Here is a 288,358-nt window from a genome sequence, read left to right as displayed (position 1 = left end):
ATCTGTCTTATGGAGGTGGTGGGTGAGGAATGGAGGTCTATGAGGTTGGGAGTAGGGATGCAGAGTGGCCTCCACTCAACATGCTTTCTCTAACCGGTAAAGCAGGTGGGCCTGAAGGAGGAACAGGGATGGGCCCCACCTGAGCAGTGGCATTGGGCAGTGGAAAGACAGAATGAGAACAGCTACCTCAGCATTCTAGAGACATGGCAGGACTCCCAGGGAAGGAATACCTGTCTAGTGCACCTAGAGCGGCTAGATCCTGGGAAGGGAACCTCAATACTTGGCAAAGATCTCTTTGCCCCTTTGTTAAGAACAGCAGAACCATCATGGCACCTGGGTGGTTCAGTCGGTTGAGAATCCGACTTCAGCTCAGGTCATGATCTCAGGTGAGTTCGAGCCCCGCGTCAGGCTCTGTGCTGACAGCTCAGAGCCTGGAGCCTGCTTCAGATTCTGTCTCCCTCTCTTTCTACCCCTCCTCTGCTCATGCTCTGTCTCTTTCTGTCTCTCAAAAATAGTAAATAAAAAATGTTAAAAAAAAAAAAAAAAAAGAACAGCAGAACCATCTATTTGCCTCCTAGGTGGTACCACTACATTCAGCAGTGACCATGAAGATCAAAGACCAGAGGGCTCTTCATGTAAAATCTGGCCTGAATAAGAATCTTTAGATCTTTGAGTAACTCTAGTGGGACTAGGGGAAAAGGAATCTAATAATGAGTGAGGTTGAATTTCCCATCATTACAGCAAAAAGATTTGGAAAATACTATACTTTATTTAAAGAATGAAAGAAAATGACACATTTTGCATCTTTATGTTGAAGTAAAGGATTTATGTGATATATAGATATATATATGTATTTCTTTCTTTTATATTATTAGGAGATTATAAACCAAAAGTCCAATTCTAATAATAATTCAATACTTTGGAGCTATGAATACCTTTCTCTATACTTAATTGAAATAATTTAATCTAAAATATTTAAATTTACAATGGAAAATAGTATTGCAATATGGTAATTAAATAAAAGAGGGAGAAATTGGAACAAAGCTTTTATTGTTCTTTATTGTAAATGTTGGCCCTTGAGGAAAAGCAGATTATTAAGACTGGTTTTTGTTATGTCTAATTTTCTCAAGAAAGTAGTGAACAACTTTTCAGGTTAGGTGGTTTGCAGCACTAGTTATCAGATGGTGATACTGACCCAACACTGCTTGGTTGCTACTTAAGGAAGGTCATAGAAATGTCATCTGTGGGGAGTATGGTGGAGTGTTGGTCTCAGGGGCAAGCGGCCATCATCCAGTGTCCTGAATAAAGAAACTCTGACACACGTTCCCCTAGGAAACTTGGTATGACCCTTTTTCCTCACATGAGCTGTGGGTCACACTGTTTGACCATCAGAGTTGGCACACAGACCTGCACTTCCATTTTGCTAATCGTTCAGGACAAACTTTATACAAAGACAGGGTGGGCAGCCATTCTGCTGTGTGCGTTGAGACACGTTAGGCAAGAACCTTGCCCAAAAAACCCACTCTCACCAACCCCACAGCATGTAAGAGATACAGTATTGATGTCTTTGGATCAAGGCCCTTGATAAAATGCCTATATTTTCTAGAAAGATAATCCCTTTCTTTAAGGAATTTGAATTATTACCTTACTTCCATATAGACTGGAAATTTTTAAATGCATATATTAGATGACCAAATATCAATAATGGCTATGTTAGAGGGAAAATTTCCTTCTCAGGGTTAAAAATAGCATAAAACTACCAACTACATTTTGTGAAGACACCTTTTCCCGCCTAAACAATATTAAAATGGTGAGGAGAACCCATAATAATAGTACCACCTCCTGAGAAGCACCTTCCACAGCCAGAGACATGGGCAGTCTTCAACCCCCCAGGATGGGGTCCAGCCTCCTGCAACGTCCTGGGGGTTACCAAGGGCTCCTTCTGCTCTAAGAGGGAGCATTCCTCACCTGAAGCAAGGATGGTGCCCTGTTGGGGGGGAGAGGGCGCGTACCAGTAAAAAGGAGGATGATGGCGAAAAGCAGAAAATTCACATTTTCATAATCAATAAATTCATAAATTCATGTGAGACGATTACTCCAGTCTTAGCCCCGTGTGCAATTATTCTCACAGAAGGATTCCTGTCTTCTTAAATCATGTTTAAATAAATAATTATGTAGCTTCTTTATGGGAACTAACATATTCACTAGTCAATTTGAGATGATGTAAATAAGCCCCTATCTTAAACTATTACTCATGCCTTCCCTTGCCTCGAATTTGAAGACAATTCTCCTAAAAGGTTTTTTGGAGCTTCGAATGATTAGCCTTTTGTCGCATTATTTTAAATCTTACCAAAGTACTAAGAAGAAAACACAGATAGCAACTAGGAGGGCAATGGCAGGATGAGACAGTTTCTGGGTCCCAAAGGAAAGGAGACAGTATAGCTTAGGGCGTGTATTCACTTCCTAGGGGGTGCCATAAAAAAGGGTCACCGACTGGGTAGCTTAAAAGAACAGAAGTTTATTGTCCACTGTGAAATCATGGTGTCAGCAGGGCTGTCTCCCTTCTTGCCTCTTCCTAGCTTATGGTAGCTAAGCAATCCTTGCTTATGGTAGCCATGGCAGCCAGACGCTCCTCGGCTTATAGAGGCATTATTCCAATTCTCTATCCTCACATGGCTTTCTTCCCTCTGCACATGCCTGTCTCTGTGTCCAAATTTCTTCTTTTTATACAAACATGAATCCTATTGGATTAGGGCTCATCCTAATATACCTCATTTTATAACATATTTTATATAATAACCTCATTTTAACCTGATTACCTCTCTAAAGACCCCATTCCCAAATAAGATCACGTTCTAATACAGACGGTTGTGATATTCATATACCTTTTTCAGGGGACGCAATTCAACCCACAACAGGGATGTCAATGTCTACCAAATAAAAATCTGAATTGCAAAAAAAAAAAAAAAGAGAGAGAGAGAGAGAGAGAGAGAGAGAGAGTGAGAGAGAGGAAGGAAGGGAGGAAGGAGGGAGAGAGGGAGGAAAGGAGGGAGGGAAGGAAGAAAAAAAAGGAAAGAAAAAAAAGACAAGGAAAAAGAAAAAGAAATCAAAGTATAGCCACACTACACCAATAAACACTGCTAAGGCAAGAAAATAAAAGCAGAAAATGTCTCAATGAATATGGATGGTAAGATTAAAAACATGCAACACAGTTCTGAAAAGCTGCCAGTAGATTCATACAGTGTAGTATAGGGAAGGTGTGCTGCTAAAAAGGAAATAGGATAACAAGAAAAGGCAGTGGCAGAGGCAGACTGCCTGCTTACACATTTACGAAGGGCTCGATTGGGATGAATGTTTAGTATGTGTAGTGAAAAGTCAGCTTAAGTCGGGGTACCTGGGTGGCTCAGTCAGTTGCACATCTGACGCTTGATTTTGGCATGGGTCATGATCTCGCAGTTAGTGGGTTCGGGCCCCATGTCAGGCTCTGCACTGGCAGTGTGGAGCCTGCTTGGGACTCTCTCTCTCTCTCTCTCTCTGTCTCTCTCTCCCTCCCTCCCTTCCCTGCTTATGCTCTCTCTCTCTCTCTCAAAATGAATAAATAAATAAACAAAAAAGAAAAAGAAAAGTCAGCTTAAGTTTACCCAAGTTGCTCAAACATCAAATTGTATTTGTACCCTGTGGTTTAGATTAATATTTCCTTTAAAAAGTAGGTTTTTGAAATATTGATATCTAACTGGAAATCATGGACTTAGTAAGCTTAACTATGAATCAGAAACACTGAACACAAATTTTAGTTTTATTATCTATAGTGGACCCCTAAAAAGGTATGTCCATATCTTAATTCTCAGAACCTATGAATATTACCTTAATGGAATAATTCTTTACAGTTTTCATTAAATTTAGGGTTTTGAGACGAGGTGATTACCCTGGTTTATCCAGATGAGCCCTAAATCCCAAAACAAATGTCCTTATAGCAGTAAGACACAGACACAGAGGAGAAGATGATGTGAAGACAGAGACAGACATTGGAGTCAAGGAATTCCAACAGACATGAGAAGCCGGAAGAAACAAAGAAGGCATCCTCCTAGAGCCCCTGAGGAATGTGGCCCTGTCAACACCTTGATTTGGGAATTCTAGTCTCCAAAACTGTGAGGAAATTTTGTTGTTTTAAGCCACCAAGTTTGTGGTAATTTGGCAGCCATAGGAAGCTAATACTTAATTGTTTGTGTAGTTTTGAATAAAGCCACTACAATCGACTTTAGGAGCATCATTTCTGATGGTCCCGGGTTGGTTTGAAGACTATCTCACAATGTAGCTTGTAATTCACACTATTAGACTTCTGTGCCTATGAGATACATCACCAGATACAAACAAAAATGAAAAGCAAGCAGAATAATACTCATTAATTTAAGAATATTTATGGAGAACCTACTAAGTGTTCAAGGTGCTGGGGAAAAGCCATAAAGTCCCAGCCCCGATCAAGTCGGGGCCCCCAGAAAGTGAGAAAATAGACAGATAAAAGTTAATATCTCAGGCAGGAATCTGTGCATTGAAATGCAGAAGTAGAATCGATTCATTGAAGTGGATGGGATGAGGATGCCGGGAGCTACTTTAAGTAGGATGGTCAGGGAAGGTCTCTTCGAGGACTCAGTATTAGAGCAGAGACCCGATAAAAGTGAGAGAGTGAGCCAGACACACATCTTGGGAAAATGGATTCCAGGTAGAGAGGCCATTGAGTGGTCCAGCCGAGGCAGATATGAATTGTCTTGTTTGTGTAACACCAGGTAGGTCAGAGAGGCCCTAACTGGAAAGAGGGGTCAGAGGTGACAGGGATATGGACTTTTAGGCACAGTAGGGGCTTGGAATCCATTCTCAGTGTGGTGGGGTAGGGACCAGCCTCCGTCTCCAGCAGGAAAGTCATTTGCAGGTAATTCTTCCTCTTTACCCAGCAGCTCACCTCATCCCAACTGTGGAGCCACCAGTCAGTTACCACTCCCAGTTCCAAAACCTGCTGCACGCAGACCAGACGTGGTGTCCCTAGATCCCATGCCTCAGAACCCTTCCAATGGCCTGATTTCTTTCCAGTAGGGGTCTGAAGAAGCCTGATTATTAAGTGAAACTTCCCTTTTACCAACTGATTGGAGGGTTATTTAGCAGCCGGGAGCCAGAACAAAAAAAAAAAAAAAAAAAAAAAATGGTGAGTCAGGCTTTGAATCCATTTTCTCAGAGCCTAAAATGCTCTGCTGAATGAATTACAGAATTTAGGGGAAAGTAAGATAAAGAGAGTTAGTTCTGGAACAGGAAGGTCTGATTTTTTTTCCCACAATTTGAGCACCATTTGTTCTAGAGACTAGGCTTAGAAAATGCTATAACAGCCTTTAGTCCCTGGTACTGATCTCAAGAAAGGTAACCCAGACCCCTTCTGACAGGACAACCTGACCCAATCCAAAAGATCTATGGAAAAATTCCCCATCTTCAATAATAACTACTTCATCAAATTGTGTCTACAAATAGGAAATGCATATGAGCACATTTATTCAGCATTCCATCAATATTTAGGAAGCACCTACAGATGCAAACACAAATCAATGAATTAGCCAGGCTTTTGTTGTCACTCCAGTTGTGCAAAAACAAAAACAAAAACAAAAACAAAATTACTCAAGGGGATGATTTATATCTCATCTAGATTGAAGATCCAAGCCAACAGATGTCACAGCACCAAGTAAGGCAAGAAACCGCTGTGCAAGGTTTGAGTAAAGGATTTGTGAAAATACAGTGTTTTGAACCCAAACTGATCTCCCACCTTCAGCCTAGAGGCTGGAGAGGCCAGGAAGGGTTGGAAACAGAAAATTTGAGGATTTTGTGGTTAATGTACTGTATGACCCACCCCTAAAGAAGGAAAACTGGGGAGTTTGACAAATGTCCCCTGCACACTGAGTGTCGCTCAAGATCTGGTGTATCAGTGAATGCAAAGGGAAGAAGTGGGCTGGCCAGCTGCTCTGATACTGGAGCCAAGAGGTCAGTGCACTGGAAGTTAGCTGTGTTCTCAAATATTTTCTGGGAAATGGTTACACGAGTGCGTCCTTGCATGTGGGCCATGAGAGGGAGCCTGTCCAAAGTGACCCTAGCAGGGACACAGACCACCATACTCCCCGAGGCTAAAGAAGAAACCACAGGTGAGCAGCTGGCAGAGATAAAATGTCCCACAACAGACACTGTGGTAGAGATGTCCCCATTGATGGGGGAAGATGGTCCTGGGACAGATACAGCTTCAAATACCTCCCAACTCAGGGAAAGTTCATGTTAAGTAAGGCTTTTCCTCCCCCTTTCTCCCTTTTTTTCTACACAACTCTGATCTGGGAGGGGTCAGAAATGGAGGCAGCAAGATGGGGATGAGTAGAAGGCCAGCCAGGGGAGAGTGGAACAGCCACTCTCCTACTGTTCGCAGCCAGCCTGCAGGAACCCTGATGTGGGAAAAGAGAGAAGCTGCTGGTGGGGTTCAAGCACCACATATTTCTATCATGGAATTGAGATTGTCGTTGTTACCCGAATATGATTAGAGAAGCCTGTGACTTTCTTTAAGGTAAGTAAGACTTACCCTAAATTTCTGTCAGACAGGGGAAGATGCAAATCCATGGAATTTAATAATAAAGTTACTTTTAACTAAACCCATGGATTTTACTGGTTCAGTTTATGGTTATGTTACTGGTCAACTATAAAAAAAATTTTAAATTTTTCTGATTGTCCATTTCCAACAGGAAAAAAAGAGCTAATATATTATTAATCTATATGATTTGCATACACTTCTCATTATTAGTAGGGACCCACTTTATTTCAGTATTGCCAGAGTACGGTCATTTGGAGGAGAGCATGTGATCATCTAAATCAGCAAACTATTTTGTAACACAGTAGAACTTAAAAAAAAAAAGACTCTTCATAAAATGTAGCTGTTTCTGTTTAAGGACTTGAATTCAAATTCTGTATTAATGACTAGTAACAATAGCTATTATTTAGTCTATGTTTTCTAAGTCATTTAGATATATCATCTAATTTGATTCTCAGAACCACCCTATGAAGTAATAATTATTAGGTTATGTCTATCATGCACTTAACTGTATGTTCATGTGGGTACACACATCTTCTCAATGGGCAATACATAATGTTGGGTACACACTAAAAGGTTATTTCTCAATGACCTTCCTTATTCATTGTGCAGTCTGTTTATTTTTCTTCTCTAATGACTCACCTTTATTGAGGAAGTGTTCAAACTTTTCACAGAAACCTTTCTTTTTTTGCACTCCAATGTCTTTAGTTTATATAATACTTAACCAAATCTTGAATTATTAAAGGAACAAGTACAATAGGTTTAGTTTCAGGTTTCATAGCAAACACAACTGACTTGTAATCACACACTCTAATGAAGGGAAGACGTGTTAAGCTTACTAGCAGAGTGTTCAACATTCTGTGGGCATCCATCAGGAGAGCGAATGGAGGGAGTGGTGTATGTCAGTTAATTCAACAAGTCAGATCAGAGGAAGTCATTTAAGACTCTAGCATTGAAAATATTAGTATCTATTTTTTTTGGCTTTTACCCTGCATGAAGGAGTTCAGCTTTATGAAATACTCCATCTCTCCAAAAATTTCAGCTTCTCTGTGAGGGTTTCATATGTCTTAATGAATGAGTCTCATCAGTTAATGCACATACATAACAGAATATAAATCACACATATGCCACTTGAAAGATTATGAAATGAGCACATTCATTTAACTGGATAAAAGAAGAGAATATAACTTAAATCCCAGAAGACCCCCTGTATTCCACATCTCTACCTCCTTTCAATTCTCCAGAGGTAGGCACTATCCCCTTCAACTTGTCTAAAACACTATCAAATCTCCATCCTGAGCTCTTTATTTCAGTTATTAAAATTTTCAATTTCACAGTTTACTTTTGATGTTTTTATTTATTTATTTTGAGAGTGACAGAGACAGCGTGAGCAAGGGAGGGGCAGAGAGAGAGGGAGAGAGAGAGAATCCCACACAGACTCTACACTGTCAGTGCAGAGCCCGATGTGGGGTTCGAACTCACAAAACTGTGAGATCATGACCTGAGCCAGAACCAAGAATTAGACTCTTAACCGACTGAGCCACCCAGGCATCCCTGCCTTTGATTTTTTTAACATAGCCTCCTGGTCCTCTCCTGAAACTCTCCATTACATCATGTCATTCCTTGAACTTATTAATCACAGATATTTAAAATTCTGCATCTGAAGACTCCAAAAATATAGATCTTCTATGGATCAGTTTGTATTTTCTGTTTTTTCTCTTGGCACTTAGTCATTTCATGTTATTTCCTATTATTCCCGATAATTTTCTTTAACTGAATGTCAGATATTGGATATGAAAAAATCTAAATAAAATTTAAGGTTTGTAATGGTGATTTTCCTTCTGTCAAATGATTAGAGTAAGGACAGCTCACCTTAATTGGGGCTTCTCCATCACCAGCTTCTCCTGTTCCCAACATATAGCATTTTCTGGGTCCCAGCTGAAAGCTAGGGGCTGTCCTCATTGGTAGATTTGGAATCCATATTTTTTACTTCCAGTATCATAAGACTGTTAGAAGTTCCCAATTTTCAGGTTCTCAGGGATGCTCATAAATTGGTAAATGCTGTAAAATGTAAAGCTGGGCAAATGTTGGCCTCATATTATTGTGCCTTTCTTCTCTCTGAGAGTTTGGCCTCCTAAGCCACAGCCACCTTGGTAGGTCTCTGACCCTTTCAAGTAGATATTTTATAATATTTTATCCAGTATTTCTAGTTGTTCTTGACAGGAGTGTTCGTGAGCAAAAAGCTAACGGAATAAAAAAAGATGCCTGCTGTTATTTGTGATTTCTCATGATTTTTCTCAAAATACAAGTTTTCTAGTGTTTAAAAACACATTTTCTGCAGTGAGTTGTACTTACATTGAATCCTGATTCATCACCTCATGGTTCTGTTCTCATTGGAGTTGAGGGGGGGAAAAAAGTAAAAATCCTATTCTTAACAGCACAAACACTTATTTGGGAATTTCTGTTTATTTCTCAAGGTGGAATTCATTTCCAAATGTCTTGCTCCAGTGCATTGCCTGCAAAGTGATTAGGTTTAAGTGTCAAAAAAAATAGCAGACTTAAGGATCCAGCCAGTCTCCTGACAGGCAGGTGAAGCCCAGTCGTTCCTTGTGTTTCTGCCATTCTTGATTAGTGGGTTTACTAGTACACTCTCTGGTGGGAGCCTTCAAGCATTTTATTAGCTATGCCAGAACTTTTAAACCAAGCATTAGGAATGGCCTTGAATTTATCAAGTTCAAAGCAAGAAATAGTACCTCATTCGAAACTAACAAAGTGCCAAAAAAGCGCCTCACTGATACTTTCCTGTGCTTTGCTGTTTTCCTTTTCTGTGCTTTTTATCTCTGTCAACCAACTTTCTTTTAATTATTTGTTCCCACAAAAGTGACAGAATTGGGTCATTCCAAATTCTATGCAGCAGATAAAACAGCTCTTGTGCAAGCCAGAGAAGGAAAAGCCTTTGAATCCCAGGTGCTTTCAATAGAACAAAATTAACATTCAAGGCCGCACTTGGCTAGATAGTGTGCCTCTTTCAGTGAGCAGAAAAATTAGGGTGTTTATTTATAGCTCTTTGAAAAGAGCAGTGTCCATTTTTGATCCAAAAAAAAAAAAAGGTTCTCTTTCCAGCTTGACATATTTTTCTTTTAGACCCGTACTCTTTCCTAAATTAGTATTGATTGTCAATTACAGCACAGGTGTAAACTCAAATGTCTAGTGATATGACAACCTTATTTAATATAGCAATAAAGCATAAAGATAATCTATTTTATTTAATTCAGCATACTTTTGTGGAGGCCTTATAATGTTCAAAGTCACTTTTCTAGAAGGTTTTGAAGGATGAAAAGGTAATAAAACAATTCTTCATCTTAAAGAACTTACAATAATAAGAGGCTTAATGTAATTGAAATAACATGTAGAAACAAAGGGCTATAATACAGAGCGGAAGGTGATTATTTTTGTTTGGTAACAGAAATGAAGGATGTAGGAAGTAAAATTTCAGCTGGATCTTAAAAAGGTAGGTAGGATTTCGCAAACTCATCTTCACAGTCACTTTTCCATGAAGCATTTCTTGATACTTCCCTGAAGTACCATGTACCTCCCCTACCACACACACACACGCATACTCATGCACACATGTATGCAGGCACACACACACACACACACACACACACACACACACTTCTTTTATGCCCTACTCGTCCCCTACATCTACCCTAGGACCTATAACTTACTTGTTTAAGGGTATACCTCATCTAACTAAACTGTAAGTGCCTTAAGGGGCCCTCAGAAACTGACATGGGCTAGGACTGTTCTGGCCCAGAATAAACATTTATAAAACATTAATTAATGGAAAGATTAAAAAGAAAAGAGACTGAAGAGTCCAATTTCATAGTTCCTATTATAGATTGGGATCCTTAGGATGTGGACTGATTGCACATTAAAATCACCTTGGACACTTTTGTAAAAAAAAAACCATTTTATTATGGAAAATTTCAAACATTTGCAAAGTAGACTGAATAGTATAATGAACTCTTTTGTACTCACCACCCAATTTCAATAATTATTAAGGTTAAACTTCTTTCATCTGTGCCTTCACACCATCCCACCCTCTCCTCCATATCATGTTAGCATTTTGAAGCAACTTGGAAAGCTTTTTAAATAAACACTGATGCTTAGCGACTCTACCTTAAATGGTTTGGTGTGCAGTTTGGGCTCCTTGGGTGATTCTATGTGCACCCAGGGTTGAGAATCTCTGGTCCAGAAGAGCATGAACAAGGGTAGGTAGAGTACCAGAGTTAAGAAATTTCAGGGTGAACTCAAGGGTTGGTGAATTTTCCTGTCGCAGAGCCTATTTTATGTCTGAGATAATAAGAGAAGTGACAAAAAAAAAGTCCAGGTGAGTGAGGGAGGAGGGGAAGTAGTGTCATATGTTGTACAGATTTGGATTTTACACTAGAGCTTATCAGCATCATCTTCACCACCATCATCACCATCTTGAACTGATTGTTAATATCACAGATAGGAAAGCTAGATACTAAGTAATTGAATGACTTAGCTAAGCATGTGTATGGAATTAACACTGAGCATCAAACAATTAACCTAAGACCTCCCATTTCCAGGAAATCTCAGATTTTTCATGATTTTCACAATGGTTTTTAGTAAAGGAATTATTTCACTAAAATAAATTATAGGGTGTAAGTTTAGTATATAGAAGTGGATAGGTATCATGGGCTTAAAAAGCAGAGGCTCGGAAAAGACCCAGCAACCAAAGGAAAATAGCAACTACCACCCAGACATTGAACTCTTTTGGGCTCTTATCTTACCTCTTTTACCTCCTAAGTTCTATTTAGTACTAGCACTTTATTTACTTTCTCCACTCAGAGTTCTTAAGCAAATTTTTTTGTATTCTTCATACTTTTTTTTACTTATTTCACAGTTAATATGGGCTATTATGTATGTATTTGATACTTCTTTGAAAAATGCATGACAACAAATTGGTGAATTAAAGTTAATTGTAAATTTGTAATCGTAACATTTCAGCCATGAAAAAGTTCCGTCTTTAAGAAAATTTAGTCATAAGAGACTTAAAACTTATAATCAGAGTAGAAGGAATAAATTTATATACCACTAGATATTGTTAAATCGAGATATTTAATTTCAAAATAGCCCAAAAAGAGAATGTTTCCTTCACATCTGTTTCTATATGTAACCTCATATCAAGAAACACTACAAAAAGAAATAAAACAAAAGTGTGTTCTTCAAAAGCAGTTTTACTCTTAGAATATAAATCAACACATATTTATTGACCATGTATTATGTACGAATTTAAATTTTCTTGTTTCTTCTCAGTATTTTCAAAAGTCATTCAAGTTATGCGTTTTGCATGACCAATTAAGTGTTTGAGCGATATTATGGCTTTGCCATTTTGTCAGACTCAAGGATAAAATAATTCCGTTTTCATACTGTTACTTCATTCATGCTTTCAGACACCAAAAAGAAAAAAAGCAGGGCAACATGACAAGCAAAACAAAAACAGATTGCTTACAACTTGCAGTGGTGTCTTAGACTTGCATAAAGCTTTACTTCCTTCAGTTTTTAACCAGTAGGGTGTTCTCAGAAATGTCCTTTTAAATGGCATATTTTATCAGCCTGGACGTCATTTGATAATCCATGCTTTAAGTGTTTTGAAACCTTTGGATGAAAACAACGTGATGACAGATTTTTTGTTAATGTGCAAAGGAGTATTTTGTTGCAAGTGCCCTTGGTTTGAAATGCTCCCAACAGTACTATTAAGGCTTCACGTGATGGTGGTTTTAGATCCAGATAAACAATTGAGAGAGCGGCAGATGCACTACCTTTATCTGCTTTTTCAAAGCTTAAAGCAGATGAAAATATCAATTAAAACTCATCCTCCTTTAGGATCTACCATTAACTGGAGGAAATAATGGCTTGCAATAAGAATCGGCAATCTTTATGTCACCATCAGCTATAGAGTAGGATTCTATATAAAGGAGTCTGTCTTATAAGCTTAGTGCAGTATTTCCTCTGTGCATTAGAAGAAATGAGATTGTGTGAATGCAGAGGCAGATTCACCTGGAGGTTAATGAAGCTTAAGATATAGCATTCTTCATGTCCACTAGCCCTTTCTAAGGTTCCCGGAAGGCCTTAGCAATGTATTCAATTAATTCTGTGTTTTGTAACATTTGTAAAATTAAGCTATTGTAACTACAATTGCTTAAGATTACACTCTCTTCCCATTTGACATCCTTTCCCTTTTGAAACGCTCCAATAGTACTATTAAGGTATCATTTACAAGTTCAAGGGACTAGGACTTGATATCTTTAGATGGCCATTATTCAACCTACCATGTTTTTTCACCTGGATAAAATGCTTTGAGAATCAACATCCATTATTTGAGGTGTCAGTGAGACCTAAAGAGGCTGAAAAGGGAAATGAATTAAAATACATAAGGCATGGACGTGTCGTCATTGTTGAAGAATATTGTGTACCTGTGTAACGTAGTTGTGTCCTATCCTGACTAGGTGACTGACTCCTTCAAGGATGCAGATTTGTCTCTGTCCTCTGACTTCCATTTAGTGGCCCTGGAAACATTTTGCCCAATATGAAGTTCAAGGTCTTCTCAGAAGTAACAGTCTTTAATTGCTATGACACCACATTGTTATAACACGACTCAAAAGAATGAAGATTCCAAGTCATGTGTTATTCTCTTTAGTCATAATTGTAGGATTTCATTATCAGTATCTAATATAAAACAAACAAATGTACACATGTGTTATTTATCATGTTTCTGATAGAGCGTTTGTTTATAAAGCCGTGGCTCAGGGTTCACTGAAAGAAGGGTACAGTTTACAAAACCTTTCAGCAGCCAAAATGGTATATTGTAAATTTATAATAGGTTGAGAAATCATATCAACAGATGGATAACACAATATTGCAGTTATATTTAAGTCTCTCTTGGAAAAAATGTTAGGAATTGCCTGTTTATATGATATTATCACAATTTAAAATCATATAAGCATTTCAGAAGTGTCTTGTGAGTGTCAGTATATAGTCACTATTGAGTATTTACTTTGTGTAGTTCATGAAGAGAATGTTTAAAAGTCCGCCAATTTCTTTTGGCACAGAATTTTATTCAATCATTTCCACCAAGAGATAAAGATGCTAAGGATAATTTTGGTATTAGCCTAAGAAAGTATAATTTAGTTGTAAATAATTTAGATGCAAATACATCACAAAATAGTTTTTCAGTGCTTTAAAGTTCAACATAACTCATTTGAAAGCAATAAACTGATACTCATGCAACATTTCCCAAAACGTCTCTTGAAAAACTAATTTTATGGTTGGTAATAAGTAGAATGTAAAAACAGTTCTTTATTACAGCATTACTCATAATAGCCAAGATATAGAAGCAACCTAAATGTCCATTGATAAATGCATAAAGCAGATGTGGTATCTATATCTATATCTATATCTATATCTATATCTATATCTGGTATATATATATGTGGTGTATATATATGTGGTATATATATATGTATATGTATATATATGTATATATATACATATATATGTATACATATACATATATATGTATATATATATACATGTATGTATATACATATATACATGTATGTATATGTATATAATGGGTTATTACTCATCCATAAAAAAAAATGAGATCTTGCCATTTGCAACAACACGGATGGACCTAGAGGGTACTCTGCAAAATTAAATAAGTCAGACAGAAAAAGACACATACCGTATGATTTCACTTGTTTGTGGAATGTAAAAACTAAGGCAAACAAGTCCAAAGAAGCAGAAACAGACCCATGAATACAGAGAACCAACTGATTGCCAGTAGGTTGCCAGAAGGGATGGGGTTTCAGGGATGGGCAAAATGCGTAAACGGAAGTGGGAGATCCAGGCTTCAGTTATGGAAATGAATAAGCCAAGGGGATGAAAGGTACAGCATAGGGAATACAGTCAATGGTATTTTAGTAGCACTGTATGGTAATAGGCAGGAGCTACACTTGTGGTGAGCATAGCATGTGGCATAGAGATGCCAAATCACTGCTACAGACCTGGTAACATTGTAGGTCAACTATACATCAATCAAAAAATAATAATAACTTAAAAAAACAGTTCTGTGACCAAGAACAATGGAAAACACTAAAACAAATGTCTTAGTGAGAGCGTCCTCTGAAACTTTAAAATAAAAATATATGTTTTGAGTCTCAAGAAAGCGATGGGAAAAAATGGTATTTCTTGAAACTGTATAAGAACGAGCACCTCACTGAATTACCGTTCTACAATACACACCGGGAAATGCTGGCAAAAGGAAGAGCATTTTTACCAGTCAATTGATCAAGATTCACCCATGGAGGCAGGAGACGGTTCACTTCCTGAGCATGCTGTCCTGTGCTCCGCTAGCAAGGTGGAAGCGAGGGAACAGCCTGCTGTGGCCACCCTCTGAGACATAGACCCCAATTTCCGTTTTGCAGATAGCGAACTGAAGCTTTATACAAGTATATTCAGCTCCTAAATGAAGAGTCCATTCCACATACACCAGCTGGCTTTTTTTAAATTCTTTTTTAATGTTTTATTTATTTTTGAGAGAGAGAGAGAGAGAGAGAGAGAGAGAGAGACAGAGGTGAGTGGGGGAGGGGCAGAGAGAGAGGGAGACAGAGTCCGAGGCAGGCTGCAGGCTGTGAGTTGTCAGCACAGGGCCAGATGCGGGGCTCGAACTCACAAACTGTGAGATAATGACCTGAGCCTAAGTCGGACACTTAACCGACTGCGCCACCCAGTAGCCCCTACATCAGCTGGCTTTGAAACTCTTAATTATCCTATAGTGTACTGCTTTTTGATATGGTAACGATGGTACCATTAGTCTTTGCTGTCCTGAAAGACTGTGCTAGGTTTTTTTTGTTTGTTTTTGTTTGGTTTTTTTTAGGGGGGAATTTTAAGTGAGTTCTTCAACCTGGAGACTGAAGAAGGAGGTTTTGCAATTCTAATGGATTTTGATTGCTTTAATAGAGAACACTTTTTCTTAATATTCAAAGAAGTTGGGGCTCCTGGGTGGCTCAGTTGGCTAAGCAACTGAGTCTCATTTTTGGCTCAGGTCAGGATCTCACAGTTGGGTTCGTGGTTTTGAGCCGCACATCAGGCTCTGCACTGATACTGCGGAGCCTGCTTGGGATTCTCTCTCTCTCTCTCTCTCTCTCTCTCTCTGTCTCTCCTGCGTGCGCATGTGCACGTGCGCACACATACACGCACTCTCTCTCTCTCTCTCAAAAATAAATAAATAGACTTAAGAAAACAAAGAAAGAAACTATTTCCTTTTTTTATTAACATTTAGAAATAAATGAATTTTTTAAATCAATCTCATTTTCTTTCCTTCCCTTTCTGTAAGTTACATTAGTGTTGGTCTTAAGCTTCAACCACTTGCAGTGACCGAGCCAAATGCTACAGCACAAATGGCAGAGTAGGGAGGAACAGGATATTTGAATGAAGTAGACCTGTTCCTAGCAAGAATAATAATAAAAATAAAGCTATAGTGTTAAGCACACAACTATAACCACTAAAGAGCTAAGAAAATCCAAATGGTGATCATTCAGATTGACCAGCATAGTGGGTGTGAATCTCATAGGCTACAAACTGGGGTTATTAAGAAATGTAGCTATCTGTAATTTTCTGCAGTTGGAGTTAACTCATATCTTGGCCATCATTTCCACTAGATAGTGGAAAACAACCTGGTCACTTTGACAATAGTCGGTGTCCAGAATTTCATAATGATGTGGTGTTTTCCCCTTTCCTTTGTTTTTATAACAAATGGATAGGACCCTAGCTAAATGCATTCAAACTCAACTTTTAAAAAAGTTCCATGCTGGCCAAATGTGACCCATCTTGGTTTTCATTCGGCTTCTTGGCGAGTTTGCCATCCTGGTCATCATTTTTGAGACAAGAAACAGACATATGGCTTCCACTATAGTCACACACACAAAAATCAAAAACCAACAGAGGTGTATCTGACTCCAGATTCCAAGCCCTTTTCTATGACACCTTGCAAGTCTTATCAACTACATCTCTTCTATTCCTTTTTCTCCCATCAAAATGTATCTGTCTATGCCTAGTTTCTTCCTTAGATTTCTGCACATTGTCGCAGACGTAGTAGACTGGTTTCTTTGTTTCAAGTAAAGTGTGTGAATCCACAAGAAACAAGCTTATTCTGAGTCCCTCATGTACTTAACTAAGTTCTATGGGAATTTGTGTAAGATGTGGTTCTTGCTTTAGATAGAACAGCCTATGTGAAAAGTCTTTACAAATTGTAAAGCAGCCAAAAACACTTTTTTGTCTTCACTGAGTCTTGGCCATATTTTTCAAGGAATGAATAGTCTATTCCAATATGTGTCAGAATTAAATTATATGCAGCCAGTTTCTTCCAGACATGCATCTTACTCTTCAGTCAGGGGAAAGGCAGTCTCACCCTCTGTTAGCATCCCAGCTCTGACCCCCTGCTGCCTCCTCCTAATGTGGATTTCTTCCACTCCCCTGCATTAATCTTGCTGAATTCTTTGATCTGCTGTAAACATCCCCCTTCCTTTTTTGGCAGGAGTGGGGGTACCATTTCAGTCACTTCACTTTCTCGCCTTAAGTGAACCCTCACCACCTTCATCCAACAATCTTTTCACTCGTCCTAGGTTAGTTTGTCCATTCCCTTTAATAACTTTTCTAGATCTTTGCCACTCTCTTTAAGCTCCTTGTTCAACTCTGCCCCAGTTTACTCTCAACATATGATAATTGAGGCTACTAGGCATGAACTGTGTCAACGTCCTGCCCTCTTTACCTACAATCTTATCTACATCCATTCCCATCCTACCTTTTTTTCTCAGAGGATGAGATACCTTTTCTCAAGATCAATCCCTCTGTTAGGGTTGTGGTTTTTTTCAAGATCAACTCCTTTGTTAGGAGTTGAATGGTGTTCTCCAAAAAGATAGGTTGATGTCCTAACCTCTGGTACTTGTGAATGTGACCTTGCTGGAAATAGGGTCTCTGTGAATGGAATCAAGTGAAAATGAGGTCATTAAGAAGGAAATTTGGACACACACACACACACACACACACACACACACACAGTGACAGGTGAAGACCAATGGCCACCATCAGAAGCTAGGAAGAGGCAAGGAAAGTTTCTACCCAGAGTCTGAGAGAGCATGATCCACCTTGACTTCAGACTTCTAGACACCAGAACTGTAAGATACTACATTTCTGTTGTTTTAGGCCATTCAGTTGTGGCATTTGCATCAGCGGCCTTAGGAAACTGATATATTCTCCATCTTTTCTTTTGAGCCCATCCTTTCCTGCTACTTCATGGTCCTTATTCAGTCATCCCCTCTTCTCTCTGTCCAGTAGCTCTTTCTCCACAGCCTATAAACACATCAAATATTGTTCATCATAAAAATATCCTCCTCTGACCCAGTGTTTTGCTTGGATTACCATTAGTCTGCCCCTTCCCCTTCCTCCCTGAACATCTCAAAAGAGCAGAATAGACTCTAGCTTAGCTCACATCTCCTGTTCAATGCATGCTTTATTGGTACTCGGGCTTTTTCTTCCATCAGTCTGCTGGAACCACTTTAGTTAAGGTCACAAATAATCAATTATCAAACCCAGTGGACATTTCTCAATTTTTTTCATATTGAATTAGCATGCTATTTTGGCAATATTGATTGCTCTCTCTACTTTGAAACTCTCTACTTTCTTGGCTTTCATTACATTTGACTTTCCTGGTTCTTTTCTTTCTCATATTTAGTTCCTTCCCTGTTTCCTCTTTGGCCTTATCTTCTTCTGCCTACCCTTTAAATAGTAGATTTCCTCAGATCCCATCCTTGCTCACTGATTTATTCTACACAATAATTTTGAAAGGCTGACCTCATCTACTTTCATGATTCCAAATGGTACCAGTGTGCTAACAACTTCCATACCTTTACCTGTACTGAAGGTTCTTCTCTCGATCTTCTCCTAGGTGTAAGCCTCACTACTCACAGGTATCACCCTATTATCACAAACTCACCCAGTCCCAGACTGAAAAGATCAACCTTGTCCCAAACCTTCCTGTGTTCTCTTAGTGTTGCTATCATTCATGAAGTTATCCTAGCTAGCATTTGGAGACTCGACCTTGGTTATTCCATCACCTTTACGTTTGCTCACTTACAAATCCTGCCAATTTTACGAATCTGTCCCCATCGCTGTCCCCTTAGTCCAGACTCTCATTATCTCTCCCAACTGGCCACTCTGCCTTCTGTTTACTCCTTCAAGTCCATTCTTCATACAGCAGCCAGATTAATACATCTAAAAGTAATATGACATCATCACTCTTAACATAAATAAAAGTTCCTTTCTCTCTCACCTCTCCAACCACATTTTCTATCTTTGCCTTTAGAAGATAGAAATGACCATAGTTCTACACCCTGAGATGGCTAAGGGCTCTGCAACATTTTAATGTGAATCCATCTCTTTGGGACAGTGTCACCTGACTTGTAACTTAATTAACTTTTAATCAATCCTCCTTTGCATTTAAGGACTTCTGGGAAGAATTCCCAGGACCTCCAAACTTCCTTGAGTATTCCCTTCTATTTCTATATTCCCCGGTATAGACTTCTATTATCACTTCACTGCATTGTGTTATAATTAACAGTTTACCTATCTGATTGTTGCACTAGTCAGAGAGCTCCAGAAGGGCAGGAATGTGTCTGTTTCATCTTGTATTCCATTCCCTGGCACATTGCTGGAGGATGAACAGAGAAGTAACTGGAATGTTGGGAATCTCTTATTCTATAGCCAATTGATAAATAAGCTCCCCTGTAGGGAGAAAGTTTTTCTGGTACCTTTCAAGTTACACTACACAACCTAATTTGTGACCTTTCCTACTAAGCACAGAAAATGCAAAATCCAATTACATTTTAGGTTATCTCAGCCACACAGTGGGAATGATAAACTTCTGCTTTGTGATGAACACCCTCTTTCCTAGGAGAACATAGAAAACAAAACACCTCTCTCCCTTCTGAATTGTAATATGCAGCTGTTTTTAGAAATGCTGTTCTTTTAATACAGCAACTTCATTACCAGAGCCATCAGTTTCACAAGGTCATCTGTAGCCCGGTGGATGGTTCAAAGCATAATTCATAGTAGGGCAGCCTGTCTTGTGCCTGCAGATTTAGGGGAGTGGAGATTATATAGACACAGCTTATACAGTTTGTATTAAGCACATACACACACACACAGTTTTAATATTCAAAAGAGGTCAAAAATAAAATCAAGTAAATGTTTATGTTCCAGGCATGCTAAATAAGTATCCTGAAATACTTCATACTGTAACATTCTTAAGGAAGAAAAACAGTGCCAAGAAGATGAATTGCCTTGCCCGAGCACATACCTTATTTTTGACAATCTTCTTGGAAATAAATGTTATTAGGCTATTATGGAGTCTGAAAGCGTGGACCCAAACTCTTCTTTCGGCCAGCACGGTATGCCGATTAGTTTAACTCTTAAAAGTTGTGAGATATAATGTAAAAATCATAACGATGCCTAGCACCTGAATATATAGCTTAAAAAATAAAACACATTTAGTACCTCTGAAACCATCCCCCAAGTCAAGAAATAGAATATCAGAACCTGTTAAGAGCTGAATTGTGTTGAAGCCCTAACCCCCAACACCTCAGAATGTGACTGTATTTGGAGGCAGCGTTTTTAAAGGGATTACTTAGGTTAAATGAGGTTGTTAAGGTGGGCCCTGATCCAGTATGACTGGTGTCCTTATACGAGGAGAAAATTTGAATGCACAGAGATACCACACATGTGCCTGCACAGAGGAAAGACCATGTGAGGACACAGTGAGAAAACAGCCAGAAGAAATCAAACTTGCCAACAACCTTCATCTTGGATTTCCAGCCTCCAGAAATGTCAGAAAGGAAATTTCTGTTGTTTAAGCCACCCAGTCTGTGGCATTTTGTTATGGCAGTCCTGGCACGCTATTACAGCACCCCAGAAGGACCCTCCCACCTCAGACACAGTCGCTTGACTTACAGTCATTGATAAATACATCATCACTTTTTACTGCAGCTTAACTTGCATCCAAAAGATGACACCTGTTCTTGCATCCAGAAGATTACAGCTTAGTTGTGCTAGTTTTGCAAGATTTAAAAAAAAAAAAACTAATTTGAATTTGAATGCCCTTAGGCAAAGCATCCATTCTCTAATTCACAATATTCAATATGTTCTATTGTCTTCCCCTGCCTTGTCCTTGAGCATGTGTGTTTGCCACTCCTTGGCCCCATGCCCAGCCTCCTGGAATGTACCTCTTTTAATGGCCAATTATCAACTCAAGAATGACTGAGCCAGTGACTTTAATGATCACACTCCTTCACTCCCACCTGTTACAAGGTGCTAAATGTCAAGTTTTTGGTTCAAATTACAATTGAAACTGTTTTGAGAATTTCATGACACCTATTGAAATAAACAGCGTCACCAGAACTGTCACAACCGAAGATAAAAATTGCTAGTTTAGCCAGGGTGAGCTTTATTTAAAGAAGTAGCAATATCAAAACCATTTTCTCACCTGTATAATTCAAGGTCCCAACAGAAAATAGATGGACAGTCAAGTTAAACTAACTCAGGAAGAATTTATTTACAAAGGAACTCATTACAAAAGTGGAAGAACCATAAGGAATTGTGCAGGAACCCGGGTCTAGTAATAGAATGGGAGATACTAAAAGCCAGAAACAGAGAGAATCGTCTAGAAAAGAACTCCCTGAGAGTGACTTAAAAAAATTTTTTTTTAATGTTTACTTATTTTTGAAAGAGAGAGAGATAGAGAGATAGCATGAGCAGGGGAGGGGCAGAGAGAGAGACACACACAGAATCGGAAGCAGGCTCCAGGCTCCAAGCTGTCAGCACAGAGCTCGAAACAGGGCTTGAACTAATGAGCTGTGATATCATGACCTGATCATAAGTTGGATGCTCAACAGACTGAGCCACCCAGGTGCCCTGGAGAGTGACTTTTGATGAAGGTACTAGCCAGCCTGAGGCAAACTGCCTAAGTAGGGAGCTGACAAGTGCCCTCACTCTTCTCTCTCTGATGTCCATGATGACTCCCCTTTTTCCTCCTTGACCTAACCTAATCAGAAGCCAGAAGTTTGGGAACCTACATACAGTAGGAACCTACATAGCGTACAGAGGTTGAGAATAGGCAGAGAACAGGAGGAAGGTAAATCGGGAGGGAGAAATGGAAGATTTCTGACACTTTGCCTTTGGAATGGCAGTGTGAGAAAATGTGGATGCTGATTTCTTCCAGGCAATTCAATGTTTGAAACGTCACAATTCTCCAGAGAAGCCAGTGCATGAGAAACATGAAGCTTACCAGTATCCTTCCTAAAAGCTCACAAAACCAGGATGACCAGATAGTAATAACCAAGAAAATAAAGAGCAGGTATCTTCAGTATTTAGATATGGCATGCTTCTTAGACATCCAGTTAAGATTGTATGGCATTTGAGTTTACTAAATTCAACACTTGAGACATTCCACTGCCAAATGCCCGTAACAATTAAGAGTAAAATAGAGAGCTACCATCTGGAAGGATCAGTATGCTTTTTAGGAAAGTGGGTATATATGACCTGTACTTGCATTTGGAACCAAGGTTAGGTAATCTTAAATCTTTCCAAATAATTGAGCAATTAATTCAATTGATTAATTAATTAAATATATGTATTGGATCAAAGTGGGAATTTTTTCCCACATTTTTTACCCAAAAGAATGACATAACAATATCTCATTACATATGGTGTAAAAGTCACCTTTATTTCTAGGCTACTTTTATTATAATGTAATATAATAAAATTATATGCTATATAACAGCATATAATTATAAAATATATTAATTATGTTAAATATGTAATTATTTAATATAATAGTATAATTTATGATATATTAAATATATAATTAAATAGTATATAATAATACATATAATTACACAATATATATCACTGTAATCTTATTTGTAAATTTTGAATTAAGCATGAGGAAGGTCCATCTTGACATGCAGCCAAAAGATTCTAGCTATTCAAACACCAGAGTAATTACTCAAAGTGTAATATGCAAGCATAGATGTGAAGGCAAGTGATTAATTAATCTCTTTATCTGTCCTCAGAAATGGTTGACATTTGTAATTCAATAGAAGAAAGAGAAAAAAACCAGCATATCATAGAATAAGGCATGCCACGAGCGAGCATTAGGTTTAACAATAAACCACATCCTTTAGAGGAGTTGGGATTGAAAATCAGGTTCCAAATTTACCTCCACCCCTAAATTAGAACCCCAATAAAATACTGATAAAATAAGAAATGGTGCAGCCACTGTGGGAAACAATGTGGCAGTTCCACAAAAAGTTAAGCATAGAATTACCATCTGATTCCCTCAAGCCCACTCATCGAAATATATCCAAAAGAATTGAAAACAGGGATTCAAACAGATGCGTGTACACCAATGCTCAGAGCAGCATTTTTCACAATAGCCAAAAGGTGGAAACAACCCATGTGTCTGTCAACAGATGAATGGATAAAATGAAGTATATACATACAATGGAACATTATTTAACACTAAAAAGGAATGAAGCAGTGACGAACCTTGAGAACATAATGCTGCGTGAAATAAGCCAGGCATAAACAGGCAACTAAAATAGTCAAATGCACAGAGACAGCAGGTAGATTCGAGGTTACCAAGGGTTAAGAGGGAAGGAGAGATGAAAGGTCTTGCTACATGGGGACAGAGTTTCTGTTTGGGATGCTAAAAGAGTTTTGGAGAGGCACCTGGGTGACTCAGTCAGTTAAGCATCTAACTTGATTTCAGCTCATGTCATGAGCTCCCAGTTCATGGGATCAAGCCCTGAGTCAGGCTCTGCACTGACAATGTGAAGCCTGCTTGGGATTCTGTCTCTCCCTCTCTCTCTGCCCCTCCCCTGCTTGCTCTCACTCTCTCAAAATAAATAATAGAAAAATAAACTTAAAAAAAATTTTTGGAAACACATAGCTGTGATGGTTACCCAACAGTGTGATGCAATTAGTGACACTAAATTATACACTTAAAAATGATTTAAGTGGAAAATTTTATGTCCTATATATCCTAGCACAATTTTTGAAATTTTTCCTTTAACCTCTTCCTCCACATAGCATTTCATTTCAACTGAGGATCTCAAAAGACCCTCAGAAACACTGCACAGTGCCAGAAGATGGACTTGAATAAAGCCACACAGTGAGTGAGACTGACAAGAGAACTTCTAAAAATGTTCATTTCTGGTTTGTGTTCAAAAGAGTAGAATGACATCTCTTAGGCCTTAGTCATCAGACGGGATGTTACTAAATCTTTAGAACATTAAGGGAAGTTGAAGAACCTGACTGTACCTCAGTATTCCTGAATTAAAGACTTGCTAAATCCCTAACATAAACCGTGCTCCCCAAAAGTCAAAACAAAACCATAGCTTCCAGATTACTAGAGCCCAAAAAGGAAAGAGGCCAAATTAGCTTGCCAGAGCTGATGGAGATTACTACTTCCGCCATCTTATTGGAAGAAGCACCACTTCTTTCTCCCCACTATGGCCACGCTCTGAACTTGTCGTTTCAGTCTCACATACCGCCATGTAAATATCAAGGCACATAGATTTCATTTTGTTAATAAGCAGAATTTTTGTCAAAGATTTTTCAGTAGTAATTACTGATGTATTTATTTAAAACATAGCATGCTTATATTATAATGATTTTAGAGAAAAAAGAAAACAGAGAAGCTCAAGGAAGGAAAAACAAATTGCCCATAATTTTACCATCCAAATATAATTATGATTAGTATTGTGATGTGTTTGTGTGAGACTCATGTGATTAATTTTAGTCAACTTGGTGTCTAACTTTTCCACATTATGACAGAAATAGTTTTTCATTGAGAAATATGTGGAAAAGTATAACATACATAGAACAATCCTATCACATGAAGACAGTCCCCATTACCATGTTGATGTTTTCTAGCCCAATTAGCCAAGGCCATTAGCAGACAAAGCTACAGTTTGAAAAATCAAGCTTGTTGACTTTTTTGTAATAAGACCACAAACCTGAGGAACCATGGGCTGTCTCATGGAAGAAAGAAAGAATGGGGATTATTGCAGGATTTAAGAGAAGCAGTTTTTGACAGGCTCAGGGCAAAGCAGGACTGGGGATAAAAGAGTCAACATGAAGTCTGGACTGCGAAAGGGACCCAGAATCCTTTTTCCTGGGAAACCACAAAGTTGAGCTAGATGTGAAATGATGCGTCCAGAAGTCCCTTGCCTGAATTTCTGTACATGGGTTGGAAATCAAGGCTGCTTCTCTGTGCCAAAGGACTGGAAATCCTCCCAACCAAAAGGGTGGTGTACTTCACTCTTATTCTTATGATTCCAAAGAGCAAACTTTTGACAGTCTAGATATTAGAAAACAAGATTTCTCAGTGAGTAAGAGACAGAGTCCCTTAAATAAGGAGATGTTTATGACACTTTATATAGCCGTAGCATGGCCTTGGGAGAAATATCGTTTCCTGTTAGGTTAGCAGCTGGCTTGATCTTGATCTGTGCCTGTTAGCCCAGCCTGATAACTGGCAGGGCACATATTTCACCTTCTCAGTGCTAGCTAATTTTTTTTTAACATGTTTTCTTCCATTGTTTTTTCTATGCCTAACTTTTTATGCCTTTTGATCTAAATTGTAGCAATTTTATCTATCCAGACGTAGATATAATTTTTGCACTTTGTATGACTTTAGTATTATGTTTAATTAATTACCTAGTTTTCAATAGGTATCATTTTAATGGCTACATAGACCATTCTAGGGGCCAAGATCAGGCTGCCCCAAAGTGTGCCACTTTGGCATATTGATTTTTTTTTTTTAATTATAGCCTGTGCAAGAAGGACACTCAGACAGACCCTCCTTTGTCCCCTTGAAAGCAGGAAATAACTCTTCCATGTGAAAGTTGCGCTTGTACCAGGAGGCAAAGAGACATTCTTATCACCAGAGATGGAAAATTGAGGGCCAAGGAGGCTGTATAAACAGCCCTTGTTACTTTCTACTAATTCACTACCCCAGCCCAAATTCTGTTTAGAATTCCTTATTAATTAAAGCTCCCAAAGTTAATGTCCTGTCAATTTCCTCATGGATTTATTGTCATTTTGTCTCAAAAGGTATAAAAACTGACTGCCTTGGTCGTTCCTTCAGGTCTGTTTCATTATTGGTCCTCCATGTGCACATAATAAAACTTTGAGTTTTTTTCTCCTATTAATCTGTTTCATGTAAATTTAATTCCCAGTCTAGCTGGAAGAGTCTTGAAGAGTAGAGAAAGAATTTTTCCTTCCCTTCACCATATTATTAGTGTGCCAAAGATTATTTAACAAATCCAAATTGTTTATTACCAATTTTTAATTATATGAATTCTTAATTTTTACCATATGGGGAGTTATATTATGATAAACATCTACACAAATATGGCTTAATGCAAATTAATTACTGGGCCCAAAGTTATGAGTATTTTTGAGGCTCTAAATATTTATTTGCAAAATTGCTATCCCAAAGTTTCGAGTAAACTAGGAAAATGGTAATTTTGTGGCACCCACCTAAACACAGAGAATTATCTTTTAACCTTCTTTTTAAGTTGGTTTATTTACTTTTGAAAGACAGAAAGTTAAAATGGGGGAGAGGGAGGGAAAGAGAGAGAATCCCAGGCAGGTTCCACATTGTCAGTGTGGAGCTAGATATGGGGCTCGAAGGCACTAACTGTGAGATCATGACCTGAGCCAAAGTCAAACATTTAACTGACTGAGCCACCTCGACATCTCTCTTTTAACTCTTTTTTTAAATTGTTAATTTCAAGACTGTAAATGGGGTAGCTCCTTGTTATTTTTATTGCAGTTTTTGAACTATTAACAAGGTTAAAGTTTTCCCATACTGTTTACTAATTCTAGTTCATCCTATGTCCTCTCATAAATGTTTTCCAGATTATGTGTTAAGAAGCTTAGTGTGTTTCTCATCAAACCTTCTTAGTTCTTTACGTGATTTTTTTTTTATTTAAAAAAAATTTTTTTTAAGTTTATTTATTTTTGAGACAGAGAGAGACAGAGCATGAACGGGGGAGGGGCAGAGAGAGAGGGAGACACAGAATCGGAAGCAGGCTCCAGGCTCTGAGCCATCAGCCCAGAGCCCGACGCGGGGCTCGAACCCACAGACCGCGAGATCGTGACCTGAGCTGAAGTCGGACGCTCAACCGACTGAGCCACCCAGGCGCCCCATCTTTATGTGATTTTTAAAATTATTTTAGTAGCTACATTTTCTTTCTAGAATGTAGTTGCAAACAAGTCTTTGTAAGATGATTCTTACTCTTTTGAAATTTCCCTTACTTGCTTCAAAACCTGAGGCTGGCAATCAGAAATCTAAATCAAGTTTTACTAATCTCTTATTGATGGAAACTGGCTTTTAATGATCAGTTCTGATGTGTGACACCAGTAATGTGTTACAAGTTATAAACTACCAGCTTTGGACAATGATTTCTTTCAGAAACAAATTCTAAAAAATTCTAACAAATTCAAGTTATCCAATAATATTGTAGCACACATTCCAGTTTTCATTCCTAAGAGCAATGAGCATAATTGCAGCTGGTATGCTACAGATGCAATTAATAAAATTCAAACCATTGATACCAATGTGAATGGCAACTGTGAAATAGCATTTTTACATATGAAATTCATTTTTTGTGTGTATCTCAGACAAATAAGGGGAAAATGCTGAGTTGAATCATAATGTACCCCAAGACTGAGTCAATGAGTAACTCAAAAAAAGGAAGGCTTAATGCAGAAACCATTACTACAATTATGAATATTTATTCTGATTATTATTATTTTTTAATCTCTTATCTGTTTCTTTATAGGTCGAGGATATTTCTTTCCAAAATGTCCCTTTGGGCCACAGCCAATTTGGATCGTTAGTTCAGTGATTTCTGGGAAGTCTGGAAGCCTGCATCATTTTACTTGTCATGGTGACTTTAGTTTGTTTTCTCCCCAGACTCCTCCAGTCCCTTAATATCACTCCTAACTGAAAATAGAAAGCTCAAGAACTTAAAATTCCTCAAAATATCTTACCTTACTCTTTTTTAGTGCTCTTTCCTTGATCTATTTAATTTTTTCAATATAATTTATTGTCAAGTTGGCTAACATACAGTGTATACAGTGTGCTCTTGGTTTAGGGGTAGAGTCCCGTGATTCATCACATACATACAACACCCAGTGCTCATCCCAACAAGTGTCCTTCTCAATGTCCATCACCCATTTTCCCCTCTCCCCTGCCCCCCCCCCCATCAACCCTCATTTTGTTCTCTGTGTTTAAGAGTCTCTTATGGTTTGCCTCCCTTCCTCTCTGTTTCTAACTATTTTTCTCCCTTCCCTTCCCCCATGGTCTTCTGTTGATTTTCTCAAATTCCACATATGAATGAAAACATATGATATCTATGTTTCCCTGACTGACTTATTTCACTTAGCATAATAACCTCCAGTTCCATCTACATTGCTGCATGCAAGCATTCCCAGGCAAGTGCAAGAGGGTTCCTATTTCTCCACATCCTCACCAGCATCTGTTGTTTCCTGAGTTTTAATTTTAGCCACTGTGACTGGTGTGAGGTGGTTTCTCAATGTGGCTTTGATTTGTATTTCCCTGATAATGCGTGATGTTGAGCACCTTCTCATGTGTCTCTTGGCCACCTGGATGTCTGCTTTGGAGAAGTGTCTATTCATGTCTTCTGCCCATTTCTTCGCTGGATTATTTGTTTTTTGGGTGTTGACCTTGATAAGTTCTTTATAGATTTTGGATACTAACCCTTTATCTGATATGTCATTTGCAAATATCTTCTCCCATTCCGTCAGTTGCTTTTTAGTTTTGTTGATTGTTTCCTTTGCAGTGCAAAAGTTTTTATCTTGATGAGGTCCCAGTAGTTCACTTTTGCTTTTAATTCCCTTGCCTTTGGAAACGTGTCAAGCAAGAAATTGCTGCAGCTAAGGTCAAAGAGGTTGTTGCCTGTTTCCTCCTCTAGGGTTTTGATGGTTTGCTGACTCACATTTAGGTCTTTCATCCATTTTGAGTTTATTTTTGTGTATGGTGTAAGAAAGTGGTCCAGTTTCATTCTTCTGCATGTTGCTGTCCAGTTCTCCCAGCACCATTTGCTAAAGAGACTGTCTTTTTTCCATTGGATACTCTTTCCTCCTTTGTCAAAGATTAGTTGGCCATACACTCATGGGTCCAATTCTGGGTTCTCTATTATATTCCATTGGTCTATGTGTCTGTTTTTGTGCTAATACCATACTGTCTTGATGATTATAGCTTGGCAGTAGAAGCTAAAGTCTGGGATTGTGATGCCTCACGCTTTGGTTTTCTTTTTCAACATTACTTTGGCTATTCAGGGTCTTTTGTGGTTCCGTACAAATTTTAGGATTGTTTGTTCTAGCTTTGAGAAGAATGCTTGTGTAATTTTGGTTGGGATTGCATTGAATGTTCTTCATTCCAATCCACAAGAATGGATTTGTTCTTCCAATCCATGAGAATGGAATGTTTTTCCATTTCTTTGTGTCTTCAATTTCTTTCATAAGTTTTCTACAGTTTTCAGCATACAGACCTTTCACATTTTTGGTTAGGCTTATTCTTAGGTATTTTATGGTTCTTGGTGCAATTGTAAGTGGGATCAATTTCTTGATTTCTCTGTCTGTCGCTTCATTATTAGTGTATAGAAATGCAACCAATTTCTGTGCACTGATTTTGTATCCTGCAACTTTGCTGAATTCATGTATCAGTTCTATCAGTTTTTTGGTGGAGTCTTTCAGGTTTTAGATGTAGAGTATCATGTCATCTGTGAAAGGTGAATGTTTGACTTCTTTGCCATTTTGGATGCCTTTGATTTCATTTTGTTGTCTGATTGCTAAGACTAGGACTTCCAACACTATGTTAAACAACAGTGGTCAGGGGGTGCCTGTGCATGGTATGATCTAGCTCAGTTGGTTAAGCATCTGACTTCAGCTCTGGTCATGATCTCAGGATTCATGAGTTCAAGCCCCATGTCCGGCTCTGTGCTGACAGCTTAGAGCCTGGAACCTGCTTCAGATTCTGTGTCTCCCTCTCTCTCTGCTCCTCCTCTACTTGTGCCTTTGCTCACTTGCTCTCTCTCTCTTTTAAATAAATAAACATTTTTAAAAATTTAAACAATAGTGGTGAGGGTAGACATCCTTGTCATGTTCCTGATCTCAGGGGGAAAGCTCTCAGTTTTTCCCCATTGAGGATGATATTAGCTGTGGGATTTTCATATATGGCTTTTATAATGTTAAGGTATGTTCCTTCTAGTCATAATTTCTTGAGGGTTTTTATTAAGAAAGCATGCTATATTTTGTCAAATTCTTTTTCTGCATGTATTGACAGTATCATATGGTTCTTATCCTTTCTTCTATTAATGTGATGTATCACACTGATTGATTTGCAAATATTGAACCTGCCCTGCAGCTCACGAATGAATCCCACTTGATCGTGGTGAGTAATTCTTTTGACATACTGTTGAAGTCAATTTGCTAGTATCTTGTTGAGAATTTTCACATCCATGTTCATCGAGGATATTGGCCTATGGTTCTCCTTTTTTATGGGGTCTCTGTCTGGTTTGGGAATCAAGGTAGTGCTGCCTTCATAGAATGAGTCCAGAAGCTTTCCTTCCATTTCTATTTTTTGGAACAACTTGAGAAGGATAGGTATTAACTCTGCTTTAAATGTCTGATAGAATTCCCCTGGGAAGCCATCTGGCCCAGGACTCTTATTTGTTGGGAGATTTTTGATAACTGATTCAACTTTTTTGCTAGTTATGGGTCTGTTCAAATTTTCTACTTCTTTCCCTTTGAATTTTGGTAGTATGTAGGTGTGTAGGAATTTGTCCATTTCTTCTAGGTTGTCCAGTTTGCTGGCATATAATTTTTTATAGTATTCTCTGATAATTATTTGTATTTCTGTGGTGTTGGTTGTGATCTGTCCTCTTTCATTTGTGACTTTATCTATTGGGCCCTCTCTCTTTTCTTTTTGAGAAGTCTGGCTAGGAGTTTATCAATTTTGTTTATTTTTTCAAAAACCAGCTCTTAGATTCATTGATCTGTTCCACTGTTTGTTTTTTTTTTTTTTTTTTTTTTGGATTCTATATTATTTACTTCTGCTCTACTCTTTATTATTTCTCTTCTGCTTCTGGCCTTAAGGTTTCTTTACCATTCTTCTAGTTCCTTTAGGTGTGCTATTAGATTTTGTATTTGGGATTTTTCTTGTTTCTTGAGATTGGCCTGGATTGCAATGTATTTTCCTCTTAGGACTGCATCCCACAGGGTTTGGACTGTCATGCTTTCATTTTCATTCACTTCCATATATTTTTTAATTTCTTCTTTAATTGCCTGGTTGATCCATTCATTCTTTAGTAGGATGTTCTTTAACCTCCATGCATTTGGAGGTTTCCTGTGGTTGATTTCAAGTTTCATAGCATTGTGATCTGAAAATGTGCATGGTATAATCTAAATTCTTTTAGATTTATTAAGGGCTGTTTTGTGACCCAGTGTGTGATCTATCTTGGAGAATGTTCTATGTGCACTCAAGAAGAATGTGTATTCTGCTGCTTTTGGATGGAAAGTTCTGAATATATCTGTCAAGTCCATTGGGTCCATGTATCATTCAGGGCAATTGTCTCTTTATTGACTTTATGCCTAGATGATCTGTCCACTGCTATAAGTGGAGTATTAAAGTCATCTGGAATTACTATATTCTTATCAACAAGATTGTTTATGTTTGTGATTAACTGATGTATATATCTAGGTTCTTTCAAATTGGAGGCATAAACATTTATAATTGTTAGCTCTTCTTGATGGATAGACCCTATAATTATGATATAATGCCCTTCTTCATCTCTTGTTACAGCCTTTAGTTTAATATCTAGTTTTCTGATAGAAGTATGGCTACTCCAGCTTTCTTTTGACTTCCAGTAGCATGATAGATGGTTCTCAATCCCTGCACTTTCAATCTGAAGGTGTCCTCAGGTCTAAAAATGGGTGTCTTATAGACAGCATAACAATGGATCTTGGTTTTTTATCCATTCTGATACACTATGTCTTTTGATTGGAGCATTTAGTCCATTTAAATTCAGCATTATTATTGAAAGATATGGATTTAGTGTCATTGTGTTATCTGTATATTTCATGCTTGTGGTGATGTCTCTGGTCCTTTGTAGTCTTTGCAGCATTCCACTCACAGAGTCCCCCTTAGGCTCTCTTGCAGGGCTGGTTTAGTGGTCATGAACTCTTTCAGTTTCTGTTTTTCTGGGAAAGCCTTTATCTCTCCTATTCTGAATGACAACCTTGCTGGATAAAGGAGTCTTGGCTGCATATTTTTCCTATTCAGCACATTGAATATTTACTGCCACTCCCTTCTGGCCTGCCAAGTGCCAGTGGACAGGTCTGCTACTACCCTTATGTGTTTAACCTTGTAGGTTAAGGCCTGTTTGTCTCTAGCTGCTTTCAGAATTCTCTCTTTGTCTTTGTATTTTTCCAGTTTCACTATGATATGCCGTGGAGAAGACCCATTCCTGTCACGTCTAAAGGTAGTTCTCTGTGCCTTCTTGGATTTGGATGTCTGCTTCCTTCCCCAGATTAGGGAAGTTTTCAGTTACAATTTATTCAAGTAAGTCTTCTGCCCCTTTCTCTCTCTTCCTCTTCTTCTGGAACACCTATGATACAGATATTATTATTTTCATTGAATCACTTAGTTCTCTAATTCTCCCCTCATAGGCTAGTATTTTTTTACCTCTCTTTTTCTAGGCTTCATCATTTTCCATAATTTTATCTTCTGTTTCACTTATTCTTCCTTCTGTCTCTTCCATCCTCACTGTCACCACATCTAGTTTATTTTGCACCTCATTTACAACATTTCTTAATTCGTCACGACTATTTTTTAGTTCCTTGACCTCTGCAGTAATAGATTCTTTGCTGTCTTCTATGGTTTTTTCAAGCCCAACAATTAATCTTATGACTATTATACTAAATTCTTGATCAGATATATTTTTATATCTATTTTGAGCAATTCTTTAGCTGTCATTTCTTCCTGGAAATTCTTTTGAGGAGAATTCTTCCGTTTCATCATTTTGGCTAGTTTTCTGTCCCTTATGTGTTTTAAAAGCTTGTTATGTGTCCTGCACCTGTGAACAATACTATATTAAAAAGAGGTCATAGACTGTCCCAGGCCTGGCCCTTCAGGAGTTGTTTTTGGAGTGTGTAACATGCTCTCTGTTGTTTTGTCTCTGGTGGCTTTGTCTCCCTACTCATAGTGGTTGTTTGGACCCTCCATCAGGTGTACTTTGATTTATTTGTTGAAGCAACCCTGGGGAAAAAAAAAATTAAAGGCGGGGAGGTGGTGGTGGTGGTGGAAGAAGCCTTATCCCATACAAAGAGAGAAATAACAGGGGCAGGGAAAAACAAAAGAAAAGAATATTGACCCGTCAGAGAAACCATGTGGCTTAATCCAGATAGAGAGAGAGAGAAAGAGAGAGAGGAAAATAAAGAAGAAGGAGATACAGAACAGGGGTAAAGAGAATAGATTAAATATGTTTGCTTAAACAAACCAACAACCAGAAAAACCAGAATAGAGAAGGGAAGAAATAACAGGAAAAAGAATCAATATATATATATTATATTATATTTGCATATATATAATATTTGCATATATATATTATTATTATTATTATATTTGCATATACATATATATGCAAAGCCTTGGAACCGGTGGCTGCTCTGGCCTGCAGGAGGGGCTGTCTGGTTGGTCAGTGTCAATCTAGTTCCTGTAGATACACAATTACCAGGCTCAGAAAGGCTTGGTTTGGTGTAGGCGCGTCCTGCCTCCACTGTGGGCCCCTTGTCCTTTCCCTGAAATCCACCTTGTTGGTGATTGGGAGAAAAATGGTGACAACTCAGTCTCTCCTCCCCAGACAGGGTGTCCCAACCCACTCTGTTTCAGGCCGTCCTCACAGTACCGCACAGGAGCAAGCGGGCCTTTCTCTCTCTCTCTCTCTCTCTCTCTCTTTCTCTCTCTCATTCCAGTCTCCCATGCTTCCCAGGCACTCAGCTGGGATTCAAACCCCTATGTCTTATAGGGTCCCTCTCCGTGCGCCCTGGTTCTGGGGAAGTGCTGCTCTGCCCCACCGATAAAGGGCCTCTGGCTGGCGGGTGTAAGCAGGGTCCTTTGTCCTTGGAACGGCCATATGCCTTCATCCCACAGCACTCAAGGAAGGGGGTTGCTTTTTCCCACTGCGGACTGCACCTCTGAACTAATTACAGAGACCGGGGCTGGCTCCCCTCCTTCCCAGGCACACGAACAGGGCTGCTGGCCCCAGTCCAGAGAAAGCCCCGCAGTTAGAAATTGGATCTTTCTCCTTTCTTTCCGATCCCCGGTCCGTGGTTTTTCTCTTCTCCAAATTCAATGCTATACTCCACAGCCTCTCTTTCTCTTCCTTTCATCTCTCTGCAGAAGGGCATCCCTCCTCTCTGTGCCTACGCCACCTGTTTTATCTTTCCCAGCTCGCAATCACGCACCCATGTCCTGCCAAGTCGTCTCCGTGGGCCCCAGGAGACGTCTCTGTCACTCTGCAGCCCAGACTCTTGGAATTCCAAGGCCTCTGTCCTCCACGCTGCTGTGTTTGAGGGACGAGGAAACTTCAGGTCCACCTACTCCTCTGGAATGTTGATCTCTCTCCTTTCCTTGATCTACTTAATAATTGATGGACTAAAAGACAGCCTGGACCATGGGTGCCTCGTGGCTCAGTCAGTTAAGCATCTGACTCTTGACTTCGGCTCAGGTTATGATCTCACAGTTAAGCATTTGACTCTTAATTTCAGCTCACAGGTCAGGGTCTCATGGTTCCTGAGAAGGAGCTCTGCATCAGGCTCTGCCACTCCCCTGCTTGTACTCTCTCTCAAAATAAATAAATAAACATGTTTTTAAAAAGACAGCTCTGGTTGAACATTCACTTTGGAAAGCCCCATGGCCTAATAAGGGTGATGACTGACCTATTGAAATTGCTGTTTTTCTTTTATGCTTAGCCTCAATATTTCTCTCATTTAATAACAAATCCTTGAGTGATGCCATTCAAACTCTGCAGAATGGCTGACAAATATGTAAACTAGGGAGTACTGCAAACTTATTTCGTAAGAAAATAAATATGAGGTTTGTTTAGCTGGGGCGGCAGAGTAGATGGTTTTTCAGTCTATATCCAGGGATGTGTGGGGTGTGAAGCCAATCTGGGCCCCCCCCCCCCAACTCAGCATCTTTATCCAGATAAGGTCACTTTAATGTGATCATCCAAAGTGGTCTTGAAAGAGAAAGGAGGGCTAAAAGACACCACAAAGGAATAGAATAAGCAGTTTTCAGTCTGTAAAAGAAGCATGGGGGGAGGTTGGGCCTGTGCTCTTTGTGACGTCATCGTGGGGGAACGGCCAGCGCCCCCACCTGTTCCTGTGCCTTCCTTCTTGTTTCTCCTTCCTGAAAATCTGACAGTGGGACGCCTTTGAGATTGAATTTAAGTTGCTTCTATAAATTAATTACATAAATGCGGGGTTCATTTGAATTATTTTTCTTTGATTTCATAAATCTGCTCAAAGTCATAATAATGACTACTAAGTATGAGTCAAGAATAACGATAATCTTTATTTTAAGAAAATTAAAAATACGGCCAAGTACAGAATTGAGAACTGTTAACATACGCTCGTATTTGCTTTTCTTTCTTATCAAAGGAAGAAAACATTACAATATACTTGAAATCTGCTTTATCCCCATTTCCAGTTTCTTTACCCTCTTTCTCCCCAGAGCCAACCATTACCATTATCGTTTCATTTGTATATATGTATTCGCAGTCCGTTTTTCAGCTGTGTGTGTGTATCTGTGTGTACATGTATATACGTTTTAGTTTATACACATATATGTATATATATATATATCCATTAATAGTATCAATAATATATAGTATTGTTTTGTAAGAAATAGTATTTCTAACTTATGTAAATAGTACTTTATGCCTATAGTTGGACAATAACTTTAGGTTTTTAAAATTTATCCGTGTTGGGGGCACCTGGGTGGCTCGGTTGCATAAGTATCCGACTTCGGCTCAGGTCATGATCTCGCAGTTTGTGGGTTCAAGCCCCACTTTGGGCTCTGGACTGAAAGTGCAGATCCTGCTTGGGATTCTCTCTCCTTCCCTCTTTCTGCTCCCACTTGTGCTTTCTCTCTCTCTCAAAACTACATTTTAAAAAATACTTAAAAAAATTTATCCATGTCAAAGTACATTATTTTATAGATACTATATATAATCGCATTCATTCCTTCTACCTGCTGTGTAGTATTTAGTTATATGAATATTTATCTATCCTCCTTTCCATATATTTGGAGTTTCCAATTTTTGTTATTATGAGAAGTATTCAAATGAATATCCTCATACAGGTTTCTTTGTGTTTGTACATAAAAGATATTTCTAGAATACACATGAAGTAGAATTTTTAGGTTGTAAGAGGATACATTTTTAAATTTCCCAAATATAAACAAATTTATTCCCATAGGAATCATGTCCATGAAACTCTGTAACAGTGACTATAAATTCCTATCTCCTCATTTATTGACCAGTATTCAATATAGTCATACTTCAAAATCTTTGCAATTGGAATCATACCTTGTTGTTTTACTGTGTATTTCCATACTTATTAGTGCAGTTGGTTATTGTCCGACATGTTCATTCACCTTTCAGGTGATCGGGGGGTAGGGGGGTTGTTTTATTGTGTTTTTGTTTGTTTTTGTTTTGTTTTGTTTTCTTCTATTCCCTTGCCACAATCTTCCCAGGAAGAGCAGGGTTACTGTTTGCACTTAGGAACTAGAGCTCAGGGAGGCCATGTGACTTGCTCTAGCTCAAAACACTGGTGAGAACCCTGGAAGGAGGTTGTCCCCCCTACCCCAATTCAAATCTTCTCCCTTTCCCAACTCATGTTTCTCAGGACACTGATCAACCGATTTTAAACCTTTTCATCTCACCATACTCAACTTCCTGATCAGGGAAGATTATTTAAGAAACTCATAAAGCATGGGCACCTGGGTGGCTCAGTCGGTTGAGATTCGGACTTTGGCTCAGGTCATGATCTCACAGTTCATGGGTTTGAGCCCTGCATCTGGCTCTGTGCTGACAGCTCAGAGCCTGAAGCCTGCTTCAGATTCTGTGTCTCCCTCTGTCTCTGCCCCTTCTCAGCTCTCTCTCTCTCTCAAAAATAAATAAACATTATAAAAGTTAAAAAAAAAAAAAAAAACCATAGAGCAAGCAAAGTGAGGAACTCCTACAAGGTCTGGTTTGGGGATTCTAGCAAGAAACCCTGCCCGAACAGTCCTGGGACCATTGGTGTCTGGAGTCCCTCTGGGATTTTAAAGGCTTTTCTATTTCTGTTCAAACCTTCACATCAACTTTTGCCATACACACTATTATAATCATCATTTTACACTTGAGGGGTTAAATAACTCCCTTAATGCGACAGGACTGGGAAGAAAAACTGAGAAAAGCATTTAAAGTTCTTCCAAGTTAGATGAAGGTTGACCAGATTCATTCAGAAAAAAAAAAAAAAAAAACTGTGGAGAAGATGAAAGTGAGAATTGAAAGACGATTTTCTCCTTTCTCCCACTTTCCCTCAGATTCAGCCTTTGTAGGATCACAAAGCAATGTAGCTATAAAGATCTTTCAGAGCATATTTTTGAATCTTTTGTCTCTCTTCAGTGAAGAAGCTGAGGTCATTATCTAATCTACAGGAGTCAAGTAATTGCAACAAAACACTGGCAGAAAGCCTAGCCAAGACTGATGTGAAGCGGCCTCGGAAGAAGAAATGCACATTTCAAAGCACTGAGAAGCTTCACCTTATGCTATTTTTATTGAACTTCTTATAACAAAGACTCTAGTTAACAAGGAGCACAGCCATATTTCAAATCTAAATAAAGCAGAGCTAGTGATCTAAAGGGTCTTGGAGTGTGTGTGTGTGTGTGTGTGTCTTTACAGATCTACAATAATCTTCTGGATACTGTTGTGTATCCTGGTAACTTAGTCTTTTGGTTCTCCAGCAATAAGAACTCATTTCATTCATTCTTATATATATCTTTTGATCCTGATACTTCCTTTATCAGGAGACTGATTTATCCTTCACCTCAGGTCCCATCAGCTCCCATAGTCCCAGGGAAGGGAAGAGGTTGATTAGGACCAGTAGAAAGCATAGTATATGATATAAAAGGATGTTGGAAAGAAGGAAGGGCAGATAGCCTACGCTTTCTGATTCTGGTAACTTGTGAGAAGAAGAAGAAAGGAAAAGGAAAGCAAGTCCATGGTGAGATATACTGTTATGCTTCCTCCATGGCCAAAGTCTTAGGAGGAGGAGCCAGGAGAGAGGGCTCGAGGGCAGGGACCATTGCCCACTTTCCATTTGGGAGTATAGGAGAGGTCATCTCACAGGTGACCCCCATCACCTACTGAGATAAGTAGAGTGGGCCTGCATTTGGCTGTCTCAAGCCATCCTCAGTTTCTATGTGGTATAGAATGGGATCCCACAGTTTCTCCTGAATGCACCCAAAGGCTATTCAGAAATGAGCCAGCAGTTGGTTAGATGTTTGGTGGAAGAGATCACCATCTTTAGGACAAAGAGACCCTGAAACTGAGGAATGTACCACTAGAATAAGAGACACAAATAGCAGAGGACCACAGCAAGAACAAAGCTGAAGAAGATATGGATTGGTAGGTAGGGCTTACCAGGTTAACTAAACCAGACAGAACAGACAGAGCTAAATTAGCTTCATGTTTCAGCAGTGGATGCCAGAAGGACCCTGAATTGCCATAAGCCCTCTAAATTCTCAGACAGCATTTTGGAGAAAAGAGTGAGTGGGAGCTAATCCAAAATATAAAATACTAAGTCATCCATAGTTTATGAGTTATCTGCAGAGACTCTTTAAATCATTTTGAAAGAGGACTTCGGCTGCCTCCATTTTGACCTCAAACTTTTTAGTTGGGTTCTTCTTTTCTGCCGTCACTTCCCTCAGGCAGAAGATTCTGAGGGCAAAGCATCCCCTGATGGGAACAGAAACTGCCCCCTTAGGCAACAAGGACTTCCCAGAGCCAGCAAGACCCTGCCCATGATTTACTCCAAGACAATGATGGAGTAAACGTTCACTGTCTACCTGCACGCACCCACCCACCTTCGTCCCACATTTTCCTTATACGAACCTGGTAGTATTTTTGGCACTTTGGAGAAAGTCTGAGACACTAGTCTGCTGTCATCCAGGTGTTGGCCTCACTGAAATAAACTTTTTCCTTGTGTTACCACCACTCATCTCTCTGCCTTTGGACTTTGTCAGATGCGAGTAGCCCAACCTGGTCTGTTTGGGACACCTGGAGCCAGGTGTTCTTGCACCCCTGTGCGCCAGCTATAATTGGATTAACACTGCATTTACTGGGTATGCCTAAAATACAGTTTTCCCAATACCCAAGGGAGCTTATAAGGAATATGAGGTCTATTTTCAAGATGAAATGTATACATTTTCTTTATTTATCTAATTGTATGTAATGTGAGTAATTTTTCAAGGCAAAGACATCAGCCTAAATGGAAATCTAAAGAACTGAAGTGGTAACAGTAAGGGCCCAGATACAGCACCTGAAGCCATCAGGAATCCAGGCTTCTACTAGTGTCTTTGTCTCTGTCTCTCTCTCTCTCTTATTCTCTCTCTCTACCTCCATGTGCACATTGCTACATTTGAGACCAGCAGAGAAGAGTATTTTTCTATCTCAACCCTAATCCTAAATTCAATGGATAATAATGAGTCATAGCCACAGAAAATAAATATAGCTGCTCAGCTTAGGTGGGAGGGGGGCATGGTTATTACAGAATTGAGATCATTATCATGGTTGTTTGGTAGTCCTTATCTTTTCTTCTTAACTGAACATTTTCCATATTATTAACTATTTCATGAAAGCATTTTGTATGCCTACCTAATAGTCCATTCTTCTCTTGATGGTTATTTTGGTTTTATCCCAAAGTTTGTGGGGGTTTTTTAGTAATATATAAATAATACTATGTTGAACATGCTTATACTTAATTTTTTTGTTCCCATATTTGATTTTCTCCTTAGGACAGTTTCATACAAAAGTAAATGCTGATTGGTAAGGATCTGAAATTTCTAACTGTGTAATAGTAAAAATCCATACACCTGTCCTATTTGTAAAATGTCACTTGTAAATTACTCTAGTAATTCTTGAGACAAAAATATCTGTTCATTTTCTCGCACATACAATGAAATTATTACATTAGTTTAGATTTGTAATTTGGTACAAATTGATCTGTTTTAATGTAATATTTTGGATTTGTGGTTGTCTCTTGGTCATATAGTGTTAAGTATTGCCACTATCAAAAGCTGATGCTTTTTTAATTCCTAGAATAAATTCTTTTCATTTCTAGACTTTGCTATAAATATCTGTAAATATGATGCCACATTAGTCAGGTCTGAGAAGATGATTAATTTTGGAGAAAGCATCTTCTGGAGTAAAGCATCACCTTGCTTAAACATGAAGAGGTTTATAGCATCTCAGAGAGTGAGAGGTGCACACACTTGAAAATGTAAACACCAAGATCTCTCACAAGGCGTATATGAACCCCAAATGAACACTAAGCATGTTTAGGAAGGAGAAAGCACTGCACCACCAATAGATTGTTTTTAAATGTATCACTTACCTTACTAGGTATGTAGTATCTCCCAAGTACACAGGCATCCTGCCTTGTTTATTGATCCTTCACTGAGAGTGGGAATCCAATGTGTTTGCTGAATTGTTTGGTAGACAAATGGCTAGAAAAACAAAGGAATGGTAGTGATCGATGAGGATCCAAATAGAGCTCCGTAAGGAGCTGGGTGTTAACTGATTGCTCACGGTCAGACATACATGGGAAATCTGGAAGAAAAAAAAGAAGAGAAGAATGTGTCAATTCTTCCAAACCACTCCTTTGACCTTTGATCTCCTTCAAAGGAGTCAACTATGCTTCCACAGGACTAATAAAAGATAAATTTCTCCACGTCTCCCATATATCTATCATCTTGCTCAGATGTACATTTTACATTTGTTCATTGATAGAATTGGTGAAAATGCCAGGCTCTGGATTCAGGAGTGAAATATTCAACCTCTAAAGCTCTCAACTTTATCTTTAAAGTAAGGCTAACAATAGCCCTGACCACACAGTGATTTGAGGATTGAATGACAAAAGTGTGCAAGGTGTTCAGCCTGGTGCCAGCCCCGTGGACAGTAAGTGCCAGCCTTCATGATGCCGAGAATAAACATGGCTCTTGCTGCCACTTGTCATACATCCAAAGCTTATAAAATATTTTCAGCTCTTTTTCAGGTCAAAATTCCAGGCTGACTCAACTGAGAGAGGTTGAATTCAAATGGAAATGATATTTGATGAGTCTGTTTATTGTCTAACAGTCATGAAATGCTGAAAAATGTTTTTAAATATCTAAGGTTTCCTTCTGACTAGATTCAGAAATTCTCCCAAGTTGGTAGGGCAACCTCTAGAAAAATTAAGTGCCCAGGAAGCATTTTCTGCCTCCAGACCTTTTTAAGAACATACATCTAAGGGCACCTGGATGGCTCAATCAGTTAAGCGTCCAACTCTTGGTTTTGGCTCAGGTCATGATCTCAGGATTCCTTAGATCAAGCCCCATGTCAGGCTCTGCACTGTCAGATTTGTTGCTTGGGATTTTCTCCCTCCCTCTCTTTCTGCCCCTTCCCCACTCGCTCATGCTTGTGCTCTCTCTCTCTCTCTCAAAATGAATAAATAAACATTCTTTTTTTTTTTTTAATTTTGTTTTTTTCAACGTTTATTTATTTTTGGGACAGAGACAGAGCATGAACGGGGGGAGGGGCAGAGAGAGAGGGAGACACAGAATCGGAAGCAGGCTCCAGGCTCTGAGCCATCAGCCCAGAGCCCCACGCCGGGCTCGAACTCACGGACCGCGAGATTGTGACCTGGCTGAAGTCGGACGCTTAACCAACTGCGCCACCCAGGCGCCCCTAAATAAACATTCTTTAAAAAGAACATAATCTACTCTCTAACAATACCATTATTTGCTTGGACATAGTACAATCTAGGCTGTTTTAAAAAAATAAGTAAACCTCTCTGCCCCCATATTTTAACTTAATTTTAATTTAATTTTAATTAAATTTTAATTTAATAGCACATTGGGCATTCAAGGTAAAGTTTGCATCAATTTCCTTCTTAATAAATTGTACATCTGAGCTTAAACTAATAGCTGTGGCCATTCTGTTAGGAGCACCTCATAGAAACTCTGCTAAAGGAGCAAGTTTGTTCATTTTTGCTGATCTTGATTCAGCCTTTGATGCCATGGCCTGGTATTAAGTACTGTTATGAACTAAGCTCTTTGAATTCAAATATAACCCTAGTTATTGATTTTAATAGAGAACTAGCTCCTTATCAGTATGGGACCTGTGGGAACATTCTTCACCTGTGTCTGATAACAATGTTTACTGGGATTATAAGGAGTGTTCCCTGGCCCCCTGAACCCAAAGCACTTGAAATCACTTTCTGATGAGCTGAATGCATAAAGAGCAAAACAATAAGCATTCTTCCATGTGCAGGCAACATGATTCATTGTCACACAACAGTAATTATCTTAACAGAGCCTGGCCCTGCTATTTGTAGAACTATTAGAAATAAGAGCTAAAGCTCAATGTTTCCAAAGTAAAAGCTATAATTTTTGGAAAATGACTTTTATTGTTTTGAGAATACAACTCTTTCAGTTAACTAAGGGTACATTTTACAAGTACCAAAAATATCTAACAAGAAGCTACATTAATTAAATTTTAGCCTCTGAGAGTATTTTGTTGGGGATTTTTTTAGTGACATGAGACAGACTTGCTGATATTGATTTTGAATTTTTCTTTCTTTCTTTTTTAAAGTTTATCTATTTATTTTGAGAAAGAGAGTACAAGTGGGGGAGGGGCAGAGAGAGAGCGAGAGCGAGAGCGAGAGAGAGAGAGAGAGAGAGAGAATCCCAAGCAGGCTCTGCACGGCCAACGCCAGCACAGAGCCCAATGCAGGGTTTGATGTAGGGCTCAGTGTGGTGTTACATGCAGGTCTCGAGCCCAAGAACTGTGAGATCCTGACCTGAGCCAAAATCAAGAGTTGGACACCAACCAACTGAATCACCCAGATGCCCTCTTCTCTTCACTTTTTAATTGGATTTTTGTTTTCTTTTTATCGAGTTTTAAGAATTCCTTGTATATTATCAGAGAAATCAATGAAATTCATTTCATTCTCTTAGCTAGCCTTTCACAGAACAGAACCTTTTAATTTTAATAAAACCTGACTTATTAATTTTTTCTTTCATGGATTATGCTTTTGGTGGTGTATCTAAAACATTATTGCCAAGCCCAAGATCACCTAGATTATCTCCTATGTTGCCTCTTAGAAGTTTTATAGTTTTGCATTTTACATTTCAATCTATAATTCATTTCAGTTAATTGCTTTTTTTAGAACAATTCAGAAAAATAAAATTCTAGTTTATCGTTGGACAACACTGTTTCACACATATACGAAACAGGCCGGAAAAATAAATAAATAAACAGCAACTTCACTGACAAAAAAAGGAAAAAAAAAAACAAAAACCAAACACCTTTATCTTTGGCCTTTTTAACCATCTCATACAAAGCAACTATTTAAAGTATAGCTAAGTACATACACAAAAAAAGTTACCAAAATGCTCAGAGTAAGATTGGTTTCTTGTTGTGGTTTTGCTTTTTTTTTTTTTTTTTTTTTTTACAAAGTTTTATTTCTCCTTTGAGATTATAATGAACATGGACTCACCACAAGTAGAGTCAGAAGGAGGACAATGTTCCAAAGGCTGGTTTGGTCATCAGAGGTCATTAAAAATGACCCCTAAAAACATGTGGGAGGGGTAGAGAGAGAGGGAGAGAATTCCAAGCAAGTTCTGCACTGTCAGCACAGAGCCTGACTTGGGGTTTGATTTCATGAACCTCGAGATCATGACCTGAGCTGAAATCAAGAGTCAGATGCTTAATCAACTGAGCCACCCACACGCCCCACACACACACACCTTTTCTTTTTCCTTTTTTTAATTCTTGAGAACTACAAATTCCTTGCAAGTGCAGCTTGTTTCTGCAGATTATTTTCCAAACATGTACAAAATGGAACCAAAATGGAGAATCCCTTAAGAACCCGAAGAGGTGAAACATTTAAAGCTACATTATCTGGTAGCAAGTGTTCCTGCCTTCAGTTGCCAGCCACTTCCTCATCCTGTTCCCAAGAGTTAGCTGGATGAAAACATCTTCCCAGTGATTGTTTTCACTTCTTTTTTCTTGGCACCTGGGCATGCATGATTTAGCACCTTGAGGAATGTGTTTGCCTGCATACTTGTGTGAATATGGGCCTGAAAGTCCTTGATGTGGTAGTGCAAATAGTCCCAGAACGTGGGAATCACCCAGAACATGGTGTTGTCTTAAGACTGGCATTGGTGTAGTGAGGGAACAGCATGAAGCTAAGATAGCCAGTGTTGTCACCCATGATAGCATCTGTCTTTCAGCTCGAGAGGAGGTTCCCTGTGGCTAAAGAGGACCTGTAGGGCTGTATGGCTGGCTCTGCCTCCTTCTTTGAAGTCCTGCATGAACACTTTTCCAATGGCCACATCATCAACATCCTTAAGCACTATGCTGAAGACGACTGTGACTCTGTCTTTTTAAGACTCGGCATACGTGGTCTCATCATCCCTACATGGATAACTGCCCTGTTCTCTCCTTCTTTATCCTCTTCTTGGAACTGGAAGTATTTCTCAAAGACAGAGGCAAAACAATTTCATTTCAACATGCCAACCTGATGCACAGTGGAATCTTGGATGCCGGCAGATTTCCAAAGTCACAATAGCAAAAAAGATACTGTATCCTGACTCAGGATTTACCAAGAAGCTCCCATACACTCTCTTTAATAACTCATCAGCACTATGTGCCTCGATTCCTTGCTGAATTTCAAAGAAATACTGACCATCACTTTTGTTTTGTCTCCATTAGGATTTGAAATACGAGAGCGGACTCCATCGAAATCTGCACATGTGACTGCTGCTTCTGGTTTGCTGTGAGGGGCTGCATTCTCGAAATTGAGTGCCAGCATCTCCTCAATGATGCACTTGTTTGCCTCCAGCAGGATCCTGGCAGCAGTTGGCCCCAACGCCTGAACCCGCCTGCCCAGCCACCTAGCCACCACCACTGCCACCTCACCCACCTATGCTGAGTGATTTATTGTTGTTGTTGCTTTTAAGCGCTTTTGAGTTTACCCTGATGATGTTTTCAGAACATTTTTCATCTTTCGGGCTTTCAGATTTAATCATTGTATGATTTCCTGAACCTGGAATGGCTTCTTTGTGGAATTAGCCATTCTGTAGTATTTATTAATCATAGTATTCAGATTCTCTCAGTGGTATTTGCCTATTCCATCAAAAACTGTTAGTGATACCGTGTTTTCTGTCAAGCATCACGTAAGCAGCACATAGTTGAATTTTGATTTAAAAAATAATCTGAAAATCTTTGCTTTGCCCTCTTCCTTTTATGACATAGCTGTTCTATTTGATCTCACCTCAATCGTTTTATTGCATGTTTCTTCTTCTTTTTTTTTTTTTTAAATGATTTGAAGTTTCGTTTGCTTTCTGTCTTGTACTGTTTGGACTATACTTTATCTAAACCTGTTTTCTGGTCTTGTTTTGCTTTATTTCTCATTACATTTTAGACTTTTGCTCACTTTCTCCTTGAAAGTCTTGCTTCCTGCAGCATCCATGAAGCCATGTATCTCCTGATTCTTCTGCCTTCCCTCTGGCACTTTCTTCTCAATTATGATATTAGGCCCCTCCCTCTCTTCCCATTCCTCAAATGTTGATGCTCTTCAGAGCTCCCCTTTTCTTCCCCAGCCCACTTTCTCCAGGCCATTTTGACCAGTTCCTTGGATTTAATTGTCATCCATACATTAACAATTCCCAATCCTTCAGATCTATCCCTCAAGACCATAGACATGTAACTAACTGCCAAATATCTCCATTTGGACACCCCACAGGCACTTTAAACACAATGTGATCAAAATGACACTTGTTTCTTTCCCAGTGAACCTGATCCTCTGCCAGAATTTTCCCTCCAGGATTTGATAGCACTATCCACTTCAATCCTAAAGCCAGAAAATCTGGGAAGATATTTAACCCTCTGGTTTCCCTCAGCCCTCATAGCTCTCACCACACTTTTCAGTATTCTTGATTCTGGATTCTACATAACAATGGAATTCATCTTCCTCTCCCTGTCCCCAGAGCTTCTGCTATGGAGTTAAGTGACTACCAGCTCTTACTTAGATCCTACAAAAGCTGCCTAATTGGTCTTTTTCAATCTATCCTCCCTCGTGCAAACAGAAGAATCTTCTAAAATGCAAATCTGTGTTGCTCCCACACTTAAAACTCTTCAATGGATTTCCATTACTTTTAAATAAATCTTGGAAGGCCCTCCTTGATCTTGACCTCACTTATCTCTGCCATCTCTTCTTTTTTTTTTTTTTTTCCTGCCACCTCTCCTTGAGCCACCCTCTCTATCTCACTATATTCCCCAGCGATAGCTATACTACGTTTATGTTAGCTCCTTGGACATGCCATGAACCCTATGGCAGCCACTGTAAATTGCCACCAGTATCCATCCATTTTCTTCTTTTTAAAGAATTGATCTCACTCCAGATTTGGTGGGGTGCATAACTGCTGGTTACTACTTTTACCAGCCACCCCTGCTGTTAGGTGTGGCTCTGTGACCAGGCTTTCATGAATGGAATGTGTGGAAGAGTGATATGTGCAACTTTAATGTCACTTCCTTAAAAATAAGTTGATTGCCGTTCATTCCTTTCGTGGGGCTGGAGTGTGAATGTGGAGCTGGTGAACAACTTTTGACCATGAGAATGAGGAAACACACAAGGAGGTTGGGAAGGCTATAAAACGGAAGGAACTTGTGACCATGAAGGACTATGTGGCATACAGATTTTTGAGTTCTTAATTATAGCAGTGTAGCCTATGTATCAGTCAGGATCACTTGGGTAATGCTGCAGTAACAAACAACTCTTAAAGCTAAGTGGCTTAACACAACAAAGGTTTATTTTTCACTCATGCTACAAGTACAGCACAGTAAAGTGGCTTTGCTCACGTGGTCATTCAGGGACCCAGCCTAATAGATGGCTTCATCTAAATATATTCTTTAATGAGGACATAGGAGAGAAGGACACTTGGCAAACTGTGTTCTGTCTCTTAAAGTTTCCAGCTGGCGGGGCGCCTGGGTGGCTCAGTCGGTTGGGCGGCCGACTTCGGCTCAGGTCATGATCTGGCGGTCCGTGAGGGCTGTGGGTTCGAGCCCCGCGTTGGGCTCTGTGCTGACAGCTCAGAGCCTGGAGCCTATTTCAGATTCTGTGTCTCCCTCTCTCTGACCCTCCCCTGTTCATGCTCTGTCTCTCTCTGTCTCAAAAATAAATAAATGTTAAAAAAAAAAATATTTAAAGTTTCCAGCTGGGAGTCAGGCACACTACACTCAGGGTGCAAGTCATACTGTCTCACCTAATTCAAAGAGGATTGAGGACAGATAATCCTATCATGTTTCCAGAAAGAAGGGAAGACCAGAATATGTGTGACTAGTCCTGATGACTAGCTCAGCTTCTGCCTTAATGTGTCTTAACTGGTGTTCCCTCAAAAGAGGTAACCTCTGTTTCTCTTGCTTAAGTGTTCGTAGGATGTTTTCTTTATGTTTCCAAATATATATTTCAAAGATCTCACAAGACTATATCTTCTTCTTAATCCTTCCTGCAATAATTACCCTTGGGAATCCTAAAGTAACTGTTCCCTTTGCATAATATTTTCCTAAATATTTATCTCAATATCTGAACTCTCTCCAAAGCTCCAGTCCTAGATTTCCAACTACCAATACCTGTCAAACTTGGCAAGCTTAAAACAATTGACTGCAGTACTTAAATCTGATTCTTCTGAGTTTATATTCTTATTTTGTTTTATCTCTGTGTCTCCAGGCCTTAGAATTAGGGCCTGGCATGAGAAGGGGCACTGCATACTTAATGAATGAATGAATATCATAAAGATTTTTATTTATTTTAAATGTTTATTTATTTTGAGAGAGAGCATGAACAGGGGGAGGGACACAGAGAGGAGGAGAGAGAATCCCAAGCAGGGTCTGTGCTATCAGCGTGGAGCCTGACACAGGGCTCCGTCTCATGAGCTGGGAGATCATGACCTGAGCCAAAATCAAGAGTCAGGCGCTCAACCGACGGAGCCACCCAGGTGCCCCTGTAAAGATCTGACAATGGCTTGCAAACCAGGAATCTTCTCTGATTCCAATTTCCTCCTTACGAGCCTGCGCACAGTCCTTCTCCTCGCCACAATTGGCTAGTCCAGTGCTCTTTGCCTAGCAGCTAAATGATTACAATAGTTTTCTCACAGTTATCCCCATCAACATATTTTTTTCATTCTTCAACCTACTTTATGCAATGTTCCCGTATTAATTTCCTCGAAGCATGTGACATTCTACAGCCCTGTAAGGAGTGCAATCACACGCAAGCAGTATGGTATGTTCTGAAGGTAAGCACAAATAAGGCACAGTCTCCACGCTCGAGCAGCTTACAGTCCCGTGGGAGACAGACATGTGTCTAGAGACACAGAACCAGGAAAGCAGAGCCAAAAACAGAGGAGCACAAAGGTAGAGTGACAGATGTGACAGATGTTGAATCGGCCAAGGAGTCAGAGAAACGGAGTCACTTACTTCCTGTCCTAACAGACAATTAGACATTCTCCAGAATCAGCATTCGATGGAAATAGGAATGATTCCTGTTTTGAGTCAGGAGGGGGAAGACCTGGGCACCAACTGGGGTTAGTTTGGGAGTGGGCAGGGATTGACGGCACTTTTATCTGAGGACCTCTGTTTTCTCTCTGATGCGTGAGAAGGACAAAGGATGAGTCACTGTGCTGTGTAGTCCTCCAGGAAGGCCTGGATGTGCTGCCAGCTGGTGAGGATGGCTTGGTTCCCCATACCTGCTGGAAACCTCTAGCTACGTCCGCAGCATTCGATTTAATTCTACAAACAGGTACTGATGTACTGGGACTAGTGTTTGGCTACAGTAGGTAGCTGCTCTTCCTTGTCCTTCCTTGCACATCTCCAGAATTCAAGCTGTGTTCTGGCTTTCACAAGAATACTCAGATATACACTGCTTTCCAGGGGAGGGAGCCTGAAGTCAAATGAATTGCTGCATGGATTTTGTAAATTCAGAGCAGACCAAATTGCTTAGAAGCAAAGCCTTGGCAATGTTTTATTTACACAAGCCAGGCTTTTTTCAGAAAGAAAATAAGAGGGTTTGGGTTGGGGAAGGGGGCCGGGAGGAGTATTATTTTTGGAAATCCAAGGGCTGAATATGAATATAGAGCCAAAGCCTGGAAAATTAAAAGCATAGATTTTGGGAAGGGAAAGATCATCCTGTCCCCTGACTGCACCCCGCCCCTGCCCCGCCACCACATGCACCCCATCAAAAGGAATATAGTCTGACCAGCAGGCAGGAAGATGTGGAATTTTGTAGTTTACTTTAAGTGTGCCTTTTGTGCAAGGCCCTTGGAGAATAAAACAGATCATGTGATCTGATGAAGGTGATGGACAAATCCTCTTAACAGAAGCACATGAGGAGTGTTCTTTGTCTTCCTACTGACCTAGACTTTGTTATGATTCCTGGCTCTTATGCTTGGGATTCCAGAAGCATACAGTTTTTTACAAGATACTCTAGAAATGTTCATGGACCTTTCCCTGATGAATTTCCAAAAGGACTAGAAATGCCACTTTAGAAAATACACAGGATGCTGAGGTCACGTACATGAGCTGCCAAACACCAGCAGAGACAGGGCATTGGATTAAGCAGAATTGTACCCCCCCCCCGCCCCACTCATTCGATGAACCTGTAAAAAAGAGAACCGGAGGCTTTCTGAAAGAGAAAATCTAAGCTTCTGTCCTCCAAGGCACACCCTAGAAAAGACTTAATAGCTAACTAATAATTATCGGGGAAATCAAATTACCTTTATAATAAGAAGCACACTACTCTTACTTTACACGAAGAACTGCAGAGGATTACCTTGAAATCTCCTTGAAATTGGTCGAGAATTGCTTTATGGTAAAGAACCTAAAAGACACGTTTTCTTTCATTCTCTCTTTCAGGCAGATTTGTAAGAAAAAAATTAATGCTATGAAGCCAGCCATTTCTTTTCAAAAGATAGATCCTCCCCTGCCACACCTATTTTTTTTTCAATATAGAACTTTAGTATTGCTCAAAAGGATATGAGCATGTCAGGTGGCCTTTAAAAAATCCTTTTAAAAGAAAGAAAAAAAAATAATCCAGACAGACAGGAAGTCACCAGAATTCCTTTAACTCTTTATAATTTCTGGAAACGAGGACACCTAGGGGCGCCTGGGTGGCTCAGTAAGCGTCTGACTTCAGCTCAGGGTATGATCTCACAGTTCATGAGTTCCGGCCCCACATCGGGCTCTCTGCTGTCAGCACAGAGTCTGCTTCAGATCCGCTGCCCCCCACCCCCTCGTCCCCTCCTCAACTTGTTCTAAATAAATAAATAAACTTAAAAAAATAATAATTTCTGGAACTGAGAGAAGAGCTTGGAGTGTGGTTAATTTCTCCCCAAGGAAATGTCAAACTCTCGTCAGTGGAGAAGCCTCTTGTCAACATTTAGGATGCCAAGATGTGTAGGAACATGAGGAATCTTATAAGCTATTCCAGTCACCTGAACTTTTGTCAAGGCAAACCAGACCGATTCTGAACGGGTGGGTCATGGGTGCAGCCGGTGCCCCCCCTGGATCCTGTCATCTGGCTGAGGTGACCATGCCCCAGCTGGTGTGAGTGTTGGCCTCTGATGGTTCACACCTTCCCCTGTCACGAAGGCCAAGCCGTCAGCTGTGTGAGAGTCTCCTGCCTGGGAAGTCATGCCCTGCCCCAGGGATGGACAGTAGAACAGCTGGCACCCAGTGACTGCCTTACACAGAGGTTCGAAAGGCTGGCCTCTCCTCGGGGCATGACAAACTCTGTGGGACAGCTGTGGTCAGCGTGTCCCCTGTGGGGCCTGGCTGAAGCCAGGCCATAGCTCGTCTTGACTTAGCTTTCCTTTTTGTCAGATATCTTGCTCTTGCAACTTTCTCTCTCTGGAGAAGATTCCATCAACAAACGTCTTCCACAAGAATCCTGTCTGAGGCTCTGCTTCTCAGAAAGCCAACCTGAGACAATGCAACAGAATAAAATCTGAGACTCTCTTATGTTATTTCTACAATCCCTCTTTTCTCCTTGTTCCTCTCTATGCCAGTCAATATTCATGTTTTTCATATTGTCTTTCTTTCCTTTTTTTTAATCAAAATCTTCCCTCAGGAAAAGATCTGACAGCTTCAGCCTCATACACATTAATGATATATTAGGTTTAAGGGTCTTTCTTCCAGGGCATTGGCATCTTAACGTGATACAAAGAACAGGACTGGAATTAAGGGATGCATTATTGGTGGCTCCAGAATTCTGAAGGGATGAGTTAACTTTTCAGCAACTAAACCATCACATCACAGGTCATTATGTGCTCTACCTAAACATATTTCACCTTAATTAGAAAGGGCTGATGTCATTTGCTTGTGCAAAATTAGAACTCCTGACATTGTCACAAGGACTCCCAGGGGCCCTTCCAGCTTCCCCATTCTTGTGAGGTCATGAAGGGGACTCTGGAAGCAGAAGCCAAGTGTCTCTTTCCCCACTGCTGTATCTCATGGCCTCATTCTTTCCCTGGAATTATGGAAACTAAGACCTGCTAGTTCAGCATTTCTCAAAGAATTCCGTGTTCAAGCACCTTTGGAAAACATAATTTATTATCCCCTTTTCAGGAGGATGTATAGTATTGTTAATATATTAAGTCTAAGAAATAAGATTCAATATATTAAATAAATTTAAATATATTAAATAAAGAATCCTATTTAATTTACTAAGCCCAGGCTTTTCTAAACTTATCCATATTCGAATCCAATTTTTATGGCTCATCATTTAGGAAATACCCATCTGTTCCAATCTCCTTATTTTACACATAAGATCCGGAGGCCCCGGAGTTAAGCTTCTCTGATTTTTCCAACTCCCTGGGTGACAAGCCACCTCAGTGATGTGACACGTCCTAGAGGCAGTGCTGTCCCGCATCCACACTGACAATGTGCTGTGTGCCATCACTGGACGCTGTACCACTTTGCCAGCTGACGTAGGCTGACGGCACAGCCACCTTCACAGGGTCACTTTATGTGGTTAATTCAGTGTTGGCCATGTAAGCTTCAGACCTCCTATCGTATCTGTATAAATAGCCAAAACTGTCCCAGACCCAAGTTGACTAAACAAGTGACCTGTTTGTTTTTATTGGGTGTGTTTTGGTGAAGCTGAAACATGTCTTGGAGATCCCAGGATGTCACCTGTTTTAATTCACAGACATTCTGTGTTCCAGCAGATCTCAACGACTTTGATGATACCAATTCTCCGGTTTTTTATCAGCGATTTTTTTTTCTTAACAAAGTGATTCACATATATTAACATTTAGCAATTCTAGATTCTTTTGCTTTCTGGTTTAAATTATCTACAGTCCCTATTTAATAAGAGTTGGCTTTTTTTTTAAAAAAATTATATTTTTTTTATTTTTGAGAGCAAAAGAGACCATGAGCAGGGGAAGGGCAGAAAGAGAGGAAGACACAGAATCTGAAACAGGCTCTGGGCTCTGAGCTATCAGCACAGAGCCTGATGTGGGGCTTGAACTCACAGGCTGCAAGATCATGACCTGAGCCAAAGTCAGAGGCTTAACTGACTGAGCCACCCAGGTGCCCCATAACAGTTTGGCTTTTTGATCAATGAAGTCCAATTGAAAGGCTCTTATTCTGTGAAAAACCAAAGGGTTTACACTCAAATAGGCTTGTCTTTCAGCTCCAAGCCTGAGGACTCGAGTGTCTTCAGAGATATGTCACAAAGCTTGCGTATGTATAAATACATTAGAGCCGTGAGTGCGTGTGTGCATTCCAAAATAAATCCTCAGGCTTCCTGCTCCCTTTTCAGCTCAGCTGAGGAAACTGTAGCAAAGAGATGCTCTAGCTGGAAAGAAAATCAGCCATTTTATACCCTGTTCAGTATGCAGGCTTTTATCTGGGTCTAAACGTGTGTATAAAGAAACCATTAGGACAGCTTACTTCTTGGCCACTCCGTCTGCCACCTCAGCAGGAGCGGACACACCACAGAGAACCTGACCAGGCCAGTCTGGTGCGGCCACGCCCCCCATCACTAAGGAAAGCCTCCTGTGCAAGTTCAAGGATGCGCAAGTTCAAGGAGGGCAGCCACGTGTGCACTGCCCTCACTGCCCTACAGCCTTGCAGCTCAGGACTTGCAGCCGGCAGATTGGCTTGGGGCATCAGTGCCCCTCTCCCTTCCCAACCATACCAGTGAGAGTGTCTCCTGGTTCCTGACCTGCCATCCATCCTCCTGGTTGGTTCTCACTGTGTACCAGTGAGGAAGAGAGCAAAGCAAAACAAATATTCCCATAGTTACATGCAGAAACATAATATTTCGAAGTTAACGAGGGCCTTGTACATCACTTCCGTGCGTTGAGTTTCACAGGGAAAAAATCTGCTATTCCAGGAAGGCATGCCATCATCATTTCTCTCCCTATGCTTTTGGAGCAGGTGTGTTTTGGAGCCTTTAGCAATACAGCCTTTCCCTTTGCAAAACCTCGATAGTGATGTAAGCCTCTGTGTGCACGTGCACACACATGCTGATTAGGAGGTTGGGAGTGGAAGACACCATGAAATGGAAGGGAGAATAAAGGGTGGCGATGAATTGAGTTCAGAGCAGTGAACAACACTTTGGATCCCATGAGAGATTCCAGAAGCCCTATGTCATGGGCTTAGGAGGCCACTGGCCAAGGCCGAGGCCCAGAAGGCTTCAGCTAGAGCAACCCCTCTCCCCAGTGTTCTGGGGCGGGGGGGGGGGGGCTTCCTGCTCTCCCCCACACCCCACCCCTTTAATTAAACACATTTAAAGTAGTGCACACGGGTCTGCAAGAAAATTGTTAAACAACTTGAAGAACAGATGTTATCGTCTGAAAAGGAAGTATTCGTTTTCATAAAGTAAATTTGTGCGTATGTGTGGCCAGAGCTAATTCTCAGCAGATTTTGTTTCCTGCTTCTCCGGGAAAATATTTGTTTTCTCTGAGCGGAATCATTGCTCATTCCTGGGGCGATTCAATTGTTCACTTGTATTTCTTTGCTAGGGCTGCTATAGCAGGGTATCGCAGAGTGGGTGGTTTCAACAACAGAAATTTATTTTCTCACAATTCTGAAGGCCAGACATTCGAGATCACCGGACAGTAGTCCCCCCTTGCCCACGGTTTCGCTTTCTGTGGTTTTGGTTACCGGAGACGAACCTCAGAAGCAGATGACCCTCTACTGTCAGGTTCGTGGTCGCCCTAAACTACAAGGGTGCCTACATCATTCACCTCACCCCATCTCACCAGCCAGAGGAGGCATTTTATCATCTCACACCCTCACAAAAAGAAGAAAGGTGAGTACGGCACAAGAAGATGTTTTGAGAGAGAGACCATATTCATTTTCTATTGCAGCATGTTGTTATAATTATTCTATTTTGTTATTAGTTATTGTTAATCTCTTACCATGCCTAGATTATAAATTGAAATCTATCATACGTATGTCTGTATAGGAAAAAACAGTACGTATAAGGTTCAGTACTATCCATTGTTACAGGCCTCCAATAGGGGTCTTGGAACGTATTGCCCGCAGAAAAGGAAGGACCACTGTATTGGCCGGCCTGGCTTCTTCCGAGGCCTCTCTTGTTGGCTTACAGATGGCCATTTTCTCCCTCTGTTTTCATATGGTCTTTCCTCTCTGTGTGTCTGTGTCCGAATTCCCTCTTCTTATAGAGACGCAAGTCATATTGGAATTAATTTTAAATTATTTTCATGACTTCATTTTAAATTAATTACCTCTCCAAAAACTGTCTCCAAATCCAGTCACATTCTAAGGTACTGGGGGTTGGGGTTTCCAAGACATGAATTTTGGGGAGACACAGTTCAGCTCATCACCTGATATACGTAGGAAGAAAAAAAAACACGAAACGAATTGGACTACAGTCATGGCATCTCTAGCTAAACAATGATCCTATCCTATAAATGGTGATGTTATTCATGACCAAACGTACCGATGTTAGATCGTTGTATTCTGAAGCAGTTCGGTAGAGCAAGTGGATGTTGCTATGGGCAAAGGATGGGGAGTCACCTGAAGGTACACAACGTTCTCACTGTAGGTCACCTGCAGATGTGCTTTTTGCAGAACAGGAAATGAAACCCAGGAAAGCAAACCATAGACCAGGAGAGTCTCAGGAGAAATGGGTCTGAAGTGTGAGACACAGACACAGATTTCCCACATTCTCAGCACGGGTTAAGTCAGCCGCTGTTACAAGGATGAAGTCATGTAGCATCTTTGCTGGTCAAGCCACTGTTTAAAAGGCCTTGCAGCGGCTTCAGTTTCACCAGTGGGGTTAATATTCACCACCCACATTTGGCCGGCTGCCAGCATGGGGTGGGCAGGGGTGAGGGTTCCTGGATCACAGGAACACCAAGCCCTCTGCTGGATTTTCATCCACTTTGTGAGGCAACAGCTTTATCTTTAATTTGTGTGTGTGTGTTTAACTGTGGTAAAATCATAGAACATAAAATTTACTATTGTTGCATAGGGGTGCCTGGGTGGCTCGCTGGGTTGAGCGTCCGACTTGGGCTCAGGTCATGATCTCGTGGTTTGTGAGTTCGAGCCCCTCGTCGGGCTCTGTGCTGACCGCTCAGAGCCTGGAGCCTGCTTCAGATTCTGTGTCTCCCTCTCCTTCTGCCCCTGCCCTGCTCACACTCTGTCTCTGTCTCTCAAAAAAGTGAATAAACATTAAAAAAAATTTACTATTGTAACCATTTTTAAGGGCACAATTTGGTAGTATTAAGTATATTCACGTTGTTGAGCAGCCAATCTACAGAATCTTTTAATCTTGCAAAACTGAAACTCTGTCCTCATTAAACAACTTCCCATTCCCCTCTCCCCTCAGCCCCTGGCAACCACCATTCTACTTTCTGTTTATAGGAATATGACTCTAGGTACCTCATATGAAGGGATATGTACGATATTTGTCTTTTTGCAACGGTCTTATTTCACGTAGCATGATATCCTCAAGGTAGTTGTAGCATGCGTCAGAATTTCCTTCCTTTAAGACTAAAAGAGTATTCTATTGTATGGATGCCACATTTTGTCTGTCCATCCACCGAAGGGCATTTAGGTGGCTTCCACCTCTTGGCTCCTGTGAATATCGCTGCTATGAACATGGATGTAAAAAACATGTCTTTGCGACTCTGGTCTCCATTATTTTAGCTATATATCCCAAAATAGAATTGCTGGACCATATGGTAATTCTATTTTTAATTTTTTAAGGATCTCTATTTTTAAACCAGATAATATATTCGCTTGGTCCAAAAATGGAGATGATATCAAATGCTTTACACTGGGAAGTCTTAATAATCCATGCCTTTTCATCATCCCAACCACCAACTGTAGGAAACCACGTATAACTTTTTTTGTATCCCTCAAGTGTTCCTTTATGCAAATATGCGTGTATGTCCTCATTTCCTTTTTCTTTTTTTTTTAAAGTTTGTTTGTTTATTTTGACAGAGAGTGTGTGAGCAGAGGAGGGGCAGACAGAGAGAGAGAGAGAGGTAGAGAGAGAGAATCCCGCACTGTCCGTGCAGAGCTCAATGAGGGGCTCAAACCCATGAACCACGAGATCATGACTTGAGCTGAAATCGAGAGTCAGATGCTCAACCAACTGAGCCACCCAGGCCCCCCTAGATGTCCTCACTTCCCAAGGTAGCTGTGGCAAGCAGGATTTGGGCTCCCATGATCTTTACCCTCTGGTGTCATTATCTGTGAATGTGTTTCATTACATAGCAAAATGGACACGGCAGATGGAATTAAGGTATGGGGCCTAAAATAAGGAGATTAGGTTGGATTACAGAAGTAAGGACCAAGCTAATCACTTGAACAGCAGAAAAGACAGGAGAGGTAAAGTGGGAGTGGATGTCAGAGAAGCCAAGCACAGGAAGGACCCCGTGCACTGTAGCTGACTCTGAAGACAGAGAAAATGGGCCACGAGCCAAGGAGTTCAGGCAGCTCTGGAAACTGAGAACTGTTTGGGGTTTTGTTTTGTTTTATCTCAGAGTTTTTACATTCTGGTGATGAGCTAAGGGACACAGAGACAATCAATAAGGAAACGAGTACATGGATAGCCTGTTATGGAGAAAAATAAATCAGGGTATGAAAGTGCCAGGTGGGAAGGGGACGGGTATAATTCTACATAAGGTGGCATTTGAGCAGACACCCAAAAATAGTATTTGGATATTTGGAGGGAGATACAGTTCATTTCAAAGTTCTGCTCCAATTCACTTCTTAATGATTCCTCAAATGTTTATTAAGGACCCTCTATGTACCCAGCACCAAACTAAGTAGTGACAATGCAAAAAGGAATGTGACAAAGCACATTAGGTCTCCTCTGCCTTTGAGGATTTTATAGACTAGAAGGGAAAGATTGGCAAGGAAACAATTATCTGAAGATTTCAATGTGTCGGGGCAGAGGTCCGTGGGAGAGGGGGGATACAGAGTAAATCTGATCACACCTCTCAGAAAGCTTCAGAGAAAGTGTCATTGGAGCTGAGTCTCAAAGGAGAGCAATTGTTTACCAGGATCTGGGAAAGGGCATTCAGGGCTCCAGGGAGCAATCTGCTGGAGGGCCAGGGGAGCTGTATGTAGGTCATTCAGCAAGGATGGGGTGGGAGTTCCAGAGGGGATTGGCAGAGAGAGGGGGGTTGGATAGGAAGTTACAGCCCCATGTGGAAGCCTTTACATGCGGTACTAAAAGTTCACACCACGTTCTGTATTTGATGGGGAGCTTCCAAAGGATTTTAAGTGGGGTAATAGGATAGTAGAAGTTACTGAGGCAACAAGAATAAAGACAAGATTGAAGGGAGTCAGGAAACAGAACCCAAGCAGAAACTTACCTTGGAACCAAAGTTTGGGAGATAAATATTTAATAGCAATGTTGAGAAATGGCTATTGAAATTCGGTTTTACAGCTTCTCTTTTTTACACAAATCTGACCAAAAGATACATTTAAATTTACAATTTCCAAACAGTCTGTGTCATTACAATTACCATGTCATTTACAGTTACCAAATTGGAGTTCCTGGGCCTCATGTTCTCTGGTCTACTCGGCGGATAGTTTCCTCAACTTCGGATTCTTCGGTGAGAGATGAAAGCTGAACTCACTGACATCCATAGACAGCTATCTTTCTAAGTACTTTTTCATATTCCAAATGTGTCTCGTCAGGAGCAACTTGCTTTGTGTCTACAAAGGTATTAAGCAGAAATGCAGTTCACACTTGATAATTGGTTTTCTCTTGGGCTGACCTTCAATCTGCTACTTAGCAGAGTATATCCACACTTTCGACTGAAAGATGACGTTAGGGACACAGTTCTGTTGGGGGTGGCTGTTAAGCTAATAATCCTTTCCATTAATCAACACACCAAAACTCTGTGGGCAGAGATCACCCTTTGCAACTTTAACTCTTACAGTCGGTTGTGCTTTATTGTGTATTATTCGGAGAGTAATTGATACTTTTTTTTTTTTAAGTTTATTTATTTTGGGGACAGAGAGAGACAGAGCATGAACGGGGGAGGGACAGAGAGAGAGGGAGACACAGAATCGGAAACAGGCTCCAGGCTCTGAGCCATCAGCCCAGAGCCTGACGCGGGGCTCGAACTCACGGACCGCGAGATCGTGACCTGGCTGAAGTCGGACGCTTAACCGACTGCGCCACCCAGGCGCCCCTGATACTTTTTAAAAACCTTTTTGGCAGCTCAGATGGTGTAAATTTTAAAATTTTGTGCCGGTATTTTGTTACAAAAAATATGTATTTCTTTTTTGTTATTTTATCCTGAAAATGGTGCATAGTTGTACAGGAAATAAAACTACAGTCCTAAAGCATTTGTTTTCATTTGTACCATCCACTTGGGCCTTATCGTATCCTTTGTCATGTCAAACCAGTTGTACACAGTCACATCCTGGAGCGGTGAGATAAGACTGGGAATGGGGTATTTTTTAAGGCAGTATTGGATTTTAATTAGGAATCTACTTGGTGGATTTGTTTTTACCAAGAAATAAGAGTTACCCCCCAACTTGTAAATTTAATCAGTTGATTTTTTTTAAAAAGATGAACCAAAAGATTAACGACTGTTAATATGTCATTTCTTATACTTTTTATGAATAATTCTCTTATAATGAGTGCGGTGTCTGATTGTACCTGCTTGCAGGGTATCTGCCATCTGTAAAATAAAACAGAGCAGGAAAACACAAAAGGAGAGAACTGGTTCAGAAATCCAGGGAGTAAATGAATTACGTGCTGCAAAAGAGAGTATGATGTTTATTGAAGAAAGCTTTCAAAGTTTTATATTGAGATAGAAAACCACAATAAAACAAAATAACTTACAACCATATTAGAAATGTTGCTTCCTTTGTAAGTGCCATTTAATTTGTAAAGAGAGTTTGAACCAAAGTATAGCAAAATATTGCTTCAAGTTTTAATTTTAAATCTGCTAATTTAAGAGTATGGGGGTATGTTTTGGTGTGTTTCTGTTGATTTTTTTTTTTTGAGGGTGGGTCTAAAGTGATAAAAGAGAAATGAAAAGTGCCAGTCACTATGTAGTATCTAGGAAAATCATGATATTGTTGGTTTTGTTTTCTCTCCATGAAATAAAATCATTAATTATGGAATCAGTAATCAGTAATAATGGAATTAACCGTAAAAAATAGAGATCCTTTAAGAAGCCACAGTTGGGTAAAGCAAGGTGAGAAATGCACACTGTGTGATATATTTGGGTGTTATTGACTCTTCCGACCCTTGCGGAAGAGAAGGTACTAAAACTCATGAAGGCACTTGCCACAGCCTCTTCCAAGGCCCTGTGCTTAATTTTGTGTTTGTGCTTTCGGATCCTTGAAGAAGGTCTCCCAATTGTTCAAATGCAGACACTATAAAACGTGGACTGTTAAGCCTGTATAGAGATCAGGCCACACCAGCCCGGGAGTGAGGTCAGACGATAAAAAGAGTTTTTCTGATGGTATGGCTGCTTGTTCTGCGGTCATTCCAGTCCTCCTGAAATTCCTTCCAAATATTTCCAGAAACTTCCAGGAGGATCTCATATATTTCCCAAGCCAAATTCCCTTAGCAATGGCTGTTGTCATTTTCCTCCTGCTTGTCCCACTTGGCAATAGAGAGGGATCGTGTCACTGTTGATAGGAGACGTTGGAACTCGGCTGATACCAGCTCAGTCTGCTTGGTACCCACCGTTCCCCAGTCAAAGCCATCAGGGCCAGCGCCCAGCCTGGAGACTCCTGCCTTGAGGGCGTGCGGCTCCTTAACTTGTTACCATCTCCTGAGACTGGCGCTTTCCCTCTCACAACACTTTTCCCTGCTCACCCTAGGTTTCAGCCTCATTGCCACCCTGGGGGCTGGCCTGGAAAATAAGTCAGAGAGAGGCATCAGGCTGTCCTCGAACCAGTTTGGCTCTTCCTTCCCCTAGTGGGTGTTCTTTTCCAAGAGGACCTGCGGTCCCCCTGGTCAAATACACTCCCAAAGATCCCACTGCACTAGGCTTACATAGACGTTCCCAAGGATGGAATGGAGGGGACAAAGGAAAGCCATGGGACAGTGGCATGCCACCCACAGCAGTGATAGGTGACGCAGCATGTGCCGTGGACTGGGAGTGCGGGCTCCAGACTTGGCTGGCTGAGCTCTGATCCTGAGGTGCCATTTAACAGCTCTGCAGCAAGTTATGTGATCTTTCTATGCCTCAGTTTCCTCATCTGTAAAACCAGCATAACAATAGCACCTACCGTACAGGGTTGCTGCAAAAGCCAAATGACTTGAGGGGCGGCTCAGTCGGCTACGCGTCTGACTCGGGATTTCGGTTCAGGTCATGACCTCACAGTTCATGAGATGGAGCAAAAACAATCGTAAAGGAAAATTTTAAACATCCAAAAAGATACAGAGTGAAGAGAACCACCCATTTTCCCTCGTCTCCGGCCAGGGAGATCTCCCCAGATGCCACGTTACCGGTTGCCGGTACACTGTGTGAATACATGCATCTGTGAGATTATGCGGTGCAGGTTTCACTTGTTAGCAGATTCCAGCTTTAGAAAGGTGACGGCCAGGACAGTGACCGGCTCTGCTACAACCAGCCCTGAGGGAACTGGCCATCTGGGGGACGAGCAGATTAACAACAAAACGCAAGGGAAGAACACTACTCTGGGGAGCCCAGAGAAAGTGAAGTGGAGGGAAGCAGAAGGAATTCTGCCTGGGTGAAACAGCTAGCGGGCATTACGGCAGAGGCTCAAAGAGCAATTTGGAGCCTCTTATCTGTGCATCTGTACTTCTGATGACTCTAATTCTAAAGGTGTAAACTTTGCAAAGATACTTTAGGTAACCAGGATGATTTTGCTCTATAATGTTGGATATGTGCCAATCGCATTATTTTCTTTTTCTAAACTAAATTAAATTGAGCTTTGAGCCTGGAGGATGATGCCTGAGATCTGTCATTGTCACAAGACACTTCTTCACAGAATGCTTGACAATACTCGACAAAGATTTTCTGGTCTTCAGGCTGTCATGGCCCCATGGGGCTACTCTCCGTCCTACCCCATTAGTCCATGTACCTAGGGCAACCCTGCTCCTTCCAGGCCCTGGCCATAAGGATCTTGTTCAAGTACATAGACTGACTGAGGACTTAGTGCTCAGGACCTAAGCCTTCCCATCCGGGGTTCTCCCTGCACACAGAACCTGAGTCCCCCACCTACACACACACTAAAACCTTCTGTCCCTTCCAGTGAAGGGTTGCATCTCCAGTGTTGGCTCCTTGCAACTGTTCTCCCCACAGGAGCCAGAATGACCCTTCTCATTTTTGTTCATCGTTTGTTTGCTCTTTACCAATATATATATATATATATATATATATATATATATATATATATATAAAACCATACTTTCAGAAAAACATCCATGTTGTTAATGCAATGCAATTTATTTTAACTTACCCTTTGCAAATTTGAACCAAAAGTTATCCATAACTTAAGTTTAAAATAAATAAACAAGGGGCATCTGGTGGCCCAGTCAGTTAAATGTCAGACTTCGGCTCAGGTCATGATCTCTCGGTTGGACGGTCCAAGGGTTCAAGCCCCACATGGGGCTCTGTGCTGACAGCTCAGAACCTGGAGCCTGCTTCACATTCTGTGCCTCCCTCTCTCTCTGCCCCTCCCCTGCTCATGCTCTGTCTCTCTCTCCAAAACAAACATTAATTTTTTTTTAAATAAAATAAAATAAATAAACAAGATTTATTTTGCTTTTAAAAATCTATTACAATAGATTAGAATCTAAGTATTATTTTATGCTGCTAAAGCAGGCAGCAAGAACCATGAGCATTTACTGTTGGTTTACCTTTTTGAAAAATGGGAAAAGAAAACCAAGTGCAAAACTTGGTGCAACAAAGCACTTTTGTAATGTGTCAGCGCCAGCTGGAAATTTTTCAGGAACCACAGTATAATTTGGGAGGGTAGGAAGCCTGTTTGCACCCATGTATTAGTTTCCTAGGGCTGTCATAACAAATTACCACAAAATGAGTGGTTTAAAACAGCAGAAATGTATTCTCTCACAATTCTGGAGGCCAAGGGTCCAAGATCAAGGTGTTGGCAGGGCTTCTGCCCCCCGAAAGGCTCTAGAGGAGGCTCTTTCCTTACCTCCTTCAGCTTCTGGCACCTTCTGGCATTTCTTGGCTTATGGCAACCTAACGTCTGTCTCTGTCTTTGCATGCCCTTCTTTTTTCTGTGTCTCTGTAGCTGAATCTCCCTTTCCTTTCTCCCTCTCTCTCTCTCTTTTTTTTTTCCAAGTTTATTTATTTTGAGAGAGAGAGAGAGAGAGAGCGTGTGCTCAAGCATGAGCACAAGAACAGGGGAGGAACAGAGAGAAAGGGAGAGACAGAATCCTAAACAGGCTCTGCCCTGCCAGCCCAGAGCCCTCCTGGTGCAGAGCCCAGTGCAGGGCTTGAACCCACCAACCATGAGATCATGACCTGAGCCAAGATCAAGAGTTGCACGCTTAACCTGCTGAGCCACCTAGCCACCCCATCCCTTTACTCTCTGTTAAAAGACACCAAGCCCTGGATTTAAGTCCCCCTTAAACCCAGGATGATTTCGTCCGGAGATCCTTAAATATATCTGCAAAGATTCTATTTCCATTAAGGTCACATTCTGAGGTTCTGGGTAGACACGAATGCTGGGAGGACACTGCTCAACCCACTACAGCCCCATGAAACACCTTCATTAGTTTGTGTATGTAGTTATTATGGCCTGTAGAGTATAAAGATACACAAACCGAGATCCAAGTAATTTCCTGAATCTGAGTTAACAGCTTCATTCATCTGCTGAGATTAACAAGAGAACTCGGCTTATTGGCCGATTTTTATTTTTAAAAGGACATTTGTACCATACTTTTCCCAAGTCCAGGGAGGTAAATTAACTATAGCTCTAATAAGAACGCCAGAATGCATTCTGCATTCAAGCATGAGTCAGATAGCATGCTGCGAAATCTACCTGGGTTTCGGTTCATAAGCACGAAGTGATCAAAAACAAATCTGATTTTATCACATACTTAGTAAACCCATCGGTAATACGCTCATTACTCATAGACAAAGACCTAACACTAAATGCAAACTTCTGTTGTCTAACCCCTGTTGTGGCCAAATACCCAACAAGGCCCTCCTGCAGTTCCATAACCCCCCCTTTTATGGCCCCCTCACCCCTTACACCTATTTTAATGATTATCTAAATAATGCCAGTGAGCCCAATGTAGCTGGATATGAAGTCTATTTGCCATTGTGTCTCCAGCATCCAACACAGAGTATGGCATGGAATCGATATTCAGTATACGTATTTGTTAAACGAGTTACCAAATGAAGTTATGACCTTGACCATCTGTACATTCTCGTCCTTCTTTGTTGGGTGGTATAAATATATACAATCCCGGCAGACCTGAATTAAAGTCAGAGCAAAAATCCCTCGGTAATCAGCAGCCTCGTTCCCTTTGAGAAAATGATAAAGCTGAACAAAAGCTAAGGCTGGAGGAGCGAGAACAAACACTGCTTTCACACAGTCAACAGAGATTTTCACAGCATGCTATCACTTTTTCCCCTTTGGAAAATTAGCCATCTTCTATTGCCTGAGCAGGAGGTGTGCAGTGGAGAGAATCAACCGGGAACTGGGCAGGGGACCCTGCGGAGTAGCAGCGTATGATATCAGTTGACAATTGGGGAGCCCATCCTTGGGGTCCCCCTGCCAGGTTGTATTTGAGGTGGTCACATCTTCCCTGAGAGCAGGTGCCCCCTCCTGTGGGAGAAGCTGACAGCCTGGTGCTCTACACCTGCCTGCCAACTCCCGCTGGAGGCTTTGTTGGCCGAAGCACCAGAGAGTTTGGTCTCTTAAAGGCAAGCGACCCACTGTTTAAATTTATGTTGGCCTTCACCTACCACAAAGAAAATCTGCTGAAAAGTTTATGTCAAGTTGAAATGAAAAGGAAACATCTTAAATGAATCCAGCTGTTTGTTTCAGGAATCCTTTTTAACTAGTGGAGCCAACCACATTGATTTTCAAGGGAGGAAAGGGCTGCGGATGTGTATCAGCCCAGGGTATTGATTTGCACAGGAGGGGGATTCAGTCAAATAACCCAAACGGCATTTCTGGGTAAGAGTCTCCATCTTTTTGGATTTTAATTGGGAAACAAGGAAACCCTCCTCCTGACTGAGGAGGAAATGGGAAATGATTTTCCTCCTTCTCATGAGCAAGTGGTGGTCCATTAGAAACCGGATGGAGGGAAACCCCCGAGGGAAACATGTTTTTAAGGACATCCTTCTGTATAGCTGTCACAAAGCTTCCCCAAACTTGTTTATGTCATGGCACACATTAACAATGATTGTCATTGCACAACACACTGTAATAAACAGAAGGGGTCATTTTCTTTTTTTTTTTTAATTTGTTAAAAAATGTTTATTTATTTTTGAGAGACAGAGAGACAGAGCATGAGTGGGGGAGGGGCAGAGAGAGAGGGGAACACAGAATCTGAGGCAGGCTCCAGGTTCTGAGCTGTCAGCACAGAGCCCGATGCGGGACTCGAACTCACGAACCACGAAATCCTGACCTGAGTCATGATGTTTAACCAACTGAGCCACCCAGGCACCCCGAAAGGGGTCATTTTCTGAGGGTTAACTGAAGTAAAAAGAAAAAGAAAGTTCCTGATTATCACAGTAAATTTTACTAATAATTAACTGAATTCTCCAGAGAATGAAGCAAATATGGACTTTGCTAGAGACTAGGTAGCTACCCATTTTCCCACCTACTCCCTCAAAGGCATCTACACCCACAACCACCACCACCCAAGTTCTCCAAAATTACTGGATGATTCTTCACTAGGGCAGGGTGGACTGGGGGTAGAACCCCCAGCAGAGGTCATAGCCAATGAACTATATGTAGACCAAGAGCCGCTTCATATCACTGTACATCATGATTCTCAACCAGAAGTGATTTTGTTCCTCCACCCCCAACCCATGCCAGGGGGACATTTGGCAATGTCTGGAGACATTTTGACCGTTACCAGTAATTTAGTAAAGACCAAAGATGCTATTAAACATCCTACCGTGTACAGACCAGCACCCCACAAGTAAAAATTATCTGGTACAAATGGCCATCATAAAAGGTTGAGAAACTCTGCCTTCCCTAAACATGGAGGAGAGAGATGTCCAAAAGGAGAATGGTCTGTTTCTGCGAATGACCATGTCTGGCCAAAGAGACCGTGCTTTGTTAAGAAGTCTGCAAAGCAGTACACATGCACCCATACTTACATAGTGGGTCAAGTTTAATGCTGCTGTTAATTGTTTGGACCTCTATGTGGGTGATTTTGACGATCTAACTGCAGACCATCCCCACCAGGACCTGGGAACATCAGCCCTTAGCACACAAAGCAGAACCACAGGAGCAAGAGGGAGTAGTGGAATGACTGGGTTTTGTTTTTTTGTTTTTTGAAACAGCAGCATTTTGTCTTTCATAGGAAATAAGCACTAAAACTGGTTGGACAAAAATGTATTATTTTTTCCCATTTTATTGAGATACAATTGTATAATTGACATATTGTGTTAGTTGAAGGTGTAGAACATAATGATTTGACACACGTATATACTGCAGAGTGGTCACCACAATGTCTAGTTAACATCCATCACCACATTATAGTTAACACATTTTTTTTTACCTTGTGATGAGACCTTCTAAAATCTACCCCCTAAACAACTTTCAAATGTGCAATGCAGTATTGTTAACCCTTGTCTCCATGGTGTACATTACACCGTCAGGATTTACTTATCTCACAACTGGAAGTTGGTACGTTTTGACCACCTCCACCCATTTCACCCACCCCCATTCGTCCCATCTGCCCCCCACCTCTGGCAACCACCAATCTGTTCTCTGTTTCTTTGGGTTTGTTTTTCCAGATTCCATGTATAATTGAGGTGATACAGTATTTGTCTTAAGGATGTGTGTTCCTTACACAGTCTTAACACCTAAAAATTTTTCCATGCTAGTTGATGCTTTTGAAGGACATTATGAAATTCCTTACTTTCAGAGTGAAGAGATAATGTCCTCAAAATAAATTTGTAAAAGAAGACCCTAGTTGCTAACTAAATTCACTAACAAAAAAAGAAAGGGATTTTGGGGCCCCTGGGTGGCTCAGCTGGTTGAGCGTTCAACTCTTGATTTTGGCTCAGGTCATGATTCCAAGGTCATGGGATTGAGCCCCATGTCGGGCTGTACACTGAGCTTGGAGCCTGCTTGGGATTCTCTCTTTCTCTCCCTCTGTCTCTCCCTCTCATACTCTCTCTCTTTCTCTCTCTCAAATAAAAGATAAAAAAGAAACCAGAAATGTATTTTCACAAGGGAAAGCAAAAGCATTCAGTTACACTTACAATTTCCAAATCTACATCTCCACCTCTGACCCCCTGTGTATCTTCTGAGTCCTTCTGTCCCTCTGGAGTCCTCAATTTTGGGGACAGTAGCAAATTCCCAGCCAGGCCTCTCTCCCTTGGCAACTGAAGGCACTCAGGGTTGTTAAACGAGGTCCCTCCCTCTGCTTAACCATGCCCTGCACCCAGGTTTTGATAGGACTAATCAGGACAGGGCTGGGCCAGCTCAGGGGACACTGCCTTCCAGTCTGAACACAAAGGAGGCAGAAGACCCTCTGTTGTTGAATTTATGCCTGAGAAGGTGAAAGAAGAAAACTAAAAGTCTGCATCTGCTTTTTTCCTCCCCTTTCATTCCCTGTTATTACCCTTCACACCAGGAGTTTCCAGCTGCACTTTTCCTTCCCAGTTCAATGGATAGGTTCTTCCTCTATCAGGCTCACAGCCCCAAGGATAGGCTGTGGCCCTTCCTTCTTCTTCCCCACCCCAGCCTCAAGGCTAAACTAAAAGAGGTCTGGAGAGAGGCAGAGGGAACCCATAAGAGAACGTAAGAAGAGAGGCGATATTAGCATTATTCCATTACATTAGATATGATTATTGCTTCTTTACATCTGAGAAAAGGAGGGTCAAAAGGATATGGTTACAGAGTTAGTGGGCGGTAGAGTTAAGATTCAAACTCCGTTCTCTCTCAGAGAATATGTGCTCCTCTGGTAATATCTATAACAAAACATAGTGAGCCCACCTCTAGTGAGCTCTGTGATCTCTTTGTGCCTCAGTTTTCTTATCCATAAAAATGTTGGTGATTACAATAACGCCTGCTTTCTGGGAATGTGATAAAGATCAACTGAGAACTGAGTTAATATATGACAGCATAAAGCATGAGGCAGGTGTCAGAAGGAGTTATTGTTGTGATTAATGCCTTACCCACCACGATGGTGATAAGAGAGTTGGCTCTCAAAAACAGGTAATGCTGGTGTTCTGCTCCTCCATTGTTTGCAGAAATTAGGTTGCATAATTAACATCTCCATTCACTGTATGAGTGATTAGTCTCTGAAGTCATTATCTAAAGAGATGCTGCTATTAGAGCTCTACCTTTTAGACTCCAGACTAAGTGACCGTTCAGAAGTATAATCTCATTCCCAAGAGCTGCAAGTTGGGCTGGTCCAGTCACTGAAATTACTCCTAAAAGCATATGTCATAAAAATTTATTTGTCTCTGTGAGTATAGTGTGAGTTTTCTTAAAAGGAGATTTACTTTCCAATTAGACCTGGTTTAGTCTATTATTAACAGAATTGTATATTACCCCAGCATGTGTCATCCCCTGTCTTCTCGGGGAAACTTGTACTAGGAGCCCCATTATTATTCCTTTCTCTCCTTCTGTATTTATCATCTATATTACATGGTTAATACCCAGGTCACTGGCACTACCTCCCACAGTGGTCACGTGATGAGCATCCTCCCTCCCCACTTCTGCCAATACTTCAACCATTAACGGGACACCTCTTCACTAAGAGTGAAGCACTAAGGGTGCTTTTCACGTGGTCGGGATGGTACTGAACCTCCCACAAGCCAGATTCCCTTACAACAGTGACTGGCTCAGGGACAGGCACATGGTAGAGCCTGGACAATCAGGGTCTTTTCTGCTAGAGATTTCCAAGGAAACACCTCCAGGGGGTTCCTAAACAGTAGGTGTGGGCCTTGATTTCTGGCAGCCATTTTGCCACTTATCTGGGGAACACCTGCCCAAGGAATGAATCCAAGCAGGGACAAAGGGAAAAATAGACTGAACAAGAGCCTTGAAAATATCTGAGTTCTTAGAACCTGGCCAATCTTAAAGCCTGCTACACCCCAATTATGTTTCACTAAATTCCTCCTCGGGGCACCTGGGTGGCTCAGTCGGTTAAGGGTCCCATTTCAGCTCAGGTCAGGATCTTGCAGTTCGTGAGTTCGAGTCCCATGTTGGGCTCTGTGCTGACAGCTCAGAGCCTGGAGACTGCTTAGGATTCTGTGTCCCTCTCTCTCTCTCTCTCCCTCTCTCTCTCTCTGCCCTACCTCCACTTGTGCTCGGTCTCTGTCTCTCTCTCTCAAAAATAAACAAACAGTAAACAAAAATTTTAATAAAAATAAATAAATAAATTCCTCCTCTACTTCTACTTTATTTTGTTGTGATTTGAGTTGGGTCCCTGTCAGCTGCAATTGAAAGCATCCTAATTCTCAGCCCAACTGACCAATCATCATAAGGTCAGCAGTAGCCTAACATTGCACCGTAGCACCTACATCATTGCACCCCTTCATCTCATCATGTAGGCATTCATGATACTAGCAAAATCACTTCTCATTTAGCTTCTTTTCCTTCATGTGTCAAATCAGAGTGATGGACTAATCTCAGAACATCACTATTACTCTTATGAAATCGCTATGACTCTTACGTCTTGCTTGTTCCCTACATTTGTCTCATTCTCCCACAGAAATCATAAGCTCTTTCTGTACAGAAATACCACTTGCAACTTCTTTTGTGTCCTCAGCATGTGTGGTTTACATCATTCAGAATATTTTGGTTGGCCAGATGGAAATTTTTTGAAATAAGATTACTCCTTTGTTGTTTTTGTTTAATTAACAAAGCAAATGAAAATAGAGTAGTGAGAAAGTAGAGTGGTCTTTCAGTACTCTGAGAAAAGGGGGATGAGGACCTCAGAAGCTTCATTATCAGAGTAAAATCTCCCAGATTGACCAATAGTTGGAGCAGAGACTCTGCCAAAAATATAAAAGCATAAACTGCAGAATGATAATCAAAGATAATAACTTCTCAGCACAAGATCACTTAATATAAATCTTATTACAACAGTTTTTTCCTCATTACAGAGTTAAGTTCTGGAAATTTATTTCAGAAAGAAAACTTTTTTTGTAATAATTTCATCTATAAAATAATATAATATTATAACTTGATCTATTCTTTTTGGTCTTTTGGGGAGGGACTATTATTTTTTTTTCAGCCCCAAATAGGGAGCAAATGGCATGCCCTGCAATTTTTTTCACTTAATGTTATGAACACTTTTTCATATCGTTTGTTTTGAAGTCATGTTTCATGGTTACAAAATATTCCGCCCTGTGGTCAGACCATAGTTTGGTTTTCCCCACCATTGAGAGACATTCAGAGTCATTTCTGGTTTTTTCTTATGAAAAATAATACCTCAATGAGCATTCTAGAGTGTAAATCTTCATAAATATCTCTTATTTCCTTAGTTGGTATTAATTAATTAATTAATTAACTCATAACGTAATGCCCGTGATCATCATGGATGATAATGAACGAATTGATTTATTCATATGGAAAAAAAAAATGAGATATTTCGGTTCTTGAAAAGGGTTTCCCAGCAAATGCAGAAGCAGTTTTTATGCTGCTTCTTGTAGGGACCCTACAATTTAAAGCTGAGTGTAGAACATTCACATGCAATGTGGCTCAGGCAATTTTGAGAGAGGCATCAGTGATGAATCCCTTGTCATATACCTGCAGAATCTGGCAGAAATATCCTCAAGATTAAATCTCAGGATGCCCCTGATGCTCAGAAGTGTGCTATCCACCCAATATCCACCCTCACCAGAGTTTCATCATCTGGTGTTACTATCATGTGACATTAATAATATTTCACATCTACATTTTGCTGCACAATTTACCAGGCACTTTCACAGACACCATTTGATTCCTACAATACATGTTATATCAGGAATATTTCACCTTGTTCCTAGGTGAAGAAAAAGAGGATCAGCATTCTCTCTTACAAAAACAAATCTATGTCAAGCTCCATTTCTCTCTCTTTGAAAGTCTCTGTGATGGGACGTTGTATTACATATATTTTTACTTTCATGGTAGAATCCTCCATGGTAGAAGTACTCCTCGATGTGTGGCCTAAGACCCTTCCACGCTGACCCCAGTCTCCCTCTCCACCCTCTTTTCCCACCTCATCTTCTCTCCTGACCCACCATGATCTCTGCACACCTCCCCATGGACGCTTCCCCATCCTTTGAAGCCTCTCCCTCCATTGCCTGATAAACCACTCTCATCCTCATAGACCATTTCAAATGGTACTTTTTCAAGAAATTCTTTTGAACTCTTGAAGATATAAGTTTTTTATTTAGAGCCCAGAGTCCTGTATTAGAGCACTTATTGTCTCATCTTTGTATTGTGTCTGATTACATGTGCTTTTCTCCAATAAATGAAACCCCTTTTGCAAAAAAATAATTTCTTATTTACCTCTGTAATTCCAATACCTGGCATCCTGCCCAGCACACACTGGGTGCCTTGTTGAATAAATGAGTTTGGGGACTGGACCTCGGATGCTCAGTGTGCACTGGTGTGGTCTAGGAATCCCACGGAGGCTCCCAAATCACCACAAGAACAAAAATGTTTGGAAAAGCAGTGATGTACAAATACAAGCATCTGAGTTCTGTTGGTATGTTCCTGCCCTCCATCAAAAGTTTTATAATTTGGAGCAAAACTGAATTTTTATAAAACGAATTCTTAATGGAATAAAGGAAAAAGCTAAAAGTATTGAGGAATAATTTCATGTGGCATGTGATAGAAAGAGTCCCGGGCAGGAAGCCATGATGCTTGGTTTTTGTCTTGATCTGTTCACTGTCTAGAAATTAATGAATTAATTGGCAAGCATAGTACTTTTCTAGGCTCAGTTTCATCATCTAAGAACAAAGAGACCAGATTAGGTGACTCTAACACGCTCCCGAGTCTATTAACTAACTGTGAAAACACTCTGATGTGTTCCACGTAAAATTGATTAGTTTATATTATTTTATGATTTGGTTTTCTAATAATTTTTTGTCACTGTCAATTTTCACTGAAATTACCTAATCTATGTTTGTTAAAGGTTTTTCTATATCTGAGAAGAAAACATAAAGTATTGTTTCTCAGTGTCTCCTTCTGAATTCTCTAAAGCATTTCCCTCTGCCCAGGCCAGGAGTTTAGATGTGTATGAAATGGATCAGATAAGGCTGGAGTTCAGAGACCCTCCTCCTCAGAGAAAGCACAGACCATCTTTCAGGCAAGAATCACCTTTCCCTGTATTTTAGCCAGACTTGCCAACCTAGTATATTGTAACAAAGTCCAGTTGCTGGCCATGGGGACGCTGCCCAGGACACTGATCTATAAAGGACATTAAATCATTGCAAAATCGCTTTCAATATGCATTGCAAATCACCTCAGCCTCCACACATGCCTCCCTGAATACCTGAAGAAATGAACATTGGCTCCATCAGAACTGAAGCGGACGGTGCATTTATGTGAGGACAAAGAAAATCGCACATCGGGTATCTTTGCACTGTGTCCGAGAGACAAGCTGTGGCCCCACCATCACAGTAAGCCAACCAGTCAACACTTAAGTGACGTCAGCAGAGCTAGATGGCTGAACTTCTCAAAGATAATACCACATGATGTGGTACTGTTTGTGGAAATGAATCACGTATTTTAATATTCCAACTTTGGACAATTTACCATGCCCCCAAGAAGTTGCCTGGTTTAGAAGAATTGCTTAGAAACCCTGCCTGAGTTTCCAGCCTGCAGATTTTAGACTCGAGACTGCAATCCCAACTCTTTGAATTTCCAACCTACCGGCTTGCTTTACAGATTTCAGACTTGCCAGCTCCCACATTAGCCCAAGCCAATAACTGAAAATAAATCTCTCTCTCCTTCATATAAATGTGTGTGTGTGTGTGTGTATACACACACATATATAAAAAGCGTTTTTATATATAATGTATATATGTGTGTATGTATATGTGAAATACTGTGAGATTTATATACAGATATAGATAGGTATAGATATGTAGATACAGACATATAGATATAGATGATATAGATATAGATATAGATAAATATATACATACACAGTGTATGTATATTGTATCATATGCACTGTATTGTATATATACAATAGTGCATCCTACTGGTTCTGTTTCTCTGGAGAAACCTAAATACACTATACCACTGCCAAATTCAATTTGAACTAATATTCAAAGAGTGCCTGCCTTCCAGGACATTAAGGAAGGCCCTGTACCACTGAAAGAGTGTGGGGTGCAAGGTGGCGAAGGCAAGATTTGAAAGGAGCAACTATACTAGAGGATCAGGGACCAAGGTGAATTTTCTTGAGAAGAGGTAGCTCCTAGGTACAGCCCCAGCAACAAGGTAATCTGTACATCTGTGTCCAACAAAAAACTACAGTCCCTGCTGAGCGCTTTTCCAAGGCCAGGCACAGTTCTAAGCTCTTTACATATAATAAATCATTCATCAGGACAGCACCCCTAATGGAGGTAGGCAATTGTGTTATCTTAGGACACAGATGAGGAAAGTGAGCTTCTAGGAGACCAAGTAAATTGCCGCCTAATTGTGGACCCAGGGTCTACACCTAGACCGCCTGACTCCAGAAATTAGCTTCTTAACCATGATGCTAAAACTCTCCCCAAAAGGAAACAATGTCTGCTGAAAAATCAGGTGTAAGAAAATAAACATTTTAAGTGCAAAGAAATTAGAAAGCCGTAAAGGATCTTCTGGTATTTGGGGCCAAAGCTCGGCTAATCTTGTCCAAAGAAAGGCTTTTACATTCTCAGCTTACTGAAGCTCATGAGCTTCTCATTGGTTGAGAGGGGTCAAGGGTATGGAAGAAAAAGAAAATAACCTTACATATATTTTCTCGTTAAATCCTGACAATAGTTCCCTGGGGCTTCGGGAGGCATATTATTATCCCATTTTTTCAGATAACAAATCTGAAATTCAAAGAGATTCAGTAATTTGTTCCAGGATGAACGTGTTGGAGTAGCAGATCCTAGGTTCAAACCCCAGTCCCCTAACTTTACACATTTTCTAAACATTACAATGCTCCCCATCTACAAAAGGACACCATCCATCATCTACTAGTTGTAGTTAGGATTCAGATGTCTGACTATGACTTGGTGTGTATTTCTTTGAGTTTAGCCTGCTTGAAGTTTACTCAGTTTCTGAAACCTATAGAGTTATGCCTTTTACCAAATATGGGGACTTTTCAGCCATTATTTCTTTGAGTATTATTCTGACCCCACTTTCTCCTCTTCTTCCAGACTTCTAAGGAAACAAATGTTAAGTCTTTTGTTCTAGTCCCACAGGTGCCTGAGGAATATTTTGTTTTTTCCAGTCTATTTTTTCTCTGTCATTCAGATTAGGTAATTTCTATTGTTCTGTCTTCCAGTTCGTGAGATTCTTTCTTCTGTGCCCTCCGTTCTGCTGATGAACTCATCTGCTGAGTTTTCATTTGGTTTATTATATTTTTCAGTTCTATAGTTTTCAGCTGGTTCTTCTTTATATCCCCTAAATGCTTTGCTGAGACTTTTATTTCTTTGCTGAGACTTTTTTTCATTCGTTTCAAGTGTGTTCATAATTTCTCACTGGAGCACTTTTATGATGCTACATTATAATTTTTGTCAATAATTCTAAGATTTCTGACATCTTGATGTTGACGTTTATTATGGGGCGAGTTGTATCCCCCCCCCTCAAATTGATTTATTGAAGTCCCAACTTCCAAAACTTCAGAATATAACCATATTTGGAAATAAGTCCTTTAAGGAGGTAATTAAGGTTAAATGAAGTCATATGGGTGGGGCCTGATTTATGTGACTATAGAGCCTTCAAAGCAGTGATTAAGTCAAAATAAGGCTAATAGGATGGGGCCCTGATCCAATACGATGGTGTCTTTGAAAGAGGAGAAAGAGATACCCAGCATGCGGATGCACAGAGGAAAGGCTGTATGAGATAGGCCTCAGTGGGAGGGTATCCAACTGCAAGCCAAAGAGGGAGGCCTCAGGAGAAACCAAACCTACCAACACCTTGACCATGGACTATCAGTCTCCAGAACTTTGAGAAATAAACTTTCTTTGTGCAAGCCATCTACTGTCTAGAGTTTTGTTATGGCAGCTCTAACATACCAAATACAGCATCTATTGTCTTTTGTCATTAAGTTTGAGGTCTTCCTAGTTTTTAGTATAATGAGCGAATATCAGTTAAAACCTATACATTTTAGAAGTTATGTTATGAGACTCCAGAAATTATTTAAACTTTCTGTTTTAGCTGGCTTTTCAGACACCACTCCAAGATGGGAAAGGAAGGCACCACCTTATTACTACAGGTCGGGGAATAAGTCCAAGTTTTCCATTTGGCTTCCATTGATACCTGAGGTATCTTCTTCACTACTATTCACTACTTCACTGCTACTGGCCGGGGTTGGGAGATCCAGCTCCTCACTAGGCGTCCACTAATACTTCCCCAGTTGGTAGGGTCAGAATGCCTTGTTATTACTCCCCACGCAGCATCACTGCACCACAGGAAAAGGGCTGGTTTTGTTATGGCTGGACAGTAGTAAAGGCCTGCCTCTCCATTAGGCCTCCTCTGCCACCATTCTAGCATGGAGTGGGTAGAGTGCGTCTTCACTACTGGGTTTGGGTGGAAATCTAGGCTCTCCACATGGTCTTCGCAGATACCATGGGAGGAGTCGTTCTTGTTAGCAACCAGTGGGGATGAAAGCCCTGGTGTCCTAATCAGCACTTTCTGACACCATCTTGGTGAGGGGATTTGGGTGTTATAGCCTAACAAGGGTGAATGTCTAGACTTCCCACTCAAACTGCAGGATGGGCCAGGGTGAGGCTATAGCACAGAAACTATTGCCTAAAACTTTTCTGTTTTGCTAGGCTGCCCCTTTCCTGGTTCGTGGACTAGAGAGAGCAGGCCTTCATCAGGGTTGCTTTTTTGTTGTTTTTTGTTGTTTTTTTTTGTGTGTACTCACGGACATTCCAGGGTGATGGCTTCTTCAGCTCCCAGTCCTGGATATATTAAGCTAAAAGAAAACTCAAAGAACTCACCACTCTATCTATTGCGCCTTGTGTTCTGAAGTCTCCAAGAAGTCTGCTTTCTTCTCTCCACCTCTCAGGGTCTGCTTATATTGTTGTTGTTGTTGTTGTTGTTGTTGTTGTTTTAATTTTTTTTTTCAACGTTTATTTATTTTTGGGACAGAGAGAGACAGAGCATGAACGGGGGAGGGGCAGAGAGAGAGGGAGACACAGAATTGGAAACAGGCTCCAGGCTCTGAGCCATCAGCCCAGAGCCTGACGCGGGGCTCGAACTCACAGACCGCGAGATCGTGACCTGGCTGAAGTCAGACGCTTAACCGACTGCACCACCCAGGCGCCCCTGTTGTTGTTGTTGTTTAATGTTATTTAGTTTTGAGACAGAGAGAGACAGAGAGAAGGAGGGAGGGGTCAGAGAGCTAGGGGGACAGAGTATCCAAAGTGGGTTCTGCACTGACAGCAGTGAGCCCAATGTGGGGCTCAAACTCACAAGTCATGAGATCATGACCCGAGCGGAAATCAGATGCTCAACCGACCGAGCCACCCAGGCGCCCTCCTTGTATTTATTTTATATATAATGTCCAGAGCTTTTAGTTGTACTTAGCAGGAGGAATAAGAGGAAATGTGTTTACACCATCCTCCTGGAAATGAAAGGTTTGACCCATTTTGAGTACTCAGAAAGCCAATTTGTCAAACCATTTTATAAAGAATCTTAAGTGGAAGAGTTGTCTCCACAAGTTTCAAAAATATTTTCAACTCCTTGGTGGGCATTTTCACATAATCTAGTCTCAGCCTAAAACCATCTTTTTTTTTTTTTAATTTCTCTTTCCCTTTCCCTTTTCCAGTTAGAGAAAACTCAACAAATTATCTTGCCCACCCTTCCCTGAAATCTTTATAGTCTGTTTTGTGTCCAATATAGTCTGTTGTGTGTGATTATTTCAAACTCATTTCACATTATCTTCTAAAACGTGTCCATTTTTGAAGAAGACACTCTAAAAGATCAGCCACTCAAAGTCATCTTTAGAAAAATAGCAACAGAATGAGATAAAGGTCTTCAGATTTGTGCTCGGTGCCTGCTTTGCTTAAGTACTGTAATTGAACTAACGGATTAAACTTTGAAATCCTCAATAATACATCTTGTTACTGAAAGTCATGGCTATTAGCACCTTTTAATCTATTTGGAACATATTTAATATATTTTTCTTCTAAAATAAGTAGAGAAGCTGGCATAACAGTGATTAAATCTATAATAGAATCTTCTAAATTATATATTTATTATATATATAAGTTACATAATACTTCTGCATCATTTCTTGTGTACCACAAGGAGGGTTGTCTTGTTTTTAAAATAACAAATTCAGAAAGATGTATTTGGTGAAACTCAAGAGCCAATATTCAAGTCCTTACATTGGGGCATTTTAAAAAGAAAAACACTTCAGAATTCTTACATGAAAAAATCAAATGAGAGTTTTAGAAAACAAGTGATTAAGTACCCTTTAAAAACAGTTGAGGTAAAAGTGTAAAGCATTTCAATTAAATTTCCCATAAAGAGAGGTCAATTTGGGAAGTGAGGGAAATAGGAAGTGAAATGTACTTGCAGAAATTCTGGATGTTATATGTTTTAAAATCTCAGTCCAACGTGTGCAAACAAGTGTTCCTGGACGGTCTCCTCAGTGCCAGCCCAGTATTACCAGGACAGAGAGCTCCTGCCTTGATAGTGGGGAAGACTGAAGATACACATATAAACAAATAAGTAAGATCATTTCAAGCATTGCTAAGTACTATGAAGAAAATAAAAGAGAGTGGTGTTTTGGAGCACAACTAGAGGGAGAGAGGCACCTTCAGAGAGGGTGGTCAGGGAAGGCATCTTGGAGGAGGGGGCTTCAAAGCTGGGGCCTGAGGGGTGTGATAACTCTTCCAAGCAGAGGGAGGAGCAGGTGCAGGGCCTTTGGAAGGAACAAGCATGACGTGTTTGGGAACCTGAAAGATACCAGTGCCCTAGAGCCTAATGATCAAGGTAGGAGTAAAAGAAGATGGTCTAGAGAGGGGAGAAGGTGAGAATGACTCTTCACACAACAGCGAGTACTTTGCATATCATACCGCACACCAATAAAAATACACTGGGAATTGGGGCACCTGGGTGCTTCAGTCACCTGAGCGTCTGACTCTTGATTTCATCTCAGATCATGATCCTAGGGTCATGTGATCGAGCCCCATGTCAGGCTTTGTGCTGGGCCTGGAGCCTGCTTAGGATTCTCTCTCTCCCATTCTGCCCCTCTCCCTCGCTTGTGTGCTCTCTCTCTCTCTCAACTAATAATAAAGGGGTGACTGGGTGGCTCAGTCAGTTAAGCATCGGACTGTAGCTCAGGTGTTGATCTCACAGTTCATAAGTTCAAACCCTACTTCTGGTGAGCTTGAACCCTGCTCCAGGTGAGCCCCACTTCTCTCATTCTCTCTCTCTCTCTCCCTCCCTCCCTCTCTGTCCCTCATGGGATTCTCTCTCTCTCTCCCATTCTCTCTGCCTCTCACTCACTTGAGCACTCTCTCTCTAAAAAAATTAATTTAGTTTAATAATTTGATTCAATAATTTAAAAATACACCAGGAATAACTTGGAGAGAAACAGGTTAAAGAGATTCCAAGCTTTCTGGTATCCCCTGTTCAGGTTGAACTGTTTGTAAGCATTTAAATACACATTCAATCAGGAAGTTGGTTACATGAATCAGGAATTCAGTGGAGAAGTCTGGGCTGGAGACACTGATCAGTGACCTGCATATATAATTCCTACTTGTCTTAAGGTAGGTTCTGCCAGAAATAGACCCTGAGACAGGCACTTGGATACAAATAGATTATTTGGGAAGTTCAGGAAAGAGTAGCAGGGAAAGTGTGAAGTGGTTTAGGCAAGGGAAGGTAGCCCCTCAAAAAGGCGGTAGTGGGGCACCTGGGTGTGTTTGACTCTTGATTTCAGCTCAGGTCATGATCTCATGGTTTGTGAGTTTGAGCCCTGAGTCGGACTCTGAGCTGACAGCGTGGAGCCTGCTTGAGATTCTCTCTCTCCTTGTCTCTCTGCCCCTCCCCTGACTCAAAATAAATAAATAAACTTGAGAGAGAGAGAGAGAGAGAGAGAGAGAGAGAGAGAGAGAGACAGTAGTAGGCCAGTTACCCAAGTCAGTGGTGACAAGGAAAGTCTGTGTAAAAGTTCAAAACAGTGCCCAGAATTCTCCCATCTAAAGGCTAATTCCCAAAAGTCATTGGTCAAGGATATCCTCCCGGTCTGCTGCATGCATAAGGAGAACAGACTTCGTGGTGTAAGACCCGAAGTTGCAGGTACTGGCAGGTGGAAGGTGGCCAAGCTTTGCTAAAAGGTTCAAGGAATGTAGGAGGATCAGTGACAATTCCTGAAACATCCTTTTAAGACCATGAAAGCTGGAGCATCCACACGTTAATCCCAGCTTTACCACTTACCACTTACATGACCTCAGACACGGTCACATGTAACTGAATCTCTCTGAGCTTCCTCATCTGTCATATTGGAATTGTATTACCCAGGGCTCACCAAAACACCAGAACCAATAAGAGAGAGAGAGAGAGGGAGAGAGAGATGATAGATAGGTAGATAGATAGATAGATAGATAGATAATAGGTGATAGATAGATAGATAGATAGATAATAGGTGATAGATGATAGATAGATAGATAGATAAGAAAGAGAGAGAGAGATTATGAATAATTGGCTCACATGGTTATGGAGGCCAAAAAGTCCCAGGATCTGCCAGATGCAAGCTGAAGATCCAGAAAAGCCAGTGGTGTGATATAGTCCAAGGGCAAAGGCCTGAGAACCAGAGTTGCTGATGGTATAAATCCCAGTCCAAGGATAGGAGAAGACCAATGTCCCAGCTCAAGCAAGCAGACAGGAAGAAAAAATGGGGCAAATTCTTCCTTCCTCCTCCTTTTGTTCTATTCAGGACCTCAACAAATTGGATGATGCCCACCATGTCTCACCATGATGCCTCACCACGTGTGTGGCCCACATGGGGGCGGGCCATCTGCTTTACTGAGTCCACCAATCCAAATGCTAATCTTGTCCAGAAACACCCTCATGGACACACCCAGAAATAATGTTTAATCAGGGTATCCCATGGCCAGTCAAGCTGACACAAAATTAACCATCACAAGGATGAAAGTACCTACCTCACAGGGTCTGTGGTATATTAAATTACTTAATATAGAGAAAGTGCTTACAACAGTACTTAGCATATAATGCTAGAAAAGTATTTTCTATCATTATCATGACAATCTTCATTATCATTGCTATTACTACTATATTATTTATGATTTGGGGATTGATTAGGATTACCCAGATCATTCATTTGAGAACATAAATAAAGATAAAGGCTCAGGTATGAAAGTACTTCAACACTTAGAAACGCAAAAGCTACAAAGAAGAATGAGAAAGAGGGAATGAGAAAGAATGAGAAAGAGGGAGAAACCAGACAGGTCTGAAGACATGACCCATGGAAAAAACAGCTTTTCAAGAATGAGCACGATTCCCACATGCTGAATGACGCTGAGAGTTGAAGCAACATGAGGACGGAGATGTGGACACCAGAACTTAGACTGAATGCTTGTACACTAGGAGCAGCAGGCTTCCACCTGCTGTGGAAGTGTAGACCTTACTTTAAAATATCTCTGTTAGTTGACAAGATCTTGTGTAGATACCTCCTGCTTTCAACTGTCTGGTGTCCCTTCTTCTTTCTTCTGGTACCAGCATCCTACTCTTCTTGTGAGATTCACATGCCAAACTTAGTATATGGGCCATTATGGTGTTCTACCCTCTTCCACCACAGATGTGGCCCAGCTCAACAGAATCCTCTCCAGAGTGGTCTATTTCAGAGTTGGGGGGATATACTGTACTTTTGTTGTTATGCCGGTAGGATCTTAGTCTGGGGTTATCCACAGACAACGATCTTAGCCGGCAAATGGAGAGACCCACTAAGGGAGACAAAGGCAGAGCCCTGATTACACTGTTGGAGTGTAATATTACATATTATATGTTATATATATATATATATATATATATATATATATATATATATAGGTAACACTACCTTAAGACTGGATCAAGTGGATCATAGGCTCATTAAGAAGGAATGAAAATACAGGTTAAAGACTTAGCATAGTGTCTGGCACACAGTAATGCTCCATACATTGTAGCTGCTATTGTTATCAGAACTGGATTAGAAATCCAGAAAATGACTTGCAGCAAGAGTGGTATGATGTCAGCAGTCTCTTGAGCTGTTTATTGAATTAGAATTTTGTAAAAGCCTCTGAGGGAGAATAGGATTGATGCCAGATCTTGAAGCAACGTTGAACTGCATCTGCTGGTGGACAACTGCAATTCCCTCATCCTTGCCTTCCACCTCCCAACCAGAAGGCAAAAACTTCTTGTTATGAGTTTAACTGTCCTCCTTAGGGTGAGGACGTCCATATGTTGAAGCCCTCACCCCCAGCACCTCGGAGTGTGCCTGTGTTTGGAGACAGGGCCTTCAAAGTAGTGATTAAGGTAAAATGAGGTCATTTGGTCATTAGGGTGGGATCTAATCCAATAGCATTGAAAGAAGAAGAAATTAGGTCATGGACAGACAGGTATAGACAGTAAAGCACATCAAGGCATCCATCTACAATCCAAGGAAAAAGACCCTCAGAAGAAACTAACCCTATCAACACCTTGACCTTGGACTTCTGGCCTCCAGAACCACGAGGAAATAAGTTTCTGTTGCTTACACCACCCATCTTGGTACTTTCTTATGGCAGCCGTAACAAACTAATACACCTCTGAATCGACATCAAAGTTCAGCGCATCATCAGTGAGCTACCGTTGTACTTGGTGTGTGAGCTAATGAGCCAGAGTGCAGGAGGTCAGTCAGTCCTGGAGATATTATCCATGCCAGTAAGGAAATGATCTTCTGGAAACTGTGAAATGATAGAAATGAGTTTGGCAATGCTCACAGATAATCATAATCACCGAAAAATATTAAAATTTATGATGCAGAGAGTACATCCTTTTTTTAAGTTATTAAACAAGAATTAATCACAGCCAATACCTACTGAAGGTGCTGTTATTTTGCTATATTAAACACATTTAATGCTGACAACAACCCTATCAATATTAAAATATAAAAAAAATGCATTGTTAATATGAATATAAACAGCATTCTAATTATATCCTTAACATAAAACCCCTTGCACATGGGGCAACTGGGTGGCTCAGCTGGTTGAGTGTCTGACTTTTGACTTCAGCTCAGGTCATGATCCCAGGGTCATGAAATCAAGCCCTACATCAGGCTCTGTGCTGAGTGTGGAGCCCAGTTGATATTCTGTGTGTGTGTGTGTGTGTGTGTGTGTGTGTGTGTGTCCCTCTCCCCTGCTCACACACACTGTCTCTCAAACAAAATAAAACAATTAAGAAGAATACCCTCGCACAGATAAATAGATGAGGCACAGGAGGCAAGGTAATTTTCCCAAGGCCACACAGCCAGTAACTGTCAGATTTAGAACTATGAATCCTGCTCCCACATCTGCTCTCTTACCCATCATTCCACACCGCCTTGCCATACAATGTGTTTATCACAAATATTTAGAAAACACTGAGAAAAACATTTTAAAAAGTTTAAGAGAGTCTCTGAGTACGTACGTGTATACTTGAGGAATCTTGGTAAATGGAAAGTACACCTCCTACCTTCTGCCACTTGAATTCTTTACCAATCACAAGTCCATCTTTTGCCCTAATTAATATCAATGTGACTTTTGTTTGACCAAAAAGAGGTTGACGTGACTATTCCTTTCAAGAATGGTCGATGGTCAGGAAAGAGAAATCATCCTGTGCTGAGTTTCAGTGACCCTCCCACATAATCAACTTCTTGGTCATCCTTTCCTCAATATTAAAATCTTCATCATTAACGTGACTATGATTAACATTCTAATTATGTATTTACATAAAGACTCCATTTTTCCTTTTTTTTTCCCCCCTATCCCCAGTTTTCAGTATTTGGCAGTCTTAGTGCTGAGGGTCAAGGTTTGAAAGCTGCTCTGGGCCCCCCACCAGCTTTATTTACAACCTCACACAGTTCCCACATAACTATACATGGGTCCTTAGGCCCTAGTCTAGCACAGATTTCTTTCTGTAATGCATGAGGAGTGACCCAGATTTTTTAAATGCTTACAATCTCTTCTGAAATAGCAGCTGCTTCAAAGGAAGCATTTATTATAAGGAATACAAACAAACTATTTCAGCTGGGAGCTACTCAGAGATTTTATAATTTGCCATTAAATGAGATTCTTTGCATTGGCAACTAGAAGGCATTCCACCAACAGTGAACCATTTCAATTGATCAGAGCCACTGTCACATGGCTAAGAAGGCAGAAATAATCTAACTATCCAATCTAGCTAAGTAGATCAGCCAGAACACTTTATGATTACAACTCCAGACTGCTAAGCAGGCGGTGATAGAAGATAAGGCCCTGGTACCAACCGAAAACACTTAATTTTTCCAAGTCCAAGCTTGGTCAAATCATTATTTTCCAGACACTGTCTTACAGCAAAAGCCCTATTTCTAAATTTCTTCCAAAGTGTGATATAAAAAATACGCATCTTACTGGAAATTTCCAGAACACTGATTTACAACAGTGCAATATACCTTTAAGACAAATCAAATTGATAGATTATGACTTTTTCACCTTTATCTACACAACTGCATTGCAAATGAAAGCTCAAATTCATTTTGATTTCAAATTAAAGTTCACAAATTCCTCATGCATCCCGTGCAAACCTGTCTACGCCATAATACTTGCCTATTAAATATTTACACTGTGATTGCTGGGAATCACAAGAGGCAAGGTTGTTGTTCTTGACTACTACAGGCTTTTAAAGTGAAAAACATATTCCCTTTCTGGAACCCAAGTTCACTGTTGGTATACAGACTACATTAAAATCAACATCAGAACCATCTTTAGTGTAAGCACCTTCAAATTGTATTTCGTATTTTACATAACTTTCAATGTTCCTAACAGTTTCACTGGGGGAAAAAATCTTTCCCATGATCTGGCAGCAGCAGATATAAACATCTAAAAGATGCCTTTGAGATGTCTCCCGCCTGACTCTTCCTTAGAATTCTGCTACGTGAACACAGTGCCTACATCTCCCACTCAGCCTGGCCTTCTCCTTCCTGGCTCCCTCCTTAGCTTGGCATTTCCCCCACCTGCCCTCCCTCTTTTTAGTCTTAGCCTGGCTCACATCATAGCCCTCTGGTAGGAATATGCAGGCAACCTCTATACCCCAACCTCTAAACCCCAACAGTCCCTGTGAGAATTCTCTGCCCTTTCCCCCTCAGCACGACTGCCTCCGCTGCCCTCTCCCAGGTCCCCCTCCTCATGCTGTCAACTTTCCACTGAGGAGACAAAAGTCTTGGAGACCAACAAACGAGCACTTTGTAAATTATTTTTAATGTTTATTCATTTTTGAGAGAGAGAGAGAGCACGAGCAAGGGAGGGGCAGAAAAAGATCGTGACACAGAATCCAAAGTGGGCTCCAGGCTCTGAGCTGTCAGCACAGAGCTCGATGCAGGGCTTGAACCCACGAAGTGTGAGATCATAACTTGAGCCGAAGCCAGACGCCTAACTGATTGAGCCACCCAGGCGTCCCTCAAGACTTTGGATTAGAGAAATGGAGATGATCAGAAATCACCGGTGTACATTTTGTGACTTGGGCATCAGGGGCGAGTTGTTGAATCATTCATATTCCACAGTTCATGGCACAACCATCTATACAAGGGTCCCCTAACATATTGTTTAAAACAATTAATTAAATCATGACACACCTGAGTAGCTTAGTCAGTTGAGTGTCCAACCCTTGACTTCAGCTCAGGTCATGATCTCACGGTCATGGGATCGAGCTCCGTGTTGGGATCCATGCTAGACATGGAGCCTACTTGGGATTCTCTCCTTCCCTCTCTCTCTCTGCCCCTGCCCCACTCATGCATATTTCCTCATACTCTTTCTCAAAATAAACAAATAAACTTAAAAATTTTTTAATTGAATCATTTATTTATTTTTTTATTTTATCTTTTTTTTTTTTTTTTTTTTTTTTTTTTTACTGTCTTATTCTCAAAACCAATTCCACTTCCTGGACGCCCCTCTATAAAACTATTCTGATATGTTTGTGTATATTATTTTGATTAAGTGTGTTGCTATAAAATGCTCATTGGTCGGGGTGTGTGTGTGTGTGTGTGTGTGTGTGTGTTACAGATCTCATTGTATTTATCTTCTCACTCTGGAGTATTCTGAAGATTCATGATGTAGCTGTATAACCCAATCTGTTACTTTTAACTACTGCGTAATACTCCCTGTGCCCATTCTCCACATTGTGTCTATTTACTCTCCTAGTGATTATCTCTAACTTGCCCAGAACTTCCTGACATCACAATTAATGCTACAGAAGAACATTCTCATACATGTCTCCTCTGGAACTTTGTGATCAGTCCTTTAGGCTTATACTCGGGAATGGAATTTTGAGTCATCCTCATGACAGCCTCTGTGAGTGCCATACCCATATCTCCTTGGCCTTACCATTGTGTTTGCACACACACACACACACACACACACACACACAGGCCCACTGCCAGCATCTGCGTCTCCCTGCCTGTGGGCTCTTTCAGCAGCCCTCAACCAAGTGAAATCCCTCAGGTGGGCAAACTGTGAGGCTCTTATTCTACACTGGCTCCTGGAATCCCCCAGTCAAGCTCTGTTAACCCAGCGTGGTAACGTGCTTAAAAACATACCCTTTATTGAGTGCCTGCTCTATCTTACTTCTCCCCTCCCCTACCAGGGTTTCCTGGGCTCATCTCTCAAATAAACCACGTCCCTTCGAATCCTTATCTTGGCATCTGTTTCTGGAAGAACCCAGGCTAAGACATAGTGGGGGGGAGTATTTATTTACCTTGACTAAGTAGTGGCTAGTTGCTCACCAGAATGACTGCACAGCTCTCACTCCCAACACCCGTGGTGAGGGTGGTACCCATGTTCTGTGTCTTCCCCAACACTGGCCTTACCCAGCTCTCTCATTTGTGCTTGTCTAATTTGTTTAAAGTCATATCTCGTTGTTATTTTCATTTCTAGTTCTCTGGCTACAAATCTTTGCGAGCTGTTCTTTATTTGGGGTGTTTCCATCTCTAACTTGTCTTCACCTCTGCAACAAAGATTAATGATACAGCTAACTCTGGATCATCTGTGCATATTCTGAGGCCACATTTCAAGAACTCTCTGTATATTAATTCACTAAATCATGACACCAACCCTAGATACTGTTCTTGCCACCTGCAGTTTGAAGATAAACCAAAACACAGAGATGTTAAGTAACTTTCCCAAGGTCACATAGCTAGTAGGTAATCAAGTCTGAGTTTAAAGCCAGACTCAGGCTGAGAATCTGAGCTCTTAATTTCCTTACTCTGCTGCCTTTCCTCCTTCAACATTTCAAGAAACCTTCCCCCCTTCCATTCTACAGAGTTTCCTCTGAGTCCCCTTCCAAGCAAGTCAATAATGCAGGGACTGAGTCTTAGAAATGGTGGGGATTCACTATGTGAGGAACTGTACACGAAGCATCTTCAATGGCACTGTTCAAAGAACACTTGGTGAGCACAATCATTACAAACTGAAATATTCTACTTAATAAAATACTCTGGTCAACTGAGGATGATACGGCCACCACATTAAAATATTCAAAAATAAGGGGCACCTGGGTGGCTCAGCCAGCTAAGTGTCCGACTTCGGCTCAGGTCATGATCTCACGGTTCGTGAGTTTGAGCCCCGTGTCCGGCTCTGGGCTGACAGCTTGGAGCCTGGAGCCTGCTTTAGATTCTGTCTCTCCCTCCCTCTCTCTGCCTCCACCCCCACTGCTCACACTGTCTCTCTCTGCCTCTCAAAAATAAATGAACATTAAAAAAATGAATTAAAAAATAAAAATAAAGAATATTTAAAAATAGTACCCTAAACTGATACCATTTAGTTTGCAGCTGTAAAAATTACCACAAACTTAGTGGCTTCTAGCAATGCACATGTACTATCCCACCCTTGCTTAGGCCAGTTCACATGAGCTCAACTGATTCCTCTGCTCTGGATCCCTGAAGGCCAGCCCAAGCACTCATCCGAAGCTCTCACCTGAAGCTCCCCGAATTAGAAGGAGAACCTGCCTCCAGACTCGCCCAGGTAGGTGGCATAGTTCTTTCTATTCCTTGTGGCTGCAGGTCTGAGTTTCTAGTTACTTCACTCGTCGTCAACTGGGAGCCCCTTTCAGCAACGTAAGGCCAGCTGCATTACTCATGCGGCGACCTCCAACCTAGGACCAGCAACTGTGTGCAAGTCCCCCTCCTGCTTCTCATCCCTGACTTCTTCTTCTGCATCCCTTTGCCTCAGTCAGAGAAAGTTCTTTGCTTGTAAGAGCTGATAGGGATAGGTTGGACCCACATCAAAAATCCAGGATAGACACCCAACTTTAAAGTCTATAATGTTAATTACGTGTACAAAGACCCTTTGCTATGCAATATAACATTTTCCTAGGTTTCAGGGAGTTGGGCATGGGCATCTTTTGAAGGGGTGGTATTGGTCACAAGATCCTAGCAGGAACCCGGGGTACCATTCCAAATTTCAATACACGAAAGAGCAATACCAACTTTACAGGGTGATCGTGAGAATTAAATGAGTTAATATTTGTGAAGGGCTTAGAACAGTATCTGGAAAGTGCTATATAAGCACTTGCTGAACAAACCAATGAATGAATGAATGAATGAATGAGTGAATGAATGAAATAAAATTCTGACTGCACTTGAAACATTGGAAGTTATTGGTGGGTGGGAGGGGCGGGAAGGAAGACTTTAAAAATCCCTGCTGGCAGTTTTGTTTCATTGTCATTTGCAATAGGCAATAGTAGCTGTTATTTAGGATATTCTGGTTATATGAGAGGTTACTGAGAAGGTAAAAAGGTGAATACGGGTCCTTATATGACTATTTTATTTTAAGACCAGTTAGTCAACAAATCTCTGCCCTGGCTGGGTCTTGACTACAGACAATCCTATGTGTTGCATCACACCCTGTGATGTTGTTAGAGAGCCCCGACGCCCTTGCCTTGGTATCCCTAGAAACACAGATTTCCCGGCACAAGACCATCACCCTGGAAGTTGAGAAGTAAATACAGGCTTTTTCCTACACTCGATGGCACCTCTTAATCTCCATATCGCCATTACTCTCTCCAGTCCCTTTTGCTGTACCCAGGATATGAGTAATGAACAGAGACCATTTGGAGTAATAAACACTTGGGTATTCTCCAGTTGAAAATGGGTTCATTAACTAAAGAACCAGTGTGATATGGTGGAGTTGAATCTTATCTCTGCTATTTATGGACTAAGTTTGGAAACTTGATTTTGGAAAACTTCCACATCCTAGATGCAAAGTGGGGTTAGTAATTACTGCCTTCAGCCACTGTTAGGATGATAGCCAGTACCTAGAAGTGCCCACCACATGAAAAGCGGTGATCAAATGGCTACTACCATCACATATTATTTCTAGGAATGACAGAAAAATATAGGATGCCAGGTGAATTTTAATTTCAGATAAGTAATAAATAATGTTTTAGTATTAGCATGTTCCAAATATTGCATGGGCACAATTGTATTGGCATTATTTTTATTTGCTAAATCTGGCGACCCTCGTTATATCATTTGATCCTAGGACAACCATCAAAGTAGACATTGTTTCCATTTTGCAGGTGAGAAAACTGAGGCGCAGAAAAAGTAATTGATGTGAAAGGACCACAAGCAAATTAAATGGTAGAGCTTATCTTATTTTTAACACAGGTTTGGGTGGTTTTATTTTCTCTCTCTCTCTCAAAAAGAACGCTCTTTTGTGTCTATTACTTTCTTTTCTCTTTACTCTCATCTCACTCCCCAAATGCTTACCACAGTCACCTCAACATAGGTGCTCCATGCACGGGCTGTTGACATGAACGGAGAATAAGGGCTGGCATAGAATTGCTGTGCTGAGTACACGTGGGTCCTCTCTCCAAACAGGAGAACCGACTTTATTTTTTTTATTTAAAAAAAAATTTTTTTTAACGTTTATTTATTTTTGAGACAGAGAGAGACAGAGCATGAATGGGGGAGGGTCAGAGAGAGGGAGCAGAGAATCCGAAACAGGCTTCAGGCTCTGAGCCATCACCCCAGAGCCCGACGCAGGGCTCGAACTCACGGACCTCGAGATCATGACCTGAGCCGAAGTCGGCTGCCTAACTGACTGAGCCACCCAGGCGCCCCTGGGAGAACTGACTTTAAACACATGGGTTGAGATGAGATGGATTAAAAGGAAAGATGGATAGTAAGTCTATTACTACTTACTACTGATAGAGTACATTTGACTTCCAGGCAATATTTAGTAAGGGTCTACTATGTGTACCCAGCAACAAGCTCAGTGTGGATATGAAGTGGGATGATGGGGAAATACCTTAGGTACATCATTAAGATCCTCAAGGTCAAAAAAGAGGATTTTTTTGTATCTTATCCACCCACCCACCCCCCACCCACCTCTTTTTAGTTGTAGCTTGTTCCTCAGGGCTTATCAGCATCCTCATCAAAGAGTGAATAGAGAAGATAAAGTTCAAACTAGCTATTGACTGTTAACAAGTCAATACAGCTTAGGTCTAGGTGTCTGTGAGATTTTACTAAGCCAGATGAGAGTTGATCTTCCAGTAACCATTAAGAGTTGGTGTTCCAAAAAAAAAAAAAAAAAAAAAAGAGTTGGTGTTCCAGTAATGCTATTGATACCGAATGGTGGGTTATTGACTCCTCAGGCCATGTCTTCTCAAAGGAAAAAATTCAGCTGAGAGGCTCCATAGAGAGTTAAAGTAGCAAAGTGTTTTTATTTAGCAAAAAGGGACACTACACTCCAGAGACAGAGGAGAGGCCGACAGGAAGATGGGTGGAAGGCCACTGAGTTTCCACTGTGTTCCTTTACGGGGGGTTATTGGGTCTCCTCCCATCTTATTATAGCTCCACACTTGGATCCTTGGTTTCTTCCCCTCCAACCCTTTACACAAGTTTGTGTTAGTCATCGTCCCATGAGTGCCTAAGTGCAACCCAACCAACCCACGGAGGGCCCAAACCGCAATGCAAGTAGCATTATAATGATATTAAAATAGCCTTGGGGTTTCTAGCAGACACAGTGTTTCTTAAGTGCGCATGCTGCAAAGTTGGGGACGTCCCTGTACTGTGATCTTCTATTTATCAGTCTCTGGGCCGTCTCTGGGCAGAGAGCGGGTAGTCCCCAGCAAGCGTCCACCTTATCCCTTCCTCTCACCTGCTCATGTCTTAACTGCTTACTCTAACAATATTAGAAGGAGGCGAGAGAAGAGCTTTAAAATCAGGTGTAAATTGCCTTGCTTTGGGGGCATGCCATTTTAAAAACATTCGCCATAAACCCAGAGGCGAGAACACACCTCCTTGATTCCCATTGTAGGGAAGCTGCAGAAGTATGATGAAAAATACTCTGCCTCGGATCCTTTTATCGTCTCTTCAGAAGAGCTAGAATTTCTTACTTCTGCAAGCACACCAAAGAACTTTTCTCTTGATTTTAAGTACATACTCGGAAGAAAATGAGCACAGTAGTACTTATACATGGTGTTAACCCGAGTGGCTAATACAGGAATTTACCTGTGGAGAAAACGGAGTCCTATGGACCTTCGGATTACCCCTGTGCCCAGAAGGTTGACCCTTCTTTTTCTACAGTGCACTTTGCTGACATTATCATTATTCCCAAAGCCTCTTTTTACTGTACAGTGGTAATCTTTTCTGCCTCCTTTAGATTTTATTTTCATCGGTTTACTCGGTTTGGTAGAGAGACTAAACTTGGCGCATTATTTTTAATGTGCATGAAAAATTCTCCTTTTTTCCCTTTCCATATTTATACCAGTCTGATTTAGCATCTCCAAGAAGGAAACCACTAGAGGGGATGAAAACTTCTTACAGCAGCCTGAAGAGTGACAGGCCAACCGGGCCAAAAAACAAAAAACAAAAAACAACCTGCTTCTTGACAGCACCCACATCCCAGCTCATTTCTACACACATAGACTGGCAATATCTGCCATGAAATGTCCATTGTTTACTCTCTAATAAATCTGCAAGTTGCTTAGCTTAGGAACCAGAGTTTCCTTAAAGCACCATTTCTCAAATTATGGGCCATGGACCACCTGTATTGGATTCACATGAGATTCTGATGTAAAAGGCTAATTTCTGGGTCCCACTGCAGACCTACTACTGAATTGAAATCTATAATTAACAACTGTGGGTCTTTAAGACCTTGCCTTAGAGGATGGATAAATGTAATTCACATTGAACTCTATGACTTCTTTCCTCAACTGATTAACTAACGTGGTCTGGCTAATAACCGCCTGCGATTTCATCCCTTTCCTATATTCTCTGTCCCAGGCACCTAGGTCAAGAATGGACGAGGCAGCTTCCCAGTGAGCGAACGCATTTGAGGACTACTGGGCAGTGCTGAGGACCCAGTTTGGGTGAGGCCAGAGGACTGTGGTAGCACCGATGTGCATGATTCTGTGATTTCTCTATAATGAGTTCAATATTTGCAGGACATTCTCAACTGAGAGCCTCTATTTGATCTCCTTCTGAGGAGGGAGATACAAAGGCATAATTCCACACAAAAATGGAGAATTACATAAAGCTCATTTGAAGAGTAACCCAAGCATGAATATATATGCTAATATATTAAAACTACAGATTAAATACCCCGTGGTTTTTCTATTAACTTTTAATCCCTTCTCACTGGGAATCAGGAAAATCAGTAGTCCGATACGGTTAACGGAATTATCCTTCTTCTGGTCTGATCTGGATGGTTTTTCTTTGTCCGCCAATTGCATTGTGCCCTGTCCATCTTCCCGTTTAGGCTGGTCTCATCGGAATGGTCATTTCCTCATTATAGGACGCTTGAACATTTTCAGGCGTCCTGTACTTGCCCCAAGTCTGGATCTTACACACCGAAACTGCATCATTGGATTTCTGCACTCCAGCTCACTCCCTAATTACACAGAATTCGAGTAGTCCCTCTGGGCTGCAACCTCTCTGAAAAACGTCTGTCCCCAGAGAAGAATGTTCACACTCTTCCCCTTGGCTCTGAGCCTCCTACGGGCTGCCTGTCACTGTCATGAGAGGGCTGCACGTCTCCTCATTCTGGCAGGTGTGAAGACCTTCTAAATTAAGCCCCTCTCGGGGCGCCTGGGAGGCTCAGTCAGTTGAGCGTCGGACTTCGGCTCAGGTCATGATCTCACGGTCCGTCAGTTCGAGCCCCACGTCGGGCTCTGTGCTGACAGCTCAGAGCCTGGAGCCTGTTTCAGATTCTGTGTCGCCTTCTCTCGCTGTCCCTCCCCTGTTCATGCTCTGTGTCTCTCTGTCTCAAAAATAAATAAACGTTAAAAAAAATTTATTTTTAATAAAAACAAATTTAAAGATAAATAAATTAAGCCCCTCTCCCTGGAAACATTCCCTATCTACACACAAAAACCTTGCATTTTATCATATGTCTTGTTACCAAACCCTCTCTAAGCCACCAGAGTTACACGACTGTGGCCTGCATGACCCTTTCAAACTGTCTGCAAGTGGGAGAAGAGAGTGAACCCTCTCTACCCTAAGGGTCACAGGCTTTTTGCAGCGTACCCAGACCAGGACAGGTACAGAGAAATGGGGAAGCAGAAGTTTATGGGATGCTTCTTTGGTGGGTTCTGCCTTCACGGAGCAGCCTAGGAGAAGAGGCACAGATTCTGCTCCTTGCTGGCTGAGTGATAAAGAACTCACGATCCGGGGACATTAGTAATAGGCACTTTGGGTGCATAAGGAAGAGGCAATAATGTTGAAGGAGGCACCCTGCCCCTCCTCCCTTAAGAATGAGTATAGTTAGGGTGCCTGCGTGGCTCAGTCAGTTAAGCTTCCCACTTCAGCTCAGGTCATGATCTCACTGCTCTTGGGTTCAAGCCCCGCGTTGGGCTCTGTGCTGACAACTTGGAGCCTGGAGCCTGCTTCGGATTCTGTCTCTTTCTCTCTGCCCCTCCCCCTGCTCTCTCTCTCTCTCTCTCTCAAATATAAAATAAAACACTAAAAAAATAATAAGTATAGTTAGTAACCACCAGATAATAAAGATAATCAAGTGGGTGGAAAAAACTAAATTTTTCATCAAAAACTCAACCATTGTTGTAATCAGATGATAAAAATAACACATTGAGTAGAAACATAGACTTTTACTGGGTACATGGTAAGTATTGATGGATCCTCTAAAGCAGGAAATTGAATTTTAAACTGTTCTTGGAATTTGTTCGAATTCAATTTTCAAAAAAGATAAGGTGGTATAATTTTTTTAATCACTGCAGAAAATTAGGCTTTCTCAAAAATGGTCTATTCCTTAAGGAAAACATTCTATAATGAAAAGCAATAAAGATCTATAATTGCATGAAATGAGAATTTTCTAGTTAATTTGAGCAGACAACTGAATCAGGTTGAAAAATCTATGCCACAAATCTTTGATTGTCTAAATACAGGAGCAGCAGAGCCATTTACATTTATTCTCTGTGTTTTTTGTTTTGCTAGAATGATTTTGACAATACTACGTAGGCCTGAATTGTCAAAATAGAAACTCGATTTACTGGAATAAACTTCCTCATGGGAAGAACAGAAAGTATTGTCACTATGATTAAAAAAAAAAAAAAAAAAAAGGATTTAAGTGTAGAAATTCCAGGCTCCCTCTAAGCAGGAAACAGACTTACATAAGTGAAGGGATGGGTCCAAGATATTCGTTTATTCATTCAACAGATATTTATTTGCACCAGGAGCTAAGTCAGCCAACATGTGTCATGGCCATTCCTTTCCTTTAGTCTTTTGGATCCAACAGCAATACATGCTTCCAGAGACATTTCCAAAGATAAATGTGTTTATAAAGGAAAATTGTTTTCCTTCCTGTCTCCCTAAATGGGCGTTAACAAGCCTTTGTTAATCCCACTAACAATTTTAAATGAGTCCCTTTATACATCCTTTTTAAAAAATGTTTTAATGTTTGTTTATTTTTAAGAGAGACAGAGACATAGGGCAAATGGGGGGGGGGGGGGGGTGGCAGACAGAGAGGAAGACACAGAATCCGAAGCAGGCTCCAGGCTCTGAGCTGTCAGCACAGAGCCCGACCCAGGGCTCGAACCCACAAACCATGAGATCATGACCTGAGCCAAAGTCGGATGCTTAACCGACTGAGCCACCCAGGTGCCCCTTTATACATCCTTTATTTAATTAATCATATTCACATATATTTATCATTTTCTTTACACTATGCATGTTATAAACTAAAGAATAGATACATCATATTACTCTGTAATTTTTTACTTTATGATATGCATATATGTTTAAGACATACATAGAGATATGCCTCATTATTTTACTTGATTGCATAGTAGTTTATAGACTACAATTCCAAAATTTTAAAAATCCAATCACTGCCTTATTGACAAGCCTTCAGTTTTTTTCTAGTTTTTATAAATAAAAAAATTGTACTAAACATTCTTTAAATATATATTAAATTTACAATGTAAATACTTTTTTCTGCTGAATGTATTCTCAAAGGTGTACATCGCTGTGTTAAAGATACACGCATTTTCTTTTCAAATTTAATAAAAATACTCAGGACACCTGAGTGGCTTAGTCAGTTAAAGTGTCTGACTCTTGATTGCAGCTCAGGTCATGATCTCAGGGTTCGTGTGTTCAAGCCCCTCATAGGGCTCTGCCCTGATGGTGCAGAACTTGCTGGGGACTCTCTCCGTCGCTCACTCTGCCCATCCCCTGTTTTCTCTCTCTCTCTCAAACTAAATAAACTTTAAAAAATAATTTTAAAAATACCGATTACTTTTGTACAAGTTCTGGCAATTCATAATCACACCAAAAGTGCATGTGAGTTCCTCACACTCTAGCCAGCACTTGCTACTGTCATTATTATTTAATTTTGGAATCTAATCGTTGAAAATGGTAGCTCATCTTTGTTTTAATTTGTATTTCCCCAGATGACAAAGTTTCATACGTTTGTTGTAATACAAATATCTTTCCTTTTCTGTGGACTGCCTGTTGATATCTTTAGGCCATATTTTTGCTGGACTGTTTATAATCTGCCTACACATTTGCTAGAAGCTCTTTGAAATAGAATCCTTTGTTATGTGTACCGCAAACATTTTTTCTCCAGCCTGTTTGATTGTCTTCCGACTTTTCAATGTTTACTTTGGTCATACTTCAGTTTTGAATTTCTGTAGAAGGAAGGCCTCTCAAATTGCGTTATTCTTTTCCCCTGAGAAGTTTACCCCCACTGCCATCTGCACTCCAAACGTATACAGATAGTCTCTGCATTTTGTAACCTTGCCACTGTAGGTTCCTATGACATCTTGAAGAGCCAGACTTTGGCTATTTTTTTTCCCCAAAACATTTTCTCCATCTTTCTACCTACCCTCTTCCTATGCTCCATTCTCTAAGTCACCTTGGATTTTGTGGGGAGTTGGTTCTGTTTTTGTCTTTTTTGCTTGCACACTTGATCTGTTTTGTCAAAGAAGAAAATACTATGGGAATTTTATTAGCAAGGGCGCTTTTGTTTTACAAAAGAGCTAGAGAGAAGAAAGGGCATAATGCAGGGAGGGCAAATCCATGACACCGGCCCAAAGGCTCCACCGTTCCTGCCACACACACCCACTGCCACACCTTCCAGCATGCCAGCTCTCCCAAGCACCATGCGCGTGGCCTGGAATTCTTCTCAATAAAACACCTTCGGTAGGTGATGTTCCTCAAAGATGGACACAACTGTATCTTTCTTCCCAGGAGCCTTCCTTCTAGCACCTTGTTGCCCTCCAACAGAGAGGTGGAGGCTAATTTCCCTCCTCTTGAGTCGAGACAGATTTGCGGCTCACTGGTAACCGACAGAACATAGCAGACGCAACTGCACTGGCCTTTCAAGGTTAAGTCATAAGAGATGATGCAGCTTCTGCCTTCTTAGCAGAAATGCTAGGCATGAAAGGGGGAATACCTGTCCTTGAAGTCTGCAGCCATTCAATTACCCTGAGGTCACCAGGCTGCAAGGAAGCCTTGCCGAGAGACTATGGATAAATCAGTTGGTCAATCGATAGGTATAGACATATATAAAGAGAGATCTGTGGCCTGTAAGTTCACAGCTACTCCAGATCCCAGCTGCCCCAGTCACTGTCTGTCCTTTATGGAAGACACTCACATGAGCCCTTCCTGAATTCCTGACCTACAGAAACCAAGTCATAATAAAATATCTATTGTTTTAAGCCACTAAATTCTGGAATGGTTTAGTATACAGCAATAAATAATTATAATGGCACACTAGACAGAGACAACCAATGGAATGGAGATGCCCATGAATTGAAACCTATTTACTATCCCTGGCCTAGCAAAAAGTGAAATTTTGGGCATTTACAAGGAATTTTTTTTTTTTATGTTTTATTTATTTTTGAGAGAGAGAGGGAGGGAGGGTGGGAGGAGGGGCAGAGAGAGAGAGAATGAGGATCCGAAGCAGCGAGCCCAATGCAAGGCTAGAACTCGTGAACTGTGATATCATGACCTGAGTTGAAGTCAGAAGCTCAACTGACTGAGCCAATCAAGCACCCACAAGTTAAGTTTTTTTTGTTTTGTTTTTTTTCTTTTTGAGAGACAGAAAGGGCACAAGGGAGCACGGAGCAGAGCAGAGAGAGAGAGAGTGAGAGGAAGAAAGAGAGAGATAGAGAAGGAAGGAGAAAGGGGGTGGGGAGAGGGAGAGAAGCTGGGTTTACCTGAAGCAGGGCTCAAGCTCACCCAGAATGAGGCTCCAACTCACGAACTGTGAGATCATAACCTGAGCCGAAGTCCAATGCTTAAGGCACTGAGCCACCCAGGTGCCCCACATGTAAGATATTTTTAAACAGAGAGCTTATATAGGTTCCTCAAATCACTCGGTGCTGTTTCTTTGTTTTCACCTTTAGGTATCATCCTGGCCCAGCTACCTTTCCAGGAAATTACCTCACCAAGGTTTCCCTATCTTACCATCATGCCCCACCCCACCCCCAACCCCCTAGAAAAAGCGTAAGAAAACTGTGGGAAAAGAATCTACAACCGAGTACTGGGGCAGCCTTAGAACAGCCTACCTACCGTCCCCCTGGTCTGTATCAGCCCGCACTTGACATGCCCAGGCACAACACCTTTCAGCAAGTGCAAGTGCTAAGTAAGCCCCTCCAAAGTCTGAAGGAGAGTTCATTGCTTCCTACATCTTTTTATACTCTTAGAGACATTCAAATCTGTGATCACATACATGCTTCATCTTATTTTTTCTTGGCTCCCAAGTGCCTCTCTCCTCTCCTCCCCCCCCCCCCCGACACCCCATCTCCAAGGTAACCCCTGTTAACTGCTTACATGTATCCAAGCATCCTTCCATATTTCCATCTGTGCTCAAATAACACTATAGGGCCAGAAGCACATGTACATTACCATATAGAAAGCTAATGCTTTAAACTTGTTAGTCACACAGGCTGTAACTGCCACACAGCCAACGGCAAGCCACACCTCCATGCCTTTTTCTCTTCCTCATTTACCCTTTGATGCAATCCCACTACCTTTCTCTCCCTGTCAGAGGGCTTACTTCAATTCAGATCATTTGGAAAAGCCATGACAATGCTACTTATGTTTTCATCTCTCCGTTCCTCTTTCTTTCTTTCCAGCATGCTCTCCCTAGCAAGGCTTGTTGTTATTCTTTTCATTTCTTCTCAAGGAATTCGGGCAGTAAACCAGGTGAAATGCTGGTCACTTAAGCGGAAACTGGAGAGGAATGGTTAGCAAAGGTTCTTGTCCTTCCTGATCTGGAGAAGAGACAATGCTCCCTGGATGGTCTCATCACTGACCTCGCCCTTCAGGAATCGCTTTGCTGCTGCTTTCATGTCTGCTACACATTCCAGAAGGCAAGTTAGAAAAACACCATTAGCTTTTCCAGCTATCACTGTCCTATTGTCACCATAGCGACAGATGTTATGTGAAATCCACCCCTTTATTGTGAAAACAATGTAGGTTGAAAACTAGCCTTGGGGAAGTTACAAAGAATTTGAGATTTAATCTGATCTACTCCCCTGTGGGCTCTTTCCTATATTAGCTTTTCTTTTAAATAAACTTTATTGCACAACAATAATGTAAACTAAAGTGAAAAGTCAAAGGGTCATCTTTTGAATTTCTACAATGATTATTTGATTCAGTCGTATGAGAACGGATCTTGGTGGCAGACACAAAAGCAAAATCAAATATGTACAAATCTGAAGAACTTCAAAGCAGCCAAAGAAACCGTAATGGTTCATGTGTCATGTACTGAACATTGGCTGAAATCATTTTATTCTTCTGAACATTAAATTCTATTTCTGGACCAAAATTAGGAATAAACATACATACACTTGTAATTTGATACCGTCCAATTAACTAATTAGAATCCTGATTCATCACAAATGAGGTCATTCAGAATCCAAATGGCTGCTGATAAATCAAACTAAATCATGGCACAATCAAATGTTTAATCCCAAAGAAGATACATACATACCTAGGATGGAATAATGGAATGGGGTGAAAAGCAAAGAGTAAGAAAGCCGTGTTATCCTCATCTGTTTGTGCCAACAATGAATTCAGGAGACATATTATCTAAAGAGCATGTTTCTGCAACTGGTTGGGGCGTGTCATGCATTGAATAAGCCATCAAGATCAGAAGGACTTTGAACTAGATCTTACTTCAACGACATGAAACATGCCTGGGTTTTTGCACAAAATTACCCAGGAAAAAGTTAGGCATGAGACAAAGATATTTATACCATCTGGAAATGTGGCATTAGAAAACAAATTAATTAGGTAGTAGGTAGACACAAGTATAATTTCAGTATCTATTCATGCTGTTACAACCACAAATTTGAATTTAGGTTTATTGTGGGGCACCTGGGTGGCTCAGCTGGTTGAGTCCAGCATCAGCTCAGGTCATGATCTACCGGTTCATGAGTTCAAACCCTGCATCTCACTCTGTGCTGACAGCTCAGAGCCTGGAGCGTGCTTCTGATTCTGTGTCTCCCTCTCTCTGCCCGCCCCCCCCCTCCCGCCTCCGCTCACACTATGTCTCTCTCTCTCTCAAAAATAAATGAATATTTAAAAAAAGAATTTACGTTTATTGCAAAGACAAATTTTATGAACTTCTTTCCAATCTTTTTTTTAAGTTATTTATTTATGTATTTATTTGCAATCTCTACACCCAGTGTGGGACCCCAACTTATAACCCCGAGATCAAGAGTCACATCTCTTCCAACTAAGCCACGCAGGACCCCCTTCCTGAACTTCTTTAAATAGTTACGGATATCAGGCTGAGCACTCACACCACCTATCAGCATATTTCCTTGATGCTAAATAGCATCACATACAGGAATTCGTAGATACAAAATTACAAAGTTAGAAATCAAAAAATGTTGAAAACCAAAGAAGGAGAGCTAATGAATCTGAAGGAAAGGTAGGACTACGTTTCCATATATAGGATAAGGAGACTTTCTAGGAGTATGAGGCATTGGTACCAAAACCTGAGTCCAGACCTTGAATCTGCTCCCTATTAGATGAGTGATTGAGATAAATTGCTTAATTTCTAAACATCAGTTTCCGTACTTGTAACACCCACTTCCCAGTGCATTGTGGGGATTATATTACAGAATGCTTGCAAAGAGCTTATTCTAACTCAGAACTTTTATTGTTATTATTGGCATTCAGCTGTGCAATCTACCCAACAATTTCAATAGCTTTTTTCAAACCTTAGGGGCTCATAGCTAATAATGTACATTTTAAAGCTAACTTTATTAGTGTTTTCTTTGGAACCGGCATAAAAGACGTGTCCACTGGTTTTCACGTTTACATATGATGCCAAACAGGGCCTGAAACCTATATATTTCATCTGGTATTTCAGACCAGACTTAGAAATCATCACAGAAAACACAAATCTGAAAAGAGTTTTTTTCAGAAGTCTGCAATAACCTGGAGATACCAGACTAAAAATAAGAAATGATGAGAAGAAAGGACATTGGAAATAAGCCCATGTGCTTGAAATACTTATTTCCATGATAAATAGTAGCCTTACATTTGCAGTATCATATTAAAAGAATATAAATGTCAATTTATTTGGAAACTAGGTTGCCTAGGATTTAGATCAACAAGCTAATGTCATGGATAAGTGTGCTCCTTCAGCCGTCAGAGTCAGAAGAAGAAACAGGAAATAGTGAAGAATTATGCAATTATATTACATTTGCTTAATTTGTGAAGCTGACAGCTATTTACCTCCGAAATTGGTTTCTGAGAAATGAAAAGAACACAGGAATTTGCAGAAAAATCAAATTAGGTTCAGTTAAGAGCTTTTCAAAAGGCAGGGTACTTCTATTCAGAAAGCCTTTCCTACCCTGAGCCTTGTTATTGCCCAACCATGACTTGCAGGATCCCAAGTAACATGATTTGGAAACAGTGGGTCTCAGACTTTTTAAATATCAGTTTTCTAAAGATGTCCCCAAATGTCCTCTGGATCCAGCCCTCCACTCATGAGAAAACATTTTGACACTCTCTTCCGATTCTCACATCAGATCTTAGAAGTTTGAAGAGAAGACGTTCCGGAAGGGTCCGGAGATGAAGGTCTGTCTCCAGTTCCTGTTACCTGAGATTCATGGCTGCCTCTGCAGGTCATGGAGTGAGGTCACCTTCACCTGCTGGCACTGACCCGGAGCGCTCTTCTGTGACTCCTGAGGACTCTCGACCGCCCACACCCCTCAGCCAGAGTCCTCTTCTCCAGCAGTCCCAGTCAGAAAAGTGCCATGTACCTCCCAGTTTCCATCCTCACACTTGTCTTCTCTATTACCTGAGAGGCAGAAAAGTGTAATACAACCATGAAATTAAGTAATTGTCCAACTGTCTAAGGGTGAAGTTAAATCTGATGTCTGACCTAGGAGAACGCATACTCAGATACTTGTTTTGAAACAAACCATCTCAACTTTTACCACCTCTCTCACAGAACTAGATCCTGCTCTTACCTAATCCTGGGACAAATAACTATTATTTCCAATACCCACAGGGTACAAACACATTATGATTTCAGGAGTCTGGATTGGCCCGTTGTTTCCTCTAAAGTGTCTCTTCTTGGGGTGCCTGGCTGGCTCCGTCAGTAGAGCACGTGACTCTTGAATTCAGGGTTGTGAGTTCAAGCCCCACATAGGGTGTAAAGATTACTTAAAAATAAAATCTTAAAAAAAAATAAACGGTGTCTTTTCTTATGGCTATCCTACAATTCTGCTTCAGCCTGATACAATAGCAATACCCAGCAGATCCCAAACTGTGGCAGCTCTAGGATTTCTCTGGGCCCTCCAAGGCTTGTCATATACCTGGACTGGAACACAAGACTGGTCTTCGGGCGTAGAGAAGCAAGGAGTGTCACATCAGGCAGATTCTGGTGAACACTGAACTTCACAGAAAACAGATTTCCCCAAAGAAATCAGCCAGAGAAGCTTGGGGAAATCATTAGACTATACCCTCTTTCTTCAGTTAAAACATTTTTCATGGGACTATAGTCATGCAGGGTACTTGCAATTAGCATATCGTAGAAAGTATGAATTCTAAAGATCAATGCGTATTTATCACTGACATAGTCTCTTCATTGCATTAAAGCTACTCTCATGTGTCCTAAAACTATATTCTAGAGTTGGCAGAAAAACTCAATGTTTCAAATTCCACCCTTGCTCTGGACTCAATTTTAATTTGTCTTTTTATCTTGAAAATGTCTCAGTTAGAAATCAGTCTTTAATTTCTCAGGCCTGAGGTCTGGTCCTTTTGTCAAAGAGGATATTCTTGAACTAATTTCCAAGACAGCCTTTCTAGCAACACCCATAACCTGTGCCAGAGTGGTCTGGCTCATTAGCAACATTTTCTGGTAAACATCCCCCCACATCTGGATAGTTGATCACCGAGGTTAACAACTTTGGCAACCCTTTTGTTGTTTTTCACCTCAATGGCTATGAAAACCTGGGCGGTATTTAAGGACAAGAAAGGGATAAGTGCTTTCAGCGGAAATTCAGTAAACACACTAAAGAAGAATAACACATAGTTCCTGGAATAACATGCTGAGAGTGGTTTTTTCAAACTCAGGTCTGGTACCAGGTGAGCAATTTGGTGAGATGTGAGCACTGCTCCCTGTAATCTCTGATTCTCCAGTGATCACCTGCTTGTCTTCTCCTCCTCTTTCTGCATGGTTCTTGCCTCCCTGGGGAATCTCAGAGACTAGGGCAAAGGCTGTCTACTTTACCATCAGACTCTTAGGTTTGCTCATGTTCAAGATCGAGTCTATCAATGACTTTAAATTAGTTAATATATATATATATATATATATATTTCCCTGCCAACTCCAGACTACTCTGGGGATAAATGGGAAGCTGTGAGGTGTTCAAGACAAATTGCCAATGCTTTCACTATATTAGAAATTCTTTGGGGGGCGCCTGGGTGGCTCAGTCAGTTGAGCGTCCGACTTTGGCTGAGGTCATGAGCCCACATCGGGCTCTGTGCTGACAGCTCAGAGCCTGGAGCCCGCTTCAGATTCTGTGTCTCCCTCTCTCTCTGCCCCTCTCCTGCTCATGCTCTGTCTCTTTCTGTCTCAAAAATAAATAAAAACATTTTTTAAAAATTAAAAAAAAAAGAAATTCTTTGGTAGCAAGAAGACAACACATTTAACTTGTTTCTGGAAGCACTGGATTATCTTCCTTGCATCTGCCCCTATTCCTCCTCTGAGTCCTTTGAACCCTAAATAGATTTCCAGCAACCCGCTCTGTGTCTGGGCTTAGTGACATCACTCACTAAATATTAAAACAAATATTCATGAAGCACTGAAAGTTTGCAAAATGAGTAGTAGTGAGAGCAATATTATGATGATGGGACTTGCTCTCACAGTTAACTTTAAGAAACCACAAGGTTAAAGAATTTACATTTCTGATGTCTTGAAAATAGACAAGTTCTCAATAGATAAGATAGTGGAAATTGCCATGTTTTATATCCTTCAAAACATGTATGTACTAAAATCTTTTTAAAATGCTTAGTTTTTTTTTCCTTTGTATTTAACTTGAGGAAATAAGTTTTAACTTCCACTATAAAAATAGATTACACTTATGGGAAGGAAACAGTATGGCCTAAAGTTAGGTATTCTCTAGGCTATTTGGACAAGGCCATACATAATTAGGGGTTCACACTGAAATTACTGTTGTCCTACTCCATATAAAAATTTGCTTTTAGGGGCGCCTGGGTGGCGCAGTCGGTTAAGCGTCCGACTTCAGCCAGGTCACGATCTCGCGGTCCGTGAGTTCGAGCCCCGCGTCCGGCTCTGGGCTGATGGCTGAGAGCCTGGAGCCTGTTTCCGCTTCTGTGTCTCCCTCTCTCTCTGCCCCTCCCCCGTTCATGCTCTGTCTCTCTCTGTCCCAAAAATAAATAAACGTTGAAAAAAAAAATTTAAAAAAAAAAAAAATTTGCTTTTATTACCCATTGTTTTGTAGAGCATCTAGATATGTTTTGTGGGGGGCGGGGGAGGAAGAGAGGGAGGGAGGGAGGGAGGGAGGGAAAGAAGGAAGAGAAAATAAAGGAGAGAGGAAAAGAAGATTCTGTCTATAAATAATCCATTGCCCTATTTCCAGGCAGCCGTCCAGGTACATAACTTACATATTGTCAAACCTACTCCGTTGATTCTCAAATCATAGAATTTGTCCTTAATGCATAATGCAGCAAATTGTCCCCAACTTTAAGTCCTCTTTCTTCAAAATGTTAGTCATACATTTTCATCAATCCCTGCTTTTTTATTACATGTATGAGTCACTCCTGTTGGGAATCATTAGGGAAAAAGAGATGTGCAAAATGAAAGTGGGTATTTTCATATTCTGTTGAAATATAAACTGGCGCAAACTCTCTGGAAGGCAGCTGAACACTGTATGCCAGAAGTCCTTAAAATGTGGATAATGTGGGCCCAGAAATTTCATTTGTACAGTTATAAGTGAACAAATGCAAATGTTTAGCCACTAAATGTTTAATATATTTTTTTTCTTTTTTCTTTTTTTTTTTTTTTAGCATTTTTTTCTTAAAAGGAAAAATATTAGAAGCAACTTCCGTACCCTACAATGGGAGAATTCATTGAATAAATTGGTTGAAGTCCACAATCATCAAGAAGTTAGAATGCAACACACCCAGGGCTGAGAGTAGGATTTTCAAAGGGTTAAAAAAGTGATTATGTCACGGGTTTTATTTAAATCATTAGGTAATGAGGAAACAGTAAGATGATAAAACTGGTCCAGGGGCACCCTGGTGGCTTAGTCAGTTAAGTGTCCAAGTTCGGTAGCAAGCTGTGAGTTCAAGCCCCACATAGGGTGGGGTCATGATTTCACCATTTGTGGGTTCAAGCCCCTTGTTGGGCTCTGTGCTGACAGCTCAGTCCGGAGCCTGCTTTGGATTCTGTGCTTCCCTCTCTCTGCTGCTCTCTGCCTCTCCCTCTCTCTCACGCACACTCTCTCTCTCAAAAATAAATAAACATTCAAAAAAATTTTAAAAACTAGTCCAAAAAACATTTGAGAAGGTAAGGATTTATAGGCAATGCAGTAAACAAATGTCCAGATAAGAATGCAGGGCTAGAAACAAAATTGGTTAATGTCCAAGAGGGCAATGAACCACAATCTTTGGGATCACCACTCAGTCCCTCCACTGGCCCACCACCCAACAAGCCAATATAAATTCTTTGCATTTCATCACAAATCTACAAGTTAACCTCTGCCTCCACAGAGTTGTAAAATAGTCCGTCCAGACAATAGAAAATCAAGACAAGTTGCAAGCCCAGTAATGCCCTGGAAAGACACTTACTTAACTCTTTCCCTGTTTCTAGGTTTCAGGTAATGTTCCTGACACTACCTTGACCTTGACATGAGAATTGCACATGTTCATACATGCAAAGGACAGAGAGAAGTCCCTGGCACAGAGGAATCATCAGCTACCATCATCATCATCACCATCATCACCATCACAGCTGTACTTATGGATTTTATTCCCTAATTACAAACCATTGCTTATAAAAGGAAAGGAGACAAAGTAGATGACAGGGTGGGAGTTTGCTAATGAAACCGTATATGAGACATTGAGCGGTGTCTTAAGGGGTGCTATTTCACTCCATTTGTCTCTAGAACATCGTGGGCCTGGGAGGTGGAAATCAACAACTTCTAGTGACAAAACATAAAAGGTCTTGAATATTTGGACCAAAAATGAAACAAACTAGGTAGTAGGAGGCAGGGAAGAGGAGGGTTTTTTAGAATACATATTATCAGCAGCAAAGCAAAATGAGTTTGAAAGCAACCCCATGGGGGCTGATGAATAAGTTCTGCAGAGTTAGGAATGGTAAAGTGGAATTAATTTTATAATGCCTATCATTAACTCTTTTGGGATTTATGAAATGTCTCTCTTGCTTGCTTTATTTAATATGTTGCCCCATTTATGTTGGCTTAGCAGGTTGACAGCCTATTTAACAGCTTTCAGGATTTTATTTGTATCCTCAATTTCCTCCCAACTCTGTTCTCCCTTCAACTCTTGGGTTCCTCGATCACGAATCCTTCTACCACCAAGATTCCAAGAGGCCTCACAGTTTGGCAAGTCTCATTTGCACCTCAGGGTCTGTGCAAGAGATCACAGCCTTACAATCTCTATTTCTTAGTAAAAACAACAGTTCCAAGAAATAATCCTCGTGGAGGGTTGGCTAAAGTCTAGGAAAGTTATTTACTCCTTTTGCTCTTATTTTAGAAAAATAGACTCCTAAAAATGTGATCAGAGTTTTGGGCCTCCTCCCCAGAAAAGAAATGCACGTATGTTCATATAGACAACATTTTGTGCATAAGTCCAGGAGGGTTATTGAGCCACTGAAATCCCTCAATGGGTCAGTTGAGCCTATATTAAGAGCTACTGTTTTAAGTTAGTTTAATCTTTTCTTATAGAGATAGGCAAACACACAAGAATAGACAAGAATAGACAGAAGAGCATAAGGCACCTATGTGTACATATCACCTGATCCAGCAGCCATTGGTCCCAGGACAATGCTGTGCCGCTTTAATCTTAATCTGTCTTTAAATCAAGCTAGACCATCAGATTAACCTTACATCTGAGATAGATGATTAGCTTCTAGACTGCTTTCACCAAATCACCCTTAGGCATGGTTATAACTTTGGAATCCCTTGATAAATACTCAAAGTGACCCCTAGAAAACATCTGCTTTTGCACCTCTTATGAATTCATGTTAAGGAAGTTATACACTCCTTACACACCCACTCCCCTCCTAGGGCTCATTACTGTAACAATCGGTTCTTCTCCTAGACTGTTTCTTTGGGGTTATTTTATGAACATTATGAATCTTACAACTAATCATTTTCTGGTGTGTAGTTTAAATATTGGTTGCAGTTGTGAGTGCCACTTCTTTTTTCGCTATATTTAAACTCATTTCTGACTTAAAGGTTGATTCTTGGTGTAATTATCATGTATCCTGCCATTTCAAAGAACTTTATGATTAGTTTCTAGAATTTTTCTGCCAAGTCTTTTGAATTGTCTATGTACAATGATGCATAATAAGCAAATGATAATGTCGTCAAAAAATAATCATGTTGACACTTCCTTTCTAATATATCTTTCTATTAATCCAGTTTTATATCCTATAGCACCAACCAGAAATGCTATAGTTATTAAAAAATAATAATGATGATAAAAGATCACCTAATATATTTCTGATTTTAAAGGGAATGTGATTGAGTTTCAGAACTAAATAGGTTCAAGGTTGTTGATTTCAAATTGATATGCTTTATCAATTTAGGGAATGCTTTTCCCATTTTTACATCATAAAGAGGTTTGTTTTATTTTAAAAAATGAGAGGATTCTTTAAAATACTTATAGAACCTACTTTGAGATTAACATAGTCCATTTTTAACTTATTCATTAATATTATGTCAGTAAGTTTCCTAATATTAGATTTAACTGCCATTGTATTCTTAAAATAAACTCCATTGTACATGATAGGATATTATCTTACATACTACTGAATTCTATTTGATCTTTTGTTTATAAATTTTCACATATAAATCACTAAGTAAGATTGACTATGGCACCTTGTCCGTGTCAATTTGATATTGGAGTTGTGTTTATTTCACAAAATAAAGTAAGCAATATTTAATATTTTTCTTTATCCCAAATTCATTTCTATAACCCAGGAATTAGTTGATCCTGGAAAGTAGGAAACAGTATTCCTATTAACCAATCCAAGGTTAAAGTCTTTGGAGGAATATAGACAGCTTTCTCAATTTATTCCACATTTATGTTTTGTGCAATTAAAAAAGGTTAATAAGTGTTTTTACTTTTTAACTTATTTTCATTTTTGTTAAAACATAAAGACTTAAACTCTGCCCTTAACATGGGTGCATTTTACAATTCGTAAATTATACTTTGATTTAAAAAATGAGTTGAGGAGGGGGAAGCATAGAAGGAAAAATCTGAACTCTTTTGAAATTCCTAATGCTTACAAAAATTTTAAGGATTTAAATTTAAATGTAGTCTGATGATACAGATATTTCATATTTATATTTACAGATATTTGTTTTTCTTCTGTGATTATAAGCAGAAACAACTGGGGAAAAAAAGAAGAAACGACTGGGAAGATTGTGGTTTAAGATAGTAATAATAAATTGCACGGTAAAAAAGCCAATGTGTCTTGCACAATGAAAATGAAAGCAGCATAGAGACTGGAATATACAGGTGGCCAAAATTTCACTGTCATTTGTTAATTACTATAGCATGGAAGAAACCTAAATTTGGTGCTCAGTCCTAGTACTAATCCTTTTGAGTCTGTGCCAACATATATTATATTAAAATCCATGGCACCTAGTATATATTCAGTGATTGTGAATTGTATTCAGTCATTCATGTAATTTTGGTGTCCTACTGAGGAAACTGTTGTCAAAATATTCAGAAGTTTGTCAAAGGAAATGAAAAAACTAATTGCTTCCTTTGGTAAACACAGTGCGAATCACTCAGAGAAGGAGGACATCTGAATTTTCTCTTTCCATTGTTAATACCAAATCTTGAAAAAGAGAATTGATAACCCGATTGGACAGACCTCAGAATCCTAAGTAAAAGAAATTATATTAACTGTGTGCCTGGTGCAGAATTTCATATCCAGTCCCTGACAAATCTAATAAAATCCAGATTTAAGGAGTCAGTGGAGAGAGTTAAGAAAACATTTGGAAGACCCTTGTGGCCTACCAAGGACTGGTCAGAGATGATCTTCACCGTCACCCAGCTATTGAGGAATGGCTGCTACCAATTCACTCTTGGTCACTGAATCACTATGGAAAACATATACTCTATGAGAGATGTAGATGTCACCAAAGCTTTGTGATATCCTTTAGAAGGTTTCTGATGACAAAGAAAATTTTGCCTCCGTACTATTTTATAACTAATATTAACAGCAAACAGGATTACGCAGTTTGCTGAAAATCATTGAATATCTTAGCACAGACTGGGCTAGATCTAAGAATAAGATGAATTGATATCAAAGTTATTAGCCCAAGGATCTGGAAAAGTAGGACCCATCAGAGACCTGTATCCAAAGGGAACAGGAAAGAGCATCTCTGAGAAAGGGAAAATGGGGTGGGGGTAGGAGCATCCAGTGGAAATGGGGAAATTTGCAGAAAGATGATCTTTGAAACTCAGTACACCTTCTTCAACTCATCACAGGATATAGACCTGTAATCTCTACACTGAAGGCCTCCCTTACAAGTTACCTGAGTTTTGACAGTTCTCTTGGCTTGAGACTAGATCATCAGTAACCACATCTTACTACAGAACCTACTGCAAATTCTCTGTCCACCATGTATTAGTCTCCAGACTAGTGGAGACTGATAACTAACAAAACATTATATGTTCTGCAGAAGAAAAACTATGTCAACCAAGATTGCAGCTTCTCAGAGTATCACATAGCTATTTCCCAACATTCCTTGCAGTGTGGACTCAGAGACTCTCTGGCATAATCTCACACTTCTTGGTTGGTTTGATGAGTCATTGCAGACCACGCAGTTCCTCACTGGCATCTAGGGAACCCATTTCTCCTGGGTATGCTAGGAAAATGTCAGAACCCTATCCCCTCCCCTTCATCTGGCCAGTTTTACGATAGAAGAGTGTGCCCTTTCATCTAAGGTAAACTCTACAGGTGTTTCATATCCTGTATCTCAACAAGCAAGAGTCCCATCCCTTCTCCTTCCTGTGTCTTCAACTTCTGCCTACCCATTCTGTCTTCTCTCATTAAAAACAAACAAACAAAAAAATCAACCAGGTCTGCAACCCCCCCTTATCTATGTTTTTTTCTCTCTCTCTCCTCCTTTTCATAACCAGATTTCTCAAAATGGTGCACATTCTCACTACCTCTGTGGCTTCATCTCCTGGACCATCTTCCACCCGCTCTGTTGGGGCTACCACCCCACCATTCCTCCAGAAGGACCTTACTCAAGCTCTGCATGTTGCTAAACCCCAAGAACAGCTTCAGACTGTACTTACTTGTCCTTTGAGCTGCAATCAGGTCTCTCAGCCCCATCCTACATGCCCCTCCTCATCACTGTCCCCAACCAATCACACTGACTTCTTTCAGTTTCTCCTGCTCTAGACGCTGTCCTTCCTTAAACAAGGGGGGCTTATCACTAATATATGATAACTTTTCATGCAAACCTGTTTTGTTCATCCCATACCCCCAGGGCCTAGCACACCAGAGGCATTCAGTATACATTTGTTGAATAAATATTTTAAGTTCCAGCACTCTGGGCAGGAGGCATTATTCTAGCATTATTTCTTTGAGCACTTTCTTTGTTCTTGGATCTTGGATCTCCACAAGCCCACCACCATAACTGCCTGGGAAATCTGAAAAAAAAAAAAATGTTCTTTGAACAATTGAAAAGAGAATGGTGGTTATGCATGGTAAAATAAAATTTTAAAAACCCTATTGGCCATCTAACACAACCCACACCCCACACAAACACCATTGGTCAGCTATGGAGAACACTGAAGCCTGGAAATTTCACTAGATTACATAAGGTCTGATTGATATTGGATGGTAGAGCTGAGGCTGGAACCCAGTTGTCCATCCAAGGCTGGATGGTCCCAACATGCACATACATGATGACAACTTCTCGGGGACAGACCTCTAGGACTAGATAATGGTACCAACATCGCATTTCCTGGTACAGTGCCTTTTTTTTTTCTTTTGAATGCTTGGATTCAAATTTTCATCAGCCTTCAATTTGATATGGAAATGCAATGCAAAATACGGAAATCAACCAGGTTATCCACAAAACAAAAGACAGGCAAGAGGTCTAAATCTGGTTCTCTGGTGCCGCTTGTTGGGACTTTTTCATCTCAAGATTTTGCTATTAAGCTGAGCAGCACTGGGTTTGCCGTCTCCAGATCTGCAGACAAGAGCCTTAATACGGCTTTTGCTTTATTCTGTTCTCTCTGTGTGATCTTAGGCATATTACGACAGTTTTCATTCTCCCATTCATTCTTCCATTCGGTTGTTCACTTAATAGCCCTCTTTAGGGCACTTTGTATTTGCAGGACATCCTGTTGGGTGCAATGATGTGTGAGATGCAGTCTAGTCCTCAACAAACTTGTAAAAGAAATGAGAGAGGGAAAAAGCAATTAGCACGCTTCAGGATGTAAATGAGCATGTAATCTAAAGATCTGCAGGAGAAGAGTGAAGCCTAAAGGAGAGGAAATCCTAAGAATGAAGGCAAAACTACACCCTGAAATTTATTCATCCTAAATGGGTAGTTACTCCCAAGGACTGGGTCCTGTTGGTGCTGTATCTGAGTGTGATCAATGTAGAAAGAGCGTGAGAAGATGGAGTTCCACTTTGCCACACCCTTCCTTTGCATCCTTTAGGCCGGTCACTTAGCCTCTCTGAGCCTCCCTTTCCTCTTCCGTAAAACATGGTTAATAATAAGCTATTTTATAGGATCGCTCTAATGTATGTAAAGTGGTCTTGACATTCTAAAAAGCACATTCATGTATTATTTCACACTCTATCTTGCTTTCCCCCATAGAATATTGTTAGAACCAGCTTGTAAAGATTCTGCTAACTACCAGTCAGGGACAACTCTTACAGGACAATCTAGGTTGAGTTTCAGGAGACTGTGCATTCATTTTTCATTTATTATCGATGAGGCCTTACTTTGTGTAAGGCACTAGAGTCTATGCACCTCTGTTCTTTCATCTGAAAAATCCGTAATAATGCTTATGCCCACAGACTCATGAGGTCGGCATGAGAATCAAGAAAAGTAATATTTGGAATCCTTTAAAATGGAATAGAACTGTTAAGGAACAAAAGGAAATTCACCTGCCTTTAAAAGGAGAAATGTTTTACTTCTGGGTCTATTCTTTTCCCTTGGCCAACCCCATGAAAGAGCGCCATTAACATTTTGATGGCCATCCTTGCAATGAATCTCTTTACACCTATAAAGCCCTTCACACACCCCCTCCACACACATACATAGTATTTCACATGAATGGACTTTAACAATATATGGTTTTTGAAAAACACAATCACCTTCCTTCACCTTTGACCCCTTGCCAAAGCTTTTTTCAAGTCAACTCATGCTGTATCTCCTTTTTTGAGCCCCTCCTAAACACTGCCTCCTCAAGGTGGAAATTCTCCTTAGGTCTTGGACCCCTCAATGCCTCAGTCACAGCACCCAATGCATTATGGCACTTCCTTCCTTCCAACCTCTTACCTTCCTGAAAGTGGGGACTGTGTTTTATCCCCATTTCATAACACTGGCATTTAGTACAGTACCTGGTACACTATAGGCACTGAATAGATAATCAAGGAATAAATGAAAGAACAAATGGATGGATGAATGAATGTGAGTGAACTGCTACCTAAGATGTACATGAAAAAAATTTTTAATGGTTTCTTTCTAAATTAGGAAACAAATCATAAAACTGTTTTCATCATCTGAATGGATAAAGAAATTGTGGTTTTATACACAATGGAATACTATGTGGCAATGAGAAAGAATGAAATATGGCCTTTTGTAGCAATGTGGATGGAACTGGAGAGTGTGATGCTAAGTGAAATAAGCCATACAGAGAAAGACAGATACCATATGGTTTCACTCTTATGTGGATCCTGAGAAACTTAACAGAAACCCATGGGGGAGGGGAAGAAAAAAAAAAAAAAAGAGGTTAGAGTGGGAGAGAGCCAAAGCATAAGGGACTGTTAAAAACTGAGAACAAACTGAGGGTTGATGGGGGGTGGGAGGGAGGGGAGGGTGGGTGATGGGTATTGAGGAGGGCACCTTTTGGGATGAGCACTGGGTGTTGTATGGAAACCAATTTGACAGTAAATTTCATATATTGAAAAAAAAACTGTTTTCATCATCTATGTCCTGATTCTATATACAGACCTCATTGAAGCATATATAATTTTAAATTACATATATAGTCAAATCCAAAATATAATACTTGTGAAAGTTCTACGATACATTATTTGAGAATAATTTTTATGTTTAAAATCGTTTTTTTTCATGATTCCATTTATATGAGGTAGCTAAAATAGGTAAAGTCATAAAAACAAAGTAGAATGGTAGTTGCCAGGGTCGGTGGGGGGGGGGGAACGAAAATAGGGAGTTGCCATACAAATTGTATAAAGTTTTAGTTTTGCAAAATGAGTAAATTCTAGAGTTCCACTGTACAATATTGTGCCTATAGTTAACAATGCTGTATTGTACACTTAAAAATGTGTTAAGAGGGTAGATCTCACGTTAAGTGTTCTTACTACAATAATAAAAAAAGAGGAGCCATCACCACATAATATATAATTAGATTATTCCGTTTACTCAAAGCTTTACATCTCTTCCTTTGATGTTTAATAATCTGCTAAACTACAGTCGGCCTACTCTTTTTTAATCTCATTTTGCCTTTGTTTAGCTCTTTGTTATACTTTATCCATAAAGAAGCTCAAATTTTTTAAAAAATTAAAAATAAATCTAAAGCCCACAGGTGAATCAAGAGAAATTATGAAGCCCACAGCATTTAGTCAGCCCTTAAAAGCCTGTCTCAAATGTCACCTCCGCTGCAAAGTATTCCCTAAACCCCAAAGCAGGATGAATCTCTCCTTCCTCTCTATTCTTATGGCTCTGTGACTCTGGGTTATGTTAGCATTAATATACTAAAGTATTACATTTCTAACTCCACAAAGGGAGGAAATGTGTTATAACCAGCCTTGTGTCCGAGCCTAGCATACCTGGCAAACAGTAGGTGCTCAGTAAATGTTTGATTCCTGAATGAAGGTAAACACTTTTAGAGGTGCTTGGAAACTGTGTTATTTTGTATATAAAGTAGCATCTTTCAGCTGATTAAGTAGCAACCGAAACTGACAAATCCATAAAGATTAGGCAATGGCTGATTGCTAATTAGAAGTCTGCTCTAATAGACCTTGTATTTTTTGGTTATTTGGCACATATTTTTCAGAAAAATTCACAAGTGATTTTTGAAGTCATTGACATTATCCTTTCAATGTATTTCTCCATGGGTTTTTAGAAACCCCACCCACACCAACAATCTTGGGGAATCTACTAAAGTGTTTCTCATTTTAATTCCTACAGTACTTGACAGATTAAAGCATTTCATAATTCTCATTTTCTCTTGCATGAAGCAATCTAAGTATTTGTGTTTAGCTTTTCAATTCAAAATCTTGTCAGAGAGGGGTGCCTGGGTGGCTCAGTCGGTTGAGCGTCCGACTTCAGCTCAGGTCACGATCTCATGGTTCGTGGGTTCGAGCCCCACATCGGGCTCTGTGCTGAGAGCTCAGAGCCTGGAGCTTGCTTTGGATTGTGTCTCCCTCTCTCTCTCTGCCCCTCCCCTGCTCATGTTCTGTCTCTGTCTCAAAAATAAATAAAAACACTAAAAAAAAAATCTTGTCAGAGAATATAGTGAATCAAGGTTATTAGAGATTTCATGTATTAAGTTTGAGGAGAACAGCTGTCCCAGAGAGATTATAATATTGGTGGTATCCCTGCTCTTTCTTTCCTCTCTAGGATAAAATGTGCCAGCTCAGGTTAGCTGGGGGTTTTGTAAAGGAGAATAACTGCGTAGCACTTCAAACATTTTATTTTTTTTTTTAATTTTTTTTTTCAACGTTTATTTATTTTTGGGACACAGAGAGACAGAGCATGAACGGGGGAGGGGCAGAGAGAGAGGGAGACACAGAATCGGAAACAGGCTCCAGGCTCTGAGCCATCAGCCCAGAGCCTGACGCGGGGCTCGAACTCACGGACCGCGAGATCGTGACCTGGCTGAAGTCGGACGCTTAACCGACTGCGCCACCCAGGCGCCCCAGCTTCTGCATTTCTAAAATACATCCTGGGGGTGTCCCTTTTCTTGGCCCATGGACTGCCCTTTAAGAAGTAAGGTAATACAGAATAAGAAAAAGTAATTGACAATATCCTTGGTCTTAAATCACTATGAACTTAACCACTGCCAATTGAGACCCCAGTTATTGGACTTGTTTTATGAAAAGGAGAATACTTATTACTAGTTCACTCACACTTTTTTATTTCTTGAATGGTTTCTGTGGAGAAATAATTTAAAACCAGAAAATCTTACAAAATGTAAACGCTTCCAACATATTATCACCTGTGCTACCAGAGAAAATATTCCATCCGCTGAAGCATATTTCCAAGATACCAAATTTAATGGAAGAACGAGTAAAAAATATATCATGTTCTACATGCAGCAAAACTCCAGAGACTCTGAGCTCAGCACTGGCATTCAGCTCAGGAGAACATATGGATGAACCATCTCAAAGGGAAAACTTCCCTACCTAAAGCGAAAGCAAATCCTACCTAAAAAGATTGTGTTGAATCCATAGATCAATGTGCGAGAACTGACATCTGAACAATATTAAGTCTTCTGATTCATAAACATGGTATATCTCTGAATTTACTGAGGTCTTCTTTAATTGCTCTCAGTTTTGTAGTTTGCACTATACTGATCTTAGACATATTTTATAAAACTTATCGCTACGTATTTCGCGTTTGGGGATGCCATTGTTAATGCCTTTTTACAATTTCAGTATCTAATTGTCATTGCTAATATATTAAATGCAATTATATTTTGTGTACTGGCTTTGCATCTCCTATGACCTTGCTGAGCTCACATTTTAGTTCTTCTAGCTTTTTAGTACATTCCATGGGAATTTCTATGTATGTAATTATTTCATATGTGAATTAAAACTTTTAATTTTTCCTTTCACATTTGTATTCATTTTTTTTTCTTTGCTTTGTTGCATAGGCTAGAAGCCGTAATACACAATGAATAGAAATCATCATGAGAGTAGGCATGCTTACCTTATTTCTGATCCTATGGGGAAAGCATAGTTACTGATAGTTTTTTTCTTTTTTCAAGTTTTAATTTAAGTTCCAGTTAGTTAACATACAGTTTAATATTAGTTTCAGGTGTAGAATTTAGTGATTTATCACTTACACACAACATCCAGTGCTCATCAGTGATAGTTTTTTTAATAAATACCCTTTATCAGAAAGCTTTTTATTTTCCTAATTTACTGAGAGGCTTTTCTTTTTTTAATAATGACATGGTGTTGAATTTTGCCGAGTGCCTTTTCTGCATCTCTTGAAATAATTATATGTATTTCTCCTTTATTTTATTAATGTTGTAAGTTACATTGATTTTCAAATATTAAATCAACCTTTCAATCATAAGGTGAGCCATACTTGGTCATACTTGGTACACACACACATAGACGCACAAACACAGCTGGATTTTATTTGCTAGGTTTTTGTTACTTATTATTGTGTCTGTTCCTGAGTAATATTGGTCTGTAGTGTATTTTTCTTTGGTTTTCGAATTGAAGTTATTCAGGATTCATAAAATGAATTTCAGAATGTTTCCTCTCTCCCATTATTTGGAAGTATTGTGTAAAATTTGTATGACTTGTTTCTTAAATATTTGTTGGAATTTGGTGGTGAAGCAATCTGAGCCTGGAGTCTTCTTTGTGGGAAAGATTTTAAGTATGAATTTAATTTCATTAATAACTATGGCACTGTTCAATTTTCTATTCTTTTCTTGAGTCAGTGCTGGTAATGTGCATCTTTCAAGAAATTTGTCCATTTCATTTAAGTTTTTTTCTTTATTGGCATACATTTTTAAAGTTTCCTTTATTGCCCTTTTGATATCAATAAAATCTGTAAAGATACCACTCTTTTCACTCCTGGTATTGACAATTTTGCATCTTCTTTCTATTTTCTTAATGGTCTGGCAACAGCCTTGTTTATTTACTTGTTTTTTTTTTCCCCATAAAATAAGGATTTGTTATCCTTTAAAATGTTCTCAATTATTTCTCTATTTTCTATTTCATTGATTTCTGCTGTTTTATTATTTCCTTCTTATTTACTTTGATTTAATTTCTGCCCTTTTTTCTAGCTTCTTAAGGTAGAATCTTAGGTCATTGATTTGAGACCTTTCATTTTTCTACTGTAACATTTAAAACTATGGATTTTCCTCTAATCTCTATTTGAGCTGTATCCACAACTTTTAATATGCTTTGTTTTTCCTTTCATTCAGTTTGAAATAATTTATAATTGCCTTTGTAACTTCTCTGATCCATGGATTACTTGCAAATTTGTCACGTAGTTCCGAATACTTAAGCACATATCAGAAATCTTTCTCTTACTTCTTCCTACCTTAATTTCTCTATGGTCAGAGCATATGACCTATAATATTTCAATCCTTTTCAATTTAGTGAGACTTGTTTTTATGGCCCAGAATATGGTTTATTTTGGTGAATCTTTCATGTATACATGAAAAGAATGTTGATTTGAGTGGAATATTCTATAAAAGTCAATTAGGTCAAGTTGGTTGACAGTGTTTACTTTATTCCTCTTCATTTTTGATTCATGTACTTTGGAACTGTGTTATTGGGCTTATACATATTTATTATTATTTTGTCTTCTGGATGAATTTTCTCCCTTATTGTTGTGAAATAACCAACCTTATCCCTGACAGTCTTCTTTCTGAAGTCAACGTTGTCTGATATTAACATATCCATGCCAGCTTTCTTATATGTAGTATTTGCATAGTGTATATTTTCTCATCCTTTTACTTTTAATGTATGTCTTTATAATTAAACTGTGCTTCCTGTATGTAGCATACAATTGAGTCTTATTATTTATCCATTTTAAGAATGCTCACCTTTTAAGTAGAAAAAATAATTTTTATGTTTATGTAAAAATTAGCTTTTATGTATTAGTATCATTTTCCTTCCATCTGAAAAATTTTCTTCAACATTCCTTGTAAGGAAAGTGGGCGGGCCACTAAGTTTCTCAGGTTTGTCTCTGACAAAATTTCTTTGTACCTTAATTTTTGAAGAATTTTTTGCTGGTTATATAATTCTAGGTTAATATAATTTTCTTTTGGCACTTTAAAGGTAGCTTATATAGTTTTTGCTGAAAAATCCGCTGTCTTTCTTATCTTGTAACCAATTTTCAGAAATTTATGATTTGATGGGGGCTTGAGTATATGGAAGTGTGGATATGTGTGTGTTTATCCTTGTTTAGATTTATTGAGCTTCTTGGATTTGGGGATTTACAGTTTTTATCAAATTTGGAAATTTTTTAGGCATCATGTCTTCAATCATTTTTTTCTATCCCTCATTAAACTGTAATACCTACTTGGAATCCAATTATAAGAATACCAGGCTCTTTAATATTGTCTCATAGGTCACTAAGGCTCTGTTTATTTTATTCCCAATGTTTTTCTCTATTTCATGCTGGGTGATTTTATTGCTGTCTTCAGTCTCATTAATCTTTTCTTTTTCAGTGTCTAATCTGCTCTTAATCCTATCCTGTGAAAGTTTCATTTCAGATATTTTATTTTCAATCTCTGGAAGTTCCATTTTTAGTCTTTCCCCTCTTTTCTCATTATGTTATGTTTTCCTTTACATATTTTACATAGTTATCATTCCTGTTCTAACAAATCTGATCTACTCATTTCATTAGTTTGGTGTCTATTTCTCTTGACAACTTTTCTCCTTGTCATGGACCACATTTCCTACTTCTCTGACTATCTAGTAGTTTTTTATCAGATGCAGGACTTTGCCATTATGAGGTGTTGAGTATCTGGAGTTTGTTGCCTTCAGTTAAAGATCAATGGTCTTTGTTTTTAGATAGTAGACTACTTTGATCCTTTGGTTCAAAAACGACCTGTTTTAAGCTTTGCTAGAATGGTGTTAGTGTAACCTTCATTCAAGAGATAGTCCAGCTCTACTACTAAGACATCATCACTCCAAGATTGCCACCAGATGTGGAGTGATCACTGAGGAATCTTCAATTTGCCTGGATGGTTGAAACATCTCCCTGTCCTGAGTGAAATCTGGGAATTGTCCTGCTTGTAATACCGTGGCTTTCTTTGCCTGGTAGTTTCATGTGCTACAAGTGTGGCTTAGCACTTAGCAGTGACCCAAAAGGACCCCCATACAGATTCCTGGAAATCTTCTTATGCGCAGTCCCCTTTTTTCCAAAACTCTGACCCACAACTTCAGCCATCACAGCTTCCCTGAACATTGATCTCTACATTCAACTCTGTAAGGCTATCGGTGTTTTGGGGTGGGGAGTTCCCTTCCCAGTCTGAAATTTGCCTCTGGGTGAAAGCTGAGACATGTAGGGCTTGTGTTTCTTCTCTCAAGGATGACAACATTATGCTGCTTCTTTTCTAATGTCTGAACACAGTTGTGTTACATATTTTGTCCAATTTTCAAGTTGTTTGTGGGAGAAAGTTATCTCTGGTCATTGACATTGTATCATGGCCAAAAGTAGAAGTTGGCAGTAGTTTTTCATAAGTGACATTGTGAAACTAGGCAATGTGTTTAAAAGTCCAGATGATAAAGTGTGACATGTTACCGAGGTGAGGGGAATACTCTCCATCTCTGTGAGGAACAATCATGGCTTTATTCAGTAAGGGCTGAAGGGAAGGCAGTACCACTTTGTCACCTTAATTTTTCCACCTTTGGGATGGAATAAACAACACTACCCTGCTCATAGCAGCATTTCTCCAGAGAGGCAACAGAGGCATGGGTGGCAGAGCATAGGGAGTGAACGATAAAAGTTCAGAAGCTGATGTTAGGACAGCCGTTTGGTAGAAGAGTGGCAGTAAACAGCACCTAGGGCAGAAAATACTTGATGAGTCTTCTCAGATATTCTTACAATATAGGGAGGAATCACTTGGAAAATGACTGACTTATTTTTATGGAAAATTAGATCTCCAAACCCTTCATTTCCAAAGACATAGTATATTGGCTTTTAGATCTAGAAACAATGGAAAAACTATAATTCTCAGTATGTAAATATTTATTTAAAAATATTTATTGAGGGTGCACCTGGGTGGCTCAGTCAGTTAAGCATCCAACTCTTGATTTCGGCTCGTGTCATGATCTCATGGTTGGGTTTGAGCCCCTCACTGTCAGTGTAGAGCCTGCTTGGGGTTCTCTTTCTCTCTGTCTTTCTCTGCCCTCCCCTGCTTGCGTGCATTCTCTGTCTCTCTCTCTCTCAAAAGTAAATAAACATGTAAATATATATGTTTATTGAGACTTCATATGTACAAAGAAAAAGTTCCTGTTATTGAAGTCCTCTGAGACACCTGAAGGAAAGACAGATGCATTCAGCCAATAATTATAAGAGTATGTTCAAGGTGTAATGAGAGTACAAAGAAAAAGCATTTACTACTGTTTGGATGACAGCCAACCGAATACAATTCAAAAGAGATTTTTCATTATGGCAGTCCTGAATTCAAAAGAGGGTAACCCAGCCAGAAGAAATGTAGTCAATTTGATTTTCCCAATGAAGTATATATAAACAATGGTCCCCTAATTTTTTAGTCTTTAATATAGTACTTTATCTTTCTCCAGTGTGAAAGACAAACCAGTGAAGTGTCTCCCAGTCTGATCAGCACAATAATGGTGATATAAATAGAAGTATTTCAGGGGGTGCCTGGGTGGCTCCGTTGGTTAAGTGTCCAATTCTTCATTTCAGCTCAGGTCATGATCTCACAGGTTCGTGAGTTCTAGCCCCACATCAGGCTCCATGCTGACAGTGTGGAGCCGGCTTGGGTGTCTCTTTCCCTCTTCTGTGTGTCCCTCTTCTGCTCATGTGTGTGCACACTCCTTCTCTCTCTCTCTCTCTCTCTCTCTCTCTCCAAATAAATAAATAAACTTTAAAAGAATAGAAATATTTCAATGCTGTGCTTGGTTATTGAACTACTCTGTTTCTTGTTCACCAACTTAATTTTAAACATGAAGTTTTAAACAAACAGAGAACAGCCAACCTCAAAGGAAATGCAGTCAAAAATTAAAATGGAAAATAAATCCATTTGTAATTATAACACATTTTAAAGAAAACCCTAGGAAGTACAGAGTTCATTGGAAAAGATCAATTAAAATGGCCTGATATTAACCATTTGAAGAAATCAAGCAAGTTTTCATATAGCCATTCTCTAGGCTCTATTCCACCTTATACATCCCACAACATATCTGCTTCTTCTTGGCAATGTATCATTAAAAACACAACGGCAAACCAGTTTGCAATATAGATTATTCCCGAAAGCCACCGCTCCCACCCCCCACAACACATACGAGTGTGAATGTGTGTGTGCATGTGTGTATGCGAGGATAGTTGGAAACGGAGGTTGCTGCTTTTAATTACTCAGCAGGTACTGAACTCTATCTCTGCTAAATATGTTCATCTCAATGGGAATTCCAAAACACATTATTAATTCCCTCCCTAAATAATGGTTCCCATCATATGAAAGAGCAGCACTCAGCAGCAAAAAAGAACGTATTGCTTATAATGGAAGTGGGAGCACATCTGTAGAAGCTGGAAATGCCCCTCAGGCAGGAAAATGCAAGCCTTGGCTCTTCTCACCTCTTATAGATCCAACTCAATTCTGCGTTGCACATAATTGTGCTGTGCTGTGCAGCACAGCCTGTGCTGAATAAGCCTATGACAGCTTGGAAGGTCAGCAGTTTTCCAGGGAACGAGGAAATGCGCTGCTAAGGATTATCTCACCAGCGATGGAGTAAGTTCAAGTGCCCAGCTAACTAAAAAATTTAATTAAAAACTCAGTAATTATGTGTCCACATGCAGAGATTAAGGGAAGTCTGTAGGGAGGTGAGTTTTCTTCCATCATGCCTCTAGAGGACGTGTATTTGAACATGCCCGAAATAGAAAAGGCAAATTAGAATACATATGCTTTAAATAGATGGAGTTCTTGCTACATAGGAAGGAAAACAGTGTTTCAGCAGTGTCTGAGTGACTTCTCCATTTCTTTTAAGATGTCAAGACACAATCCATGGAAGTTCTACAGTAACTGAGTCTTTCCTGTGTTCTTTTATCTTATATTCAGCAAAAATAAACATTCTTTTAAAAATAAAAAAAAAATTATGTATTATATTCAGTGAAAGATCTCAGCCTCAAATGGGTACCTGCTGTATACTTCCATTTGTGTGACATTTTGGAAAAGGCAAAAGCGTAGGAACAATGAACAGGTAAGAGGTTGCCAGGGGCTCAGGGCGGCGGGAGGGTCGGAACACAAAGGGGCAGCTTCGAAGTATTCTTCAGGATATGAAAATTTTTCAGGATCTTGTCTGTGGAGGTGGTCCCAAGAATCCATGCGTGCACAAAAACTCATAAACTGTACACCAAAAAAAAAAAAAAAAAGAATTTTGCTGCATAGAAATGTTTGAATTGGTTTAGAAATTACTTGAGTGCTTATTTTGTACCACGCAACAGTGAGGCTCTCCTGGTTATAATAATAATGCTGGGTGTTGGGCGTAGTCTTCATCAGCGCCTATAGTCTTCCTCCTTGAGTATCATTAACATGTCATTACAGCATTCTTATCTCCAGCATCATGACAATAGCGATGCATCAGCGTCACCTAAGCATGTAAGGTGCTTGCCCAAGTGATGAAACTCAGACACCAGTCAATGGTGGGCGTGAAGCACCCGCTTCCATTTCCCCGACTTCTACTTTGTGTCTTTAGCTCTGGGCACTGTTTTTATTCGAAAATAATTTTTTTATAGCAAATGTTTTTTTATGTTTATTTATTTACTTTGAGAGAGAGAGAGAGAGAGAGCACGCATGTGTGTGCATGCGCAGGGAGGGGCAGAGAGGTTGGGAGGGAGAGAATCCCAGGCAGGCTCTGTCCTCTCAGGGCAGAGTCCCCCCGCCACCAGGGCTCAGTCTGTGAACCGTGAGATCATGACCCGAGTTGAAATCCAGAGTCAGTCGCTTCACCAACGGAGTCACCCACATGCCTCTCTGGGTGCTATTGTTAAAGACACAACTAGCAAGACAGGTTAACTGGTGAGAAAAATAAAGAACAGGATGTTTTTGTTATACCGTAAAGTTGTGCCTCACCACAAATTCTCATTTTTTCCCTTACTCGCTTTCTTCTTTAAAAGAATAACCAGAAATTATAAGAAAATTTTACTAGTTGCACATTTTTGAAAAGAGGTTTGTTCTGTAACTGGGTGTCGGTGATGCCATGACATATGAACCAGAAGGTTCATTATGTTAAGCGAAATAAGCCAGGCTGAGAAAGACAAAAACTGTATGTTACCGCTTATATGTGGAATCTCTTGTTTCTAAAAGCCAATTTCATAAAAACGAAGAATAGAATGGTAGTTGCCAGGGACTTGGAGTTGGGGGGGATGGGAAGATGTGGGTCAAAAGGTACAAACTTTCAGGTTTAAGAATACATTCTGAGGATCTAACATATAGCACTGTGACTATAGTTAATGATACAACATCGTATACTTGAAATTTGCTCTGAGCAGATCTTAAGCATTGTCACGCTCACATACACAAAAGATTAGTTATGTGAGGTGATGAATGTGTTAATTATCTTGATGTTGGTAATCGCTCCACAATGAAAATGTGTATCAAATCACCACACTGTGCACTTTAAATACAAACAATTATATTTGCCCATTATTCCTCAAAAAACTTGGAAAAAATAAAATCGGCCTTTCAAGTTAAAAAAAAAAAAATGATGCTATGAACAGAGTTCCAATGAGATTCATCTATCGTTCCTGTCCTCATTCTCTGGTTTCCTTCCCCCCTTTGTCATTTTCGAGTTGCTTATGAAACCTAGCGTGGTACCTCATGACTGAACACACACAATTGCCATATAGTATTGTCTTCAAACCCAGATTCAGAATCAGAGGCAAAAGACTTACCAATTCAGTTGAGTGTGGATTCAGATATCCACACTCTGTCTAATGCCTCCACCTGAAAACCCTTCCTGGGAAACAGGAATGTCCATGCCATCTCTTCTATTTACATGCCAAAGCCTTTTAGGTCCCTTACCAACAGCAAATCCCTGAGATAAACCTTAGGAGGAGAAACTCTCCTCTCACGGTGTGTCTTAGGGTGTCACTGAATTTGGACACCTACCATCACTGGCTCTTCGTGCTTAATATCTGCAAATCTGCCCTTGAGAACACTGTATTCCTACCTCTTCCCACTTACCCTCCATCCTTACTATCTTGTCCTTGCCCATCAGGTGACTCCATTTATTCCCTACATCAGTGACTGACCTTTTCTGGAAGGCTTCCCTCTTCGGAATTCTGTCTTCCAGTTTCATAGTCCCTGACATCAGTTGAGTCCCTTGGTCTAAGACTTGCTAACATTTCCCAGTGTTCACTGATGGAAAGTGAATCCCAGTACTCTTTCAGAACTTGTCATAATTTCCAAAGAAGGCATCTTCAATCATTTCTTGGGTATCCTTCCAGAACTTCCCTGTACATATAATATGCTCTACACACACACACACACACACACACACACACACACACACACACCCTTTTGAAAAAAACACGAATAGGAATATATTATTAGTATTGCCTTGTACTTTGCATTTTGCTTAATGTACTTACTTATCTTTATATTTCAAAATAGCTATATCCATTTTATTCTTTTTACCAGTGGCATGATTGGTGCATACCACAACTTATTATCAGACCTATATGAATTGAGTTTGTGATATTATCTTTGTTTTTGCGGTGGTTGCCATCATAAGCTATGTATGGTACAATCAACATCCTTGTACTTGTATTTTTGCAAACATAGGCAAATATGATTATAGAAAAAAATTTTTAAGTGGAACTAATTTCTGGGTTAACATTTTCAGTTTATTCGTCTTCATAAATTTCACCAAATTGTCCTTCCAAAATGTTGCATCTGTTCATATTCTCACCAAAACAATTCAAGAGTTCCTGATTCATACAACTTCACCAACTTCATATATTATCAAACTTTTATGTCTTTACTTAACTCTGTATGCTCTGATAGGTTTTAAAAAAGCAACTCATTATTGTTTTAACTTGTTTTATTTCATTATTAGTGAGGTCCATATATTTGTATATGATATACAGTCTTGCCAATTACATGTTTTTCTGTGAACTATGGTTTCGCCTGTTGAGGGATAGGCGAAGACCTCTGGTGGCTCTCTGGGTCCTCAGAAAATTCATCACGCAGTGGAGGCAGGTGCTCTCTTTCTCCTCCTCTGGCCCAAATAAGCTCCAGCACCTTTCCTATTCTCACAGATGATCTCCGGGACAGCAGCAAGAGCGTCACTTCTAACCTTGCTGGCCACTTCTCTGGCACTTCCACCAGAAAAGCAGCAAAGGAACTCCCTACTCTGGGATTCCCCAAACTCAGATGTGGGAGGGGTTCTAGCCTCACCCAACCAACTGTCCAGGGCAACACAGGGAGGCATGGGGGACACCAGCCCAGCCACCCCTTCATGACGTCCTATTCTGCCTGCCCCCCATCATTCCCAGACTCGATGCTCTTATGTGGCCCAGGCAGAGGCGATGGGAGTCTGATTCGTCATCTTGCTGCAACCAGCTTGTTGAACAAACGGGACTCGTGACATTATCCAAATATAGCTTTGTTTTTGCTTCCCTGTCCCTTTAAACTTTATTTGATGCAGGTAATCTTCTCCTTCACCAGGATGAAAATCCTGGAAGTCCTTTGGATTTTGTGTTTTCTCATTTGCATAATATATATTCCACCAGTCACTTTAAGTGACACACACATCTCTCTTCAGCTGTCAGAGTGTCCAGTCCTGTGAGAGCCCGACCATGACTTTTCGCCTGCCCGTGCTCCTTAGGGCAAGAACACACAGTGGCCGGGGCGGGGGGTGGGGGAGGGGGGGAGGATCCCTTCTGCCCTGCTTTCACTCACTGCCCTTTCCCTCCCACAATGGAAGGTCAGGCCAGGAGACATGAGGGGAGGGGACAGTACTTTGGCTGGGTGGCTTCATGCTCTCAGGGCCTGAGGCTTGGTTCACACAGGCATTTGCAAGGTTGAAAACAAGATGGAAGTTTCCTCTTTCTTTGTGGGCTGTTGGGGGTTCCTGCTAGGCCCTCCCTTGACCCGGGGGATACAGCTCTGCTCTGAGTGGGGCGTTCTCCTTCCCCAGCCTCCCACCTCTCCTCACCAAGGCCTTCTCCTCTCCCCAGCCCCACAGCAAGCCCACCTGCCCCTTGACCTGTGGGGACCAGGTCACCACCTGTCTGAGAGCTAGGTGCCCCCCTCATCCTCTGGATTTCCCATGGTATGCTTTGGTCATCTCAGGTGCCTGAAATGAGGTGGGTGATGAGGGGAAACAGGGATTATAGAGAAAGGAAAAAATACATCATTCCAATAGATGGGTCTTTCACCTGCCAAGCACTCAGCCCAGTATTTGGCCTATGGGAAATGCACAATGAATGAATGGATGAATGAATGAATGAATGGGCCTGATTTCTGAGTAATGTCATCTGTATGTAGCACTTCTTTAGGGCTGCAATGCAAGAGACTGTCTGATAGCTGAATAGATTATAAATAGATTCTCTTAAAGCAGCATTTAAGATTTTATTTACAGGAATAAATGTTTCTTATATGACATTTTGAAAATACCAAAATGCACAAAATAGGAAGTGAACTCACTTGAAATCCCACCAGTCAGAACTCATCACTGTTAATACTTTATATTCATATATAAACGTATTGTGTATGTTATTTGAAAGCAAAAATAGTAAATGATATCATATTAAATTATGTGACATGGAATTCATAGAGCCCCAGAATGATACATCCTGCTTGGATACTATGACATTTGGGGGGGTGGGGGGGTGGAGGGTATAATTTTGCTCAAGTTTTCTGTTGTGTTTCAGTTTGACTTGTAGGTCCCACCCTAGTCAGCTACTGCCACAATAATGCTGCATAACAAGAAACCAGGTGGCATAGAACAATAAGCATCTCTTTCTCACCCACATGTCTGCAGGGGCACAACTGTTCATGGCTGGGCTTGGCTCCAGGCTGAAAGATTGGTTCAGCTTTGCTCTGCAGATCTCCAAATTTCAAGCCTTTGCTTGCTTTACATCCACGTACATTCCATTGGTCAAAACAAGTCACATGGCCACGCCGCCATCAACAGGGCCCGAGAAATAACACTGCTTTTGATGGGATTAACTGTAAAGTCACACAAAACAGGCAGTCACATGGAAAAAGATAAAGGGAAGGGTGAAGAATTGGCAACAATAATCCAATCCACCCAGGCCTAGGTATCCTAATTCATACCATTTTCTTCTAGGTAGATCTCAGATAGTAACTGAGTTTTTAAAAATACTTCATTGTGGAAAGCAACAAACTATAGGCTTTATTTATCATAAGCATAAAAGGCAGACATTCTGAATGCAATAAAGACTGGTCATTTCTCTTAAAACATAAAGTTTGAATCCTCTACAATCTATAGTTAATGTGATGTCCTCATTCTCTTTTATTTATTACATTCCTCTTCTGGGAATGCTCGATTTAACTCTTCTCTACATTTCCATGCATGTCACTTGACTCAGAGAGCCACCTTTCTTTGGGAAGAGCTCTTTCCCGTTTTTATGGCTAAAATCTTTCTAGCATGCCTCTCAGGGAAAATTAATATTTTCATATATTAAAGCATTTCTATCCTTCTAACATAGCTCTAATTTACTACATTAAAATATCCCTGTATCTGTTTATTATACACTTTTCCTCTTAAGCACATAATGTAAAATATTTAACTTATGTTTTCATGAAATGAATAAGAAATAGCCCTGTTGTTATATTCCCCATCATGTGATACTACTTTAGAATTTGGAGGTCATCTTTTTTCAATTTCTAAGTTGGCCCCCCAATTTGTATAAACCATCAAAATTCTTTCAACAATGACACCATTACCATCACAATCGAACCTTCCAGCCATTTTCCATGTACAGTAAGTAGGCATTTTGATCCGTGTTGCATAAAATGTGCAGGTGGTTTCGTTTTTCTGTTTCCATCCAGATACCTGACAAAGTGTGGACAGAGCCCCATTGAGCATTGGTTCAAGGCCTAAATTACTTGATGTAAAAATGGCCATGATAGGGAGCACGGACTCTTTTTTTTTTTTAATGCTTATTAAAATTTATTTTTGAGAGAGAGATAGAGCACGTAAGAGCCGGGGAGGGGCAGAGAGAGAGAGAGAGAGAGGGAGACAGAGGATTGAAGCGGGCTCTCCGCTGACAGCAGAGAGCCAGATGAGGGCTCAAACCCACCAACTGAACTGTGAGATCATGATCAGTGTTGAAGTCGATGCCTAAGCCACTGAGCCACCCAGATGCCCTGGAGCATTAACTCTATTATGTGGCTAGGAAAGCACTATTCAGTAATGTGTCCGCCAACTGGAGGTTATGTTGCCCCACTGGTGGGGATTTGGGAAATGTCTGGGGCACATTAAGTTGGCACAATAACTGAAGTCTGCTACTGACGTTTACTGCCTGGAAACCAGGAATGGCAACTTCCCACTCTACAGAGAAGTGTCCGATTCAAAATGCCAGCTGTGCTTTGTGTTGAAACACTGATTGAGTGGAGTGTAGCTGGTATTAATCAGGATTTTTAGTTGTAAGCAACAGAACCAACTCTAGCCAGTTTAAGTGGAAAAGGAGCTTTATGGCAAAAGATATTCAATAGCTCACAGAATCCCCAGAAGGTCCTGCAAATCAGGCTGGGTGGCCAAGCAGCAGGAATGATGCTCCATTACGCCACCAGCTGCTCCAGGGGAACCCTGTCGCCAACTCTGCCACTGTATACTACCTACACAGGGTGTGGGGTCCCCCAGATAGCACTTTTGCCACTACTGTTTCTGAGAGCTGGATATCTCTCCAACAATCTCACCAGAATAGATTGATTCCATGCGCAGTCACCCTCTTGCTCGGCGGAGCCCAGGTCACATGTCTGAACCCCAGTGACAAAGAAGGCTGAGGAGTTGAGTTCCTGACCTCTATCTCAGGGCCTCTACTCTGGGGAAACGGGGCTCACAAGGTAGGAAGTTCCCCCAAATTAGGAAGGTGTTCAGAAGATGCTGGGAAGTCACTAGGTATGACAAATATCCATGAAATCATCAAAAGCCCTTATCATATGCCCCTCCATAAAGATATTTCTCAAGCATGAACCTGACAAAAATAGCTTCCAGATTCGCCTTCCAGAGTCTTAAAAAGATATACTTAGTTTCTCTGCACTGTTACATATTCATTCTATTTTCTCCGCCTCAATTACCATATCAGATATTTTTTTGCACTGGTGCATACATATCACTTTTGTCTCCTTTCTCAGCACAGTAATTCCTGTCCAGTTATAAGACTTATTCTTTGTTCTCTCACCGCCTACAGCTTTATATATCCCACATGAGCATTTACAGAAAAAAAAAACAAAAACCTTTTTTTAAATTATGGATAAGCTACCATATATGTGGTTTAAAAACAAGCAAAGAAAGGACAGTGCACTTTGATTCAAAGACATTATCATGGTCACTTTGTGCCACATGGTTTTTGGCAGGAAGTGTGGGGAGTAAACTGAAGAGTTGTGCCAATTTGCTATAAGGTTACTTAAGAACAAGAGCCCCATATGTCATATCACTGCTTAAGTTGACAGCACTGCAAGCAGATGGGTCAGAGAATAGTGTAGAACACATAAATATATAGGGTAGTGTCACAGGATAGTGGTTTTTCAGAAATAACTTGAACCACTAAAGGGAAAGTAACATAAGCCTACTAGAAAGCATGAATTGATTTCTCAGTTGTATTATTCCTATCTTTGATGATATAACAGAACTTAATGATCTTCCAATAAGTGACTAATAACTGAATACGCAGAGGAATAACTACTGCATTTACATTTTTTTTAATTTTTTTTTTTAACATTTCATTTATTTTTGAGACAGAGAGAGACAGAGCATGAACGGGGGAGGGGCAGAGAGAGAGGGAGACACGGAATCGGAAGCAGGCTCCAGGCTCTGAGCCATCAGCCCAGAGCCGGACGCGGGGCTCAAACTCACAAACCACGAGATTGTGACCTGAGCTGAAGTCGGACGCTTAACCGACTGAGCCACCCAGGCGCCCCTACTGCATTTACATTTTAAGATCGTCCCAATATGCTTAAATTTATCACTTGCACTTAATAGATGCAAATAAGTAGTTTTGAGTGTATTACACTAGTGATGATTATACTACCTTCCATCAGCTCTCAAATTACCTTTTTATTCCTGGAACAGGGATCCAGGGGAAAAGTGCTGTAGCTACTATCAGAATTTTAAATTCACTGAGTCAAAGTGAATTTCTCTAGTGTGCATTTTCGCTGTGAATGAAATAATCCAAGGCTTTGTCTTGTTTGCATGTGTCTGCCACCAAATTCATGTAGGGACTTGGAAACTTTTTTTTTAAGTACACTGGGTCTATTTATTTTTTATGTGGATTATCTTTACATGGAAAAAATTGGAATTCAGAAATGTATCTAAAATTTTTTCATTATTACAGAAGAGTTTTGAACATGATGAAAACAATGGATGACAATAGATTACCCATTCAATTTATATTTGGAGATTCTACAAATTTGTTGACCCTAATTATATAATGAAATAAATCTTAATTTGTTACATAATGTGGTAGCTGGTTTATACGTCTGTGATAAAGTGCAGAAGTGTAAGTAAGTCATAGGTCTGAAATGATGTCTAGATATGAAGTCAAGATTGCTTTATTCACCTCCTTAGGAGAACATCTGGCTGATAGAACACCTGGGTGAGGCACATTTGGGGTTTTGGAGTGAACAGTTTGAATCTTAAGTATGCTTTCTATATAAATCTAGTATATCTCAAAGGGCTTTAGTTACTCTAGACTAAGAAATAGATTAATACAATAATATGGTTCTATAAACAGGACCATGTTCAAAGCTGATAGAATCTTGTCCTGCTACTGAAAATAATTATTTTGGGGCACCTGGGTGGCTCAGTTGGTTAAGTGTCTGATTCTCGATTTTGGCTCAGGTCATAATCTCCTGGTTCATGGGATTGAGCCCCGAGTCAGGTTCTGTGCTGACAGCGTGGAGCCTGCTTGGGATTTTCTCTCTCCCTCTCTCCCTGCCCCTCCCCCACTCACACACATGCACGTGCTCTCTCTTTCAAAATAAACATTTAAAAAAATATTATTTTGGGGGTGCCTGGGTTGCTCAGTCGGTTAAGCATCCAAATTCGGCTCAGGTCGTGATCTCTTGGTCTGTGAGTTCGAGCCCCGCATTGGGCTCTCTGCTGACAGGTCGGAGCCTGGAGCCTGCTTCAAATTCTGTCTCCCTCTCTCTGCCTGTCCCCTGCTCACACTCTGTCTCTCTCAGAAATAAGCATTAAAAAAATTTTTTTTAAATATTATTTTGGAGGCACCTGGGTGGCTCAATCAGTTAAGCATCCAACTTCGGCTTAGGTCATGATCTCGAGGTTCGTGAGTTCAAGCCCTGAGTCGGGCTCTGTGCTGACAGCTCAGAGCCTGGAGCCTGCTTTGGATTGTCTCCCTCTCTCTTTGCCCCTCCCCTGCTCACGCTCTCTCTTTCGAAAAATAAATAAGCATGAAACATATGTGTGTGTGTGTGTGTGTGTGTGTGTGTGTGTGTATTATTTTTAACATCCCTTTAACATTCATATAGGATCTGCTATTCTTCCAGTGATTGTAGAATATTGGAATTTTGTTATAAATGTGAGTGTGTGCCCTTGCAGTTTCCCTACCTCAAGTTGAGAACCAACACAAAGGGAACAGAATGTAACACTAAGCATCTTACTGACACTGGATGCACTCAGAGTCCCAAAGGGCTCACACGTGGGTGGCCCGCCGAGACAGTGGAGCTAGCATGAGCAGCACTGTGGGGCAGTCACAGAGTCTAGGATCCCTGGAAGTCACCTGGCCAAACTGTGTCCGATTCAAATTTGGCAACAGAGGCTCAGATAAGTGAGCTGGTTTGCTCGAGATCGCTTCTCAGTGGTGGAAGGTCTAGAAGCCACAATCCACCTCCTGGACCAAACTGAGACTCTTTGACCAACCATGCAGCCTCCCTGTCAGAAGCCAAGGCTACATAACATATACTACCATTTTAGGACAACATATTCTGGCGATGAGACCCAGCGAGGGATTATTCTATGAGTTTGAACAGTGGCGGAAGGGTCTTTTGAGTATTTCAGATCCCAAATTTAGACTTTTGCCAATTCTTATTTGGTTGTTAGAATGGAATCATGAAGAAAATATATTTTATTGAATATTTCCCATGATCTCTGTAAACCTGATTAAATGAAGATTTCACTGATAAGGATTAGAATCTTTAATCTCTAAATTAACTATCTGGGTTTTTTTCCCCCCCTCCAGTTCCATCACATCAGCTGACAGCTCTCGTGTACATTCATATAACTTCAGGGTTACAAGGGAGCTGACTGAGTCAAAAGAAAGTGACCCATCCTTAACTTGTGAAATGTATTGTACTTGGTAGAGAGAGGAAGTGTTGCATTGTGGAAAGACTATGGCTCTGAAGTAGAAGACCCTAGTCTAAATTTAGCCCTACCTTTTATTAGCTTTATAAATAGCCATTCAGCTTCATAGCCATTTAACCATTTACAGCTCCAGTTTCCTAGTTTCCTTAAAGGACTTTTTTTTTTTAATGTTCACTTATTTTTGAGAGAGAGAGAGAGAGAGAGAGAAAGAGAGTCAGAGCACAAGTGGGGGAGGAGCAGAGAGAGAGGGGGAGACACAGAGGCTCCAGCCTCTGAGCTGTCAGCACAAAGCCTGAAGCAGGGCTCAAACCCAAGGACCACAAGATTGTGACCTGAGCCGAAGTTGGACACTTTGCAGACTGAGCCGCCTAGGCGCCCCGAGTTTCCTAGTTTTCCAAGCTGTAAAACAGTCCTAGTAACTTCCTAGGAGGGTCACTGAAGGGAAGAAATGTAATAGTGTGCCTCAATCACCTGGCACAGAGGTATCTAACCAATGAAAGCAACAATTCTTAACTAAAGTAAGACCTGTAACCCCAGGTTGCAAAGAAGACACTATTTGAGCCTTTCAGATTGTTTGGAAAGATTGGAACAGCTCCTTGAGAATAAAGATATTTATGGAAATAGGCTGAGAAGATCTAATTCTCCTGAAGTACTGTTAACCTAGATTAATGGAACAGTGAAAATAGCTCTGGAATGTTGAGATGGAGCCCTTGGGTGTAGTTCAGGGCCAGTTCCCTAATAGCAATGGCCTTGGAAAAGGCACTCACAGCCTCCTCGAGTCTGTTTCTTCATTTGAAAAACAAGGCAAGTCCCAAAATATCTTTGCTTCCTATCTTAAAGGTTTATTTAAGGAAAGCCCTCTACACCACCAAGGGATTTCACGGTAAGCAGCTCCCTGTCTTTGCATCTGGAAGGTTCTGCTCCTTTCATCTTCACTCCTGCTGTCACTTCACTGACACATAATTAGCAGTTTGTGAGATGCTATTTAGATTTTCTTTGCATTTCACGTTCTGTTGTTAATTCTCTGTGAGGCTGACTGATTTGAGGTGATTTAAAAATCTAAAGCAGAAGATGCTCTGCAACAGTGCTATCTTAGCATGAAGGATAAGGACATAAATAAAGGTGAAAAAACACTAAAGCGATCAGAGCTCCTGCTGATGACTTCATTCTACCAACACAGATACAACAACTTCCAAGAATCAGAAAAAAAAAAAGGGACAGGCAAAAAGGGAAAAACAATACATTTATTAAGAGGCATGAAAATGCATAAACTCATTTATAAATAAATGTAGAATTTACCCAGTGAAAAAATAGCTAAAATCCATGAGTAAGCTGGATTTTGTATCTGAAATGATTACATATTTGATCTCCAATAATTTCCTCTCCAACATGATCTCTTAGTAGCAGCCATTTTGCAATGACCATAGAAAAAGCTGTTACCAAAGATTATCACGTGGGGGGAAATTTTTCAAGAATTTTCTTTAAAAATGAACCAGTGCAAACAAATTCAGATTATAAGGGATACAGTAAGACCTAGGGCTTATCTTCAGAAAAGTAGAAAATAAAAATCCCAAACATTTATTAAGAAATGAAAAAGCAAACTACATTTTGATCATTGAAAAATAATACATATGGATATTATAAAACATTCTTAACCAGTAATTGTAATAATTACACTTATAAATGTTCATTCAAGTACTAATGTTCAATAAACATTCAAATCCCCATTAAAAGTAACACTAGATACAGACATACGTGGACAATACTACTTCTGATTTAATGACAACAAAAATCACATCAACAGAAGGCAAGTGATCCTTAAAACACTGTATTTTTTTTTGTATGTAAATGATTTTTCACAGTCTGTGTATTTTATCTGTGAGAACCCAAGGAACATCTCACAACAGCTAATTAAGAAGTCCTTTCTATAAAGTAACTTTTGATAGTACAGAAACAAACATACCAGAACACAAGTTGAGTTTAAAACATAACAGGGCAGAATCTGTTTTCTTTGGCAGGAAATTATTCATTCCTTACCAAATGTTGGTTTGCTGTTGTGTGGACACTATGAAAACGCTTTTTGGTATTTACCAAAGACCTATGAAATCATCTGAAAAGGTTTCATTAACTATGGTACCGTGATAACAGCGTAGCGCTTACGTCAAAGTTGCGCCGAAATCAACCTGGTTTCCTTGATTACTGTTGTTAACAGATCTTCCTTCAAAAAGCTCCCTCCTAATCCTGGCCTGAGTCTCAGGATTTAATAAAAGTTCCTTTATCTGTTTCACTTTGGACTTCAGACCCATCCTTTCTCGACGCAAAGCTTCATTAATTAAGTCCCGGAATCCAATAGGTTTCTTGCCTAGGGGAAAAAAAAATTATATAATACATTTTACATACAAATGCCAGTGAAAAACATTAAATATGGCACACTGACTTATCAAAAGAAGGCTAAAAGAAACCTTTAAAATGTTGCCCACATGTTATAGAAAAGGTTGCATTTTGCCAAAAATATATAATTTGCATGAAACGAATTTACGGTAAATAAAAATCACTGCATAGCCACAGCAGACATAGGACAAGTGTGAGACATTATGGACTGACAGTACGGAAAACGATTTCAACAGTGATTATTTTAAACTTAGCACTTGTTAGCTGTGTGTGTGTTTTGGCCTCAGGTAAAGTGGTCAAATGCCCTGCTAAGCAATATAAATGGCAGTATTCCATTTATGGCAAGGCCCCTTCCAAGGCCTTTAATTTGAGTCCATGAGGCATAACCCAAAGTCCCCTCTCCCTTGGCCATGGCTGAGGGTAGGTGAAACTTGGGCCATTCTTTCATAAGTGAGTTTCCTCTGCTAGCCACGGCACTCCATTCTCTTCTGTTGTGCTTCAGAAATGCAAACACATTGATCACGAAAGTATTAGGCAATCTCCACAGCTTGGACAAGAGACATTTAAACAGCACAATGCAAAGTAGTCCGTTGACTCAGCAGAGGGGAGCCGGATGCTTCTCACGGAGCAGCGGGGGGGCCTGCCTGCATTGGGGTCTCATTTCCTGTTGTTGTCACTGTCAGTGCCATTCCTATCAGCCTCTTGAGTTTTCACAGAGCTCCCATCCCCTGGCTTGCTTTTGTTCTGTGTTTCTTCCAGATACTGCTGGACAGCCTTGAGCACCGCGTTCTCCACCAGCCTCTTACTGAGCCTTACCAGTTCAGCATCATCAGGCTCACCTCCATTCTTATCACCTACATTCCACAATAGAGAAGAGAGATCACTGAGGTCATATTGCCATAGAAACTTGGCATGCAGGGGCCGGCTAGTTCAGTTAGTTAAAAAGAGCAAGTGTCCTTCAATCTGGCAAATTGGATCCGTAAATCCAAGAACACTGGTGTGGCTTTTCATTAGGTATTTGCAGAAACAGGAGACTGCCTATGCCTGAAGATGTCAGGTTGAAAAGCAGTTCTTTAATCCCACTCCAAAAATATTCCACCTAGCAATGCTGGAAGCTTCCTATTTCTACATGGAATTTTTGTCCTTCTCTCATCCATGGCTATTTGCTATTGTTAAAGTCCACGCGCCCACCACCAGAAGCCTCAGACATGTGAATTCACCAACCAGATCTGCCTCTGCTTTTCCTTCGCCACTGATAAATGTCAGGTGATCAAGATTTCCCAATCAACTAACTACTTGGGATCACTAGTTGTTTAAATGATTGGCCCATAGATTGGTTGTTAATAAACTCTCAGCAATTCCATGAAGACAAAGGCAGTTATTCCTGCTAGGAACTGGTTTAAAATAAACTTGTAAAATTAATATTCTATGTAATCTCCGTGCTATCACTGCAATTTCAGAAATAAGAAACTCTTCAAGAGTTAGGATGATGATAGTAAATTACTAGATGTTAATATTTTATAGCCATTTTATTTCCCTGCTAGTGATGATCAAGGTTTAATTATTCTACCTTTCATTTCACCTTAAAAGGGCTGATTCTCATCTATTCCTATGCTACACATTTCCCACTCACTCTCTTCCATGTCTCCATTAACTGGGGAAAACGAGCAAGGGACTCATCTCTCATGCCCATTCATTCCCTAATCTTCTTCCACGAGCTGTGGACCCAAGAAGGCAGATGAGTGGAGGCAAAGACAATGCAGCACCTAAATATGGTAAACAAATACTAACAGATCTCAAGGGAGTGACAGACAGCAATATAATAATAGTAGGGGACTTCAGTATTCCACTTTCAACAATGAATAGATCATCCAGATAGAAAAACAGAAAGGAAGCATTGGATTTGAACTATACTTTGGACCAAATGGACCTAAGAGACATATACAGAATATCCAGCAGTAATCAAAACAGTATGGTATTAGCATAAAAACAGACACATAGACCAACTGAACAGAATCTAGAGCCCATAAGTAAACTCATGCATAGATGGTCAACTAATGTTTGACAATGGAGGCCAGAAAACACAATGCAGAAAGGACAGCCTCTTCAATAAATGGTGCTGGGAAAAGTGACATCGACATGCAAAAGAATGAATGAAATTGGACCCCTATCTTACACACACTCACAAAAATTAATTCAAAATGGAATAAGGACATAAACATAAGACCTGAAACCAAAAAACTCTGAGAAGAAACCAAAGGAAAAAAAGTTCCTTGACACTGGTCTTGGCAATGATTTTTTTTGGAGATGACCCCAAAGAAAAAAACAATGAAAGTAAAAATCAGCAAGCGAGACTATATCAAATTAAAAAATCTTCTGCACAGCAAAGAAACAAACAACAAAATGAAAGGACAATCTACAGAATGGGAGGAAATATCTGCAAGTCATATATTTGATAAGGGGTTAATATTCAAAATATATAAGGAACTCCTACAACTCAATAGCAAAAACACAAACAATCCAATTTAAAAATGGGAAGAGGACCTGAATAGACATTTTTTCCAAATAAGACGTACAAAAATGTCTAATAAGTACCTGAAAAGGTGCTCAATATCACTAATCATCAGGGACATGCAAATCAAAACCCCAGTGAGATATCACCCCACAACTGTTAAAATGGTTATTATCAAAAAAACAAGAGATAACGAATGCTGGCGAGGATGTGGAGAAAAGGAACCCTTGTGCACTGTTGATGGGAAAGTGGCTGCACTGTGGAAAATAGTATGGAGGTTCCTCAAAAACTTAAAATTGGAATTACCATATGATCCAGCAATCCCACCCACTTCTAGGTATATATCTGAAGAAGGTGAAATCACAATCTCAGAGAGATATCTGTACTCCTATGTTCACTGAAATGTATTTCACAATAGCCAAGACATGAAAAAAACCTGTGTACAATGATGAATGGATAAAGAAAATGGGGTATTTATATAAGATGAAATATTATTCAGCCATAAAAAGAAGGCAATCCTGCCATTTGTGACAATATGGTAGACGTTTGGGGCATTGTGCTAAGTGAAAGATGGCAGACAGAGAAAGAAATACCGTGTGATCTCATTTACATGTGGAATCTAAAAACACTGGACTCAAAAAAACAGAGAATCAAACGGTGGTTTAAGCAGGGGCAGAAAAATGAGGAATCCCGGTCAAAGACTTTTAGTTACAAGATGAATAAGTTCTGAGGATCTAATGGAAGCACAGTAACTACATTACCAATACTGTATCATATACATGAATATTTGCTATGAGAGTAGAGCTTTAATGCTCTCACTACAACAACAACAAAATATAATTAGGTAAAGGTAAAGGATGTGTTAAATAAAGTCTCTGTGGCAAATATTTTGCAATAAATATGTATATCAAATCATCACATTCTATACCCTAAACTTACACAATGTTATATGTCAATTATATCTCAATAAGCTGGGGAGGAAAAATAAAAACTAGAATGCTCACTACATTAAAATCAGCTCATTTTTGGAATATTACCCCTGGCCTCCAGGAGGCAAAAGCCCAGTGTTACACTTGCATCCTTAGGTCTGGGACAGGTAAATACTGAGGGTCTGAGCTGGATGATGGATATTGTTTTCTATGCTTATATGTAACAGGGATTGAAATACAAAAGCACATATGCTAAGGGAGAGAATTGGCCTAAAGACCTCCTTCTGAGCCCCACTTCTATTTAACACACGTCCAGGACCAACTCTGCTTATAACCATCATTCTTAGCACCATTCAAGCAGATGAGAGATAGCTTAAAGACCCATCTAGATTTTCTACCAGTGCAAGGCCTTAGCAATTGCTTTCCCTTAAAAAGTGGCAATGTGGCACCCCAGATGACCAAAAGTTCTAGGTAGAACCTTTGAAGTGCAAAATATGCTTAGAATTGAGTAAGCTTCAACTCTGTGATATCTACATAGAAGTAATTCAATGTAAATACGTCAGGATATTATTATTAAAATAAAGATAAAGAAATTAACACCACATTTGGGGCAATTTAAGACTATTTTTATCAGTAAGAATAAATGAGTATATTGTGTACTACTTACAGGATTTTAGCTTAATCTTACAAGACAGTGTTTATATAACCGATACCTCCAAATGTGTTACCTACCTGGAACTATTTGTATAATGGCTCTTCAAACTTAAAAGGGAAAAAGTCACACTGCAAATGAAGGGACACTTTTTAAGTACCCCCAAAACACTGGGAATGACTGCAGCTGCCACCCTACTGTGCTCAGCGCCCAGGCTAGAGGCCGAATTCCTCCAGGCTATTCCTTACTCTGGTCAGCTTTCAGGTAACATCAGCCATCGTATCACTGATACTCACTAGTTGTACTTGATCCTAGTCTTTACTCACTTCTAAGATGCCTCAGGTCACATCATCTGTGTTTCTGAGATTTCTCTCGGCCTGCTATGAAGTGCTCTTGTTACTTCAAACACTCAGAGATTGAAAACACAAAAGTTTCCCCACGAAAAGTTAATTTTCCCTTCTGATTTCCCATTTGTGATTATGCTTTTATTATTATTTTATTATCCAAGTCAACCAAGCTCAAAACAAGACGGACACTGATTCCTGCATTTCCCTCCTTAACTCCTTTACTAGCCAAGCCCCATGAATGTGCTTTTCACAATTTGTCTTCTCCTCAATGCATTTGGTATAACACCTTTAGCTTAATATTTATAAACTGTCCCTTTTAGTGTCCATTCTCTACAGAAAAATTTAAACTAGTCTTCCTAAGCTTTCTAAAGTTGACTGTTGGTGATCACCCACCAGCACCGTGCTCCCGCTGTCAGCTTCCAACATCTCCTCAGGTGCCTCCACATCATCCTCTACTTCTAGATGGCCCTCCCTTTCTCTAATTAAAATCCCACTACTACAAGAAGCCTTCCCTGACTAACCCAGATGGAAGTGATGTGCTTCCACTGGATTCCAATAATTTTGGCTGCACAGATAGTACATGGTCATTTGGTCATTCATTCACATATGCACTGAGGACCTACGATACACCTGGCTATTCCAGCCTATGGGGATACAGCAGAGAACAAAAGAAAGCCCTACTGGTTTTCCTTTCTTAGTTTCTTTACAAATCAAGAGCCTTATTTATTTATTATTTACTTGATTTATTATTCAACAACTACTGATTGAGTATCTGCTCTGCTAAAGACACAGTCTTGAGTATAGAAACCATGTCCTAGGTCCTCAGTTATCTTCTACTCTGCTAATGTGTGGCACAGCTTATTGAATACAATAAGAGCTTGATAAATATTTGTCAGTCCAGTGAATTGTTGATTAAAGTCCTTGAAGGGAGTACAACATTTAAAAATGTTCCCATCCAAAGGTTTTGGGATGCAGTGAAGGCAGTCCTGAGAGGAAAATACATTGCAATCCAGGCCTATCTCAAGAAACAGGAAAAATCCCAAATACAAAATCTAACAGCACAATAGAAGCAGAATGGCAAAGACATCCTACACCCAGCAGAAGAAGAGAAATAATAAAGATCAGAGCAGAAATAAACAATATAGAATCTAAAAAACTGTAGAGCAGATCAATGAAATCAAGAGTTGCTTTTTTGAAAAAATAAATAGAATTGATAAACCTCTAATCAGGCTTCTCAAAAAGAAAAGGGAGATGACCCAAACAGATAAAATCATGAATGAAAATGGAATTATTACAACCAATCCCTCAGAAATACAAGCAATTATCAGGGCATATTATGAAAAATTATATGCCAACAAACTGGACAACCTGGAAGAAATGGACAAATTCCTAAGCACCCACACACTTCCAAACCTCAAAGAGGAAGAAATAGAAAACTTGAACACACCCATGACCAGCAAAGAAATTGAATCAGTTGTCAAAAATCTCCCAGGAAATAAGAGTCCAGGACTAGATGGCTTCCCTGGGGAATTCTACCAGACATTTAAAACAGAGATAATACCTATCCTTCTCAAACTGTTCCAAAAAATAGAAAGGGAAGGAAAACTTCCAGGTTCATTCTATGAAGCCAGTATTACTTTGATTCCAAACCAGACAGAGACCCAGCAAATAAAGAGAACTACAGGCCAATATCCCTGATGAATATGGAAGCAAAAATTCTCAACAAGATACTAGCAAATCGAATTCAACAGCATATAAAAAGAACTATTCACCATGATCAAGTGGGATTCATTCCTGGGATGCATGGTGATACAAATCAATGTGATACATCACATTAATAAAAGAAAAAAATAAGAACAATATGATCCTGTCAATCAATGCAGAAAAAGCATTTGACAAAATTCAGCATCCTTTCTTAATAAAAACCCTCGAGAAAGTCGGGATGGAAGGAACATACTTAAACATCATAAAAGCCATTTATGAAAAGCCCACAGCTAATATCATCCTCGATGGGGAAAAACTGAGAGCTTTCCCCCTGAGATCAGGAACACGACAGGGATGTCCACTCTCACCGCTGTTGTTTAACAAAGTGTTGAAAGTGCTAGCATCAGCAATCAGACAACAAAAGGAAATCAAAGGCATCAAAATTGGCAAAGATGAAGTCAAACTTTCACTTTTTGCAGATGACATGACATTATACATGGAAAACCCAAGAGACTACCAAAAGTCTGCTAGAACTGAAACATAAATTCAGCAAAGTCACAGGATACAAAATTAATATACAGAAATCAGTTGCATTCTTATACACTAATAATGAAGCAACAGAAAGACAAATAAAGAAACTGATCCGATTCACAATTGCACCAAGAATCATAAAATACCTAGGAAGGAACCTAACCAAAGGTGTAAAAGATCTGTATGCTGAAAACTATAGAAAGCTTATGAAGGAAATTGAAGAAGATACAAAGAAATGGAAAAACATGCCATGCTCATGGATTGGGAGAATAAATATTATTAAAATGTCAATACTACCCAAAGCAATCTACACATTCAATGCAATCCCAATCAAAATTGCACCAGCATTCTTCTCAAAGCTAGAACAAGCAATCCTAAAATTTGTATGGAACCACCAAAGACCCCAAATAGCCAAAGTAATATTGAAGAGTAAGACCAAAGTGGGAGGCATCACAATGCCAGACTTTAGCCTCTACTACAAAGCTGTAATCATCAAGACAGCATGGTATTGGCACAAAAACAGACACACAGACCAATGGAATAGAATAGAGACTCCAGAATTGGACCCACAAAAGTATGGCCAACTAATCTTTGACAAAGCAGGAAAGAATATCCAATGGAAAAAAGTCCCTTTAACAAATGGTGCTGGGAGAACTGGACAGCAACATGCAGAAGAATGAAACTAGACCACTTTCTTACACCATTCACAAAAATAAACTCAAAATGGATGAAGGACCTGAATGTGAGACAGGAAACCATCAAAACCCTAGAGGAGAAAGCAAGAAAAAAACCTCTCTGACCTCAGCCACAACAATTTCTTAGTTGACATATCTCCAAAGGCAAGGGAATTCAAAGCAAAAATGAACTATTGGGGCCTCATGAAGATAAAAAGCTTCTGCACTGCAAAGGAAACAATCAACAAAACTAAAAGGCAACTGACAGAATGGGAAAAGATATTTGCAAATGACATATCAGACAAAGGGCTAGTATCCAAAATCTATAAAGAGCTCACCAAACTCCACACCCGAAAAACAAATAATCCAGTGAAGAAATGGGCAGAAGACATGAATAGACACTTCTCTAAAGAAGACATCCGGATGGCCAACAGGAACATGAAAAGATACTCAATATCACTCCTCATCAGGGAAATACAAATCAAAACCACACTCAGATATCACCTCACACCAGTCAGAGTGGCCAAAATGAACAAATCAGGAGACTATAGATGCTGGAGAGGATGTGGAGAAACGGGAACCCTCTTGCACTGTTGGTGGGAATGCAAACTGGTGCAGCCGCTCTGGAAAACAGTGTGGAGGTTCCTCAAAAAATTAAAAATAGATCTATCCTATGACCCAGCAATAGCACTGCTAGGAATTTACCCAAGGGATACAGGAATGCTGATGCATAGGGGCACTTGTACCCCAATGTTTATAGCAGCACTTTCAACAATAGCCAAATTATGGAAAGAGCCTAAATGTCCATCAACTGATGAATGGATAAAGAAATTATGGTTTATATACACGATGGAATATTACTTGGCAATGAGAAAGAATGAAATCTGGCCATTTGTAGCAACATGGATGGAATTGGAGAGTGTTAAGTGAAATAAGTCATACAGAGAAAGAGATACCATATGTTTTCACTCTTCTATGGATCCTGAGAAACTTAGAAGACTGTGTGGGAGGAGGAGGGGAAAAAAGTTAGAGAGGGAGGGAGGCAAACCATAAGAGACTCTTAAAAACTGAGAATGAACTGAGAGTTGATGGGAGGTGGGAGGGAAGGGAAAGTGGGTGATGGGCATTGAGGAGGGCACCTGTTGGGATGAGCACTGGGTGTTGTATGGAAACCAATTTGACAATAAATTTCATCTTTAAAAAAATGTTCCTATCTCGCTATAAGCATAGCACACCCTGGCCAGAGATTTAAATTTAATAAATTTAAAGCAAGAGCAGAGAATTCCAGAATAATCCAAATAGTCATATAAAAATATCCAACCACTTTGCTTGATAAACCTGGTCAATGACAAAATATCCAGTCTATGTGACAAATATTAACCATCTACAATTACTAACCAATCAACCAAAAAAGGAAAGAAATTTATAAATCAATCATCCAGATCTGTCCTGAATTCTTGCCTCCACCTTAGGATTTCCACAAAGCATCCTCAGACTATCCATGTTAGTTCAAGGAAGACCCAACTAGAAGGTTCATCACAGAGCCCTGCAAGTATGTAGCAATTCAAAAAACATGTGTCTTCATTCCAGTAAGACCTTATTCATATTCCCACTTTCAACAGGCTTAATTTAACTTAATTAACAGGAAGCATCTTAAGATTCAAGTTATACTGTATTTTTCTTCTGCCTACGACTTGAATGAATGTATCTGTCTCCATAGTGACCTCTAAGATAAATGGCTAGCTTCCTTTTACCTGAAGTATAGTTAAAAATGGCAGTTCGACATGCCACTGCAAGGTACACAAACTATCTTTTGATATTTCAACAAGGGTACACACGAAAGATATTCCCAATGTGTGAAGCAAAATCTTGATAAAATTTTCTTTCTTGGTTTACTTGGGTTATTTAATATCATACCTACTTAAAGTGACAGATTAACCTTTGTCTTTGACACTGTTATTTTAGAAATCTCCCCAGAATATCTTCAATCAATTTCTTAGGATAGTACTAAAAATACAAAAGAAAGGCAAGGAGAAATTCTGTTAGGCCCACCAAATACAGTACTGTCCCTAAAAGGAGAAACTTAAATTTTCAACAAATTTCAAGTAAGTGATTCCACACTCTAAGAATTGTAACACCATTAATCCACTGTATGTACCCATGATTCTGTTTGTGTTTATATTACCTGAGATCTCTGATACCAACCCAATGTAGAGATAAAATTTATTTTTGTGGTCAAAAAGAGAAGTTCCTTTGCGCAACAAAATCTTTTCTACCGTGGCGCTGGGTGGCTTGGTCGGTTAAGCGTCCGACTTCGGCTCAGGTCATGATCTCACGGTCCGTGAGTTCGAGTCCCGCGTCGGGCTCTGTGCTGACAGCTCAGAGCCTGGAGCCTGTTTCAGATTCTGTGTCTCCCTCTCTCTCTGCCCCTCCCCTGTTCATGTTCTGTCTCTCTCTGTCTCAAAAATAAATAAACGTTAAAAAAAAAAAAACTAAAAAAAAAAACAATAAAAAATTTTTTCTACCAACTAGAATAATTTAAGATCAACATTAATATGGTTCAGCTGTTCTTATGTGTGAGCTAATTGCTTATTTCATGTCATACAATGGGCTGCAGAAACCATCACCATCCCCCACCTACCACAAATATCTAGGTACCTATTTGTGTTGACAAGAATAAATCATGCTAATATTTTTTAAAAGTGAACAAAAGAAATTTTTTCTTACAATGCCATGTAAGACCAAGGAAGAAAGTACAACTACATTAAAAGTACTTAATTGTCCCAATCAAAATCCCAGCAAATTATTTTGTGGGCATCAGTGAAATGATTCTAAAGCTTCTATGGAGAGGAAAAAAATAACAGAATAGCCAATGCATGTTGCCAGTGCAATATTAGAGAAGGAGAATAAAGTTGGAGGACTTACACTATCCAACTTCGAGACTAACTGTAAAGCCATAATAATCAAGACAGTCTGGTATTGACAAAAGAATAGACAAATATATTACTGGAGCAGAACAGAGAGAGCCCAGAAATGGATCCACACAAAAACAGTCAACTGATCTTCGAAAAAGGAGCAAAAGAAATACAATCAACCAAATGGGGGCAAAGACAGTCTCTTTAACAAATGATGGAACAATTGGACATCCACATCCATGCACATTAGTGAATCTAGACAGAGACCTCATGCCCTTCCCAAAAATTAACTTAAATGCATCACAGACCTAAATATAAAATGCAAAACAATAAAACTCTTAGAAGATAACATAGAAAATCTAGATGACCATGGGTATGACAATTACTTTTTAGGCAACACCAAAGATACAACCCATGAATGAAATAACTGATAAGCTAGACTTCACTGAAATTAAAACCTCTGCTCTGTGAAAACAAAGGAAAATGTCAAGTGAATGGGAATACAGGCCACAGACTGGGAGAAAATATTTTTAAAAATAACTATAGTCCAAAATATGCAAAGAACTCTTAGAACTCAACAATAAGAAAACAAACAACTCAGTTTAAAAAGTTGGCCAAAGATCTTACTAGAAACCTCACCAAAGAAGGTATATAGATGACAAAGAAACATATAAAAATATGTTGCATGTCATATGCCATCAGGGGAATGCAAATTAAAACAACAATGATACATCACTACACACCTATTAGAATGGCCAAAATCCAAAACAATGACCACACCAAATGCTGACAAAGATACAGGGCAACAGAAACTCTCATTCATTGCTGGTGGGAATGCAAAGTGTTTCAGCCACTTTGGAAGACAGTGGGTGTTTTTTTATAAAACTAAACATATTCTTATCATACAATCCAGCAATCATGCTTAGTATTTACCCAAGGCAACTAAAAATTTATGTACACACAAAAACCTACATGTGGATGATAACAGCATCTTTCTTTCATGTTAACTTAGTTCAATTTTTAATTTCTTTCTGTTTAAAGCCTCTTTTTCATAGTTGTCAAAATATGGAAGAAACCAAGATGTCCTCCAGTAGGTGATAGATAGATAGATAGATAGATAGATAGACAGACAGACAGACAGACATGTCCAGATAATGGAATACTATTTGGTGCCAAAAAGAAATGAGTTATCAAGCCATAAAACGACATGAAAGAACCTTAAATGCATATTACTAAGTGAAAGAAGCCAACCTGAAAAGACTACATACTGTATAATTCCAACCACATGACACTCTGGAAAAGGCAAAACTATGGACACAGTATAGAAAGATCAGTGGTTGCCAGGGGTAGGGAAGGAGAGAGATTATTAAGCAGAACACAGAGGATTTTTAGGGCAGTGACAATACTCTGTATTATACCATAATGATGGATATATGACACTTGTCCAAATCTACAGCATGTACAACACCAAGAGTGAACTATAAAGTAAACTGTAGGCTCTGGGTGATAGTGACCAGTCAATGCAGATTCACCAATTGTAACAAAGTATCACTCTGGTGGTAGACATTGGTGGGGGTGGGGGAGGTTATGCATACATCGGGGGCAGAGGGTATCCGGGAAATCTCTGTAGCTTCCTCTCAATTTTTCTGTGAACCTAAAACTGCTCTTAAAAAAATACCGAAATCTTAATTTAAAAAAAAAAAGTTCTCATTTGCTCACATCCCAACTATCCAGGACGTCCCATGCTATCTGAACAAAGGCTTCCCAAGCATCTTCCCTTTACTTGTACCATTTTGCCCTCCACATTCCTTCCACATAACTGTGCCCTCCTTAGCAGCAGATTTTTTTGACTGAGCTCACCTTTTCTTTCATCTACCCAGATAAAAAGAAACATTAATGTAGATCTGTAGGCTATTCAAAAAATTGGGGTGACACATCCAATTTCTTTGCATACCACCTACAACTCATCTATGATGAGGGACAGATCAAGAATTGTCCCCAAGTGCATATTTAAACTCACATTGTCCTTGGGCATTCTTCTGCCCAATGTATTAGCTGCAACACCCCAGGAAATAGAGTTCCTGTAAACAGAGCTCCTCTCCTCTTGCCAAATACCAAGATTCCTTCCCACCCCCAATACACACACATACACACACACACACACACACACACACACACACCCCAGAAAATTTTAGAACTAAAACACCAAGGTCATATTTTAAATATTTTCTAGAATATAAATTTAAAAAGGAAAAAAAAATCATTCCTCTGTAAGTTTTATTCCAGATTCAGCAGCACAGAATACATAGGAAAATGATTATGCTTTAAGTGAATAAGGGACAATCCCCCCATCTTCCAAGGGATTCTGGAGATCACTATACTATATGTCCCTCCACCCACCCCACTTTCACCATTTTTAAATTGGAGTTGGAGGAGGGGTACCATGCAGTTATACTGAATACCACTAATAGCTTTGAGGGGAAACAGGGGAGATAAAGTCCCAACAGGCAGTCGCCCTGCAACCTAAATGGGCTGGGCATGACCCATCCACACAGCCTTGGCCAAAGCTGTCATGATGACAAACAGTTATGGGCCCCTCCGGCTTTTTGTTAGCACACCTGGTGCTGGCGCCTCCAGAGTCTTCACTTCCCCCCATTTTTCCCCAAGTCACAGCCTGAAGCAACCCCCCAATCCACATATCCTTGTAGGAACCTTGTAGGATCCTTGCAAACACTCCAAATCACATGGCTCAGGATGCTTTCTATGACTTGTGTCCTCAAGACTGCTCCTTGTACAGTCATATCAGAGAAGGAACAAGACATATTTGCTGGATGTTTGTAGGTCAAACAGCCTACCAAAGGAATCTTTCCAGACATCACGTAACAGCCTCGTAGAGACTTCTCTTTTTCATCTATCTGTAGCATTAGTTTTCTGAGTCCACATTATAATCCACACCATTCTCTATATAATCTCTGCTGTAATGTTGTCATTTCTTCTTGGAAGGTTTGGTGATGAGCTAGAACTACAAGTGGTGATAAGACAGAACTCCTAATATGTGTGTGCAGAGGGAAAAATATATACGTAAGAGTTTGAAATCCAATTCTGCTATGTCTGCATAGCTTTATTCACAATCTCCCTAAACCTAAATTTCCCTTTACTAGGCCACTCATGAGGATAATATACATTGCATTGTTGTTTTAAGCATTAAAGATAAGGTATGGACAGTGCCTAACATTGTACCTGGAACATAGTAGGTTCTCAAAACATGGTAGCTATTTTATTAGTACACTTTATACATGTATTATGAATAGATCTGAGTTCAATTCATTTTAAGAAGAATGAGTTCAAGGCCTACTATAAGCCAGTCACTAATTTACTCATTCTATTAAGTGCCCACTATGTGCCATTTCTAAGTATTTAAAAATAAATAAAATCTAGTCTCTGACCACACAGAAGTCACCCTAGGAAGATGACCAAGAAAGGATGATTGCAAAACACTAGGTTAAGTGCTGTAACAAAATATGTTCAAGGTCCAGTGGAATTGGGACAGGATAACAAGGTTAATTTTCACAAAGGAGATATTTCGGCTCAGTGAATAGAAGTTTTCAGGCAGGGGGTAGAGGGAGTAGGAAGGTTTTTGCAGACATGACAAAGGCATGAGTGTGTGTTCAGAAGAAGGAAAATGCATGACGCATTTCAAGAACTAGAGGTACTTCCGTGGTACTGGAGTAAAGAGTTCAGAGTGTCATGGGTTAGGGTGGGGGTGGTGCAGGAGGCAAGAAGGCCTGGACAGCAGATATAGATGAAGGGTCCTATGTACCATACCATGCAGTCTAAGTTCATTCTATAGGCAACAGGCAATTACTGAAGAATTTCAAGCATAGCCATTTTTAGCAAATCCACTGTAATAGCCATGTGGAAAGTGGAAGGAGGATTTGAGAAGGGCAAAACTAGAGACAAGTTTTTACAGTAGACAAAAAGAGAAACAATGAGGCCCTGAACTATGGTAGATGCAATAGAAAAGTAAGAGACACATTACAGAAAGAGTTAAGAAACAGGAATATTAGAAGACAGCCAATTTAATTAGAAGAAGGCTTTAAGGAAAGAGGAAGGGGAAAAAATATGAAAAAAAGTGAAAAAAATATGAAGAAATATGGCCAAAAATGTTTAAAATTCAGTAAGAACTTCAACTCTAAATTCAAGAAGCTCAAAAATATCAAGCTTAAGAAATGTGAAGAAAATCACACCAAAGAACATCATGATCAAGCTGCTAAAACCAATATTAAGAGAAAATCATCAAAGCAGCCAAAAGAAAAGGGATGCATTATACACAGAGGAACAAAGACAAGAGGATAGCAGATTTACTCGTCAGAAACAATGCAAGCCACAAGACAATAGCACAACATCTTTAAACTGCTAAAAGAAAAAGAAAAGGCAATATAGAATTCTTATTCCAGACACATTATCTTTCAAAAATGAGGGTGAAAGATTTTTTTCAGATACATAAATGCTGAGTTAATAATCAGCCAACAAGCGCTGGAAGAAATGTTAAAGGAAAAACCTGAAGTGCAAAAAAAATGATACCAGATGGAAATCTGGATCTACTCAAAGACATGAAAAAAACTAAAACCTGTACATATGTAGGTAAAAATTAAAGACTTTCTCTTTCTTAATCTCTTTAAAAGACAACTATTTTAAATGAGTTTATAAAGTATGCAGAAATAAAGTATATGGCAACAATAGCACCAAGACTGGGTGGGAAACAGAAATAACTGTTCAAAGGTTCTTATGTTAAGCGTGAAGTGGCATATTATTTGAAGGCACACCATCGTAAGTTAAGAATATAGATTTTAAAATTCTAGAGCAACCACTAAAGTAAAAATGAAAAAGAGGCATAACTAATAAGCCAATAATAAACATAATATGGAATCCTAAATACTTAGTACAAAATTAAGGCAGTAAAAGAGGAGAAAAAAGAACAAAGAGAAGATAGGCCAAGAAGAAGCAAGGTGGGAGATTTAAACTCAGAAATGAGTTTGAACACAGAATGGGCTGAACAGTCCAATAAGGTGTTAAAAATTGTTAATATGGATGAAAGATAAGAATCAACTATGATGTCTGCCAAAAACCTACTTCAAATATAAAAACACAAAAAGGTTAAAGGTAAAAGGATGGAAAATGATGTATCTATCACGCTAACGCTAGTCAAAAGAAAGCTAGAGAGTAAATAGCACACAAAGCAGATTTCAGAAAAAATAGCATTCCCTGAGATAAAGAGACATTTTATAGTCTTATGGAAATCAGTTCATCAAGAGGATATAAAAACCCTAAATGTGTATGCACCTAATAGCAAGAGAGTCAAAGTATCTGAAATAAAAACCAATGGAACTGAAAGGATAATAGGTTATCCACAATTAGAGTTTGAGATTTCAAGACCCGTCTTGTAGTTGACAGAACAAAGAAAGAGAAATACAGTAAAAATATATAAGACTTGAACACTAGTAACCAAATCCACCAAACTGACAATTTATAGAACACTCCACCCAATAACCACAGAACACACATTCTTTTTAGTATACAGAAACCTTTACAAAAGGAGATCAGGTTCTGAGCCATAAAACAAGTCTCAATGAATTTAAAATTCTCAAACTCATCCAATGCATGTTCTCAAACCATGGTGGAACCAAATAAGAAATCAATAATAGAAAGATGGAAAACCCCCCATTATTTAGAAATTGAACAATACAATTCTAAATAATCCATGCTTTAAAGAAGAAATCAAAAGAAAATCAGAAAATATTTTGAACTGAATGAAAATTAAAACACAACACATCAAATTTGTAAAATACTGCTAAAGCTATACTTAGAGGGAGATTTATATCATTTTATGTTATATTAGAAAATAAGAAAAGACTGAAATCAAGTTATCAAAGCTGCCACATTAAAAACATAGGAAAAGAGAAGAAATTAATCTCAAAGTAAACAGAGAGAAGGAAATAATAAAGATAATAGCAGAATGAAACAGAAAACAAATACACAATAGAGAAAAACCAACAAACCAAAGGTTAGTTCTTTGGGGGAAAAATTAATAAAATTGATTAATCTCTATCCAAATGAATCAGGAACAAAAAACAGTAGATACATATTACCAATATCAGGAAAGGGAAAGAGGACATCTCCATCAATTTATAAACATTAAGAGGATAATAAGGAAATATTATAAACAATTTTATGCCAATAGATGCAACAAATTAGATGAAATGAGCAATTTCCTTAAAAGAAACAAACTACCCAAATGTTCAAGAAGAAATTAATATTTTAAATAGCCATATTAAAGAAACTGAAATTATAGTAAAAAAAATATCTTTCAACAGATAGCTTCATTATTGGTAAATTCTATCAAGTATTTTACAAAGACATTTTACCAATTCACAAAATCTTCTGGAAAATAGAAGAGAGAACACTTCCCAATTCATTCTATGACACCCAAGCCAGACAAACTGTGAAAACAAATCTATAGAACAATATCCCTCACAAATAGAGACACAAAAACTCTTAAGAAAATACGGCCAAATCAAATATAGCAATGCATGAAAAAGATCATACATCATAACTAAGAGGAGTTTGTTTATTCCAGAAATGCAAAATTGAGTTAACATTTGAATATCAGTATAATTCACCATACTAACAGATTAAATAAAGAAATACAATCATCTCAATATTTTCAGAAAAAGAATTTGACAAAATTTAATACTCATTCATGATAAACATGCTTAACAAACTAAAAATAGAAGGAAACATCCTTAGGCTTTAAAGGACTTCTATGAAAATCTACAGCAATGTCATACTTACTTGTAAAAGATGATTTTCCCCTGAGGTCAGAACAAGATAAAGATTGGCTCTTACCACTACTCCTCAGTGCTGTACTACAAGTCCTAGCCGATGCAATTAGACAATCAATCAATCAATCAATCAATAAATAGTAAAAAAAAAAAAAAAAAAAAAAAACCTTGATTGAAAAAGAAATAGTAAAATTGTCTTCGTTCATGGTATATATGATTATCTTTCTAGAAATCCTAAAGAATCTACAAAAATATGTTCAGCAGGGTCACAGAATATACTTTTTTAATAATTTTTTTAAAGATTTTATTTTTTTTTAATTTTTTTTAATGTTTATTTATTTTTGAGACAGAGAGAGACAGAGCATGAACAGGGGAGGGTCAGAGAGAGAGGGAGACACAGAATCTGAAACAGGCTCCGGGCTCCGAGCTGTCAGCACAGAGCCCGATGCGGGGCTCGAACCCACGGACCGCGAGATCATGACCTGGGCTGAAGTCGGAGGCTCAACCGACTGAGCCACCCAGGCGCCCCTAAAGATTTTATTTTTAAGTAATCTTTATACCCAGTGCGGGACTTGAACTCACAACCTCGAGATCAAGAATCACATGCTCCACTGACTGAGCTAGCCAGGCACCCCACAAAGATTATATTTTTAAAAGTCAATTGTATTTCTATATACCAGCCACAAACAACTGGAAATGGAAAACTGAAAATACATTCTTTTTTTTTTTTTTTTTTTTAATTTTTTTTTTTTTCAACGTTTATTTATTTTTGGGACAGAGAGAGACAGAGCATGAATGGGGGAGGGGCAGAGAGAGAGGGAGACACAGAATCAGAAACAGGCTCCAGGCTCTGAGCCATCAGCCCAGAGCCTGACGCGGGGCTCGAACTCACGGACCGCGAGATCGTGACCTGGCTGAAGCCGGACGCTTAACCGACTGCGCCACCCAGGCGCCCCGAAAATACATTCTTTTTAATAGCATAAAATGTAAAATACTTAGGGACAATTCAACAAAATATATGCAACACCTGTACACTAATAACTACAAACTTCCTGAAATTAAGTAGGATCTAAATAAATGGAGAGATAAACTATACTCATTGATCAAAGGGCTCAGTGGTGTCCAGCTGTCAATTCTCCTCAATTGTTCTACAGATGCAAAACTACATCAATTACAACACCACCAGGCTTTTTCATAGAAACTGGCAAGGTAATTCTAAAATGTATATGAACATGTACGAGGAAAATGTACAAAGTACTAGAACACCCAAAACATTGTTTTTTTTAAAAACAGCAAGTTTTTTCAGACTTTTTATGAAGCTATAGAAATAGAGACAGTGTGGGTATTGGCATAAAAATATACAGATCAATGAAACAGAACAGAAAAATCCAGAAATAGACTCACAAACATATGGACAACTGGTTTTCTTTTTTTTTTTTTTTTTAATGCTTTTAAATGCTTATTTATATTTGAGGATGGGGGAGGGGCAGAGAGACAGAGACTGAATCTGAAGCAGGCTCCAGGCTCTGAGCTGCTAGCTGTCAGCAGCAGCTCAAACTCACGGGCAGTGAGATCATGGCCTGAGCTGAGGTTGGACGTTTAACCGACTGAGCCACCCAGGTGCCCCCCAATGGATTTTCAACATAGGTGCCAAGATAATTCAACACAGAATAATCTTTTTAAAAAATAGTGCTAGGACCATGGTATAGACATATGTAAAATAGAACCATGGCCCTTATCTCACACCACATATAAAAATGGAATCATAATGGATCATAGACCTAATATAAGAGCTAAGAATATAAAGTGTATAGAAGAAAAAATAGAATTTTTTAGTGACCTTGGGTTAGGCTAAGATTCTTAAATAGGATCCCAAAAGCACAGTCTACCAAAAAGAAAAAAAAAAAGGATAAATTGGATTTCATCAAAATGTAAAACTTTTAAGACACTGTACACTGTTAAGGAGGATGGGAAAAATATTTGCCAGACATGGCCATTAAAGAATGTGTATCCAGAATATAAAAAGAACTCCCACAACTTAGTAAAAGACAAAGAAACAAAGACAAAAAAATGAAAATGGCCAAAAGAATCAAAGGGTTACTTCACAAAAGATATACAGATGGCCAATAAACATGTGAAAAATGCTCAACATCATTAGCTATCAGGGAAATGCAAATTAAAATCACAGTGAGATACCATCACTCATCCACTAAATTCAAAACTTAAAACATTGACAATATCAAATGTTGGTGAGTATGTGAAGCAACTGGAACTCCTTCTTGGTGGAAATGCAAAATGGTATAGCCAGTTTGTAAAAACAGTTTGGAAATTTCTTATCAAAGTTGTTCTTATGAAAGTTGGCCATATTCTCGCCATGTGACTAGCAATCTCATTTCTAGTTAGAATTGAAAACAAGTGAAATAAGAGCATATGGTCACACAAAAACCTACACATAAATGTTTGTACTAGCTCTATTCATAATTTCCCCAACCTTCAACTGGTGAATGAATCAACAGGCTGTGGTACATCCACACAACAGAACGGTACTCAGCAATATGAAGGAATGAATTCTCATACATCAGTAACACAGGTGAATCTAGAATGTCTAATACTAAGTGAAAGAAGCTCCAGTCAAAAGACTGCATAATGTATCATTTCGCTTTTATGAAATTCTGGAAAAGACAGAACTATCAGTCCTGAAACAGACCAGTGGTTGCCAGGGGCTAGGGACAGGAGCAGGGGTTGACTTTAAAGGGACATAAGAGGACATAAGGGGGGGGGGGGATAATGAAACACTTCAGTCTTGATTGTGATGGTGGTTATATGACTCTACATGCTGATTAAAACTCCCAAAAGAGTGAATTCTACTGTATGTCAATTACACCTCAATTTAAAAAAATACAGAGAACAATTTCTTCCTCATGATGAGTGAAACGTCAGGGTCTACTGGGGCAACACGTAGACTTGTGGATTGGAAGTCCCTAGTGCCCTGTCATTCTTTGCAGTTAGCATGTGGCTGATAACAAAGATGATTCCCTCAGCTCCTCTCTCTGTTCTAAAACACCACATCTCAACCGCAATCTCTCAGTCTCTCACAGCTGTAGGCTTCAGATTGTTGGCTGCTTTTCTCTGGAATCATATTCTTCTGTTGTGCTCAGTATAAAAATTTGAAAAAATAGTTTCCAGTGTAACAGGGGTGGTTTCTGAGCATAAATGAAACCCAAAACATTTTAATTCTCCCCTTCAGGGTACAAAACACGTATCATTTGTTCCAACCTGCTCAAAAAGAGAAAACTGAATTGGTAGGGCAGTACCTGAATGACAAGTGGCCAGCACCGGCCTGTTGTTGAAATCTACTTCCAAGGGGCACTGTACTCGCTGTGGGTTGCTTTACTCACTTGTTTTGCCTTGTATTGTTTGTAGGCTGTTCCCTATCATAAAATGCTCTCTGTTCTACAGAGCTCATGGTTTCTTTCTCCCTGAATTTTGATTCTTATAGTTGCCCAGGTTGGAATGTAAGAAGTTCTCAATATCACTGTTTGCTCAGGACGACTTTACATCATTTTGTACAAAAGTGATTGGGAATTGCCATTTGAGCAGTAATAAAAGCAGCAGAGATTTCCAACACGAGCCCTGGTACAAAGGAGTATTGACGGAAGTCTGGTTACCCTTGGAAAATTATTCTTGTGACAAAGAGGAAATAAATGTAGTTTCGACCATGTCAAAAGCATCTATTTTTAAAATAATCATGATCAACTTAGCACGGGTAGGGGGCTAGAAAATGAGCACTGCTTTGAATGGAAAAACTTATTATGTTCATGTAATTTTTTATCATCTACTTAAGAGAGTTACACATAAAACTTAAAAGCACAACTAGCTGGAATTAATTTTCACTTGTATGAAAATGCTCACAGTAACATACTTTTCTTCCTAGGCTGATATTCCCAGCTAGGAGTTGCTTCAAGCAAAAATAAAGGTCACCTTCCTGATCTGAAGGCAACCAACGTTCACCAAGGTTAGATCAGCAGCATAAATGCTGCCATCCATCTAATCTGGTGATATAAATCATTTTTCCTCTTTTACAAGCAATAAGGACACACCCTGGTCAAAAGGTTCCGCCGGCTGAGAAAATTCCCATTGGTGCCAGGTCACTAACAGCCATTACAGAAATACTTCCTTCCGTTCATTTAGATAACACTTCACACTTTCCAAAGTGCTTTCAGAAACACTGCATCTGGTCCTCCAAGAAGCCTCTTGAGGTAAAATAAGTGTTATTCTTCCCATATTACAAGTAAAAACAAGGAGACACAAGGGATTACACAAACTGTCTAAGATCACACAGAAGTGATGAAAATCTGGAGTTCTCACTCAAAATCAGGTAGATGAGTTCATCCAGGACACTCGCCCCCAGGCAGATACACCACAGCTGTCTGGTGCACCCGCACCCTGGGGAAGTGAAGGTATACAGGAGAGCACATAAATTGGGGGTTGGTTAATTGGGGGGAAAAATTAGAAATTCAGAAAGGTTTGCTCTCAGGTTAACATTTTTAAACTAAACAATGGATATTGACGGGGCGCCTAGGTGGCTCAGTCAGTTAAACATCCGACTCTTGATTTCAGCTCAGGTCATGATCTCAAGGTTTGTGAGTTTAAGCCCCGTGTTGGGCTCGGTGCTAACTGCATGGCCTGCTTGGGATTCTAGCTCTCGCTCTCTCTGTCCCCCTCCCAGCTCACATCCTCTCTCAAAATAAATAAATAAACTTTAAAAAAGAAAAAGAAAAGCTAAGTAATGGATATTGATTAGGGTAGTATAATCCCTTCCCTCCATCTCCAAACTTTCCTTCTTCCCTCCTTTCATGTCTCTTTCCACATATTCAGTGAGCACCCTCTGTGTGATAAGCACTGCTATGCATACAGAAATGAATCCGATATGGGCCCTGCCTTCAGGACACCTGCAATTTAGCACAGGTAGAAACACGTGTTAAGAGAGAAATAAGAGATCGTGAACGCTCAGAAGGAAAGATGTACAATATAGAGTTGGTACACAAAGGACAGAATGGTCAATTCTACCTAGGGGAAAATATCAGAAGAAAGTCTCCTGTAGGAAGTGAGGCTTGAGCTGGATCTTCTAAGTGTTTCTCAGGGGCACCGGGGTAGAAATGATTTGACAAGTGGAAGGGGCGAGACCAGGCAGCTTGGTCAGGTAACTGCAGAACTCAGACTAGTATAAACTGGGTGGTTAGTAGGAGGGATCGAGAATGATGAGACTGGAAATGTTCTCAGGGGAGACACCGTGAAGACTCCTGTAGGACATACCAAGTAATGTGCACATTCTTTCTTTCTTTTTTTTTTTTTAATTTATTTATTTTTGAGAGAGACAGAGACAGAGAGCGAGCCGGGGAGGGCTGAGAGTGAGAGGGAGACACAGAATTCAAAGCAGGCTCCAGGCTCTCAGCTGGCTGCACAGAGCTCTAGGCAGGGCTTGAACCCACGGACCGCCAAGATCATGACCTGAGCTGAAGTCGGACGTTTAACCGACTGAGCCACTCAGGCTCCCCACCCATAAACCTAATTTTTAAAGTCTGACCAGCGAAAATCCAGGGACACAGAACTATTTGGTCAGTGTATTCTGCTTGTGAATAGTGATCAATCTGTGGACCATATCTATCAGGCAATAAAAGTGGGTCAAACAGAGAATGTGTGATGTTAACGAAAACTTGATTATGATAAATCATTAAAATAAAACCAAGAGGAAATACAGTTTAAGGTCATCCTTGGCCATTCTTCAGGCCATGTAATAAAGATGAATAAAGAAACTGAGTACACTTCTGAGCACTGGAACCAGTTTCTCCAGCTGTAAAAGGGGACAGTCATCCTGCTCTGCTGTCCCTATAGACCACTGAGAGTCTCCAAGGGGGACAGTGTCAGTCCCTGAAGAGGGGAGAGGTGCCGAGAGGTGATATCTCCACTCACCCTCACCACCCCCACTTCCTGACACAGTCCTCGCCTGTACTGCCAACTTGTGTTCATTAAACACAGTCTCGTTACTCATTTAAAAAACAAGACAAAACTGAAGCGTGGTGAATTCCTACATTTATTGCATTAGCCTCAGGAAGAATGACTGAAGAGGGTAACTTAGGATATACTTTTCTCTTCTCAATGACCTACGACTAGCAATTTACCAGAGGCTTTCAGAAAGCATTCAGACAAAAATCAAATGATTTTAAAGTTCCCTTTGGTGACATCCACTGCTCATTAAAGTTCTCTGAATATGTGAATTGTTACAATAGGAAATTCAACTAGCATAGAATGCGCTGATGGTACGGAAACATTAATTCATTTCTTGGGTCAGTTGATGTTTGCTTCCCAAGCTCTTGATCTCCAAGTAGGAAAAACTGCTCCCAGCAAATAAGTCTCAGGTACGGGTTGGAAACCCGCTATATTTACCAGGGTGGACAAACAACAGTGTCACACTGGGTTCCTCTCCAGGCCATCCTAACGGCAAGCCTGATGTCACTGAGGAAAGCAGGGCACGGAGAAGATGGTTAGAAGGAGGAGATCAGAGAGGACCTTGGTCATGTCCACCACTGCATGTCTGTCTCTGCAGAATAAGCCAGAGCCTGTCCCTACGTACAGCTGCTTAGAATCTCTTCCCAGGAGCCTCAGAGGCTAAGGAGCCATGTTCCTTCATCACCAGCTTCTTCAAAGACCTAGGATACTACACACTGAGCCCCAAGCCTCTACGTATCAATGTTTTCATAGCACCTGACATTACTTTACTTAGCTGTAATCATCATGCCTGTGGGTCCTTTTGATAATAATAAATCTACTTAATATTAAGTACCTATTATGTGCCTGGCTTTTTTCCCCACACATTTAAATCAAAAACTTACATTCTTATCACTCTTTTACCTATGAGAAAACCAAGGGTCCGAAAAGCCAAGAGACTTGCCCAAGTCTATACACTTAAATATGGCAAAGCTGGGACTCAAACCACACTCTTGCCATTATACAAGGATGCTGCTCCTTACCTGTCAACTGGAAATGTATTTTTATGATACTTTCTATATCTTTAGCACTAAAGTGAGACTTCCAAGCAGAAAATATTTCTAATGCTTCCTGTTAAGTTATAGGGTCAGAATGCCAGGACTAGAATCTTGGCTCCCCCATTCACTAGCTTCGTGTCCCTGTGAAATGTGCTTACCCCCTCTGAGGTACATGTTCTTTATCTGCAAACTCGGGTTAACAGTAGTTCTATACCATTGGGCTGTTGTGAAGATTAAGGAAGATAATAATATAAAGCACTCTGTATACTTCCCTGCTCATAGCAAATATTTATTACTGTTTTAGGTGAAAGGGATATTAAGAGCCTCTTTCAACTCATAAGGCTACAAGGCTATTTGTTTATGATTTCCCTGCTATACATCTCTATAGCAAACATGGTAAGAGTAACTTTCTCACTATATATATATATATATACACACACATATATACATATATTTTTTAAATGTTTATTTATTTATTTATGAGAGAGAGACAGACAGAGTGCAAGCTGAGGAGGGCAGAGAGAGAGGGAGACATAGAGTCCGAAGCAGGCTCCAGGTTCCGAGCTGTCAGCACAGAGCCCGACATGAGGCTCAAACTCACAAACTGTGAGATCATGACCTGAGCCAGTTGGACACTTAACTGACTGAGACACCCAGGGGCCCCTATACTATATATTTTTTAAAACAATGTTGGAGTGATTGCAAACAATACATTTATGCATTGTTCCTCATGGCTTGCATTCACATTCTTTTGCAACTAAATGACATTCCTTCTTAGGTACAAAGAAGAACGGCTAATTAATCTTACAAAAGGCCTTTCAGCAGACAAACGAACAGATCACAGCTGAAACAGTGAGGGGCAGATGGTTTTAGGTTTCTAGATGTACCACACTGAATGTGAGGCATTGAAACAGTTATTTTCTGAAAATCCCAATTGATAAAAATAATCACATAAGTCTAGTTTCTATGCAACCTTCCAGGAGCATGTCTACTTCAGAACGTGTATGATGCACATGTGGTAGATGTGACAATTTTCGCAGCCTCAGCTTTGCTCTTGTTTTCCTAGTAGGGCCATTCCGTATCTTCTTCAGCCACATGCTTCTTTCCATCATTCATCTGTTCATCATCCCGTCTCAAGAAGATTTGAGATAATTAGTGGCAAAAAATATATATAGTAACAAGTACACTATAAGTAAAAAGTAAAAATCGGCACCAAGAAAAAACATAAATTGTCACAGCAAGAAAAGAACAGAGGGAAGTATAGATCACAGAAGTGCAGATCATGAGATCTGGGAGTTGGATTCTGAGCTTCCCAATATTTAGAACGAAAGGGGATGCACGGTGGTTCTTGTCAGGAACGGGAAGAGCACACACAGCACGGTTCCTTCGGGATCAGTGACTGCTCCTTTGCTGACCACCCCCACAGGGTTCCGGGCCACACGGACTTTATGATTGGCCCCCAATCCTTTCCTCAACTACCTTCCACCCTTCCTGATAAGAGCCGCCCACTTCACTTCTCCCCTTCGGATCACTGCTCATCTCACATTCCACAGGACTCCAGTGGGGCTGCTGGTCTACCAGAGCAACCACTGGTTCATACGGCACCTGGTGTAAATGTTTTTAAGTGTCCCTTCCTCAAGACACTTAATTTCTAACTCTGGGAAATTTTTCATAATATACAGCTTTTATTAGGGCATGAAAGTACTTTATGCCATAATATATAAATTACAACATCTTTGATACGTATGATACCGTCCAAGGGTGTGTAGTTTATAACCTGTACCTTCCCTCAGATTTTATATATGGGGAGTAGGAAAGAGAAACGCATTCTTCTCAAATGCTGAACAGGAAAAAATGTTCTCAAGAGCTGCTGGAAGTCACAGAGCTTGAGAGGGTGAGAACACAGAAGCTGCTGGCAGAGACAGATATGGAGGGCTATAATGCCCGTCAGTCAGCCTCAAGGTCAACTCTATCTACCGTACTCTTGTTGTTTGCAAGTGTGTGTCAGTAAGTTCTCCCTTTTAATAAAAAAAAAGAGTAAATTTGCCTTGATGTATGTGACTTTCTGGCACCTGACCTCTCACTGCTTTGACTCTTCTGACTGACCTTTTCTATTTCTGTTCTGACTGACTGATTCCCAGATCCTTTTAAGAATTCCTCAGACTTTTCAGAACATTCCACAGACAGCCTTGACCTCCTGGCCTTCATTTTTCCCTTTAATTTCCAAAGTTGGGAGACCACAGCTTCTCATTCCAAACATTAATTTCCACCTGGCTGCAGGTGTAATTCCCCCCACACCTAATTCACCAACCTGTCCCTCTATCACGCACTGACAGTGAACATCATTCATTTGGAATGAGAGAATTGGTGTAAAAAAATATTCACCAAAATTATATGTCAATTGTGTCTCAATAAAACTGGGGAAAAAAAAGAAATATTCACACAAAAAATCATAAGTAAGATTGGTAAGGTTGCAGAACACATAAACTTTTTTTTTTTTCAATGTTTATTTATTTTTGGGACAGAGAGAGACAGAGCATGAACGGGGGAGGGGCAGAGAGAGAGGGAGACACAGAATCGGAAACAGGCTCCAGGCTCTGAGCCATCAGCCCAGAGCCTGACGCGGGGCTCGAACTCACGGAGTGCGAGATCGTGACCTGGCTGAAGTCGGACGCTCAACCGACTGTGCCACCCAGGCGCCCCAGAACACATAAACTTTAAAAGATAAATTATTTTTAAAGAATTTCATAAACGATGAGTTAGTTTAAAAATAATTTTGTTCTAAGTTTATTAAATTGATCTGGGTGATGGATTTTGTTAGAAAGATCTTAACAATTAGTTGCATTACTACTACCTATTTTTAAACTGTATTTCTTTTTGAAATAATGTTAAAACACAGCCAACCACTGTGTGCCAGTTACTAAACTATATGGTCCCTCAGCTCTGAACTCACCTTCTTTATTCAGCTTTATGATACTGGAGCTGGGAGCCAGCAAACATATTCCTCCTTTGCCAGCTAGGTCTTTGATATGATTAGTACCCTCCAAGGTTGTATAGTTTACAACCTGTACCTGCCACAGCTTTTACTTATGGTTCTGCCAGGAAGAAGTTCCAGAGGGAAACTGGACAGCTGCACAAGGGGGAAAGGAACTCGCCTTTTGTGGTTTGCTCATTGTTCCTGGCAGTGTTGCCCCAGCTACAGCTCAGCCCCTGATAGTGGCTGCTCATTCCAGTTGGGTCCAGTTTTCACTTATTTCCCCACTCCTGGAACCAGCCTCACTGTATTCCCTCAGAGAGAAGAGCAAAGCAGGCCAGTGTCCACTCCTTCGAGGCTAGAATCCCAGCTTTCCAGGGCCCATTTCTGAGTTCTGGGGCACCTCTTGGGAGACAGCAACCCCTCCTCAAAGGTCTGAGTCTCAGATCCATGAGATCCTTCCCCACGGTACCCCAGACTGAAAGTCACTACCTATGTTTTTTCTCAGTATTGCCTATGCAATACTTTATTCCTCCAAAATTTATTTCATTAATTTCCTATGTGAAATCCTCCGTTAAAAATAACCAGTGTGGGGGCGCCTGGGTGGCGCAGTCGGTTAAGCGTCCGACTTCAGCCAGGTCATGATCTCGCAGTCCGGGAGTTCGAGCCCCACGTCAGGCTCTGGGCTGATGGCTCAGAGCCTGGAGCCTGTTTCCGATTCTGTGTCTCCCTCTCTCGCTGCCCCTCCCCTGTTCATGCTCTGTCTCTCTCTGTCCCAAAAATAAATAAACGTTGAAAAAAAAAAATTAAAAAAATAAAAAAATAAAAAAAATAACCAGTGTGGGGTGCCTGGGTGGCTCAGTTAGGCGGTCGACTTTGGCTCAGGTCATGATCTCACGGTCTGTGGCCTCAAGCCCTACGTCAGGCTCTATGCTGGCAGCTCAGAGGCTGGAGCCTGCTTCCGATTCTGTGTCTCCCTCTCTCTCTGCCCCTCCCCTGCTTGCTCTCTGTCTCTTTCTCAACTAATAAACATTAAAAAAAAAAAAACAAAAACAAAAACCAGTGCAATTCCAATTTGCTTGACCAGATCCTAAATGACACAAACTATTTCTTTATCTTCCCCACACAAGTTTGTATTTCCCGAAGACTAAGACATGAATGACAAAAAAACAAACAGTACAAAGTCAGGAGCAGCTGAAAGGCTGTTTTTTTTTTTGTTTTTGTTTTTTTTTTTTGGAAAAACTGCTTATTTTATGAACATGCTTCTTATAAAACAATTTATTATGCCTTTGAATATTTAAAGTTCGTATCGTTTCACATATACATCTTTTAGGTTCTATGAAACCTACAAATCTGCAAATTTAATTTTATAGAGAAGATTAGTGTATACTATACAGTATACAAATAGCATCACATTGAATTGTTACCTTAAATTTACTATACCCATATTAGGAAAATTAATTTAAATAAACCTAAATTTGGAAAAAATATTTTCATAAATTATGAAATTATAAAGACAATAGGCAACACACCTGAGCTTGCTATCTCTAGGGTTTATTGGTACCAACTCCCAGTGTTACTACCGAATTCAACGATCAACATTTAATGTGGTGCATAAGTACAACAGGATACCTAGACAAGAGCCCAAAGTTGTATATTACCTTTCTGTTTTAAAGCAAAGTTGTTGATTCTAAAGAAATTAGTTTAAAATAGTTGTTTAATGGTTATTATAAAATAAAAAATAGAGAGGCACGCTGTCTTTTTTTCATAAAAACTTTGGTCCTCCATTTAAGGTGGCTTAAAATTAAGAATTATTAATGTAAATTTGACTATGATAATTTCTCTCTGCTTTAGGACTCCATTTCAGTATCTTCATTATTTAAAACAAGAATTATTACAAACATAATTAACATACTACTGGGTTTTATATATCTAAAATCACCAAAAGACAATGTGTAAAAAACTCACACTCACTGTCCTAATTCTGCCTTACCGGAACCATACAGAATAATTCTTCTTTTCCTTCCATGTTAAAGCGTCCTCCAAATATTTCAAGACAACTAATTCATCTGTCTTATTTCCTCCTAGTTCAGCAGCCATAATTCCTCAGCCTTCTTTTTTAAATTTTTTTTAATGTTTATTTATTTTTGAGAGACAGAGCATGAGTGGGGGAGGGGCAGAGAGAGAAGAGGACACAGGATCTGAGGCAGGCTCCAGGCTCTGAGCTGTCAGCACTGAGCCTGATGTGGGGCTCGAAATCATGAGCTGTGAGATCATCCCCTGAGCCGAAGTTGGACGCTTAACCTACTGAGCCACCCAGGCGCCCCTCTCGGCCTTCCTCTTATGATGTGGTTTCCAGGCTCACCATCCTGGCCTCCCTCCATGGGACACACTCCCGCTTGTCAGAATTCTAAATAAGGTCTGAAGGCTATAGACCTACATAGAAAGTCTTAGACTAACAGATCATCTGCTTGCCATTTTATTAGCTATCATAAACATCAATCAAAACTCTGAAAAAGCTGAGCTTCACAGCTAACTTGAGCTGAATCTTTTAAATGCTTAGAAAGTGTTAATTTTATTTTTGCTCTAACAGTCAGATGTGAGACATCAAATTAACTTACGTGGCAAATGCCAACACCAACATTCTAACCACAAAGACAAAGGGGAGGTGAGGGGAGGGACTGTGGAAACATGTAAAAAAGTAGGTCACCCTTTTCCATCAGATTCCTTCTTCCCTCTCCCATCAGCATTACCAACTAGGTGAGCTCTGTCTCTCTTGGGAATGTGAAACCTCTCTATCTACTCCAAGCATCCTGTTTTCACAACACTTTCTCTCAGGCACTGTAATTTTTCTATATATATATCTTAGGCTTACAAATGTCCTTGAATAAACTCACAAGTTTTGGGGGCAGTGTGTAGAAACAGAAAATTATAAACCTCACATACCTTTGACTCAGCCTTTGGTAAAATTAGTATCATGTATATCCTAGTTTACCACAGACTTTTAGGTTAAAACTATACTTGTTCTTTATATTTTCATCACAGAGTTCAGTTCTTGTCTATGCCTACTTGCCAAGGACAAAGAATGTGACTGTACAATGGAAAGGTTGCTTTCAATAGTTCTGGGTTCTGTTAACTTGTATCTTTGACATTATAAGTGTTTGCTGTAGGAAACTTTATTTGCTAAAATGTTTGTTGTAGAAATGGGGTTTGCCTGCGTCAGGCTGTAACCACTACCTGTGATGGGAGTCTGAGGCAACTTCCACTCTCAGTGGTAATTAACTCACTCTTGCTGGACTTGGCTCACGTAGCCGTGTAACTTCCCTGCTATGGAAGGGGTGTGGCTTTGTTCATTCCACTGAGAACACCAAGATCTTTCATCTTGGCTTTTTCCGCTCAGGGCATAATAAACACTGGGAAACAACACATCTCTTTTTAAAAAGTCATGGTAAATTAAAAAGAAGTCCTCCAACAATAGGGACTGTGTGTCATCATCACCGCACCTTTCATGACACCTGGCTCAGAGCTTTCCAAATGTATGGTGCTCAACAATACTAGTTAAAGTGCACGGAATACCTCCTTAAAACAGTTCTCACTTAAAGCTAAATTTCATTGCCACCAAAATGGAACATGAAGGTTCAGAAGAAATCAGAGTTTTCACTTTTTTTTTTTTTTTGAGAGGTTTCACTTCTTTGACAGGTTTGTAAATATTTGTTCCAGAATGGGTCCTACTCTTACAGATACCAAGTGTCCTCTGTAATAGTATCTGAAGCCTTCTGGTTGCAGGTGACAAAAACTTAAGCCAGTTTAAGCAAAGAAAAAGGGGAGGATTTACTGCTTTACGTGATAAAGAAGGTCTTCATCATGGCTGAACTCAGAGGTTCAGATATTATCATCAGGATTGACTCTTTCTCTCTCCTTCTCTGGTCTCCTTTCTGTGCTGGTTTCATTCTCAGGAAGACTCCCACTGACTCCCTATCAACCAGCAGTCTTACGTTTACATTCTTTCCATGCACAACCCAAAAGGAAGATAGACCCTCTATCATATCTTAGGGAAGACCCTCAGTTAACTCTGCTTGAACCACATGTCTCTCCTAGGGTAGGGAAGTAAGGCATCCTGCCAGACAGACCTCAGGGAGAAGGGGAGGGAGGGCCTCAAAGGAAAAAAATGCTACACAAAGTCTACTCAATAATTCAAGGTCTGGAATTTGTAAGACCCCTTTTTCCCCTTCTGGGGATGACAGAAATAAAACCATAGTTCTGCCAAGCTGATTTTTAAGATGACTACAATTATATTGACTGGGTCTATTACATGCCCATCACAGTGTCAAGCATTTTACAGACATTAGCTTATTTAATTCCCATAATAAGTAGATATCTAAGATAAGAGTACAGAGGCTTAGAGAAGTTATATAGTAAATATTAGAACCAAAGACGTAAGCTGAGTCTGTCTCCAAAATCCCTCGCTTTCAGCACTGAGTTTTAGCACTCTTCTAAGTTTCTTTTCAAAAATGTGTGGATGAAAGCTCAAAGACTTACATATTAGGACCAACTTAATTAACAAGAAGGCAATTATCTACAGAAAGTGATTTATCAGATGCCCTGAAAGAGTTTTACTGGTTGCCCAAAATTCCTCCACTAGAGATTATTTTGAACTAAGTCATTACTGCTGCTTAATTTATTTCATTGTTTTACTACAAATACTTCCCAAGAGCCCTTGGGATAATAAGCCTCGTTAAAATGCAAATGCCCCAGGAAGGGGTAATACAGGAAGCTTTCTTCCATTAGTCAAAACCTTTATGTTCATCAGATTCTCCACTCCTTCTTCACATGGCCCTCACCCAGGAAAGAAGACACAGGGACAGGTCACATCACATTGCTCGACAGGGCACCTGGGTAGAGCTCACAGCAGCCAGTGACTGCACTAGAGGCTGGAAAAAAATTCTACAACCTTTGTGCTCCCAATGAAAATTACTCAGTATTTGATCAGACGATCCAGGGAAACTGTAAAAATGGTCTGAGAACAGCAACAAAAAGAAATATAGTTCCTCTATAGCCGATGAATTAGCAAAGGGAATCAGGGAGTTAAGACAGGAATAGTAACTATGAGAATTTGCACTAATGTTCCTATACTTAATTTTAGAAACATAAATCTCTTGGGTATACATTATTTAGCAAAGGAAAAGAAAAATCTAGTCTTTAGTGACTATGGTTAAATTCTTTAGATCACACAACATTACAGGTGTTACCACAATATTACCCACAGGGATCTTATTCAAAGTGTAGTCTCAGGTTACACAGAGCACCACTGGCTTCTCTGTGCTTCGCTGCTTCAGAAAGGGGGCAGAGGATACTGAACTTCCTGGAGTCCCAGCCTCCTCCCAGCTTGTGGCCCCACGCACCCCTAGAGGACTATGACAGAGAACTCCGAACTCCTGGCTTTGAGCCACATCCCCTCTCAACTGGGACGCTTTGGAAGCATTTAGTTTTCAATGGTTTCACTTCATAAGCAGTTTTCCAAATGATCCTCATGTAGTACCTGACACAGAAAGCATTTAATAAGTGAAAAAGAAGAGGAGAGAAGGGGTGGGCAAGAAGGAGGAGGAGAAGGAGAAAGAGAAGGAGGAGGGTGGAAGAGTGGGAAGAAGAAAGAACTGTATTCTATCTATACTATGTATTTCCTAGCCTCTTAGTTCTACAAGACAAATGGGGAGAAGCTAAATAAACTTTCAAGACCATGGTAGTTCAATCCCTTCCTAAATGTGAGGAAGTGGGGTCCAGAGAGGTTAGTAACTTCCCCAGTGTCAGACAGGATGTTGGTAGCAGAGCTGAAGTTCTCACCCACGTCTCCTTACTCCCAGTCCTGTGCTCTTTCTACAGGAAAAATTTCACACCAAGGGACGGGCCATATGTTTTCAATAGGCAACAGCAGAAGCAGAGCTTTGCTGTGTCCCTGTGTACAAAACATTTCTACAGGCAAGGAAGGAAAATGAATGTTGTTGTCCACGGATGGGAGGCTCCCTATCACACATTTCCTGGGACACATGCTGTGCCATCTAAGTGAGACCATATTACAATGCTTCTAGCACATTCAGTAACCAAGTTCTTTATAGGTTATAGCATTAACCAGCATCATTTCAAATTCTGTACTCTGACAGACTGACTTATACTCAAGTTTTCTCATACTCGTAACAGGAAATGTGTATCATTCTTGTCATTAAAACATTTAGAACATGCCTCCTCTGGGTAACACACTATGTTAACCTCTGGGGCTATAAAGAGAGGTATGTGACAAGGGCCCTGAATACGTGGTACTTTAAATCTGTGAGGAGGTGGAATACACACATGAAACATAACCTCAAAGTTGGTGCATCTCAGTGCAAAGAAGAAGAGCAAAGGTAAGCCTGTAAGGTTTCTAGGAAGCCGTTCAGAGATTTGGAAAGTCTAAATACAGACTTCCCTTAGTGTAACTGAACAACATCCACCATGGCAATTAAGGCTCAAAAATATAAGTATTCACAAGACATGAAATGAACACTGTTTACCTCATTAAATATTAATGTAATATCATCAAATTCCAAATCATCAGAAACAAACTATCTTGAAATCTGGCTCACATTTATGAAACAAATACTATCCTGGTAATTCGTGCCAAACAGAAAAACTATATTGAGAAATATTTCATATATAAAAGCAAAATATGTATGCACTGTTTTCTTGTTGTTTTTTTTAATTTTTTTTAACGTTTATTCATTTTTGAGAGACAGAGAGGGACAGACTGTGAGTGGGGGAGGGACAGAGAGAGAGGGAAACACAGAATCAGAAGCAGGCTCCAGGCTCTGAGCTGTCAGCACAGAGCCTGAGGTGGGACTCGAACTCACGAACCGTGAGATAGTGACCTGAGCCGAAGTTGGACACTTAACCAACTGAGCCACCCAGGTGCCCCATATGCACTGTTAAAACATATAACCTCCCAACAAAAAAGGGTTAGGGCTGGATGGCTTCACTGGTGAATTCTACCAAACATTCAAAGAAGATTTAATACCTGCTCTTCTCAAATTCTTCCAAAAAACTGAGGAGAAAGGAATGCTTGCAAACTGATTTTATGAGGCTGCCATTACCCTGAGGCCAAAGCCAGGCAAGAACACCATAAAAACAGAAAATTACAGGCCAATACCCCTGATGAACATAGATGCAAAAATCCTCAACAGAGTATTAGCAAACCAATTCACAAATCCATTAAAAGGATAATATACCATCATTAAGTCAGATTTATTTCAGGGATGCATGGATAGTTCAACATCAATCAATGTGACATTAACAAAATGAAAGGTAAAAATCGTATGATCATCTCAGTAGATGCAGGAAAAGCATTTGACAAAATTCAACATCCATTTATGATAAAAATTCAATGGGTATAGAAGAAATGTACCTTGACATAATAAAGGTTATATACATGACAAACCTACAGCCTTTAAGACCAGAAACAAGACTAGGATGCCAACTTCCCCCACTTTTATTCAGCATAGTGTTGGAAGTCCTAGCCAAAGCAATCAGATAAGACAAAGAAATAAATGGTATCCAAACTGGTAAGAAAAAAGTAAAATTGTCACTATTTGCAGATGACATGACATTTTATAGAGAAAACCCTTAAAATTCTACCCAACATTATTAAAACTAATAAATGAATTCAATAAAGTTGCAGTACACAAAATTAAAATACAAAAATCTGGGGGGCCTGGGTGGCTCGGTCAGTTAAATGTCTGACTCTTGGTTTTGGCTCAGGTCATGATCTCATGATTAGTGAGTTTAAGCTCTGTGTCAGGCTCTGCACTGAGAATGCTTGGAATCCTTTCTCTCTCCCTCTTTCTCTGCCCCTTCCCTGTTTGTGTTCTTTCTCTCTCTCTCTCTCTCTCTCTCTCTCTCTCTCTCTCTCTCTCTTTCTCTCTGTCTCTCAAAATAAATAAACTTTAAATAAAATAAAATACAAAAATCTGTTGCATTTCTATACACTAATAACAAACTATCAGAAAGAGAAATCAAGACAAAAATCTCATTTATAATTCCATCAAAAAATATCTAAAAATAAACTTAATCAAGAAGGTGAAAGACCGACCTGTACAGTGAAAACTAGAAGTCATTGATGAAAAAACTAAAGAAGACACAAATAAATTTAAAGATATTCCACACTCATAGACTGGAAGAATTAATATTGTTTAAATGCCCAAATACCCAAAGCAATCTACAGATTCAATGAAATCCCTATCAAAATTCCAATGGCATTTTTCACAAACCAGAACAAATACTTCTAATGACTGTTAGAACCATAAAAGACCACAAATAGCCAAAGCAATCTTAGGACAAAAGAATAAAGTTAGAGGTATCACACTCCCTGATTTCAAACTATACTTACAAAACTATAGTGACCAAAACAGTACGATACTGGCATAACAGCAGATACATAGATTAACAGAACAGAACGGAAATAAACCCATGCAAACAAAGTCAATCAGTATATGACAAAGGAGACAAGAGCATACAATGCAGAAAGGACAGTATCACCAATAAATGGTGTTAAAAAACTGGGCAGCTAGGGGCGCCTGGGTGGCGCAGTCGGTTAAGCGTCCGACTTCAGCCAGGTCACGATCTCGCGGTCTGTGAGTTCGAGCCCCGCGTTGGGCTCTGGGCGATGGCTCAGAGCCTAGAGCCTGTTTCCAATTCTGTGTCTCCCTCTCTCTCTGCCCCTCCCCCGTTCATGCTCTCTCTCTGTCCCAAAAATAAATAAACGTTGGAAAAAAAAAAAAAATTAAAAAAAAAAAAAAAAAAAAAACTGGGCAGCTAAATGCAAAAGAAAGGAACTGAACCACTATATAAAAATTAGCTCAAGGATTAGATTTGAATGTGAGACCTAAAACCATAAAACTCCTAGAAGAAAAGACAGGTGGTAAGCTCCTTGACAAGTGTCTTAATGATTTGGTTTTAGATCTGTCTCCAAAGGCAAGGGAAATAAAAACAAAAATAAACAAGTGGAACTACACCAAACTTAAAAAGCTTCTGGGGAAAAAAACAAAAACAAACAAACAAACAAACTCCTGAACAGTGAAGGAAACCATCAACAAAATCAAAAGCAATCTATTAAATAGGAGAAGACCTCTGCTAATTATATATCCCATAGAGGCTAATATCCAAAATATATAAAGAACTCATACAACTCAATGGCAACAACAAGATCTGATTTAAAAATGGGCAGAGGATCTGAATAGACATTTTTCCAAGGAAGACATACAGATGGTCAACAGACACAGATGAAAGATGCTCAACATCACTCATCATCAGGCGAATGCAAATCAAAACCACAATGAGATACCACCTCACACCTGCCAAAATGGCTACTATCAAAAAGACAAGAAATAACTAGTGTAGGTGAGGATGTGGAGAAAAAGGAATTCTCATGCACAGTTGGTGGGAATGTAAGTTGGTGCAGCCACTATGGAAAACAATAGAAAGTTCCTCAAAAAATAAAAAAATAGAACTACCATATGATCCAGAAATTTCACTTTTGGGTATCTATCAAAATAAACAAAATCACTAATTTTGAAAACATACATGCACATTTATATTCATTGCAATATTATTTATAATAGCCAAGATTTGGAAACAACCTAAATATCCATTGAGATGAATGGATAAAGAAGATGTGGAATACACACACACACACACACACACACACACACACACACACACAGAATACCAGAATACTACTCAGCCACAAAAAAAGAACGAAAGATGACCATATTACAACAACATGAGGGTATTATGCCATGTGAAATAAGCCAGACAGAGAAAGAGAAATATTGCATGATTTTACTTATATGTGGAAGCTAAAACAAACAAAATAAAACCCAGACTCATAGATAACAGAGAACAGACTTGTGATTGCCAGAGGGGAAGGAATAGGGAAGTGAAATGGGTGAAGGGTAACAAGAGGTACCAAATTCCAGCTATGATATAAATAAGTCCAGGAAATATAATATACAGCATGGGGAATACATATGGTATTAACTTTGTATGGCAACAGACTATAATTATCAGTCCCCAATGTATACACATGTCGAATCACAATGTTGTACACATGAAATTAATTAATATAATATTTTAGGTCAATTATACCACAATAAAAAGACACATACTTGTAAAATTAAAATATGTGTCTTGTTGAAATACATACTGTTTTATTTTCAGTATCACAGAATATCAGGGTTACAAAGTAACCAAGTTGCCAATATATCCAGTTATTAGCTCTTCTGTTCACCCTTCACAACATTCCTAGAATGGCTTCTCATCCTATGTTGAATACCTCCAGTGACAGTAACTACTAGCTTATGAGGCAGTATGGTTCATCTTTGAACATACATCTATCTCATTCTACATAAAATCAATGTACTTCAAAATGGGAAAATCTGCAATAGGGAAAGAGCAAGTAGAGGGTTTTCTAATTAGTTGCGGAAGTGTCTGCCTTTAGTTATTAAGTTTTCCTTTGAAGTCTACTTAATGAGATTGATAAAGTACAGTGGTCAGTAAGGCTGTACAATAACATTCCTATTCATGGACATCCCCTTCAGGAAACTCACTACGAGAAACTAGGCAATTCAGAGAAAACAGGAGTTATTATAAGAATTCAGCAAAAACTACTAGATTGAGAGTATATACAACATCTGTTCATCCTACAATATCTACAGTATGTTTAATGTTAAGTATGTTCCTGTGTAGCAACAGAAAGAATTGGTCTTGCAATGAATGTATTTGTTAATCTTGTAAGAAGCATGCATTTATTATCAGTACATGCTATTCATTATGGCCCAAAAGTATACAGTTTAAGAAAATGTTCATTGCTGGGATTTAAACAAAAAGGGTGTAGTCGCTTTGTGCTGCATTAATTGAAAAATAAACCATTTTGGGTTCTACCGTACTTGACTATTCACCCCATTACCAAGATTTCTGACTATGTACACAGTTAACTCCACACAAACTTAGGTCCCTGCACAACTAGTTGATTAAACAATCATTTTGTTTGCTATCAATAGATTAAAATAGCACTAACAAACAAATTAAATGGGAATACTTTTTATGCACCACCACCACCAAGGGTAAAAGCAGGCTAAAGCAGCAGTGGGAGGGGGAAGGGGGTCACTTGAATCTTACCACTTGGCCAGCTGGGTATATCCTTTCTGTACCTCTGCAGGACGGTAGAGGACGGGCTTTCCAACTCACCTGTGTTTTGAGAATGACATCCACAAATTTAAACTTTCACCAAGACCTCGTTCAATTCTCCATAATTTGAGCTGCCCTAAGGAGGTATATTCCAGAGCCATCATCCTTTACAGCAGAACTGAAGGATGTGGGCATTTGCATTTTTGTGCTGTGTCCCTAGTAGGTCCCCACTGAGTTTGTTGGCTCAGAGCAGGCTAACAAGGCTACTAGGTGGGGACACAAGGACGATTAAGACCCAGGAGGTTACTATACAATCAGAAAAATGATGGGCCCTCCCAAATGTCTATTGTGGACTCTTTTACATGTTACCAACACAACTTATGGACTGCCTATCTACAGTTAGTGCTAATTTACTTGTTTCTTGAGGCATGCTGGCTAATGAATTCTCTAAAACACTTTTTTTTCCAAGTCCCCTTCGTAAGTACTATTAGATATGTGTTACCAGCAGCACAGCAGTGCCTGGCAGAGAAGCTTCTCTTTAGACCATCCTGTAGCTGACAAATTAAACACGGCGTCAGAAAACAGCTGATGGGATGTGTGATGATGGAGTGTGGAGCAGATCGTGAGGAGAAAAACAGTGAAGCAATGTCAAAATCAAAGACAACTGCAAGAATGGGGGGGGGGCAAAAGGTCAGCAGCAGTGGTGAGGGCAGAGGAGAGAAAAGGGGTGCGAATGCATTGATCCCAGCCGTAATCTGCACTTCTGAACTAGAACTTCACTTCAGACAGTGTCCTGTCCTCATTTTCTTTTTATAATTTTGGAAGTTGAGGAAGTAACCCCCAAAAGCAGTATATGCCACTTCCTATCAAGCTATATTAAGCACTTACATAAAATACAAGACTCTGCACCCCACAATTCCAGATGAAAAAGACAGAGAAGACCAAATTCCTCAATGAGGTGAAAGTTGACTTCTGTTAGCACCAAGAAGACTGCTTACCCAGGGGGAAGGAGAGAAACCGAATAGAAGGAAAGCAGGTGTCGAGGGAAAATGTGGAGCAGTGGAATAGGAAGTGGGGAAAGGTAAAGAAGGATAGGGGAGAATTCACTGTCCCTACGTCTGTCCACACCACAGTGTTTCAGATGCGGGTGCTGTTTAAGCAATCAGTCAATCAACCGTAACCCTTGCGAACTACAAATAAATCATTCTGACAACTACCTGGAAAGTTTCAGGCTGTCACACTAATGCCAGTGCTCATTGTTAAAAAATGAACAATTCTGTGGTAGACTCATCTTGGGTTTTTAAATCAGGTACCGTGCGATGTCATTCTCACAGGTAAAATTTGCAGCACACCTATTGGCTCTTGTTAATAATCAAATGCTCCAAAGTCTCCCAACGTTTATTCCAAAGCATTCCCAGAAGATTTCTTGTAAAAACAGGCTTATTTCTCAAGTGAACAGGTACAGGATGTATATTAATTTTTTTCAAAACCTGTCCCTGGCTGGTTTCCAGAACAAGCAGCAGGACATATAAGCCAGATGTGGACCTTTGAGTATCTGAACCAGATATCAGGAGATTCTATAGACTTACTTAAATCTATTTAAGCAAAGCACTGATGTGACAGAAATATGGCTGCAAATTTGGTAAGTATGACCACAAAAAGAACTACAAATTCAGTATTGGGGGGGCAACTAGTGTAAGCCAAGTCCTATTCAGCACACTAAGTAAGCCAAAACGTAAGGGAGTATGCACAACCCAGTGAGGAAAAAGCAACTATGCAAGTGTCATCACTTTAAGTTCTGTTTTCTAAACCGTAAGCAGATGTTGAATCTGCCTGACACTGGCTTAAAAACATTCGTGAGGTTCTTGCTGGGAAGCAAAGCCGCATCACTTGCTTGGAGTGGCCTCCCAGTTACACCTGAATCCCCCTCCACGGAGAACAAAGCGGAGGACACGGGAAAATAGCTGCAAATGTGTAATATACGTCATTTTAGACCCAGCTTTACTTCTCTGTCTGCTGTTATCGAGCACCGCTCCCAAAATATCCCAATTTCAGATAAGAAAAAATGAAGTCTGGCTCATACAAATATATCAAATCACAAGGCAGTGATTTAAAGAAAGTCAAAACTCAACTCTGACTCTAGATAGTGGGATGAGAATGAGCTGTGGGATTCATCGAACCGCCGAAAATAAAAAAAGGAGTTTTCACTATTTTGTATTTTTAAGGTAGCCATTTGTAAATGTACTTTTGCCAGTGAATTATCAACTACATACCTACCCACCCTTTTCAGAAACGCACTTGAAAAACCACAGTTATTCTGTTACCTTTCCCATAAGAAAAAAACAAAAACAAAAAACAAAACAAAAAAAAAAACCCCAAACTACCACTAGAAGACAACCACACAAAACAGGCACTCGGGATTCTGCACGGCACAGTCACCACACTTACTGATTTTTGCCTCCTCTCTTGAGAAAGGAAAGCAGCAAAGCTGGCCCATGGCACTGGTGCTGTCTTTCCTTCCCGGTGCTCTTCTCCCTGGGCCCCCCAAATAGAAACTGCAGTTTGGACCGCGGTCTGCGAGCACGCCCTGCCTATTCCACTCCGAGGAACGGCACGCGTGGCACGGAGAGCCAATGCACAGCCGGCAGAGAGAAAGCAGAAGGCAAGTCGCTGCGGCGGTGAGCAGGCAGGCTCCACCTCCCGGTCCCCAGCCAGAGGCGGCTGCTCCGGGACCGGGACCGGGACCCGCGTTCGGTGAACCAAGGGGCCATATGCTCCCCTCACACAACTGAGAGCTCCCAGCTGCCCAGCCTTAGATGAGAGCCGCCAGCACTGTCTGCGTAACCGTGTGTGTCTTTAAGAAAGATAATCAAGGACAAACCACGCCGAGTCGTCCTCTCTCCTGCAGACAGAGTAATTACACAGAGAAATGCAAAGACAAAAAAACAAACAAACAAACAAAAAACAACAACAAAAAAAAAACCCAACCCAATCCCTTCACTTTCTGTCTGCTATTTAAGGAGGAAGAGCTTTCTTTTATCCCCAGGAGATTTTTGTTTCTTTGTTTTATGAATAAGGAACCTGACGTTGCACAACACTGAAAACCCAACTTGAATGAAGTACCACTAACTACCCCACAAACTGCACAAACTGGAGAAATGATGGGGAAAATGGGGGTAAAAGAAGATGCCAATGGTTGCCTGCAATTGACAGTGTTACCTTTTAAACATCTGCCTTCTGAAATACAGCTTTGTTTTTCTATTAAGGCAGGAAATCAACATTATGAGTTTTGAAATCAGAGCATCAAATATTCAATAGCCCAGAAAATTCCCCAAAACTAGAAGCATCACTGAGAAAAAGATCATGAGGTGCGTAAGCATATTCGGGGACAGCACGACTAGTTTTGAACTTCATGACATGAGATAACCGATTTCAAGTAACAACTCCAGATCTGTTCCCTCGAGTAGGGAACAGCCTTACTGTATGACACTACAGGAATAAAAGGCTGTTCTTAGTGCCAGAAATACCATGCAAATCCCTGCTTTCCTGCTCTACTTCCTGGCAAGGCACATACACCCATTTACCAGGAGGTGAAAAGAGAGGGCTGGGGATGATCATGAAAACCTCCCATGTCTCTGAATGCAGGATATCTGCTTTCACACTCCCCTAAACAAAAAGAGTAGGCAGCTTGGAAAAATAAAAACTGTCAATTTTTTATGTGAACTACTACTTCGCGCATTAAAGAAAGATCTGTAGTGAACACTCTTCATTGAAAAAAACGAGTGAGTCCTGGCATTCCCTAATCACCAACGTGGCTGTAGCCATAAAACCTTTAGAAGTAGAAAGCCAGAGCTTTGAATCCCAGGTCTGTCGGGTATGAACAGTGATGAAATTCTGACCTGTTGTCAGAGTTTTGGATATCTTCCTCTGTGAGATCTGCAAATCAGGTAAGTTTATTATAAAGTTTTCATTTGTAGTTAAGTGTGTGGGAGGAAGGGAAGAAGCAGAGAACAGATAGGGTACTATATCTATTTGCACCTCAGTCTTTCTAGCACCAGCCTGCAGTCTCTCCACCGCCTCTTCCAATTTCCTGCCCTGCTGGCTGCCATCTTAAGTCACTGCTTACATATGTGGACTCCAGCCAAAAAGCCCCCTCACTCAAATGCAGCATTCAGGGGAGAATACTCTGTGATGAACCCCACACTGACTGTATTAATCCATTCCTATTGGTACTACTTCTAACAACATGCAATTAAGAATAAAATAGGGGCGCCTGGGTGGGTCAGTTGGTTAAGGGTCCGACTTCAGCTCAGGTCATGATCTCTCACTCCGTGGGTTCGAGCCCCGCATCGGGCTCTGTGCTGACAGCTCAGAGCCCGGAGCCTGCTTCAGATTCTGTGTCTCCCTCTCCCTCTGCCCTTCCTCTGCCCACTGCTCGCTCTCTCTCTCTCTCTCTCTCTCAAAAAAAAAAAAACATAATTAAAACATTAAAAACAAATTTAAAAAAATAAAATATATAAAGTGTGTCCTTACCTAAGTAACAGTATTTACCTCAGAATATTCTGCAATCTCAGGGGGAAATATATATATTAGAGATTTTTTTCATAAGTATTAAGAGTGAATCAACCATAATAAAAGCCTAGAAAACAACTGAAAAATCCAAGACAGGAATTTTTAAAATTGGTTTTAATTGTGTAAATAATTAGCACATTTAAACTCACAGAGCAGATGGAGTCTGGTTTCCTGTCACTAAGGTGTCTCTCCATTCTGGAAAGCTCTAGTTTCATACCATAGGCTAAGGCTACTTTTAGCCCAGGATTTCCAGGAATGGTCTTCATATTGCATTCTTTCCTGTTTTTTTTTTTTATAATAAATATGATTCGTTAATTATACAATTAAATCTAATTTCACTACTATAGATTTCCAAAGAATTTCCATATACTCAAATTTTCAACTCGAAATCATGGACACATTCATGTGTTCAGATGTTTGTTTGTTCACTTGCTTGAAACACAACCATACATATGTTAGGAATACTGGTGAAAAAGCTGACTTTCTTCCCCACCATCATATGCCCCTCCTCAAATATGAATAGCTACCATACAGAAGGACCCAGTGTGTAGCCATCGTCTACCCAATTGTTTGGGAATACAACAGTATGTAACTGACTTGAATTGTAGAAGATATAAGCCCCTCCTCGCCCTTCCCTATATCACAAAAACAACCAAGTAGTAGGCTGAACAAGAACAAACACTAAGATATCCTGGACACTCGCTATATGCCAGGCCCTTGCTAAGTGTTTTACATTTACCCATTCATTTCATCCCTTCCACAGTCTTGTGAAGTAGGGAGTATTACTATCCCCTTTTTACAGATGGAAAAGCTGAGCTCAGAAAAATAACTAGGCCAAAATCTCTTAGAGAATATGGGACCATAATGGGATCTGAACTCAACGTGTCTGGCTACACAGACCCTGAGCAGCTCTCCCCAGAACTCTGTATCATTAAGCGCAATTTGTGTGTGGTTATCAGGTATATACCTTATGAGGCAGCTCACTACAATTTCAGAAAAATGTGCACCAAAATAGCTATTTAGCCAAGCTCAATGGTAGTATGTTCAAAAGTCTTGGTTTCTCATGTCTTGTCAGGAAATCCCTCTATTAATGGGGCAAGAGTAATATAATCTTCTTCTAAGGCAGATCGCTTATTGGAGCTGGAGCCTTGTTCTGCTGCCTGTCACACTGTGAAGAGATGATCTATCCAGAGCGCAGAGATACCAGAATGGCCCCTGAGCGCACTCACCTTCCAGGAAAAATAGCAACTTATACCAGTCACGAGTAATCCCTGAGAATATTAATGGCGTTCTATTAGAGGGCTAACAGACTCCTTTCAGTAATACAGAGAGATCTACAAAAAGAAAGTAGCCTCAAGGAGAAAAAAATATCTGATATGGTGTCATGTTCCTAACTTTAAAGCTATAACCTTTGCTCACAGGCCTGGCTTGAACAAATCATGGTTAGGACAGTTCTCTGCCTGCTATAGTTGTTTGGATTCTTGTTCTAACCGCTAAACCAGTAGGGAGGAAACGAAACAGTATGAGGAGTGGCAGCCGCCTCTTCTCCACGTGCCGTGAAATATAAGCTCTGACAATATTGTCTCTAATGTGAAAAGATAATTCTTAACTGTGACCAGCTCTATTCCCTGTATCACTGGTTGGCATTATTTTCCATTGGAAAACATGTATATTGGATTTCTGTGCAACCTCACTATATAAAAGTTGGACTCGAACAAATCTCACTATAAGATTCTGAATCTATAAAACTTTACAGATCCCACCTCTTTTGAAACCTCCAATTCATTAGTTAAAGGAAAGCTGAGTTTGACAACTTACAGAAACACATGAGAAAGAAAAGAAAAAAGCATATATTCCTTTATTGCAAAGAGAAAAGAGAAAGAGGGCATTAAGTTGTGAAGTGTAAAGGTTGGGGGTGGGGGGGAATGCTTCATCCCTCCAAACTCTGGAACCAAGCATTAGGAGACATTCCTTTAGGCACAAAGAAACACTTCAGGAAGATTTCATTACACAGCAGGTGGCACACTTATGGGAACTGTTAATGCCAAGAAATGTCACAGTTTCAGCAAAAATGTACGTAAGTTCAAGAAATGCTTGACGATTCATGAAAACACAACTCATAAAAATTGGGATCTTTTGGAACATATTCCAGTTTTTTATGTTGATACCGGGGTGCCAAAAGATAAAAACTATTAATCTGGGCCTTACAAAGGTTGGATGGACATATTCAATATTGTATTCTGTTTTTCTATGTTCCTGGAAAACCAAATTCCAATTCTCAAGAATCAATCCACAAAGCATATGTCACCCAGACCCAACAGATATTCCTCTACTCTTTAGCCACTGCGACATCCTTGCAGCCATTTTGTGACCAAAGGGCAAGGTTCCGAAGCTACATGATTAAATACTGATCTTTGAAAGTGGTTCTGACGAATGTCTGTCTACATGGAAGAGAGGCTGAAAAAGTTATAACTGAAAAACTTTAAGGATTACTTGTTAATCGCACTGGTAAAGTCCTGTCTTTAATTAGCAGACAAAAGAATCTTGATCTAACTGTGAAATTTGGGAGCCAAGAATATATTTTTACCATTACTCCCATGTTAGTCCTATTTTCAACAAAGACTTTTTCTTTCTCTTTCCAGTGTTTTAGTTGTTTTTCTCTAAAACTGAAAGTTATAGGTAGTTGAATTTGCAATTGCCATATGCTATAGAATTTCAGTATGTAATTGAAGAGAAAACATGCTTTTTTAAAACACAAGCAGAAAAACATAATGTACCATATACAGCGTATGTGCACTTAGGAAAGGGGAGGAGGCAAGCAGATAACTAGAGTTAGAGAAGAAGTCCTTCTCCTTTACCAATCCGGAAGAATCATGGTCAAATCTCGGCTGCTGCGGGCCGATTTAGTCCTGATTTTCAAATGCCTCCTCCATGCTTATTATGCTGTACTTTTCTATGTGTGTGGCCTAACTTTATTTATTTTTTTTTTTCAACGTTTATTTATTTTTGGGACAGAGAGAGACAGAGCATGAACGGGGGAGGGGCAGAGAAAGAGGGAGAAACAGAATCGGAAACAGGCTCCAGGCTCTGAGCCATCAGCCCAGAGCCTGACGCGGGGCTCGAACTCACGGGCCGCGAGATCGTGACCTGGCTGAAGTCGGACGCTTAACCGACTGCGCCACCCAGGCGCCCCTAGCCTAACTTTAAACAATGTATGTAGTTGAGGCCCTTCCCTTAATTGGCAAGAAATAAATTGGGTTGGAGTGCCTGGATGGCTCAGTCAGTTAAGCATCCGACTTCCACTCAGGTCATGATCTCACGGTTCGTGGGTTCGAGCCCCACGTGGGGCTCTGTGCTGACAGCTCAGAGCCTGGAGCCTGCTTTTGGATTCTGTGTCTCCCTCTCTCTCTGCCCCTCCCCTGCTCATGTGCTCAATTCAATCAATTTGATTCCAGCCACTATTTATTAAACACTTAGTATGGCTAATATGATAATCACATGGGCTCTTGAGGTGAAGTTAACTTTTGAAACAAGGGGTACAAGCAAAATAAGTGAGAGAGAAGGCCCCGGCCAGGCCAAATAGAGTAGGAGGCAGAAATCTGTACACATGAGCCAGAGGGAGCAGGGGGGCATTCGCATTGTGTAAATCCCATTGGACAGTTTTATTAAGGAAATGCGGTAAGAACGAAGGCCGGTAACAGGTCATCTATTCTGGTTAGCTGCTGTCCAGTCCCGCTTTTACAGTCTGTCCTTCTTTTCAGGCATTAACAACAAACTCACAAAAACTGACAGGAGTTACTTAACTCAAGGACAAGTTCAATGATTGGATGTCAAAACTTGTTTTTTAAACAAAAAGAAAAAAAAAAGGAAAAGCAAAGAATACATTTAATCTGCTGGCCAGAATTTGTATTATCTGCTTTCTTATTCAACTGCTTTTAATCCTTTAATGCCCTGAGGCTTTCGGAGAGAAAGCAACACCCTTCACAGCAAGAAAAAGTGTATTTTAAAAAGGCCAAGAGGACCCAAATGAATAGATTTTATTTGCAATTTAACAATGTAAACAAAAATTTGGTTTTAGTTTCTAATTTACTAGGTTTTTTTTCACAGGTGCTACTTATCCTTTCTATGGAATATCCTCAGTCTGTATTTAGCTCTGAAGGTGCTCCCCCGGTTGACCTTGAGCAGTTACATTCCCTGCTATATAAAGGATTTGAAGACTTCAAATAAAAGGTGCTTTCATAACTCAATGCATTGTTATTAAAGTTTTTTTTTTCTGTAATAGCAGTGAAATCGATACAGAAGAATGAAAGTAAATCCACAAAATAATAAAAAGAAAATCCACTTCTACTAGATGAAAGGTAGTTAAATCAAGATTGGTTTTGGCAGGTCTCGGGATCTGTCATGATCTACCGTGGCCCAGGGTAACATTCATCTGATACACTATGTCAGTATTCACTCTGTTTTTAGACACTTCTAACAGCATTTGATAACTATTGTTTAAGTACCCATAAAATTGGGGCCCCTGGCTGGCTAAGTTGAAAGAGCAAGCAACTCTCAACCCTGGGGTCTTGAGTTGGAGCCCCATGTTGGATGCTTAAATAAATAAATTAACAAACTTAAAAAAAAAAAGTTTAAGTACCCATAAAACTAAAATATTGATGATGTGGACAACAAAAGCAAAAGAAATGTAGATAATATTAAATGTCCTCACACCTTGCAGCCTACTGACAAGTACTTGAAACAGGCAGAGCAACAGTCCTCAAGGAACTCACAACTGCCTTAATATTAATGCTTTGCTACAGGCAAAAAGCAACCTTAGCTTGACTTTAGCCAGGCCTCCAGGATCCTGTAAGTCTTCTTTAACATCCTTTTGGAAACTTCCTTTATCTCTGCCCCTCACAACTAAAAAGTATATAATCAATAGCGCCTTACAATCCCAGTGCAGATCTTTCTGCCCATGGATCCTGTCCCTGTGCTTTAATAAAACCCCTTTTGGGGGACTCCTGGATGGCTCAGTCTTGGTTAAGCGTCTGACTCCTGATTTTGGCTCAGGTCATTATCTCACGGTTTGTGAGATGCAATCTCGCATCTGGCTCTGTGCTGACAGGATGCAGCCTGCTTGGGATTCTCTCATTCCCTCTCTCTTTCTCTGTCCCTCCCCTGTTTGCATGTGCATACACACCCGTGTTCTCTCTCTCTCTCTCTCAAAAATAAATAAAAACTTAAAAAAAAAAAAAACACCTTTTGCACCAAAAATGTCTCAAGAATTCTTTCTTGACCGTTCAATCCTGAACCCCAACATTTTCCATTAATACATCTCTTATTTCATATCCAATATGTACTGAATGCATTCAGCTGCAAGTAACAAAAACCTCTTGATTCAAATGGTTAAAAAGTAAAGAAACTCATTATCTCCTAGAATCAGAGATGGAGTTGCCTTAGGGTTGGTAATTCAGTAATTTAACAAGATCATGAAGAGTCACTTTTCCAGTCTTCCATACACAGTACACATGCTTGTAGTCATCTAGTGTCCCCATGGTTAAGGTGGCTGCTAAGTCCTGACATCACATGTATAACCAACAATTCCCGATAAAAAATGACGTTCTCTTCCCTTAGAATCTCTAGGTCTCAGCAAACAAACAAACAGACAAGCAAAACTATTCTCTGAGGTCTCAAGTAGACTTCCCCTCACAGATCAGAATTGGGTCACAGGCCACTTCCTAAACTAATCACTGGCAAGAAGAATGGACCCAGTCATCAGCAGGACTAAAGCCAGTCCCCTGCGTTCTGAAGTTCACCACCATCCAGGGAAAGTGGGGCTCTGCCAACAGGGAAGAAGGGGAAGAAAATGGACCCATAACAGGCAAAGCACTAGTGTCTGCTATTGGTCAATTATAATTAGTAAAGTTACTAAAAAAATTTTTTAATCTGTATTTATTTTTGAGAGAGAGAGAGACAGAGTGTGAGTGGGGAGGAACAGAAAGAGAGGGAGACACAGAATCTGAAGCAGACTCCAGGCTCCAAGCTGTCAGTACAGAGCCTGATGTGGGGCTCGATCTCAGGAGCCCTGAGATCATGACCTGAGCCAAAGAGGGATGCTTACCCCAGGCACCCCAATAATTACTAAAGTTATTGAAAGGGTTGATAAATAATTTTGCCTAGCAAAAACAGGGAAAAGCCCTAAAAAGTAAATCATTGAAAAAGAGTGTCGGGGCGCCTGGGTGGCTCAGTCGGTTAAGCGGCCGACTTCAGCTCAGGTCACGATCTCGCGGTCCGTGAGTTCGAGCCCCGCGTCGGGCTCTGTGCTGACAGCTCAGAGCCTGGAGCCTGTTTCAGATTCTGTGTCTCCCTCTCTCTGACCCTCCCCCATTCATGCTCTTTCTCTGTCTCAAAAATAAATAAATGTTAAAAAAAAAAAATTAAAAAAAAAAAAAGAAAAAGAAAAAGAGTGTCATGCTAGTAAAATATATACCCCCCCCAAAAAAAAAACACAAAACAAACAAAAAAACAAAAATGGAGCCTGGGTGGCTCAGTCGGTTAAGCACCCGACTTTGGCTCAGGTCATGATCTCACAGTTCGTGAGTTTGAGCCCCGTGTCGGGCTCTGTGCTGACAGCTCAGAGGCTGGAGCCTGCTTCAGATTCTGTGTCTCCCTCTCTCTCTCTCTCTCTCTCTGCCCCTCCCCTGCTCACGTGCTCTCTCTTCTTCAAAAATAAATAAATAAAAAGATCATATATGGATGAATATATGCCACACTTACATACTGAATTCTTGCTGAATGCATAGTTGGAGAACAAGTATCAAAAATATTAACTGTCTTTCTCCTAAACCTTATTATGCAAAGATTGACTTCTTAAATAAAAGCTTTTGCTTTGATCAGAGCTGTCAGCAATGAAAATATTTTTGGCAGCTACGAATCCCTGGTATGAAATACAAAAGTTATGATTATCAAATTCAGTTTCCTTTACTCATAATCAGAAGCAAGACAAAATATTCACTTGAATATACTCATCAGTAGAAGATCAAATAGAACCACAATGAATGAATTGACAAAGTGTTGTTCTCTCAGCCACTGTTACGTGTTCTAGGAATTCATATAAAATATTTTCAAGTCATATAAAATAGTAAAGGATCTTTATGGGTTAATGAAAAAAAAACAGAATTTAATCTTCATAAAGAGAAATGAGTATACTCAGTTTCTTCAACCCTCATGAACCCTGTTTTTACCAGAACAAGTTTCTCTGTAAAAGAAGCAAACTTGAGGGGCGCCTGGGTGGCTCAGTCAGTTAAGTGTCTGACTTTGGCTCAGTCATGATCTCACGGTTCATGAGTTTGAGCCCTGAATCAGGTTCTGCACTGGTGATGCAGAGCCTGCTTAGGATTCTCCCTCTCTCCCTCCCTCTCTCTGCCCCTTCCCCACTTGCGCTCTCTCTCTCTCTCTCTCTCTCTCTCCCTCTAAAAATAAGTAAATAGACTTTAAAACATGTTTTTTAAAAATTAAAAAAAAGAGAAGCAAATTTGCATAGTGAAGGGGCATCTTTATGCCATTGCTGTCCAGACCCTATAGACCAAGAAGAAACAATAAACAGATCGGTCATATTTGTTTAACCAATTTCTACCACCTTTTATTTTAGCCCTTGGTTTTAGATCTCCTTCCTTCCTCTACAATAGTTACCTCAGGTAACTAGCTACAAAACTAGTCTGAAGTCCCAGGTTTCCCAGGTAACCCCCAGCTACTTCATTCATACCCACAGCTTTAACTGCCAACTTAATGCCACTGAATCCCAAATCGATCTCTTGGATAGATCGTCCTCCATGTCCCAGACCTCCCTCTGGGATGTGTCCCTTGACGGGCCACAGGTGTTTTAATATGTCTAAAATCAAACTCATCTTCTTGTCACCAAAATCTGTTTGTCTTTTATCCCCTACATTGGCGTAGGGCACTGCCATCAACCCAGCTGTCAAACCCCAAATCTGAGAGCCATCCTAGACCCATCTCCTACGATGATCTGCTGTAAACCTGAAAAGAGTGATTCTCCCGCCTGCCTAGATCTGCAATGAACCCCTCCTTCTCTGTCTCTGCTGCAAATGCTCACTGCAGACAATCGTTAGGACCTCCCTAGGCTACCACCCTAGTCTCCTAATCATCTTGCTGATTGAGTCTCCTGTTCTGTCATATCGAGCTTTTATACTACTGGTAGACTGGACTTTCTAAAGCACAAATCTGAGCATGTTATTCTGAACTCCAAATTTTTGAAGGCTCCCATCCCCTACAAAATAAGATCTGAATTAAGATAAGATCTGAAGGGTAGGGAATTCACATGCAGAATGCATTACTAACCCTCCTCGGGAAGTTACTCAGCTTGGAAAACACCCTCCCTTTCACTTGTCCTTCCCACAGGCTCTCGCTGCAGCTCAGACCTGCCCTCTTCTGTGCAGCCTTCCCCGACAATCCCAGGCTGAATTACAAGTACACTCGGTGGGTTCCCATTAACTTCAGGCAGTCGTTATCACTTTAAATTGTAATTGTTTGCATGACTTGGCTCAGAGCAGAGGCTGTGTTGGCCCACCTTTGATCTTTAATACACAACATAATTCTTGGCACTTAGTAGGTTCCATAACTATCTGTTCAACAAATTGCACAAGTAAAATACAACAAAATGTGTTTATATGCACAGCTAGCAGCTCTTCAAATGCCCCGAGGGAGGTAAGCCGGCTAGCTCAGGCCAAACAGCTGAGTCCCAATATCACTGTAACAGTAGTGTGGCAGCCACAGGCCATTTCCTCACTAGGGTCATGGTCCCTCTTCCGATTCCTATTTTAAGAGTGAATCTAAAACAGAAGAAGAATATGGTAGAACTGGATTTTCAGGCAGAGCTGGACAATGAGAATATTATGGTCTTTCAATTAACCAAATACAATGACATCAAAATGTAGCTCTGGCAAAAAGTAAAGTACAACAGCTTAACACAAAACAAAGAATTTGTGAATTGTAACGATGGAAGAAACTTCATGAGGTCCCTCAGGCCTCCGGGTTATATGACCCACAAATGGTACTCTCTCTTCCCCCTTAGAAGATGGTCAGTAAAGACATTTAACAAATCCCTTAACACCTTTGTCCTAGTGTTTAACAATCAATCTTTTAGAGTCCACGGTTGTTCGTAATTCCTAAAATAGTATATTCCCAGTAAAGGTTAAAAAGAAAATGACTTCTGGGGTGCCTGTGTGGCTCAGTTGGTGAAGCATCCAACTGCAACTCGGGTCACGATCTCACTCGCAGTTTGTGGGTTCGAGCCCCACATCGGGCTCTGTGCTGACGGCTCAGAGCCTGGAGCCTCCTTCGGACTGTGTGTCTCCCTTGCTCTCTGCCCCTCCTCCACTCCTGCTCTGTCTCTCTCCCCAAAATAAACATCCTGCTCTCTCTCCCAAAAATAAACATTCAAGAAAAATTAAAAAAGAAAAAAGAAAGAAAATGACTTTTTTCCCTTATACTAACTCTTCCTTCTCTGTCCTGGGTTTAAGAATTGTACACACACTTTGTGATAAACACAGCAATAATGATGGGCACAAGTGAGTGAGCACTGAGTACGCGTCAGGCATGATGCTAAGTGCCTTTCACGCATTATCTCATTCAGTCCTCACAACATCCTCATGAGGCAACCATCATTATTAACCCCATGTTATGGATGGGTTTAGGGTCAGTAAGTAATGCGTGCAAGGTTGCCTCCCTGGGAAGTAGCAGTGGCCATTACAACAAGGTCTGCCTGCCTCTCAGAACTCCTGGGTCAGCTACTGCATAGCACATACACGGCCTCTCCACTATTCTGCATCCTCTGGAATTCCTTAGTGCTTTGCTGAAAGGGGCATGAACTTCATGAGTTTTACATATTTGTCTCCTGTGATTGCATCACATTATCAAATTGCTTTTTTTTTTTTTTTAACAACGTGACATTAAAGAAGATAGACCGACAACTTTGTTGTGTGTTTCCCAGAGCCAGGAAAAAACAGTGAAGTTTTTATCCTCGCATTGTACTTATATATATATATATAAATTATATATAAGTATATATGCAATATAAAATATTACACAAATACATAAGTTAAAACACCTGATATATATCTATGCATTTTTATTTTTTAAATGCACCGATGTTAATCACAGGACAATTTAAGGAAAGCATTAAGAATAATGCCAATCTATAATAACCTGAAATGGATGTTCTGATGTTAGAACAGTAAGAACACTGTTACCGTAAGTATTCTAATATGACTAGTATGGCTATTAATATCAATAACTAACATTTTTACAACATTATATGGCAGGCACTATGCTAAGCACCTTTAGAGCGTTAATTAATGTGATGAAAAAGAGTATTCAGAGGCAATTAGGCAATGCGATGGGCTAGTTAGCCACAACTTTCGGCAACTGGAAAGGTCTCCTAACACTAGTTTACTACACATCAATATCTTTGATCACAGACTCTGCACCCCAATATCATTCATGTAGCTTTTTTCTTTTTATTTGAAATTCAATATCTACTTTCATATTTGCTAAAATACACTTAAAATCAAAGGCTCTACAAATAAATCATAAAACAACATAAGTTACTCTTGTATCATTCTAGCATTAATGTTTAATTTGTCAGATCGTTACATTTACCACAGAGCACTGCTCCTTTAATACGCAGGGTTCCTACGGCATCTGATATAAATCATAAGGTTTGAAACCAGGCCAGCAGATGGTTTCATTTTCAAAATAGCCTGAGCCACAGCTGCCACTTTGTGTTAGCATCCAGATTAATAGCTGATAAATCAGTTAAAATACAGTGAGCCATCACAAAGATTCATTTTTTTTTTTCAGTTACTTAATCCCTGTCTTCCTCTAACTCAAGCAAATGTAAGGAAATAAGCCGAGCGTTCTAATGATCGGTTGCTTTTCATTTTTACTAAGGGCATATAACCATAAAATTTCAAATGCTTTCTTTTTAGAAGACATGTTTCATCAAAGCAATATTTAAGAAGAGGACAATTAGATTACAAAAAGGAATAACATGGGCATTTGAGAAATTTTACTATGTTAAAGGTTCTGCTTTTTCAAGAGCATTCTGCTTTCTAGGCAGAATGACTCAGTTCCAGTTAAATCTGGACAGTCTTGGCTTTCTTTTTTTATCCCAGCCTAGTACACTTACAAGGGAACATTTAAATGATAAATTACACGGTCACTCATTTCTGTGTCAGAAATTAAATGATTACATACTCTGTACTCAGCTCTTATTAATTTACTTGATAATTTTCAACGGAGAAAATTTCCAACTGCTAAGTTTTCAAGTGGAAAAAATGCACAGTCTCCTCAGATGATAAACTGTCTTTTCACTTCTCCCTCTCCTAACATACTCGAAATACATTCATCTTAATTGGTCTAAGTAGAGATGAAATTTTCTAAATCATCTTCCCTGTCAGCCTGTGCAAAAGAAAACAAGACAAACTTTTTGGGCCTGCCCACAGCAAAATGGACATTCTATATTTTACAGTATCAGCATCACATAAGAATGATTTTTAAATGAGGCATTCATATAGACATGGTACTGGCACTCTGGGATATTTTCGTTCTTGATACATTTTTATCACAGAATGCTTAAATGGAAATTAAAAAGCAATGGAGGAAAAAATTCGATAGCTAGGTAGCCACCCAAATTAATTTGTTGGAAGAAAAGGTTGGAAATATTGATCAAAGTTAAGGTTGGAGAGTTGTCTGAGGCTTAAGTTTTTTCATGGTTTTCTTGGACCATGAACTGAAGCAGCAATTCTTAAACGTATTGGCTTCAGGACCACTTTACACTCTTAAAAATTACTGACAATCTCCCCATCTTCCTTCCCACTCAAAGAGCTTTTGCTCATGTGGGTGATTATTTACCAATATTTACTGCATTTGAAATTAAAACAGAATTTTTTGAAAATTTTTTACTTCAAAATATCTTTTTTAAAATTTTTGTTAAATGTTTATTTATTATTGAGAGACAGAGAGAGACAGAGCATGAGCAGGGGAGGGGCAGAGAGAGGAGGAGACACAGAATCCCAAGCAGGCTCCAGGCTCTGAGTTGTCAGCACAGAGCCCAAAGCGGGGCTCAAACTCACAAACCATGAGATCATGACCTGAGCCAAAGTCAGACGCTTAACCAACTGAGCCACCCAGGTGCCCCTCAAAATATCTTAAATATTATCATTAGGAGTCTTTTTATGAAAAACAACTGTATTCTTAATTAAAAGTTTTTATAGTGAGAAGAACAGCATTCATTTACATTTCTGCAATTTTCCTTAATGTCTGGCATAATCAAAGACAGCTTTATCCTCAGGTCTGATCCTGCATTCAGTCTGTTGCAACATATGGTTTCATTTGGAGCCTAAGAAAAATCCAGCCTCACATACATACAAATTTTCAAAAGGGAGGAGAATAATAGCTTTTTCAGATAATCATGAATATTCCTCTTTGATACTATACCAAAACTCAACAAGTTGCAGTTTCTTGAAGTTTAGTTGCAATGTGGAATCTTAAAACTTCTGAACTCCTCTTACTCTTTATAGTCAAATCTTCTGTTATCTTGAATTTTCAATGGATCCTTTATCTATGCATATGTCTTTGTAACAAATATTGGTCATTTAAGAAATATTGATTGAGTTATGCAGATCTTCCATATTTTGACCCACTTCATTATACAACATCAAAAAACAAAACCCACATTGGACAATCATTAATATCACCCCATGGATTGCAAAAGGCCACTAGTAAACTTCTGATGGTGATGGAAATGTTCAGTATCTTGATGGTGATAATGGTTTCACAGTTGTATCTGGTACGTTAAAAACTCATCAAATTGTACACTTTAAATTATGTGCAGTCTGGGAGTGCCTAGGTAGCTCAGTCAGCTGAACGTCTGACTTTGGATCAGGTCAAGATCTTGTGGCTTGTAAGTTTGAATCCCACATTGAGCTCTGTGCTGACAGCTCAGAGCCTGGAGCCTGCTTCCCATTCTGGGTCTCTCTCTCTCTCTCTCTCTCTCTCTCTCTCTCTCTTTCTCTCTCTCCCTCTCTCTCAAAGGTAAACATTACAAAAAAAATTTTTTTAATTATGTGCAGTTATGTATATAAGTTATACCTCAGTAAAATAAAAATAGTGTGACAGAGGGGGAAAAACTGGGAAAACAGAGTTCATTATTCTACTCTGTGCTATTTAGTTTTGTTGATGACATTTTCCATAATAGAAAATGGGAAAAAGTCTTTAAGTTTTAGGAAGCTGTTAAACTCATGGTAATAAAGTTTTCCAAAATTCTTATTTTTGCCTGAGAGCTTGAATTTTATCATAGTAGTAAATCATGTCAGATACCCCTGATGTGACAAGTTTATTTTAAAGAAAATGCCTGCCAAATGCCCAGATGTGAAAATGATAGTTTGTGAGTCATGTTTCAACAAAAATGACGTTTCAGAAAAGGAAGTCACTACTTTAGCTCGTAGTTTAAATAATGATACAAGTGCCCTTCCTGAGTCAACCTCCTGCTTCAATATGCTGCTGAGGTACTTTATCAACCTCCTGCTTCAATATGCTGCTGAGGTACTTTATGAACACTTCTCACTTATGTTAATAGAATATGAAAAAAGACACACATATAGAGATAAATTAAATACAATTAATTACTTTTACTACTCAGCAAAAGCATTCTTACGTGAAATTGGCTTTTTTAGCTTTTTATTTATTTTTGAGAGACAGCACAAGTGACAAGAGGGGCCAATGGAGAGACAGAGAATCCCAAGCAGGCTCCATGTCCTGTCAGCACAGAGCCTGACGTGGGGCTCCATCCCACAAACCCTGAGATCGTGACCTGAGCCAAAACCAAGAGTTAAACGCTCAACCAACTGAGCCACCCAGGTACTCTGAAATTGGCTTTTTTTTTTTTTTTAATGTTTTTAAGGGCGTGTGGATGGCATTGGATAGAATAAATTCATTGATTCACATCACTTGGAATTCTCACTGTGTTTCAGCCCATAAAGTCGGAGTCTGGTATCTTGCTGGTCTGACCTGTTGGGCACTGCATATAGGCTGAGTTGACTATAACTGAGTCAGCTCTAACTTACCTATGACCCCTTTCATCTTCTACAACTGTAACTGTGCACACCTGTATGCTTCTATTTGAGCCCACGGATGGCCCAATCCTAACCCTCTCATCGCCTCTGTGCTATAGTCTGAAACTAACTTAAAGTCTTAACTTCAGGATCCAATCTTGTGTTATTACAGGAAGTATTAAATTTCACCCTCTTTTTATCCCATGTCTATCTGCTCAGTCTTTTTATTACACATCCTCTGTCTCAGTATGTATGACTGTGCGTATCTCCTTTCCCACCTCTTTCACCTACTTCTACACCCAAACCTAGCAAGCTCCTTGCCACACCTTCCTTAGCTAACTAGATTACAGGTTCAATCGTTAGTCTTTGCAGTGTGTCTATCACTAATATTGCCTCTTCACTGCTTCCCAACCCATCGCTTCCCTCCCCTGTAAATCATAACTGCTGCTCCTAGAAGGTGTCCTTTTGCTACTCTCCATCTGTCTATTCAGTCTTATCCTATTCTTTTGACCTCTGCCACTCCTTACTCCCACACTCTCTGAGAAGATAAAATCATAAGCTTCTTCCACTGTGTCCTAACATAGCCCACTATTGTCATGGGCAAAACCCTATTCATCTATTCCTCATTCCTCCCCATTTCTCATTGCCCAGTGACTATCACACTTAAGGACTATCTTATCGTTCTCCATATCTCATTATACCAAAGAGAGGCATATACACATTGTATTTTTTTTTAATGTTTTATTTTTGAGAGACAGAGAAAGACTGAGCATGAGCGGGGGAGGGGCAGAGAGAGAAAGAGAGGGAGACACAGAATCCGAAACAGGCTCCAGGCTGTCAGCACAGAGCCTGATGCAGGGCTGGAACCCACGAGCCGTGAGATCATGCCCTGAGCCGAAGTTGGACACTCAACCAACTGAGCCACCCAGGAGCCCCAAGGCATATATGCATTGTATATGCTCAATAACATTCATTAAGTTAATGATGACTAATTATTATGAAACCAAAAAACAGTCAGGATCCCAGAAAATTATGGTTTCCACATCTACTTGTGAAAGTTATAAAGAAATACACTGGCCTACCAAAAAAACAACAACAACAACAACAACATCTAGACCTTTCAAATTCCCCATTGCCTCCTATAAGGTATGTCTGAGAGCTGAAAGTAAACTTGTCTTTGCAATCATTAAATTGCTCATCAATCTTACAAAGGGTGTCATTTAGTCAATTACCTCCCCTCAGGAAATATAAATGGAATATAGCTGCCTGAGAAAAATTAATTCACCCAACTGTTAAGTAGCTCACTGAGAACAGCTTCCACCATGCTAGGATACCTGAGCCCTATTTCATTCCTGGTTTCACCACAAAAAATTTTTTTTTACCTTTTTTTAAAAAAAGTCTTATTTTGAGAGAGAGAAAGCATAAGCACATGCAAGAGGGGAAGGGGCGGAGAGAGAGGAAGAGAGAGAATCCCAAGCAGGCTCCATGCTGTCAGCACAGAGCCTATGTGGGGCTTGAACCTATGAACCAAGAGATCACGATCTGAGCCGAAATCAAGAGTTTGATGCTTTACCGACTGAGTCACCCAGGCGCTCCTTTTTTTTTTTCCTTTTTGGATTTGAATTTTAGCTGATTATTGCAGTTAGGTTTGTAAGGAGTTGCAGCCCAATATTAAGTAGGCATAATATTACCCGAAGTTTTGATGATGAGAGAACTAAGAGATATAACCTTTTTTTGTATCTGAAAATATGAATGATGTCTCCATATTCTACCAAACTCCCCTAACACTCACATCGAGGTATATGATGGCTAAAGACAGAGGAAAATGCTCAGCATTGAAATGTAAAGCAGGCACAGGAAACAGCAATAGCCGGCAGGGGAATCCAAATTCAGAGGGCTTCAGGAGCCAAGCACATAGTGAGAACAAGTTCAGCAAACTTATGGTAACAACAACAGAATAAGGGGGATAATAAAAAGCAGCTACTTCTAAGGTCAGTGTGCCTACTACCCTATCTAGAAAATCGCTACCATGCAAGAATGGAGAACCAGTATCACATTTTCTGATTTTTCAGAAGGCAGCAGAAACCCAAATTTTTTACATAAATCACCCCAATACTGGCAAATTACTAAAATTAGAAAACAAACAAACAAACCCTGTGCCAGTGAAGTACAAAATGGAAGATGCTAATTTGTGATCTTGGAACATACAGTTGGGGTATAAAAAATATTATAAAAATATATTCCTAAAGCTAAATCCCTACTTCACACTCACTTTTAGCAACTGGATTTCTGCATTAATCCTCTGTGTCCGAGTACTTGTATAAATGATCATACCAGGTAGATTAAAAGCTCAGATGCAAAAGCAATAACAAAAAAACTGGAAGACATAAATGAATACGTATCAAATCTTTGATTTGGAGATGACTCTATAATAATGGAAGAAATCACAGGAGAATGTTCCATCTATAATTTAACAAAAATTAAAAACATTTAATGTGAAAATTGCCTTGTGACCAAAATTAAATGTAAAATAAAACCTGGTAAATATTTGGACCAATATGGCAAAGGGCTAATTGTCTTTACTATAAAAACAAAACCCAAAACAAAACAAAACAACACATCTCACAAATCGATAAGAGACACGAAAAGAATAGATTCCAACTCCTTATGGACAAGCACGGTTTGCTGTTGCCAGTTCATCTGCCAAACCACACATGTACAACACAATGAGCTCTCAAAAACCTAAAAAGCATCAGAAGAAAGGAAGTGCCATAAAAGATCCAACAAATAGAAGAATTCACACCCACGGAACTAGAGATTTAAAAAACATGGGAAGTCTTGCTTGGAGAAATGTCTACTTGGCTCTTCTACCCATTTTTAAATCCGATTATTTGTTTTTTTGTTCAAAATGGCCAACAGACACATGAAAAGATGCTAAACATCACTAATCATCAGGGAAATGCAAGTCAAAACCACAATACAATGTCATCTGACACTTGTTAGAATGGCTATCAACAAAAAGACAAGAACCAATAGGTGCCAGCAAAGATATGGCGAAAACAGAACCCTTATACGCTTTTGGTGGGAAAGTAAATTGGCTCAAAGACTATAAGAAAGAGTATGCAGAGTCCCCCAAAAAATTAAAAATAGAAACACCATATGATCCAGTAGATCTGGATATAAACCTAAAGCAATGAAAATAGGATTTCAACCAGATATGAACTTCCATGTTTATCACAGTGTTATTCACAATATCCAAAATATGGATAAAAAGATGTCATATGTACACACAATGGAATATTATTCAGCCATGAGAAAGGAGGATATCCTCCCACTTGCAACAACATGGATGGACCTTGAGCACATTATGCTAAGCAAGGTAAGTCAAAGAAAGACAAGTACTGTATGATATCATTTATAAGTGGAATCTAGGAAATTAAATCTGTAAAAAAAATAATAAAATCATGATTACCAGAAAACTGGGGGTTGGGGGAGTTAGAGTAATGGTGTTTTAAAGTGTACAAACTTATAACAAGTAGCAAATAAGTCATAAAGATCTAATATACAATATACTTAATATAAACATAAATATTGTACAGTTATATAATGTGATAAATATCACTACATTGGCAATTAAAGCATAATACATAAATATATCAAAGTAAAAACTTGTACTCCTTAAGTTTATACAATGTTACACATTAAATTCACTCAATAAAAAAGAAAAACTAAAATACTTTTAAATATATAAAAAGAACATTAATAATTAATTATATTGAAATCCTCAAAGAGCTGAATGAAGCAATAGCATCCACAAAGCAAAGAACAGAAGAGGAAAATATGAAAAAGAATCAACTGGAAATCTTAGAAATGAAGCATATAGTCATTGATATTTTTTAAATAATAATTATAAGATACCCTAAGTGGCAAAATTGAGACAGCTGAAAAGAAAATCCATGACTTGGAATCTAGTACTCTCCAAGAATGCCTTATTACCAAATTAAGACATAGGAAATATGCCAATCTGAAGAATTCCCTCCCTAGAGAAATTCACTTATGTACCTAGATACAAAGTTTTATAAAAAATTCCGAGTCTTTGAACCCAACTTCTTACCCTAGAAATTCTGAATGCAAAATATGTTAAGAATGTAAATCTGTCCCATTCTATAAATGCATACAATAAAATATTGGTTCAAGGTACAGGAAACAGGCTTTAAATTTGAGTCAGGATCAAATCAAAAAGAAGTCAGTTAAATCTGATCAAGAAATGAAACTCACAAAGAAAGTATCCTGAATCCTCCTAAATACTCTCTATTACAAAACTCAGATAAGATTAAGATTGAGAAAATCAATAACTAGCCATAGCAAATAAAGGAATTCTAGTGTGTATTAATTATAACACAATAATTATTATACTAGATGCAGATATTAATTTAAAATCTTTTTTTTAGGTTATTTATTTATTTTTAGAGAGAGAGAGTGTGTATGAGCAGGGGAGGGGCAGAGAAAGACACAGAGAGAGAGAGAATCCCAAGCAGGCTCCACACTGTCAGCGCAGAGCCCAAAGCAGGGCTCGAACTCCAACTGTGAGATCATGACCTGAGTCGAAACCAAGAGTCAGACGCTTAACAGACTGAGCCACCCAGGAGCCTCATCGAGGCAGGTATAACTTTAAAGTTCATTTTGGCATCACAAAATGTGACGGAAAAGGTAGAGTATTTGTAACAGGCAAAATCCATTTTTTAAAATAAATGTTAAATGATCAGTATGGGGATACAAGATTGGTGGAGCTTAAAAGAAGCTAAATTGCTTTGAGTTAGAAAAAGATGAGAGATAAAGAAGCCTGAGGGGAAAATCTAGAGATATTGCCTGGAATAAGGGGAGTTTTGAAGACTAAGCTGAAAAGAGCAATAAAATAAAAAATTCAATGGTTGATGTATTGTGATTTGGGATGAGCTGAACACAGCTGTCTAATGGCAATGTCAGTGATACATGCCAATCCCACAGTATCTTCAGGAAATTCTACAGATTGCTCAGGGGGTTTTGTTTGCGTTTTAAATGGGAGTGGGAGAGGCAATGAAGCACTGAGCTCTCCTTCAAGGTTGGCCTAAAGTAATCACAGAGAAGATATGGCAAGCTAGCCAAAATCTGTGTTCCACAAGAAAATTGTACATTTGCCATTTGCAATGAACTTAAAAGGAAATGTTTAGCCCTCATCAAAACTTCATGGAAGATAGCACTCCAGCAAAACTCCTGAAAACACAAAAGTCTTCCTTAAAAATCGACTTGAAATGTTTCAGAACAAAATTCAAACGACATATTGAATATCTTCTGTTTAAGATAGCTAAGATCTTTGGAAGATAAGATGACGACCGCTCTGAAGATACCTAGTGAGAATTTGGAAATAAAATTGTGTCTCTGAAACATTTCCTTAATGCATTAAAAAGACTTCAGTATTAAGATTCTTTCAGGATGTATACTTCCATGGGTTTTCTTCAAGCTGATGTGGAGAGAAATTATCTTGGTTGAAGACCTTGAAATATTTAGATATGGGTATTTATCTTCTTTGAATATTTTCATGTTACTTCAAAAGTATACAAATCAGGTTGTCTTGAAGTTCACCATTTTATAAGAATGATGCCTGGATTTGAAATAGCACATGTGAATCATGTGAACAAATTCCTTTGAATACATTCACACTGCAGAACAGCCCTGCTCTGGCTTTAAAAAAAAAAAAAAAAATCTTCATTTGGTTTATACACTTTTCACTTGGAAACGTAATTGTGTATGAGTCTGTCTTAATCACATGCCATCTCCCTGATAAGATCAGAGAAGTATTCATGTGTGAATCTGTTTCCCCACAAAACATGTTTCCTTTGGGGAAGAAATTGAAGAACACGTTTTCAATCTTTGCAGGCCACCTAGACTTTATCTTCTCAGAATGAAACGTTCTGACCTGGAATATTCTATTCCTAATTAAAAGCAGCAAACATGAAAATGTCTTGTGTGGAATGGTGCGTTCATACAGGTCCTCACTGGAGAAAATGTTTTCTTCATATTCATGAAATAAAATTAAACTGGAATGAATTTCGAATCAACATTTCAAGACTTCATTATATTTAAAGCGCAAAAATATATAAAAACCAAAGGTACTAAAATCTTGACCGATAAACATGAACCATGCGTATGTTTTACAAAATTTCCAATGTATTATCGCCAAAACATAATATTTACAAAAATACATCGCTGAAAAGAACATATACAACTAGACCTAAGTATCTGCCAAAAAGAAACAATATTAACAAAATCAAAATTAAAGATAATAAGTAATTTTTAAATGGCACTCACCAATCACAATTGAAGACTCACAGTGATAATAACCATTAATTTGTTTTTTCTTTAGCATGGAGCAAAGATCTATGCGATGTACCATTTCTTCTCCAAATCTGTGACTGATAAATTTTTCATAGAATTCGGGGTCTATTTTTTTCACTCCCTTGAAATGACAAAACAAAATCACATCACTCAATCATTCCACTGAGGCAGGGCAGCTACTTCATATTTATATCCCTTTCTTGGAACCTGATATCACACTTCGGTACACAATACAGCCTACTGGCATTTGAAAATGGATACCACAAAATGGTTTTAAAGTTGTTTTTAAAGTCTCCCTGTCTAGGATGAGTTGTATTTAAAAAAAAAAAAAAATCATTGAAGAATGTTGGGTTTAAAATTGGCAGTGTTCAGAACTTCACACGCTTCAAGCTTCTGAAATAATAAAGTATATCAAGTTGAAATTTGAGGTATAAAAAAAAGTAATTGTCTTCAACAACAGAGAAATGGATGAATTTTTAAAAGTGATACAAATTTTAACATTTTATAGTGTATAAAATGTTTTAATAACATGAATACAATTTTTTTTTATTTTTTAAACGTTTATTTTTGAGAGACACAGAGACAGAGTGAGAGTGGGGGAGGGGCAGAGAGAGAGGGAAACAGAATCTGAAGCAGACTCCAGGCTCTGGGCTGTCTGCACAGAGCCCGACATAGGGTTTGAACCCATGAACTGTGAGATCATGACCTGAGCTAAAGTCAGACACTTAAACGACTGAGCCACCCAGGCACACCAGATGAATGCAATTTTTAAACTCCTTATGTAAGAATCATTAAAAAAAAAATTTTTTTAACGTTTTATTTATTTTTGGGACAGAGAGAGACAGAGCATGAATCGGGGAGGGTCAGAGAGCGCGGGAGACACAGAATCTGAAACAGGCTCCAGGCTCTGAGCCACCAGCACAGAGCCTGACGTGGGGCTCAAACTCATGGACCGCGAGATTGTGACCTGAGCCGAAGTCGGCCACTTAACCGACTGAGCCACCCAGGCGCCCCTGTAAGAATCATTTTAAAACAGGGGCACCGGAGTGGCTCAGTTAAATCCAACTCAATTTCAGCTCAGATCATGATCTCACAATTGTGAGATCGAGCCCTGTGTCAGGCTGTGCGCTCAGCATGGAGCCTACTTGGGATTCTCTCTCTTCCTCTCTCTCTCTCTCTCTCTGCCTGCCCCCCAAAATAAATACATATTTTTTTAAAAGAACCATTTGTTGTTGTTTTTTTTTTTTTTTTAATTTTTTTTTTTTTTTTTCCCAACGTTTATTTATTTTTGGGACAGAGAGAGACAGAGCATGAACGGGGGAGGGGCAGAGAGAGAGGGAGACACAGAATCGGAAACAGGCTCCAGGCTCTGAGCCATCAGCCCAGAGCCTGACGCGGGGCTCGAACTCACGGACCGTGAGATCGTGACCTGGCTGAAGTCGGACGCCCAACCGACTGCGCCACCCAGGCGCCCCTAGAAGAACCATTTGAAGACAAAGGTTATTTGAATTGGAAGAGGAAGTCATCGGATCTTCCAAGTTGTTCTCTACCTGCCTCTCATTATCCTCAGTGCCTTTCATATCAAGAAGAAGGCTGGCTGGTGAACTCACAGTGGAAGCCCTTGCTACCTGTGTAGTTTCCCCAAACAAGGGAAGGAATCTCTTCCTCTCCCCTTCCTATGCAATGGTCCTGCAGCCAGCCTCACAGTCCCAAAACACAGTCCACAAGATTAAGGTACAATACTTTCCAGGTCAAGTTTACTGGCTATGTGTGAATTTTTCCTTTTAATTTATAACTTGAAAAAATTTTACCCTGGCAATACTTGTCATCTGTTTAAACATTAGAAAATACGAAAAATTGGAAAGAGAAGAAAAATAATTCATGTCCTTTCCAACACATTAACAGTGGGGGTATACCCTTCAAGTCTTTTTCTATGCATATATATATATATATATATATATATATATATGTATATATATAATATTCAGATTATATTTATATAAATCTTATTAAAGTACAGTTAGAATACATATTTTCCCTTTTTATTCACAAAAAAATTATGACAAACATTTCAAAAAGATATAAAAACAAAAAATTAAAATGAAATCACCCCACACTGAAACTACTACAATTTTGTTATGTATTTTATTTCTCCTGTGCAAAACAAAGTATTTTTTTTTTCTTTTTTATAGGAACGTGGTTGAGCCATGAGTACTATTTGGCAATCAGCTTTTTTTCCCAGTTAGTATGTCAATAAGTAATATACAGATGTGCAAGATATTTTTAATATTTTTGTTGCCACAGTACTCCACTATATGGGGGCATCATTAATTTATCCATCCAACTATTTATTGTTAGACATTTAAACTGCCCTTAATTTTTAATATTATATTTAACATGTTTTTGTTGATCTATGTTCTTGTTCTGTATCCAAGCTGAGCTGCTGCCCTTTCCTAACTGCTCCACTCACAGACTTTCCTACCTCCGTTAATAGTAAATGTTCTAGCTGACCAGGCGGAAAGCCCTGGGGTCACCCTGAATTTGCCTCTTTCTTTCAGTGTTGCCTCCAATCCAATCTTGTTGGCTCTCCCTTCAACACATGACTAATTCTCACTACTACCTTGCTACCTTGGTCCTGTCTTTCACCCAGATTATCCTGATAGCCTCCTGTTTTCTCACCCTTGCCTCCTCTACAGCCAGAGTGATCCTATCAAAACATACATCACATCAGGTCACTCCTCTGCTGAAAATTCTCCAGAGGTCCCCACTTTTCTCAAAAGTAGAGCCAGCTTCCCCAGAACAGCTCACAAGTTCCTGCTCTGCCCTCTCAGTAATTTCTAGGCCGTGTCTCCTGCTCATCCCCCTTCCTGCTTCCTCTCCTGGCAATGTTCTTCCTCCAGATATCCTCATGGCCAGTCTCCCATCCTGCCATCCTGGGAGACTGCCTGCCTTCCAATTTTTTCTTTCTTTCTTTGTGTCTTTGTTTCTTCCTTTGTTTGTTTGTTTCTTTCTTTCTTTCTATCTTATCTTTCTTTTTATCTGAAAGAGAGAGTGCACATGCACAGAGACAGGAAGAAAGAGAGGCGGGGCAGGTGGGGGTGGGCAGCGGAATCTTAAGTAGGCTCACACTCAGCACAGAGCCTGATCCAGGGTTCAATCTTACAACCCTGAGATCATGACCTGAGCCAAAATCAAGAGTCCCATGCTTAACCAGGCGCCCCTCAAATTTTATTTTCTTAACAGAATTTTACCTGACCACACTCTTTAATTTGCACTCCCAAATCCTTTCTACGCTTCTCTCTTCATAAATATGTACGTTCTTCCACAGCACCTACCACCTCCTACCATACTGTGTAATTTACTTTACTGTGTTCATTTTTCACGGTCTGTCATTATCTATCTCTCCCCATTAGAATGCATGTTCCCCAAAGACAAAGACTTTTGTCTGACTTTCATTCACTGAAATGTCCCCAGTGCCTAGCACAATGCTTGTCACAGAACAGTGCTTAATAAATAATTGTCACAAATGTCATATGACTTCACTCATATGTGGAATTTAAGAGACAAAACAGATGAACATAAGGGAAGAGAAGCAAAAATAATATAAAAACAAGGAGGGGGACAAAACATAAGAGACTCTTAAATACAGAGAACAAACTGAGGGGTGCTTGAGGGGTTGTGGGGGGGGGATGGGCTAAATGGGTAGGGGCATTAAGGAGGACACTTGTCGCGATGAGCACTGGCTGTTATATGTAGGGGATGAATCACTGGATTCTACTCCTTAAATCATTATTGCACTATATACTAGCTAACTCTGATATGAATTAAAAACAAAAACAAAAACACCGAAGTGAAAAGAATCATAATTGTCACAAATTCAGAGGATAGAGTTTCAAAAGAAGGGCAGTTGACAGCATCAAATGCTGCTCGTTCTAAATTCAATAAGAGTGAAACCAAGTGGACTTCTTTTGGTTCGGTGGGTAGGGGGCCCTGAGAAAGCAGCACTTGGTACTGAGGGGCAATCGAAATGCGGGAGTGCAAACGAGCTCCGCTACTTTTCAAGATGTGGTTTGGCCTCAGTTTCCTCATCGATAAAATGAGGTTAACAAGTGAACCTACTTCAAAGTGTTATATGGACTAAATAAGTGAACTTCTAAAATGTTTAAAAAAGGGAAATAGAGTAAATGCTATCATATTTACATGACAAATGCTATCAAATATATACAACACTCTTATATATTGTCATTAGTGAACTTAGAGGAATAACTTCAATAGAGGTAAGGTGGCAGAAGAAGTTCTTAAAGGTTCTGAGTAAATGGAAACTGACCGTGCTTACTTGTCTTTTAAATGCTTTTTCACTTGTGCATGGGTGCTGGTTGGGAGCGGGAAGGCAAGGCAGGCTGGTGTCATCCCCTTAGACCAGGCACAAGATGACCAGTCATAACTTAGGAAAAAAAAGGAACTTCAGTTTTCAAGGACCAAGGCCAGCACTGGCTAGCCACCATAATCTCCATTTCAGTTTTGTAAGATATCATTATTTTTTTTTTAACTAAGAAATAAGGGAAACATTAGAAACATCGTTAAGCTAATTAATTTAATTTTAGCAAAAAAGTAAGAACCGATTATTTTTGCAGTTCTTCACAGATGACTTCCAACATGAGTCTTCAAGGAATGAATTTTTACTAGAGAGTGGAACGGAATTAATTCTTTAACTCATAATTTACAGAGAGAACTGTGGTTCAAAATGCATGCCTTAGGAGGCACTGAAATTATATGCCCTGAACAGAAAGCATCTTTAATAATAAAGAATCTAGAAACAGGTAAGAATCTGCTTTGTCTGATATATAATATTAACATGGTCTTTGTTCTCTAGAGAATTTTTTGGCAATATATTTCTTTTTGTTTTTTTTCAGGCACTTTTCCCCATAGCAATATACATCTTCTCTAATAAAATGTATCTGAATTGGTCTCCCCACAGCTGCAGCAGGTGGTGTTTTTTTCCATAATAAAATAAAGGACAATCATTCTAAGAAAATAAATGAGTATATCAAAGTTGAATATCAGTCAGGGTAAGGCTAAAAAGGTTCCTATTTCCTGAATGGATCCACTGGGTGGCCAAAACAGTCCCAGAGATATCACCCTGAAAGGTTCTAGTTCAAAGCTAAGAAGTCTGGGTTAGCATTATTTTTAGGTTTTAGACACACCCTCCCCCCCCTCCCCCCCCCCCCCCCCCCCCCCCACTATTCCCTGTTTCCCTTCTAGGCCAGGCCCTTTCCAAGGTACCTTGTCATTTAAGGGTTGGTGGAAGTATATCACATTAGGAGAGCTCAAAGAAAATTATAAAAATGGTTAAAGCCAGAAAAATTTGACCTGTAAAGGCCAAGAGAGTTGGGATTATTTCAACTGGAGAGAAACAACGTGTAGGGTATCTTCAACAAGACCATGTCAAGGGAGTTGCAACCCTGCAATGGTGGATAGGCTTGGTGACTGTCTAATGCTACACCTGAATCTTATTTTTGCCTTGAACCTAGCAGGCACAGAGGATATTTTCAAGGGCTTCACATTTATCATTTTACCTAATGTAAGTGGCATATCAATTATACAACATAACACTGAAGGAAGTCAAATACAAGATAGAAGACTTTGAAACAATAAATTAGTAGCAAGAAACATCAAACAGAAAAACTTTTCAAGACTATCTTAATTAAGCATTAGAAAGGACTAAAGTTTTACTTTCCTTTAGCCTAGTTTCAGGCACGGTTTAGGGAGAATTATCAGTGACATTCAAAGCCACTTGATAACCTTTGATACGTTGTACCGTGAATCCCTCAGAACTTCATTCTCAATTGCAACTGGCACCCAAAGAGCCAATACGGGAAAAATGCCACTGAGACCATGATGAGTATTTTTAGAATCATCCAAGGCGGCATCTGCTAAATAATGTAACCTATTTACTCGGGAAGCACTCACCAACCATATCACTTACATTTAGCTAAATGATGTGTCTAATTTAATATGTGCCAAAGAGGCCTCAGACTGATGTTACTATGCACCCAACTTTATTTCGATATAGAAGTAAAGACAGCCATGAAATATGAAAATTCACTTTAGTTCACAATCTGAATATGAAAATCATTCTAAGGTTCTGAAAGATAAAATTTAATTTCTGTAAGAAGGTTACTGTGATCAGAAGAACAATGGAATACCAGCTTCATTAAAAAGGTTAAGATTTTTTTACGATAGCAGATAATTTCTTATCGAGACTTGTTATCTTACGCTAATCACGACTTCCATGATGAAAACATAAATAGGCTGTATATCAGATGAAGAAATGATGTGTCCTGCTGATATTCCTGGAGCTCTGCTGTGTTTTCTAATACTTTATTCCTGTTATGCAGTAGCTATAAAGAAATGTATGTTTCATGTGATAATGACCTGAAACCAAAATTCAGAATGTAAATTAAAAGCCAAACCAAACTGGTTTATCATTTTGGGGATTTGATGGTCAAAGAAGAATGGCAATCTTTTATACTCATTTTCATAACTGGGAAAAGTTTACATGTCTGTAGTAGTACGGCATTAGTTAAAAAACTAAAATATTTTTTAATGGCCACTGCCCCTAATGAAAAGTTACATATTGGCAATTCAAAGTTATAGAGAGAATGTGTATATTGACATGGGATTTCTCTGAGGCAGATCTTACTTTATAATTCTTAACGACTCCTTCCTTCATCTCTTGGCATAACTACACTTTTCATTATTTGCACGGTCTCATTTTCACCTTCCTCCTGATACAGACCCTTCAATTACCTTCTTGTGAGCCACAGCCTCCCGCAGCCCCTCGGCCTGCGTAAGGGAGGCCCTTCCCGTTCAGGCTCAGTTCCACCCGAGCCCGTTCCTGACAGGGATGCAAGCAGGCAAAGGCACCTCACCACACCAGCTAATGGGCTTAGATGAGCATGGTGATTTCAGATCCAGCACCGGCACCCTGGGTGAGAACTGCCTGGCAGCCTCCCCGTCCCCTCTTCTGACCCTCTGGACCATCTGTTGGCGCTGGGCTCTACCTTGGTCTCCCTGCCCAAGCATGCCCGTTTGCTGCCTGGGTGAGGCCCTGATACCCTGCCTCATGCCTGTCATTAGCTTTAGAGGTGAAAAAGCAAGAGTGATGGAAAATAGAAAAGACAATGGTACTTTGCTTATTGTTTAGAGCCAATCTTAAACAAACAAACAAACAAACAAACAAACAAAATGACGCTCTGTCATCTATCTGTATAACAGTAAGAGAAAACTTACACAGGTACGTATATATGTACATACTTACATACTATGTACGGGCACTATTCTAAAACCTTTTACTAACTCACTTAGTAATCACAATAGCCCTGTAAGATTGGTACTGTTATTATCCCCAGAGAAGGAAAGTGAATCACAGAGAAATTAGGTCACTTACCAAAGGACACATAGCTACTAAGAGGCAGAGTGTGGATTCACATTCAAAATAAGCAGAGAGCAGAGACAAATGGAAAAGAATAGAATGATAACATTCAAGCTCATCACTATTTCCTTTAAAATATTAAAATTCTAATAGTATTAATCATCCTTAATATATAATCATATATAATATACTACCATATTTCTAAAACCAATGTGAAAATTACTTTGGGAATCTCTAGCATTCTAAAAATACCTGCCTTTAACATGCTGCATTAATATTAATAAGTCAAGTGATAATTATATGTCCATAACAAATGAATTTCATAGAGGGAAAAGAGAAATAATTCATAGATGTTACTTAGACATGGAAAAAATTATCCAAATAATCTTTATAAAAAGAGCTCTTCTTCTACGGTTAATACCCAAATAATGGAGTAAAATATTGGCAGAGATTGTCCGCATTTTCCAAACCATCTGTTTGAATATACAGTATTTCTCAATTACTTTTAAATTTTTTTTTTTAATTTTAAAGAGAGAGAGAGAGAGGAGATTGCTAGAAACAGAAAAGGAGAATCTCAGGCAGGCTCCACACTCAGCGTGGACATGGGGCTAAATCCCACAACCATGAGATCATCACCTGAGCTGAAGTCAAGAGCTGGATGCTTAACCAGCTGGGCCACCCAGACATCCCCATTTCTCAATTCTTCATTTTATTTTATGATAGAGCATCTATTACTTTACCATGGGGTTTTTAGATAGGTCTTCTCTTCAATCCCTCTATTTATAAATTTGTGTTGAGCACAACTGCGTTGTTTAATCTTAAGGCTTTAGGGAAAGAAACAGAAACTTTTGGGGCGCCTGGGTGGCTCAGTCGGTTAAGCGGCTGACTTCGGCTCAGGTCATGATCTCGCGGTCCGTGAGTTCGAGCCCCGCGTCGGGCTCTGTGCTGACAGCTCAGAGCCTGGAGCCTGCTTCAGATTCTGTGTCTCCCTCTCTCTCTGCCCCTCCCCTACTCACACTCTGTGTGTGTGTCTCTCTCTCTCCCAAAAATAAATAAACATTAAAAAAATTTTTAAATAGAAACAAACTCTTCACTCTAGCACTGTATCTAATATTTATAATACCTTTCAGCAAGTAATAAGTAGAAACACAGCTGCTAGAATTCTATGTTTTTAATCTACCTCCTTCTACCTATCCTAATGCTTTGAGAGCAGCTGAATGCTCTTTAGGGGTATCAAGTGGCAAGGAAAGCCGCCACATAGTAAAGATGATGTGTGACTCCTAATACCGCAAGCCACTTCACAAAATCACCAAGAAAATATGAGCTGTATTGCTTCCTGCAGTTTCTTCCCGTGAAGTGCTGCCATCAGAGAGAAGAAGAAACATGGCTTCCACCTGTATGTAGTTCATTTATACTAATGACATACTAACTAGAGAGGTAACATTTTGATGATATCCAGGGCATTCTCAAGGTCACTAGCTCAATGGAAAACTACAACACCTTTATTTTTATTTTTTTCATCCTTATTATTTTTGAGAAAGAGAGAGAGAAAGCAAGTATTAGGGGCAGAGAGGAAGGAAGACAGAGGATCTGAAGGGGGCTCTGCACTGAGAGCAGGTGGAGAGTCTGATGTGGGGCTCGAACTCACAAACCATGAGATCATGACCTGAGCCAAAGTCAGATATGTAACTGAGCTGCCCAGGCGCCCTTATAGCACTTTTATTTACAACAGTCTGCTGCCATATAGGTTCATTCTTTGTCTACTTAGCAAAACTCTTCCCAGTTCCTCCTTAAGTTTTCTTGAGGATAGCATGAGAGAGCATATGCTGTTTGGCCATGTAACTATTATATTTGCCTTGGCTTTTTTCATTACACTGGAACAAAGAAAGAACCTGGTCAGTGAGGCATCCAAGACTGCTTCCTATACAGTTCAGTCTCACTTGGATTCTCAATTCCCCGAGATCCAACCCCAGCTGTGTTCTTGGCTCATCACAGTTTTGTGGTCACTCAGACGCAAACAGGCTGCAGCCTACTCCTCCCTATCACATCTGTTTCCCTAATATTTTGCTGTTTGGAACAAATAACAACATGTTCTCCCGAATTCACCAACTTAGCCATTTATTTCCATAAACTAAAGATAAAACATAAAATATCCCCACATCAAAATATCTTGCCATATGTGGTCTATTCACTCACAACTTAATCTAAAATGTTTTCCTCCTTCAATCGATAGCTTTCCGTTCTAATCAACCTTTCCCAACATGACCTAATGCCAGCAAATAGGTGTAAAAACTTCCCAGGGTCTCAACAACGAAACAGGAGAGTAAAGCTGTTCTGCAGAAGATCATTCAGAAACAAGTTCACAGAAAAATCCTAATAATTTTAACTTGTCTATAACACCAGCTTATATACTGCAACATATTTCTATTGTGGTTGAACATGTTCTGCTTTTATAACCTAAAGGTCAAAAAGCATTCACCTCAATTGGTTAGATATCTATAGACAGAATTTCAGACCTAACTGTAGCCACAGGTATGATCCAAATGAAAGTTAAATACCTAGAGAGTGTAGACGGGGCCATATATTTGATGAAATATTTTAAATGCATCCACAGATATCACTAATTTTAACGTTGTGGGTTTTTTTTTTTTTTTGAGTGAGAGAGAGAGCAGGGAAGGGGCAGAGAGAGAGGGAGAGAAAATCCCAAGCAGGCTCCATACTGTTAGCACAGAGCCCGATGCAGGGCTTGACCCCATGACCAGGAGATCATGACCTGAGCCAAAATCAAGAGTCATTTGCTTAAATGAGCCACCCATAGCCTTGTAATGTTAAGCAAGAGAGACATAGAGTGTTTTTATAATTCATCATGCTCCTATGCATCTAGTACTTGTTCTTCTCCCATTTTCTTATAAACTTATCAATTTCCTTGATTTTCCTCCCCTCAACATTCTTCCTTACTCCTCCCTCATCATTCTCAATAGAGCACTTTACTCATTTCTTTCAACTTCCCAGGCATATTCTCTGCACTCTACATAGGACAGAAGACCCTAACAGGGGAAGGTGTCCCAACAAGGGAATGTTATGAGAACTGAGTGAAGGACCAGGAAAGAAGTAACACTAAGATTTACACTGAGTGTGCTATAGGTTAGGGAATGGAACAAGGAAGAAAGGTGCTCAATGATACAGGCCTTTCCACTTTACTTGATTGGAAACATTCCCTGTATATCATATAAGATAAAAGAGTTTGGTAGAAAAAAAGCAATATTTACAGGGGCGTCTGGGTGGCTCAGTTGGTTAAGTATCTGACTGGCTCAGGTCATGATCTCACGGTTTGTGGGTTCGAGCCCCACGTTGGGCTCTGTGCTGACAGCTCGGAGCCTGGAGCCTGCTTCGGATTCTGTGTCTCTGTCTCTTTTCCCCTCCCCTGCTCACACTCTGTCTCTCTCTCTCTCAGAAATAAATGAACATTAAAAAAAATTTTTTTAAGAAAAAAAGCAATAGTTACATATGAAACAGTCATTAAAGATATAACTTGGGAATCATGTGCACCTCTTAAACCAATTCCAAAATTAATGTTTCTCTCCAGATAGAGCAAGAAATGTATCCAATGATTTTCTTTTTTAATATGATACACATTGCCATGCAAAATAATTTTATACATAATATACAACTGGAATCTTTTTTGTCCTCATTTCAAACTTAATCACATTTAACGTGAAATCTCCCCATGGTACACTCTTAAAATACAGAATTACAGGGATTACATAGTTTCCCCAATGGACTCGGTATCAGTATGTATCTATGAATATGAGATGACATATTGCTTCCAAAAAAGTACAGAGATAAACAAATTAGCCAGTTAATTTTCACACAACTTTCTCTTTTAGAAAATTTTTAAATAAGTATATTTTCACAATTTCAGGAAGCACTTCTAGATTAGTAAAATAAGCAGTAGGTTTGGTTGGGGAAAAGATTTTAATGGAAAAGTTAAGAAACAAGGGATTTCCATCTTAGCATAGTAGTATGCAAAAAATTAAATGAACTGGCCTATTCTTCTTTTGCTATACCTGGTCTATCACAGTGGGATGGGCCTCAGGAAAGCTAGACTGCCCAAATCCAACACCATCCCTTCCATATCCACCCTACCTATCAAATATCTACCTCTTTCTATCACACATATCTCTACCAGCAGGGATTACAATTTCGGCACCTGCCATTAGAGATATGTGTGATAGAAGGTTACAACCCACTGAGACGGATATCTGACATGATTTCCATATGCATTCAGTTTTTTCACAGGTGACCACTTCCCTCCCAACACACACACACACACACACACACACACACACACACACACACTTAATTTCACTGAATTAAGTCCTAGCAATGTTTGTGCTAGAAGTCCAAGAGTACAAAGTACTCTGTCTACCATTTTCTGATTATCAGGGTAGGTCAGGGATGGGGAGAAGTAAGAATACAAGACGACCAAATCATGAAAAATGGAATGCGTATGAATAAGGAGGGATGTGGCTAAAAGCACAGGACCACCAGAGGGAGTCAGAACATTCTCCCAGCTAACAGCTCAGTAAGATCTCACAGTAGTACTGGAGGCCAAACATGAAATTACTGTGAAAGAAATGTTCTGGTCTAAATAAAGTTATGTAACAAATTATTATATAATCAAATTCATCTGTGGGGGAGGCAAGAGCTAAAGAGGGAAGAGAAGTACTTTCATACTCTGGTCACTGCTTAAGGGAAGGGTACAGTTACAGTTGTACTTCGAAGGCCCTAAAGATGGGTCTCCAAAATGGTATCACAAATTCTGGCAACAATTAAAAATGTTGCCACCAGGTAGGTTTTAGAGAAGGAACACTTACTGCAGAAACTAAGCTGGAGTTCCTGTAGTCAAGGGTGGCTAGTCCCGTAGGTGATACGAGCAAGTTTTGTTAGGTCTTCAACTACATATAATGTGAAGTCTGTCCCAGGCAAAGAGGCCAGTAATAAAAAAAGTCTTTTCTTTAACTTATTGGAGTAACCAATAGAGACTCAACTGAGCAATTTAGTAATTCAAACTAGTACTGCTCTGTTTTTAAGTTACCTTTCCTTGAAAGAATAATATTCTAATGAATGGCCAAAAATAATCAGTTCATATTTAGGAATAGAAGTATAATTCCAATAGAAACTAGTTACAGTTCTGGATTGCAACCTTAGTTTCCCCTCAAATCTAAATGGGGCTCCCTAGAAAAATTATAGCTTTACCTTCTTTTATTATGTAGTTAATTCTTTTTTTTTAATTTTTTTAATGTTTATTTTTGAGAGAGAGAGAGAGAGAGACAGCATGAGCAGGGGAGGGGCAGAGAGAGAGAGAGGGAGACACATGTCTGAAGCAGGCTCCAGGCTCTGAGCTGTCAGCACAGAGCCCGACGAGGGACTTGAACCCACAGACCGCGAGATCATGACACGAGCCAAAGTCAGACACTCAACCGACTGAGCCACCCAGGTGCCCCTATGCAGTTAATTCTAATTAACACAGGTAGATGACCACTCTCTAGTAGTAGAGAAAATCTTATTACCATACAAATAATACTAGCCGGTTTGCTTTTATATGACTAGTCAAGTGGGTAAGGAATTAGCTCCTATAACTAAACAAACTAAATTCTGTACCAACACTATTTTCAAATAAAGTTAAGGTTTTCTGGATCATACGTTGTGTTTTGCTATCCACTATAATCAATCCACTGTGGGGTTTGCCAGTTTCATACAAGATCATTTTGCTCCATTCTGTCCTTAACTAGGATAATGAAATTAACAGAGGTTTCAAAATGTCTAAAAAAGACTTGTTAAAAAAGAAATTTCTGGGGCCAAGATGGCAGAGCATCATGGAAGTTCTCTGCATCTCTCATCCCTGAAATGCAGCTAGATCAGCACCAAACCATTTTGCACACCTAGAAAATTGATCCGAGGATTAACACAACAATCTGCATGACTCGTGCCACAGAACTCAGTAGGTATGTGGCGCAGAGAGGTGAACTGAGAGAGAGAAGCCACAGAGGGGCAGGGAGCTGTTTTTAGGAGAGATGACAGAGAAAGGGGGGAGAATATAAGAAAAGGACTCCCCCCAAAAGCATCTGGAAAGAGAAAGAGTAGAAATATCCACAAGCGACTGATCAAGAAAGGGAGAAAGGAGAGGGTTTCAATACCATTAGGACTCTATAAACAGGGGAGACCAGAGTCAGTAATTTCGTAGCTCAATACCTGACAGTGCTCTGGCAGGAAGGATGAATCCCCAGGAGCAGGCAGTGAGATTCAAGGGGTCCATGGGTCTCATGGGGTTCCCCTGCTATGAGAGGCCCTACAGCCTCCCCACAGGCAAAGGTCCCAGCAGACCCCAGAGAACATGATTGCTGGTATTGGAATGAAGATGCCAGGATGCGGTGAAACCTGGGAGCCAGTTGTGTGTTGTGATTTACCATAATCCCTGAACTGCCACCCAATTGCATGAACTTATTCTGGGGCAAGCCAGCAGTCAGTAACAGTCTCTGAGCCTTGGCAGTGTGATTGGACAAATGTTCCTGGGGACAATCCAGCACCTGGCCATTACTGGGTGAGACCCACTCCCCCTCCCCACCAGAAGGTCTGAGTGGGACCAAGCCACAGGGCCCTCAGAAGTGAGGGGTTTGGAAACGCAGCCCCATCTGGAATAAAATTCAGAGGGAGGTGCCACCTGGCAGGCTGATGGCTTAGACACAGATAGTGCAGAAGTGGGGAGTGGAAGGAAGCCGGAGACAAAGGAGGGGTGTTTGATTGCCAGTCGGTGAGAGCACAGAGTTCTGGTGCTAGAGACTGGGAGGCTGGGTGATGCCATTTCTACTTATCCCTTCACACACATGCCACACTGATCTACACCAGTAAGCTAAGCAGTGCCACCTAGTGGAGAATGGAACAATTACACCAAACCTCATCCAACTGGGCCAACCAAGCCCTAGAGGAACAACACTCCTGCTTGGTTTACAGACTACAAAGTGCTTCATAGTTTGACTTCTAGGGGAAACTGGATGTAATTCATTCGGGTTTCATTCTGTTCACTGGCCTATCCATTTTTTTTTTCTTTTTTTAAATTTTTTTTAATGTTTATTTTTGAGAGAGAGAGAGAGAGGGAGAGAGAGGGAACAGAGGAAGAGCAGAAAGAGAGGGAGACACAGAATCCAAAGCAGGCTCCAGGCTCTGAGCTGTCAGCACAGAGCCCTACACAGGGCTCAAACTCACAAACCATGAGATCATGACCTGAGCCAAAGTCGGAGGTTTAAGTGACTTAGCCACCCAGGGGCCCCTTTCTTTTTCTTTTCTTATTCTTGGATACAAAAAGAGGAAAAAGTTGTTTTTATTTTCTGTTTTTATAATTTTTTATTTTTTTACTATTTTTTTATTGTAATTTTTAATTCTATTTTACTTTCTTCATTTCATTTTATTCTATTTTATTGTATACATTTCCTAAATTTTTAAATGTTTTCTTACTTCTTTTTTCTTTCTTTTTCTTTTCTTTTCTTTCCCTTTTTTCTCTATTCTACAAGCTTCTCTCAACAATCAGACCAAAAACCCCAAGGATTTAGATTCCTTTATTTGATTGCTTGTGTTGCTTTTATTTTATTAATTCTTTTTCTCCCTCCAAAATGATGAAGTGAAGGAATTCACCCCAAAAGAAAAATCAGGAAAAAATGACAGACAGGGACTTAATCAGCACAGATATAAGCAAGATTTTTCTGAACTAGAATTTAGAATCACGATAATAAGAATACTAGCTGGGGTTTGAAAAAGCATAAGCTCCCTTTCTGTGGAGATAAAAGAAGTAAAATCTAGTCAGGATGAATTGAAAATGCTATACTGAGATGCAATCTCAAATGGATGCCACAGCAGCAAGGATGGACAAAACAGAGCAGTGAATCAGCAATATAGAAGGCAAAATTATGGAGAGTTATGAAGCAGAAAAAATGAGGGAAACTAAGGCACAATATAAGAATTAGAGCACTCAGTGATCCATTAAAAAAGAATAACATCCAAATCATAAGAGTCCCAAAAGATGAAGACAGAGAAAAAGGGACAGAAGGTTTATGTAAGCAAATCAGATCAGAAAACTTTTCTAACCTGGGGAAAGGCACAGACACCAAAATCCAAGAAGCACAGAGAACTCCCATTAGGTTCAACAAAAACTGACCATCAACAAGGCATATCATAGTCAAATTCACAAAATACACTGACAAGAATTACGAAAGGAGCAAGGGGAAAAAAGTCCTTAACCTATAAGGGAAGACAGATAAATTTTGCAGCAGATCTATCCACAGAAATGTGGCAGGCCAGAAAGGATCAGCAGGATATTCAACATGCTGAGTCAGAAAAATATGCAGCCAACCAGCAAGGTTGTCATTCAAAATAGAAGGAGAGATAAAGAGTTTCCCAGTCAAACAAAAACTAAAGTAGTTCATGACAACCAAACCAGCCCTGCAAGAAAGTTTAAGCGGGGGGGGGGGGGGGGGGGGGGCACTCTCTGAGGGGAGAAAAGATGAAACAAAAAAAGACCAAAAGCAACAAAGACTAGAAAGGACCAGAGAACACTACCAGAAAATCCAATTCTACAAGCAACAGAATACAATAAATTCATATCTTTCAGTATTCATTCTAAATGCCAATGGACTAAATGCTCCAATAAAAATACAGGGAGTAACAGAATGGATAAGAAAACAAGATCTTATATGCTGTTTACAAAAGCCCCATTTAGACCTAAAGACAGATTGAAAGTAAGGGGATAGAAAATCATCTATCATGCTAATGGTCACCAAAAGAAAGCTGGAGTAGCCATTCTTATATCAGACAATCTAAATTTTAAAATAAAGACTGCAACAAGAGATGAAGAAGGGTATTATATCATAATTAAGGGCTCTATCCACCAAATATCTAACAATTATAAACATTCATGCCCCCAACATGAGAGAAGCCACATATATAAATCTATTAAAAACATAAATAAACTCATTAATAATAATACCATAATAGCAGGGGACTTCAACACCCCACTTATAGCAATGGACAGATCATCTAAGCAGAAAATCAAAAAGGAAACAATGGCTTTGAGTGACACACTGGACCCGATGGACTTAACAGATATATTCAGAACATTTCATCTTAAAGCAGCAGAATACACATTCTTCTCCAGTGCACATGGAACGTTCTCCAGAATAAACCACATACTAGGACACAAATCAGCCCTCAACAAGTACAAAAAGATCAAGATCACAGACCACAGCCCTATGGTCTCGAAATCAACCACAAGAAAAAAGTTGGAAAGACAACAAATACTTGGAGATTAAATAACATCCTACTAAAGAATGAATGGGTTAGCCAAGAAATTAAAGAGGCAGTTAAAAAATACATGGAAGCCAATGAAAATGATAATACCACAGCCCAAAACCTCTGGGATGCAGCAAAGGTGGTCATAAGAAGGAAGTCTATAGCAATCCAGGCCTTCCAAAGAAGGAAGAAAGGTCTCAGATATACAACCTAACCTTACACCTTAAAGAGCTGGAAAAAGAACAGCAAATAAAACCCCAAACCAGCAGAAGAGAAGAAATAAAAAAATTAGAGCAGAAATCAATGCTATTGAAATCAAACAAACAGTAGAACAGATACATGAAACCAGGAGCTGGTTCTTTGAAATAAATGACAAAATTGATAAACCCATAGCCAGTTTGATCAAGAAGAAAAAGGAAAGGACCCAAATAGAGAGGAGAGATGACAACCAATACTGCAGAAATTTATAAGCAATTATATGTCAATAAATTCGGCAATCTGGAAGAAATGGACAAATTCCTAGAAACATATAAATTAACAAAATTGAAACAAGAAGAAATAGAAAATTTGAATAGGCCCATAACCAGTAAAAAAATTGAATTAGTAATCAAAAATCTCTCAAAAAACAAGAGTCCAGGGCCAAATGGCTTTTTAGGGTAATTCTACCAAACATTTAAAGAAGAGTTAACACCTATTCTTTTGAAGCTGTTTCAAAAAATACAAGTGGAAGGAAAACTTCCAAACTCATTCTATGAGGCCAGCATTACCTTGATTCCAAAACCAGACAAAGACCCCACAAAAAATAAGAACTATAGACCAATTTCCCTGATGAACATGGACACAAAAATTCTCAACAAAATACTAACCAAACAGATTCAACAATACATTAAAAGAATTACTCACCACAATCAAGTGGGATTTATACCTGGGATGCAGGGCTGGCTCAGTATCTGCAAATCAATGTGCTACACCACATGAATAAAAGAAAGGACAAGAACCATATGATCCTCTCAATAGATGCAGAGAAAGCATTTGATAAAATACAGCATCCTTTCTTGATAAAAACCCTCAAGAAAGTAGGAATGGAAGCATCATACCTCAAGATCATAAAAGCCATATACAAAAGACCCACCACTAATATAATGAGGAAAAACTGAGCTTTTCCCCTACGATCAGGAACATGACAGTGATGTCCACTCTCACCACTGTTATTCAACTTAGTATTGAAGTCTTAGCCTCAGCCATCAGACAACACAAAGAAATAAAAGGCATCCAAATCGGCAAGGAGAAGTCAAACTTTCACTCTTTGCAGATGACATGATACTCTATATGGAAAACCCAGAATATTCTACCAAAAAACTCCTAGACCTGATCCATGAATTCAGCAAATTCACAGGATATAAAATCAATGCACAGAAATCAGTTGCATTCCTATACACCAATAATGAAGTAGCAGAAAGGGAAATCAAGGAATCAATCCATTTAAAATTGTACCAAAAACCATAAAATACCTAGGAATGAACCTAACCAAAGAGGTGAAAAATCTGTATGATGAAAACTATAGAAAGTTTATGAAAGAAACTGAAGAAGACACAAAAAAATGGAAAAATACTCCATGCTCATGGATTGGAAGAACAAATATTGTTAAAATGTCAATACTACCCAAAGCAATCTACATATTCAGTGCAATCCCTATCAAAATAACACTAGCATTCTTCACAGAGCTAGAATACACAATCCTAAAATTTGTATGGAACCACAAAAGACCCCGAATCACCAAAGCAATCCTGAAAAAGAAAAACAAAGCTGGAAGCATCACAATCCCAGACTTCAAAATGTATTATAAAGCTGTAATCATCAAGACACACAACACACAGATCACAAAACAGACACACAGATCAGTGGAACACAATAGAGAACCCAGAAACGGACCCACAAAATATGGCCAGCTAATCTTTGACAAAGCAGGAAAGAATATTCAGTGGAATAAAGACAGTCTCTTCAGCAAATGGTGTTGGGAAAACTGGACAGCGACATGCAGAAGAATGAACCTGGACCACTTTCTTACACCATACACAAAAATAAACTCAAAATGGGTGAAAGACCTAAACGTAACACAGGAAGCCATCAAAATCCTAGAGGAGAAAACAGGCAAAACCCTCTTTGACCTCAGCCATAGCAACTCCTTATTCAACACTGACTTCAGAGGCAAGAGAAACAAATGAAAAAATGAACTACTGGGATCTCATCAAGATAAAAAGTTTCTCCACAGTGAAGGAAATAATCAGCAAAACTAAAAGGCAATCGATGGAATGGGAGAAGATATTTGCAAATGACATATCAGATAAAGGGTGACTATCCAAAATCTATAAAGAACTTATCAAACTAAACACCCAAAAAACAAATAATCAAGTGAAGAAATAGGCAAAAGACATGAATGGGCATTTCTCCAAAGAAGACATCCAGATGGCTAACAGACACGTGAAAAAATGCTCAACATCACTCATTATCAAAGAAATATAAATCAAAACCACAATGAGATACCACCAGCCACAGCAGTCAGAATAGCTAAAATCAGCAACTAAGGGAACAACAGATGTTGGCAAGGATGTGAAGGAAGAGAATCTCTTTTGCACTGCTGGTGGCAATGCAAATGGGTGCAGCCACTGTGGAAAACAGTATGGAGGTTCCTCAAAAAATTAAAAATAGAACTACCCGATGACCCAGCAATTGCACTACTAGGTATTTATCCAAACGATACAGGTGTGCTGTTTCAAAGGAGCACATACACCCCAATGTTTATAGCAGTGCTATCAACAATAGCCAAAGTATGGAAGGAACCCAAGTGTCCATCAGTAGATGAATGGATAAAGAAGATGTGGTATATATATATATATACAATGGAGCATTACTCGGCAATCAAAAAGAATGAAATCTTGCCATTTGCAACAACATGGATGGAACTACATTGTATTATGCTAGGTGAAATTAGTCAGAGGAAGATAAATATCATATGACTTCATTCATATGTGGAATTTAAGATACAAAACAGATGAACATAGGGGAAGGGAAGCAAAAATAATATAAAAACAGGGAGGAGGACAAAAATAAGAGACTTTTAAATACAGAGAACAAACTGAGGGTTGCTGGAGGGGTTGTGGTGGGGGGGATGGGCTAAATGGGCAAGGGGCATTAAGACACTTGTTGGGATGAACACTGGGTGTTATATGTAGAGGATGAATCACTGGATTCTACTCCTGAAATCATTATTCCACTATATGCTAACTTAGATATAAATTTAAAAATAAATAGTATAAAAAAAAATTTTAAATAAAATGTTTTTTTCCAACACTAATAGTTGAGACAGAACATTTATATTTTAATGTAGTGAAGCTAAACCCATGCAATTCTAATTACCTTGAATACTTTGTTATTGCATATTTTAATACCAGTTCTAAAACTCTGTTTCTTAAATTATAATTAAATCAGAACTTTATCTATGAATACAAATGCAAGAAAATAAGTAAAAATGCCCACTGAATCTGGATGTTCGAAGCGAAAATATCATTTAGGCCTAAATTATCAAGACCAACATTTCCTAAACCCATGTTCTGCCAAACACAAGTGTCACAAGATGGCCAATGGGAAAAAAAAAAGAAAAAAACTTGCTAGTCAAGTACATTTGGGAAACAATGCTGATATTCACTGTCCCTCCTTGTGGTGTTCTTTCCTGAATGTACATTATACATCCTGCTTTGTTGAACTCAGAAGGGATCATGTGACTTGCTTTGGCCAATAAGATATGAGCAGAAATGATGTGCGTCACTTCTGAGCTTTAAAAATTGGCCTATGGGGTGCCTGGGTGGCTCATCTGACTTTGGCTCAGGTCATGATCTCACGGCTCCTGAGTTCGAGCCCCGCATCAGGCTCTGTGCTGACAGCTCGGAGCCTGGAGCCTGCTTTGGATTCTGTGTCCCTCTCTCACTCTGTCCCTCCCCTGCTCGTGCTCTGTCTCTCTCTGTCTCTGTCTCTCTCTCTCTCTAAAGAATAAACATTAAAAAAAAATTTTTTTTTAATAAAAATCAGCCTATGATTAGGCGTCTCCTGTTTCCTTCTGCCAAAAGACCAGCAAGGTCCTACACAGAGGCTGCCCAGCCAAGGTCCTCTGTAAAGACGCCGTGGAGTAGAGCCACACCTGACCCATGTTTCTGAGCAGAAAACAACGCTTTGTTGCTGTAAGCTCTTGAGCTTCACAATAAATGTTGCCAGTTTAAAAATCCTAAGAAGTGGTGGAATAAGGAATCAGATTAACTATATTTAACCCCTCACTTCTAACATTGACTTCAAGACAGAATCGTTGCCTCATACAAAACCCTGGGGGATATTCTGAGAGAACAATTTCAAGAAATGTTCACGGAAATACTTCCTTCAAATCTCCATTCCACTTTGCACAGACTTAAAACTAGGTTGACTGTATCATTTCTTCTAGAGTTCTCAACGTTTTCAAAATCTTTAACAGAATTAGGATCAATCAGGTATATCATTTATTACTCTGACATTAGTCAATTCCTAGAATCCTTCCTTAAAATAATTCAGCTTTCTGTCTGTAATTTCCTATATGTTTCAACCTTAAAGATGTATAAAGTGCTAAACAGTTTCAAATGAACATTCAGTTTACCTGTGTAGGTATCATTTTCGGTTGTTAAATAATTGCAAACTTATTTAGGGTTTTTTTTCAATATATGGAAAGAGACAACACAACAGCATGAAGTTGAAAAATGCCATCAGAAACATAAATGAGGTCATTTGCTATAAATAGTGCTCTTGGACACACTCTAGATGACACAGTTGACTAATGGCACCTAGAATATCTCAGAAGAAATTCTAATTCCATCTCAGATTTCACTGAATTTTTAGTTTTAAAAAACCATGAAAAAAAAAGAGGTGTGTTGCTATGTTTTGTTTATTTACTGATTTTTAATTAACAAATTCTAAGAATTCTACATGAGCCTTAGGTCTAAGTGCACCTGATGTACAAAGAAATTCAAAACCAACTAAAACTCACAAGTAATTAAGGAACTTGGCATTGGGAGATTCAGGAATCGGTTACTGAAGAAATCTGCTTTACCTTGCACCAAGGACATTTTTGTTTTAAATATGAAATTTAAATTGGGTGTCAAATTGGTTTCCATATGACACCCAGTGCTCATCCCAACAGGTGCCCTCCTCAATACCCATCACCCACCCTCCCCTCCCTCTGACCCCGCATCAACCCTCAGTTTGTTCTCAGTTTTTAAGAGTCTCTTAGGTTTGGGTCCCTCCCTCTCTAACTTTTTTTTTCCTTCCCCTCCCCCATGGACTTCTGTTAAGTTTCTCAGGATCCACATAAGAGTGAAAACCTATGGTCTTTCTCTGTATGACTTATTTCACTTAGCATAACACTCTCCAGTTCCATCCACGTGGCTACAAAAGGCCATATTTCATTCTTTCTCATTGCCACGTAGTACTCCATGGACATTTTAAGACAAGCTTTTGTCTGGAATGACAAAGGCTTGCTGATCCCTTCAATCTTGCAGTCTTTCAGGGACAAGGTGATGGGAGTGGCAGGGCAGTTTTGCAGGCTCCCATGCTCAGGGCTTCCTCCTCTTCTGAGACAGGGATGGACTATTGTGAGGATGGCCCTGCCCGCCTCCCTGCTGCCAGCCCTGAGCTCCTTGGCTGCTGCTGGAGGGACTCCCCCCAACCCCCACCTTTGGAAGGCGACGCTTCCTGAGAGTCACCTCCTCTGGGCCCCCTTCCACATCTTCTATGCCTTCTTACAGTGGAGCCCTCACCCTCTGGGAGTGACCATTTGCTGATCATTTCTGAGATCCGTCAGCCATAGGCCTGCCTCTCCCTCTACCATCTCCCCCACCTGAAGCAGCTTCTCATGAAAGCCCCGCTAGTTCCAGTTGCTTCTGGACATATTTGCACATCGGTTGCTTTTTACAGATTTCTCTTTCACTGAAGATGCAGTTCATGATATTTTTGCTGTCATCTTTATTGTTCTGTATGGTTCCAAGAGGAGAAATGGGGAGATCCAAATCTAAATTGCTGCCACCTTCCTACACTTAAAGACCTTTCTCCTTTCTGCGTAGGAGAAAGCCTCCCTCCATGCATATAAGAAAATCTATCTGAGGTTTTAAAAAAACAAAACAAAACAAAAACATCTCTATTTGGAGCCAAATTCACCTCTTTAGGCAAAATGCTTACTATATAGACATTTCAGAATAGCACAGGAGTCAAGAACCATTAAGACTAGTGAGTTGCTGGGGCGCCTGGGTGGCGCAGTCGGTTAAGCGTCCGACTTCAGCCAGGTCACGATCTCGCGGTCCGTGAGTTCGAGCCCCGCGTCAGGCTCTGGGCTGATGGCTCAGAGCCTGGAGCCTGTTTCCGATTCTGTGTCCCCCTCTCTCTCTGTCCCTCCCCCGCTCATGCTCTGTCTCCCTCTGTCCCAAAAATAAATAAATGTTGAAAAAAAAAATTAAAAAAAAAAAAAAAAAAGACTAATGAGTTGCATTGTAACTCTATGAGTCAGCAAAGGTCAAGAAAGACTGTAAGATTTGTCCAGAGCTAAACAACAAAGGTAACACAAGAAAACTTGTGCTGTTCCAAATTTATTATAGAGACTCCCTTGAGAAGGAACAGTCTAGCACTCCTGAGTTTTGAAATGGTTTATAAAGGCACATCATTGTGCAGAACCAGGAAAGTCAGTGGCAGCTACATTATACCAGCCACTTAACAAAATCCTGAGAAAATGTGCTACCTGCTAGATACATAAGAGTAAATAATGTCAGTAGGTGAGGAAAGACAATGGCAGAAGGTCCTGGCAGAGGAAGGCTGGGAGTCAGCCAACCTAGCGTAGAAATTCTGTACTACAACTGGTCCTGTATATTGAAACAGGGACTGGGTTTTCCCCCTTAATTGTGCCATCATCCATACGCTCTTCTTTTTCCACTTCCCATTGCCATCTCTACTGATGACTGACCTGTATTCTCCTCCCTGCTTCCCCCACCCAGCCTCATCATCTTATGGTCCGATAACCACTTCTTTGCCCATGCTTTCTGCATATCAAATCCTGCACTCAAAACAAACCAGTCTAAGTGACATTTGTAGCTAACAATTTCAAAGGAGACCATTTCTTTCATTCTAAAGTTCTCTCACTGTCTAACTCTGTGAAAAGTTGCTACAAGGAAGTGCCAACACACAAACTGTAGCTTTGTTGGTTTAGTGCTACCTTAGTAATTTGAAAGAGTCATAGGCCAGGAAAAGTATCTAAAAAGGCCAGAAAATAATTAATGCTTAAAAAAAACGGATTTATCCACAAAAAGGTCACATTTATTTCTTAAGGAATCTAGATCTGCATTAAGATACTTTTTGATTTGAAACTGGTCTTCTTCTGCCACCAAGTGTTAGCACACATTTCTAACCAGCCAGTTTTTGCAATGGTTAAATCACAGAAGTACGAGGTCCCGCAGTGAGAAAAATATATCCAAAAGAAGGCATATAAAAAGTATGGACTTAAAGCATAGATAAAAAGCATATAAAAAGTTGCAGACTAACCACATAAAACAAATATATTCCAAGAAAACTACACAGAGAACTTGAATTTTAGTTACTATTTCAGACACATGGCAATTTAATAAGATTTTCTAAGACTCCATTCATTTAATGAAAGAAACTACAACTCTCAAAGCACAATGATAATCAAACTACCTTTAAAATATACAGTAACTATTTTCAATAGTCTCTAATGCAATATACCCTACTAGAATTTCATGAAACTAAGAATATGCAAAACTAACACATTGACTAAATGCCTCCTACTGTTAGAAAAACATATAATGCCAACGGAAATCTTAAGTTTCTCAGATTCTAAATTAAGAGAACTCACTTCTGAGCTTGGGAACCAGAAAGCCATGCTGTAGCTGAGGAAGTTCCAACCAGGAAATTTGAAAAAGAGTTTCTGTATTTTCAAAATGCTGATCACAATCTACAGAACTTCTGGTTATCCCACTGGACTTTTGGTTAATTCTACTAAGTGGTATTACCTACAAATAGGTGCCTATCAGAGGATGGCACCCCACAGCCTAGGACTTCTGCAGCCAACACTAAACACCACTGGGAAATCCTCATAGCAGATCCTATGACCATTCCGGTGGTGGTAAACAGTCATCCCCTGCACCAGAGATCTGTTCATATCTTTTACACCAGTGACACATGTTATCTTCATGAACAGACCAATTATGGCTTCAGCTTTAAATCTTTACACACACACACACACACACACACACACACACACACACACACATACTGGCATGGATTAACAGCTTTTTAAATCGTAAAAATGATTCAGTGTATGGTGAAAAAAAATACCAGTTGAAGTACTATTACAGAATAATTGGTTATACTTCCTGTCGATAATAATGAATGGATAATCTTAACTACCTCAGAATCTGCCTATAATGATGCAGAGCACCCGTCCACCCAGAACACCCCTTTTTACCAATAATTACCATGTCTACAGTAATAACAGCGGTATCTTAGGAGTATATCAGTATCTACTCACTACACAAAGTGATTTCCGGATGACCTTCTAGCAGGTCACACTGAAATATAAAGAGTACACTAACCTTCAAAACAGCATCTTGGTGGGAGATACTATTAGCTCTTTTCTAGATACTTTCGCTACGTACCACCTATCCATACCAAAAACAACACCCCTCAGGATGATGGAAAACCTTCAAGTTTTCTGCATCTGGTGGCTTCGCCTTACCCTTCATTGTCATGAGACATCTAACTTGCCCATCACCATTTCTATGATCAGCCCACTAAGGCTCCACTCTTCCTCAGAACCTCAGCAAACTCCCAACCAACCACAAGAGAAATCCTGTGTGTGTCAAGGGAAATTTACTATATTCCAGGTGACGTTAAGATCAGAGGTATTCACTGACCTACCAGAAGAATTATGGGCTAAAAGAGCAATTGCAGGAACCCACATTTTACCGTCAAAATACAAGGAAGTTACATTAAGCTGTGTTGAAGGCAAACCCAAGGAACTACTTTATACAACCTTAATCATAGTTTACATTCTACATGTTATTTACCTTTTTTGTGCTATTAACACAGTCCTTATAAGTATCTATTTTAATAGCTTCTTAAATCATTGATATACCATAACTGACTTAAAAATTCCCTCACTGTAATGGAAGCTTTTTCTAATTTTTCTCTATTACGGATAGTGGTTCAGTAAACATCTTTACACATAAAGAATTTCTTCTTTTAAATTGTTTCTTAGTTATAAAATAAGTAAGTCCTACGGATATAATGTACAACATGGTGATAATAGTTAAAAATAACTATATTGTTAAAAAATACTACATTATATATTTGGAAATTACTAAGAGAGTAGTAAAAGTTCTCACAACAACCAAAAATGGTAACTATATGAAGTGATGGATGTGTTAACTAACCTTATTACGGTAATCATTTTGTAATATATTCATATACTAAATCATTAGGTTGTACACTTGAAACTTACACAATGCTATATATCTATTTTATCTAAATAAAAATTATTTGTTTAGGATAATTTCAGAAGCATGAACCTCTTAAAGAATATAAATATTTTAACTTTTTATAGGAATCGCTCAATGTATAGCTCAAAGGGCCATACCAAGCCACCATCCAAATCCCTGATGGTCCTTCTACCTCAAGCATACACTAACAAATGTTCCTCTAATACAAAATGGTTGGAAGTATAAATTAGGACCACTGTTTGTGGTGTTTTTAAAAAGTTAAAATGTACAATGCCCTTTGACCTTGACATTCCACTTCAAAAAACTGGTTCTTTGAAATAATGGCATATTTACCCAAAGAAAAATGAACAAGGATGCTCACTGCAGCACTGTTTGTGCTAAAAAAAAACAAAAAACAAAAAACAAAACCCAGACATTAATGTAATTATTCATTAAGGGGAGAATAAATTATGATAAATCAAAATAATGTATATTTATTTCTGTTTTAAAGAAACTATATGCAGGTTATTTGCACCTATCTATCTATGCATTTGCAGTGTATAGAGAAAAAGTCAAGAGGATATACCACTAGTAGTGGTGACCTACAGAGAAATTGGGGAAAAGGGGGTGATTGGATAGTGATGAAAGAAAAATTATATATTTCACTCCATAGGTTTGCATGTGTTTGGACTGTTTACAGTGACCAAATATTCATCTAATACTTTTACAATTAAAATAACTTTTAAAATAAAAGAAAGTACTTGAAATAAGACAAACTTCATAACACTTGAGTGATTGAAACCCATTATTTCCTACCTCTCTCTTTCTTCCTCCTTTTATTCTTTATCAATCTAAATTAACACTGAACACTAGCAATACTTTCCATTACTGATTTTACCAATGTCCATTGACTTGTAAATGAGTGAAGCAGAATAAAAACCAGGTAGAGAATTGGTGCTGAGAAAGGAGAATAGATGTTTGGAAATGTAAAAAAATTAAGAAGAAAGAGACTGAAGAACCACATATTTTCAAATAATCTGTATTCCAAACCACAAAGCATAATAAAAGTGTACTTTTATGCACGCTACCTTTTCATACTGGCTTTAACTTTTACAGTGGAACAAACAACTTGCTGCATAAAAAAATGCTGGATATTTATTTAAACCTGCAGGTCTCAGACTAAACCACTCTGCAGACCATCTGATTAGAATCACCTGTGGTACTGCCTGACCATCAAAAGCAAGGTCTTTAGGTACAACTCCAGATCTGAAGCTAGAGGGTGGATATCTTCAAGCTTCAATGTTGACATATGAATCCCACAGTTTAAAATATACATTCTTAAGCATTCAGGAACACTGGGCATCATAGTAGTACACAGGAACAGAGTCATTCCATTATTGAAAAGAAAAAAATCTCATTTGGCTGTCTGAAAGACAGTAAAGTCATAATTTATTTTCTAGGGGCACCTGGGTGTCTCAGTCAGGTTGGGCATCCGACTTCGGCTCAGGTCACGATCTCACGGTTTGTGAGTTCAAGCCCTGCGTCGGGCTCTGTGCTACAGCTCAGAGCCTGGATCCTGCTTTGGATTCTCTGTCTCCTTCTCTCTCTGCCCCTCCTACTTGTGCTCTGTCTCTCTCTGTCTCTCAAAAATAAATAACTGTAAGAAAAAAAAATTTTTAATAATAATAATTTATTTTCTAAAGATTACGCTTTCTAATCTAGACAAAATACAATCCGATTTAGATTTTATATACCATTCAGGCAGGGACTGTTTCTATTTTGATCATAACTCTGAGCCCAGCACCAATGTCTGGCACATACTAGGCACTCAGTAAATATCTGCTGACTTAATAGGATTTGGGCCAGGGAGCTCCTCACGTAAATACAGAAATTAATTTGGATGAACTGGATGTGGCCAGTGGGGGCAGAGAATATGAGCCTGGGAAAGAGAGAAGATGGATTCCATGCAGGGCTCTGCAAATGGAGGAACAGGATCTCATTCAGCCACTTAACATTTGTTAGTCTCATATCCCTTTTCTATAAAATAAGGGAGCAGATTTGGGGAAATTAACTGCCAAGGAATCATTTAAATTTAGCCTGAAACGTTGAAATTGAGATTCTAGAGTAGCTGAAACACTCCTTTGATAAATGTCCTTGTGTGCTCTCATGTAAAAGCTAAAACTGTAAAGACAAAGAAACATTTTGAAATGATGGATATTACCTTCACCACTGATTTGTCATTCTGTGATTAAGTGTGAAATCACTGGCAAGAGGACAATCCATTTGAAAGCAAAACAAGAAAGATAATGAGTAAAAACAGTAAACCATCAGTCTGCAAGTTTTGACAGTTGTTAGTCCAAATTTCAACATCTGTTACTTAAAATATTTAGGAATGGTACCTGATATAGTTATTATTGAATGTGGGGCATAGTCACTAAAAGAAAAAAAAAAAAAAACATCTTTTCGAGAAAGTATTCACAATAGCTTGTAAAAAACTCACAACCACAGGATGGTCAATCACCCAATCAGAGGTTCTAAAAGACTGAAAAGACCCTCTGAGTGAAAAGACGTTAAATACAATATGTGCCAAATTTAGAAAAGAGATCTACTTACTAATAAACATGACCTCCATTTATAAAGCTGCAAATCAGTCTTAACTGCAGCAAAGGGTCAGGGAGAGTAGGAATGAATATTAATCTGCATGGCCATCTCCAGAACTCTGGTATGTTAGAGCAGGTCAGATGTCTAAATGTGCATAAGACGCTCCCTAGGCTGAAACAATGAAGGGTGCCCTTAGGATTCCAGGAGAAAAGCTCATGAATCCTGAAGAAAACCAAAAGTTACTCCAACCTGTGAGAAGGCAGAAAGTCACCCTAAGATGTGGGAGGTCAAGAGACCGGTCCCTCAGCTCGTGTCAGGAAAAAGTACTTTTAAGTGATGGGAGGATGGGGGCTCCTCAGTTACCCTCTTGCCCAGTCCGTGGAACACCTGTTCCAAGCCCTAATGGCAACAACTGCTGAACGCACAAGGTTGTCTACTGGAGCCCTTGAAAGAGATGCGTAAAGGGGCGTAAAAAAGCTTGTCCCACCTTGAAGAACCCAGTTCCAGTGAGCAGCACCAGGGTATGCAGGCCAGAGGAAGAAGCTTTGAGGGCACCAGGCTGTGAACAACCATAAGCAAAGAAAGCAGTAAAATGGGGCCCCAGCCCTGCCTCACCCTTCAACAGAGCAGACGTGGCAACAGACGAAGCAGCAGGAAAAGTGGGTCAGAGTATACAGCTAACAGCCACAGAGGCAAAGGAGGGCCCAGGGGTAATGGCCTGCATGGAGTCCTGTGAGCCAGCTCAGCATCCCTGGGAACTGGAAACAATCTCACTTGGAATCCCAGGACCAAGAGTAGTAGGGGGTCAAAAATGACCGCAAATGTCACTCATGCCCCAACCATGCTTATTAAGGCTGGTGTAGCGGGCAAAACAAGGCTTAGGATAAAACTGTCCACTCACCTTCTTCCGGAGCCATGGTGCTTTGGACAATTTCATAAAAGTCAAATGAGGCTTAAAACCCCTGTTTTCTCCTGCCAAGATGCCCTTTTCTTGAAACGTCCTTTTTGCAGTCTCTAAAGAAAATAAAAACCAAAAAAATGCTACTGCAACACATAGCTACCTTTCATTATAAAAATGGCAGTTCAAAAACTAACAAATTACTCTATAATGAAGATTAAATACCTGTATGAGATATTATTTTTAAGAGAGGAAAAACCACAATGTGTATAGCAAGTATATTATTAAATTTGCAGAGATTTCAAATTTTAAGTTAAGCACGCAAAAGCAACAATTTGAAAAGGAAACATTTAATAAAACAAAAAAAATTTGTCTGATATGTTGATTTTCACTGAATATCCCAGTGGTATCCATACTCATAAAGAAGGACCAGCTTATCTGTAACCCATAATATCTAAAGACCAAGATGGAATAAAAGAAATCAGATTCACCCTCCTATCTGAAACAATGAAAGGACAAGGTACATAAAACAATGGTTTGCAAGACACTGTATGTATTGGGCAAAAATAGGTCAGTGATCTCTTAGAGATGGAAAACAAGGTAAGCCCCTTAGGGTTAGAGTTAGGGGTTAAGGGTTAGGGTTTGGGGTTAGGGTTAGAAATAGTGTTAGGGGTTAGTGTTAGGGTTAGAGGTTAAGGGTTAGGGTTAGAAATAGTGTTAGGGGTTAGTGTTAGGGTTAGGGGTTAAGGGTTAGGACTTGGGGTTAGGGGTAGAAATAGTGTTAGGGGTCGCTCCTCATCAGGGAAATACAAATCAAAACCACACTCAGATATCACCTTATGCCAGTCAGAGTGGCCAAAATAAACAAATCAGGAGATTATAGATGCTGGCGAGGATGTGGAGAAACAGGATCCCTCTTGCACTGTTGGTGGGAATGCAAATTGGTGCAGCCACTCTGGAAAACAGTGTGGAGGTTCCTTTAAAAATTAAAAATAGCCCTACCCTATGACTCAGCAATAGCACTGCTAGGAATTTACCCAAGGGATACAGGAGTACTGATGCATAGGGGCACTTGTACCCCAATGTTTATAGCAGCACTCTCAACAATAGCAAAATTATGGAAAGAGCCTAAATGTCCATCAACTGATGAATGGATAAAGAAATTGTGGTTTATATACACAATGGAGTACTACGTGGCAATGAGAAAGAATGAAATACGGCCCTTTGTAGCAACATAGATGGAACCGGAGAGTGTTATGCTAAGTGAAATAAGCCATACAGAGAAAGACAGATACCATATGGTTTCACTCTTATGTGGATCCTGAGAAACTAACAGAAACTCTTGGGGGAGGGGAAGGAAAAAAAAAAGATGTTAGAGTGGAAGAGAACCAAAGCATAAGAGACTCTTAAAAACTGAGAACAAACTGAGGGTTGATGGGGAGTGGGAGGGAGGGGAGGGTTGGTGATGGGTATTGAGGAGGGCACCTTTTGGGATGAGCACTGGGTGTTGTATGGAAACCAATTTGACAATAAACTTCATATATTGAAAAAAAAAAGAAATAGTGTTAGGGGTTAGTGTTAGGGTTAGGGGTTAAGGGTTAGGGCTTGGGGTTAGGGTAAGAAATAGTGTTATGGGTTAGTGTTAGGGTTAGGGTTAGAAGTAGCATTAGGATTCGTATCAAGCTTTGCTAAGTGATAAAAAATGGGTTTAGAGAGGTGGGCAGGAGCATTACAGACATGGTAAAATCTTCAGATTGTATTCTCAGTATGGCAGGAAATCCTGGGGGTTTTAAGCAAGGCAAATGTACGTGTGAGAATAACTTTCTTTATTCATCTCTATTTCAACTACAATGTACACTTCTTCCTCTGGAAGAAATTTAATCTCAGACAATCCAATGCTCCCCTCTTTTCGTAGGACTGTAGTTTAGCTGAATAGAAGGTAGCTAATGGGGTGTCATACGTTTTAGAAGGGGATGTAGCATCTGGCTCTTGGGTCATCATCTGCAACTCCTGAGACACACACCATGCTTGGTTTTTATAGCGGACCCTCCCTCATCCCTATATAATGACTGCAACTTCCCTCCCACCTCTGGTGTGCAAGGTTTCATTCTGTTGGTCACCATACCCTGGCAAGCAGGAGTTCACTGAACCTGTCTGAGCCCCTTTCCCACTTTCTTGCTATTCTTGAGCACGCAAAAATAACATAATTACCCAGGACCAAGGAGGAAAGGGCCGAAACCCTGTAAGACCACCCATTCACACAATACCACCCTCACTTCACCTCTACCACCCCTCTAGAAGCACAGGGGCTTCTTCCTTGCCACACCTATAGGCACACTTCAGGAGCAAAGCACAGGGTCACTCCTGCTCTCGGACTCATGCGAGTTTCTGCTCTTCCAGTCAGGATGATGGAGGGGCAAGAACTCACACTCTACCTTGGGCTCTAACTCTCTTCTTTGCCTGACCCTGGGAGTATTTTCTAGCATCAAAGCAGGAAAAACTTACCATTATGTTTAGGTGTTGAACTCCCAAAGCCTTTCCTCGATTTTTCTTGCTATATTCTATTCTGTGAACATGGGTGCCATTGTCGGGGTGGGGGGAGGTGGGGAGAATAGGCACAGAACAAGGCATATAAGAAATACAAGGAGAGAGATGCCTGTGTGGCTCATTCAGTTAAGCCTCTGACTTTGGCTCGGGTCATGATCTCACGGTTCATGAGTTTGAGTCCCACATCAGGCTCTGCACTAACAGTGTGGTGCCTGCTTGGGATTCTCTCTCTCTCTCCCTCTCTCTCTGCCCCTATTCCCACCTTGCTCTCTCTCAAAAATAAATAAATAAACTTAAAAAGAAACAGACTTAGAGTTAAAATATTAAGCGAACTCATACACAACTGCCATTTTTATGGGTCAAAAATAGTCAAATATTGGCAGTGTCTGATAGCTTAACATATACCATGTGGACTAACTTATTAAGTTCCTAGGATCGGACTGAAGGGATTAGGACATATTTTCTAAGTCTTCAAGTATTTGAAGAATTAGCACAGAGAAGAGTTACTGGTAGCAACTCGGCAACATGTTCGTATCAACCCAGAAAACAGACATGGCATGAAGGTGCGAAAGCAAAAATTCATTTGCTCATTTATTTACTGAGCACTTCCCCAGTGTGTCAGGCACACGATCTGCTTGAGACAGCAAACATGTCCCTGCTTTCAGAGAGCTTATAGTCTCAGGGGACAGATTTGGGTCCAGTAAAGAGAAGGACTTAACAATGTTCAGAATTATCAAAAACTACAAAAGATATAAAGAAAGGTGTTTTGTGAAGAGAAATTAAGAGTAGGCATCTGTACTGTTCATTACTATCTATATTAGTTTACACTTATGTATTTTACTTGATGTAACAATCTTATTATCAACTGATTCTAAAGATAGAACATTTTCCTATTTACTGGTTTCAGTTACATTAAATTTTGACCCAACAGTTTTCATTATTCACTGGGCATAATTTTTTTTTTTTTCCTCAGAGAGAGAGAGAGACAGAGACAGAGAAAGCATGAGCTGAGCTGGGGAGGGCAGAGAGAGAGGGAGACAGAATCCCAAGCAGGCTCCTCACTGTCAGTGCAGAGTCTGATAAGGGGCTCAAAGCATGAGCCATAAGATCATGATCTGAGCTGAAATCAAGAGTCAGACACTCAACCAACTGAGCCACCCAGGTGCCCTAGGCCTTAAATTTTTGATGATAGGTATCTATTTACAATACTGTTTTAAATAATATGTCATAAAGCACATACAATTTGTTACTGTGTTTTGTTCAGTACAGTATATTCTCTAGGTAGACAGAAATAAGAAAAAAAAGAAATTGTTGTCTTCTTTTTGAAAAGTATTTCTTAGTGTTGGTGTTTTGCTCCTAATAGCAGTATGATCTATTGCTTAGCTAGACTACAGGGTAATGGTTATAGATATATCATTCTTGAGGGACACCTGGGTGGCTCAGTCGGTTAAGCATCTGACTCTTGATCTCTCAGTTAGCGAATCTGAGCCCAACGTCAGGCTTTGCTGACAGCACAAAGCCTGCTTAGGATTCTCTCTCTTCCTATCTCTCTGCCCCTCCCCTGCTCGTACATGCTCTCAAAATAAACAAACATTTTTTTGAAAGGTCATTCTTGAGATGAGAAGAGTTTCTGCTGGTGTGAAAACCACGTGTCATTTTTCATCTACGCTAACTCACATTCTGAAGAGAAGCTTATGAATAATTTAAGAGATTGTTCAATTCCTCCTAGTCCACAGCCATTCCTCCAAGCACTAAATAGAAAATCACACAGCAAATATATCAGACACCCTTCAAAAGCCAACTAAGAACACTTCCTAAATAATATGACATGTCTCATAGCTAAAGGTGCAAAATGTCCGAAGAACAATTTCTTAAAATGTATTTAAACACTAGGAGACTTCACTGTATAAAAGAAAACTGAAATGAATATTTCATTAAAGAAACAATATTTTGTAATCCTAACAAATACAGTTTTATCTATTTGGGGGAGGGGATTGTTTTATTCAACAAACATTTATTGAGTACGCTAAGCACTAGGAAGTTTTATCTGTTTTTTAATTTTTTATATATATTTATTTTTATATAGGACATTTTATTCAAATGAACTCTTAAGTATGTAGCAACAATAAATTTATAGCTAAAAGGTAAAGAAATTGCTAAAGTTGTCTCAAAGTAAATGTTGCAACAGACCAATTTTAATAAAATCATGTCTTTTTAACTAAATACACCTTCTTGTAAATTTTTTTCCTTTTTTCCTCTTTTGCTGTTTTTACCCTTTTGCTAACATTGTAAGGGATATTTATATGATAGCATGATCTATAATTTGAGAATAATCACAAAGAGGTTTATTTTTTTATTGAGGTATACAAAAAGTTTACTAATAAGAGTAGTCTAGGGGCGGCTGGTGGCTCAGTTAAGCGTCCAAGTCCTGATTTTTGTTCAGGTCATGATCTCACATTCCGTGAGACTGAGCCCCGTGTTGGGCTCCATGCTGACAGCGCAGAGCCTCCTTGGGATTCTCTCTCTCTCCCTCTCTCTCTGCCCCTCCCATGCGCTCACGCAGCACACGTGCACTCTCTCTCTCAAAATAAAAAGAATAATTTAGAATACTAAATGTAAATTACATAGTCCTAATAAATTCTTAAGTTTTAATATTCTATTTCAGATGCAACAGAAATAAGTAGTTGGATTTTAGCTTTAAGAAGACTGATTTGTAATTAGACAATACACCATACAATAGGGGGTGATAAAGTCTCTCCATGCTTTCTAATTGGAAGATACTTTCTTACACTATTTTAAGTTACAGTAAATCTATGTCACATATAGTATGAAAAATCTCAATAAAATTTTAGAATCGCTGTTGAGCCATCTAAACTTGAATGAAATAAAAGCCATACAACTGTTTTTGTTGTTCCTATGTTATTACTATTTGAAGGACTCTTGTTTCCATATATATGCTACTTAAACTGTTTCATTTTAGATTTAGTAAGTCATTTGAACTGTATATACACTTCAACATAAAGGCTGCCATAATATGAACTTCAATTAAAAAATTTTATACTCATCATTTTAAGCAGATATTTCCAATTCATTACTATGTAAAACTGTCCAACAGAATTTTAAAACATTGCATTCTTGAAAGCAAGTCTTTAAAATTACACCTTGATGCCACAGGAATCATATTCATTCCACTGCAGTTGAGGAAAGAGACCCAGATTGAGCACTCTAACACTGGCTCAGTTCTCTTATTATTCAATTTGTGTCCTTGGACAGATTCCTTAAACTTGACAGTAAAAGTGATGAGGCCATTACAAATGATCTCTCAGGCCCCTCTTCTCATCCCCACAACCAGCCAGTCCAAGTGAGCGGTCAGAGAATGCTGGGACATTATCCATCAGGGATTCTAGACACCAGGACTGGATTTTACGCTCATGCAGAGATTTAGACATAAATATAAATAAGAAAAGAGAAACTATGTTCGTTCAGTTACACTTTTATGCTTACATCATACATTTTTCATTGACTTATACATCTCTTTAAAAGACAGTTATTGAATATCTATTAAATAGCAGGCTCTGGGGACCCAAAGATGAAAGATTCCCTCCAAAAGCTTTCACTCTAGTTGAGAAACATCGATTTTAAACAATCAAATTCAATGAACTACTGTAGTTTGTACAGTAGATAAGCATTTATATACAGAATATAGGGAAGGTTAGAGAAGAAAGTGGTCATTTCTATTTTGAAGAAATCAGAAAAGCCTTCATTTTGGAAATGACATTTGAAATGAGTCCTATAAAAGATCAATTATACAGTCTGAAAAAGAAATTAAGAATAAACTCAATTCCATTTACAATAGTATCAAAAATAATACAATACTTACGAATAAACTTTACCAAGGAGACAAAAGACTGACAACTACAAAATGGTACTGAAAGAAACGGAAGAAGAAACAAAGTAAATGGAAGACATCTCATGTTCATGGACTGGAAGCCTTAATACTGTGAAGATGTCAATACTACCCAACGTGATCTACAGACAATGCAATTCCTATCAAAGTTCCAATGACGTTTTGTGCAGAAATAGAAAACAACATCCTAAAATTGATAGGAAATCTCAAGGGACCCTAGCCAAAAATTCTTAATAAAGAAGAACAAAGCTACAAGTCTCACATTTCCTTGTTTCAAAATTTACTACAAGGCTACAGTAATCAAAACAGTGTGCTCACACCTGTCAGAATGGTTAAAATCAAAATAGAAGAAACAAGTGTTGGTAAGGGTGTGAAGGAAAAGGAACCATCTGGCACTGCTGGTGGGAATGCAAGCAGGTACAGCCATTGTGGAAGACAGAGGTTCCTCATAAAGTTCAAAACAGAACTACCTTATGACCTAGTAATCACACTACTGGCTATTTATTCAAAAAAGACAAAAACACTAATTCAAAGGATACATGTATCCCCATGTTTAATGCAACATAATTTACAACAGTCAAGATATGGAAGCAGCCCAAGTGTCCATTGACAGATAAATGGATAAAGAAGATGTGGTGTACATATACAATGGAATATTATTCAGCCATTAAAAAAGAATGAAATACTACCATTTGCAACAATATGGATAGAACTAGGGAATATAATGCGAAGCAAAGTGAGTCAGGAAAGACCAATACCATACGGTTTCACTCATATGTGGAATTTAAGAAACAAATGAACAAAGGAAAAAGAGACATAGAGGCGAACTAAGAAAAAAACACTAACTAGAGAACAAACTGATGGTTACCAGAGGGGAGGTGGTGGGGGGGTGGGGGAAATAGGTGATGGAGATTAAAGAGTACAGTTATCATGATGAGCACTGAGTAATGTACAGAACTGCTGAATCACTATATTGTACACCTAAACTAATACAACACTGCATGTTAATTATACTGGGGTAAAACAGTGTGGCACTGGCAAAAACACAAACCTCCAAAACCAATGGAATAGAAAAGACTGCCCAGAAATCAACCCTCTTGTATATCGTCAAATGGTTTCCAACAAGAATGCCAAGACCATTCAGTGGGGAAAGGATAGTCTTCTCAACAAGTAGTATTGGAAAAACCGGGTATCCACATTGCAAAAGAATGAAGTGAAACCCTTGCCTTATACCATATACAAAATACTAAAGTTGGGGCAATGAACCAGTGGGAAAAAAAGGTAGAAAATACAGAAGTACAGGAGAGAGAGGAAGGAACCAGTAAAGCAATATCCAGACTGAAGTGTCAGATCAAGAACACAGCTGAAGACATTAGTCTTAAATAGACCGAAGATACATCTTTTCCTAAAACTATATGGGGCTTAAAAAGCCAAACACAGCAGCAGGTTTACTAAGTACAAGGAACAAATGAAGTAGGTCCCAGCCTCAGTTTTGTCTGTGGAGGGAAGGGCAGAAGGCTAAGGGAACTTAACAGAAGCCTGGAGCAGTGACAGGGGACAAGAGAAAGAGAGGCAGGAGAAGTGGCCTGTCAACAGGACGCTGCTGAGTCTTGAAAACTTACACTTGCAGGAGAACCAATATACATGACATGAAAATGTTTTCTTCATTTTCCCATGCCTGTGATAACTACTCATTAACACCTGTTATGTGTCACACTTTCTAGAAGGTACTAGGTAAATAACCGTCAACACAACAGTCATGGTCCTTGCCATCATGGAGCTTAACCCAGGGAAGACTGTCAAACAAAATTACGCTGTTATAACCGGTGATGAGATCTGCGAAGGAGACACACCAGGTACAATGACAGAGAACTTACTCATGAGGAGACTCTCTTTACAGAGGAAAGGGAAATGGTCTCTGAGGTGGTGACATCTGAGCTAAACAATGAAAACGTCCAAATGGAGGGTTAACTCATATATTTGCAAAAGTTCCACGGCAAGAAAGAACTCGTTGAGTCCCAGTACTGGAGAGAAAGCAGCATAACCACGTAAGCATGGTAGGCAAGATGAGAGAACCACGACGAGACAGGAGACAGGACACCAGCACAGAGACACTGTGGACCCAAGCAAGGAGTCGGGATTTTATTTTATTTTTAAATTTTTTATTTTAATGTTTGTTTATTTCTGAGACAGCGTGACCACACATGCGAGCGGGGGAAGGGTGAGGGGGCGGAGAAGGGGGGACAGAGGATCCGAAGCAGGCTTTGCACTGACAGCACAGAGCCCGATGAAGGGCTTGAACTCGAGAACTGTGACATCATGACCTGAGCCAAAGTTGGATACTTAACCGACTGAGCTACCCAGGTGCCCCAAGGAGTCTGGATTTTAATTTGCCCAGGTTGTTGGGGTAAAAAAAGCAAATGACTGAACTGATCTACCATTGGTATTTGCCAGACCGGTCACAAAACAGAAGAACAAGAAGACAGGGCACCTGAAAGAGCCACCAACAGAGTAATGCACCATGAAGCCATGACCAGTTTAAGAAGGAATAAAACATGTTGGCCAGGAAGAGGAAACAAGAGGGCTCAGTGGGGTCCCACAGCAGGAGTAAAAATGGAGAGAAAGTGAAATAGCATGAAGGGTGGGAAGTTAGGGTGACAGACAGCTCTGTCCAATTTACGGCCTTACAGTAGTTCTGGCAGGTGAATAGCCAAAGGTTTCACTATACTTATGAACTTGCTGGAGCACAGTATGAGTGTAGGAGGCTACCTTCAAAGAAGTCACGGGATTTTAAGAAAAGTAATAGTGATGGTAGCAGGGGGGTGGAGGGGTAGGACTTATCATTATTAGTAATGATAACAGCCACCATGTATTTACCGCTGTATATGTGCCAAACTGCGCTAAGCACTTCATGTATGTTATCCTATTTTGAGAACAGTTACTATCATGCTCATCTTACAAATAAGGAAACTGAATGCAAAGTCAGTCCCAACAGACTCCACTTCCACAGCTCACTCTGAGCGAGGATGGTTAGATGGTTGTGCTCATTGTGCTGCAAGAAAGGGTCGCAGTGTGAGGCAGGAAACAAAGTGCTCAACAAGTGAGAGGAAATATTTGGACAACAGCAAGAATGAGAGGTAGAGGGTGACAAAACTCCACAGCATGAACCACCAATGAAGATTGTGCATGAGGGCAGATTGGGGACAAAGCAACAGAGAACGGAGAGAAAATGGATGACCTCTGGGCCTCATGGTGTGAGGCATGTGGTGGAAGGAGCAGCCTTCACCCAGAGGAAGCTGTGATCTCAGATTAGCAAATCTCAGATCAGCTAAGGCAAGAAGGTCAAGGGGATGCTACTGCAAACTAGGAGTCCACTTGCTAATTTACAGTGTAACTAGCACAGTGATGAAGAACACAGACTCTGGTGCAGGGTGGACAAAATAAGGACAGGGAATCAAAAGTACAAATTTCCAGTTATTATATAAATAAGTCAGGGGATGTAAGGTACAACATGGTTTCTATACTTAATAATACCATATTGGTATTTGAAGGTTGCTAAGGGAGTAAATAAAAGTTCTCATCACAAGAAAAAAATCTGTTACTATGTGAGGTGATGAATATTAACTAGACTTTCTGTCTAGTCATTTCACAATAGACATGTACGTAACAAATCATTATGTTGTAAACCCTGAAACTAATATAATCTCATATGTCAATTATTCCTCAATAAAAGAGGATGTTTAACAACAGGGGAACAGTAACATAAATTAGGATGCAATGACATATTATACAATCATTTAAAAATACAATTACACAGGGGCGCCTGGGTGGCTCGGTCGGTTAAGTGTCCGACTTCGGCTCAGGTCATGATCTCACAGTCCGTGAGTTCGAGCCCCATGTCAGGCTCTGTGCTGACAGCTCAGAGCCTGGAGCCTGTTTCAGATTCTGTGTCTCCGTCTCTTTCTGCCCCTCCCCTGTTCATGCTCTGTCTCTCTCTGTCTCAAAAATAAATAAACGTTAAAATAAATAAATAAGTAAGTAAGTAAATAAATAAATAAATAAATAAATAAAATAAAAATACAGTTACACAATAAAAAAAATGCTTTTGGAAACTATGCTGTGATGTTGATAATGGTAACTAACATTTCTTGAGTGAGCATTTGTTCTGTACCAAATACTCTTCTTAATGTTTATTCATTTTTGAGAGAGACAGAGACAGAATGTGAGTAGGTTAGGGGCAGAGAGAGAGGGAGACACAGAATCCAAAGCAGGTTCCGGGCTCTGAGCTGTCAGCACAGAGCCCGACGCGGGGCTCGAACTCACAAGCTATGAGATCATGACCTGAGCCAAAGTTGGACGCTCAACCGACTGAGCCACCCAGGTGCCCCCAAATACTCTTCTTTATGGACATTATATATCACACATATATTATAATGAATAAGAGTAACAATAACAGTAACAATTTTTTTTAAAAATAGACTGCCTGGATTTGAGTCCTGGCTATACCACTTACTAATGAATTATTTAGCTGCTTTATGCCTCAGTTTCCCTACCTATAAAGATGGGGATGATAATAATGGTCCCTCTCTCATAGAGTTGTTAAAATTAAATGAACTAATGTCTGTAAAATGATTAGAATAATCGCACAAAGTAAATCCACTTAAGTGTTTGAAAGAAAATCAAGTAAAATAAAAGAGGCGATGGAGGGAACCAGAATACACCACCCCAAAATATGCTACTTTGGCATAAGAACTTTGAGCTGAAGGCAAAGAAGACTCAGCATGTGTAGAAAGAAACCTTCCCAGAGCCTCTCTTATCTAAGAGCAGACACTTCTAAAAAGTGAAACTGCCCCAAATCCCCTCTCCCAGGAAAGTTTTATGGTCAAGCTGGACCTCTACAAACACACCTTACTTCATGAGAGTCCCCCACATACTTACCTTCCCACAATTTGCCACTCTGGAAAGCCTAAAACCTCTTCCTTTGTCTTATCACTTCTCTACAAAGTAACTGTTCTTCCGTTAAGATGCTCTAGTGCCCAAGTTCTAACCACCCTTTTTTTTTAAGGTTTATTTATTTTGGAAAGAGAGAGAGAAAGACAGTGTGTGAGCATGGGAGAGGCAGAGAGAGACGAAGACACAGAATCCGAAGCAGGCTCCAGTCTCCGAGCTGTCAACACGGAGCCCGACGTGGGGCTCAAACTCATGAACCATGAGATCATGACCTGAGCTGAAGTCAGATGCTTAACCGACTGAGCCACCCAGGTGCCCCAACCATCCTTTTGAGCTACTCTTCATTGAGGCTTCTCCACTGGATATGTACTGCACACATTAATAAACTCCTTGTTTTTTTCTTGTTAACCTTTTGTCAGTCTAATTTTATGGGTCCTTGGAGGACAATCCAGGAGGGCAGGAGGAAAAACACTCTCCCTCCCCTGTGGGGACAGTGGAAAGGGGTAAAAGAGCAATGAGAAGGGGCAGGAAGTGTGGGGGGACTGCACCTACAGAAGCCTGCGCATGAGGTGGGGCATGCAACAGAGGCTCTGAAGGTCATCAGTGGTGCAGGGTTGTCATTCATCCTGAGTGGGGAGAAAAGTTGGTCTTTGCTTCTTCTAAATGAAGTGTGGCTAAGGTGTTCTGATGTTTTTGGAGACAGCCTAACCCAGGCCATGAAGGGGAAGGATGCCCATTGCCTGTGGTGGTTAGAAGTCCAAGATTTCATGTGGTCATAGAGCAGCCTAGAAAGGCTCAAAGATGCCAGCAACCAAACGGAATCCCCACAGGGAGCAGAAAACACAGGGCATATGCTCTCCATCTTTTGGGGGAAGTGACAACATAAGAGAAAGCGTAACATTCAAATGAATATCCTTAAAACCTTTCACTCGTCCTTATATGAGATAAATACACTTGGAGTCTTTTCACATGCTAACCAGGGGCACTTTCCTCATTAAAAAAAAGAGAGAGAGATTTGCAAAAACTCTTATAATTCTAGCAGGCTACATTTTTAGCAATCTCTCAATCTAATACATATCTTAACAAAATTACATTTTGCTGAAATAAATTAATAAAATCACATATTCACTTCCACACAAAAAGCTTTTCAGTGCAATTTCAGCATTGTAAGATGTGGAGAAGTGCCACAAAAATGCATAATCTTCAGTATCTTCTTAGCTCTATGAGCTACCGTGTCCTGCTAAGAAAGGAGAAGGTGCTGTTTTATTCTGGAAAAACAGGACTTCTCAAGGTCAAGATAGGAAGCTGACACTCAGAGCTCTGATGCCACACGTCTTACCAGCTTCCTCAAGCAGCTATCACCATAAACCTACAAGGACACAGTGTGCAAACATAGGCTTGGTCTTTCCGCCCACGAGGCGGCTCCCAGAAATAACGGGTAGTAGCCAGCAGATCCAGGGGTGTAATTCAAGTACTGATGGCAAAGGCACATATATTCAGACTGTATTAATTCAAAATGTACAGTAATTTTCTTCAATTTCACACATTAAAAATTCTAAATTATTCTTTATCTTGCAAAATTTTCAGCAATGAGTTCAAGTGTTAGTGTCTAAAATTCAGTCCTCTTTTTTATAACAACTATGTAATATTTTAAGAATTTGTTCTTTTAACTTGTAAATTTTAAAACTCTATGAAAATCAGGTAAATCACGCTATTCATGAATTACAATTTTGAACTACTTTTCAAGTTGGTTTTACTTCAGAACATGTACTTAAACTTCTTTATCAATACTTTAATAATTAAATTTCTCTAAAAATTCTCCTGCTTTCTATTAAGGGCATCTAGCTCTGTATTCTGAACAAAAAAGATTTTAAAACTCCTGTATAGGCATATACATATGCATAGTTTAGCACAGTGTTAAGAAATGTAATGGCCTGGTCAATGGAATATATTCTTTTAAAAGTTGGAATGTATTATTGGAATAAATCGTCTATAAAATATGACACAAAGACAAATATTACATTATTTACTGATACTGTTGGACTAAAACAATACTAACCCTGAGGCATTCTTGTCAAAATAAATCTAATGAAGTGAAATACTGACAAAAATTTCATGTATTGAACAGTCTATCTGAACACTGTATATATAGAGTGCTCCAACTAAAAACTTCGATGAAAATTTTCCACACACATATTTAAGTATTTAGATTTCTTATACCAGTGCATACAAACTATAATCAAAAGCAACAGTAAAATATATGCACAAGAGATTAAAAGCAAGTATAACAAACATTGATTACATGAGGACAGAATGCTATTCCCCCTCTATTTTCCATTTTTGTAATGTTTTGTTTAAATTTTGGAAAAGTATATACATTTTCAAGCAACAGTCTCTCCCATTGAGAAAGGAATTACAGGGGCAGTGGCCTTTCCTAAAATGACAAACCAATACCCTTCGGCTCATACTCATACTAAAGCTGGCAAGATTTCACATTCCTCAGCACACAATGGATGTTTCACCAATACTGGAAACCGCCTTTGTGAGAATATTTGCTAAGAATGGATGGAATTCTCAATGTTGCAAGCACCCATTGAATTATTTAAAAGAACAATGAATGAATGACTAGTTAGAAATGTTTCTTGAGCTCAGAGAAATTTATATTACAAAAGAAAAAAACCTAAATCTAGCATTTTCTTCAGAGCAGTTAGGAAGAACAGATTAAGTTGCTAACTGTGGACAGTGGTTCCCAAATGCTCTATGCTATCAAAACTGTCAGAGTTGCCTTCTCCTTGACCAACTAATAATTTTAAGTCTTTCTTGACTCATAAATATTGTTTGCATGTTTTTTTATATGTACTTTGCTTCACAAAAGAAAACTTAACCAACAATGAAATGAAACTTAATCCTCAATGCCTCCCTTAACCCTAAAAGAGATATACTTCTGTTTTTTGTGGGTTTTTTTTTTGGGGGGGGAGGTATTTAGGTTATTTGTATTATTTATTTATTTAAGTAATTTCTATAACCAACATGGGGCTCCAACTCATGACCCTGAGATAAAGAGTCACGTGCTCTTCAGACTGAGCCAGCCAGGCACCCCAAGAAATGCACTTTTGAATAGGCAACTATAAAACTGCATAACGGCAATATAATATTAAGTAAAAAAAAAAAAGTATGTCTCAAAAAATCATATACATGATAACCTTTTTATAAGGTTAAAACCACTTGAAAATACATACACTTTGGGAGAATATAAGGACATAATAAACACCAACTTCAGCTTCAGGATGATGGTTAGCTTAAATGAAGGACAATCATGGGATGCATTGACAAAAAGGATAATACAATTAGATTACTGCCAATGTCCTAGCATTTGTTTTATGGATTTTGTTTTGTGCTTTTTGTTTGGTGGTGGATTCCCATGTGATTATGATACCATTTTAAAATAGACGGATGAAGGGGCGGTTCAGCTGGTTAAGCATTCAACTTCAGCTTAGGTCACAATATCACGGTTCCTGAGTTTGATCCCCACATACAGTTCTCTGCTGTCAGCATGGAGCATGCTTCAGATCCTCTGTCCCCCTCTCTCTCTGCCCCTCCCCTGCTAGTACTCTCTCTCAAAAATAATCATTTTAAATTAATTAATTAATTAAATGGATGGATAGATGGTAGATAGATGACAGATGGATAGATAGGTATACCGAGCAAAACAAGCATGGACCAATGATGAGTGTGTTACGAACCAAAAATCACTAAACCTGAAATGAAATGACCTGAAATGATCTGACAGAATATGCAAATAAAAAATTTTTAAAGCATGTAGACTAACACCCAAACTACAGTCTCTGGATCAACTCAAAAGTCATCCATCCAGATTTTGTAATTTTCTGCTTATACTTCCCTAAACACTTTCAATTGTGCTGTACTAAGCAACTTGTTCTCAACGGATAGGAGACCTTCTAACATCACCAATGGACCTGCTCAGATAGTAGAACCTTCAGGAAGGGGGGAAAAAGTGGTACAAAGGAAAAAGGTGCTGACTCTCTGGAATAGGGCTGACAATGCCCACAAGCCTCTGAATAGGCAACTGGTGATTCTTATTCACACAGTTGGTACTTATTAAATGCCAAGTGTATGTCAAATGTCATGAAAAGCACTGGAACCCTTCAGACTTATGATTAGGACCGTCCTAGCAGGACCTTGAGTCCAACCCACCACCTTCTAGATAGCCAAGAATCAACATATCCTCAGGTCAAAGAATCAAGATAGTACAATCACTCTGGAAAACAGTATGGAAGTTCCTCAAAAAATTAAAAATAGAAACACCATATGATCCAATAATTCCACTCTTGAGTATTAACCCCAAAACAACAACACTAATTCAAAAAGATACATGCATCCCTATGTTTATTACAGCATGATTTACAATAGCCAAAATATGAAGCAACCTAAGTGTTCATTGGTAGACAAACAGAGAAGAAAGACTGGTATATATACAATAGAATATTACACAGGCACAAAAAAAGGATGAGATTCTGCCATTTGAGACAACATGGATGGACTTAAAGGGTATTATGCTAAGTGAAATAAATCAGACAGAGAAAGACAAATACCATACAATTCTATTCATAAGTGGAATCCAAAAAACAAAACAAAACAAATGAATACACAAAAAGCAGAATCAGACCTATAAATAGAGACAAAAATGATGGTTGCCAGAGGGAAAAGCGGTAGGGGGTTGAGCAAAATGAGTGAAGGTGAGTAGGAGATAGACTTCCAGTTATTCATGGGACTAAAATGCACTGCATAAGGAATACAGTCAATGATACTGTAATAGCGATGTATTGGGTCAGATGGTAGCTACAGCTATGTGGTTAACAGAGCATAATGTATAAACTTGTCAAATCACTATGTTGTACACCTGAAACAAATGGAACACTGTATGTCAACTATACTTAAAAAAAAAAATCAAGATAACTTTCAGGTGTTTTATTTGGCTCGTAACTACACAAGCAGATACTGAAGCGTTTCACTTATAAAGTAAGGTTACAATGGCTCCCCAAAGTTAAAATCTCTATTATAAGAATTGGGGACGGGGAGAAGATTGCTTCTTTAAACAGATGAGATTTCAAATGGATGTGTTGCTGTTCATTTTACCTGCTATCTCCAAAAGTGGGTTTATGTGATCTCCTTCTGCCAGCTTCACAAATCCAACCTGATTTCCAAAAGTGTCAATCCCTTGAAAAGGCAAAATCAACTGTTTTCCTTGGAGGATTTCTTCTATGAATGGTTTTAATTCCAAAAGAGCACCAATACCACTGGTAAGAGATAATACAATTTTCAGTAATAAATTAGGTAATAAGATATACAAAACCAAACAAGAAATAATCAGTTTTTAGAAAGATAAGTTAATTTTGATATTTGTTCTAATTATTTTAGAGCTCAAAAATAACTTCAAAATCTAATCTGTATGATTAAAATACAACTAATATTAATTTTTAAATAAAAACTATGGAAGAAGTGAATTACATCTTTACTTAATTATAATTTATATTAAAGACATGAAAGAAAATACTATTTTATTGTTCACCAAGAAGTTTTTAATCAAGGAAACACTGCAGGGACAACTCAAAAACATTACTTATAATATATTCCAAAAACCTAATACCACAAGAGCTTATATTATTAGATTATATGAAAAGTTATAAATTCTTACCAAAAGTACTAATACAGTATTTACTATTTGCAAGGCACTCTACTAAAACTTCATTATCTCTTAAACTACAATAGCCTCCGTAATAAGATAATACTGTAACTGGATTAAACAAAAATAAAAGATTATACTTGCCAACTGCAACCACATAAGTTTGTTATTTCTGTTTAACCTATGTGATCATAGGACTACTCTGTGTTTCAAGTGCTTTATTTTTCTTTATAAAACAAGTGTTTACTATATTAATGAATTAAACATCATCAGGTTTAGAATATTTTGAAAATTAGGATGAATTATTTCCATCTTAAAGAGAATTCTGGTGTAGATAGGTTGTTATGAGAAAAAAATTAAAATCTCACTAGAGGGCAGCAATTACTCCAAAAAGAAATAAGCACAATCTTATATAATAGGGCTTTAAAACACCCTCTGGTGAAACATCATTAAACTATCTTGATCATTCACTAGTAACTATAAGTTAAATGTGTGAAGAGAAATTTAAGTATTTTTCTAGTTCTTTCATATTTCTAAATTACCTTCCATATAAAGTTTTTAACTGACTTCGTAAATAAATTCATACTGAGTCTCAATTCTTATCTATGTCATAACATAATATACAATTGTTCAAAATAGCTTTGGAAGGGGCACCTGGGGGGCTCAGTTGGTTAAACATCCAACTCTTGATTTTGGCTCAGGTCATGATCTCATGTTTCATGGGTTCGAGCCCTGCATCGGGCTCTACACCAGCAGTGCAGAGCCTTCTTGAGATTCCCCAGCCTCCGCCCCTCCTCTCACAAATAAATAAAAATTTAAAAAATAGCTTTGGAAATGTCCATGTTTCTCATTGTACCCCCAAATCCACATCCTAAACCCAATCCTTCCTAACCTTATTTGTGTCCATCCTAAAAGACAGTGTCCATACTTTGACTGCGGCACGGTCCTTCACCGTGTGCCATGAGCTAGAACACGTGAAAACAGAACAGCCATTTCTGGCTCATCTTGCATAAATTGGGGGAAATCAAGATACTTATTTTAATTATAACTATATACTAAAGCAGGCCATGCTAAAGGTTAGGGCTTTTCAGAGACCATGAATTCTATATCCCATTTTTCATTAAAGAAATATAGATGATTTAAACTCAGCCCGGTTTTTTCAGTTCTCCAGGAGCAAAAATCAATAAATAAGTCCCAGTGAGATGTCACTGATCGCAGAGTGAGAAAAAGTCATAGTGTCTGTTGGTAAGTATCACTAACTTTCAAATTCTTTTAAATAGAATACCTTTCGAAGAGTGGTTTATGGAAACACTTCTTTATGGTAAGATAAGTAAAAAGTATATGTGTATAGAAAAAAAGAACTCTCAAACTAGAGTTCAGACCAAAAGGAGTATTTGAAATTAAGAAGGACAGTCTTCTTTTCAACTCAGCAGCTAGGTGTGGTTGGCCTTACAAATTTCTATGCCGTTCTTCTACCCTGTAAGGGCAAAGGACCTTACACCTAAAGTCCTTTGTGAAGAAATTCATGATTTTTTAAAAATTTTTAAGTAATCTCCACACCCAACATGGGGCTCAAACTCATAACCCCATGATCAAGAGTCACATGCTCTACTGACTAAGTCAGCCAGGCGCCCATGAAGAAATTCATGATTTCAAGAAAATGCTTCTGCATACTCCACACCCAACCCATTGATCAATACATCATTAAACACCTAAAATATGATGCTAGATTTTGAAAAGTAAGAACACAGAACAAGAAACCGACAACATAGATGTCAGCATATTATACAGTACAGGATGAAAGGTAAAATGAAAAGATTAGAGACTTAGAAAATCCTTCATATAAATAACATCTTACCAGAAAACCCAATTCATTTCTCTCTCACGATATAGCAACGCAAAGCGAAGCCACACCTTGATTCTGTTCCTCCCTTAAAAGTTCATACTGCCACAGACACTTCCCTGGTTTCCCAAACTAGTAGTAAATTTTTTCTCCTTTGAAATTCCATTAATATTTTATATTTCATGAAACACACCACGTTTTACATTTTTATATTATAATTTTTGAGTTCATATGGTATCCAGTCAACTTAACTGTATAATACATAAGCATAAGAGCCATTCCTGACTCGTCTTTATTTTCCCCAAAGCACTTAACTCAGTATCTTGCACATGGCTGATAATCCTGGTTGAGTTGTAAAACACTATCTTGTCTGTATAGCAAACCTTATTTATTTCTTAGATTTTTCATTATAACTTAGTCAAGAGCAGGGCGCCTAGGTGGCTCAGTGGTTAAGCATCCGGTTTCAGCTCAGGTCATGATCTCGCAGTTTGTGAGTTCGAACCCTGCATCGGGCTCTGGGCAGACAGCTCAGGGCCTGATTCTGATTCTGTGTCTCTCTCTGTCTCTAACCCTCCCCTGCTTGCACTCTGTCTCTCTCTCTCTCTCCCAATAATAAACAATAAACATAAAAAAAATTAACTTAGTCAAGAGGAATTACTGAATTGCAATATCTGGTCATCATCTTCTAGTAGAGATAATATTTCCAGTATCATAAAGTTGCATAAGGATGCCACTTTAACTCTTCAAACACAAAGCAGACTTGCTAAACATTTAGGGTTTTTTTCCCACAAAACTGAAAGTATTTGCAAAATGACATGGTGAAACACAGGGATGAATGATGCAGACCGTCACCATGCTCTGTACAGTAATTCTTCAATGAGTGATGCCATGATTTAGGGCAAGAAAATGCTTCCTAGTTCCGGACTCTCCCATGCACTGCAGGTGGTTTAGCCACCCTCGCTCCTGCCCATCAGATGGCCACATTACTCCTCAGTAATGGTGACGGCCAAAAATACCCCCCAAATATTCCTAAAAGTCTCTTAGGACTTAGAGGCAGTCCCACCTCCACTGAGAAATGTAAACAGTACAATACATCGGGAGGCATACCTGCCCCCTCACCCTCACCCCACTGCACACCACGTGCTCATCAGTAGAGACCACTGAGATACAGGAGGCCCTTCATACCCATGCAGACTAATCCTCCCCACTGCTTTCATGCCCTTGTGCTCATCCTCTCCTTTGTCTCCATCCTACCCCCTCTCTCTCCGCCTCCCCATCTTTCACAGACACGCCCCATGGAATAATAAGAGAACGGACTAGTTCTGGCTTCTCTACTAACCAGCATTTGCTTAATTCCTAGGGCTCTTGCTCCCCCGTATGTATAAGAGAGATGACATTTCTGTGCTGCCTCACAATACTGTTAAGAGAATAAAGCAGAATATTTGTATGGGAGGTGGAGGCTGAGGAACAGGACTGACACACAGATGCCATTTGCCACGGCCAAGACCTACTTCTGATGACAGAGATAAACCTAAACCTACCGGTCAACGGGGATCTTTGCTGGTTTCAAAATGTCTCTTTGGAGTACAATTATTCAGTTAATTCAAACCTCCTCTCAGGAGTTTTTCCCTTCCCTCTCCTCTTCCTTCCCAAGGAATCCAGCATACTCTTCCTTTTTTAAAGAAAACATATTCATTTATTTTTGAGAGACAGAGAGAGACAGAGCACAAGTTGGAGAGGGGTATAGAGAGAATGAGACACAGAATCTGAAGCAGGCTCCAGGCTCCGAGCTGTCAGCACAGAGCCTGACAGGGGGCTCGAACCCACAAACAGTGAGATCATGACCTGAGCCAAAGTCGGATGCTTAACCGACTGAGCCACCCAGGCGCCCCTCCAGCATACTCTTCTAAGAGGACTGAGGGAGGTCTCTAGACTGCCTGCTGTTTGAGTCCTCAGAGATTCCCATTTTGGGGGGACTGGTCTGGCTATATCCTTGGGTATCCCATATCAGGGACCAAGAGAACATGCTTATTCTTTCTGGGCTTTGTACCAGCACATACTGCAGAAGCATGACCCTGCCAGAGTCTCTCATCAAGAAACATGGATGTTCAGCAGTGTGCCCTTGTCTCTTATCCAGTTCTTTCTGACCCACCAATTTTTTCTGAGTTGGGCCTCCACATCAACCCACCATGGCACAAGAAATTTCCGGATTCATCTATATGTCTGGATAGGAGATGGGGAATTGAAGAAACTACCTCAGGTATATCTGTTGGAAAACTTCCTCAACTCTAATCTACCACCTATGTGACACCACATTCTTGTAGCATTAGTGAACAGGAACTTCTCCAAAGAGCTTGAGCTTTCCCCAGCTTCACCCTGAGAACCCCAAACCAATGTGCATGTCTCTATCATTCCTAGTTCTCTGTTCCAACACCGGTGAGGGCCAGGTCTGGAAAAAACATTCAGCCCCGAAAGGGGAGCCAGGACATTGTATCTGGCTCCATACTTCTTCCTCTGCCATTGCTTACTCCACCTAGCACTGGAAGGGCTCTATACTCCCTCCCACCCTGGACAATAAGCCTCAGAGCAGCCACCTACAACCCTCCTCAAAGCTGTCTGTGTTTTCACTCACCACACTGAAGGTCTTTTGAATTTATTGCTGGCTCCGTGTCTCCTACTTGCCACCCTTCACGCCAGCTTACCGAAACACTGAGGTCCCCCAAGAAAGAAGGAATTCTGCCTCCAGACCGCCTTTGGACTTGAGACCACAGCAACTCTTCCCTGGGTCTCTAGCCTGCCCTGCAAACTTTGTACTTGCCAGGCTCCACAGTCACATGAGCTAATCCTTTAAAATAAATTCTGTATGTAGTCACAGATACAGATATATTGAGATATCAATATATCTAGATATTCACACAGATATACATCCTGTTGGTTGTGTGTCTCTGGAGAACCCTGACTAATTCACCACTCTAACACACACAGGACACTTCTCTCAGGCTTTCGGCTCCTCATGTCACATCTTCTTTGGCTCTTTTTCCCTTAAGAGCATCACAGTATTTATTTTGTCTTCTGACTGGCAAAGTGAACAGTGAAAGCAAGCCAAATAAAATCTTCTAGTCCCCTCTGCAAATGCAAGGTGCCCCAGACCTGCTCTTGGGTAGATCAGGTTGGAATAGAATGGAAAACTGATCTCTAAACACATGAGGGTCTACTGTTTAAAAGACATAACTACGGGGCGCCTGGGTGGCGCAGTCAGTTAAGCGTCCGACTTCAGCCAGGTCACGATCTCGCGGTCGGTGAGTTCGAGCCCCGCGTCGGGCTCTGGGCTGATGGCTCAGAGCCTGGAGCCTGTTTCCGATTCTGTGTCTCCCTCTCTCTCTGCCCCTCCCCCGTTCATGCTCTGTCTCTCTCTGTCCCAAAAATAAATAAACGTTGAAAAACAAAAATTAAAAAAAAAAGACATAACTACAAGAATCATAATTTGGCTTCATATTTTGAATCACTAGTTTCATGTTTTCTCCCTTTTCCTCACTCCTTCCCAATTCAAGCCTTGTTCTTCATTCCTTCAGAAGTAACCTGCAATACATTCTGGCTCTGGTTTTCCAAAGAGCTAAAGCTTAAGCTCAATCTGGAGAGCTATACAGGTAGTAACAGGGAAAGGAGTACCCCCAGGGAACTGGGGGAAGACCAAGGGTTCTCCACTCCAAGCAGCAATCAATGACTTATATACTCAAACTTTATGGCACAACTCTGGAATTAGGAGTGGGTAGTATATAGGTACTCAAGAATGAGTAAGGTGAAATTGTAACTATCTACTGGAATAGAGGACAGCTCTAATAACAATAACATCAGCCACCTACTGTGGGCCAGGGCTCTACAAAGAGTCTTTACATGTATTGAAACTATTATTTTTTTCCGTTTACATAAAAAGTAAACAATTCGCCCAAAATTAGGCAGCTATTCAGAAATGGTTGTGTCACAGTTCCAGAATCTTTACCAAGAATCCTAACCTAAATGGTCGGCCTCCAGAGTGCTGACATAATTAACATGGGGAAAACAACTACATAACCAAGGGCAACTATCTGATAACAATAACAATTTAAAGTCTCGATTAGGAGGAATATTTATATTGCTAATTCTGTACATTGACTATTAACCGGAACAAATTATAACACAGAATACTTCCTTACAATTTCAGTGCCTCTTTGGGTTCTACTATGTTTACTCATATTAAAGCAATAATTTGGAAAATGATATTCAAGGAAGACATATTACTCACATGTTTACTTCCTCTTCATTTAATAACTGCATCACTAGCAGGGTAATATGAAAGGAGCCATCACTGATCATTGCTTTGGCCAGTTGTTTGTCTTGTTGTATTATTGCATTTTGTAGGATCTTAATTCCTCTTGTAATCTAATCACACACACACACACACACACACACACACACAAAATAGAGATTAGGTAAGCAATATTTCTTTATGGCAAAATGTAAATCAAGAAGAAAAATAAGCAACAACCAAAATTAGAACAATGTCAAGATTCTTCAACCGAACAATGCTTAATTGCCTACTTGTTCTCAAATATCCTGGATAAAATGACTTGGGAAGCTTAATATGAGGTATGAGTTTTTTTAAATCATATAATTCCTGTCCATCTTGAAAACATCAAACCTAATACCCTTGTTTTACACACTGGGTCACTGGTTGAACCCACTGGTTGAAAATCTCTCAGTGACCATGCATCTTTTCAGAAACTTGCAGTATGACTCATGATAATTATGATCTTTCCTAAAATTTAAAAAAAAAAAAAGTTTTTCTTGCCACAGAAAGGTCAAGCCAGCAGACAACATTCCATTCCTGTTGGAAGTATTATTTATTTGTCCCCAAGTGAATGTGTCTGAGAACCCATTCTTCATGGCCTTTAAAATTTTTTAGGACAGCAATAATCTCAACAGGAGTGGCTACTGTCATTTTTCCAGATGTGTGAGGAGGGGCATAATGATGGAGAGAGAGTTGCAAAGACGTCCAATTGTGTATGTTAGAAAAACAATTACAGTCGCAGAGAGATGCAACCCCTCCTCTTCCATCAGACTTCCCCTCTCCGTCCCTGCTCTGAAACAAAAAGAGGAACAATGTTCTTCCCTCCTCCATTTCCAGTCAGATACAATTCTAGTCAACTTGTACATGTGACTAGAAAAGTGTATTGGAAAATGGTTTGCATATGAAATAGCAAACCGAGCAATACTCAGAGAAAAGAGAGCACATAGAAGTCCTGAGGCAGCAGAATTAGTCAGAGAGAAAAGGGGAAGGAGAGGAGGCTGGCAATAGAAACAGAGTCCATTAAAAAAAAAAAAAAAAAAACAGCAGAGATAAGAAAAAACTGAATCATGAGCACAGCAGACTGTTCTGATACTAGAGTAGCTGTTTTATCCTGAACAATGTTCCCATTATCTGCAGAATGTGACTGGACAAATCATGAGATGCCATCCTGGGATCTGACTTCCCACGTGTCTTTATGATAAATCCGCATCACCCAAAATAACCTCAGCCTTTCTCTATTCCTTGCAATATGGAAGAAGGCGACACAGGAAATGGTGTTTTCCTGGGAGGAAGTTATGCAGTAACACCTAACATAATATTTCCCAAGGCGAGAGATCACTTCTGTGAAACCCAGCAAAAGAATACTGATCGTCTGATAAATAAAATGCTCTTGATGTAATAGTACACAAAGATCTTATAGAGTCACTTTCTTCTACTCTATATCAATAAAACTAAATTATAAACTCCTCAAGGGTAATGTTTATTTCTTCTAACCACCATCTCACCACAGTGACCAGTAATAATAATAAAAACAATACTTAAAATATACCTGAAACTAATATAACACTATATATTAATGATACTAGAAATTTAAAAAAAGTAATAAGATAGAATAGAATAAAATAAAATAAAATAAAATAAAATAAAGTAAAGTAAAGTAAAGTAAAATAAAATAACTGGCATGAGGACACATCAGTAAATGTCAGTTCACATTATTCTAAAATGTGCTTTTTCAGGGGCGGTGGCTCAGTTGGACGAAGTAAGCGTCCAACTTTGGCTCAGGTCATGATCTCACTGTTCTGGAGTTCGAGCCCTGTGTCAGGCTCTGTGCTGACAGTTCAGAGCCTGCAGCCTGTTTCAGATTCTGTGTATCCCTCCCTTCCTCCCTCCCTCCCTCCCTCTCTCTCTCTCTCTCTCTGCCCCGCCCCCCCCACTAGCACTCTGTCTCTCTTTCTCTCTCGAAAATAAACATTTAAAAATAAACATATAATAAAATTTGCTTTTTCACCTAAAAAGGATTAGACATTTTCCATATTATTAAATATATAATGTCTTTACTTTTTTAATGGAATTGGGTCCCATTGTACAGATGTCCCATAATTTAGTTACCTAATCACTTACTTACCGAAATAAAGTTTTTTCTCAAAAAAAGTTTTTAATTAATAAAAAATAAAACAACAATATTTAAAAAACAATAGCAGTAACTAACCTTTATTGTGTGATCACTAGGTTCTAGATACTAAAGTGAGCAGTTTATATATATTAGTTCACTGAAGCCTCTGAACAACCCTATAAGGTAGATATTGGCATTAACTCTACTAAAATAAATTGAAAAACAGAAGATTTAAAAAAAAATCTCTTCAAAATCATATACCCAAAACAGCAAAGGAATGTAAGTAAAGGATAAATTACAATACATGAGAAAAAATGCAACAGTGACAATGAATTGGTTTGTTTTCAAAGGGGACAAAGAGGGGGCAGAGATGTGGGTACTGACTTAAGAAATGAAACCCTGAGGGGAAAAGGAATTCAAAGGAGATTTTTAGAAAGTCTTACTGAATACTGTGTAACAGAATACACTGGCCCTCTCAGAAAGACCTTTATTATAAAACTGTATTGCTCACAAATGATTTTAAATTTGAATTTTTGAGTTTTTCCAGGTACAATGCAGCACTGAGATTGGCTCATGGCATAACAAAGCAGCTCAAGAGGGTCGAGGTTCATATGCCAACGGCCTGGTCCAGCGTCAAGGATATTAAAGGTGCTCAAAAATGTTAGACCTCTGGACACATATACCAATGGAACAGAAATCCCAAAAGGAAAAATACTCTTATATGGCCAACTAATCTATGACAAAGGAGGCAAGAATATATAATGGGGAAAAGACAGACTCTTCAACAAATGACATTGGGAAAACTGGACCACCACATGCAGAAGAATAAAACTGGACCACTTTCTAACCCATACACAAAAATAAACTCAAAACAGAATAAAAGGCCCAAATGTGAGAAATGAAACCATAAAGCTCCTAGAAGAAAACAAAGGCTGTATCTGACATTGGCCTTAGCAAAATTTGTCTACATACGTCTCCTCAGGCAAGAAAAACAAAGCAAAAATAAACTATTGGGACTACACGAAAATATACCTTGCAAGGCCAAGGAAACAATCAACAAAAGGAAAAGGCAACCTACTGAATGGGAGAAGATATTCATAAAAGACATATCCACTAAAGGATTAATATTCAAAACATATAAAACTTATACAACTTGACACCAAAAAACAAAACAACAACAACAAAAAAAAACCAATCTGATTAAAATGTAGGGAAAGGACCCAAAGAGACATTTTTTCAAAGAAAACATCCAGATGGCCAACAGACACATGAAAAGATGCTCAACATCACTAATTATCAGAGAAATGCAAATCAAAACCACAATAAGATATCACCTTATTAAGATATCACCTTAGAATGAAAAAGACAACAAAATAAAATGAAATACATGTTAGTGAGGATATAGAACAGAAGGTACCCTCGTGCACTGTTGAAGAGAATGTAAACTGGTACAGCTCCTATGGGAAACAGTATAGAATGTCCTCAAAAAATTAAAAATAGAGGGGTGCCTAGGTGGTTCAGTGGGTTGGGTGTCAACTCTTGATTTTGGCTCAGGTCATGATCTCACGGTTTGTGGGATCAAGCCCCATGACAGGTGCTGACGGTGTAGAGCTTGCTTAGGTTCTCTCTCTCCCTCTCTGTCTCCCCCTCCCCCCCTCAAAATAAATGAACTTAAAAAAATAAATAAAAGTAGAAACACTATATGACCCAGTAATTCCACTACCAGGTATTTACCCAAAGAAAACAAAAACACTAAAAAGATGTATGAACCTCTATGTTTATTGCAGCATTGTTTACAATAGCCAAATTACGCAAGCAACCCCACTGTCCACTGATAAATGGGTAAATTGTGTGTGTGTGTGTGTGCACATAAAATGTGTATAAAATGGAATGTTACTCAGACATAAAAAGGAATGAGGTCTTGACATTTGCAAAAACATGGGTGGACCCAGAAGGTATATTATGCTACGTGAAATAGGTCAGACTGACAAAGACAAATACTGTATGATTTCACATATATGTGGAATCTAAAAATCAAAGCAAATAAACAAACACCAGAAACAGACCCAAAGATACAGAGAACAAGTTGATGATTACCAGAGGGGTAGGTGGTGGAAAGATAGGCAAAATGGGTTAAGGAGAGTGGGAAATACAGACTTCCAGTTATGGAATGAGTAAGTCATCGAGATGAAAGGTACAGAATAGGGAATATCATCACTGGTATTATAACAGCACTGAATGGGGACAGATGGTACCTACACTGGTGGTGAGCATAGCAAAACACACAGACTTGTCAAATCACTATGTTGCATACCTGAACCTAATATAACATTGTGTGTCAACTAGACATCAATTAAAAAAAAAAGTCATACCTCTAAACAATATAATTACATCTACAAATCTTAGCTGGTACAAATGATAATATTGTTTTAACTGCACATGAAAAGTATCTTACGATGAGAACTCTGTTTTACAATCAGAGTAATACAAATTAAGGATGCTGGACTTGGCTCAGAAATTCTGGATTTTTTTTTTCAGTTTATTTTATTTATTTTTTTTTTTTTTTGAGAGAGAGACAAAGACAGCGCAAATGAGGGAGGAGGGAGAGAGAGAGAGACAGAGAATCCGAAACAGGCTCCACACTGTCAGCACAGAGCACGATGCAGAGCTCGAACTCAAGAAACTGTGAGATCATGACCTGAGTGGAAAACAAGAGTTGGATGCTTAACCAACTGGGCCACCCAGGCTCCCCAAAATTCTGGATTTCAATTCCAGGTCTACCACAGGTGTGACCCCACACCTGTCACCTCTTCTCACTAAATCTTGGCTTCTTCACTTGTAAAATAGGAATGATAAAATCTGCACTGCCAAACTTACAGCATTGTGTTACAGATCACAGTAGGCAAGCTACATGAAAATACTTCACAAGCTCTACACCATTTGCCTAATATAAAGCATACAACACTGCCAAAATTAAATTCAGTGGTTCTCTACCCTATGTAGTTCTGCTTCCCAAGTACCATTTGGCAATGTTTGGAGGCATTTTTGTCACAACTGGGGACTTGCCACTTGCACTTAGTGGGTAGAGTACCTGCATTTTCACAAAAACATACTCTTGATTCTGGGCTCAAACACTAATTATGTATAAAGTCAGGGAAATGCTCAAAGAATTCCACTCATTTGTGTATCCAGCATTTTAGTGCAATGCTCTGCATAGTAAAATAGTTTTAGACCATTCCTATTTTGTAATTATCTGGAAGCATGTAAACTGCAAATTAAAAACTGTAAAATACTTGGAAGACTGATTCTCTGATGTCACACAGTATTTATGATGCAGGATTAACCTCAATCTAGGAAAATTCTACAGATAATCTAACCAAGAGATGTATTTCTAGCTATGCTTTGATGCTCCAGATTAATTTATATATTCCTTGATATCATCTTAAGAGCTTTTTTAAATGCTTTTTTATTCCTAATTACATTCTTATAAAAGAAAAGGGAAAAATACTTGACTCTTCTCTGTATTGCATTTTAAGAACTACCAGTGTCATTACAGGCCAAAGGAAACTAATTTTTAGAGCTGCCGTTTAAAATTCAATAAAATCATTAAAGCTTATCTGTCACCATAATCCCAGCTATTGACAGTACTGCACAGGCACATTTTAAAAACCTAATACTATAGAGTCACATTTAAATATTATATTCAAAGAAACTTTCAAAAATAAGAGCATTATTAAAATCTTAAATATTTCACTGAGTATTATCTTTGTGTCTAGAAAATAAAAACAAACATCCATCTGTTAAACCTCAGCACTAAGCGATATTCTACATGTCTAAAAATAATGCAATAAGAAAATACATGTTTATATCTTTTAAGTTTTCTAATTGACTCGAAGCATATATATATGAGTGCAGATAAAAACCCTTAACATTATGTACCTCTGCACGGAGGGAGAGAAGTTACATTCTAGCACAGAGTACAAGAATGTCTTTGACCTCAACTTTTGACATTATTTTCAGAATTTTTCTAAGCTGTTAACTTATATTGTTCCTAAATTTGCTGCCTCGTTAATATTTACCAGAATTATCACTTCAATTTGCTACATAATTTTTCTTCAGTGCTGAATACTTTCATTTTTCTCGCTTGTCTACAACCATGAAAAGAACTTGAAAAATTGATAACATAGCAAAACTGGAGTAAAAGTACAAAGTCCTTCCGAAATAGGAGAATTTTCTATGTCTACCAAATGCTCAACATATACACCATGATAGCAAATACTTTTACAATTACATTTCCCAGACAAGAATTGAATGACTGAATGCACAAATCTACTTTTATTATTTTTATAAGACCAGCAATTTTCACATTACTAAATGATGAAATATGGAATTAAAGGTTACAAATGCCTTTTAAAACACCCAGAGAAAAATCATATCTTTCCAATAGTATAAAAAAATTATCTGGGGCGCCTGGGTGGCTCAGTCGATTAAGCATCCAACTTTGACTCAGTTTCTCACAGTTCATGAGTTTGAGCCCTATGTCGGGCTCCAGGCTGACAGCTCAGAGCCTGGAACCTGCTTCAGATTCTGTGTCTCCCTCTCTCTCTAACCCTACCCAGCTCATACTCTGTCTCTCTCTCTCTGTCTCTCAAAAATATTTTTTAAAAAATAAAAAAAAGTATCTTCTAAAAAATTAATATACTCCTGAATTCAATCAATTTCTAATTGTTCCCTTGTACTTCAATGTTGATTTACCTTATATTTATTACTAGTCATAAAGAAAGCCCATAAAATCAACATGAGTAATCCAACTAGAACTAATTAAACAATTATAAGCATTTAAGAAACATATAGGATTTATTATAACTCCATTAGATTCTTTTATTCTTTATTTTTATTTTTAAACTAATGTATAATTGCGGGTAATGGAGAAACACATCCTTTCACATACTTGCAACTTGGATATCTTATACAGTCATTCTAGTGCATTTTCCAATTCTATTTCTTAAAACTATGAAATTATGGGGGCGCCTGGGTGGCTCAGTTGGTTGAGCGTCTGACTTCGGCTCAGGTCATGATGTCACAGTTCGTGAGTTTGAGCCCTGCACTGGGCTCTGTGCTGACAGCTCAGAGCCTGGAGCCTGCTTTGGATTCTGTGTCTCCCTCTCTCTCTGCCCCTCCCCCACTCACCCTCTGTCTCTCTCTGCCCTCTCAAAAAAATAAAGAAACGTAATAAGAAAATGTTTCGAAGTATGAAATTATGATTTCCCATTAATGAAGAACTTCAAACATCTAAGAATGTGTTTAAAAATCAAAGACCCATGTCAGTCTGAACACTTTCTTCTTTAAAACTAGATGCCAACAAGTAGAAGCCAAAAGTAGAGCAACTCATTGTGAGTGTGCTAGCTTCCAAAGGCTTGTTTGCAGGTCACTTAATTGGAACTTGGAATACAGTCTCCCATTGAAACAATGTTATAAATGCTGCTTCTTTTCCCAGGCCTTCCCACAAAAGCTCATAAGTAGTTTAAAAAAGAAAATTAACATTTGATACTTTAAAACAAACAAACAAAAAGGATGTTCATAGAAAAGATGTAAAATGCACCTCCTAATCTCCTCCCACCCTACCTCTCCTCTCTGTATTTGTATGTACACCTCCTACTAAGTACAAATAAGTCTCTTGAGAGGGAAACATTAAATTATTTAGTTTCCAGGTCACTTGACACCCGCATTCCCCACTACTATGAGTCACCCGACCCTCAAAGGATGGCTGTTGAACCTGTATTATGAAACCAACATTGTGACACTGTATTTCTTATTTGTGAATTATTGTAAATGTTCTGGTTGCAACTTGGTATGCCACGAATACGTCTCCAGCCCTAAAATGACAGTATTTTGTGTGTGTGTATTTCTGCTCCTGCCAAGCTCTGCTCTAGGTACTGGGAATGAGCCGAAGACTTTGTGAGGAAGACAAACAAGTTCCAATTGCAAGAATGACAGATCACAAAAGGAAAGCTATGAGACCTTGGAGGTGGCAAACTAGGGGGTGACCAAGGCAGGTGGTCACAGGTGAAGAGGTTTGAGCTGAGATTTTACATTAACAAAACCAAGAGGGGATGAAAGAAAACTCCTAGACAGAAAAGGTTTTCTCTGGGGGGAGAGGGCCCCTGGCAAGTTCAAGGCCAGAGGGACTCAAGCAGAAGGAACAAGTGCCAGAGTGGAGAAGGTTGAACCATGTAGAACCTCACAGGACATGGTAGAGTCTTTGTCTTTACCTAATACCAACAGGAAAAGAGTGAAGTATATAAGCGGGTGACATGTCCAGATTTGGGTTTAGAAAATAATCACTATCACCTCCATTTTACACCCAAAGAAATGGAAGCTACGGAAATTAAGTAACTGACCGACATCCACAGAGGAGTTTGCAGCCCAGATGGTACTCAAACAAGACCTGTAGGACTCCAAAGTCGCACTCTTCCCGGTCCCACACCACCTCCCAGAAGGTAAGAAGCAGACACGATGGCTACGGCAGCTTATGTGTGAAAACTAAGAGCTGCAGACCGTTCTCTCCCATCCCCTTCCTCTGGTCACTTTAGTGGCCCAAATTCTGAACTAAGCCTCAGAAAGAAAGAACTTCTCCAGCCCCTTTCCTCTCCAACCCCTCTCCTTGCCCTTCCCCACCAGTCACCCCATTGATCTTCAGAGTCAGAACAAGGCTAGGAGAGGAAGGACAGGCATGAAAGGGACACAGAGCTGCTGTTCAGACTACCAAGGGCACCAAAAATGAAGGTGTGAAGGGGCGCCTGGATGGCTCAGTCGGTTAAGCGTCCGACTGGCTCAGGTCATGATCTCGCAGTTCACAGGTTCGAGCGCCGCGTCAGGCTCTGTGCTGAAAGCTCAGAGCCTGGAGCCTGCTTCGGATTCTGTGTCTCTCCCTCTCTGCCGCACCCCTGCTCATGCTCTGTCTCTCTCTGTCTCTCAATAATAAATAAACGTTTAAAAAAATTTTTTTAAAGAATGAAGGTGTGAAGGGAGTCAGACTCCATGAAGGGCCTCATTAAAGCAACTTATAGAAGTGCTTCCCAAACTTTTATAGTTGACAGAGTGCAGTGGAAAAATCTCTAAGCAGCGAATCAAAATAAGGAACCCGGGGTCTTGTCCAGTCCCCACGTCCTTGGGGAAGTCGCTTTGCCTATTTCACATTCTGGGTCCTTAGGACCTGGCTTGAGACTTCTCAATTCAGCAGCACCACCTTTGACTTCTGGCTTTCTTCTAACTCCCACATGTACATATAACCCTAAATTTCTTTTTTTTTTTTTTTTTAATTTTTGTTTTTCAACGTTTATTTATTTTTGGGACAGAGAGAGACAGAGCATGAACGGGGGAGGGGCAGAGAGAGAGGGAGACACAGAATCGGAAACAGGCTCCAGGCTCTGAGCCATCAGCCCAGAGCCCGACGCGGGGCTCGAACTCACCGACCGCGAGATCGTGACCTGGCTGAAGTCGGACGCTTAACCGACTGCGCCACCCAGGCGCCCCTATAACCCTAAATTTCAAAGAAAACCTGCCCAAATAAATCAAGGTATTTTAATATAATTAATATACAATTGCTAATGACATTAAAGTTTGTATCACCTCGGGGCACCTGGGTGGCTCAGTCGGTTGGGCATCCGACTTCAGCTCAGGTCATGATCGCACGGTTTGTGGGTTTGAGCCCCGCATCGGGCTCTGTGCTGACAGCTCAGAGCCTGGAGCCTGCCTCGAGTTCTGTGTCTCCCTCTCTCTCTGCCCCACCACCGCTCACGTTCTGTCTCTCTCTCAAAAATAAACAAACATTAAAAATAAATAAATAAAAAATAAAAAAATTAAGTTTGTATCACCTAAACACTTTTAAGGATTATAACGGTTTTTACTGGCATGTACCAGTATAATCAGAATCTAATTCTTTACTGCATTAAACTCTAAACCCTTGCATTGCTAGGTTATACAAATTTCTCTTCTTATGTATCTTCTTTCCCCAGCTAAACTGTATCTCATGGACTAGAAGTTTCTTGGAATGCCTCAATAAAATTTATTTTTTTTCTTTTGATATTTATTTCTTTGATTTCAACTTCATTTGCTTTGATTTTTAAAAATTCATTAGCATTCCCTAGAAACATTCCAGTTAAATAAGGAGAGAAACAAACTTAAAATGTGCCCCTGTTAAAAAGAAAACCACAGGCACCTGGGGTGCCTGGGTGGCTTGGTCGGTTTGGCGTCTGACTTCTGCTTGGTCATGACCTCACTGTTCGTGAGTTCGGGCCCCGCATCAGGCTCTGTGCTGACAGCTTGGAGACTGCTTCAGATTCTGTTTCTCCCTCTCTCTCTGCCCCTCCCCTGCTCAGGCTCTCTCTCTCTCCGTCTCTCAAAAATAAATAAACACTGAAAAAACGTTTTTTTTTTTTTTTTTTTTAAAGAAAACCACAGGCCCAAAATGGGTTCTTAACACGTTAAGAGCCTTACCTCAGCAAACCAAGACTTAACACCTAACTTAAGTGCAGTTTCAGCCCTCCAGGGATGTAACCAGTCAACACACAATTTCCTGGTCAGCACTAGGAAACTTCTGACAGACCCCTTCCATTCTCCTTCAGAGGGTGTCCCCGCCTAACACGATGGATTCTTTGCTAATTGTTTCCTTCTTTCCCCTCCCTCTCTCCCTTTAAAATCCTTTCCTTTTCTGCAGTCTTGGGGAGCACTTTTCTGTCTGCTAGATGGGATGCTGCCCGATTCATGACTTGTTCAACACAGCCAACTGGATCTTCAGATGCACTTGGAATTTCTGTTGTTTTCTGGTAAAAGAGATCATACAGAAATTCAGGTCTGCTTCTCAAATCGGGCCAAGATATGAAAACGGTCGGTCTTCCAAGTAAAGTGTTCTTTCCTCCCTCACTGCTTCACCAGTTTGAATTAGATACTGTAGCTCTCAGCCACATACAAGGGTTTCTTAGTTTGTGCCAACTGGCTGGTCCCATTTCCTATTATTCATACCACATTAATTTTCCAGATTTTTAATAGATTTTTACCCAAGTTTATCATGCAATATTAAACTTGTACAGGGAGTAATTTTTAAAGAAACTATGTCACAATAATCATTACCATACACAGGACTGAGCAGCAAGAAATCCCACTACTTTCCCAGCAGAGATTTCAAATCCCTCTTTTTCTACCTGGCCACTGTTTTCTGCTTCTGAAAGGTTCCTCTGTTGTGGTGAACAAACAGAGAGAACCTTGACATGCCATCTGGCAACACACTCAAAATTATTACTTAAATATGACTGTTTAATATTTTTTCTAAATTAATGTTTAAGTACATTTTATTGTTTAAATAGGATTATTTATGGGGCACTTGGGTGGCTCAGTCAGTTAAGTGTCTGACTTCAGCTCGTCAGGATCTCATTGTTCATGAGTATGAGCCCTATGTTGGACTCTGTGCTGACAGCTCAGACCCTGGAGCTTGCTTTGGATTCCATGTCTCCCTCTCTCTCTGCCTCTCCCCCACTCACTCATGTGTGTACTCTCTCTTTCTCTCTCTCTCTCTTAAAAAAAAAATCAATAAATATTTTTAAAAATTTTTAAATAGGATTATTTCCAAGGAACTACCCTACAACCCAGCAATTGCACTACTAGGTAATTATGCAAAGGATACAGATGTACTGATTCGAAGGGGCACATGCACCCCAATGTTTATAGTAGACTATCAACGATACCCAAAGTATGGAAAGAGCCCAAATGTCCATCTCCTGACAAATGGATAAAGATGTGGTACATATATATACAATGGAATATTACTCAGCCATCAAAAAGAATGAAATCTTGCTATTTGCGACAACGTGGATAGATCTAGAGTGTATTATGCTAAGTGAAATAAGTCAGTCAGAGAAAGACAAATATCATATGATCTCACTCATCTGTGGAATGTAAGAAATAAAACAGATGAACATAGGGGAAGGGAAGGAAAAATAAGATAAAAAGAGAGGAAGGCAAACCACAAGAGACTCTTAAATACAGAGAACAAACTGAGGGTTGCTGGCAGGGTATGGGGTGGGGTGAGTGGCATTAAGGAGGACACTTGTTGGGATGAGCACTGGGTGTTATATGGAAGTGATGAATCGCTAAATTCTATTCCTGAAATCATTATTACATTATATGTTAACTAACTTGGATTTAAATTTCAAAAACATGTAAGATGATAGTAAAAAAAAATAAAAATAAATAAATAGGATTGTTTCCTATGGAGCCCACCTAAAATACCACCAAAAACACGTAAGAGCTGAGAGCAAATGGGCTTACAAGCATTTAGTGTAGCTTAAATCTAATTTAAGATAAAACTTTATAGTAAAAGTAGTTGTTTTTTAAATAGCACCTCTAAAACGAATCAATAAACAAACAAACAAAAAGCAGAAACAGAGCCATAAATACAAAGACCCGATGGCTGCCTGAGGGGAAGACTGTGCAGGGAAGGGTTAAAGAGGTAAAGTAGAGTGGGGGACACAGGCTTCCAGGTACAGAACGGAGGAGTCAGGACTTGAAAGGCACAGCACAGGGAATTTGGTCAATGGTACAGTAATAACGCTGTATGGTGACAGATGGTAACTACGCGGGTCGTGAGCACAGCACAACGTAGACTGTCAAAGCACCATGTTGTACAACTGAAACTAATGTAACATTGTGTGTCAACTACACTTCAATTAAAAAAAAAAAAGCACCTCTTTGTTGGTGATCGGAATGGATAGGAAATAGTTGGGTTGATAATCTTTTTGCTTTTTTTTCTTCTTCTTTATCTGATCTTTACTGATCCGTTCATTTTCTTTACTTCTCTCCAAATTTATGTGAGGTACATCAGTGACTAGAGGGAGAAAGTCAAACAATAATATGTCTAATGGATTTAAACAAAGATAATTTAGTCAAAAAAAAAAAGAAAAAGGAACAAGCACTACATAAATAGCAATCATTCATAACAGTCATTTTCAAATTTAAAGTAGGAGCTAGCAACTGTTCTGTAAAGGACCTCAGAATAAATATTTTAGGCACTGCAGATCATATGGTCTTTGTCAAAACTACCCAAGTCTACTGTAGACAAACGTAGATGAAGAGGTATAGTTGTGTTCCGATAAAACTTTATTTACAAAGCAGATAGTTAGCCAAATTTGGCCCATTATCTAAAGCACAACTAGCAACCATTCTCTCTCCCATGCCACAAGTTTCATGATACTAGAAAAGATCACTTTCTTCATACATCTTGTAAATGTACATTTGTGACTCCCACAACATAACCATTCATAGCAATGCCACTCAAAGTTTGGTTTGTGGTCAAGGTCATGCTACAAACTTGCAAAAATTTAGATTGCTTTAGAAACTTGCATAGCAAGTAGGCAAAGAAATTCTGTCTACTGAACTTTGGCTTCTATTATGTGTGGGTTTTTTTTCATTTTTCTAATAGTTCCTCTTTCACCGTATTTTACACAACTATCAGTTGGCAACAAATAGGAAATCAAAAACAAAAAAAAACTGGTCTTTGACCATAGATAATTGAGAAGCACTTAGCTACTTGTTAAAGTCATCTTCAAAAGACTCATTTATAACACCCAAAATAGTAATTATGAAGCTATGCCCCCAGAAAGAATTACCAAATCAGTATGAAATGCCATGGTTACCTTTTTCAGATTTGAGCAGGAGGTCCCCTATGCATGCAAAACTAACATTGATTGAGTTTTCAGGCTGTGTCTTCTCGAACAGTAGCTTACTGTTCAAAATGGAGTGCCTTATAGAGACTTTGTAAAAATTCAAATATAATTGTATACTCTGAGGTATCATTCCCGAAAGGGGTGGGAGGAAGAAAACACCTTATTTACGTTCAATCCTATGAAGCTGGCTCCATCTTTGGGATCAACTCTTACTGACCCTGGTGATCACCTGCACATAATGCCTTAAAAAGGTCTGTGGGGAAAGTCTGAGCTCAACCAGTAATGCAGAGTCTGTGTGCCTATGCGATCCTGATCTAACTCGACTCCTTATTAAATACAAGGAAACGGAAGTGCAGAAAAACTTAAAAACTATCAATGTCACAGAGTCAAATGTGGCATTTAGACCTTTTAACTCTCTCCACCTAGTGTATTTTCTATTAGATCAAACTGCTTCTCTGTCAAAGTTCCGCAAAACCAAAGAGCAGAAGTAATTTTCCTTATCCTAGTGTTCTACTTTTTTTCCAACATTTTACTTTTTTAAGTAATCTCTACACCCAACATGGAGCTCGAACTTACAATCCCAAAATCAAGAGTCGCGTGCTCTAAAGAGTGAGCCCGCCCCTACTGTTCTTTAAAATATCAAGAGCAGGGGCACCAGGCTGCCACAGTCGGAGGAGCATGTGACTCTGGACCTTGGGGTCAGGAGTTCAAGCCTCATATTGGGTGTGGAGATTACTTAAAAATAAGTGGATAAACTTTCAAAAGATTTTTTAAAATAAAAAATAAAATATTAAGGACAATTTTTAAATAAATGTCACAAATAGTGTCTTAATGCTAACTTCTAGAAAATGAGTAGAGTATGTTAAAAATTTAAAAACTCAGGGTTTGTGGAAACATGTGCTTTCTTTCTAGGACTAACACACACTTGTGACATCCAGAAGGTGGGGGTAAATTAAAAGCAAGGGGACCTGGGTAATAAGTCTGACTAAATCATTAAGAGTAAGGACAAAATTATCTGGTGTCTTTGTGCATCCACTTCCCTACTACCAATGATTTATATGGTTAAAATGATACATCTTCACAGAGAATACATATTTGAAATATAAATTATTACTTTCTTTTACATACATGAGCATGTCAGAACTTTATAAATCCTATTGCTAAGAAAAAGTTTCCAGCATTCTCATCAGCATTATGAGCATTATCAGAATTGCCTCATGTGATGCCACTGGGTTTTATTCCACATGCAATTCTTTAAATATGGAAAATGACATCAATATGCTGTTGAGCTGCTTGTAATTTTAGACATCTAAGAAACAGTCCTACATTTGACTGTAGTAACACAAACTAAATCTACTAATTTTAAACAGAAGCCACAGAATATGCTAATAAAGTACCACATATATTTTAAATCCATGCCCAAATACATTTCTAGCCCACCTCCATCTGCTCTTAGTAAAATGGTACATTAGAAATGGAAACCAATTTTAGTATAGTCTAGATCAGAGTTTGTGGGTTAGAATCCTGGCTCCCCTACTTACTGGCTGTGTGATCTTAGATTAGTCACATGAACTCTCTTTACTTCAGTTTCCTCCTAAGTTGAGAATAATAATAATAGCTACCTCACAGGGCCATTTTTGAGTAAGTTAATACATGAAAGCTCTTAGACTACATCCTGGTACAAACTAAGCACTATAATTAGGTATAACTATTAGGTGTTACCCAGAGCTCAAAAGAATTAGGGAGATAAATGTGTATCTGCTAAGATCATTTAGAAAACTCCAAAAGTAAACTGACATAAAGTATAAAGTATCCATTGTTTTTCATCATCCAGACCACTTGTATCCCCTATGATTATATAAAATGAAAAATAATCTTAAGCAGTTTTTTAAAAATTAAATATAATACTGCAAAATAGTTCTAAAGTAAATCACCCATTTTTTAAAGTAAAATCACAAACTAATTCTAGATAAGTTCTCAGCATCCTTCTTTTTACATCCCATTGTCCAAATCAGGACACAACCCCAAACAGCTCCGGAAGCCGAGATAGTAAGTATCTGCCAGTTCCCAACCTATGCCTATATGGAAAAAGAAATCTACAAAAGGAAAAAAGGAGGGGGAACAGAAGTTGGCAAGGCAACTAGCCAGGTCTATTTCAGTCCTGCAGAGGCAGCACTAGATAGTGAAAAGAGCATTAACCCCAAGACTAATCTTCCAACAAGCATCTTCCTATCAAGTCACTTCATTTCTCTATCTGCGAACTCAAGAAGTTGGCCAATCCTTAGAGAAATAGCTTATTCTAGGTCTGAGGCATAAAATATACCAGAGGATCCTGGCTCTTCAAAGACTCCTGGCACCATGTCAGAAGGTCTCTAGAACCAGTTTGAAAGTCCCAACACTGGCCAATGATGGCGCAATTTAAGCATCAAATAGAATCATCACTTCAACACAATAGGAAATTCAGAGCATTTTTGCAGCAGTCTTGCCAATATTCCAAAACTTATCAAGATTCCTTAATCTGGGGTGTCTGGGTGACTCAGTTAAGCGTCTGACTAGAATGTAAAGGGCAGAGGAACACATTAAGTGACCATAATGTAGGTACTTCTATACAACTTCATTTCTTCAAAACACACACACACACACACACACACACACACACACACACACACACACGAAAGAAAGGAGAACTACAGATGAAAAGAAACTGAAGAGATGTGTCAATCAAATACAATGTGTGGACTTTACTTCCTAATTCAAAACAATTTTTTTAATTACGACAGAGAAGTGTGAATACTGACATAATATTTGATGATATTAGAAATTACTCTTATTTTTTGTCATGAGAAGCAAATTTTGGATATGCTTTTTGTTAAGTATCCTTATCTTTTGAAGACACATACTGAAGTATTTACAGATAAAATATATCTGGAATATACTTCAAAATAATCTAGTGAGGAAGAGGTGATATAAATAGATGAGGCTCAGTCTACTATTCTACTTTTGAATATGCTTGAAATTTTCCATAATTTATATATATATATATATATTTTTTTTTTTTTTAAACACCCAGGGGCATAGGAAGGACAACTAGATAATCTCTACCTAGAGTCTCTTCTAGTTATAGTTTTCTGTGATCTGTGATAAAGGTACTAACTTAACACCTATAACAGTTAGGACTTTCATGGTAAAATTCGATCAAGAATGGCGTCCAGCAGCTCCTGGCTGGCTCAGTTGGAAGACCATGCGACTCTTGATCTCGGGGTCGTGAGTTCAAGCCACACACTGAGTGTAGAGATTACTAAACAAAAATAAATAACCTTAAAAAAAGATGTCCAAACTAATAATCCAGCTGATTTTATAACCTCTAGTTCATTTCAAAATTAACATAGTAGAAAGAGAATCCTGAACCCAAAGTCTAGTTTTTCTTGTTATTTTTTTTTCCAAACTGCTAGTATCAACCCACTACTAGGTTACTAAATCAACATAGAAGATAATCTAAAAGCACTTTTTAAAACCTAGAATAGAATGGAATATGGTGGGGTGGAGTAGAATGAAATGGAAGAAAATGTTGTAGACTAGACTAGAATACTACAGAATAGGATAGAATAGAAGTAACATTCCACCTGCTTATGGCAGGTCTAAGTACTGCTCCATGAAATTTGAAGGTTTTTCATACACGTGTGTACTGGATGGCAACATAAATGTATTCCTTACTGTGCACTAAGACACTGAATTGTTTCTGCTATATTTTACTCAGTAAGAACAGGCTTAAAAATGTGGTATTTAAGAGACCACTGAGGGGCACCTAGGTGGCTCAGTCAGTTAAGCGTCCGACTTCAGTCTAGGTCAAGATCTCACCGTTCCTACTTCAAGCCCCGCATAGGGTTCTGTGCTGGCAGCTGGGAGCCTAGAGCCTGTTTCAGATTCTGTGTCTCCCTCTCTCTCTCTGCCCCTCCCCTACATGTGTTTGTTTCTCTCTCTTTCTCTCAAAAATAAATGAACATTAAAAAAAATTTAAAAAAAAAGAGAGAGAGAGAGACCAGAGACTTTTAGCATTTTCAGTTTTACACCTTATCTGTTCAAAACTAAACTATGCAGCCACTCTGGAAAACAGTGTGGAGGTTCCTCAAAAAATCAAAAATAGATCTACCCTATGACCCAGCAAGAGCACTGCTAGGAATTTACCCAAGGGATACAGGAGTGCTGATGCATAAGGGCACTTGTACCCCAATGTTTACAGCAGAACTGTCAACAACAGCCACATTATGGGAAGAGCCTAAATGTCCACCAACTGATGAATGGATAAAGAAATTGTGGTTTATATACACAATGGAATACTACATGGCAATGAGAAAGAATGAAATATGGCCTTTTGTAGCCACGTGGATGAAACTGGAGAGTGTTATGCTAAGTGAAATAAGTCATACAGAGAAAAAGGGGAAGGAAAAAAAAAAGCTAGAGAGGGAGGGAGCCAAACCATAAGAGACTCTTAAAAACTGAGAACAGGGGCTGCCTGGGTGGCTCAGTTGGTTAAGCATCTGACTTCAGCCCAGGTGATGATCTCACAGTTTGTGAGTTCAAGCCCCACATCAGGCTCCATGCACTGACAGTGTGGCACTGCTTGGGATTCTCTCTCTCTCCCTCTCTCTCTGCTCGTGCACTCTCCTTCCCCAGCTTGTGCACTTTCTCTCTCTCTCTTTAGAAAAAAAGAAAAAAAAAACAAAAAAAAAAAAACAAAACTGAGAACAAACTGAGGGTTGATGGGGGGGGAGTGGGAGTGAGGGGAGGGTGGGTGATGGGGATTGAGGAGGGCACCTGTTGGGATGAGCACTGGGTGTTGTATGGAAACCAATTTGACAATAAATTTCATATTTAAAAAAAACAACAAAAAAAGAACAAAAACAAAAACTAAACCGTTCTTCCTGTAGCGACTTATTTTTGCCATTTCAAACATTCCATAAGTCCATTCTACAGATATCCAGAGAAGGAAAACCATAACCTTGGAATATAATAGTCATAACTATATAACAACTCTTTTAAACAATTCTGGTATCATGAGAATGAATTGGGTAAAATCCCAATTCAAAATACCTCTTAAAGGGTCACCTGGGAGGTTCAGTCAGTTGAGCACCCCATGCTGTCAGCACAGAACCTACTTGGGACTATCTCCCTCTCTCTCTGCCACTCCCAGGCTCAGGTGCACACACGCACTCTCTCTCCCTCTCTCAAAAACAGATAAACATTTAAAACAAACAAACAAAAATACCTCTTAAAAACAAACAAAAAACCTCTTGGTAAAAATAAAGAAGTACAGAGTTTTTCTTTTTTTTCTTTTAATTTTTTTTAATGTTTATTTATTTCTGAGACAGAGAGAGACAGAGCATGAGTGGGGGAGGGGCAGAGAGAGAGAGAGAGAGACACACAGAATCGGAAGCAGGCTCCAGGCTCCAAGCTCCTAGCTGTCAGCACACAGCCAGGTGCGGGGCTCAAACTCACAAACCCTGAGATCATGACCTGAGGCGAAGTGGGTCGCTCAACCAACTGAGCCACCCAGGCGCCCCAAGAAGTACAGAGTTTTTCTAACTTCCCTTAGCTTTCTCTAATCTTATCCATAACTATTTAACTTTCTTTCCAACTGGATTACCTAAAATTTTCTTTTATGGGCACCTGTCTGGCCCATTCAGTAGAGCATGTGACTCTTGATCTCACAGTTGTGAGCTGAAGACCTATGTTGGCATAAAGCTTACTTAAAAAATAAATAAAAATAAATAAAATTTTCTTTTGTTAGGCATCACTGCCAGGGTAAAGTTGGAAATTATATAACAAGAGCTGGGCAAAAAAGAAAAAGAATCCTGTGACTACTTATTGCTATACCACAGTTATATTTGCCCATGTAATAAGTTTATTATTTCTATTTTTTAATTCAGTGAGTCCTGCGGATTTATGGTCAGGGTTACACACTGAGCCCAATACCTCTTTTCCCTGGTTTGCATATCTTCTTTGCCTTTTATTTGCAAATTTAATTTGTATGGCCAGAACATAAAATCTTCTCTTTCCTTATCTAACTTCATTTTATTTCTAACTTTGAAATCACAATCTAAATTCTAAAGTACAATCTGCAATTATTCTTTTAATTTACTTTATATGAAAATATAATGAGCAAAGTATTCATGTAAAATCTAGTTTACTAATAAAAGCATTAAAGATCAGTGACCACAGAAGCAAAATGGAAAAAGCTTTGGCCATGCACCCTGGGTCTTTCACTGGATTAGAGCTCATAACCTCATCTCATAAATTTAATTCATTACACTGCTAATTTTCATAACGATTTCAGTAGCCATTTCAATGTACTCTAATGAATCTGGTCCTGTTGATAAAGGCTGAAATTCTCTGATCCGTGCATGTGTTTTCTTACCCAAAGCACATGTCATTTTATGCAATTTATCTAGTTTTTCCTTAAGTTTTATTTATTCCCTCAAAAAAAATAAACTACAAGAGAATGAATTATGAGAGAAATTACTTTAATTGCTATTGTTGGTTGATTGTTTCCAGACTTCCTCTTAGCCAAAAGGCTGAAAACAGACTAGATTCTTGTTTTGATAATCTTTCCTTTTTTTCTTGTCATATAAGCAGTCAAAATCTTTGAAGTAACCATTTTTAAAACTCCTCAATTTATGACTTAGAATATTAACTGCTCTATTTCATAGCATTACTCCCCCTTATTATCTGAGTAATCTTTAGCAAATTACTAAAACTTTCAAAAAAAAAAAACTTTACCTCCCTCATTGAGTTTCTCTGAGGATTAAGAAAATATAAAGCATTTAGCGATGTGTTGGACACCCTTGATAACATGATTATAAAATACTGCTCTCAAGATGAATTTTTTTTAAAATATTTAATTTAGCAAGTATACTTGGGCAAAAACTTTGCTGAGATTTATAAAATTTTACACATATTAACAAGTTGAATCCTCTCAACTCCTGAAATAGCTACAATTATAATAACAATTTTCCAGATAATGAGACTGAGCCTTAGACATTTGCTCAAAGGACACAATAAGGAAGTATAACAGCATGGTGTTGGGATAAGAAGACAGCTACATGGCAAAGAATGAAACTGGATCACTTTCTTACACCAGACATAAAAATAAGCTCACAAAATAAATGTGAGATCCGAAACCATAAAAGAAAAGGCAGTAATCTCTTTGACAGTTTTCAGCAACATTTTTCTAGATGTCTCCTCAGGCAAGGGGAAAAAAGGCAAAAATAAACCATTGGGACTACACCAAAATAAAAAGCTTTTGCACAGCAAAGGAGACTATCAACAAAAGAAAAAACAACCCACTGAATGGGAAAAGATATTCACAAATAATATATCCAATAAGGGGTTAATATCCAAACTATATATTGAACTTATACAAAACCAAAAAACCAAAAAAACAAAAACAAAAAACAAAAACTTAAAACATGAGCAGAGAACCTGAAGAGACATTTTTTCCAAAGAAGACATACAGATGGCCAACAGACACATGAAAAGATGCTCATCAGGAAACTAATTATCCAGAAACTACAGATCAAAACCACAATGAGATATCACCTCACACCTGGCAGAAGGGCTAGACTCAAAATGACAAAAAATAAGCAGCATTGGCAAGGATGTACAGAAAAAGGATCTCTCATGCTGTTGATAGAAATGCAGGTTCGTGCAACCACTGTGGAAAACAGTATGGAGGTTCCTTAAAGGGGTGCGTGGATGGCTCAGAAAGTTAAGCATCTGCTTCTTGATTTCAGCTCAGGTCATGATCTCATAGTTTGTGAGTTTGAGCCCCATATCAGGCTCTGTGCTGGTGGCACAGAGCTTGCTTGGGATCTCTCTCTCACACACACACTCAAAAATAAACTTTAAAAAATAAAATTTAAAAACAGAAATACCATATGATCCACTAATTCTACTAGTGGGTGGAAAATGAAAATGCTAATTCAAAAAATATATGCACCCCTATGTTTATTGCAGCATTATTTATAATAGCTAAGATATGAAAACAACCCAAGTGCCCATGGATGGACGAATGGATAAAGAAGATGCAGTATATACATGGGAGTATATACACTGTATACACATCATATATATATATATATATATATATATACATACACACACATACACACACACACACACACACACACACACACATATATATATACACATACATACAATGGAATATTACCCATAAAGAGAATGAGATCTTGCCATGTGCAACAACATGGATGGAGCTGGAGGGTATTTATGCTAAGTGAAATAAGTCAGACAGAGAGAGATAAATACCATATGATCTTACTTATATGTGTAATTTAAAGAAATAAATAAAAAAACAGACTCTTAAACACAGAGAATAAACTGATGGTAAAGGGGATTAAGAGGTACAAACTTTCAGTTATAAAATAAATAAGTCATAGAGGTAAAAAGTACAACATTGGGAAAACAGCCAAAAATACTGTAATAATGTTATATGGTGACAGAGGGTGACTACATTTATCATGATGAACAGAGTAATGTACAAAATTGTTGAATCAGTATGTTGTACACCTGAAACAAACATAACATTGTATGTTAATTACACTCCCAAAAAATTTTTTTGCAGGGGGACGGAGATGGGCAGAGGCAGAGAGGGAGAGAGGGAGAGAGGGAGAGAGGGAGAGAGGGAGAGAGGGAGAGAGGGAGAGAGGGAGAGGGCGAGGGAGAGAGAGAGAGAGAAAGAGAAAATCTTAAGCAGACTCCATGCAGCCCAATATGGGACTCAATCCCAAGACCTTGGGTGAAATCAAGAGTCAGATGCTCAACTGACTGAGCCACCCAGACACCCCCTGAAAAAAAAATTTTTTTAACTTATTTAAGTAGTATCTACACCCAACATGAGGTTTGAACTGACAGCCAGCCAGACACCCTCAAAAAATTTTTTTGAAGAGAAAGTGTAGAACCCTGTCAGTCTGACTCCACAGCCCTTGCTTATAACCACCATAGTTTAACACTATTAGGAATAATGTTAGTGGACATGATCAAAGAGGAATAAGTTTATCCAACTTTCTATTTAGTGAATCAATGAAGCTTACATTTTTAAAAGCAAGTTTTTAAGCACATTTAAAAATTCTAATTGTAGGGGCACCTGGGTGACTCAGTCCTTTAAGCTTCTGACTTCGGCTAGAGACATGATCTCACTACTCATGGGTTCTAGCCCTGTGTCGGGCTCTGTGCTGACAGCTTAGAGCCTGGAGCCTGCTTCTGATTCTGTGTCTCCCCCTCTGCCCCTCCCCCACTCACACTCTGTCTCTGTCTCTCTCTCACACAAAAATAAACACTTAAAAACATTTTTTAAATTCTAATCATATTTTTTCATAAAAAGAATAAAAGCCACTCATAAAAAATTAGCAAAAGGAACTAAAAAATTGCTCAAAAAAACCACTATCTTAACACAACCACTATGAATTCTGGTGACAGGTCACACAAAGTACTTACACTACTGTAAACAAACAACCCATACTTTTTTCCACCTACTTTTTGACTTTGCACTGTACGTATGAAATATTCCTCCCAACACAGTTTTCAGAAATATTATTTTCATAACAACATGTAATTACATAATGTGTAATTTAAAGCATTAGTATAGCTTACTCAATCACGCTCTAATTTTGAACATTTGGGGTTTTTCCCCCAATATTTCTACTATTTAACAGACACTGTAACACATATATTTATGAATAAGACCTTTTTCCACAAGTAAGACTATGTCCTTGCATTGGGAATCCCATGAGTGGATCTATCCCATGTTTGAACATTGCTGGAGGTCCCAACAAACTCCATTCTAAAAGGACTCAGTACATTGTCACAAGCAAGGTAGACAGGACATTAAAAGCACTTCATATTATTTTGAAATTGATATTTTTGAAAAAGATATTGCCAATCTGATAAGTTATAGCCATATTTTAAGGTACATCCTTTAATACATCTGAAGTTGGATAACTCTCCGTGTATTTATTTACTAATTGAATTTTTATCTTCTACTTTGCCCAGGACCATTATTACCTGACACACTGCAGGCACTCAATGTGTGTGGGATGAATTAATGTATTTATTGGGGTTTTCCAATGTTTTTTGTTGTCTTGTGCGTTTTTCTAAGGGAAAAAGATAAAACCTTTGTAGTATTTGACACAAATATTTGCCTTCAGCCCTTTCATAAAAATTTGGAATGTGTACTCCATGTTTCCCCAATCAATTAGAGATGATACAGAACATAACTGATCCTTTTTTATTTTTTTTTTAAGTTTATTATATATTTTTTTTAGTAATCTCTATTCCCAAAATGGGGCTCAAACCCATGACCCCAAGATCAAGAGGCAAGAGGCATACACTCTTCTGAATGAGCCAGCCAAGTGCCCCTACTTTATCCTTTTTTAAAATTGACTCAAGAGAGGCCTCTGAGTGGCTCAGTCAGTAAAGCATGCGACTCTTGATCTTGGGGTCGGGAGTTCCAGTCCCATGTTGAGCACAGAGATTACTTTAAGAAAAAAAAGAAGTTAAAATTGACTCAGGATAATCACTTACTATACCAGGTGTTAAGATTCCATCTTTATTTGACACAGCATTCTTCTATAAAAAATTTTATTCCAGAAAAGGTAGGTTTCAATCAGTATTTTAAAATACTTAAGAGTTGAAGAACTTTTTAAAATACATCTTAATGATATTAGCTAATAAACAAGTAACAAAATAATTTCCCAGATCTTTAAAGTCTCCAATAATTACAAGGTTAGAATTCTGTGTGAGGTAAAATAAAGATAATAACTTTGATATGAGAACTGAATTCTATACTTATGAAAGAAAAAAGGTACTCAAATATTTTATTTTGAATCGTGATTTAAAATGTGGCTTGATAGGTAAGGGCCATGATTCTCTTAAGAGAACTGAGTTGGTTAAACGAAAGCTCTCCACCAATTTACAATCCATGGGAAGCACACTAAGCTATTGCTTCCAGCAGTAGAATGACTCTTCGTTGCAGACTCTCATTCAACTTTCAGAGGCAAGACTAACAGCAACTCCAAGCATTTTCTGGATGGTTTGCTGGGTTTCTAACCAACTAGCCACCGACACTTCCATCTTGTAGAGAGAATAGACCCACCCAGGCCCAGGTCAACAACTCAGTGATGTTATATTTTCTCCCAGAATATGTTCAACCTATAGAGCCAGAAGATGTGACTTAGGTTGTATTGCTTCCTCAATATTTGTAGAAGATTTTCTTTCACACTTACATTTAGATAATTTATTTCCAGTGTGTATATTTATATTCTAATATATATAGTTCTAATACGTTTTATGTTTAATTCAGCATAAAACTCTAATACGTTTTATATTGCAGCATATAGTAAAATAATCTCTTCTCAAAAACAAAACAAACAAAAAACGTAAACACCCATTTTGGCCAACCAGACCACACGACACCTAATCGTGACACAGCACCCACACTCAAGGTAACACAGTTGGTGCCTAAGACCCTCTGAACCAAGCATTTGGGGAGGAGTTTTCTTATTGGCAAGGATTCTCCTTCCCACGATGTTCTTGTTAGCACTACTTTCCTCGTCACCCTGCCAGGGTTTCTATCGGCAAGAATGTCTTGGCAGTTAACTCACACTTTCCAACCACCAAAGGAAACTAAAAGAACCAAAGGCAACAACCAGCAACTTGAGAATTTTAAGGTTGTCGTCTACCACAGGCCAGTAAATTGGTTACATTTCCATGTTAATAAATGTAAGAGAAAAGCCACACGAAGTCCATTCAAGCCACAAACCAGTTTTGGATACAAACACTATTCCTATAGCTATCTTAAGTTGAAGGGTTGACAACAAAACTCCCAGTTCTTGCGCATTTCTATAAAAATCTCATTTCACAAAAACTAGCTAGTAGTTTCTAGTTTGCGAAGAATTTTAGTATTTGTTTCTAGTGTCTTAGTAAATGCTATTATAAAAGTGAGAGGGAACAAGTTGTCCCCAAATAACTAAGGGATATGTTTCATAGCTTTTGTAAATAGCATTTGTGCATTATTTTACATCTCTCATGGCCCTCTTGCCCACATTACGTCCTCTGATCTGTAGAGCAACACTGGGAGGAAAACAGTAGGGAATTCTGTATGGTTCACAGTCGAAAAGCCCAGCTCACACAGTTTAAGTGTCCAGGGCTACACGAGTAGAAAATGAAATAACCAAAACTCAAAACCCAAGTTTTCTGTTTCTCTCATACCACACTGACTGTGTGTAACTTGGAGCTTAGAATTTGAAATCTATCTTCCCACAAAAATAATATTGTACATGGTGGTTTGGAGTCTAGACTAACCCACAAAGCCCTCTAACTCACAAAGACTGAACTATCCAAAAGTACTATACAGCTAAAAATGGACTTCTGTGTGAGCCTGAGTGGCTTGGTCGGTTGAGCGCATGACCCTGGATTTTGGCTCCAGTCATGATCCCAGGGTTGCCGGATGGAGCCCTGCTTCGGGTTCTATGCCGAGCATAAAGCCTGCTTGGGATTCTCTCTCTCCCCCTTTGCTCCTCTCCCCCTATTCACAAGTGCGCTCTTTCCCTCATTAAATAACTTTTTTTTTTTTAATTTTAAAAAAAAAAGACTCGGAAGCCTCAGTGGCTCAGTCAGTTAGGCCTCTAACTTCGGCTCAGGTCATGATCTCACAGTTCATGAGTTTGAGCCCTGCATTGGGCTCTGTGCTGACAACTCAGAGCCTGGAGCCTGTTTCAGATTCTATGTCTCCCTCTCTCTCTGCCCCTCTCCCACTCGTGCTCTGTCTCTCTCAAAAAATGAATAAACATTAAAAAATTAAAAAAAAAAAAAAGGATTTGTGTGGACTGACCCAAGCCCCTAACTTACACACATAACACTTCTTTAGTAATAAATATAACATATACTGCAGGGAAAAGATCCTATCTGTATAAACGATTAGCTAACCTTCCCAATGCCTATCCTCTGAAGAAGTGGCTAGTCCATTCAGAGCAGGAAAGGAGTGCAGAGCCACAAACACATCCCCTTCCTTCTTTCTGGTCGCAGTGGTCATTGTTTCTCCTCACCAGTGGAGATCTAAGAATACAGCAGCTTCAGAAATAGTATTTGCTCTCTGGGATTCTGGCAGTATCTCTCTGTCAGTCCCAAGTAAAAGCTGTTTGTTCAAACAGGTAAGCTCCGTGTCAGTTATGTAAAGTCATAAGTACCTAGAGCTGGAAGGGTAAACAAGTCCCCGTCTTGTTCCAGCCTAACTGATGAGCACTCCAGTGGGAATGATTCGAATTGGAACAGGGCTGAGGGGCAAGAAGGGTGGATGGGAGATGCCCATCACAGGCACGTAGGCATGGCTACTCAGGAAAATTCTGCTTTATTTTACCTCCAAGTTAGAGAAAGTAATGAAATCAGAAAGAAGGGATTGCATTTTTTAGATAATACTCAAGGCATTCGCTCAAAAAGTAGGAAATTAAAAGGAAAACATGATTAAATCCTTGCTATTCTTGCCCCTTGTTTCCAAAGGATACCTTCTTCCATCTAACAGGTATAGTACTTCTTCAAATGAAGGCTCCTTGAACAGCTATAAAACCCCTAAAAGCGGCTCTTCTCTACAGGCTAGCTGTAAAGGATAAGACAGGAAACCGTGCCCTGCCTGAGGAAACACCTCTTTGTCCTTCCTTTTCCCCTTAGATTATGGAATGGAGAAAAAATTACCAGAGATTTAATACACTTTAAGTATCCCTCTCTCCTTTTATCAACCCAAAACATAAATCAGCCTTGCTGGGTAGGAAGACCGTGAGATAGAGAGCAGTGTGGTTTCTGAGCCTGGATGACCACCAGAATCGCATGGGATGTTTAAAAACAAAAAAGATCCCCTGGCCTAACACAAAAGTGGAAAAGAGGAATCTGTACTTTTCCATCACTCCACAGAAAATCCAGATGATCAGCTAAATCCAAGGACAGTTAATATAAAGGAAAGAACCCTGGATGGTTCATACTTATCCACCAGGCCTGTACTCTTGTCAAACCTCCAGGATGCTTCCCAGGACACCTACTAACCCCACATCCAGGTCAGATGCCTCTCTTGACACACCCTCGCCCCATACAGCCCCAAAGCATCCTGCACAGCATTCGTCTCAAGAGATTGTAACTGTTCACCAAAGAAATGACTAACAAATCAGAAATCACAGATTTTGGAAGTAGTTATTTTCAACTGTGTGAATTTAGCTAATTAACTTCTCTGAGTATCATTTTTTTTCTTAGAAATGAAGAGATTAAACTAATTCTCTTAATGTTTATTTATTTTGAGAGAGAGAGAGAGAGACAGAGAACGCAGGGGTAGGGGGAGAGGGAGACAGAAAATCTTAAACAAGCTCCACGCTGTCAGCACAGAGTCTGACACACAGGGCTCGAACTCATGAACCCCAAGATCATGACCTGAGTAGAAACGAAGAGTCAGACGCTTAACCGACTGAGCCACCCAAGTGCACTCTAATTGTTCTTCCAAACTACCACCTCGATTTGTTGTTCAAATTGCAAGCTAAACACTGAGAGTAAGTAAGGACCCCAAGAAGACAGAGTCCACACCCATGGAGGCAGGAGGGGGCCCAGCCCCTTCTACCACCTGGACAGATGTTCCTTGCAAGGTGGCAAGGAACCCCACAACGGGGGAGAGCCAACTAATTTCTTATGGATCCTCTAGTTATAGAACCTCAGTCAAGATAAAACCGTATCAAATGATAGCCAGGCTCTACAGAAGACAGCAAAGTAAGGGGCACAGAGTATACGGTCAATGAACATTTGTAGACTACATTGGTGCTTTCAGTTGTTTTCTATTGGCAAGTAACCTGGATGGTAGGCAAATCTGTCTCGTTTTCAGTACTTACTTGCACACTCATCTTGAATATCTACGGTGGCAAATGGCATGTCTATCAGAGAATCCATAGCACTAGCTTCAAACTCTTCTTCTTCAAATGCTTCCTTTTCTTTTGACACGTTTTCACACTCACTAGACTCCATTCCTCCTGTAACATATCAAAAAGAAAAATGTATTATTTAACTCATTTTTGAACATTATATCCTACACTACAAGTCACCTGAATTCAACATAAATTAACATCTGTTGAGAAATGACACAACTTGTCTTCAAACATACTGTAAACCTATCTAAGTATTATTTGTATCCTATTCTACATTTTTATAATGCACTTTTACGTCAAACAGCATTAATAATTTTCTGAAGCACAGTATTCAACTCAGGGTTAGACGGAGACGGGGTTAATCAACAATCCTCAAGATCTTTTGTAGCTATCTTTTCTTCATTCTAAAATTGCATTTTTTTCCGCACACTTTTTGAAAGCAAACAACGTTTTGTAGGTCTCCTTCGTGTTTATTTTTAACAATATGATTTATGTGTACTCATTTGTACAAGTTCTAACCTTTATTTTTTTTCCAATAAAGACTTTTAAATTTTTTTCTCTCCATTATTATATTCGTATCGGAAATTCAGTTTAAAAGGCAAGGCTCTAAATATGCTTCCTAGAAATTCAGTGATTAAAAAGCGGAAGATCTTATAGTTTCCTTCACAGGCTTCCCAAGGACATTTGCTAGTATTAAAGCCACATTTCACATTTGGTCTTTGTTTTGTTTTCTTGTTACGGATGGAACAGCTATATGTCTCGGGTGGAGGTGAAGGGAAAGAGGGTGTCCGTTCAAGTTGATAAAGTTAACTGCAAAATGTATCAGTAGGTGGTAGTTCCAGTACCATTATTTGCAACACTTTTATCGAAAGAACACAAGTGTCGCTTGAAGTAGGACTGAACAAAATCTTGGGATAATTGTATTTACTAAAGACTAATTTACCATGAAAGATATTAATGAAATTATTTATTTCATTTTGTTGTAATCCTCTATTTTCAAATATAATACCTAAAAACCACACTCCATTAAAAATATGGCTTATAATATGGGGCACCTAGGTGGCTCAGTCGGTTGAGCGTTCGACTTCAGCTCAGGTCATGATCTCAACAGTTCATGAGTTCAAGCCCTGCGTCAAGCTCTGTGCTGACGGCTCAGAGCCTAGAGCCTGCTTTGGATTCTGTGTCTTCCTCTCTCTCTGCCCCGGCCCTGCTTGCACTCTCTCTCTCTCTCAAAACTAAACATTAAAAAAAAGAATAATTTAAAAAAGAGGGAGGAAAGAAGGAAAGAATAAAAGAATATGGCTTACAGTATACAACATAACTATCACTGAAGGTCATGGTTAACATATATATCCAAAAAATCTAAATTTTTATTGCAATCTGAGTGGTCTCTATTGTTCCCACATACACACACACTCATCTATTTTCTAGATATAAGCAAAAAAAACCCACAAAAATATTTTTATATAAATTAGTCATGTTAAATACCAAAACAAACAAAAGCATTAGTACATTCTTAATAATGATGCTATTTATCAAGTATGAGTGCCTGGCACTCAAGTGTTCAACAAATATTATCTTAGCATGAGTCTAATCATAAACTTACAACTATTTGAAATATGTGAGAACAAGTAAAGGTTCCCTCTCTATTTTTTACTTGCATTGAAAAATACAAATGCAGTTTATACCGAAACACAAATTTTAATAATAGATCGACACATATCTAGTACCTTTGGGCACTTGCAGCTACATGTAAAGAATCATTACTGACCCGCTTACACTTGAAAAGGTAGCAGCAAAGAGTATTTGGGCAGTTAAATATGCACAAAGCTGAATGAAAAATCAGAACAAAATGAAACAATCCCAACTTTTGTTTTTCTCTATTGTATCCTTAGCCTAAGAACCTGTTACTAAGCTCTGAAGAACTAATGTACCCCCATGGTCACTGGAATTAAATACTGTAGAATATACTTGAAATTTGCTGAGAGACCTTAAGCATTCTCATCCAAAAGAAGTATGTGAGGGGATGGATGTGTCAATTAACTTAACTGTCGTAATCCTCTCACAATACATTATAGAAAATCATCACGCTGTACACTTTAAATATATACAATTTTATTTGTCAATTACATCTCAATGAAGCTGGGAGGAAAAAAATAACTCAGTGACATGAAATTGGCCATTAGCACTGACATTTCAATTGTAGCTCTAAAGTCCATGTGCCACTTGGAAATAGACTGGATTCTTGACAATACATGGAATGGCAAGAGGCTGACTTCTGGGCTCTAATCATACACTTTGAAGGCAAAAGGAAAACTTGAAAAGCATGATGAATTAAATTTTGTCATTTTTTAAATGAAAATAATTCTTGAAATACTTTAGTTTCTCTCGAGCTCAATTAACCAATAGAGGACAGGGTGATGCGGATCCCTCTAGCTACACCAAAAGCAGACTCAGGAAAGGACAATGGTGAGGTAAAAAGGCGAGGCCAGCTGGCTGCTGTAACAGAAAGGGCCTGCAGGGCTCCTGGGGGGCTCAGTCCATTAAACATCCAACTTCGGCTCAGGTCATGATCTCGCGGTTCCTGAGTTCAAGCCCCGAGTTGGGCTCTGTGCTGACAGCTCAGGGCCTGGAGCCTGCTTCGGATTCTGTGTCTCCCTCTCTCTCTGCCCCTCCCCTGCTCACACTTTTCTCTTTCTCTCTCTCTCTCTCAAAAATAAACACTAAAACAAATTAAAAGAAAAGAAAGAAAGGGCTTGGTACCAGAAATCAGAAGGCTGGCATTCTAGGGTCGTGTTGCTCCCACTCACTAGCCATGTGATCCCAGGCAACTCATACCAACTCTCCAGGCCCGACTATTTATCTTATCTCCTAGATGACATCATTGTCCTAGTTGAAAAATTCTAAATCCTGGCTGCATTTAGAATCACCTGGAGCTTTTTAAAATTACCAATGTCTCGGTCCCACTCCAGGACAATCAAATCAGAATCTCTGGAGATCAGGACAGCTGCTGGTATTTTCCTAAAGCCTCACAGGGTGATTCTAATATGCAATCGAAGTTTTAAAATCACTGCTCCAAAAGATCCGCTTTCAACTTCTTCCATACCTTGATTCTACACCACACCAGGAGATTATGTTAACAGTTGAGAATAATCAACTTAAAAGTGAAAACTTAGGGGAGCCTGGGTGGATCAGTCGGTTAAGAGTCCGACTTCAGCTCAGGTCATGATCTGGCGGGGAGTTCGAGCCCTGCGTTGGACTCTGTATTAACAGCTCAGAGCCTAGAGCCTGCTTTAGATTCGGTCTCCCTCTGTCTCTGCCCCTCCCCACCCATTCATTTTTTTCTCTCTCTCGCTCAAAACTAAATAAACATTAAAAAAAAAAAAGTAAAAACTCAGATCAGATGTTTACTGTTAGGGAAAACTTTCTTGACCCCCAGCTCAGGGCTGAGTTAGGGAATCCTATCCCCTTCCCAGTACCTAGTGCTTCCTCCAGTCATAGGACAAATACACAATGTGGTAGGTGTCCATTAGTCTGTCTTCTCCTTTAGACACTAGGCTAAAGTAATCATATATAATTTACCACTCAAACTGAGACACTTTTGAAAGTGAAAGAGGACACTTTTCATAATTACACCCCTACCAATAAGTATGGTCCCCATATAAGTCCCTTAAGTGCCACATCTTCTCACTTGATTCCTCAATGCCTAGTACAATGTTCAGCTCACAACTGGTGACCAATACGTCTGTACTGAATGACTGGATACAGAGAAGCACACACTTGAGAGCAGTTAATAAATCACTCAGTTATACTGCAGTATGGCTACTCAATGCCCAAGAACAAATCATTTCTGGTGCTGAAACAGCAGCTTCAGCACGTCACAGACTCTCCTTTTCACAGGACAATGAAGGAAAGGTACTGCTATCCCAAAATATAAAAGGTAAAGCATATGACTTGCTCAGTATCATTCTCCATCTTGTTAAATAAGGCATATATAAACTCTTGAATGCAATGCTATGTCAAATCAACAGTCCAGAACTTGAAATACAGACTTCGTTCCATTAAACTACAGAACAAAAGAAACCATGTTTGTAGATATGAATTATTAAATAATAGCATTTAAACCATAAACTGGTTGTTTTGAGTACTTAAAACTTGGTCTAACTATAGTGAAAATTATCTTTTGCACAAATCCAAATAAGAATGATGCTAAGTGCATTCGTAACAAAAATGAGATGAAACTGGGAAACTACTCCTACTAAAAACAACAGCTAACACTTGAGCATGTAGTAACGTTAGGCTAAGCTGGAAGCACTTATAGATAAAGACTCCTTTAATCCATACAACCATGGTATCGGGGAGGTACTATTAACTTACTGATTTTATAGACTAGCCAGAGAAGTAACTTGCCCAAGGTTACAGTTTAAACATAGTTTATGGAGCTGTAAACTGAGGGAATCCTTTCAAAAAACACTCTGGCAATCGATCAGGAGCTATAAAAATGTTCTTCTCGCTAACATATCTGTGTCTATCACATATATTGACAAAGACTCACCACAGCTTTGTTTAAAGAAAAAGTGGAACAACTTTTCAGAGAATAAAGCATACTCACTCTAATGACAACCAAGAATAATGGTTATGAAGACTAGCACAACCAAAAAAGTTTATTACTAATACTGACTTTTTAAAGCAAATACAATATTGTATGTTCTATACAGACAAAGACTAAAGGAAATATAAATCATTTCTAAATGCTGACATAGCCATACTCAATATATTTATATTTCCCCCCTCTGCTATTCAAATATTTTAAATAAAAAATTACTCTTATATCGGGGCGCCTGGGTGGCTCAGTTGGTTGAGCATCCAACTCTTGGTTTTGGCTCAGGTCATGATCTCATGGTTCATGGGTTCGAGCCCCACGTGGCGCTCTGTGCTGACAGCGTGAAGCCTGCCTGAGATTCTGTCTCCCTCTCTCTGCCCCTCCCCTGCTCTCTCTCTCTCTCTCTCTCTCTCTCTCTCAAAAATAAATAAATAAACATTAAAGTGTTTGTTTATTAAAAAGAAATTACTCTTATAAAAATTTAAGGCGTACATACCAAACTATATGTAAGTATACACTACTATTCAAATATATGTGCACTTCAGCAAGTGACTTTATTAAAGACAGGCCAACAGAGAGGAAAAAGGATAGCCAGTTTTGCCCTTTGCCACAAAAAAGGCAAGTTTCCTACTTGGATAATAAAATGTGATTTCATTAGATAAGATTCTTCTACTCAGTCTGCTAGTTACATTCCCCAAGACCCAATGGAAAGGGTCACTGCTATCCATGCTAGTCCGGGTGTGGCTACTAAAAATAGTAGCATCCTACATCTAGATAAGGGTTGAGCTGTGTGATAATCCACAAGTCAGCTTTGCTTTCCTCTTCATAAAAAGAGACCAAAAATACAATCCATTACTAGAAAGAAATGAAGAAAATAAGTTAATACTGTGTGAAAAGGAACGTTACTTGGTAAACTCCAAGATCATCTTAAACTTCGCTAGTTTGAGGGAAAGGCCCAGATGCGCCGTCAGTATCCAGAACTGCAAGGACACGCACTAAGCAGGGCGCCCGGGGTGTGGGTCTCCTTTCTCCCGGACGATTCCCCACCCACTCGCCCCGCCCTCCGCACCAACCCACAAGGTCATTTCCATAACACCTGTACACAAATTTCTATTAGTTACTGGCTGTCATGTAACACATTTTTAACATTTTAAGGCTCTTTATATCTTTTTATGCGTTTACACTACAAATATTCCGCCGGGGAGCGTCTTTTCTCTGATTGGCTTTTTGTCCCTTTCACCCCAAGTCCAACCCTTCGCTCGCTCTACCCGCAAAGTTCAGTTCACAAGAAATGCGGACTTCAACTGGAAATGAATTCTGGGCCCTACTACAAATTTGGCGCCAGTTTAAAAGAGGTCATTTCCACACCTAGAATAAAATTCTACGTGAAACAGCGGGATAGCTCGGGTCTTTAATGTCTGCGATAAACAAGGAAAACCGCGATTTTGTGGGTTTCGTTGACCACACAGACACCGTCGGGGGGCGGAGGGGATGACTTGAAATTTGAACTGAAGGTCACAAGATCAGAAAGGGGGAAACAAAAGTGAAACTTGGGGCAGGTTCACACCCCTCGCCTCCCGCCACACCAACAGCGCCTGCACTGGAACGCTGGGTTCCAAGCAGCAGCCAGCACACCCGGTTGCGCGGGGGGCTTCGGCGCGACCCCGAGTCCCACTGGCACCGACAAGGGACCCCGAGCGCGGCGGGCGTAGGTCGCGCTCCCCGCGCTGGTGGCGCCGGCGGGGCGGCGAGGCCCGGCCCTCCCCGAGGCCGGGCAATGAGCGGGGCCCACGCCCACGGCCGCCCACCCGGCCCGCTCGGCAGCCCGGGCTCACCGGCTCCGGGGCGCTCCATGGCGGCGGCGCGTCGGGGCGGCGCGTCCGGGCAGGCGGCGGCGGCGGCGGCCCGGCGCTGCGGCCCGGGGCCGAACGCGAGGCGGAGGCGGAGGCCGGGGCGGAGCCGGGGACTCGCGGGCGGCACGGGGGGGCGGGACTGGAGGAGGCGACGGCGGGGGGCGGTGGGGGCTCGGGCCGCGGCGACCAGGCCGGCGGAGACGCCGAGCCCCCAGAGCCGCAGCGCCCGCGGGAGCCGCATGGTCAGGCCCGGCGCCCGGCAGCGGCGGAAGGGGCCGGGCGATTCGCCCGGTGGTACCCGGATTGGGGCGAGCGACGCCGGCCCCGCTCGGGGAGGGCGGAGAGGCCGCCGCGACCGGCACCCGCAGAGATCTGGGGGCGCCTCTGTGCCTCGCGACGCTGCGTCCCCGTCTGTGCTCCCGAGCCGGCGGCCTCTTGCGGCCTTTGGCAGCCCTCGGTTATTTCCCGTGGCGCGGCCTTTCCCGCCCCAAGCTTTGGGATTAGGGTGAGCTTGAGACCTGCCTCCAAGCTTTCCGTGGCCCGTGGCCTCCTGAGGATCCATGTGTTTAGTTTTGCAAAGAGCTTTCAAAAACAGTTCTGATTACAAAATATTTGCAAAGAACGAGATGTACAAGAACGAGACCATGTCCATCTGTATAATTAGATGTGTTATTGACTTTGCTTTAAAAAACAAAAAAAAGTCAAATTGTGGCAAAGTCTCTGATTTTTAACAATGGCTTTATGCCTAGAAATGGAACCCGGCTAACTGATTTTTGTAGATTAAAGCATTGGTAAAATGGGAGGAAAAAGCAATTTACTTAATTGGGGGAGAGGAGGCCTTTTGACCTTGGAGCAGAATTCTACTGGACTTTTAAGTGCAAAGAAATCTGCATTTAAGAAAAATTAGACGCACCCCTTAAATTAATGTAGCCTGTTTTGCGGATACCACTTGACTTATCTTAAATGCGTCCTAGAATGGGAATGGAAGCAAAGAAGACCTTGGTACAACCACAGTAGTTGACATAAAGATCATACACAGAAAGTAATAAAGCTCGTTACTCTCATTCTAAAATTATTCTAGCAAGTTGAGTATTTGATTTGCACACTCATAACAATCATGGGCTGATTAGAGAGGCCTGACGGATTCCCCTGTCCTGAGGTTGTGCAGGTGAATAAGACATCTTTTTTTAAGGAGCTCATCACCTAATAACAGAGAAAGAAACACGAGTATCTGCAATAAGTTATACACTAAAAGCTGCAAAAACAAACAGAAAAAACAATCCACACTGCTATTGAAGGGGATAAGAATACGCCACCCCAAAATATGTCACTCTGACATTAAGATTTGGGACTGGGGGCAATTGAGAAACTGCAATGAAAGAACTCTGCCTTCCCCCCTTCTATGAAAAGCAGGGTAAGTGTCAGTTTGTGAAGATGACATACATTTCCATTTGTAAAGATTTACCCCTTTTCAGGAAGAGGGGGGGAGTCATACCAGAAGAGAAGAGTAATTCTTACCTGCATAAGGAACCGTACTAAATAACCCTTATTTACCAAACATTTCCTGGTCACCACCTGAAGGCAGAGACAAAGTCTATATTTACAAGTGCATAGAGGTTATTCAATGTATTGTTGAATGAAACTTTTATAAGCATCAGATCTGCTTAAGCAGTCAGATTTGTGAAAAAAAGAAAACAACACACCCAAATAAGTTTCATAAAAAAGAAACAGTATCATAAGTAATAATGTTCTTTTTTATTTAAAAAAATTTGTTTAATATTTATTTATTTTCGGGAGAAAGAGTGCAAGCAAAGGAGGGGCAGAGAGAGAGGGAGACACAGAATCCAAAGCAGGCTCCAGGCTCCAAACTGTCAGCACAGAGCCTGACACGGGGCTCAAACCCACAAAGCATGGGATCATGACCTGGGCTGAAGTCAGAGGCTTAACCGACTGAGACACCCAGGCACCCCCCTAAGTAATAATGTTCTAAAGCTTCGCCAACCTGAGGCTAAAAAAATAGCTGACATTAACATTAACATCTGACTGTTAATTGCTGCCCCTGCAGAACTCTAGCCCCTGATGAAATACCGCCAAAATACCTTTGGGGTTCTAAATGATGTCTGACATCTTTAATGAGTCTTCCA

The 288,358-nt window shown here is 39.5% G+C and overlaps 1 protein-coding gene, 2 long non-coding RNA genes and 1 pseudogene across 10 annotated transcripts; 1 reads left to right on the top strand and 3 right to left on the bottom strand.

Annotated features, from left to right (window-relative positions):
- Positions 1–17,964: 17,964 nt before the first annotated feature.
- Positions 17,965–18,970, bottom strand: LOC123609812. The gene is made up of 2 exons (XR_006717972.1): positions 18,834–18,970; positions 17,965–18,049 (listed from the first exon to the last, which is right to left on the bottom strand). It is a non-coding gene; the product is annotated as an uncharacterized LOC123609812 (long non-coding RNA).
- Positions 18,971–43,953: 24,983 nt separating this feature from the next.
- Positions 43,954–45,631, bottom strand: LOC123609951 (annotated as a pseudogene).
- Positions 45,632–53,968: 8,337 nt separating this feature from the next.
- LOC123609811 lies at positions 53,969–58,637 on the top strand. Its single transcript, XR_006717971.1, has 2 exons — positions 53,969–54,472; positions 58,184–58,637. It is a non-coding gene; the product is annotated as an uncharacterized LOC123609811 (long non-coding RNA).
- A 74,645-nt stretch (positions 58,638–133,282) lies between these two features.
- Positions 133,283–286,568, bottom strand: AKAP7 (A-kinase anchoring protein 7). Of its 8 annotated transcripts, none has more exons than XM_045499620.1 (9): positions 286,197–286,301; positions 279,726–279,863; positions 263,812–263,951; positions 250,912–251,048; positions 244,240–244,400; positions 227,682–227,794; positions 197,819–197,966; positions 172,776–172,844; positions 133,283–134,418 (listed from the first exon to the last, which is right to left on the bottom strand). In XM_045499620.1, the coding sequence occupies exons 1-9, from the start codon at positions 286,213–286,215 to the stop codon at positions 134,213–134,215; spliced, it is 1,131 nt and encodes a 376-aa protein (XP_045355576.1). In that variant the 5' UTR covers positions 286,216–286,301; the 3' UTR covers positions 133,283–134,212. The 8 variants fall into 8 exon arrangements, with proteins under 8 accessions (XP_045355576.1, XP_045355581.1, XP_045355579.1 ...); XM_045499625.1 differs by lacking the exon at positions 286,197–286,301 and adding an exon at positions 283,713–283,734; XM_045499621.1 differs by having other exon boundaries at positions 134,301–135,301.
- Between the last annotated feature and the right edge of the window lie 1,790 nt (positions 286,569–288,358).

This window comes from Leopardus geoffroyi, chromosome B2 (assembly GCF_018350155.1).
Source record: "Leopardus geoffroyi isolate Oge1 chromosome B2, O.geoffroyi_Oge1_pat1.0, whole genome shotgun sequence".
NCBI classification, from domain to species: Eukaryota; Metazoa; Chordata; class Mammalia; order Carnivora; family Felidae; genus Leopardus; species Leopardus geoffroyi.
The sequence above is the reverse complement of the archived record's forward strand: the minus strand, read 5'-3'. Positions and strand labels throughout refer to the sequence as shown.

What these genes read in the sequence shown, in the direction of transcription:
- AKAP7 (XM_045499623.1), bottom strand. Translation starts at nt 286,455, where the DNA reads ATGCGGCTCCCGCGGGCGCTGCGGCTCTGGGGGCTCGGCGTCTCCGCC. An exon ending in CATGGAGCGCCCCGGAGCCG is followed by an intron (nt 279,864 to 286,196) that starts GTGAGCCCGGGC and finishes GATATGTTACAG; the next exon opens with GAGGAATGGAGTCTAGTGAG. An exon ending in CACCATGGCTCCGGAAGAAG is followed by an intron (nt 197,967 to 227,681) that starts GTGAGTGGACAG and finishes TGTCATTTCAAG; the next exon opens with GGAGTGAAAAAAATAGACCC.